The sequence below is a fragment of the Triturus cristatus genome, chromosome 1_1, assembly GCF_964204655.1.
Source record: "Triturus cristatus chromosome 1_1, aTriCri1.1, whole genome shotgun sequence".
Classification (NCBI taxonomy): domain Eukaryota; kingdom Metazoa; phylum Chordata; class Amphibia; order Caudata; family Salamandridae; genus Triturus; species Triturus cristatus.
The window spans coordinates 93,143,100-93,426,692 of record NC_140579.1 but is presented as its reverse complement, the minus strand read 5'-3'; the positions used below and the strand labels follow the sequence as shown (position 1 = coordinate 93,426,692).

Here is a 283,593-nt window from a genome sequence, read left to right as displayed (position 1 = left end):
CCAGTGAGGAAGCAATGACTGAGTCTGGGCCACTGATGACATGATGCCTTTGCTTCTTTGGAATGTATGGGGCATATTTACAAGACCTTAATGTGGCATAACGCTGCCTTGTAAATAAGCCCCCTTTCACGCTATACTTAGCATGAAAGGGGATGGGCAAAGGGAGTTACAGTGGGCGTTCCACCACAACACCCATTGATTTTGGCGCTGCCTCATATGTACAAGGGCGGCGTAAATAAGTGGCTGCACCAAAATTAAGACCAGGGGAAACAGAGTCTTAAGCAGGCGCCACAAGGAGAAATGTTTCATTTCTCCTCGTTTTTGCTGTTTCTATGTGTGCTGCGTTGTGCAGCACACATAGAAAAAGAAAAAGGCCTTAGATTGTTTATGTGCAGGAAGGTGTCCCTTCCTGCACATAAACGATCAATTAAAAAAATGATGTTTTGAAACTTCTATGTGTACTGTGTTAAGCAGCACACATAGAAGTTTCAAAACGCCTGGAATGATTGTTTATCATTCCCCGCAACGCAGAGACCCTTGCACTAAGGTGCGAGGGTGTCTGCGTTGGTGCTAGGTAACTGAATTCAGTGCCAGTGCTGGGGGAATCGCTGGGGTGCTCCGTATTCTTGTGAATACGACGCATCCCTGTGTTTTCAGGAAGGAGAAGCATGGAGCTAGCAATGTTTGTTTAACGCCACGCTTCTCCATTCTGTTGTAAATATGTCCCTATGAGACTTCATTCAAGATGGTGATGCCACTGGTGATATGAAGGCTCAGGTGTTATAGTTTATAAGTCCAGGGATGTGTTGTGACGGTGACTCAGGTTTAAATGGTCACCCCATCATCACAGTGTTTTGAAAACACCTGGATCTTTTCTGTGAAACTGTTTACATACAGGAAGTGCTTCCCCCTGCTTACTCTTGATTAAGAAATGCCTTGCCTCATCCGCCTCTGTAGTAAATATTCCGAATATCGTCAATTTACTTTAATATTATATATGTAAACACTATTGAAGAAGGGACAGCCAAGTCCTACAATTCAGGGACCAAGGACTTCCTGTGTGGCTTTTACAGGATCTATGACCAGCTCTGGAAAGATGGAAAATAGCCAGGATCTTTGCCTTCAGAAGAATGTGCGGAGGGAGATGAAAATAATGATGGTTCCTGCCCCAGGAGCCCTGCTTTGTAAGGAAAATGGAATCCATTGAGCAGGGGCAATTGCAACAAGATTTGGAAGGGAATTATTGTGCTTGTCCATAGGGAATACAGTTTCTCTGAGTAGTTCAACCACCCATCTATTCATTGAGCCCCCGTATCTGGATTCGCTTCAAGTTCCTTCTTCTCTCGGAGGCACCTCAGCTTGCAAGAGATTGGTTCTTTGGGAGTGATTTTATTCTGTGTACATCTCGGGGTATATTCACTAGAACGTGTGCTAAACAAAACCAACAAACGTGAACGCAACTTTACACATTGCAGCCTATTGCGGGAAAATAACCCCGTGTCAACGTGGAATTCACAACATGGCGGTACCATGCGATAGTCCGCCCAAAACGCGGACAATGTCCGCGATATAGCCACGTTGACGGCGATAAAAACACAAACCTCAACATGAAAAAACCTGCGCTGGGCCAAAGCGCGATGAGGAAATCAGCAAAAAGCAGCGCCAGGCCTGCAATACACACTTTACAGGCGGGAAAAATCTTCATAAAAGTAGAAAAAACACACAAACACAAACTGACCAACACACAAGAACATGGAGGCAGCCAGAGCAGGCGCAGAGGATGAGAGCAACACCACAAGTACCTCAGACGACCAGCCCGGGACCTCGGGGGCAGGGAAGGGCAAGGACAAGAAGAAGAGGAAGACGAAGTTCAGTCCGCAGGAGAACAGGATCATAGTCACGGAGGTGATATAACACCATCAACAACTGTTCGTCACCTCCAACGTGTCATTGGGCACCAGAAATGCAATATGGCCGGACATCGTGGACATGGTGAATGCCGTCAGAGAGCACAAGAGGTCAATGGAAGAGGTCAAGACCCGATGGAATGACATCAAGCGAAAGACTAAGGAGAAACTCGCAGCCAACCAGAAGGCAGCAACGCAGACTGGAGGTGGGGGCCCAGTGTCACAGCTGGAGCTGGATGACATGGAGGAGCTGTTGTCGACAGTCATCAGTGTGGATACTGTGGCCGGAGTCGGGGGACCGGACACTGCTCGACAGGACACAACACCACCGCAACAGGGTGAGTGACCACCAGGTACTGGGGGGATGGGTGGAGATGGCCACGATGGCACACATGCACACTCAAGCAGAGCACAGTGCACACCCACAATGACTCTGGGTCTTCGCCCACATCCATAGACTGTCACAATGTACAATGCCATGCTGTCTGATTGTCAACATGTCCCATGCTGCTACATACATGTGGATACATTGCAATACACCATCTTCCCTTCACATTGCAGGGCCAGCGTCAACACCCCCTGCAGAGCAGTCCCAGCTGCATGTTCAGTTGCTCAGGTGTATCTGTTGTTCTTCAGGTGTGGCTCTGGGCTGTGCTCCCTTTTGTGGTGCAGGCTGTGGTCCGACTTAGCAACAGGTCAAAGCAGGTGTTAGTTTCCTGGTGCTAACGCGCCTTATCGCCTGTTTTGTGTTCTTACCGCCGATGTGGCTGTTTGTTGAGGAGTGATGTTGTAGCGGCTTTTGGAACGCCTACTCTGCATCTCATTAGCGATAGTTGCGGGGGTCATCCATGGTGATGTTTTTTGCGGCTGCTATCGCAGGTATTCTGGTGCTGTGGGTCATTTACACCAGCTTGTGAATGGGGCGATAGGTTTATCGCAACTTTGGCTGCGCTATAGTGCTGTTAACTCGGCGATAGTTCCTTGTGAATATGCTCCCTCGTATTTTGCTTCACGCCACTTGCCTAGAAAGGAGCTTCCAGGGTAGTGACACATTTTTCTGTGCCACTAGAGTCATTGGGGAACATACCTATTTTCTTCTACAGTGAGTCAACATTGTCTCTAACTTTTTAATTAAAATTTAAATATCAATGAATTAATTTCTGTAGATCTTTAACAGATTTAGGATTCGCCCTTGGTGCTGTAAATGTTGAGGCTACCCTTCAATGTACCTTAGAGTACTGCCCTTCTGTGCGTAGTGTCAACTCTTTCTAATTGGCCGTGTCAGCATCTGTATCCAAGCTGTATTTTTTTGGAATGCTTGTGCATTTGCTGATTGTTGAGGGTTTCAAAGGACAGAATCAGGGTCCCCAATTCAGAACATAAGTGACATATGGCCTGATTTAGAGTGTGGAAGAGTTGATACTCTAGAACAAATGTCATTGCTATCCTGTACGCTTTTTACAAGTGGCATAGGTTATAATAGATGTATAACATGGCACACAGGTTATCCGTCACATTTGTGATCGAGTGTTCCATTCACCGAGCTCTAAACAGACCCATTGTCTTGACTAGGAAAGCATTCTGATCTGTTGTGGGCTTTCTTCTCGAGGGCAATTTCTGTCAGTCTGTACTTGTTTCATAAATAAGGCACGCTTCATCCCTTCTACCATCATCTCTTGTTTACAAGTTGCCTGGGCTTCCACAGATTCTCCTTACCTGAGCTTCCTGTGAGGTCATTTCCTGTTTTGAAGCCTTGAAGACACAGGAGTGAGGCGCACATTGCAAGTCTGTGCCAACTTCTGCGGTACCTTGAAGCTTATTAGGAGGCATCTCATTTCCGTTTCAGACTTCTAGTCTTGTCGCTGAAGCTGAGTCGTCTTCTCTGCCTGTATGTGTACCACTGAATCTTTACCTTCAACTTGGGCGGTCTCGTGCCACTTTCCACCACAGCAAATTCAACTCGTAGCCCAGGCAAGGCTGAGTCTATGTGACAAATGAGAATGGACATTGTTGAGTTCCGCTATTAACTTTACTTTTGCCCCCAGTTCTCTTTTTACCTCCTCTTGCACTTTCCCCAGCTGTGAATTATGTGATCTTATGTCACTGATCTGTCTGCAAAGGTGGACAGCTATGTCAGTCAGTCAGTCAGTCAGTGAGAGACTCTCTCACTCTCTCACTCACTGACTGACTCACTCACTCTCACTGACTCACTCACTCTCACTGACTCACTCACTCTCACTGACTCACTCTCACTGACTGACTCACTCTCACTGACATACTCTCACTGACTGACTCACTCTCACTGACTGACTCACACTCACTAAAAGACTCACTCTCACAGACAGACTCTCTCACTGACTGACTCTCCTACTTTCTCACTGGCTTACTCACTCACACTGACTGACTCAGTCTCACTGAAAGACTCTCCCACTTTCTCTCACTGACTGACTGACTCACTCACTCTCACTGACTGACAGTCTCTCTCTCACTGACTGACAAAATCTCTCTCACTGACTGACTGACTAACTCTCACTGACTCACTGACTCACCGACAGACTCTCACAGACAGACTCTCCCACACTCTCTCACTGACTGACTCACACTCACTAACAGACTCACACTCACGGACAGACTCTCTCACTGACTGACTCTCCTACTCTCTCACTGACTGACTCACTCACACTGACTGACTGACTCACTCTCACTGACAGACTCTCCCACTCTCTCTCACTGACTGACTGACTCACTCACTCTCACTGACTGACAATCTCTCTCTCACTGACTGACAGAATCTCTCTCACTGACTGACTAACTCTCACTGACTGACTGACTGACAGACTCTCACTGACAGACTCTCCCACACTCTCTCACTGACTGACTCTCACTGACTGACAGACTCACTCACTCTCACTGACCGACAGACTCACTCACTCTCACTAACTCACTCTCACTGTCTCACTCTCACTGACAGACTCTCACTGACAGACTGACTCTCACTGACTGACTCACTCACTCTCACTAACAGACTCTCACTGACTGACTCACTCTTACTGACAGACACTCTCACTGACTGACTCTCCCACTCTCACTGACTGAATGACTCACTCTCACTGACAGACTCTCACTGAGACTCTCACTGACAGACAGACTCTCACTGACTGACAGACTCACTCACTCTCACTGACTGACAGACTCTCTCTCTCTCACTGACTGACTGACCCACTCTCTCTCACTGACTGACTGACTCACTCTCACTGACAGACTCTCACTGACTCACTCGCTGATTGACAGACTCACTCACTCTCACTGACAGACTCTCTCTCTCTCACTGACTGACCCACTCTCTTTCACTGACTGACTGACAGACTCTCACTGACAGACTGTCACTGACAGACTCTCCCACTCACTCTCACTCACTGACTGACTCTCCCACTCACTCACTCACTGACTGACTTACTCACTCTCACCGACAGACTCTCACTGACAGACTTGCCCAATCTCTCTCACTGACTGACTGACACTCTCACTGACTCACTCTCACTGACAGACTCTCCCACTCTCTCACTAACTGACTCTCTAACCTCTCTCTCAATGACTGACTCACTCACTCTCATTGACAGACTCTCACTGACAGGCTCTCCCACTCACTCTCACTCAATGACTGACTCTCTCCCTGACTGACTGACTCTCGCTGACTAACTGACTCACTCTCACTAACAGACTCTCACTGTCTGACTCACTCTTACTGACAGACTCTCTCACTGACTGATTCTCCCACTCTCTCACTGACTGACTGGCTCACTCTCACTGACAGACTCTCTCACTGACTGACTCACTCTCACTGACTAACTGACTCACTCTCACTAACAGACTCTCACTGTCTGACTCACTCTTACTGACAGACTCTCTCACTGACTGATTCTCCCACTCTCTCACTGACTGACTGGCTCACTCTCACTGACAGACTCTCTCACTGACTGACTCACTCTCACTGACAGACTCTCACTGACTGACTCACTCTCACTGACAGACTCTCTCACTGACAGACTCTCCCACTGACAGACTCTCCCACTGACAGACTCTCCCACTGACAGACTCTCCCACTGACAGACTCTCCCACTGACAGACTCTCCCACTGACAGACTCACTCTCACTGAAAGACTCTCACTAACTGACAGACTCACTCTCACTGACTGACAGACTCACTTTCACTGACTGACTCTCTCTGACTCACTCACTCTCACTGACTCACTCACTCTCACTGACTCACTCACTCTCACTGACAGACTCTCACTGACTGACTCACTCTAACTGACAGACTCACTGACTGATTCACTCTCACTGACAGACTCTCACTGACTGACTCCCTCTCACTGACAGACTCTCTCACTGACTGACTCACTCTCACTGACAGACTCTCTCACAGACAGACTCTCACACTGACAGACTCTCACACTGACAGACTCTCACACTGACAGACTCTCACACTGACAGACTCTCACACTCTCTCTCACTGACTGATTGACTCACTCTCACTGACAGACTCTCTCACAGACAGACTCTCACACTGACAGACTCTCACACTCTCTCTCACTGACTGATTGACTCACTCTCACTGACAGACTCTCTCACAGACAGACTCTCACACTGACAGACTCTCCCACTCTCTCTCACTGATTGATTGACTCACTCTCACTGACAGACTCTCACTGACTGACAGACTCACTCTGAATGACTGACTGGCTCACTCACTCTCACTGACAGACTCTTCCACTGACTGACTCACACACTCTCACTGACTCACTGACTGGCTCACTCTCACTGACTGACTCACTCTCACTGACTCACTCTCTCACTCACTCTCACTGACTGACAATCTCTCTCTCACTGACTGACAGAATCTCTCTCACTGACTGACTAACTCTCACTGACTGACTGACTGACAGACTCTCACTGACAGACTCTCCCACACTCTCTCACTGACTGACTCTCACTGACTGACAGACTCACTCACTCACTCTCACTGACCGACAGACTCACTCACTCTCACTAACTCACTCTCACTGTCTCACTCTCACTGACAGACTCTCACTGACAGACTGACTCTCACTGACTGACTCACTCACTCTCACTAACAGACTCTCACTGACTGACTCACTCTTACTGACAGACACTCTCACTGACTGACTCTCCCACTCTCACTGACTGAATGACTCACTCTCACTGACAGACTCTCACTGAGACTCTCACTGACAGACAGACTCTCACTGACTGACAGACTCACTCACTCTCACTGACTGACTGACTCACTCTCACTGACAGACTCTCACTGACTGACTCACTCTCACTGACAGACAGACTCTCACTGACAGACTCTCACTGACTCACTCGCTGATTGACAGACTCACTCACTCTCACTGACAGACTCTCTCTCTCTCACTGACTGACCCACTCTCTTTCACTGACTGACTGACAGACTCTCACTGACAGACTCTCACTGACAGACTCTCCCACTCACTCACTGACTGACTCTCCCACTCACTCACTCACTGACTGACTTACTCACTCTCACCGACAGACTCTCACTGACAGACTTGCCCACTCTCTCTCACTGACTGACTGACACTCTCACTGACTCATTCTCACTGACAGACTCACCCACTCTCTCTCACTGACTGACTGACACTCTCACTGACTCACTCTTACTGACAGACTCTCCCACTCTCTCACTAACTGACTCTCTAACCTCTCTCTCAATGACTGACTCACTCACTCTCATTGACAGACTCTCACTGACAGGCTCTCCCATTCACTCTCACTCAATGACTGACTCTCTCCCTGACTGACTGACTCTCGCTGACTAACTGACTCACTCTCACTAACAGACTCTCACTGTCTGACTCACTCTTACTGACAGACTCTCTCACTGACTGATTCTCCCACTCTCTCACTGACTGACTGACTCACTCTCACTGACAGACTCTCTCACTGACTGACTCACTCTCACTGACAGACTCTCACTGACTGACTCACTCTCACTGACAGACTCTCTCACTGACAGACTCTCCCACTGACAGACTCTCCCACTGACAGACTCTCCCACTGACAGACTCTCCCACTGACAGACTCTCCCACTGACAGACTCTCCCACTGACAGACTCTCCCACTGACAGACTCTCCCACTCTCTCTCACTGACTGACTCACTCTCACTGAAAGACTCTCACTAACTGACAGACTCACTCTCACTGACTGACAGACTCACTTTCACTGACTGACTCTCTCTGACTCACTCACTCTCACTGACTCACTCACTCTCACTGACTCACTCACTCTCACTGACAGACTCTCACTGACTGACTCACTCTAACTGACAGACTCACTGACTGATTCACTCTCACTGACACTCTCACTGACTGACTCCCTCTCACTGACAGACTCTCTCACTGACTGACTCACTCTCACTCACAGACTCTCACTGACTGCCTCACTCTCACTGACAGACTCTCTCACAGACAGACTCTCACACTGACAGACTCTCACACTCTCTCTCACTGACTGATTGACTCACTCTCACTGACAGACTCTCACACTGACAGACTCTCCCACTCTCTCTCACTGACTGATTGACTCACTCTCACTGACAGACTCTCACTGACTGACAGACTCACTCTGAATGACTGACTGGCTCACTCACTCTCACTGACAGACTCTTCCACTGACTGACTCACACACTCTCACTGACTCACTCATTCTCACTGACTCACTCACTCTCACGGACAGACTCTCACTGACTGACTCACTCTCACTGACAGACTCTCTCACTGACAGACTCTCACACTGACAGACTCTCACACTGACAGACTCTCCCACTCTCTCTCACTGACTGATTGACACACTCGCACTGACAGACTCTCACTGACTGACAGACTCACTCTGAATGACTGACTGGCTCACTCACTCTCACTGACAGACTCTTCCACTGACTGACTCACACACTCTCACTGACTCAATCACTCTCACTGACTGACTCACTCTCACTGACTGACTCACTCTCACTGACTCACTCTCCCACTCACTCTCAATGACTGACTGACTGACTCACTCTCACTGACTCACTCACTCTCACTGACAGACTCTCACTGACTGACTCACTCTCACTGACAGACTCTCACTGACTGACTCACTCTCACTGACTGACTCACACGCACTAAAAGACTCACTCTCACAGACAGACTCTGTCACTGACTGACTCTCCTACTTTCTCACTGGCTTACTCACTCACACTGACTGACTCACACTCACTGAAAGACTCTCCCACTTTCTCTCACTGACTGACTGACTGACTCACTCTCACTGACTGACAGTCTCTCTCTCACTGACTGACAGCATCTCTCTCACTGACTGACAGCATCTCTCTCACTGACTGACTAACTCTCACTGACTCACTGACTGACTGACAGACTCTCACAGACAGACTCTCCCACACTCTCTCACTGACTGACTCACACTCACTAACAGACTCACACTCACGGACAGACTCTCTCTCTGACTGACTCTCCTACTCTCTCACTGACTGACTCACTCACACTGACTGACTCACTCACTCTCACTGACAGACTCTCCCACTCTCTCTCACTGACTGACAGACTCTCTCTCACTGACCGACAGACTCTCTCTCACTGATTGACAGAATCTCTCTCTCACTGACTCACTCTCACTGACTCACTGACTGACTGACAGACTCTCACTGACAGACTCTCCCACTCTCACTTACTGACTCTCACTGACTGACACTCACTCACTCACTCTCACTGACCGACAGACTCAATCACTCTCAATGACTCACTCTCACTGACAGACTCTCACTGACAGACTCACTCTCACTAACAGGCTCTCACTGACTGACTCACTATTACTGACAGACTCTCTCACTGACTGACTGACTCTCACTGACAGACTCTCACTGACTGACAGACTCTCACTGACAGACAGACTCTCACTGACAGACAGACTCTCACTGACAGACAGACTCTCACTGACTCGCTCACTGATTGACAGACTCACTCACTCTCACTGACTGACAGACTCTCCTGTTTGGCTCTGGGTATAGCTCCCTGCTACCTGCCCCACTTCTCCTTGGCTGCCGTCCTGTTCGCTGTTCTCCCTCCCGCCGCCGAAGCATACCATCTTGTGGCCTACCGGCATCCTTTGCGGCCGCTGCCGCTGACTCCGCGCCTGGAGGCGCCTAAAAACTGACGAGAGCCCACGCGACGCGTGATCGCGCGCAGGATTGGCCGGGTTAAGCCCGGGCAAAGGGCGGGCCGTATGCGGCCATCTTTGGCCGAAGTAGGCTGGGCTGGGGCTCCCCCCTGACATTTGCGACAGGACATTGGACACCTTACCTGGAACGAACCGACTAAGGTGTAATTTCCCTGTTTTGGGAATAAGTTTAAATTCTGAACTTATTTTTATCACACTGTTAAGTATTCTTAAGTATAAAACCATCTTTATTCAAGGGCACCACGGTATGCTAATGTGAGCTTGATAGAATACAGCGGTGATAACAATGAGTCCTGGTAAAAAATCACTGGTGGGAGGGTCTGCTCAAGGGACATTGGACCTATTTATAACAAGGGCCGCAAATGTCTTAGAACGGGAAATAGCCCTCACGGAACGTCGTCTATCCATAGAGCTTTTGTATAATAAGCACTCGTCTCTGGGCTTCATCCAGCAATCTATTACTCCCCTGAACACATTCACAGAAAGGGACTCTACGGGAGATATTGGCATCCCTCAACAACTATTAGAGCGAAGTGCTTCCACTAATACCAGCAGGGAGTCTGATATTGATGACTCGTCTTTAGAACCCCCTATGACAACTAGTTCCAATGTGGTTACACACCCCAAGCTTACCACGAAGTTAAATATACAAAATGCACCTGGTCTAGGACAAGTAAACAAAAGGAAACGTGGGGGAAATAGGCACAAGGGCAGGTGTGCCAAGACCCTAAAAACGGCTTCAATAGCCACAAGTCCCCCTAAGGGCTTGCAGGACAAAGCCGCTAACCTAACTCACCTGCAATGTTCAGTCTTTCCCACTGATGTTCATTTAGAACTATTGGGAAACATTGAACATTTAGTTAGATCTCTTATACTACCACTAATGGAGCGGGTAAGAAAAATGAATGAACAGCTGGGGGGTATAGAGGAGGTAATTTCATCAAATACCAGAATCTTACATGAATCGGCAGCCTCCAAAGCAAGACCTACTTTCAATGTGCCAATATCTGATGGGCAAAAAATTAATCAAGTAATCAGCAATGGCACTACATCTCAGCCACAGGCAAATAACCTGGCCCCCCGCAAACCAACTAGTACATGTAAAAAAGACAGGGAAGGGAGAGAGGGAGGACCAATAAACGCACAGAATACTATCCCAGATAGCAAATACAGAAAAACCGCCCGACCCCAAGATAGGGATGAACAAGGTATTTTTCGTAGAATAGATTTGCCACCTGAATCAGCAGCCTATGTTACAGTCCTTACTGGGGTCCCCGAATTAACAGCTGGAAGGAAAGAAGGGCACCACGAACTTAAAAACAAGGTTGTCCATTGGCTTACAAATAATAGGCCCTTACTGCCCAATATAAGCGGGAAGATCTTGCACGTAAGAAGACTGGGATGGGTGGGCCAGAGACCCAAAGACATACCAGGGGACGTGGTTGCTGTAAACTTCAGGGATCGTAGGGCAATTGCGTATCTAAGGGACTGGTACCTGGAAAGCGGAGGGGAAGGAATATCCACTAAGGACTTAACATACTTCTACCCCCAGTATCAGATGACTAATACACGAGAGCCAAGGAAATATGGCGTAAGGGAAGCACGAGCCCCAGGCTTTAACATCCCAACATTCAATCGTTTTTCTATGTTGTCTGGACTCGATTGGGTGGATTGACGCACAAATGGGATATCCTGTAAACGATTTGTGCCCAGAGGCAGTGATTCACTAGTGGTCATTAAGGGAACATATGATAGGGCCAAGGAAACCCCGGCCAAGGAAACCCTCATGAAAGATAGAAGGGGGAAAAAGGGGAAAAGAAACGACCCTCATCTTATTATGGCCCAAGTAGAAAATGAGAGGAACTTAGATATAGACGTAAACTCTAGAGCGGAACACAGTCTAAATATAAAGTACACTGCACCCACAAGGACTACAGCCATGATCAGGAACATTCATACAAGGAGGGACGCACAGACAGACAAGTGCATTAGTAATAATAAATTTGCCCAACTATTGGTATCCTGGAATATAGCAGGACTCAAGAACAAACTACTGTCCCTGGATTGGTTAATTTTTATCGACACGTATATGGTAATATTACTCCAGGAGACATGGCAGATGGTACCCCACTTCAGGCAGGGCTATTTGAACTTTTTTGTACCTGCAGTCCATACCAAAAGAGGCAGGCCTATGGGGGGCCTGACCACCTGGATCAAGCAGGATGATAGGTACACAACTAAACAAATAAATTCTAATTGCAATGATATCCTTATTGTAAAGCTACAATGTCTCGACTGTAGAGATTTACTTGTTTTCAATGTCTATTCTAGGGGTAAACCAGGAGGTAAACCCTCCGAGATAGTCACCAAGTTGGGCCAACATTTGGACATCTATAATGGTAAGGTAAACTTATTGGTAGCAGGTGATTTCAACTGTTCTTTCGAACCCTTGGATCAAAATGACATCGAACTCACCAAGGGAGAAGATCGCAGTTGGCAGATTCCTCAACTGACCATCCCCCCCATCAAACGGTGGACTCGGGCTGCTCTTCAGCTCAAAGCCCTATGCCTTGAACAGGGCCTTAGGGCCGTAAATGGCAGGACAAAAACATTTGATAATGGGGTGCGTACTAGTCGGATAGACTATATCTTAGTCAACCTAGAGTTCTGGTCATCCATCCATGACATGGCTATTATAAAAAAGAATAGAGAGTGACCACAACCCTCTTAGTTTAGAGCTAGAATTATTTAAAGCAAAGGATGCTGTAGCCAGTTCGATAACCATTGACATTTCCCCCACAAATGATTTTAGGAGAGTGAAATGAGCTGAGTGCCTTCTGAAACAGGAAAACATTATTGAAATGGGCAAACTAGTAGTAAGCGCAACGACAGAGCTCCAGGGATGTATATCTGATGATGATCTTATGTCCAAGGTTGTTTCAATTCACACAACACTTTTTACTAGTCTTAGCAAATATTTTATCAAAGAGGCAACTGGCCCACAATGTAATATTAGAAAGCAGGCAGAATCTTGGTGCGGTAAAAGTTGCAGGGCTGCATATAAATTACTTGCTGCAGCAGTAAGATCGAAGAATAGGGATCTAATACATGTTGCAAGACGCAACTATAAAATTACCCAGCAGGAAGCAAAAAAATCCTGGGACGAAAAATATTGGGAAGAGCTATTTGAAGCTAGCAAGTCGAGAAATATGGTAGGTTTCTGGGACTTGGTAAAATGGGGTAAGGGGTGCTATAGGGCCTACCCGCAAAATTATGTCCCTCCTGAATCGTGGGTGTCGCACTTTAAGACTCAGTTTGCATGCCCTGTTTGGGAAAAAGGGACAAGCTGTAATATCATCCTTAATGATGTAACTACTACTCCCTTGCAATTCAGCCTGAAAGAAGTTGAATATGCCTTAACTACTGTCCCTAAAGGGAGAGCTCCAGGGCTGGATACGATACCCGCGGATCTCTTTATACATGGCAGAGAGGTCTGGGCACCGTATATACAGCTACTTGCTAATGCCATCGCTAAAGGCTCCCCAATTCCAGATATCTGGAAGGGAGCCGAAATAATCCCTATCTTTAAGAAAGGAGATCATGCTGATCCCGCCAACTACAGGCCAATTAGCCTGATAGCCTGTATTCAGAAGGTGGTGGCTAGGCTTGTGCTGTTCAGGATCCAGAATTGGATAGACGACGCCGAGGTTATGTCACCACTGCAAGCTGGCTTTCGCCCATTCACGAGTACCGTGGACCAGGTTTTTAGATTTGCTACTATTTATTGGAAGTGGGTAGTTCTTGGAGGAGGCACCCTATACGCGGCCTTTCTCGATCTGAAATCGGCCTTCGACTTAGTACCGCGTACAAGGATGTGGAGAGTTCTTCAGGAGCAAGGCATGCCACTTGAACTCCTCGCTCTTTTAATTAAATTCCATGATAATAATTTTGCGCAGGTCCGGTGGGGGGAGCAAGGCCAGGCCACCGATAAATTTCTAACTCTGAGAGGAGTAAGACAAGGGTGTGTCTTGGCTCCGACATTGTTCACGTTGTACATTAACAGGGTTATTGATTATTATAAGGACTTATCTACAGATCCTCCTAAGTTAAATGGTGTCCCGATACTCCTGTTAATGTTTGTGGACGACACCCTTTTAATTTCCAAAACACAACAAGGGCTCCAGAGAGCAATTGGGTGTTTCGAGGCTTTCTGTACAGACTATGGCCTAACCATCAACGTATCTAAAACAAAATTCATGGTCATGCACAGGCACAAGATTGTGAAAGGAAGGGCACTAATGAATGGAGAGCTCCTTGAGCAGACCCAATCTTTTACCTATCTTGGACTTACTTTGGGGTCAAGACTGGAATGGAAACCCCATATGAATTACTTATCCACTAAACATGCACAGCTGGCAGGAGTGCTCTTAAGAGAACTACGATCCTCGGCCACACAACCAATAGCTCCAGCCCTAAAAATATATGATACTAAAAAACGGGCTTCTGTATTATACGGGGCAGAATTGTGGGGGCCATTTAATAACTCTGCCCTGACAAATGCCCAAAATAAGTTTATGAGGGGCCTGGTGAGGCTTCCCCCATCTACACCGCTGATACCCCTCTACTTAGATTTGGGCTGTCAGAGAATTGAGGACGTTGCACGATTTAGACCGATTGCATACTGGCGGAGGATCTGGGTTACCCCAGAACTCTCTCACTATGCTCAGGCTCTATTAGAAACTAGAGATATGGACAAAGGAAGTAGAATACCTTGGTTCAGAGAAGTTAGGTTGATTTATAAAGCTATGGGTCTGGGGGACTTATGGGACAACCCATTACAAAATACTTTCCCGTCATGCAAGACCCTAAAGGAGCTCTACCAAAACACCACTGCACTTCCCTAAACCCTAAATCACTACCCCAGCACATCCCCCTACACTACACAAACCCCACTGCACTACCCTAAACCACTACCCCCAGCATGACCCCCTACACTACACAAACACCACTGCGCTACCATAAACCCTAAAACACTGCCCCCAGCGTGACCCCCTACACTACCCACACACCACTGCACTACCCTAATCCCTAAATCTACCTCCAGCAGGACCCCCTACACTACACAAACACCTCTGCACTACCCTAAAACATTACCCCTAGCACGACCCTCTACACTGCTGAAGCACCACAGCACTACCCTAAACCCTGAAACATGACCCCCTACACTACACCACTGCACTACCCTAAACCTCCCCCCAGCACGACCCCCTACACTACCCAAACACCACTGCACTACCCTAACCCTAAATCTACCCCCAACTTGACCCCCGACACTACACAAACACCACTGCCATAAGCCCTAAAACAATACCCCCGGCACGACCCCCTATACTACCCTAAATCCTAAATCTACCCCCTACACTACCCAAACACCACTGCACTATCCTAAAACACTACACCCAGCACGACCCCCTACACTAACCAGACACCACTGCACTACCCTACTGCACTGCCCTAAAACACTACCCCCAGCATGCCCCCCTACACCACCTAAACACCACTGCAGTACCCTAAACCCTAAAACACTACCCCCAGCACGACACCCTACACCACCTAAACACCACTGCAGTACCCTAAACCCTAAAACACTACCCCCAGCACGACCCCCTGCAATACCCAAACACCAGTGCACTACCATAAACCCTAAATCTACCCCCAGCACGACCCCCTACACTACCCAAACACTGCTGCACTGCCCTAAACCCTAAAACACTACCCCAGCACGAACCCCTATACTACAAATACACCACTGCACTACCCTAAACCCTAAAACACTACCCCCAGCATGAACCCCTACACACACACAAGTGCACTACCCTAAACCACTACCCCCAGCATGACCCACTACACAAACCCCACTGCACTACCCTAAACCCCTATGCCCAGCACGACCCCCTGCAATACCCAAACACCACTGCACTACCATAAACCCTAAATCTACCCCCAGCACGACCCCCTACACTACACAAACCCCACTGCACTACCCTAAACCCTAACACTACCCCCAGCATGACCCCTACACTACCCAAACACCGCTGCACTGCCCTAAACCCTAAAACACTACCCCCAGCATGAACCCCTACACAAACACAAGTGCACTACCCTAAACCACTACCCCCAGCATGACCCACTACACAAGCACCACTACACAAGCACCACTGCACTACACTAATCCCTAAAACACGACCCCTAGCTCCACCCCCTACACTACCCAAACACCACTGCACTACCCTAAACCCTAAACTACCCCCGGCATGACCCCCTACACTACACAAACCCCACTGCACTACCCTAAAACACTATCCCCAGCACGACCCCCTACACAAACACCACTGCACTACCCAAAAACCATGACCTACTACACAAACACCACTGCACTACCCTAAACCATTAAACACTACCCCCAGCAAGACCCCCCACACTACACAAACCCCACTGAACTATCCTAAACCACTACCCCCAGCACGAACCCTACACTACCAAAACACCACTGCACTTCCCTAAACCCTAAAACACTACCCCAGCACATCCCCCTACACTAACCCCACTGCACTACCCTAAACTACTACCCCCAGCATGACCCCCTACACTACACAAACACCTCTGCACTACCCTAATCCCTAAATCTACCTCCAGCATGACCCCCTACACTACACAAACACCTCTGCACTACCCTAAAACATTACCCCTAGCACGACCCTCTACACTGCTGAAGCACCACAGCACTACCCTAAACCCTGAAACATGACCCCCTACACTACACCACTGCACTACCCTAAACCTCCCCCCAGCACGACCCCCTACACTACCCAAACACCACTGCACTACCCTAACCCAACCCTAAATCTACCCCCAACTTGACCCCCGACACTACACAAACACCACTGCCATAAGCCCTAAAACAATACCCCCGGCACGACCCCCTATACTACCCTAAATCCTAAATCTACCCCCTACACTACCCAAACACCACTGCACTATCCTAAAACACTACACCCAGCACGACCTCCTACACTAACCAGACACCACTGCACTACCCTACTGCACTGCCCTAAAACACTACCCCCAGCATGCCCCCCTACACCACCTAAACACCACTGCAGTACCCTAAACCCTAAAACACTACCCCCAGCACGACCCCCTGCAATACCCAAACACCAGTGCACTACCATAAACCCTAAATCTACCCCCAGCACGACCCCCTACACTACCCAAACACTGCTGCACTGCCCTAAACCCTAAAACACTACCCCAGCACGAACCCCTATACTACAAATACACCACTGCACTACCCTAAACCCTAAAACACTACCCCCAGCATGAACCCCTACACACACACAAGTGCACTACCCTAAACCACTACCCCCAGCATGACCCACTACACAAACCCCACTGCACTACCCTAAACCCCTATGCCCAGCACGACCCCCTGCAATACCCAAACACCACTGCACTACCATAAACCCTAAATTTACCCCCAGCACGACCCCCTACACTACACAAACCCCACTGCACTACCCTAAACCCTAACACTACCCCCAGCATGACCCCTACACTACCCAAACACCGCTGCACTGCCCTAAACCCTAAAACACTACCCCCAGCATGAACCCCTACACAAACACAAGTGCACTACCCTAAACCACTACCCCCAGCATGACCCACTACACAAGCACCACTACACAAGCACCACTGCACTACACTAATCCCTAAAACACGACCCCTAGCTCCACCCCCTACACTACCCAAACACCACTGCACTACCCTAAACCCTAAACTACCCCCGGCATGACCCCCTACACTACACAAACCCCACTGCACTACCCTAAAACACTATCCCCAGCACGACCCCCTACACAAACACCACTGCACTACCCAAAAACCATGACCTACTACACAAACACCACTGCACTACCCTAAACCATTAAACACTACCCCCAGCAAGACCCCCCACACTACACAAACCCCACTGAACTATCCTAAACCACTACCCCCAGCACGAACCCTACACTACCAAAACACCACTGCACTTCCCTAAACCCTAAAACACTACCCCAGCACATCCCCCTACACTAACCCCACTGCACTACCCTAAACTACTACCCCCAGCATGACCCCCTACACTACACAAACACCTCTGCACTACCCTAAACCCTAAAACACTACCCCCAGCGTGACCCCTCTACACTACCCACACACCACTGCACTAAACCCTAAAATACCCCCAGCACGACCCCCTACACTACCCAAACACCACTGCACTAGAACACAACCCCTGTACGATCCCCCTACACCACTGTACTGCCCTAAACCCTAAAACACTACCCCCAGAAGGACCCCTACACTAGACAAAAACCACTGCACTACCCTAAAACACTACCCCCAGCACGACCCCCTGCACTACCCAAACACCACTGCACTACCCTAAACGAAAAGTGCATTGTTGTATTGTGAAAGTGTCCGCGTGGCCTGGTTACACTTCCAGTGAGAGAGTGGAAGTCTGTTTGGATCTAAAGGAGTTCTGTTGTTGGACGGGGCCGGCGCGACTCGTCATCAGAAAACACAGCTAATGGAAAGCGTCCTCCCTGAAGTGTGGAGCAGTGCCATGAGAAGTCAACGAGTGTGTGTCCCACCGCAGTATGACCGTACCGCGTGACCCATGTGCCACCTCCAGGGAACGAGAGGCAGAAGCGGCATCGCAGGTCCTCCTCGAAGACCGTTTTAATTCTACATTTTGGAACTAGGGCATTTTAACCTCGTTGTTCCTGCCAGATACAAAGAGAAGATCCTGTGTTAGTGCCCTCATTACCTTTTTTTGGGTTGTGGTGCTTGTCACTTCGCTGCCCCGCCGGTGCACACGACTGGGCACCCCACCTCGTGTACCATCTGCAGGGCCTCTGCCCTCGTATCACTGGATTCCGTTTCTGGAGTGGCAACATAAACAGTTGCTCTTAAAGGACTAGCCTGAACACTTAGGTGAATATCCCCTGCACCAGAATTCCACGGAAATGCTTTACTAGCTCTCCCATGTCGATGAGGACGCCCTAATAGCACGGCTCCCCTTGCGACACCGTATGATGTCATCGGAGCCATAAGAGGACCTCGTCGGCGTGCTGAAGTCAGTTCCACCTATTTTTTCCGTGCCACCGAGGCAAACAGGCAGACCGAGACATTTTCACATGTATACATAGTATAATGTATCACACACACACACACACACGCAACAGATCAAGCATTTATCACTAAAACACTACCCCCAGCATGAACCCCTACACAAACACAAGTGCACTACCCTAAATCACTACCCCCAGCATGACCCACTACACAAACCCCACTGCACTACCCTAAAACACTATCCCCAGCACGACCCCCTACACAAACACCACTGCACAACCCTAATACAATACCCCCAGCAAGACACTACACAAGCACCACTACACTAATCCCTAAAACACTACCCCTAGCTCGACCCCCTACACTACCCAAACACCACTGCACTACCCTAAATCCTAAACTACCCCCAGCATGACCCCTACACTACACAAACCCCACTGCACTACCCCAAGCAAGACACCCTCCACAAGCACCACTGCACTACACTAATCCCTAAAACACTACCCCTAGCACGACCCCCTACACTACCCAAACACCACTGCACTAACCTAAACCATGACCCACTACACAAACACCACTGCACTACCATAAACCCTAAATATACCCCCAGCACAACCCCCTACACTAGTCAAAGACCACTGCACTACCCTAAACCATTAAACACTATCCCCAGCAAGACCCCCACACTACCAAAACACCACTGCACTTACCTAAACCCTAAAACACTACCCCAGCACATCCCCCTACACTACACAAACCCCACTGAACTACCCTAAACCCCTACCCCCAGCACGACCCCCTACACTACCAAAACACCACTGCACTTACCTAAACCCTAAAACACTACCCCAGCACATCCCCCTACACTACACAAACCCCACTGAACTACCCTAAACCACTACCCCCAGCACGACCCCCTACACTACCAAAACACCACTGCACTTACCTAAACCCTAAACCACTACCCCAGCACATCCCCCTACACTACACAAACACCACTGCACTACCCTAATCCCTAAATCTACCTCCAGCATGACCCCCGACACTACAGAAACACCACTGCTCTACCCTAAAACACTACCCCCAACTTGACCCCCTACACTACACAAACACCTCTGCACTACCCTAAACCCTGAAACATGACCCCCTACACTGCGACACCACTGCACTACCCAAAACCTCCCCCCAGCACGACCCCCTACAATACCCAAACACCACTGCACTACCCTAACCCTAAATCTACCCCCAGCATGACTCCCGACACTATACAAACACCACTGCAGTACTCTAAACCCTAAACCTCTTATCCCAACACGACCCCTGCACTACCCAAACACCACTGCACTACCCTAAAACATGACCCCCTACACTACACAAAACACTGCACTGCCCTAAACCATTTCCACCAGCACGATCCCCCTACACTACCCAACCAATGCACCGCCCTAAACCCTAAAACACTACCCCTAGCACGACCCCTACACTTCTCAAACACCACTGTACTACCCTAAACCACTACCGCCAGCATCACCTTCAATACCCAAATATAATCTGCACTACCCTAAACCGAAAAACACTACCCCTAGCACGACCCCCTACACTACCCAAACACCACTGCACTACCCTAAACCCTAATACACTACCCCAGCACAACCCTCTACACTACACAAACACTGCACTACCCTAATCCCTAAAACACTACCCGTAGCACGACCCCCTATACTACCCAAACACCACTGCACTACCCTAAACCCTAAAACATTATCCCCAGCACTACCCAAACACCACTGCACTAAATCCGAACACTTCCACCAGCATGACCCCTACACTAGACAAACACCACTGCACTACCCTAAACCACAACCCCCTACACTACCCAAACACCACTGCACTACCCTAAACCCTAAAACATTACCCCTAGCATGACCCCCTGCACTACCCAAACACCACTGCACTACCCTGAACCCTAAATGTACCCTCAGCACGACCCCCTACACTTCCAAAACACCACTGCACTAAAGCCTAAAACTTCAACCAGCAGGATCCCCCTACACTACCCAAACACCACTGCCCTAAACCCTAAAATACCCAAATGAACGACCCCCTACACTACCCAAACACCACTGCACTGCCCTAAACCCTAAAACACTACCCCCAGCATGATCCCTATACTAACCAAACACCACACCACTTCCCTAAACCCTAAAACACTACCCCCAGAAGGACCCCTACACTAGACAAAAACCACTGCACTACCCTAAACCCTAAAACACTACCCCCAGCACGACCCCCTGCACTACCCAAACACCACTGCACTACCCTAAACGAAAAGTGCATTCCCGGCTGTTGTATTGTGAAAGTGTCCACGTGGCCTGGTTTCACTTCCAGGGAGAGAGTGGAAGAGTCTGTTTGGATCTAAAGGAGTTCTGTTGTTGGACGGGGCCAGCGCGACTCGTCATCAGAAAACACAGCTAATGGAAAGCGTCCTTTCTGAAGTGTGGAGCAGTGCCATGAGAAGTCAACGAGTGTGTGTCCCACCGCAGTATGACTGTACCGCGTGATCCATGTGCCGCCTTCAGGGTTCGAGAGGCAGAAGCGGCATCGCAGGTCCTCCTTGAAGACAGTTTTAATTCTACATTTTGGAACTAGGGCATTTTAACCTAGTTGTTCCTGCCAGATACAAAGAGAAGATCCTGTGTTAGTGCCCTCGTTACCTTTTTTGTGGGTTGTGGTGCTTGTCACTTCGCTGCCCCGCCAGTGCACACGACTGGGCACCCCACCTAGTGTACCATCTGCAGGGCCTCTGCCCTCGTATCACTGGATTCCGTTTCTGGAGTGGCAACAAACAGTTGCTCTTAAAGAACTAGCCTGAACACTTAGGTGAATATCCCCTGCACCAGAATTCCACGGAAATGCTTTACTAGCTCTCCCACGTCGATGAGGACGCCCTAATAGCACGGCTCCCCTTGCGACACCGTATGACGTCATCGGAGCCATAAGAGCACCTAGTCGGCGTGCCACCTATTTTTTCCGTGCCACCGAGGCAAACGGGCAGACCGAGACATTTTCACATGTATACATAGTATAATGTATCACACACACACACACACACACACACACACACACACACACACACACGCGCAACAGATCAAGCATTTATCACTATTAAAACATACGCATGATTAAGACAAATAAAAAACATTTATGCCAAACAGTAATAGCATCTTTTTGTTAGAAACAGGTGGACAGCGGGGAGGCGGGTGGGACGGTGAGAAATCCACAGGCAGATATTGTATCCACCAGAAAAAGCGATACCGAATGTAAGTAACTTGTTCTTCTGATGGATACTTCTGCCTGTGGATTCCTCACCTTTTGAATAGATTTCCCAAGCCGTTCCTCACCCGGAGTAGGGTGTCCACCTGACTAGACCACAAAATCCTGCAAAACAGATCAAGCAAAATGGCCATCCCTCCTAACCTCAGAATCCAATAATAGAATAATTTTTTGTCAAAATTATATTGAAAATAATACTTTAAAAATACTTTTATTAATACATTTAGACAAACACTTAAAGGAAAACTTTTATTGATAATCAATTTAAAGATATTTCATAGTCACGACCGCAAAATGGCCTCCAGAATGCGCGCAGCCATTGTGTAAGGGGCGCAAAGAGTGCTACTTCTGTATAATATTAAAAAAAAAAAAAAAGATTGTCTATAGTTTTCCTAACTAAAAATTCTTCACAATTTTTTTTAAATATATATTCACTTAAAAATCCATAGGTTTCAGGCACGTTATAGTTAAAAATTATCATTTAAAAAAACCTTTGAAATTCACTGAAAAAAACATAGGGTTATGGGAAAGTTAGTTAGTTGGACATTTCACTCGTACAAAACCAGAGAAATTCCCCGTTATAGTTACTTCAGCTAACTATAATTCATGCCCCCGCAATGCACTGCTGATGACGTCACATATTACATCACTCATGACATGGTCAGTGACATCACTGACATCACTCTCAAATGACATCACTCATGACATCATCCAGTGACTGTCTTTCTGTAAAGTTTAAATAAGTTTAATATTTATAGGGAAAGGCTTATTGAAGAATGAGTGGGTGTAAGTGTCTGAATGGATGATTTAGTAGGTGCGTGACTGACTATAAGTGAGTGATTAAACGTATCTTACTGAATGCATGGGTTAGTGACTAAACTGTGGGAATATCTGTGTCTGTCTGTTGATGTGTAAGCGGCTGCATGGGTTTGTGACTAGCTACATGAGTGTCGGAGTTATTGATTGGTTGTCTGAGTATCTGTATGGGTGCCTGAGTTTGTGTGGATAGTGTGTGTGTGACTGTGCATAGATGTGTGAGTGGGTGATTCACTGGGTGCATGGTTTCAAGAGTGCATCTCTGATGGACTGTATGGGTGGGTGACTGTGTATGGGTGTGTTAGTGAGTGAATGTATATCTCTGTACATGTGTGAGTAACTTAATATGTGAAAGGCAGTATATATGTGTGTTAGAGTATATAAATGGCTATACGTTAGTGTGTGATTATGAGAGTAGCTGTCTGGATGAGTGTGTGCTTGTATCAGTGATTGTATAAGAGTGTAAGAATGTGCTAGTATTTGTATGAGTAAGTGAGCTGGTGTGTGTATAACTGTATAAGTGAGAAAATGGGAGTGTGATTAGTTATTTGCATGACTAACTAGGTGTGTGAGTACCTCTATGGTTGAGTGGCAGTGTGTGTGTCTATATAGGTGTATATGATAGTCCTGTACTGAGTGACCGTAAGTATGAGTGACTGTACAGGTGAATGAGGGGATATGTGTGTAGACCTAATAATCAGTGAGTGGGTATGTAGTTATTGATGTTGGAGTGTCTATGGTTTTGACAATGGCAGTCTGTAATTTAGAGTGGGTGTATCTAAAGTTATATTAGGGTGTGAGAAGATGCATGCAATCACATGGATGATGTCATCAGTGATGTCACTGACCATGTCATGAGTGATGTAATATGTGATGTCATCAGCATTGCATTGCGGTGGCGCGAGTTAGTTAGCTGAACTAACTATAACTGGGGAATTTCTCTGGTTTTGTACGAGTGAAATGTCCAACTAACTAACTTTCCCTAAACCCTATGGTTTTCTCAGTGAATTTCAAAGGTTTTTTAAACGCTAGTTTCTAACTATGCCTACAGAGGTAGGACATGTGATGAAAGAAGAAACAACGCACAGAAAGAAAAAAAAAATGCAGAAAGAAGGAACAGAAGTCCACAAAGACGAAGAAAAGTGCAGGAATAAGAGATGTGCAGAAATAAACAGAGGAGCAGAAATGCCTCCTGTGCCCACAACTTTTTCAGACGGGTACTGGTGGTAATTGACTCGGACTAACCAGGCCTAGAGCCAGTGCTATGCTAAAAGACACTTAGAATACAGTGAAAACACCTACATACACTAGGGAACACTATGCGTTGGGGTACCCTGTAATTAGCATGACCTCCTCTGTAAGTCCCTAGTACATATTAGGGCAGGGGGATTAAAACTACCTCTTAACAAGCATTGGAAATGCAATAGGTCTCGCCTTTGTGTAAGTTAAAGCAATTTGTTTTGTGAATGGTATTGTTTTTTTGCTTTGTATTCATTAGTTTATGTTTGTTGCGACATAGAACCAACATACATAAGGATTCTTTCTTTAGAAATGTTTGTTTGGTATTTTTTAGCAAAAGTAAACGTACTTGTAAAAATAAAGGAACTTGGGGAGTCAGTATGGCTATAGACTCGGTTTCCAACGCGTGGAAAGTCACTGTAAAACAATGTGCTCCTATCAATAATGCCCTCGCTGTACTCGTAACACAGAATGCTGCACTCCTTTAGGCAATAGTCCCATGTGCGCGAAAGCATAATTAAATGCCAGTTCTTAGTTCTGTTTCACTCCTAGAAATCACCCCTCCTCAATGCGGCAGTGCGCACCAGTCAACACAGTTTGTAGCACACCAAAACACGTTCTACTGGCAGCGCGCTCGTTAACAAAAGCCTTAGGCGCAGGCTCCGGTCGTGGATCAGAGCATTATAGCTCTGCCCCAATAATTCTCGGTCTAATAAAGGACCTGTGTAACCTCTCTCTAAATTTGGAAGTGCTTATGACTAAATGGAAAGCTGCAATGGCAAACCGAGTCTCAAAACACCTACGGCCGACCTTACTGATTTGGTCAATTACAGACCCATATCATTGCTTCACTTTCTTGGAAAAGTAACAGATACCCTGGTCAACCAACAACTTGTCTCGTTTTATAAACCTATTCCTATTAGAGCCCTACCAGTCAGGTTGCCGTGCATCTTATAGCACGGAGACAGCCTTTGTGCAGGCTGCTGACACAAGCAGGCTTGCTTTACATCAGGGGAACTCGGCTATCCTGGCTCTCCTGGAGATATCATCTCTCATGCAACCCTAATCCAGAGATTGGGGGAGATCTGTGTGAGAGGCAAAGCACTGGAATGGCTGACAGTAGCGGCCCGTGGTGGCAGTGCTGCCGGGCACTGATGTGGGGCGGGGGAGGGGCGAGGGGGTGGGGGGGGGGGGTAGTAAACTACGGATTGCGGCTGATTAGAGGTAAGTAAACATATAAATAAATGAAACTAATTTTGTTGCGCGTGCTGCATCGCCAAATGCGATGGGAGATTATGACAGTAGGATTCAGACATGTGTGCAAGGAAACACCACTACTTACACAAGGAAAGTGAATGACTAATGCACGGGTTACAACAGGGACCCACCACACAATTCTCATTAGGACTATTCCATCCCTGTGTAGACCATTGCCACCCAAAGTGTTCCATCTCAACCATCTGTCAGAGTCCTGCCTCCAATTTCAGTGTCCAGTGTCTACATTAAAGCTACCAACACACGGGACCTCTGACGATCCAGTGTGTTGCCACAATATCCTTGTCAGACATATAAATATGGTACCAGGTACCAAAATATCACCACATTAGAATTTATAACAGAAAATTTCCACCTAATGGGACAATATTTTTGTAAAAAAATTTTAGGGCACTATTTGTATGGCAACAATATATTGACATACAAGCGATGCTCCAACCTCTCCTTTACACCATTTCTATTTGGTTCCAACTTCCACAGCCAGAGTACAGTTCACTTTGCAAAGTGTTAGTGTCAGAAGTAGACTCATCATTCTTTCTAACCAACTAATCATTTATTTCTACCTTAATAGCATGTTCACGAACAGAAGCGTGGCAGAAAAAAACCATCTGGCAATGTGCCACTTTCATCGACATTGATAGACCCCACCCCAGTTCTGCCCTCTTCCCACAGCATTGCCGCCGCCTAACAGGGCACTAACTGCATGAACACTGTCCTGCATAGGTACATGCAGCATGTACGTAACTTCCTACAAGTCTGGTCGCTCCCTGGGGCTGGCCTGGAGACTCCCACAGCCAAGCAGTCACACAGTGATCCCACCTGAACCTGTAGTAACACACCCAGTGCTGAAGTACTGCTGGTGTTTACAGGTGATGGGCGCCAACAACCATTCCAGTGAAAAGGGGTGACAGAGGGGGTGCAAGAGAAACTGCAGTAGTGAGATGAAGGCCAGAAAGCGCAACGAATCTAGGCAGTCTGGGCATGTGGCGGAGCAGTCACGAGCTCTTAAAGGAAGCTTTGGGCCCCTGCATGTATTATGTGTAAGAACTAATCAAGAGGCACCGGACAGCCACAAACGTGCAGTAACAAAAGATCCCAATAGCACAGATCTTGCAGCAACATACACAAAGCCAAGAATGTTCGGTGCTACATGGCTGGTGAATCCAAGCCTGCAATCACACACCCAAGTGTGCAATCAGACACAGTCAAAATGCCAAGATCCTACAGCAGCGCACAGGCCAGAAAAATCGGTTTTTTGCGGTAATTCAGCTGAAGGAAACCAAAAATGTGAAGAACATGCAGTCCAGACAGCCCACAGACTGCTTACAAGCACTGACAACCAACAATGTACAGTAACACACTGTCCAGACAGCCCACAACCTGCTCTCACGCCCAGACTGCCAACAATGTGCAGTGAATGATGCACAGTGTGCACAACCCACAGCCTACTCACACACACAGACAGCCAACAGTGTGAAGTAACACACAGTCCAGACAGCCCACAACCTGCTCACACGCACGGACAGCCAATAATGTGCAGTGACGCTCAGTATACACACCCCACAGCATGCACACACGCACTGACAGCCACAAATCTACAGTGACACACAGTCCAGGCAGCGTGCTCACACACACGGACAGCCAACAATGTGGAGTAACACACAGTGTACACAGCCCACAGCATGCTCACACACACGCACAGCCAACGCCAGGAGGCACGCACACTAGGAGGCACCACTCTGCGGTACACAGCACCGGGAGGCTACCGTACACGTTATACACCTGTCACTAACGTCAATGTGCACAGCGTGTGAAGAGCAGGACAGGTGGATGCTTTTGAGAGCCAATCACACACATGGCCAGATCTAAAAACAAGGGCTCATGTCGGTGGATGAGGTTCAGCATTTTCAAGCACACTCAAAGAACAACGCCAATGATCAGCACTAGAAGCATCGAGGTTAGCACGGTGGGTTTAGGTCCTGGGCGCATCGTACACAGGGGGTTACATCATTCTGATAGAGTGGACTGATTTAGTGCAGGGACAGCGCTATACACTGCAACAACACAGAGTGCCCTGTTCCAGGATTCAGGGGCATGGCAGAGCTGTAAATTGAGATCCCAAAAATTACACCACCCACCTCTGGCTTTGGTTCCTGCCAAACTCCATCATCTAAAAGACGTGTCTCATTCTCCAGGTTTAGTCCATGTTCAGGAAGGCGGGGGCATTGGCGTTTGTAGCGCGAGCGCATGATGTTCTCCAGTTACTACTCCTTATGTTAAACTCTCATTTCCTGCCAGCCCTCGGTGACACAAGGCCTCAGCTGAAGATAAATAAATACAAACAGGCTCCGTTGTAGGGGCCTTTGAGGCCGCAGTTCCGAGTAAGGTTGGATAGAATGGGGGGTTTATTTTCTGAATTCGATTACCTCATGGTTTTTGCTGGATGGCGGGCCCTTGGGATGTAGTTCAGTTTACCGCATTCATCAAAATTAAAAATGAGAACAGATTGTGGGACAAACTACTCTCACAGTAGACTTGGTAAGGGCGCCGTGTTTATGAAATAAAGAGGGAAAAGGCGCCAAAGACCGCAAAAGAAGCTGAACAAGACAAGCCCGCCGCTGGAAAAAAACATGAAGCTGACGAGGAGGGAGTGGGAGGGGCTTTCACTGAAAGTGACACGGCAGTGAAAGGAAAACAAACAAGCCCGGCGGAGCGAAGGTGGGAACAGGCTATGCGTGCAGCCAGAGAAAATAAACAAACGAGAGGGGAGGGGGGAATGCCAGCAACAGAGGAGCCCGCGAAAGTGAAAGTGATCACGATCGCTACGAAGGAAAGACACATGGCGCTGCGCGCGTGTACGTTCACGTGCACTGTAGCTTTAGGCCACGGCAGCACTTTGAAAATGCCAGATATAAAATGTCTCTTAGAGCCTTTGGCTCACGAGACCTAAAAAGCACCACGGGGCGCGTTTGTACACAAGTAACCTCAGGCCCCCTCTCCCTTCACCAGTGTGCAAGCCCGCCCTGTGGCCGTTTTAAGTTGGGAGATTAGGTCCCCTTGAATCCTGAAGGTCTCAGGGGTCCAACTAGCCCACTAGGTACCTCCCGTAAGCGCCACAGGTGTAAATAGGGGCGTGGCCTGGACCACCTCTGCAACCCAGCTCCCTGGCGCATACTGGCGGTTCCTGGTGGCTTCCTGCTAAGATACAGCTCCCCATGTGGAAAAGCAATGTGGTTTGGATTTTGAAAGCGAGAGCAGGTTTCCTGCTTTCGCTTTCAAATACCAAACAGTGTGCAATGACAGGGCAGGAGCCGCGAGGGGCTCGGGGGTCCGTAACTGTGAGAAAATGGCTCTGTATATACTGTTCCTTAATAGGTACAGGTGTACAGAGTCCACAGTCCCCAAGGGTTTGACAGAGATTAAAGTTAGATATAACATTACTCTCTAAAGTGGTAGCTTGGTCGAGCAGTAAGGCAGTATCAGAGGACAGTGCAAAGCATTTGTTGTACACACTCAGTCAGCAAATGGTCTCACACACTCAATAACTGAACTCTAGGCCAATGGTTTATATATAAAAAATATATATTTGTTTTATTTTAGAACCAACAATTGGAATTAAAATATACTTTCTCAGAATGAGATGCTTTATATAAATACTTTTGCAATATGCAATTGACTTTTGTAAACAGTTACAAGTGGTTGCAATAGGCAACACTATTTTAAACACAATAATGCATTGAGATCAATGGAAGTTTCATGTTATTTGCCACAGATTACTTTTAGGATTACTTTTGGAATTCCAGGACTGGATCCTAGATTCAGTCCTGGGTCAGTACTTGGAATCAAGTGATAAAAGTCGACTTAATTACTGTGATGATTTTTAGACAATATTTTGCTATTTTAAAAGTTGACACTTGGAAAATATTTCATAGAAAACAGTCAATGATTCCCTATGGCAGAAAATTCACGTTGCAGGTATAGAATGTTCTCGTTACTTTTGTAATCCAGTACTGGGTGCCTAGACTCAGTACTGGGACCTTTATCCAAAACAGGTAAGTAATTACGTTTTCAGATATTATACGATTTTTAAAGAATATTTAAAGATTGCAGAAATTAACAGAAGAAATTTCACAGAAAAACAGTCAATGATTTCCTATGGGAGAAAATTGGGTTACTGGTAAGTACAGTTGTAAGTAGTTTTCAGAGTCAGTGCTGGGCACCAAGATCCAGCACTGAGAGAGAGAACTCTGTTTATTTAGACCATAGTCTTTAAACACAAGTAATATCTCATAAACAGTAAAACCATACAAAAATATTATCACATGAACAGATAAAACTACCTGGTTCCTTAGAACTAATGTAGCTTAATACTTTGTTAAAAGGGGACCGATAACCATCTTCTTCCCTGGTAGCATCAACGTTTTCAATATTAAATACACAATTAATAATTAAATAACATTAAAAATTATTAATCGGCGGCATTGCGGTTACTCTCATTAAAAGGGGATTCATTATCCACATCCTTTCTCATTAGTAGCAGTTGATTAAAAACATTAGATCTATAACTGTTCTTTAAGCATTGTTGCTTATGTACTCTGAATAAGGGATTTTAAGAATAGATAAAAGTTTCTACCCTTGCTTAAGTTTATCCCATACAAAACGATGTATGCCTTTCATGTAGCTTCCTAGTGCAATAGCAATGTCAAGACTTTTCATTTCTGTCAGTAACACAATGGCTTGGGCTTGTGACATTATTCTATATTTTAACAAGCATTTACAATGCAACGGTCTCGGCATTGTTGAAGTTAGAGCTATTGGCATTGCTCATGACATTATTTTTGTTTGTTTTTGTTTTTAAAACATTTAAAGAAACGGCATTGTTATTTACAATGTCAATAGCTTAATCACTCTCAAATTAGTATGGACACTCCCTTGAACTAAAAATGTGCAGAAAGAGCTTATTTTGGAACTGCCCAAGACCCGAATGTTTATTTGTCAGAAGACATATGGTTTGGATTTGGTAGCAAACATCTGATGCCAATATGCAGTCTGAGTTCAAAATGTACAACTGGCAGGCAGTGGCGGGCATTTGTGAAATCACTCTGCTTTTATGCGTCGGATTGAGCAGCCATGAATCCGATGACTACATCCGAATGCTTGATAATATGCACCCTCTTTTTTTGGTAAAACGCGCGATAATTCTCTCTTTGCAGATTTTTCGTGTATACACAGACCTGCACAGACATGCACCCCAATGGTACGCACACGTTAACATGTCACAAATGTCACAACCCGGGAGTGCTCCAAAACTATTAACTGCAGGATTTGTGCACCTGCTCTTTGGGCATTTTGCGGGATTTGTGCACCTGCTCTTTGGGCATTTTGCGGTTTCTTTGCCCTCCACGGACGACCCTAAGTGATGGCTGGTAGATTATTCGACTTCCAAACTGATTTGAGACCTAAGGCGGTCTGACAGCCTTCACCAACTCACACACAACTCGCACACAACTCGCACACAACTCGCACAACCAAGTACTTCAGCTATTGACGGACCATAGAAAACTAAAGTTATTGAGAAATCTAGCAGAACTCAGTAGGAAACGTCAGATTATGCAGTATAACCTGCAGTTCTAAGGACACTGAATAAGTAAATGCGAGAGGGAAGGAATATGAGAGAACACCCAATTTACTGGGAATTCTTGGGTGCGTAAATTTCATGTGCATTCTGTGGGGATAACGGGACAGAAGGGCTTACTTAACATGTCAGCAGGGCCACTGAAGTACACAACATAGATGATCAAATTATGCTACAGGTTTGACTGACATGAAGCAAGAGAATGCACATTATGCTAAATTTCCTGTGACTGTATTTGGCAACTTTTTTTCCATTTTAACACCGAACACGGCTGTCTAACCAAATGCTTGACCCCTTAGTAGCAGCTTAACACCCGAACACAACAATCCGCAATAGAAAGGTGAACATTTAACCTTCGCAAACACACCCACTCCTCCACTGCATATAAATATATTTTTAGTAACTTTCCATCTACGTAATGCAGAAACAAATTTTTGATCTAGAAACATTTTTGTTAAAATCTGAAAGTTATGCTGCAGATGTGGCTAGTGCGATAAATCCTTAATCATGTGGAAAGCACTGCAGAATCACAACTTCTCCTGCATTACCCAATACACACTTTTGAATGAGACATTAACCTGAAGCCTACCCAAGCATGGAATCGGCCCCACCATCGCCACAGCTCTCGTTTCCGAGTCTCTTGCGTGAGGTGGTCTTCCACAGGCCAGGTATTTCGTGTAAATCATGGCCATTAATTTTAAATGGAAGAAAAAAGGACAAGCATAAAGAAGCACATCTAAAAACCTGAATGGAGACAGCAGGAGGTAGTCACACAAACCTAAGAAATGCAAGTCTTCTGAATTGTACTTTAGCAAACAAGACTTCAGGGTGTGAGGTGTATCACTCTCAGCCTTCATCTGGAACCTTTAGAAATGTCTCTAGGAGAGGGCAAAGGGTACATTTACCCCATTTCACCCATCCAGTGAGTGGAGCTTTGGAAAGGCTTAAAAAGTGAAGGGGGGTTCTAGAAGGGGCATCACCTAACAAATATATTTTAGGAATGCTTTCCAAGAGCAAAGCATATGTAATAAAGAGTGTGGCCTTAAAGTAATACAATTCATTCTATCAGCATTTTGGTGCCGCTCAGAGGGCCCGGACTCGGAGCCTCTGCAGCCCTTGCAGGATACCCGCACTGGTGATTCTCATGATGGAGATCCCGCCACTAGGTCGGAGATCCTGCTATGACTGCGGAAGCTTTGTGAATTGGACTCCTGAGTTTTCCGATACTCTAACAAAATATATATCACAATAATATACGCATCTAAAATAAGTCAGACCTATTGGTTTTGCCAATGCTTGTTCACAGAATCAGTCAAATGAACAATTTACTTTGTTGTAAATAATTCGAGTTGAAAAGGTTTCAATTCTAAAAGTATGAATTAAAGATGACTAAGGTCTGTTGACAGGGCAGGGGCTGGAGGAATATTGAAATCTCTCCTGTTTTTGTCTCTGTAGCCTCTCCGAGATGCATTCCTTTTCTCCCCATATCTTTCTGAAATCCTCCATCTGCACATTTCACACCTCCTCTTTCCTCTTCATCATTTTCGTTCATTCCTGCATGCACTTCCTTGCATCGCCTCTTCACCCTCCCAATACACACACTAAGCACCCATTTGGCTGTAAGCAGTACGTTTCCATTTACTTATCCACTGTAAATGGATAGACAGCTGTGTACCTCCCATACCCACTTCGGCTTACAATCTCATTTGCAATTGGCACTTGATGACCATTGCACTGTGCGAGCTGCAGTGTGGCCTAGGACCAAGAGCTTGTATTCTGAACATCGGTGGGCCCCACTGACCGGCATTGAGAGAAAATCGAACTTCGCTTTGCTTCAGAGATCTCAAACGCGGCATTACACACCCATCAACAACCTGGGTCACAGTAGTATATAGCCTATACGACTGACACCTAAAGCCCACCCAGTTAGCATTATATAGCGCTGTAAAGCGCTCTGACACCTTCGGGTAATGTTCGTGCTATATAAAATCGCATTAAATAAAATGAATAAAAAGTATACTAAATACTATCAGTGTAATTGCTGCGTGAAAAGAAAAATACAAAAAAACGAAAAAGCAACACTTGGGAAAATAAATTAAGTTAAACAAAATATAAACATGAGCTCTCACTGACATGGGTTGTCTTAGTGGACTGTACAGCCATTTCTCTGAAACTGATACAGGTTTTCTCTGTAAAGCTAAAGGCAGAACATAGGCCACGATTCGCGCCAGCTTTTAACTACTGCCGGTCCAGGGCACGAAGGGACCCGCCCCTCTTGAAGACTTGGGGCTGAAAACTATGTGTGGCTTTCAAAGTCGCGTTTTACTCCTGGACAGAGCTATAGGAAGGCAATTCATGTGACGGAGCAGTGGGCCTCACTCGAAAGGTGTCCGACAAGCGACAACAACCTGTGACATGTACTACATCATTAGTCCCCAACCTCCCCCGCGCTCTAACCCATAAACCGTCTGGGGTTCTTGTTTACAGCATCCCCTGGACAGCAAATATTGTAATGCCAGTACCCTGCACCCTATCACACGGGACTGGCTTTAGGTCGTAAAACTGACCCCCCAAATCCGCGGCCCCTGAATTCATTCACCTATGTTACCCCCTCAACACCTGTTAGCCCCGCCCACAATGGTTACCCGCTCTCTTACAGCGTTAAGGTCCTCCGCGTTTATTGGTCGGTCAAACAGACCGAATATGCCACCCTTGCGGATTTTCGCGCCTTTCTTTTTGTAGCCTTTGGTACGTCTGCATCGGCCAATCGCGGCGCTGAGTATTAGCGCTGATTCCCTTTGGACGGCCGACCGGAGCAGTAAGCGTCTCTGGAAAATATTGTTTTCCGAACATTTTCTTCTAGGAAGAGAGATGTGCCAGAGGTCCAGCAAAACTAATGAGTGACAGAGCCACTCGGGCGCCTCTTGGGGTGAAAAAGTTGTTGCCGTGTTTCACGAATGGACAGCGGTAGTTTAAGTATCCACAGCACTGCTACCAGACAGTTTAAGGAGGGACAGTTCAAGGTTATTTCCCCAAAATGAATAGGTGCAGAAAATGTCACGGGGGTTCACTCCAGCAATCCAGGTAGCAAGAACATACGGAGACACCACCGCCTTTCTCCGAGGTCAAGCAGAAATGCCTCTGAGAAACGCAGCGGCGTTTTCGGATTCGGGGGCGTGTTTTTCTTTCTCTCCTCTTGCCATTGGCCGGAATGTTTACATTCCAGAGGAGAGAAAGAATCGAAAAAACACACCCACGAATCCGAAAGAGACGGGGCTTGTTTTGAGAGACAAAGCTCTTCTCCAATGGCTGCCCAGTATTTAAGTGGACAGCAAATGGAGAAAAGGAGAGAAGAGGGGCGGGTTCAAGCCCCACTACTCCAAGTCATTAAATCTCGCGAGCGAGACTGCGCAAGCGCAGCCTTCGCTAGCCAAGACCTAAAAATACTGGGCGTAAAAACAATGTTCTCAATTCTAAAACTGTAAGGCAATCCAGTAATTTATGCTGGATTCCAGATTTGATCCCAAGGCCACATTTGCATGTTCCATCTGGGTGTAACATCTCTGACTTTATTATTCCCTCCATTAACCAGGGGTTGATGCCAATTCGTATCCTTCGGATTTTGCACCTAAGCCCATGGTTTGGCAGAGTTTCTAGATATGGATACCATGCAGCGTTTACCCAGGAGTTTATTCTACATTGGACCGATTTTTTTTCTTCCTCAGGTACTCCAAGTCATTATTCCTGGACTGCTCCATGCCTTGGTACCTGCGAGACGTCTTTGTAAATTCTACATCCAGGGGGTGCTGTATAGGGCTCACATTTAAACTCACTGTTATTTCCTGGATTTTCCTTCTCGCTTCCTTTGCCCATTTTAAGCTACTGTGCCGGATCTCTTCGCTACACCAGTATGAGATTTTCTGTACTCCCCCTGGGTTCTGGCGTTTCCAGAATCTTACCAAAGCCATTTGGACCTGGCTGTTCCAAGCTATTGTTCCTAACTCCATCCTAATTGCCTGGATCATTGCAGAGCTTGGTAGGGACAATAGCATTTTTAGGGCCTTACCCTCCTCCCAATCCCACCCGCCTTTGCAACTTAGAAGGTGAATTTCTGCCCCATACAGTATTTGGTCCCGCAGATGGATGAAAAAGCTTTTGTTTTTTGGGCTTCTAGGTGAGTACACCATTTTAGGGAGCTGTCGAACCAAAGGCCCAGATATTTATATTCTTTTACTATTTCCAGTTTTGTTTGTCCTAAATACCAGCTAAATTTTTTATCTCTCTTGCCAAAACATAAAATCTTCCTTTTTTCAATATTTCCAACTAAAAACTTTGCCTCACAGTATTCTTTAAAAGCATTTAATTTCCTTTGGAGCCCAAGTTCCGTTTGATCAATTATCACAAGATCATCGGCATATAAAAGGCTTGCTACTTTCCTTCCGTTCATTCTGGGACTTGTGCTTCTTTCTACTTCCAGCGCTGCAGGTAGATTGGCTAGGAATATTGCAAAGAGTAGGGGGGCCAGGACACAGCCCTGTCTTAGCCCATTTCCTATGGCTATTTTATGTGTCAATGACCCTTAAGTGTCCTTAAGTACTTGGGCCCAGTTCCCTCTATGTAGTTCCTTTAGGATGATCAATAGGCTTTCCGGTATATCATATTTTATCAGGCACTCCCTTAAGCTCTTACGATCCACAAGGTCGAAGGCTGCCCGGAAATCAACGAAACAGTACATTTTCCCCTTTTGTTCTATTGACTTCCGAGCAAGTACCCAGAGGGCGAAACAGTGGTCTATAGTGGAATGACCTTCTCTGAATACCCCCTGGTCAATCGGTACCACTGAGTTCTGGTCTGCCCAATCTTTTAGTTTACCTAATACTATTTTTGCGAAAATCTTTTCCCCAATATCTATTAGATTAATTAATCTATAGTTTTTTTTGGGCTTGCATATTACCTTTCTTGTTTAAGGGCCTTATTATTGCACCCTTCCAATTGTTAGGGAACTTCCCGGTTTCTAAAATAACTTGGGACATCTTAGCAAAGAATTCTACCCACCAGTCCACCAGTTTTAATTATCAGGGCAGGGAGGTTGTCTGGACCTGCTGCCCTTGTTAGATTCAAACGTTTTATCGTGTTTTTCACTTCTGAGGCCGAAAAGTCGGGTTTTAAAACTGCTACCAGACCGCTCAAATCTGGTTGCAAACCCTCTTCAGGTTCTCTGCCTGGGCTATACAATTCCAGCAAATGTTCCTCCCAAGCTGTTTCTTCTACCACACGTTTCATTGTGGCCGCAGGGTGATCTACTGCTGATTGAATTAGTTTCCAGAACTGGCGTATATTCTTTTCTATTGCCTCAAGCAGCTCTTTCCAACAGTCTTCTTTATACTCTTTTTGCCCTCCTAATTAACATATTATATTCTCTTTTTAATTTCATGAGGATATCCGCCTTACCCTGATCATACTTTATACTTGGGCTACGTGCTGTTCTCCTCAATTCTCTCTTTTTTTTTCAAACAATTCCTTGTGAACCACCTTCCTTGTCTCACCGGCTTCCTTTGGTTCCTTTTATCATTTATTTTGTCTTTCCTCAGACCATCGCTGAGTCTTTGGACCACTTCAATTTTATCCACATACCAATCCAAGCTCTGGCCACTTAATGTGCCCAGATCTAAGTTCTGCTGCAATTTTACTAGCCGGGCTACATACGCTTCTGTTAGTCTTGTGGTGATTCACCTGGGGTATCCCACCTGTTGTTCAATAACTTTATTACAGGGGTCCAAATATACGTCTGGGAGTTCTAGTTCTAGAAGGTTATGGTCACTCCCTTCTCTATTAGTAATCCTAAAATCTTGAATTAGTTGGAAGCACCAGGGTGTCGTAAATACATAATCTATTGGGCAGTTTTGCAAACCTAATTTAAATGTTTTCTTTGCTGGACAGTCTAAGGTTGATCTTCCGTTTAGACAGAAGAGGCTTTTAGTCCCTAAATAATTTCCCAGCTGGATATCATTAGATGAACATACAGAGTCTGGGAAAGTTGCTTGTATTATATCATAAGCCTCCAGTAATTCTTGGAACCAACAATCTACTATCTTTGGGTCCAGTTTATGATTAAAATCGCCCATTAGTATGATCAGATCCATACCATATTTTTCACAAATTGTGTCCATATCATATTTAAAATTCCCCATTTCAATAACCTATTCCTCTCTGGTACCCCATTGCATATACACATTTAACAGCACCAATATATTTCGTTTTTTGACAGTGGTAGATAAAGTTACCCTACATGCAAGTAGCCATTTACATTTTACCGTTATTTCGATCACCTTTTTCACTATTTTGGTTGATAGCAATGTCATTATTCTCCCTGCTGGGCGCCCAAATCTTTGCTTCTTTGCTAAGCGATTAAAATGGCGGAAGCCAACGAATGTCGGGGTCTTGCCGCATAGCCAAGTTTCCTGGATTCAGATTATCACGGTGTTTTTTCCTAATTCCCCTATAATTTTTTGTTTGGCTTGATCTCTGAGACCATTTATGTTCCAGGAAGCTATTCTTATGCCATGTGGCATGCCCTTTACCTATTCAACGTCATCTAGGGATCCTTCCTCCCTACGCCCCTCAATATACCTGTTTGAGGGACCTTCATGGCATAATCCCTGGCTCCAGTTTCCCCACCGATTTTCCACATTTGAATTATTTACTACTATTTTTAGGTTTCCCAAATCAACTCAATCTTCTTCCATATCAATTGTCCTTACCTGTCTCTTTCTTAATCCCGCATGGTACCTTAAAAAGAGTTTACCATGCCGCTCTTTTCCTTCTACTTCTATTTGTACTTCCTCTTCGGATAGTATCCGTATCCCTTCATTCTGTACCTCATTTTCCACTTTTTCAATCCTAGTTTTTACCAGGTCCGAGTACATCGATACTCTAGTCACATCCTTTCCTTCTATATTTTGCCTAAATCCAACTAGTCTTAGATCATTTGACCCTATACCTTTCAAATTTGGTCTCAGTTTAAGTTCCAGGTTCTTTATGAGTTTCTTGGGGGCCATCCCTAGTGCTTAGATTAGGTTAAAGTTTCACTGTCTCTATAATCCCCAGATTAGAGTCTTGTTATTATAGGGTACAAACTTTAAACCCTTTAAAAAGTCCAGTAACCTTTGACCTGTCTTTTAGTACCAGTGTCCAGAGGTGCTGCCTCTAACGCTCAAGCTATTGCTATTGCTGTCACTGACGTGAGACGGGTTGCATTGGGCTGGCCTACTACAATGGGGGAGTGGAGTTTTCGGTGCTTGGCACGAAAAAGTAATTCCTCGTTTTCAGTCACAAATCACCAGGGCAGGATCAAATGTACAACTTTTGTATCATAATGGTAGTTGACATGCAAGAAGCTCTTTTGCCTGCCTTTCTCCACTCCTGTGCAAGCTCCTATACGACCTCCGCAACAAACAGTGTAAGCCAACACCTTACACACGATACTCCTGGTACCTTGCTAATGGTCTGCTATTGACCTGCTACAGGCTTCTGCGCCCCCTGCTGGTTCTAGCGCTGCTCCGCGCAGCTCCCTGCTGATTTCCTTACTTTCTGCTATGGGGGGGGGGGGGGGTCGAGGTTAGTCGTAGTTGGGGTCAAAGTCCCCCTCGCACTCACCCCGTGCCCACCAGCTTCTCACCGTTAGTCCCTGAGCCGCCTCCACTGCTGGTCACAATCAGCTGACTTGTGGGCGTGGGTGCTCCTTCCCCCCGGGGGGTTCTTTTCTGCGCTCCGCAACCTGTGCTATCAGCCGCCGCCGCCTCACTACCTCCTCCTCCCGTGAACCTGCAGGGGTGTAGTGAGGGTGGTGCTGGAGCCACAGGAACCTACCGAGCCGCACAGAACCGCGAGTCAGCGCGGCCCGGCTCGGCGGACACAGGCAGCTGATGCGGGAGGGAGCAAACGAGCAGACTGGGTGAGCAAGGTGAGTAGGTGAGCAAGCAGAGTTTGCCTGTGGTGGAGAGTCCTGCTCAAGCTCCGGCTCCAACTCCAGGCTCCGTGAGCGCAAACTCCTCCTTCAGCATTTCCTGCAACTTCCGGATCTGTCTGCAGGACGTATTTGGTATTTGCTGGAGAGTTTTGTCCCTTCTCCCGTCGTTGATCCCTGCGTCAAAGGTGTGGTCCAGCCCCCTGCAGCGTCTCTGTAATCGCCCAGCCTTCGATTGTATTATCTGTGGTTGTCTGTTGTGAGCTTCGCCGTTAGACCTTTCACTGGGTGCTTACCTAAGAGCAGGTGAGTATTTTCGTTTTCGTTACTCTGCTGATTTTTGGTGAATATTTTAAGTTTTGAAAAGTCCACACTTCGAAGAAATTTCAGAAAAAGCCAGTAAGTGTTACCCTATGGAGAAAGTTGAGTTATCGGTTTAAAGGCAAGTACTCGACTGGCAGAGTTAAGGTTCTGGGCATAGACTCGGGGGGTCTCCCAGGGTCAGGTAGGTACAGTTTGTTCACCCCCAGCGGCACAAGGGCGACCGGGTGCAGAGAGTTAGGCCCAATGTTATCCTATGAGAGGTAGGGGGGCCTTGGTTGGTGGCTGCTGACTAGCAGGCCACGCGGCTGTGGGAGCCGGGCTCCTGGTCACTTACTCAGGGCAAGTGGGTAGTAGGTAGGTGTAGAGGCTGCACTGTCGGGGCCACTCGGGCGGCTGGGTGCAGGGTGCTTTTGAGCCTTCGGGCGCTCAATTGATTTCAATGGGAAATCTCCGGTTTAGTAAAAGACTGCAAGCTCGGGGACTAGGATTCTTCAGGTGCCACCACCACTTCGAGAGGTAAGTTGGGTAGTTGGACGATAGGTAGGTACCCCGGGGTTGGGCACATGGGGCCGCGGGGTGCAGGGGTGCCTTTTGGTGTCGGGAAATCTTACCCTCTGTTGATCGCGGTTGGGGGGGCACCTTGTTCTGAGGCTGCAGGCTTCTTCAGGAGTGTCGAGGGAGGTCCTTGGGTGCCGGACTTGGGGTCACAGTCGCCGTGGGGTCGTCCTCGTGGTCTTTGTTCACTCGGGCACAGGCCAGGCTTGGCTGGTGCAGTGTGTGCTGGGTTTGCGGTTCCGGTCTGCTGCCAGGGATTAGAAGTAGATTTTGAGTAGAGCCTCTTCTCATGGGAGTCCCAGGGGCTTGGAGCCAAAAGGTAGCCAGGTCCTCCGGGGTTTGTGAGGTTGCTGGCCACAAGAGATGCCGGGTTGGAGCAGGAGCTGTGCGTTAGAGTGCAAATGTGGCTGGGAAAAAAAAAGGAGCAGAATCGCACATACTAAGGGACAGGAAATTACACGCCTGTCAAACGGAAGACCTAATAAAGGCCTAGGGAACACAACGGCCTGAACAAAAAGCGTGAAAAGAAGGCGGCTTAGAAAATGCAAGCTATCAAAACGGGAGCAGCACCGGTGCAAAGGGCACTTGCTGGCACTGCTGGACCAATCAGAAGCAGCGCTAGGGCATATCGGCAAGCAAGTGCTATAAACATGAGAAAAGCAGAGACCAGCATTGGCCGCGCGGCCGTAAAAGTAACAGCCGCGCGGCCATGAAAGCAAAAGCGATTGCGGCGAAAGTGATCGCGAGTGGTGCATGCGCAGCAGTGATCGCACTGGAAGGGAGGCAGATGGCTGCTGCTTGTGTGCACGCGCGCGAAACCGCACGCTGGTGGCCGGCAAAAGCCTTTGGAAGCACTTTAAAAACTCTTACTAAATGTCTCGCAGGGCAGCGCATGCGCTGGCTCAGGCGTGACCTAAAAAATTTCTCTTTCTGAACCAAGGGCTACCTTTTTGCCAAATTTTGTGTGATTCTGTTCAGCAGTTTGGGCTGTAGTCGTGTCTAAAGTTTCCTATGGGAAAAACCATGGAGAAAACACGTTTTGGGACCCCCCTTTTTTCTCGGCCCCCGCTTGGCGAATCAAGGCGAAACTCTCAGGATAGGAGCTGACCGGAGCGGGACAAACGTTTTGAAAATTTTGCGAAGATTTGGCAACCGGCGCCAAAGTTATTGGGAAAAGAAAAAACTTTTTTGAATAGAAACAAGGTCCTAACTATAACTACATACTGGGGACCGCCAGTAGGTAATATATATAGTTATATATAGAAAATAAAAAAAAATAGGATTGAGGTACATTAGACTTTCAAATTTTCATTTAAAAAACCTTTGAAATTCACTGAAAAACCGTAGGTTTCAGGAACGTTCTAGTTGGACATTTCACTTGTATAAAACCATAGAAATTCCGGCGTTATAGTTAGTTCAGCTAACTAACTCGCGCCCCCGCAATGCATGACGTCAGAGATTACATAATTTATGATATGGTCAGTGACATCACTGATGACATTATCCATGTGAAAATCTAATGCACCTCCTCACACCTGAATATAACCTTTGATACACCCACTTTAAAATACAATCAGCCATTTTCGAAAAAATAGAAACATTAATACCAGTTACTAAATACGCACTGACTGATTCCTAGGTCTACACACACATCCACTCATTCACCCATATAGTTACTCATACATGCAGTCACTCATCAATATAACACTAGCATATGCACTCATACACCTATACAGACACACACACACTGCCACATATCCAGAGTTACTCACACACCTAGTCAGTCATGCAAAGAATCAATCGTACTTCCATTTACTCAGCTATAGTTATACAGACACCACCTCACTTACTCATACAGATACTAACACATAATTGCTCTCTTATAGACTCACTGATACAAATACACACTCTCACAATTACTGACTCTCACATAGTTATTTATATACACCATCCCTCGCATATACTGCCTTTTACATATGTAGTTACTTGCACATGTACCACAGAGACATCCATTCACTCACCGACACTCCCATACACTCACTCACCCATACAGCTGTTTCCACATGCACTCCTGAACCCATACACCCAGTGAACCAACCACTCGCACATCTATGCAGTCTCTCTCACACACACACACACACACACACACACACACACACACACACACACACACACACACACACACACACACACACACACACACACACACACACACACCCCCCCCCCCCTCCCCCCTCGCAGCTTGAACACTTTCTGGATTCACTATGCTTTGCATTATTCCGCCATCTGGTGGTTGTGACCTTTGGTCGACATCTTCGGATTCTTTTTCCCCCCGTCTTGTGTTATTCTAGTTTTTCTTCTTATTTTGTAAAGTCTTGTATGTGTTTAATCCCTTTCCTACTGTCTCATCTCTTGGCGGAGGAGGGTGGGTTCGCTAGTGAATCCAGAAAGTCTTCAAGCTGCAATACTACGCCGACAAGAAACTATACATTTTGCAGCATGAATCTTTCTGGATTCACTATGCTGTGCATAGACTTTGTAGCGGTTTGTCCTTATTGTGGTGGCTGGGTGGAAGATGAGCACTGGTTACTGGATATGTGTTGTAAGACCTCCTGTCCCACTTGTGCTTCTTTGTTCATTTGGATATCCACACAGTAATGCTTAGTGAACGTGTGCACTGAAGACCATGTTGCAGCTTGGCAAATGTCTTGAATCGGTGTGTTGGCCAGAAACGCTATCGTTGCTCATTTCTTCCTTGTTGAATGAGCATGAGCTGCTCCTTGTAACAGTTGTCCAGCTTGTTTGTGGCATAGTTGTAGGGTTTGTGCAATCCATCGTGCAATGGTATTTTTGGTAACTGGTCATCCCCAAAAACTGTTTGCGAAGGAAACAAAGAGTTGCTTTGTCTTTCTGCATTCCTTTGTCCCTTCTATATGGTGCATCACCGCCATCCTGGCATCCAGTGTGTGCAGCGCTCTGTGTGCTTGTGGTCGGTTTTTGGATTGTTTGGTTGATGTGGAACCGGGGCACCATCTTTGGCATGAAGTGTGGGTCTGTTCTCATTACGATCCTATCACTGTATCTGCAGGTAGGGCTCTTGAAGAGTTAGTGACTGCAACTCACTTACTCTTCGTAGTGATAGCCACTAAGAAGGCAGTCTTTAGTGTGAGCATGTGCAGTGTAGCCTTGTGCATCGACTCGAATGGTGCCTTCATCAATTGGGTCAGCACTAAGTTGAGGTTCCATGCTGGTGTTGGCATTCTGTTTGGAGGTGCGATTCTCTTTGCCCCTTCTAGGAATCTCTTTACTACTTGTGAGGTGAAGAAACATTTCCCCGTTTCTCCTCTTGTGTAAGCCACAATCGCCGCTAAGTGTACCCTTAGGGATGTGTAGCTTAGTTTACTTTGCAGTAGGTGTGTTAAATATTTCAGTGCTGTGGACTCCCTTGAGATATTTCTTTGCAACTTTTCTCTAATGCACCATTCTGAGTACCTTTTCCACTTTGCTACTTAGCATTTCCTTGTGGTAGGACTTCTTACCTCCATGAGCACTGCCATCGTACTCGCCGGTAGCTTGAGGTGTGCGAACTCTAGGTCTTCAGGAGACATGCCGCCAGGCTGAGGCTCTCTGGCTGTGGGTGTAGCACCCTCCCGATCTGCATTGTTAACAGGTCCCTTCGTCTTGGGAATCTGGGTGCTGGTGCTTGCACCATCTCCACTATTTGTGAGAACCATGACTGTTCGGCTCACTGCGATGCTATCAGTATCAGTAACATGTTGCTGATCCTGCATTTGTTGAATACCCTGTGTATCAGTGGTATTGGGGAAAAGCGTATGCAAATGTCTTTGACCGACTTATCCATAGCGCATTCCCTTGTGACCGATGGTCTGGTTGCGACGTGTTGGCATTTTGGTGTATTGCAAATAAGTTTATTTTTGGTGTACCCCACTTCCGGAAAATTTCTGTAATTCCTGTTGGTTGATCTCCCATTCGTGGGATGCTGACGTCTGCCTGCAGAGTCTGTCTGCTTTCACATTGTCCTTCCCTGGGAGATGTATTGCTAGTAGGTCAATCCTCAGTGGAATAGCCCATGTTCATAACTCCTGTGCTAGCCCTGATTGCGCTACTGACTGTGTTCCTCCTTGTTTGTTGATGTAGAACATGGTCGTGGTGTTGTCTGTTTGGATCAACACCCTGTTTCCGTACAGCTCCTTCTGAAAGGCTTTTAAAGGCTGGGAACACTGTTTTTAGTTCCAGGTAATTGATGTGCTTGACCGAATCCTGTTGCGACCATAGCCAGGGCATGGGAAGCGTTGGTTGTGGAGCTCCAGGGGCTGATATCTGAGTTGGGGGAAGGAGGGAGCACTTCGGATCGGCAAGAGGCGAGGGGAACTGAGGATTGAGATGAGGAGGGAGTGAAGGAGGTCCCTGGAGATATACCAGAGGCCTGGACAAGCGGGATGATTTGCCTACGTAGAGAAGGGGTGAGCAACTGTAAATGATCTCCTTGGAAGGGGGGGCACATCGGGGGAGAAGTAGGGGACAGAGGCGCACTGACATGGGGTGGGGGAGGGGGGGGGACGAGTTGGGGGTTGGGAGGGGAGATATTCTAATTGAACACGGGGATCCGTGTTGTAATGAACAGTCATTGTTGATTTGGAAAATAATAAAAAATGTTTCAACAAAAAAAAATCCTGTTGCGACCATAGCCCCCTCACCTTGAGCTTGTTCATGTGTACGCCCCACCCTAGCTGGGAGGCGTCAGTCGTGATGGTCACTGCTGGAGTTGGTGGTGTGAATGGTTTCCCCTGTGATATGTTTTGTTAGTTCCACCACGCTTTTTCCTGATGCACTGCGTGTGTGACAACTACTAGATCTTCCCAACTCCCAGTTGCCTGTGGCCATTGCTGCTGTATCCATTCCTGGAACGGCCTCATGTGCAGTCGAATATTTTGGACTAGGTGAATGCAGGGTGCCATCATTCCCATCAGCTTGCTCACCGTCCTCACTGTCAGAACTTGCCTCTTGCGGTAATTACGGGTTTCCTTCAGTATCGCCAATATGGACTCGCCAGATATTTCCACTTAGGAAATGAAGACTAAACTGGGCAAGGTTAGTCTCATCTCTTTATGTTTGGGGGGGTTTGTGTAGGAAAGTAGGATCTGCTTCTTATGGTTACCCCCACGTTTTGCTTAATGTGATGCTGTTTTTCACTAGTCTGACTGGGATCCTGCTAATCAGGACCCCAGTCTATCTGCTTTCTCCCTAGACTGTTGTGTTCAGTACCTAGGTACATCCCAGATTGGATACTGGGGTACCCTTGTCATTCCCTAGTATATATGTACCCCGGTGGTCTCCCATGGGCTGAAGCATGCATTATGCCACCCATGAGATACCATTCAAAATGGAACTACAGGCTTGCCATTGCAGCCTGTCAAAGTTGGTGCGTGCACCACTTACTAAAGATATAGGTTTACTATATCTAAGGGCCACTGCACTTAAAACCTATACATCATCCCTATAGCAGTCCTTTACAAATCTGAGGGCAGGGTGCTTGGTTCTGGGTGAGAGGGTGCATGAGGAGGACACCCCTGCAGCCTACGGAGTCCATTCTCTCGGGTTGTCAGTGAAGCAGCCATATAGTATATAGAGGGGCATCGCATAATCGTGCAATGACCATCTTGAAAATGGCTGCAACAAATCTTGTCATGTTTGGTATCAAACATGTTGGAATCATACCCCCACACCATAAACGGCGTGGGGGTATGATTCCAAGCACCGGTAGAGCCCTCCATTGACACTTCAACAAAGTAGCTAAGGCCGATACATAGGGTGGCCAAGATTTTAAAACCAAAAACCGGGACATTTAATAAATATAGAAGTAGAACTCTTAACTTTTGAACTGACCGAGGCCCAGAACGAGTTCAGAAAGAGCTCATGGACATAGAAAACAAGTGTACAGCGAAACAGCACAAAACTCACACAAACGTGCAGCACTCGGAGAGCACGTCAGGAGCCGCAAACGCGTGTGCGGGGAATGGCATGGCAGAGGGGGTGGAGTCTCGCCACGCCTGGCTGAGCTGCTAAGGCACGGTCGGCTTTCAGTTTCGCCCTTCGCAAAGCTTTCTTGTCTTTATGGGGTCAATTGTTTGAAACACATGGCCCCATAAAGATAAGAAAAGCTTTTACCACAGATGTAAAGCAACCGAGCCAGTCCAACTGGGACGGCTCTAAAAGAGAAAAGTGTACGTCACTAGACGCTCTTTTCCAATGGCTGGCCACCGTTTAGCATAAACAGTGATGCCAGCCAATGGAAAAGAGGGGCGGGGCTTAAAGCCCACTAGAGAAATCTACCCTAACTCATTAAATCTCGCCAGCGAGACTGCGCATCTCTGCGCAGTCTCGCTGGCGAGACCTAAAAAGCAATCTCACACGAATGAGTCTAAACAGACAATTTTGGGGCAAAGGGCCATTTTAACATGGTTTTAGAAACACAGGTAGACCCTTTCTTGAATAAATAAAACTTTATTTACAATACGGTACATCGACTATTCAAGTCAGATAAGCTATATACATATTATCAGCACCACATAAGCTTATATGTGGAACTGAATAATCAACTTTGCCCAAAGCAGTAGGCATTTCCTAGAGGCTTTACTCACTCCGTGTGGCCGACAAATAATGAGAAAAGGGCATGTTGGTAGCGTAAATGCAGGCCAAACAACATAACAAGAACTGGCTTAAAGACTGCATTTCTTCTCATCTCAAATCAGTAACCACCAAGCAAGTACATTACTTTTCATTGCCTCCCACCTCCAACAAGGTTACTAGCTTACAGCACGAAGATTCCATTAAATATTCATCATGCCAAACTAAAAAGACTTTTCCTTGTTTTACATCTTCCACTTGCTGCACTGTTCCCCTGCTCACCTCAGTCAGAAGCTATACCATTTCAGCAGTGTTAACCGGCCCGCTCAGGTATCCAAACATTTGGAAAGCTCTGGCAAACGTATTCCAGATTACAGTCGAACAACAGCTTCCCAGCTCCACAAAGCAACAAAACTCCAAGAATGTTGGGGAAAAAAGCAACAATATTGATTGTAGAGGAACACATTAAGCGTTAAAAAGGTGATTTCGGAATCAAGGCACTGTTACAAAGGCTGAATACATCAGTTCCAAAAGTAAAGTTCCAATCCTGGTGTTCACGGCCTTCTTTTTCTTGCACTCTCACATGTCCGGTATGGTGACTTTGCAGTCCTCATCCGTTTCTACCCCAACTTCCTCCTGCAAAATAGCAACGCAGCAGTTAAGGGTGACATGCTTGCATTCCCCAGTCATGCTTCTGTGTGTTCTGGGCTTTGTCCCTCCAGTGGGTAAGGTTGTAGGTGGGATTGGGGTTAGAGGAGGCTCTGGGGCTATAGGAAGGACGTAAGTGTTACGGTGAGAGTTTAAGTCTGTAGGTGCAGTGGTCATCTCCATGGTGAGAAGCAGCACAGTCTGCCCACTTTAGAATTGCCATTCTGGTTGTTAGAATAACGGTGCTATGTTCCCTTTTCCCCCAGAAATCAACATTAAATGAAACATGTTCTACAAACCCCAAGCTGAAATAAATGTACTTTCACTCCCACGTGACCAGTCAGATTACATAATATAGTTCTAATATACCAGTTCGCTGTTTATACCACAGGAAATCAAATTTAAAGAGACTTTAATCGATTGCTTTTTGAGACAATCATAAAAATACATATAAACAATTCATTCGTTAAAACTATAAATTATAAGCTATACATAATTACGTTAAAATTTTGACATACAAACAATCATAATAGTCTCCATGATTTACAAAATGATAGTTTTCCTGAGGCTAAATACTTTTTTTAAAAACATGCCTATTCTCCAGGCTCTGTGTACATCGTCCAGGAGCTGCAGCACAAGCAATGCAGGACGGCATTGTCTCAGGCCCAGCTCTTTAAAGATTGGGACAATCTGGACTCTCCTCAGGTTATTGTAAAACCTACAGAATAACAAAACATGTATGGTCGATTGATCCGAACAGCTGTCACACGGACATAGTCCTAATGTTCGAGACCAATCATTCATACCTGGAAAGCTCACTAGCCTGTGGAAAATATTACATCTAAAACGGGTTAGTAAAAACCTGTCGTAGCCACCAGGTACAAACAGTAAGTAAGACTGCATATTAAAAGAAGATAAAATCAATTGATTATACTGTACAGTGGGATTTGAGCTCTTGCTTGCCAGTCTAATTGAGTCCAGATGAAGTAGTCCCTGCTTTTTTAATTCCTTTCTACTGATCGACTGCATGGAGCTCGGGTTATTGTAATACTCCAAATGGCCAAGATCAGACATGAAATTTCTATTAAATCTCAGCCATGGTATCAGTAGCGCTCCTTCAAGTTTTAAACTATCTACTAAAACATCCCGATTTAGCTTTGTCTCACGTTTAGACCATATTCTGTGCCATAGGAGGATAGGCTCCATTTTTATCAGGTCTGAGATAAATGGCAGACCTAGCTCTGAGTGGGAGACGTATGCAGACGTGCTACTCGGGACAGCTAAGATGTATATCAAAAAGATGTTCTCCACCATTTGGAGCGACTGAGTCTCCGCGAAGCCCCAAACTGCAGCTCCATACATGGCCGCAGAGACGCATTTTGCTTTGTAAATTTGTATAAGTTCCCGTGGTGGTCTTCTCCCTAATTTCCTTGCAAAGTTTGTGAGGGACATCATTGATCTAGCCATTATAAGTTTTTTCGTCTTAATGGCTTGTGTCCACGAATCATTACGATCAAATAATATTCCTAGGTATGCAAAGCTTATAGTATGCTCTATTTTCTGACCATCCAGGAACATGTCCCTTCATATGTGACTCCCGGGCCCACATCTCATAATGTAAGTCTTAGAGATATTCACCTTAAGATCCAGTTGCCCCATAAACTTAGTAAAACCCGTTGTAGACCTCCTTGGGTGCGGGACATTAAAACTGCATCATCTGCATAGAGAAGTGCGGGAATGGGGCGTGCGGCTATTTGTGGGAAGTAGTGATTGTCTTTAATCAATGCTTCACATAAACCATTAATATAAAGACTAAAAAGGAAGGGTGCCAGGACACAGCCTTGCCTGACACCCTCTCTAATTGGAAATGGGGCCGTGCGTTCTCCACCTATGCTAAAACGTACTTGCGCCTTAGCATCATAGTATAGGCCTCTGAGAGAGTATTATTTGTGTATCTACCCCTAGCTGTTCTAGGATAGCCCACAAATCCTCATGTCTCACAGAATCAAAGGCAGCGGGGAGATCGACAAATGCCAAGAACAATCTATCTTTTTTCACTCTCGTGTACTTTCCCACTAAAATAGATAAATTAAGACTCTGCTCCACTGTCCATCCCGAAAACCATATTGTATATCGGCCAGGATGTTATTTTCCTCAGCCCATTCGCTTTGACGTTCCAGTATTATGCGTCCAGCTACGTCAGAGTATCCAATAAAGAAATAGGTCTATAACACTTCAGATCCTGACGGTCCCCCTTTTTAAAAATTGGAACGATGGTAGATTTCACCCATGTAGTTGGAAAGGGGGCGAGGCAGCTAGCATTTAAAACCTGGGTAATAATTGGTCCCCATAGTTGTGTTGAATATAAAAAGATCTATGGGGACCCCATCCGGGCCCGGGGCCTTACCCCCTGAGCTCATATCAAGCGCACGGGTTACCTCCTCCAGTGTAAACCTAAGCTCAGAATACATAGTCTCAGGATTGATAACAATTTCCCCATGAATACTCTCGAGGGTGGTAACAGTATTTCCATTAACATTGTACACCCTCGAGAAGTAGTCAATCCACTAGTTCTCGGCTATACCGACCTCTACAGACGGCCCCTCACTAGAATTCAGAAAGGGTGTTTTTATCACCCTCCAGAAAGCCGCACTATCACCCCTTAAGGATGCTTCATGGAGGGATTCCCAGGCCTCATTTCTCACTGTGGCTTTTCGTTATCTGAGGGCCACTCTATATTCCCCTCTTACCCTCCTTATATGTTCAACATTTTTGGGTACCCTGGGTAGTTCCCTTTTCAGGTTGGAGTAGGCCCGGGAACACTTTGCATCAAACCAACCACAAGGGTCTTTTTTGTTTTTCATTGAAACAAATAATGAATCCCTTACTGCCTCAGAGATGGCGAGACCATGTATTAATAGGAATAGAATGCATTCTGCCATAGGGTAGAAGGCTACAGTGAATCACCTCAGAGTTCAGTAACATACTGAGAGAACTCCATCTTGTGTCTCGTTCGATGAGACTGTTGACTGAACTGCAAAATCTGAATATATATGGCCAAGTGTACTTTATCCCAATACAAAAACAATTCGAAAACTTTCTTGGAGCCCCAGATTAATCCTATTCTACAGGCAAATTAAGATTGGTATGTCTGAGGCAATCTTAAAAAGAAAACAAATGTTTTGTATACCTCCTGTAAACTAAACTGGAGGCATTCTTAACTCAACCTTATTAACATGAAGAGCAGCTTATAAATGTAAGCTTACCTTTGGATAAATCCTGGGTTAAATCCGTTACTAATAGAATGTACCTTTTTGTGGTTTCCACTGCACTTGATACAGAGAAAGAATTTGCTCAAGTTGGCAGGGTTTTTAATCTAATCTTTAAACTGGCCTGTATTTGCTCAACTGCTTCGCTTTAGAAATGCAAGCCCTTTTCTGACATTCATAACTGTTTTACTCAAATGAAATCCAGGCCTTGCTTTCGTTCTCTACATGTTTGAGACTAACAATTCCCACGGTTTGTGAATTACTCGAGTGGTCTGAGAAATAAGACAAACAGGGCAAAAACTTCTGGGGTTTGTTCGAAAAATAGTGCTATGCAAAAAAGAAGTCTGTTTTCCTAACTAGCAGTATTGACAAAAGGTTTGTTGTGCTGAATTCGCTCTTCTTGTCTTTCTAAAGAAGTTGAGAGAGCCATTTCTTTCCTTTATCCTTTTAAAGCAGTGGTAAATATTTCCTATTCCTGTTCCCTCTTCCATTACTGTACAGCTTTCTGGTTTCGCTACAGGTTTTATAACTCTTTTGTCCCCACCTACAGTAAGTGTGCAACTAGACAAGAATATGATTTCAGAAACGTGTCAGTGTAGATTGTCTTGGGAATTCTTTTATTGAGATGTTGAATAATAGTAAATATTAAATTGGAAGAAAGGTATAACAATGAGGTTTCTACCCTTAATATTTTGTACTTAAGGCCGAACAATGAAAGTAGCAACGCTGTGAACCAAAGACTCTACTGGACACAGAGCAACACAACATTTATAGTTATTCTGAAAATAGATGATGACTCAGCAGGAAATTGACCTATGGCATTTGAAAATGAATGTAGTATGCATTGGGTATCAAGAAAGGTTATACATTAATCAGAATTCAGGTGTAGGTGACACTCTTACCTCCCAAAAATGTACTCTAGCTGCTTAAACACTAGGTAGAGCGGGGAAAGCAGCCCCTTTTCTCAAATGTCCAAGAATCCTGCACTTCCACGCTGGTGCATATTTGAAACCCTGTAAAGTCCATTTCTGGGTGATGAATTTCAGATAGATTTGGCACATGGAATAACTGCAGTATTTCGCTCCATGGTCACAAGACACGCGAGGATCCCTGGGTCTTGGCTTCAGTCACCAAGATTCTCTGATCCATTTCCCCAGCTGAAAGTACTGTAGCAATGAGTAGACATGTTTCAATTAAACTGTTAATGTTCAGACCATCTGCTGGTTTCTCAGGTTCAAGACCCATGTGATGCTACCTTTGTACAGCCTCAAAGCTTTCTGCAAATTTCTCATTGTCTCAAATGATTGTGATCCGATAGCTTTGTTTGGTCAATACAGTCTAGTCTGTTCTAAGCTCAATATAAAAATTAAAAAAACACAATAGAATTATGAAGGTATATTAAGATGGTTACTCACAAAAAACTGCTTCTTGCTTTTGGGATATCCTTCAAGTATCGCATCAAATAAATCAGTGGCCTAAAACAAAGTTTACAGTTCAATATTACTCAATTTATTATTCAAGTGTGAACGTATATTGGCAAAGTATGATCTCAGAGTATGTACAGGACAAAATAACCTCCGACTTTAAATCACCCAATTCACTATTGATAATACATGATAGTAGTTCATAACAGGTTTATAGCTAGGATAAAATAAAATAAAGCAGTTACCATCCTTTTTCTTTTCCTCCATTCCTTGCAGTATTGTTTTCTCTCAATGTATACCTAAATGAAATAGAAACACCACATCATTAATACCTTTTAACAGAGTAAAATATCAATGGACTTTGTAAAACACACGGTATCTGGAATGTCCACAGCTGTAACTTACATGAGGGATGGCAAAATAGCATTTGAGTTCTAGTGGCAGCTTAAGTCCTCGGTGGGTCCCCTTAAGTGATGTACCGGTCTCAACAGTGAACTCTTCCTTAGTCATTCCACAGGAAGAAGTGGGGGGGGTAAGTGGGGGGGGGGGGGGTGGGGGAAGTCTTCCATTTACAATTAGTGGACTTCGCCCATAAAGCCACCCCTATGCAACAAAGCTGAAGACAAAACTACCTCTGAAAGAATGAGAATTTTGAAAGCACCTCTATCTCATGGCTGGTGGCCCAGAGATGTTTTATACAGAACACTATCTCAGCCCGAAGCTCGTCTGGCAAGAGGTCAGACCTATAACGATTTCAGGTAAGAGTAAAAACGTCATGCTGTACAATGATGTATGTTAATCTGTGCAGCACGGAGACGATTTGGCCCGGTTAGCACTACGACAATATGACAAATTAATGTGACATTGGACTTGTGTCTATAGGATATTTCACCTTCCCTTTGTAGCCCCTCAGACACCGCCAGCTCATAGTCTTACGTACTCTACAAAGTCCAAGTTCACCTTAGCATTTTTAGGATGGAGGGTCTCTTTAAATGGAGGGTTTTTCACTTCGCTTAGTGAAGGAGTTAGGGGTCTCTGCAATACGAAATACGAACAGCATCAGCTGTGGCGTCACACCCCTCATTAGTTTGGCTAAGGCATCCAGTAAAGTCAGGGGAAGTGGCTGTTATGGCATATTATCGGTTATCTCCTGTCTCACAGCACTTTCAGTATCAGCCGACAGTGAGGTAATCGCTCTAGCTGACTTCTAGTCACTAGAGGTAAATAATGAAAAGAAAATAGGCTGGGGCTGTCTGATTTACCTCATAAATGAGCACTGAACATCACAAGTGAAATTACAGATTGTATTTCCTACAAGTGAAGTACAAAGGCCTGCTCCTATCAAAGCTGATCTTTGAGCATCGGATCCCTTTTCTCCAAGTGTCATTTTCTGAGCCCCGCCCTTTCTAGTTCTATTCATCCTATTGTACTGGATGCGGCATTACAACTCACAGGGAGGGGGTGACAGGTTTCATCACAGCCAGATTCTAAACAAGAAATTCTCTAGGCCTAGAGACAAGTACACTATCCACAAATACTGGTGGCGGAATAAGAAACGAGGAGTCTGCCGACCCAACCCATGCAGTATAAAAGAAAAGCGACTGAAAGGAACCTTCCGAAGAAGAAGAAAAAAAAAATCACTTCTCAGGTAGAACTGGAAAGTATTGTGAACGATAAAACTGAGCTCAGAGGGAAGAAATCAACGTTTCAAAGACTGTAGTTGGTTTGAATAATCCGAAATTCAACTTCAGTATCGATGAGAAGAAAACTCCAGAGGTACTGGGGTGAGCGCTGTTCCTTCATTCGCTTCATCCTTGGTCTTATGTATTTTATGTGTCGACATGTAACGCATCGAGAGGTGGCGTCTGCATGCATCAGCACTCACTAAAGCAGATGGAACATTTGTGGTCACAAGTGGGTTCAGGAAACCTTTTATCCTGCTCCATGCTTGATCACATGACCCAGGGTGTGACGCTGATACCTAAATGTCCCTGTTGAAGACCCCCTTGGAAATTATTTGTAATGCATCAAAACGTTGACGCAGCAACACATTTCCATGTTACTTTTAACTGACATGACCTATAGTTCGTTTAACTTGTCCTGTAAGTTGGAGTCCTGGCTTCTTTAACCAAGAGGACATTAAGTCAACATTATCCGTTTCTGTAAACTTTCGTACTTCCAGTTCACCTCGGTCACTAGGATAACATGATAAATGTTAAAGATCACATTTTCTGTAATGTAATATGGCAGCGTGCATAGAGGGCCAGTATAGCGAGAAATCATTACTTACAATCTTAGGCCAGTGTGCTCCATCAGTGCCAGAGCCACAAATTGTCTTAACAAGTGTAGTTTTGTCCTACAGTCTGGATTTGAAAACACTTTCCCAACAGATGCTATCATTTTAACCTTTTGCAAGGGACCTCGTCCCATTCCCGTGCGTGTGATTCGCGTATTCCTTCTGTTGGCAGGATGCAGAGGTGAACTCCTTCTCCACTCTTCTTGGGGTTTCCCTCGGTTTTGTTGTTCCGCCCCTCACCAGCCCAACCCTGTATTTGTGAGCCAAGTTCAATTTTGGAGTGGCTTAAAAATGGCATTTCTATTTCACACTGCCCATTGCAGACTGAGGGAAGCCTGCACCGTTTTTTTGGAGCACCTACTTGCTATATTGTTATACTGGATAACTGTCAATAGGTATTAAATACCTTTTTTCAATGCTTGAAGATTGCATATGTGTTTTTGCCTAGAATGCACAGGCTTAGTGCTTCCTCGGAGGGAACCATTGTTCTGGTTGTAAAAATAAAAAGAACCCATAAACGCAGCTTAAAGAAAGTCTGCAATGGGCAGTGTGAAATAGAAATGCAATTTTTAAACCACTCCAAAATTGAACTTGTGTCACAAATACAGGGTTGGGCTGGTGAGGGGCGGAACAACAAATCAGAGGGAAACCCCAAGAAGAGTGGAGAAGGAGTTCACCTCTGCATCCTGCCAACAGAAGGAATACGCGAAGCGCAAGCACGGGAATGGGACGAGGTCCCTTGCAAAAGGTTAAAATGCTAGCTTTTAATTGCAGCAATAGAGGCAAAGTAAGGTACTGATATTTCTGCAAGAAATGCAAGCAATATCCACGTCACCTTGATTCATCATGCCCCAGATTTGCTGACCCGATTACCAATAGAAACTCATACCACACAGAAACCAAAACCAATATTATCTGTTTTTGTACAGCAGACAAACACAATGTTTCTTGGTACATCTCGCAGGTCTAAAGCAGAGCTGCTGTCAATTAGAGGCCATTCGGCAAGCCCTAGGTAAAGACCTTCAAGGTCACTCCCATTCACTTCAATAGTTTCAAATTGAAATGATGGCCTTGAGGTTGCAAAAAGTGGTTTCTAGTTCAGGAATCTAAAAAATTGTATACACCGGGTAATCTAAAAGAATACTGTTCCCCAGCTGAACCACAAAATTAGTGTGTGAGGAGTTAAAAATTAAACACGCATTTACAATGCAACGGTCTCTGCATTGTTAAAGTTAGAGCTATTGGCATTGCTCATGACATTATTTTTGTTTATGTTTCTGTTTTAAAACATTTAAAGAAACGGCATTGGTTTTTACAATGCCAATAGCTTAATCACTCTCAAATGCGAGACCTATTGCATTTTCACCCACACACAAAGCCACCAAACACACACAGAGCCACCCACAGAGCCACTCACATAGAGCAACCCACACACAAATAGAGCCACCTACACACACACACACACACACACGCAGTAGCCCACTGACCCATTTACATTATGTGCACTTTGTGATCTGCATGGTACATGTTCTTTGCTGCAGGCACATTAACCCTTTCCAAGAGTCAAAACTTCCACTAGACAAAACTTCGATCTCTCTCTAGGAAGAACATTAAACATCAATCATAAGTATACAGTCTTAGAAAAATACACTTAGTGATCATCCTAGGTAATAAAGGCCATGCAAAAACAACAGAAACATCGTGCACAAGTCTGTTGTGAGAGACACTGACAGTTCTGACCTTGTTCAGCTAGTTCAAAGACACTTCATCTGGCCCAGGCCTCTCCACTTGGTGAGTGAGGGAGGGATGCAATCTACCCTGTTGATTTCAGAGGAGCGGCATCCTTACAATTCAAAAGAGTGTCTTTCAAGGTCTCTGAGGATACATCTGTGCAAGCAGAACCTGGGGTTGGATATATTGCAAAGTAAACCACACAGAGGTCTGTTAGCTGCTGTCATCAGATATGTACTTAGTAGTAAGAAAATGTCAAGGACATTCTCCATAAAACAAGAACAGTATTATATCTGTGGATGCAATGACAGAAGCAGCAAAATACCAATGGGGCGGTACACTATGCTAAGCAAAGATTTTTAGTTTATGTGTTTTAAGCCACGCCCTTACTTACATTGGCCACGCCGCTATGAGAGACGCCCCAGTTTTTTCATCCCACTTAAACCACTGGACCTAATGACCACAGCTGCCAACTTTGGGGCTAGTGATTCAGATTCAAGTCATGGCGTCAGTTCAACCCATGTGATTTTGGCCAAATCACATCTTCCAATGTCGGCTGATCGTGTGTAATGTAATTAGATGCTCATGTAAATCGATGTGGTGTTTTTGGGCCAAGTTCGCGCTATATCAAACTGTAAACTTGAAAGAAAAGACTAATGAATTCCTTAGTTTGAAAATGCGAGGAAACTGGAAACTAAAATCGATTTTAAAATGTACGACGCATGATAAAACGCTTCTTGTCTCCCCAGCTTCTGTTTCTGACAGGACTAGTGACGAGCGATTTTTTAAGACTAACTCAGCCTCCTCCAATGCCTTGAATGGAAGGAATTGGGAAATCTGTTTTGTCCTGCAGCATGGCGGCCGCTACTCGTTTACCAAAAGCCCATTTAGCGTTCTAGTTGTTTATTGGAACTGTGTTCAGAGGACGGAAGTCAATGGATTGCCGAATACACTTACCGGTCGGCAGCTCATGCGTAGAATATAGCCAAGGCAGCTGGTGCGATAGGTAATGAGCAAATACATTTTTCCTGTTTTTTTTCTTCAATAAATCCCCACTTCATTATTCCCAGATTTCTGCATCTACGAGGAAGTAGTCCCTCTGTTTTGGCAGGGCACTGGTTGGCCGTTTCGGTGTGGGGTCTACTGCATTATTATCTGGAGCAGTTACTTAGCAATGGTGCCATCGGTCTAATACATTCAAGGAAGATGCCACCCTCCTACCCCGGTTTCGTATTAAAAGCTCGCCTTAGTAGGGGGCAGTGGACCCTTGCAAATGTTAGGTTTGCAGGTTGTAAGTTTTGACATTTATACCGCGATAACCTTGGGGGCCTCTAGGACTGTTTGAAGAAAAAAATTAAAACCTAAAGAAATCAGTCCCAGCGCCTTACCTGGCGAGAGCCATGAACACCGCCGTCTTTCTCCAAGGTCAAGCAGAAATGCCTCGGAGAAACGCAGCGGCATTTTCAGATTCAGTGGCGTGTTTTTCTTTCTCTCCTCTTGCCATTGGCTGGAATGTTTACATTCCAGAGGAGGGAAAGAAAGTAAAAAACACGCCCCCGAATTCGAAAAAGACGGGGCTTGTTTGGAGAGACAAAGCTCTTCTCCAATGGCTGACCAGCATTTAAGAGGCCAGCCAATGGAGAAGAGGGGAGAAGAGGGGCGCGTTCAAGCCCCTCTTCTGAAAAACGTTAAATCTCGCAAGCGAGACTGCGCAAGCGCAGCCTTTGCTGGAGCGGGTTTTTATTCTAATTTTTTTTTTTTGTATAGCCTCTCCATTTTCGCATGTTATATTAATAAGATTAATTGATTAATAGTAATTGTATTAACCAGTTTGCTGTGCATTTCTAATCAACCTTATTAAAATAAAGAATACACGTGGGAATTGCATTTGCATGGCTAAATTAATACGTAAACTAAAACGTGTACGCATATTGATCATAGATAAGTAGAAAATTACATATTATATGTTGCTTCTGTGATGTATTTGTGATTTGTGCTTTATTAATGTGAGTATAACCCGCAGTAAGTGTTGCTTCTGCTAGATAAATGCACACACATATGGGTATTAGCAAGGGGATAACATTTCGTTAGTCATTTCCATGTATTAATTACGTTTTTGTGTCTCTTTGCTTAAGTTGACCATTTCGAGTGGCCACAAGATGGCGGACATCCCTAGCTGACAATATGACTTCATTGAAGAGGTCTATGGGTGGACTGCGCATGCGTCGCCAGCAGCTGTGGTGACCGAACAGTGACCCTAACCCGACTGTGCCCACCAAGGACACCCTGGGAGGAATGCCAAATTTATTGAATACAATAAGAAGATACTTATTCCCGGGATTTAAAAGAACTACATTCAAAAGAAACATTTTCCACATGGGAAAGCGATGGCACGAAGTCCATCGACCAATCAGAGATGACTTAAAGAGACTACACGTAACTTTTGGAATGTAATTTTACTATAAAACAGCCTAGATTAGAGAGGGTAGGATCGGAGCTCATCGTCACATCTTTGAATTTCCAGACGTTATGCTGACGGAGAGGACGGTGACACTGCAGGACAGCTGTTTCCAAAGACTCTGACAGATTGGACTGAGGACCAAGATTCTGATTTAGAGGACGACTTTAGCCAGATTAGGTAAATATGATGGTCAGCTGCTTGAATTAACAGTCAATTTTCAATTATTAGATAAAGATTTATAATTAATTACAAGAACTGTGTCGTTATTATGAAATTGTGTATTTATGTAAATAAAGTGTAGATTGAGTGTCACTTTAACCAGCAGCTAAGCTGATCCATGGCCTATCCATGGGAGGAGTACTAAAAGGTGAAGCTTAGGCCTTAATGAATAAAGAAAAGTCTCATTGGGAATAAATTGGTACTTCCTTCCATCACAGCGAACGGAACAATCGCCTCTTAGGAAAACAGATCAATAGAGGATGAGTGTTGGTGTTATGGGCCCCACCAGCGAATGTAGTGATCGAGTGTGTCTGTGCGATCTATGATCTGTAACGAAAAGAGGGATTTTGCATTCCGCGCTGCAGCAGTTTTTCCTGGTAGCAGAGTTATGGTTAGCCACTGTTTTGGTTTGGTGATCATTGCTTGTAAATAGCTGATTGATTTTGATTATTGATTAGTATTGATTTATGTACTAACACTCTATGTTGAGTCGCGTCGAGTTATATGTTGTTTGCACGGCTTCTGGGATGTAGGGAGTCGGAAGTTTGTAACAGTTCCGTAGTAGAGCAGAGGTAAGCGCTGCTCTCGGGAAAGACGGAATTGTTGTTGCCCTGTAGGTACACTGGGGAAACGTGTAATGATTGAAGTTGCACGTCGCATTGTTTGGGTTCGATTCGGTAGCATCGTCGTGTGTTACCACTAGAAATATTTTCTGTGTAAAAGAAGTGTGTATGATAGCAAAGGTTATCTGTGAAATTTTGGTCCAAATGGAATACCGATAACGCTTATCACTGAAAAGGTAGCAGGTATTCTCTGAGTTTGTTAGAAGGACAAAGTAGAGGTAAGCGCTGCTTTGTTAACGTATGTCATAATTCTGTAGTAGGACAGACTGTTCGCTGTTCTCGAGAAAGACAGGATTCTGTGTGAATGTGCTACATTTTCTTGTGTGAAAGTGCGTGAACGAAATGGCATTCGGGTTGATTGTAAAACTCTGGATTTATTTCTTAAATACTAGAGAAACAGTTAGCTAATGCTTGTTAGAAGGGTATGGTAGAGGGATGTGCTACTTTATCAACGGAAGTAACGATTCCGTAGTAGGGCACAGGTAAGCGCTGCTCTCGGGAAAGACGGAATTCTCGTGAGAAAGGTCTATTGCTGTTCTTTGGTTAGCGAAGCGGACAATGGAGATGTTTTTGTGCTGTTACTAATAGAATCGTTAAAAAGTTGCAATAGAAAGTTCACTGAGCGGACTTGTAAAGGAGGGGTAGACAGAAGCAGAGCTGTCGCAGCGGCTGCTGATGTCAGAACAACCGCGCTGGGATTGGACAGTCGGTCAGAACTGTAAAACGCTCCGGATTGGTGCGTTAGTGTAAAGCCGCGCTAGGAGTGGAGAGATACAGGGTGACGAAAACGCTCCTGATTGGTGCGTTAGTGTAAGTCGCGCTGGGATTAGAGGACTGACAGAGTGACGTAGACGCTCCTGATTGGTGCGTTAGTGTGAGTCGTGCTGTGAGTGGACAGAATAGCGGTACAGTTGTAGAGAGACTAGCGATATACGGACACCAAAAAAAAAAAAATTATTACCAATCGCAAGAAAAGAAGAAGTCGTGGTTTGGTAAAGTGAAAAAGTGGTTTAAGCAAGACAAACAGGTCAAGACTAGGGAAGGACAGTTAATTCCTCCATCGAAAACCCCCGCATCCTTGATGATTGCATAATATGGGTACCATACTTGTATTTGGCTAGACAACTGGGTAAAATACACCCAGGACGATGGAGTTCTGGCATTTCCAGAGCATGGTTCCTTTAATTTGGCTGTTTTAAGGAACCTACGGGAGAAGATGATGTATTTAGAACCAAGACCTAGACCGATGCAGTTTGAGGCATTGACGGAATGGGAAGACGAAATGCATGAACGAGAAAAACAAAGAAGTGGTAGAAATTTTAGATATCTGTTTGGCAGATCATATGGACATGAAACGCATGCTGATCGAATGAAAAGGTGGCGGGATGCAAGTATGACTGAGGGTATGTTTCCTGTGAGAGCAGAAGGAGAGAATGAAGGAAGAAAAAGTGTGGAGAAAAGAAAGAATGTGGAATGAAGAGGTTATGGAGCGAATGAATCAGATGATGATGTGCTGGATGATGTGTTTTATAAAAATCCACCACCGTACCGACCAGACCCAGAAATATTGACACCAAGTGCCCCAATAAGAGAATCATTAGGAATTATCAAAACTGAGACTATGTCACCAGATTTAGGAAGGAGGAATTCCATTAGAGAAGCAGAAAAGAGGTCGGAGAATAGAATAAATAGTGAAAATTCAGCAGAATTGGCCAAAACAACTCTAGAATTGACAGAGAAAATAAGAGAATTAACCAAGAATTTAGAGGCTGTAACAGTTCCTGTGATTATAGGTCCAGTAATGCCCATTTTTGAGAAGCAAAAGGATAGCGAACATTGCTTGACGGTACCTTATCGGAACCATAACTTAGTTGACAGTTCAGAACGGAGTCAAATTGAGAATCCGTGGGGACATACAGTAACTATGTTTGAACCAAGCGTTTCAAATAATCCATTTATAAATCAGAATTATGTTAAAAAGAATAGAACGACAGTAGAAACATTATTGGAACCCCAGAGAATTTCAGAACAGAGTAGTGTAGAAAACCCAGTAGGACCTTCAGTGAAGAACTAAGTGAATGGTTAAGAGGGTTACAGAAACAAGACTCCCAGTCAATAGATGTGGCAAAATTACAGATGGTATTGAAAGAATTAATTGTAGGGACTATACCTGTAGAAAAATTGAAAAATTATCAGGATGAGGAATTGTTATTCCTATGTAAGAGTGTGACATGGAGAGCAAAAAATCTACATGAAAGATTAGGAGAAATTGCAAATGAAATGGGTATAGAGATTGATAAGGTAAAAGCTTTACAGAAACCCTATCGAGTTGATTTTACTGAAAGGGACATTGAAAATCTGAACACCACAGGACAGATAGGACAGATCAAGGACATAATCATTTTATTGAGAAAATGGGGAGATGTGGATAAATGGAGAAGTAAGTGGTATAGAAAGCGTAGTGATGCCTCAGAAAAGACAGTTTCGGCTTTCCCTGTTAGGGAGAAAGAAAGGGTAGTAGCTGAATATCACATGAGAGAAATTCCAGGAGGTGGATATGTACATGTCCCCTGAACAAGACAGGACATTTTGTCGTTTACGAATGACTTTCCTCGACTGCGCAAAAAGCCCGTCTAGTGGTACAGGCAAGTAGACAGATTTGTAAAATTATCCAAAGTATTATGGATAGATCTGAATAGCCTATTTGATATAATAGTGCCAGCAGATTTGTGGACAGAATGTAAATTAATGATAAATTGGCCAAATCAGGAATACCCTAGGGATCCTAAGACAGGAGCTCCCGACCCAGAGGTAATGAAGAAATATGACCAGGTTACGGTATTTTTGAAAAATAAAGTACCCCCCAAAGAGACAGATTGGGTAAAAATTGACCGAACACATCAAGAAAGTAAGGAGTCAGTACATGCATACTATGAGAGGTTGATCTTGGCTTTTAAACAGTTCAGTGGAGATGAGAACCTGAGTGATAAGGTTTTGAGTCATTTCGTATACAGATTTGTATATGGATTACGTCCGGATATTGGTGATATGATAAAACAACATACAGTAGATTGGCAAAATAAGAAAATAGATGAAGTATTAAGACATGCTAAATATTTTAGTCAAAACAGCGATAATTAAAAGAAAAAGCAATGTGGGCACAGGTGAAAGTGGCTGAAAGACAGGAAGCTCAGCTAGTTGAACAAGCAAATAACCCAGGAATTAAACCGAGATTTGGCCCAGGAAAGGGGAAAGGTAATATAGAGGAAGCTAAAAAGAAGTTTCCATGCCACAATTGCGGTAGGTTAGGGCATTGGAAATCCGAGTGCAAGTTTCCTCCAAGTACTAATAATGAAAATCCATCATTGAATCCACAGGTGCAGAATGAGGTGAGTGATCAACTGCAGCAGCAGCAGCAGGTGGTTACCTCACAGAATCAGGTGCCAAAACCACCTTTTCCGCAGAACAGAAACACACAGAAGTATAGTAACGAATCGGGATTCTACAATGAAGAACAGGTAAATAAACCGCAACGCGCTCGCGCTGTTTCGCAGTATTGGCTGCAAAGCGATGAGAGTGAGTCAGAAGGAAGCGATTGACGGTGCCGAAGGGAGGAAGAAGAGTGCGTACTTGGCGCAACCCTAGAAGTAGACCAGACAGGACCATTTGTAGATGAGAGGGTTAATGATGAAAAAATTACTTTCCTAGTGGACACTGGTGCTACTCGATCAACTGTAAGATCAGCTGATGTTAAGAATCTTCCTCTTTCGGATGAAACATTCCAAGTAGTTGGTGTGTCCAACAGACAGATAAAGACATTTTTGACAGAACCAGTAAAAGTTAGTATAGGGAAATTTATAGAGATGCACCGCTTTGTTTGTGTGCGACACCAGTCCAGTGAATTTATTAGGTAGGGACCTGTTGTGCAAAATGAATTGCACTATATTCTGTTCTCCAGATGGAATAGCATTTGAAACACCAGATGAGGATGTACTGTATAAAATGACCATAGCTAACAGAGAAGATGAGGTTACTGAGACTTATGCAATATTCAACCCTGATGAATTACCCAAAGAATTGAAGCAGTCAGTAAAGGTGGAAGTATGGGATTTTACCGGAGAAGATGTAGGACTAATGAGAAATATAGATCCTGTGAAAATAACTGTGAAGGAAGGAAAAAGCTATCCCAATATTCCTCAATATAAATTGACACCTGAGATAATTGAAGGAGGAACCCCAATAATTGAGAAAATGAGTAAACAAGGTATATTGAGGGAGATAATGAGTAGTCCATGTAATTCACCGATAATGGGACTGAAGAAGCCCAATGGGAAGTTCAGGATAGTACAAGATTTGAGAAAAGTAAACAAAATTGTTGTGTCATGCTGTCCAATTGTGCCAAATCCATCAGTGATTTTGTACCAGATTCCCCATGATGCGGAATGGTATACAGTAATTGATCTATGCCATGCTTTCTTTTCTATCCCATTACATCATGACAGTCAGCAAATTTTTGCATTTCGGTTTGGAGAGAGGATTTTGGCATGGTGCCGAATCCCACAGGGGTATACAGAAAGCCCTTCGATATTCAACCAATTGTTGAAGAAGTCATTAGAAAGCTTGCAAATGCCCGAGAGTTCAGTATTAGTTCAGTATATTGATGATCTTTTGGTAGCATCAAAAACACGTGAAGCTTGTGAGGTAGACACTATAGCACTACTAAATCATTTGGCAGATGGAGGATTGAAAGTGTCACCAGCAAAATTACAGTATTGTAAGATGGAAGTACAACATTTGGGACATAAAATTGAGAAAGGATTGAGAAAAATAACTATAGACAGAATCAGAATCATAAAAGGAATGAGAGCCCCCATGACTCAAAGAGAGGTGAGGATGTTTCTGGGACTGGTAGGGTACTGCCGTCAGTGGATTAGTAATTTTTCCCTGATTGCAAAGCCCTTGGTGCGTTTAACCAGGAGTGATGTAAAAGATCTCCTGGAACTGAACAAAGAAGAATTGACAGCATTCAAACGATTGAAAGAGGGTTTGTGTGAAGCACCAGCACTAGGCATGCCTGATTATGAGAAAGAGTTTGAGTTGTATTGCAGTGAGAGATATGGATGTGCACTCTCTGTGTTGATCCAAAAACATGGAAGGTTGAGGAGACCAATTGCGTACTTCTCATCAATGCTTGACCCAGTAGCTGCAGCATTACCTGGGTGTTTGAAGGCAGTGGCGGCAACATGTCGAAGCCTGGAACAGAGTGAAGGAATTGTGATGGGATATCCATTGAGCGTGTTTGTACCTCATGATGTGGCGATCCTTTTAACAAGGAGTCGTACTCAGTATATGACACATAGTCGGCTGACTAAGTATGAAAAGGTCATTTTAGGTGCAACAAATGTGAGTCTTGTGAGGTGTTTGAATGTGAATCCTGCAACTTTGTTACCAGATGCTGAGAATGTGGAAGTGAGAGATGAAGCAGATCATGATTGTTTGGATGTGCTTGAGTATTGTACGAAGCCACGGCCAGATATAAAAGATGTACCTTTGCCAGAGAGTGATTTCTTGTTGTTTGTTGATGGATCATGTTTGAGAACAGATGACGGAGTACTAAGTGCTATATAAGAATTTTTTTTACCTATGCCTCTGGTGACTTCAACACTTATTCGTATGAAGTAAGATAAACGAAAATTAATAAGTTTATCCAAGCAATGATTTATGCCTTTTATTTATTTTATTTTTTAAATTAATATCTTTGATCACAAAAAGAACACATAATAAACTACACAAAATACCACATTGATATTTACACAATAAAAGTGAACAACGTGAAAAATGTGTTTTGACATACAATTATAAATAAACTCATAATAGTCAAACATTGAAACCATCAAATGCAATGTCACAAAAAACAATCATTATATAAACAATACGAAATGCAAAGTTGTCAAACAAATTGATAGATTGGACACCTAACACCCTTATATTTGGAATCAATCAAATCCCCTACATGTCAGGGACACAAGGGAGTATATTTGTGATATTTAACCAAGAAGTTAGATTCCTTTGTCTGCCTTGAAATATTTAACCAAGGAGTTGAATTCCTTTATCTGCCGACGCGTTTCGAGTGCCGGTTAAATCAATTGCCGCACTCTCATCAGGGCTGGATTAATCTTTCACACGAACAGACTGATTGTGACAAAAAAGGGAGGGATGAAAAAAAAGAATTAGAATTTTTATTAAAAAAAAGGCGCTTCCCAAAGCCCTAATTGTTTTTCTATCTGTACAAGTTGGTGGTCACATACCTGCATTATGCCGGTTGCATGTAACCATCAGCAATGTATAACACACAGTGGTTGCCAAACTGATTTTCAATATTGCGGGGCCAAGACGATTTTTAAACCGCAGATCTTTAATTCTGCAAGAGAAATGTTACACGCACATTCGCGGTGTCTGTTTAAATAAGTTTAAAACGTGACAACTAAGCACAAGTTATTTACTCACTCAAGAAGGGGGGCCAAAAACGTGGTCCCACAGAGGAAGTGTTGTAACAAATACCGATCCTTCACTCTCTTTAAAAGTAGTTCGTGGCTGCAAGAGCAAACAAGTGTAAGAATTTGTAAAAATCGTTTTTTAGCTAAACTCACTTGAATTCAAATGCAAACTATTTTGCTCACCTAAAGAAGCTTCAAGCTCAAGATTTCAGGCTCAAGGTTTCAAATGGGATCTGTCTCCATTACTGCTAGCAGCTCGCCGAGCTGATTAGCACATCATGTGATGGTGCATCAGTGTCACATGATGCATTTCTGACCAATCACAGGAGGAGATGATCTAATTACATTCGTATTGACTTCTGGGAGATGTAGTTTATTGAAGTCATGTGTTTCAATCCAATAACCCAAGGTAAAATTTTTCAATATCACAGGTCGGTTATATTTACAAACATATCGATATCGATCCCATTTATGCTTTATTAGAGGGATACAAGTCCAGAAGCTGACAACAGCACCATATATTTAATTACAGCTCATGAGTCTTCTAGATTCTGTTTAGCTCACTCATGCAGTTGAGACCCTGGTTGATGCTATCGAATTTCATAATTAAATATGCCTCTTTCCGCAATAGAGCGGTCTGTGGAAATATGGATTTTTCTGATCAGTTATGTCCCCTATCTTGGACCCCAACGGTTTCATGTATGAATCACCAGTACATGTATGTTCCCTCCAGTTCCAGTTATGAAGACGCAAACACATGTGCGTCCACCGCCAACATGTCCTCTTTCAGATCCGCCATGAATAGGCTGGATATTCCATTCCTAAGTATGAAAGGCCACCGGCTTTATATGGTTCACTTATGCCATTTTACAGTCCAGGCAAGTAGGCCCTGATTCTGCCATCAAGCTTTTCTTGCTTTCTGCCTCTGAAGCTCCAGTCTGAGCCTGCATCTGTGACCATGAACTTTGTCTCATTCCCTGCGCGGCTCACGATGCCTGACATCAGCCTGTAGCCTGCCAAAAACTGTATTTCACCTTCGAAATTATCTGCTCCGCTCCCTGCCCAATGCATTCCTGTCTAGTAGTTTAAGTAAACATTCTTCCAGTTACCGAGCAAAGGCCCGGCTTCTCTGTCTTTATGCAAGTAATTCATAGCCTTATTATTATGGAAGACTTCTGCCCTCGCATCTAGTGTAGACACTTAGACGCTTGTACACGCACTAACAGTCAGTATAGTCAGTATAGAATAAGATTCTACTCTAAGAGACCTCTCTTTTGAATAACATAGTTCTTTAAACATAGGATGTTAGATATGATTTGGGATTAGGTTGACTTGACCCTCCAGACATCTGTCGCCACATGTAGAGCTAAAAGTCAAGTCCCCTTCACCCCCTTAGTTGCACGTCAATCACACGTCATGCTGCTGTGCACGCATTTCTGCCAAGTATTTCAGCTGACATTGCGAAATTCTTTCATGGAACCACCCTATTATGACATCACACCTGATGACGTTCTTTAGTTACACCCAGTTACGCCTACTTTTGCTACGTATGTATGTCTTATCTTCACTGTCAATTGTTACGCCTCTTGCATTTGCTTCACTGTAATGCCTATTGTATAAAAGTGATACTTATCAATAAAGTAAGTGCTTCACTTCCTGAACCTCCGTGGTGATGGAACTTGGAGTCACCGATTCGAATCGTCCATTGGAATAAAGCCCATTCCGAACCTTTAATACCACGGATTCTGCCTCTTATTTTACTGAGCTATTTTTATTATGTTTCTGTATCAAATTAAGTCCCGGTAATTAAATTATTTACCACATGAATGGCGCCCGAACAGGGACACTTTCTCATCTCACGCGCCGGCGGTGCGTTGCAGGCCCGGTCTCCTGCCACAGCTGGACGGACAAAAACGCGTACCAGCAGGATTTCCTGTATCTCCCTCCGGTCAAGCGGGGGCGACTGAGGCTGCGATCAACACCCAGACGAGGCGGTGAGAAGTGCGAAGTATCCCGACCAGAGCCTAGCTGAGAGAGCAAGATCCGAGGTATACAGAGGCCCACCAAGTTCCGAAGTTCTGAGGTTTCCGATGTTCCGAAGTTTCCGAAGTTATCGAGTCGAGTCCAGTCCGGTCCAGTTCAGTTCAGTTCCGTTCCGAGGCCTTCCGTTCCGAGCTACCCGGTGAGTACCATTACTGGGGAGGCGTTCTGACGTGCACATAGCCTGTGCCGGTCAAGACGGGTTTGGGTACACAAATCCGGTCTGCACTGTTTTAGCAGTGTATCTGTACTGTTTAGCAGTATATCTAGTATATCAAGTATATAAATTCAGAATAATTCAGTTAATGCCGAGTATTATGTTTAGTGATTAAGTTTCCTTAGATCGTCATTATCATTGTTGCTCATTTAAAATGTTAAAAGTTAAATGTGTTAATACGTCTTGCATATTGTGGTATGAATGACTGTTCATTATTGTGTTTATTGTATTAGGTTTGTTCAAAATCAAGTATCAGATCAGTTCTCAATATGCCGCTCTTTTCGAAATTAAGACAGTTCACAACTAGAAAAGGGGTACTCGAAGAAGCTGTTCCTATTCCTCCTAGGGACACTCCAGGGTACTTCATGTATCATAAACACGGCTTAGACGCTATATTATTTCTTGATTTATGGGTAGACTACACCAAGGAATTACCAGAAAGTCAGAGGTGGCCCGCAGCGGGGACCTGGGATGCAGAGTGCATCATGAAAGTAGAGGAAGAGTTATGGAAAAGGAAAGCCAGACAGTCACAGAAAGACGCCGTTGAGTTATGGCGCAAAGAATCTCATAGACGTACAGAAAAAGCACTCCGACAGGAAGAGAAAAATAAAGAGAATTCAAATAAAGTCCGAGAAAATCTATTAATTGAAGAAGGTACACGAGTGAAATCAGAACAAGTAGACAGACAAAGAAATGCCCTTATGAATGGTATGTATCCCCTTCTGGCCGAAGGATTACCTAAGGCTACTCCGGGGATACCAAAAGACTTGCCACCCCCATTATTTCCAATAAAAGTACATCCTAAGGGTCATCCTAGAACAGCAGAAGATGTTTTTCTTTCCTCATATTTAGATGACGCAGCTCCCGAGTATGCTAACCCCGCCCCACATAGACCGTCGGCCGGGGAGGTTCAACGCCAAGATCCTGTATCTGTATCTCTACAGCAACAAATCCTGACACAAGTTCCGGCAAGCACATCTGTTTCCACATCTGTTCCTACAGCTACTTCTATAGCTGTGTCCACACCTATAGTTGCTGTATCGCGTTCTACGAATCCTTTCACGCCCGATACCCCAGACGGGGCTACCGGAGGTGCTACCAACACTTTTTCTACGCCACCCAGAATAAATAAACTTACTTTTCAAGAGTCAGCACATCCACGTACCCCCAAACTCATAAATTCCCGCACGCTTAAGGAACTTCTTGTAGATTGTAGATATGACCCTGTGCCCGGTAAAGAGGACGAAATGATCCTGGCATCATTACGTATCAGACGAGCCGCAGTGTATTTAGGGAAGCTACCAGGAATGACTATGCATCTAGATAATATATATCATTTTGTCCAAACAGGGCGAGATTCTGAATGTATTAACAGAGCTATGGAATACCAGAAAGTGGAAATACAGGGGGAACTGTTACGTTTCCTCATAAATTGTGTGATCAGAAATCAAGACCGACCGGGGGTAGACCCGGAAACAATGGAAACTCTTACCAGATGGAGCCAGAATATATCAGAAGGGAGACATGATAGGCAAAAATGTATAATAGCCATGTGCAGAAAGATCCGTAAAGAAATAGAACGCCTACACGAAGACAGATTAGCGGTAGACCAGTTTGAACAAAACGAGGAGGAGGAAGGATCAGGACTGCCCACGGGACAGTCAGAAACCATAGCCTATGTAGGTAGAGGAAGATCTTGTAATAGTACTAGATGTTCTACTGACCCGATACGTCCGATATGTCCAGATAATAACAGGAATTTCCAAACACCTATAATAAATATAAGGTCCCCCGAGCATTCGTTCCAAGCCGCTGACAAATTACTCCGAGAACGAAGGGGTTACCATTTACTCGATTCTATGGATGAACAAGAATTAGCCAGGTCAGCCGTTCATTGGGTTGACAGTCCCGGAAAATATGGTGATGATACAGTAGCACACACATTTTTGAACCTCACCCCAGATGAACAGCGTTTAGCTGGGATTTATATGATTCAACAACTTCTTATACTATATAAAAGCCAACATTCAGATCCTGGTCCCTTACCTGATATATTGACTGAACTACTCACGAATAGATGGAGAGGTTCAGGTACTAAGTTAATTAGAGATATACTAGAATCAAGAAAGCAGTACATTCTTTTTGTATGCCCAGAACATGTCTCACTGCCCATCAAGGAAAGAACGACGTATTACATGGACAGACAGAATCCCTTACGAGAAGTACACCCAATAAAGGGCGAGGACAATCAGTTTAAACGTGTATTTGTATATACGCCCATATCGAAAATAGAATTGTTAGAAATGAAGAAAGTGGTACCCAGTCATGACAAAGACCCAGCGGGTTTCCACCGAGAAATTAAAGACATGTTACTCATGGGAGAGTATACCTATCCCGACATTATGACAATATTAAAGGTATTAATGCCTGCTGGCATTTATGAAAAACTTAAGGAAAAAGAGTGGGAGGTGGGAGACCAAAAGATAGACTGGACAGCATTAGAAAATGAAGAAAAGGCCCGAGGTCCAGGTTCGGGGCTTGGGGACAAAACTAAAGCACTACCAGGTTTACTAGTACAGGTACTGCCACGTTTATTAACTACGAAAAAGGAAGACTGGGGTGCAATCTCAGCCTGTAAACAAAAGCAAGATGAAGACACTAGTGATTTCTATGCCCGATTTGAAAAATGTTTTGGTATAAATAGTGGAATAAAAGCAAGTAGCGAATCATATCCACATCTGTTTGTGACAAAATTAGTTGAGAATTCCTTGCCCCAAGTGAAGAATAGAGTATTAAAATTCGAGAGTACCTGGCAAGGTAACACCCCATCACAAATGTTACAAATGTTACAGTATCATCACAATAGAATTAGAGAGGAACAAGAACATGAACAAAGACGCATGAAAGACACGAAAATGAAAATGCTAGTCTCTCAGACAGTTCCAGCTGAAGGTCATAAAAAGGGTACGACACATTCCGGTGATTCAGCAGGACCTATAAAAGGGACATGCAACTATTGTAAACAGCCAGGACATTACATACACGATTGCCCAGTCCTGAAGCGTAATATCGCCACAGGTAAAACACAAGAAAGACCACGGCCACCTAGACAGGATCAGAATGAACAAGGAGCCCCGCAGCATGCACAGTCCATGCCAGCTCCACAACAGTCTATACAGTTTGTGCCAGCTGCACCAGCGCTGCCGGTTGCTGCCACACAAACCACGACACGACAACTGTACCAGACCGCACAGTATGACTATCCTGATTATCAACGATACGCATGAACCAGCCTAGAGAGGGAAGTTGACTTACCCCTTATCGAGGTCCCTGTAGACCAAGAAGGACCTTATGTACATAGTGAATTATTAGGCCAAGATAGAAAATTTTTACTTGATACAGGGGCAAGTCGAACAACAATAAAACACAGTGAAGTTCCAGGGGCACCCCTCTCAGGCTCACAGAATATTTCCCTTGGTTTTTCAGGAAAACCTATTGTCAATGAAGTATCACAGCCTCTTCCACTTACGATAGGACTCTTGACCAGAACTACAGATTTATTGCTTACTAAATCATGTCCAGAAAACTTGTTAGGTATAAAAACACTGAAAGCTCTAGGAGCTATAATATGTTGTTCTCCGGAAGGAGTAAGATTGTTTTTACGTGATTTCAAAGGTCACTATGTGTCTCGAGACATGGATCCTCGACTGCAGACTTTACCTACACATTTATGGGCACAAGGCCCTACTGATGTTGGTTGCATGAATATTACACCATACCGAGTTACACTAAAGGCAGGAGTGGTACTACCACGAATGCGACAATACAAGTTACCACCAGATGCTGTAGTGGCTTTACTACAAATCATTGACGAGCTCATTGCCCAAGGAGTGGTTGTGGAAACAGACTCCAATGTATGTAATTCCCCGATAATTCCGATTCTTAAACGAACAGATCCAAAGGCCCCGCCAGTATATCGATTGGTTATTGATCTGCGCGAACTGAACAAATGCATTGTGCCACAATTCCCTGTGGTCCCAGATATCTCGTCATTACTGACAGCTATTGATTCCGAAGCAACATTCTTTACTGTAATTGATCTCAAGAATGCCTTTTTCAGCGTCCCAATAGATCCGGAAAGCCAACACTTGTTCGGATTTAGTTTAAATGGACGTAGCTTTAAATTCACACGCGCACCTCAAGGATTTACAGAAAGCCCCAGCATCTATAGCCAAGCACTGAAACGAGAACTCGACAGTATCCACATGCCAGTAAACACTGCCCTGCTTCAATATGTCGATGATCTGCTGATCACCGCTAGAAGCGAACCTGAATGTGAGAAAGCATCACTGACAGTTTTACAATTTCTAGCCGAAAAGGGGCACAAGGTGTCCCCTTCTAAGCTGCAATTCTGTGTCCAGCGAGTTGTTTATCTTGGACACTCGCTGTCCAAGGAGGGAAGGCAGCTTACACCCGACCGCATTCAGTTAATAGCTAACATGCCAATACCCAAGACACAAAAGGAGGTGCGGGCTTTTATAGGCCTCACTTCATATTGTAGGCAGTGGATCCCTCAGTATGCATTTCTAGCAAAACCACTCATTCAATTGACAACACAGGAGGCAGCCACATCGACTGTTCTCCCTTGGACTCAGGAACATGCACAAGCTTTTGAAAGCCTAAAGAAAGCCTTATGCCAAGCACCTGTTTTAGCAACACCATGTTACAATAAACAGTTTACACTCTTTGTTACAGAACGCGAAGGTACTGCCTTGTCAGTACTCACACAGGAACAAGCAGGATCATACAAACCATGTGCTTATTTTTCTAGTACATTAGATCCCGTAGCTCAGGCTTTGCCTGCATGCCTAAAATCGGTGGCAGCAACAGCTTTAGCAATCAGACAAAGCGATGCCATAGTATTAGGACATCCGTTGACAGTTCAAGTACCACATGCAGTAGAGGTTCTCTTGAACCGCACACAAACACAACATTTGACTATAGCGCGACTTACAGGGTATGAATTAACATTGTTTCAGCCACATATAGAAATCAGACGTTGTAACACATTGAATCCTGCCACACTTTTACCCGTAATCGGAACAGACCCACTAGCTCATGATTGTATTGAAGTTATTACAATCACGACGAAACCCAGACAAGACTTGACAGACGTCCCATTGTCAGACCCAGACCTGACGTTGTATGTAGATGGTTCATGTATGAGAACAAGTACAGGAGAGTTAGTGGCCGCTTACGCAGTCACAACAGACACTGAAATCATTGAAACAAATTGCATAAATACCTTGTCAGCTCAAGCCGCAGAGCTCGTCGCTCTGACACAAGCCTGTATTCAAGCCACAAATAAAAAAGTCAACATATACACTGATTCACGTGATGCATTCGGAGTTGTACATGACTTCGGCGTGCTGTGGCGAGAGAGAGGTTATTTAACTTCTCACGGTGCCCACATTCAGCACGGACCCCTCATTCATGCCTTATTAGATGCAATACATCTACCCACTGCAATATCAATTATGAAATGTAAAGCTCATACGAAAGTTACTGATATCATTTCTCAAGGCAATGATCTAGCTGACAGAACAGCTAAACAGACTGCTCAAACTCAAACATCCGACATGACAAAGACAATAGTCCCGACGCCAACACATTGTATGATGGTTAAAGATCCCGCTCTTGACGTAATTGACATACAGACACATGCTACTCCAGACGAAATAAAGAAATGGACTGAATTAGGAGGGATCCAAACGGATCAAGGATGGATGACGAAGGAAAAATCTGTGTGGTTCCTTCCTGATTCAATGGTCCAAGTCATTATTAACACTGTACATAGTCCAGCGCATCTAGGAGAAAAAGCTATGCTAGACAGCATTCAACACATTTGGTTCAACAAACATTTACGAGCAGCAGCCAAACAAAAAGTTCGTACCTGTATGATCTGTTGTCAGTTCAACCCAGGAAAAAGCATTCCCGTAGAACAGGGTGGATTTCAGCCTCCTGATCACCCTTTTGAAGTCCTCCAGATGGATTATATCCAGATGGAACGATGTCGAGGATTCAAATATGTTCTCGTAGTTGTCTGTGCTCTTTCCCGTTGGACAGAGGCATACCCGGTTTCAGATTACACTGCCCCGACTACTGCCAAACAGTTGGTTCGAGAATTCTTCCCACGATACGGTTTACCACGTGTTGTCTACTCAGATAACGGCCAGCCGTTCTCATCCGAACTAATGAAACACGTTTCACTTTTGTTAGGTTATCAGTGGAAGTTCCACTGTGTCCGACACCCCGAGGCAGCAGGTCTCGTGGAAAGACATAATCAGACCCTGAAAATTAGATTGTCCAAAATATGCAGGGAGAAAGGTGTCGACTGGGTAGTAGCGTTACCAGTTGCACTCTTTTACATGAGAATGGTAGCACACTCTCGAACAGGGCTATCCCCTTATGAGGTGATCTTCGGTAGACCACCAAATATGTGGGGGACGCCTATACCACGTAAAATAACTGATATTGACTGTAATATGCTGACAGATTACTTGGCTTCCTTGATGTCTGCACTACAATCTTGTCGTTCACAGGTAGCTGCAGCTTTTCCCGACAACACTGAGGTGAAACCCCATGACGTAGTTCCGGGGGACCTGGTCTTAGTGAGGAACTTTGATCGGAAGTCTCAGCTGGATCCTAGGTGGAGGTCGCCTCAGCTCGTGTTGCTCACCACAAGGACAGCCGTGAAGATCGAAGGCAGGAAGGGCTGGATACATTCAAGTCATATCAAGAAATTTCATGGACTACCATCGGATGTAAATACCACACCTCGTGTGTTTTCACCCATTGACTCAAAGCTTCCTTTGGTTGAATCTAGTAATCACGAACAATATAAACTAAAACTCAGGTCTAACCAGTCAGGCAATTTGATTGTTTAAGTCCTCTCCAAGGTGAAGCGGTTGAATTTGTCTCTGACATGTATCCCTTAGACCTGAATAGAGAAAAAACACGAAAAATGTTGAAACGACATGCGTACTGTAAATCACTGCGTAGTCATTGCACAGTGACGTTATTAATTTTGTTTTTCTTAAGTCTTTTAATAATTACTGCAAGTATATTGTTGCACATATATTATCCTATTTCTAGACATGTTTATAATGTTACTGCTGAACATTCTTTTAGTGAATTACCTCTGCATGAGTTGTCTTATAGATTTGCGCTGCGCAATAACACGTTTATTAGTATGTTACATCATTCCCATCAGGTTAGCAATGCTACAAATTGTTGGATATGTGGCCGACTCCCTCCCTATCAGAATTATAAAGGAATTCTACCTCTCTTTCCATACCCGTTCACACACAACGGCTCCTGTGGAGCATGGTTTAGTTTAATAAATTCCCTAGACTCGAATTCTGCAGTTTATCAAGACAACGGGGTATGGGGAAATTTGAACTTAGTTTTACTTAAAGTCTGCTACCCTAACAAGGAGGGACTTCCCAAGAGAACAGGAACTGATCTAGAAAATGAAGTGTATGGATTAGGTAATTTTACACTTAATCTTATGATTCTAAATGTCGAATCCGAAGTTACTCCAATTTTGCCCGCTATGTCAATATTCCCAGTAAAAGGTGAATTATGTGTAAGAAAGAATGGTTCCATACATATGGGCCATAGTAGATGCACCACTATAATAGAATTTAGTGATCTAGGCAAGTCTACATTTAGAGCTTCTCGCCATTCCTATTTCATATGTGATCAGACGGCATATGTACGTTTGCCTCTAGATTGGGATGGTACCTGCTACATTGGATTCCTTTTGCCACCTGTTTTCCTAGCTCCTCCTGATTATCACAGAAATACTCATTTAGTACACAATAGAGAAAGGAGAGATCTCCCAATAGTCGATTACACTGAAACAGCATGGGAAAAATACACAGATTTCAATAAAGGTCTCTTTCCCTATATAGGTATCGTTACTAATAGTAAGCTGATACGTAGATTAACTAGAACCCTTGAAGCAGTAGTGAACGAAACTATTTCCGCCTTAGGCAATTTAACAGAAGAGCAGTCTGCTATGCGGATTGTTGTGCTTCAAAATCGTCTTGTCCTTGACGTCATCCTGGCCGATAGGGGCGGAGCTTGTAGGGTCATCGGATCAAGTTGTTGCATTTTCATACCAGAAAATTCGCCATCTGTATATAAAGCCATAACTCGCCTTCATAAGATTGTAAGCCAGATACACCAGAATCCAGGCACCTGGACTTGGTCCGGTTGGTTTTGGAGTGTATTATCTACCTTTGGATGGAAGGTCCTATCCTTCCTAGGTATTGGCTTTCTCATACTATTCATTTGCTGTCTATGCCTACAATGTGGACCAGCGATCTGTGGTCTGTGTGCCACATCGTGTATTCCACCACCAGGATTTCATTCATCCCAGAAGAAAAAAGAAGAACAAATGATGCTATATGAACAGATCAATGGATTGATGAAGATTGATATCTCTTGACGGGCAAGTAGGGGACAAGGAGGGAATGTGGAAATATGGATTTTTCTCATCAGTTATGTCCCCTATCTTGGACCCCAACGGTTTCATGTATGAATCACCAGTACATGTATGTTCCCTCCAGTTCCAGTTATGAAGACGCAAACACATGCGCGTCCACCGCCAACATGTCCTCTTTCAGATCCGCCATGAATAGGCTGGATATTCCATTCCTAAGTATGAAAGGCCACCGGCTTTATATGGTTCACTTATGCCATTTTACAGTCCAGGCAAGTAGGCCCTGATTCTGCCATCAAGCTTTTCTTGCTTTCTGCCTCTGAAGCTCCAGTCTGAGCCTGCATCTGTGACCATGAACTTTGTCTCATTCCCTGCGCGGCTCACGATGCCTGACATCAGCCTGTAGCCTGCCAAAAACTGTATTTCACCTTCGAAATTATCTGCTCCGCTCCCTGCCCAATGCATTCCTGTCTAGTAGTTTAAGTAAACATTCTTCCAGTTACCGAGCAAAGGCCCGGCTTCTCTGTCTTTATGCAAGTAATTCATAGCCTTATTATTATGGAAGACTTCTGCCCTCGCATCTAGTGTAGACACTTAGACGCTTGTACACGCACTAACAGTCAGTATAGTCTGTATAGAATAAGATTCTACTCTAAGAGACCTCTCTTTTGGATAACATAGTTCTTTAAACATAGGATGTTAGATATGATTTGGGATTAGGTTGACTTGACCCTCCAGACATCTGTCGCCACATGTAGAGCTAAAAGTCAAGTCCCCTTCACCCCCTTAGTTGCACGTCAATCACACGTCATGCTGCTGTGCACGCATTTCTGCCAAGTATTTCTGCTGACATTGCGAAATTCTTTCATGGAACCACCCTATTATGACATCACACCTGATGACGTTCTTTAGTTACACCCAGTTACGCCTACTTTTGCTACGTATGTATGTCTTATCTTCACTGTCAATTGTTACGCCTCTTGCATTTGCTTCACTGTAATGCCTATTGTATAAAAGTGATACTTATCAATAAAGTAAGTGCTTCACTTCCTGAACCTCCGTGGTGATGGAACTTGGAGTCACCGATTCGAATCGTCCATTGGAATAAAGCCCATTCCGAACCTCTAATACCACGGATTCTGCCTCTTATTTTACTGAGCTATTTTTATTATGTTTCTGTATCAAATTAAGTCCCGGTAATTAAATTATTTACCACAGGTCTCTATACAGAGAGGAGTACTAAGTGCAGCATATGCAGTATGTACGGTTGCAGCAGTTATGGAAGCATCTTACCTGAAAGGAGTGAGGTCAGCTCAAGTAGCTGAACTTGTCGCTTTGACTAAAGTATGTAAGATTGGGAAGAGTGTGAGAGTGACTGTGATAACTGACAGCCAGTATGGCTTCGGGGTTCTCCATGATTTTGGGCAACTTTAGCTACAAAGAGGTTTCCTGACCTCAAGTGGAACCCCTATTATGAATGCTGAAGTGGTTGGAAAGTTGATTGAGGCGATACAGCTGCCTAAACAATCAGCTGTGGTGAAATGTGCTGCCCATGGTCAGGGTAGTGATTACATCACTACCGGAAATAGGTATGCAAACTATATGGCACAGTATTGTACACGGAATCAGAATTCAGTCAATCGGGCAAAGGAAAAGGAAATGCTTTCTTGCTCAGTAATGTTTACTAACGTTGTGGGAACTTGGGAAGAAGTGAGGCAATTGCAGGAAGAGTCAGGAGATGAGGAAATGAAACAGTGGATAAAAGCAGGGTGTGCACCAAGAGAAAAGGACCGTGTGTGGGTCTATCGAGATGGAAGACCAGTAATGCCTGATAGCATGATGTCTACCATGGCACGGATGCATTATGGCCAGGGACACATAGGGAGAGATTCTACGATCAGGTCCTTTAAGCAGACCTGGTACAACCCCAAGTTTAGACAGGTAGCAGAAAGTCTATGTCAAAGATGCCTAATATGTCAGCAATACAATCCTGGAAGGAAGACAGTGGTGAGTCTAGGAACAATAGTCCGAGAAGGCGGTCCTTCACTAGAATGCAGGTAGACTTCATTGAGATGCCTCCATGTAACAGATTGAGGTATGTTCCGGTCATAGTCTGCCTATTCTCCAGGTGGGTGGAAGCATTTCCAACTAGAAGAAATGATGGGATGACAGTGGCAAAGCTTCTTTTGAGAGAATTCATCCCCAGGTTCGGGTTCCCAGTGACCCTTGAATCAGACAGAGGAGGACATTTCTATAATGAGATTGTAAGATTAATTAGTGAAGCATTGAATGTACAACAGAAACTACATTGTGCCTACCGACCAGAGGCTTCTGGTGTGGTTGAACAGATGAATGGTACGATCAAAAATAGAATTGGGAAAATGTGTTTAGCCACAGGTATGAAATGGCCTGATGTCTTGCCTCTCGTACTAATGACAATCAGGGCAATACCAGACAGAACTACAGGGTTAAGTCCAAATGAAATAATTATGGGACGAGCAATGAGGCATGTGTTTATACCAGTCAACAAGCTGATGACAATAACTGATGACATGGTGTTGGAATACTGTAAAGGCCTGGCTGACGCAGTTCATTCTGTGTTTCATCAGGTTGGAGCGGATGCCACCACCCTTGAAAGGAAGCCAGCCCATGATCTGAGCCCAGGTGACTGGGTAAGGATAAAAGTCCACAGAAGAAGAAACTGTTTGGTTCCAAGGTGGGGAAAACCAAGGCAAGTCATTTTGACCACGACAACAGCTGTGAAGTGTGCTGGATTGAAAAACTGGATCCATGCCAGTCATACCTTGAGGATACCAAATCCACTGGACAGCAAAGATAAAGAGTACTATGACGATTCAGAGTCAAGTACTGAATCAGAGAACGAAGAGCCAAAAACACAAATGAACTCTGAAAGAGGGGAAACAGAACCAAATCACAGTTTGCTCCCCAGAAGTATCTCTCTGAGAAGAAGATTGCAGATTTCTGATATCAGTTCAGATTCTGAAAACGAACAAGGAACACAAGGCCCTCAAAAAGAACACAGAAAGAAGAGGAGAAAAGTTAATGAAGAGACAGTAAAAGGAAGTCAGAAAAAAGTTTCAGGTGAAAGGCTGAGGAAAATTCCACCAGAAATAACCAATTCAAGTGAACAAGGGACAGGTACAGAGAGAGAGGGACAGATTGCGGAGACCCCCGAGGAGTTGTAGGGAACTGCATCACACAGTTAGGTGAAGGGACAAGTAGTCAGGAGGAAGATTGCGTGTCGGAGACCCGATGAGGGACAGAAGTAGGGAAAACCAAACAAACAGTGGAAAAAGAAGTCGTTGAAAAGGAAAGACAAGTTGAGACAGAATCTGAAGAGAGTAGAAATGAGATACATGAAGGTCGAGTTCTAAGGAAAAGAGCTTGGAGAGACGAAAAGAATAAAGAAAGCAAACAGAAAAGAGTTAAAAAGGATGAAGTGTGGCCAAACAAAGTAAAGAGATTGAGATATCGGCTGACACGAGTAAAATCACCGAGAGCTGAACAGGTGAATGAAGTGACAAGCCAAGAAAAGTCGAAAGAAGAAACAACTGAGGATAAAAGAACAAGGAAACCTAACCAGAAGTATAAGTCACCGGAATAGACGTACGTGGCGCTGCCTGAAAAGGATGAAGAGGCAGATAGTCAAGGAAATCCAGAGGAGGCTTTACTGAAAGTGGTTGAAGAAGAAAAAGAAGAAGCAGGAATCCTGAGAGTCATCTTATCCGATATTGGAGAAGAAGAGACGGAAGATCAGGAAATTCTGAACTTGGATGAACAGAAAGAAGTAAAAAACGATAAAATGCCAAATTGAGAAGTTCCAGAATACTACTGATGAAAAGAATAACAATTGAGTCAAAAGATAGAGTCTGGTAGAACCAAGTAGAGGCTTAGAGCCTAAGGATAGAAAACTAGTTGTGAAGTAAAAGAGGCTAAGTCAAAAGACACAGTGCAAATTAATAAGATGGCTAACATAGATAATAGCAAAAGTAGATGTACATTCATGAAAAGATGGTGTAAAATGTGTTGTTGTTGTACAGGATTATTAATGCTTCTGTGGAGTATACTTGCTCTACTTATTTCTTTCAAGGTTACTATAGATACACTAGAAGGACACACTGAAAACATTACTAATGTAGGGAAGATTCACAAGGTAGTTCCGACTAGAATAGATAATAATTACTTGCACAAAGATAGGTCTATTAATGATTTTTCAAAAAATGTGTTTTCAAAGTTATTGTATGAATATGTAAAAACCATGGACGTAAGGGACTGCTACGTATGCATGCAGTTACCTGCATCTGTGTCAGAGGGAGTGACTTATCATCACCTTCCAGCAACGTATGGAATAGCATGTAGTGTAATAGCTTGGTTATATTATCAGACAGGTAGATTAGAATATTATTTTTCAGATGTAGATAACATTTTTGCACAAGTGCCTTCTATTAACAAGCTAAACAAGGTGAAACCAGCTAAGGTATTAGGTGATTTTTTCTTAGAAACTAAAGAATTAACATTAGAATACATTTTTAGAAACAATTTGACTTGTAGTTTGAAGAAAGAAGAAAAGACATTCTTAGACATGGTCGAAGAAAGAAGATTGAAAAGGGCAAAGAAAAGTCGCAGAAGGAAAAGGGGAGAAAACAGTTTGGGATATAGAAAAAGAAAAACATTTGAAGGGTGAAGCTAGTCCAACTATAGCTTTAGACATGCCCCAGAAAGGTAAAATGTGTATTAGAAGGAATCAAACTGCTTATGACAATTATTTCGTAGGTAATAGTGAGTGCCATGATACATACCGAATCATGGGTGCATGGGGATTTAAAGGTGGAAGAGATCCAGTTTTCCCTGGACTATATTTTATCTGTGGGAACAGGGCATATTATCGTTTGCCAGACCATTGGTATGGCACATGTTACGTAGGCCTCGTTTTTCCAAAAAGCTTTCACATGGACAGAGGAGAAGATGGTGTACATAGTTTAGGTAATCATTTAACACGTAGTAAAAGAGAATCCTGGACTGAGATTATAGGTGATATCTTTGGAGCATTGATACCAGCAGTGGGAATATCTTTGAATGCAGACAAAATTAGAAAATTATCAACAGTAGTGGATCGCTTGTCAACAACCGCTGGAGGATTTATATTGGTAGATACTGAAATGGTTGCCATGCGTGCTATGGTGATGCAAAATCGACTTGCCCTTGACATATTATTGGCAAAAGAGGGTGGAGTCTGTGGAATGCTGAAAGTTCAACATTGTTGCACTTACATTCCAGACGAAAGCAAAGATCTGAAAATTTATATTAAGATTATTACTGAATTGCATGATGAAATTGCACCACTGGAGGTTGAAAGTGTTTGGGAAAAGATTGGTAAGAAAATTGCTGCTATTAAGAATTTCTTAGTTAAAGTAGGTAGTAAGTTTATAGGTAAAATATTATTTCCACTAACATGTGTGATTTTCATATTACTAATATTAATATTAGGTTGTATGTGTTGTAAAAACAAGAAAACTGAGAATAAAATAAAAATAGAAAAACTGAAAAGGAAAGCAAAAGATCCAGATAGAGATTTAGAAGAAATAGCTTTAGAAGAGTGGAAAGAAGGCATGTATAAAAAGGCAAAAAGAGATGAAGAAGAAACTGAATTATGAATAAGAGCAAGAATACATTTTGAGTTTTCGTAAAAGGGGTAAAAGAAGTGTAGTGACGTTGTGGTGATAAAATCACCAAAGGGGGGGTTTGCTGGAGCGGGTTTCTATTCTAAAAAAAAATTTTTGTATACCCTCTCCATTTTCGCATGTTATATTAATAGGATTAATTGATTAATAGTAATTGTATTAACCGGTTTGCTGTGTATTTCTAATCAACCTTATTAAAATAAAGAATACACGTGGGAATTGCATTTGCATGGCTAAATTAATACGTAAACTAAAACGTGTACGCATATTGATCATAGATAAGTAGAAAATTACATATTATATGTTGCTTCTGTGATGTATTTGTGATTTGTGCTTTATTAATGTGAGTATAACCCGCAGTAAGTGTTGCTTCTGCTAGATAAATACACACACATATGGGTATTAGCAAGGGGATAACATTTTATTAGTCATTTCCATGTATTAATTACGTTTTTGTGTCTCTTTGCTTAAGTTGACTATTTCGAGTGGCCACAAGATGGCTGACATCCCTAGCTGACAAGATAACTTCATTGAAGAGGTCTATGGGTGGACTGCGCATGCGTCGCCAGCAGCTGTGGTGACCGAACAGTGACCCTAACCCGACTGTGCCCACCAAGGACACCCTGGGAGGAATGCCAAATTTATTGAATACAATAAGAAGATACTTATTCCCGGGATTTAAAAGAACTACATTCAAAAGAAACATTTTCCACATGGGAAAGCGATGGCACGGAGTCCATCGACCTATCAGAGATGACTTAAAGAGACTACTCGTTACTTTTGGAATGTAATTTTACTATAAATCATCCTAGATTAGAGAGGGTAGGATCGGAGCTCATCGTCACATCTTTGAATTTCCAGACGTTATGCTGACGGAGGCGACGGTGACACTGCAGGACAGCTGTTTCCAAAGACTCTGACAGATTGAACTGAGGACCAAGATTCTGACTTAGAGGACGACTTTAGCCAGATTAGGTAAATATGATGGTCAGCTGCTTGAATTAACAGTCAATTTTCAATTATTAGATAAAGATTTATGATTAACTACAAGAACTGTGTTGGGTCGTTATTATGAAATTGTGTATTTATGTAAATAAAGTGTAGATTGAGTATCACTTTAACCAGCAGCTAAGCTGATCCATGGCCTATCCATGGGAGGAGTACTAAAAGGTGAGGCTTAGGCCTTAATGAATAAAGAAAAGTCTCATTGGGAATAAGTTGGTACTTCCTTCCATCACAGCGAACGGAACAATCGCCTCTTAGGAAAACAGATCAATAGAGGATGAGTGTTGGTGTTATGGGCCCCACCAGCGAATGTAGTGATCGAGTGTGTCTGTGCGATCTATGATCTGTAACGAAAAGAGGGATTTTGCATTCCGCGCTGCAGCACCTTCGCTAGCCGAGACCTAAAAACTAGGATTACATTTTTAAGTCTCGGCTGGCGTGGCTGCAAACATGCGCAGCTCGCTCGGCGAGATTTAATGATTTTGAGTAACTTCTGTGAAGGGCTTTAAGCCCCGCCCCTCTTTTCCATTGGCTGGCGTCATCGTTTATGCTAAACGGTGGCCAGCCATTGGAAAAGAGCTTTTTATGACTTGCGCGCCTGCTTTCCTCCGTCGTAAAAGTTTTCTTATCTTTATGGGGCCATGGGTTTCAAACACCCATAAAGACAAGAGATTTGCTTTTCTCACACAGCCGGGCTGGTAAGGCGGAAAAAAAAATTAAAATGTAGCAGGGCAAACTTTGATCTTCATGCCTCGCCATCATATGCAGTTGGTAGGACCGGGTGTGCGTCAGGGCCTGCGCGTTCGCCTTCCGGACATTGACAGGACTCAATGTCTCTTGCCTGCAGAAGGGTCATGGGCTCGCCAAGGGTGCTGTGCATTACACAGTACGGTGACTGATGGGAGCTGCTCTGGGCCTTCACGGAGATAGCCGTCCGTGCTGCCCTCTGCAAGAGCGGTGCCACCGCAGGCGCGAGCTCGGTGAGTCCCAGATGCGGCACAGCGCCGAAGTCAGCTGTCTCGTGAAGGTGAGTTAGCCGATACAACACCTGCCCTACCAGTCAGTTTCCAAGACCTTTAGGCCGGCGGATCACGGAGGGAGCTGTGGCGTGTTCCTGCATGCTTGTCTCTCCACAGCAGGCCACAGGGGAGGATGCAGCTGGACCCGATCTACAGACAGTATTTGTTTCCCGAGCTACAGTACTTAGCTCCATTGCTGTATTGCATGGCCTCCTTGGTAAAGGGAAGCTGCGTCATTTGAGAGCTCATGGCTGTCTATAGCTCCGCTCCCTCCATGACTCTCAGGTCCTCCTTTCTTTTACTTTTTAAGAGGACCCTCTGCTAATGCCGTGAACCCCACAGACTCCAGGTATGTAATGGGGGGATCTGGGTATAGTGGCTAGTAAGGGAATGTGCTCCGATACAGAACTTCAAAGTGAGGTAAAACAAAGCACTAGGAAAACCTGAAAGATTGTCTCACAAACCGATAGGGGAAACATTCTCGCCAGAAACAGCAGCTTCGAAATTCAATGTGATTAACAAACTATTAGGTTAAAAGCTATCATTAGTTCAGTTCCTGAAGCCTGCAAGTTTGACACGCTGTAATTTAGCAGCTCTTTAAATGGCCTGCATCCCCCCACAGGGGCCTCTTTGTGCCACCATCGCTACCGAATGCTCGTATTTGAATTCTGCCACGGGAACGCGCAGCTTCGCTTGCAGACAACCACTGGCACGGGAGGGGAACCATATGGTCTTATAAACCATTGTGCCTTAGTCTTGTAAAATGGTTTCAGACTTGAAAATCTAACGCTGCTTTTTGTTTTCTCGAATACAACCAGCTTTACTCTGTAGCTGGATAAGACATGGGTGTCCAACGTCGGTCCAGGAAGGCCGGGTCTCATTAGGTCTCGCGAGCCAAAGGCTCGAAGAGACATTTTATATGTGGGCTTCTCAAAGTGCTGCCGTGGCCTAAAGCTACAGTGCACGTGAACGTGCACGCGCGCAGCGCCATGTGTCTTTCCTCCGTAGCGATCGTAATCACGATCACTTTCACGCGCTCCTCTGTTGCTGACATTCCCCCCTCCCTTCTCGCCCAGCCCTTCTTGTCACCTCGGCTTGTTTATAGCGCGAACTCGACCCGAACGAAGGTCGAAGATAAAAAGCGCTTTTACGCGCGAGCACCAGTTACAGTACATAAGGACACATTCATTTTTTGCAGGCTTTGCCCAGGATCACTGTTTGTCTTACTTATCCATGCGTTCTCACTCAACAAACTTTCTATATAGCATAGCAATCAAAATAAATTGTCAATTTCAAATTAATTCTAAACTGGCCGCCAAGGACCATGAATGCATGATTCTCAGGGCTCCTAAATGGGGATGAAGAACTGGACCATAAACTTGGTCTTACACACTTAGCCTCACTCTTTTAACCTGAATATTTCAGTGAATCACTCTCTAAGAGATGTAAAAATGTATTAAATGATGGACTATTTACCACACACGTTACAATTACAGCCATGCGAGTTTCACACCTGAAAAGAGCGGGTTTGCAATAATTTCAGGCATAATCCTGTAAATTCAGTCAACTCGTGTTTTGCATGATTCCTTGTTTAAATTAGATTTTTCTAGAGCGCGTGAAATGAAGTCCACCGGGGTGACCTGCGTTACCCGCTTCCTCTGATAACTTCTGTGGGGCAGGAACGCCTGAGCCGCTAGAGGTCCCTGTTTAGCAGACAACATTTAATGAACGACGCCCATGAGAGAGGTGTCATGGGCGCCAATAAATTACACACTGATTAGGAATTCCTACCTAATCCTTCAAAGCCTGGTTAACTGTGGCAGCGGCTCTATGTACTTTGCATACACGGTTATACTAATGTGCTATTATTATATTTCTTAGTGCGCTGGTCCTCCATTATTTCAGCGCATCATTATCCGATGCTCCTTTATCTTATCATAACTACTGATTATGAGAAATAATTAACTTTGCTGTTCTTTTCACTCTACGGGCAAAGAGGCTAAAGGCAGATATTCGATTGCGTAAGAGGATTTGTTGTGCTTGTTTTCACATGCAGTAAATACGCAGCTGGTGGAAGAAAGGGTGTGGCTTAACAGCTACAGCGGCCGACTTTGAAGCACCAGGTTTGAGTCTTGTGGGTGGCTCAAGCATCCTGTGATTCTGGGCAAATCACTTCATCTTCCCGTGCCTAAAAAAATAAATGAATGTGTTCTCTGCAATGCAACTGGTGTTCGTGTAAAGTGCTTAGGTACCTTCGGGTCGAGTAGGCGCGATCTACTGGATGTAGCCTAATGGCTATAACAGACGCCCTCAAAGCTGGAGAACCGGGTTCGAGTCTCGGCAACGGCGCTCAACACCCTTTGTTACTGGGCAAATCACTTAATCTCCCCGTGCCTAAAATGAACGTGTCCATCTGGATTGAATTTGGTGCTCGTGTAAACGCTCTGATACCAGATTTCTCGGGTCTAGTTCGCGCAATGTACAACTCTACAAAAACTATATATTGGCTTCCAAATGCATATCTATTCATGTATTTAGGAGAGTTTGGCAGCAAATGCCATCAGCCACTCAACCTTATAAACAGCAGTTTCGAAGTACTGGGAATTTTTTATTTATTTTTATTTACCGATCCATCTTGGATTGGCAAATTAAAAACAATAGGCAACTGCGTCATTTGCTAGGCACTTGCTTGCACAGTGATGCATGTGTGCACATATGAAACCCAGAAGGATGTGATAGGACTCACGCCCGCTCCCTCATTCCTTGAGTTTTTGACACCCCTATAGCTCTAAAATATCTAAGCAGGTTAAACGTTTGCAGGGCGACTCGGGGGGATGAAGCCCCCACCCTCAGCAAACTTTCACTTTTGTTAACAATCCAGTTACAGTGGAGGGTTTATGTACACACACGTCACTTTCCTTCAAAGCTCACTCACTCTAAGATAACTCGTCCTCCACCACGTGGGACAGGGGCTGGTCACATTTCTGTTTGTTTTGCACAATATTTTAAGCATATTTTTTCATACTGGTGTGCTCTTAGTGTACAACATCCATGCACTGCGGCTGGGGATACTTGTAACCTGAAGGATGGTGACAGGCTCCTTTCTTGTCCCCTGGAACGCAGTGGATGCCATATTGTCGCTAATTCCAATATTGGACAGAAGCGCATCCCTACCAGAAGAACGCCTCATAAACATTGTTCCCCCGGGTAACTGGAACGGATCGAGGTCAGAGCAGGCTCAGTTCAACGAGGTGTGTTTTTACTTTCAAAGAATTTTTATAATGTATCATTTATACTTTATTATGCATGTATTCTGTGTTTTCTTTTATGACCTAATTTAGGTCGAATAAAGATTTTTTGATAATGATGACTCGGGAAACCTTCTTTGAGACTCAAATACAGAGCCTCATAAACGAAGGATGGACATTTATAAATATCTCTATTACAGCATACCATAAACTACTAGAGTCATTAGCTTTTAATCAAGGTTTTATTAATGTGTATATTTTTTACTCGCTTTCTGTTCTTTGTTTATATGTATTCTTGTTCAGTTGTTTGTACAGCGCTCCGATGTCCGCAAATCGCGTTCACACCTTATAAAACACCCTAAATAAATAAACAAGCATTTACAATGCAATAGGTCTCGCATTTGCGGGAGTTTATGCTATTGGCATTGTAAATTGCAATGCCTTTCATTTATTTGTTTAAAAAACCAACACATTAATAAAAGGCATTGTAATCTATAATGCCAATAGCTCAAACTCTAGTAAATGCGAGACCTATTGCATTGCAAATGCTTGTTTTTAGTATATCCAGGCTCAATATAAATCATTTAGACGGCTCCTAGTTGTCCTGAATATCTGACAGCCGTCCACCCCCTCCCTCCACCACACGGTTTAAATTGGTTGCCAGCCTAGATTAGAACTGTATGTTACCCTCCGTCCGAACCTATTGCTCTTTAATATCATTACCCTGTCCCTGTACCTCTGATTGAGCTGTTGCCTTATGCCCCTAACCCTCTACTCAGCCTTCCATTTTGTTTCTGACATTCGTTCTCTTTTCTTCTGGCTCTCCGCCGCTGCCCCCTCACCTCTCCGTCTGATCTTCACCCGCTTTGCCTGTGGATCCACTGGTCCTATTAGCATGTTCCCCCCTTGTGCTGCCTCTCGCCCTCAGACCTCCTTCCCGGTGAAAGTTCCAATTGATGACTTGCAAAAAGTTGCTACTTGAATCCACCCTGACAGAAGAATGTCTAACAACGGACCACTATGCTCATCAGGGAAAACAAGGGGCATCTTTACTGTTACAAAAAAAAGGACAACTGAGACCGACAGATGCCAGGAGGCAACAATAAGCGCTTCCAGTCTCGGCAGGCGCTGTCACCATAGCAGCCGAGTGGATCTCCAGAAACACACGTGACAGTCAATGGATCCAGTACCAGGTATTTGTAGTTGGTCACTTGTGATTCCCATCAGAACTGTCCCGGTCCCCGTGCAATCTCACCACCCTTCCACTCCTCTGCCTAGATTATGGGCCCAGGCCTCACTGCTGCCCCCTGTGCCTCCTCGACGCCCTTCATACTTCACCTCTGCCCTTGTTGGATCTCTGTACCGTGTGCATACCCAGTGCCCCTGGCAGCCCGTGTCCTCTCTGAACTCCTGTGCCTCCCAGCTGCCCTTGATGCCACCTACCTGAACCCCGTGCATCCCTCACTCCCCTGCCTCCCTGCTGCCACTGATGCCTCATACCTGAACCCCGTGCATCCCTCACTCCCCTGCCTCCCAGCTGCCCTTGATGCCACCTACCTGAACCCCGTGCATCCCTCACTCCCCTGCTGCCATTGATGGCTCATACCTGAACCCCGTGCATCCCTCACTCCCCTGCCTCCCTGCTGCCATGGGTGCCTCCTACCTGAACCCCGTGCATCCCTCACTCCCCTGCCTCGCTGCTGCCCTTGATGCCACCTACCTGAACCCCGTGCATCCCTCACTCCCCTGCTGCCATTGATGGCTCATACCTGAACCCCGTGCATCCCTCACTCCCCTGCCTCCCTGCTGCCATGGGTGCCTCCTACCTGAACCCCGTGCATCCCTCACTCCCCTGCCTCGCTGCTGCCCTTGATGCCCTCTACCTGAACCCCGTGCATCCCTCACTCCCCTGCCTCCCTGCTGCCCTGGATGCCTCCTACCTGAACCCCGTGCATCCCTCACTCCCCTGCCTCCCAGCTGCCCTTGATGCCACCTACCTGAACCCCGTGCATCCCTCACTCCCCTGCTGCCATTGATGGCTCATACCTGAACCCCGTGCATCCCTCACTCCCCTGCCTCCCTGCTGCCCTTGATGCCCTCTACCTGAACCCCGTGCATCCCTCACTCCCCTGCCTCCCTGCTGCCCTGGATGCCTCCTACCTGAACCCCGTGCATCCCTCACTCCCCTGCCTCCCTGCTGCCATTGATGCCTCATACCTGAACCCCGTGCATCCCTCACTCCCCTGCCTCCCTGCTGCCCTTAATGCCACCTACCTGAACCCCGTGCATCCCTCACTCCCCTGCCTCCCTGCTGCCATTGATGCCTCATACCTGAACCCCGTGCATCCCTCACTCCCCTGCCTCCCTGCTGCCATTGATGCCTCATACCTGAACCCCGTGCATACCTCACTCCCCTGCCTCCCTGCTGCCACTGATGCTTCACACCTGAACCCCGTGCATCCCTCACTCCCCTGCCTCCCTGCTGCCCTTCATGCTTCACAACTGAACCCCGTGCATCCCTCACTCCCCTGCCTCCCTGCTGCCACTGATGCCTCATACCTGAACCCCGTGCATCCCTCACTCCCCTGCCTCCCTGCAACCATTGATGCCTCATACCTGAACCCCGTGCACTCCTCACTCCCCTGCCTCCCTGCTGCCCTTGATGCCTCATACCTGAACCCCGTGCATCCCTCACTCCCCTGCCTCCCTGCTGCCCTTGATGCTTCACACCTGAACCCCGTGCATCCCTCACTCCCCTGCCTCCCTGCTGCCCTTCATGCTTCACAACTGAACCCCGTGCATCCCTCACGCCCCTGCCTCCCTGCTGCCACTGATGCCTCATACCTGAACCCCGTGCATCCCTCACTCCCCTGCCTCCCTGCAACCATTGATGCCTCATACCTGAACCCCGTGCACTCCTCACTCCCCTGCCTCCCTGCTGCCCTTGATGCCTCATACCTGAACCCCGTGCATCCCTCACTCCCCTGCCTCCCTGCTGCCCTTGATGCCTCATACCTGAACCCCGTGCATCCCTCACTCCCCTGCCTCTCTGCTGCCACTGATGCCTCATACCTGAACCCCGTGCATCCCTCACTCCCCTGCCTCCCTGCTGCCCTTGATGCCTCCTACCTGAACCCCGTGGATACCTCACTCCCCTGCCTCCCTGCTGCCCTTGATGCTTCACACCTGAACCCCGTGCATCCCTCACTCCCCTGCCTCTTTGCTGCCACTGATGCCTCATACCTGAACACGGTGCATCCCTCACTCCCCTGCCTCCCTGCTGCCCTTAATGCCTCCTACCTGAACCCCGTGCATCCCTCACTCCCCTGCCTCCCTGCTGCCCTTGATGCTTCACACCTGAACCCCGTGCATCCCTCACTCCCCTGCCTCCCTGCTGCAATGGGTGCCTCCTACCTGAACCCCGTGCATCCCTCACTCCCCTGCTGCCATTGATGCCTCATACCTGAACCCCGTGCATCACTCACTTCCCTGCCTCCCTGCTGCCCTGGCTGCCTCCTACCTGAACCCCGTGCATCCCTCACTCCCCTGCCTCCCTGCTGCCCTTCATGCTTAACACCTGAACCCCGTACATCCCTCACTCCCCTGCCTTCCTGCTGCCACTGATGCCTCCTACCTGAACCCCGTGCATCCCTCATTCCCCTGCCTCCCTGCTGCCACGGATGCCTCATACCTGAACCCCGTGCATCCCTCACTCCCCTGCCTCCCTGCTGCCACTGATGCCTCCTACCTGAACCACGTGCATACCTCACTCCCCTGCCTCCCTGCTGCCCTTGATGCTTCACACCTGAACCCCGTGCATCCCTCACTCCCCTACCTCCCTGCTGCCCTTGATGCCTCCTACCTGAACCCCGTGCATCCCTCACTCCCCTGCCTCCCTGCTACCATTGATGCCCTCTTACCTGAACCCTGTGTATCCCTCACTCCCCTGCCTCCCTGCTGCCCTTGATGCCCTCTATCTGAACCCTGTGCATCCCTCACTCCCCTGCCTCCCTGTTGCCCTTGATGCCTCATACCTGAACCCCGTGCATCCCTCACTCCCCTACCTCCCTGCTGCCCTTGATGCCTCCTACCTGAACCCCGTGCATCCCTCACTCCCCTGCCTCCCTGCTACCCTTGATGCCCTCTTACCTGAACCCTGTGTATCCCTCACTCCCCTGCCTCCCTGCTGCCCTTGATGCCCTCTATCTGAACCCTGTGCATCCCTCACTCCCCTGCCTCTCTGTTGCCCTTGATGCCTCATACCTGAACCCCGTGCATCCCTCACTCCCCTGCCTCCCTGCTGCCCTTGTTGCCTCCTACCTGAACCCCGTGCATCCCTCACTCCCCTGCCTCCCTGCTTCCCTGGATGCCTCCTACCTGAACCCCGTGCATCCCTCACTCCCCTGCCTCGCTGCTTCCCTGGATGCCTCCTACCTGAACCCTGTGCATCCCTCACTCCCCGGCCTCCCTGCTGCCACTGATGCCTCCTACCTGAACCACGTGCATACCTCACTCCCCTGCCTCCCTGCTGCCATTGATGCCTCATACCTGAACCCCGTGCATCCCTCACTCCCCTGCTGCTATTGATGGCTCATACCTGAACCCCGTGCATCCCTCACTCCCCTGCCTCTCTGCTGCCACTGATGCCTCATACCTGAACCCCGTGCATCCCTCACTCCCCTGCCTCCCTGCTGCCCTTAATGCCTCCTACCTGAACCCCGTGCATCCCTCACTCCCCTGCCTCCCTGCTGCAATGGGTGCCTCCTACCTGAACCCCGTGCATCCCTCACTCCCCTGCTGCCATTGATGCCTCATACCTGAACCCCGTGCATCACTCACTTCCCTGCCTCCCTGCTGCCCTTCATGCTTCACACCTGAACCCCGTACATCCCTCACTCCCCTGCCTTCCTGCTGCTACTGATGCCTCCTACCTGAACCCCGTGCATCCCTCATTCCCCTGCCTCCCTGCTGCCACTGATGCCTCATACCTGAACCCCGTGCATCCCTCACTCCCCTGCCTCCCTGCTGCCACTGATGCCTCCTACCTGAACCACGTGCATACCTCACTCCCCTGCCTCCCTGCTGCCCTTGATGCCCTCTACCTGAACCCTGTGCATCCCTCACTCCCCTGCCTCCCTGCTGCCCTTGATGCTTCACACCTGAACCCCGTGCATCCCTCACTCCCCTACCTCCCTGCTACCCTTGATGCCCTCTTACCTGAACCCTGTGTATCCCTCACTCCCCTGCCTCCCTGCTGCCCTTGATGCCCTCTACCTGAACCCTGTGCATCCCTCACTCCCCTGCCTCCCTGTTGCCCTTGATGCCTCATACCTGAACGCCGTGCATCCCTCACTCCCCTGCCTCCCTGCTGCCCTTGTTGCCTCCTACCTGAACCCCGTGCATCCCTCACTCCCCTGCCTCTCTGCTGCCATGGGTGCCTCCTACCTGAACCCTGTGCATCCCTCACTCCCCTGCTGCCATTGATGCCTCATACCTGAACCCCGTGCATCCCTCACTCCCCTGCTGCTATTGATGGCTCATACCTGAACCCCGTGCATACCTCACTCCCCTGCCTCCCTGCTGCCCTTGATGCCTCCTACCTGAACCCCGTGCATCCCTCACTCCCCTGCCTCCCTGCTGCCATTGATGCCTCATACCTGAACCCCGTGCATCCTTCACTCCCCTGCCTCTCTGCTGCCACTGATGCCTCATACCTGAACCCCGTGCATCCCTCACTCCCCTGCCTCCCTGCTGCCCTTGATGCCTCCTACCTGAACCCCGTGGATACCTCACTCCCCTGCCTCCCTGCTGCCCTTGATGCTTCACACCTGAACCCCGTGCATCCCTCACTCCCCTGCCTCCCTGCTGCAATGGGTGCCTCCTACCTGAACCCCGTGCATACCTCACTCCCCTGCCTTCCTGCTGCCCTTGATGCCTCCTACCTGAACCCAGTGGATACCTCACTCCCCTGCTTCCCTGCTGCCCTTGATGCTTCACACCTGAACCCCGTGCATCCCTCACTCCCCTGCCTCCCTGCTGCCACTGATGCCTCATACCTGAACCCCGTGCATCCCTCACTCCCCTGCCTCCCTGCTGCCCTTAATGCCTCCTACCTGAACCCCGTGCATCCCTCACTCCCCTGCCTCCCTGCTGCCGTTGATGCCCTCTACCTGAACCCCGTGCATCCCTCACTCCCCTGCCTCCCTGCTGCCCTTGATGCTTCACACCTGAACCCCGTGCATCCCTCACTCCCCTGCCTCCCTGCTGCCACTGATGCCTCATACTTGAACCCCGTGCATCCCTCACTCCCCTGCCTCCCTGCAACCATTGATGCCTCATACCTGAACCCCGTGCATCCCTCACTCCCCTGCCTCCCTGCTGCCACTGATGCTTCACACCTGAACCCCGTGCATCCCTCATTCCCCTGCCTCCCTGCTGCCACTGATGCCTCATACCTGAACCCCGTGCATCCCTCACTCCCCTGCCTCCCTGCTGCCACTGATGCCTCATACCTGAACCCCGTGCATCCCTCTTTCCCCTGCCTCCCTGCTGCCGTTGATGCCTCATACCTGAACCCCGTGCATCCCTCACTCCCCTGCCTCACTGCTGCCCTTGATGCTTCACACCTGAACCCTGTGCATCCCTCACACCCCTACCTCCCTGCTGCCTTGATGCCTCCTAGCTGAACCCCGTGCATCCCTCACTCCCCTGCCTCCCTGCTGCCTTGATGCCTCCTACCTGAACCCCGTGCATCCCTCACTCCCCTGCCTCCCTGCTGCCCTTGATGCCCTCTACCTGAACCCTGTGCATCCCTCACTCCCCTGCTGCCATTGATGGCTCATACCTGAACCCCGTGCATCCCTCACTCCCCTGCCTCACTGCTGCCCTTGATGCCTCATACCTGAACCCTGTGCATCCCTCACTCCCCTGCCTCCCTGCTGCCACGGATGCCTCATACCTGAACCCCGTGCATCCCTCACTCCCCTGCCTCCCTGCTGCCACTGATGCCTCATACCTGAACCCCGTGCATCCCTCACTCCCCTGCCTCCCTGCTGCCGTTGATGCCTCATACCTGAACCCCGTGCATCCCTCACTCCCCTGCCTCACTGCTGCCCTTGATGCTTCACACCTGAACCCTGTGCATCCCTCACTCCCCTGCCTCCCTGCTGCCATGGGTGCCTCCTACCTGAACCCCGTGCATCCCTCACTCCCCTGCCTCCCTGCTGCCCTTGATGCCTCATACCTGAACCCCGTGCATCCCTCACTCCCCTGCTGCCATTGATGCCTCCTACCTGAACCCCGTGCATCCCTCACTCCCCTGCCTCCCTGCTGCCATTGATGGCTCATACCTGAACCCCGTGCATCCCTCACTCCCCTACCTCCCTGCTGCCATCGATGCCTCCTACCTGAACCCCGTGCATCCCTCACTCCCCTACCTCCCTGCTGCCATCGATGCCTCCTACCTGAACCCCGTGCATCCCTCACCCCTGTTCCTCCCTGCTGCCCTTGATGGCTCCTTGCTGTACCCCATGCATCCTTCACTTCCATGCCTCCCTGCTGCCCTTCATACCTCCTTGTAGTACCTCATTGACCCTTCACCCCTGTGCCTCCCTGCTACCCTTCTTCATTCCTGTACCCCGTGCATCCCTGTACTCTAATGCTTCCTTGCTGCTTTTGAAGCCTCCTTCCTTGCAACACTTACATCCTTTCATCCTGTGCGCCTCTACATCCCTTGATGAGTCCTTCCTTGTACCCCGTGCATCCTTGCACCCTTGTGCCTCCCTGCTGCCACGGATGCCTCTTTCCTGTACCCTCTACTACCCTTGATGCTCCTTTCCTGTTCCTCGTGCATCCTTCATCTCCATGCATCCCTGCGGCCCTTGATGCCTCCTTCCTGCATCATTTCACCCACTTTCTCCCTGTTGCCCTCGGTACCTCATTCCTGTACGCAGTGCACTTGTTCACCCCTGTGCCTCCCTGCTGCCCTTAATGCCTCCTTTCTGTACCCCCTGCATGCTTTCACCCTTGTGCTTCCCTGCTGCCCTCGATGCTTCCTTCCTCTACCCCGTGCATCTTTTCACTCTCGTGCCTCCCTGCTGCCCTTGGCGCCTCCTTCCTGTCCCCCTTTCATCCTTTCACTATGTCCCTGATGCACTTGATGTCGCTTTCCAGTACCCCTTGCATCCTGACACCCGTGTGCCTCCTTGCGGCCTTGGTGCCTTCTTCCTGCACCCCCTGCATTCTGAAACCCCTTTACCTCCCTGCTGCCCTTGGTGCCCCCTTCCTGCACCATGTGCATCCCTTCACCATGTTCCCCCTAGTGCCCTTGAAGCCTTCTTCCTGTACCCCCTGCACCCTGACACCCCTGTGCCTCTCTTCTGCCCTTGGTGCCCCCTTCCGGCACCCTGTGCATCTTTCACCCATGTGCCTCCCTGCTGCCTTTGGTGCCTTCTTCCTGTACCCCCTGAACCCGGACACATCTGTGCCTCTCTTCTGCCCTTGGTGCCTCCTTCCTGTACCCCCTGCATCCTGACACCGCTATACCTCTTTTCTGCCCTTGGTGCTTCATGCCTTTACCCCTGCATCCTGACGCTCCTGTGCCTCTCTTCTGCCCTGGTTACCTTCTCCCTGTACCCCCTGCATCCTGACACCCCTGTACCTGCCTGCTGCCCTTGGGGCCTCCTTCCGGCACCATGTGCATCCTTTTACCCTGTGCCCCCCAGGTGCCATTGGGGCATTCTTCCCGCACCCCATGCATCCTTTACCCCTGTGCCTCCCTTCTGCCCTTGGTGCCCCATGCCTGTAAACCCTGCATCCTGACACCCCTGCCCTTGGTGCCTTCTTCCAGCCAAGGACCCTCCATCAGACCAGTGCCAGGCAAACATGAAAAGCCAGCAGCACATGGCATCCCCAGTCGGTCCCACATCCAGGTAGAAACCAAGCCCGACCCTGCTTAACATTGGAGATCAGACAAGAGCAGGTGCCACCAGGGTGGAATGGCCGCAATGCAGGAAACACCACACTGGTCAGCCAGGAACTCCAGGGGCACCACCAAGACCAGCCCGAGTCACCTAACAGCATCAATAACACGTCCTGATCGGCCCAGCCACAGGAAGATGCGCCGGGACGTCCGGTGCCCCAGCCACAAGGGGTCGTCCGCCAACAAACGCAGCTCCCAGCAAACCCAGCAGGCCAGGAGACTGCGCAGCAGGACGCTGAGGACAGCCCAGTAGCCAGACTGCAGCCAGAGAACACTGCAGCAAGCAGCAGCAGGTAAGTCAACCAGCACCCACGTCCCATTATGTCAGCAGACAGAAACAAGCATTAAAAATGCAATAGGTCTCGCCTTTCATTACGTTAAAGCCATTTGCTTTGCTATACAATACCATTAGCAAAGCAAATGGCTTTAACTTGATCAAAGGCGAGACCTATTGTATTTTCAGTGCTTGTTACAGTTCTTGTAGAGTTTCTGATTTAGGGGATTACAAGACTGGCAATACTAAAGAGCTGAAGGGAGAGGATCTCTTACTCCAGGGTGCACAAGGTTGGAAGGGCGGGTGGAGTCATTTGGTTTGGAAACGAGGCTATAAGATCTAATATCAACTTCTCTAGTAGGAGAAACTATATCTAATCCACTTGCTACATCATTCAGGGAAGCCACAATATGAACTGGGTTTGGAATACGTAGACCCTATTGACAACCACCAGAACCACCCTGCAAATTGACAGTCACCTCTCCACTCAGATCTATGAAACCAATGAACCTGCTGCTCAAACCTCCAATCGCTATGAACTGTATATACATATGATTTCAGTGTTTGCTTTACAGGGTATTTATTGTTGAAACTTCTACATATTATTCCGTTTGATTCACTGAACTATAAACCGTGAAAACTAACAGGGGAGAGATAAAATCCATTTCAAACTCCAAATAAAAAAAACACATTTGCAATACTCATCGGAAATTACATTTCATTCAGCCCCTCATGCTCTTCCTACTTCTACACATACATGCGACGTGTATACATGTAGACTCATGCACGCCAACTCAACAAGTAGATGAGATGCAAAGACTGCCCTGCCCATACTTGTATGTTTAAGCTTGAATACCTTTTCTTTCTCTGCAGGAGTCACGTGATTAGTGGCAGACTTAATTTTCTTCAGTTTCTCCGTGTGGATGGCACACTCCTTTTTCAAGTCGTCAATTTCTTTAACCATGGCTTCTGTGGTCATCGAGCTGTTCAGATCTTTTAATTCTAGGATAAACCATTGGAAAAGAAAGATCAATGTATAACTGAATAAGTATTAAAGAATAAAAGCAGCCACTTCAATGAGATAAACAATGTGGATAACTGTACAGTCGCATCACACGGATGATCTGGACTGCAATAAAACCTCTGAGCATCTGCAATACGAAAACAAAATGCAGGGTCTGCTGTGAGCTGCATGACATAAGGGTATCACATAACATGTTTAGGTGGCGGGGAGATGAACGACTAAAATCCACGCACCACAAAAATAAGAAAACCGGTATAAATCAAGTAGATAGACATGGGCTCTACTGCGTAATGAAGGTAAGCAGATGGGAAAGGGTTAGGGATCAGAGTTGACTTAAATGAATGTTGGACTTGGCCCTTTTTGCAGGGTCATCCCTGAACTTTTTGCCTTCCTCCTGTATTTTTTCTGACCTGTTGTTGGCTGTTTTATGACTTTGGGCACTTTACCACTGCTGATCAGTGCTAAGGTGCATATGCTCTCCCTATTGTAAATTGATGTATGAATTGGTGATTCCATAATTGACTGATTTGGTTTACTTGTCAGACCCTAGTACAGTGCACTGAGTGTGCCCAGGGCTTGTAAATCCAAATGCTGCTGGTGGGCTTGCAGCACTGGTTGTGCCACCCACAGAAGCAGCCCTGTAAAATGTGTCTAATGTCTGCCATTGCAGAGCCTGCGTGCAGTCTGGTACGGTCATGTTGACTGGGCAAGTGCACCCACTTGCCAGTCCTTAAACCTTCCCTTTTCTTCATATCAGACACCCCTATGGTAGGCCCAAGGGCAGGGTGCATTGTAAGTATAAGGTAGGACATGCCCTGATGTGTGTGGCATGTCCTGATAGTGAATTACAGCCATTTTCGTTTTTCACTATTGCAATGCTAACTGTTCTCCATAAGCCAGAATGGGCTGTTAGATTATTACATGTTTATAATCTTAACTGACTCAGAGAACATGGTAGAAATTCGAGTTTAGTATGCCTGAACTCAGAATGATAAACTACATCTTTTAGTGAAGGTGGTTTTAACATTCTGTGTTTGAAAATACCACTTGTAGAAAGTAGGTATTTTCTTGCCTAACCATTCAAACCTGCCTCTGCTAGGCTGTGTATTCCCTGTCTGGAGTTTGAGTGACAGGGCTGGGGAATTCCAGGAGACAGGGTGAGTCCGCCCGGTGGTGAATAGAGAGATCTGCATCTAGATGAGAGGGAAGAGTTGCACCTGGGACCTGAATAGGACTGTGCCTGCCCCCCACCAGTGCTGGCTCCACCCCCTGTGGTGCGTCTGATGTCTCTGCCCTGCACTGTAAAAGAAGAGTAGGAATCATGTCAACAAAGTTCTCCAGGGCTGTGCTTTCCCGCCACAATGCTGGCTCCACCTCCTGTGGGACGTCTGATGTTTCTGCCCTGCACTGTGAAAGGAAAGGAGAAGTCTGGTAAACAGAGTGCTCAGGAACTGGTTTGGACTGGGCAAATGCCCCTCTCCCCTCAGAGAACAAAGGATTTTGGGGTATAAGTAGTGGGACCCTGATCCCAATAATTTAGATCACTTTTGGAACAAGAAGAAACCTTTACTGAGGAGCGGAACCTGAAGAAACTGAGGAGAGACTATCCCTAAGCTGAAGTGATTCTTGGGGGATTGGCCTGCAGTGGTTTGCCTGACTGCCAAAGGAAGGAGAAGAGACTTTGTGTGCTTATTTCAACTTGTAAGGATCTCCAAGGGCTTGGAACAGAGCTTGCCTCCTGCTGAAGTCTCAGGGACAACAGACTTCAACCCCCAGCTCCCCAGAGTTCCTTGGAAGTGCCTGCTGCTGTTTTGGGCCTTCTGAGGGACTGCGTGTCGCAAGGAGCTGGAAGCGCGACTCAACGAAGCCGAAGCGTGTCGCCGTCGCTGCTGCTGCCGTCGCACTTCTGAACAAGGGTGTCGCCGCTGGAGTTGTCACACTGCACTGAGAGAAGTCTCGCAACGAGGAAGAAGCGTGTCGCCGTCGCTGTTGCTGCCGCCGCACTTCTGAACAAAGGTGTCGCCGCTGGAACTGTCCCATTGCACCGCATTGGAGAAAGCGCCTCGCATCCCCGAGAAGCGCGCTGCCGTCGGAGCTGCCGCCGCCGCATTTCTGAACAAGGATGTTGCCGCTGTAGTTGTCGCATCGTGCGGAAGCTTCACGCATCGTGGGAGAAGAGTGTCGCAGTTGGAGCTGTTGCCGTCGCACTTCTGAACCAGGGTGTCGCCGCTGCAGTCCACGCATCAAACCGAGAACGTCTCGCATTGGCATTGTGCCCCTCCATGTAAACAGAGTACTGAGGATCGAAGACCACGTTCCATACCTATTTCCATTTGTTTGCAACTCTGCTGTGCCGTCTGCACCTTTGACGACAGCTCTGCAATCTGACTGTCTAGGCTCTTGATTTCAGAGTCACTCACGCAGGGAAACTGAGCCTGAAAAAACGAGATACATTCAATGAAATACAATATCTACCAGCCCAACAGCACAGTCTCTAAAATGTAGTAAATCCTCATTTCTAAAGGGAAAACCCACCCACAATCATGACACTCAACCAATACTTAACCATAGTTCACAGCAAAACTGACTGTTGATCTACACTGGAGAGGAAGCCGGTGGGAAAAGGACCACTGTACAGTCCATCAGAAGGATTAATGAAGAAAGTATGGTTTCGGACACCAATGGCGAGGCACATTGGGATCCAACAAGCAACACGTGAGACTAGATCTGCCTTGCTGTTAAACCGGCCTGGTTGGACAGTTGGACCTGTACAGATAATGTGGGTTTAAAGCCGTCAACACTTGGAAGAAGGTTATATATCTTGCACGTGAATCAGGCAGACGCTTTCATAACAAAGCTACATAGGCATCTAATAATCATGTATTCTTGACGCGCTCCGATGAAAGCAAATTCTATAGATAATGCTATTGGCAAGGATATGTTTAAGACGGTCTTAAGAAAGACCTTAATTATTGCATCCCAAAGAAGTGCTTTGTGTAACCTAAAAATGAGGTCCCCCCATGATCACTATTGTGAGGCATAGGCATTTAAAGCACCTCCGTATTTACCTCTGCCAGGGAGAAAGGACAGGAAAGGGTGCAGCTCAGTTAATTGTACCGTGGTGTTAAAATGTATTTATATACTATTGAATGGCTTTGTATCTGTAATACACTTTTTTTAATAAACCTTAAACTAAAGCCAAAAAAAAAAAAGCTATGCATGGAAAATGTGGGCAATAGCTCCAAGAGTTGAGCGACTTGTAAAATGAGCCTTGCTAAGCGACTCAATTGCCCTTCCAATGCTGTGCAGTACGTTACTGTATGTACACTTAATACATAGAAAAGACAAAGTAACAATGACTGAGGCAACTCGAAGAGAAAGATCACGTCTTATTTTGTATTCACTTATTCCTGTGTTCTTTCAAAACAACGAGGGTTGAACACTCCTCCGGAAAACCACTTACTCCACCCAGTGCCCATCTTTCAGCCAACCGGACTTCAAACCGGACGTCTTTCATTAAACCGAACAAATAGACACTCAGGGGATGATCGCCTGATAAAATACTACGGGTAAATCTAGCAAGTTGACCCTGGACTACAGCAATGTATACAGGCATTCAAACTTAAGACGGCTTCAAGATTTGACGATGCTAACGCAGGTTCATGTGCATTTGCAACGCAGCCAGTGACCACTGCAGCTATGCGGTCATATCCTTAAATCATGCCTTGTGTACACTAAACGTTTGATGAAGACATTCTGGAGAAGGACATACTAACCTGGTCCGCAAAATAGATTTTTTGCTTGCCGTACAACTTCTCCTTGACTTTCCCTTGCTGAGCCAACTGCTCCATTGCTTTTACCACTGCCTGAGGTGAAACAATGAACTGGTTAGCTAGTGTTACATCGAAGAGCTTACAACAAATCAAATCAAATGAAAATGATGCATTACTACCTTTATAGAAGTATAGTTATGCAACTCGATCGCCCGTTACATTACAAAGGAGTTTTGTTTGCTGTAGCTTATTTTGAACAAAGCAGAAAAACGTAACCCAACCGATTAGCTTGTTTAGTGTATGAATTAATGGTGAAAAAATAAACTTAAAAACCTAAGAAACAACAAAAAAACACATGAAAAATATATATATCACAGGACGGGGGGGGGGGGGGGGGGGGAGGGATTCGAACGCCATGGACAAGGTGCCCAGAAGCAAATGTTAAAATTTTGAGACCTTACATATAACAATACTAAAACAAGCATTCGCATAGCCAATAGGTCTCGCTTTTGGGACCTTATAAGTATTTAGTTTTGCAGCACAATATCCTTGGTGCAACAACATCAGCTGTTGGATGGCTAAACCCTACACACCTTATAAGTGTTTAGCCATGCAACAGTTGATGTTGTTGCACCAAGGATATTGTGCTGCATAACTAAAGACTTATAAGGTCCCAAAAGCGAGACCTATTGGCTATGCCAATGCTTGTTTTTTTTTACCAATGAGAAATGGTAAATGTAGCCTTGTTCCACTTGTTAGTGCGTGTTTGAGGCACCTCGATAGGGTAGTTGTGAACTGTTGCTTTATAAACATTAAATGCTGTGCATTGAAATTGAATGTTTGGACGGCTATAGAGAATGCATTTTTAGGTCTCGCCTGAGCCAGCGCTTTAGTGCAGCTCTCGCGAGAGCTTTTGTAAAAGGGGGATCTGGAAGTGCAAACTAGTGCTTTTCAGGCCTCCAAATACAGTGCATGTGCGCCTGGCGCGCGCACCATTTGGCAGCCTGAAAAGCACTGCCTGATCACTTTCACGGCCGCTTTGATGTCCTCAGTGAGCCGCGCGGCCACTGAGGACATCAAAGCGGCCGCGAAAGTGCACACCATATGCTCTGCTTCTCCCTCCTCCCTTTTTGGCACTTGTTGAGAGTCTTGCACTGGAAACGTCTGTTTAGAGCCCCATAACAACGTTCACAAAAAGCTCCCCGGGTTGCTTATCTCAGTGCTAGTCTCCTCCTCTCCCAGCTTCTCGCATCTCTCTCTGACATAAAACACACACACGCAGTTCGGAGGGTTCAGGTTGCAAACTGCTGCAAGTCAGATCAGGTTGCTTTTTCAACGCACGTTAGAAAAGCCCACTTTCCGTCCCATCCTCTGTTCCCCCTCCCTCACTTTTCGTTTCCTTTTAGTTCAAGCGACACACACACACAGCGGCAGCAGTCCCTGCTGCTGCAGCCTCCACACCACCATCAACGCTCCGACTTGAAAAATCTTTTGGCGCCATATTAATGACGTACTTAAAATTTCCTCATTTCTTTCTGTCTCAATAGGGAAAGACTGGCTGCTTTAAATAATGAAACTGTGTTACTCCCCTCCGCGCATGAGTTTCGATGGCGATTTAGAATTCGCCGTAAAGGATGGAGGCAAAGACGTTTTACCAACGGCGCTGGAGAGAAGTGAAAGCTCTTTCACGCGGGCTAGAAAACTTATGTATAAGAAAGGCGGAGGCATTTTACCAGTCTTGAAATTACGTAGAAGGGCTCCTACTTCTCAAGTACGTTTTTGTATCTGAAGACATTTCAGATTATCGTATCCTTTAAGAAATACAAACTTGCTGTATTTCTGCTGCACTAAGAGCGTGTGCATTTGTATCATTCCATACATTGAGGAAAATAAAAATCTATGAGGCCTATGTGTCCCCATGTGCCCCCCCCCAACGCTTATGTGCACATACATGTAACCTATGTATTTCCTCTCCATGGCCTTTCTATCATGATGCTTATGCTATAACGTGGCCTGCCATCATCCAGTCTCCCATGAGAGAAACGACAAATCTGTATTGAGGCCTACACGTTTTTCATCATGTTTTCCTGCATTTTCATGAAGCCCATGTTTATGGCTCAGCCAGAGCCGAAAAGAGGTTTCATGCCTCAGAACGCTCTGAAAGCTGCAGCTACGTATCCTTGGCCTTGCACACTTGGGCCTCAGCCAAAGGGGCCCCGACCGAGGTGCCGAGACAGTATTGAGCCCGGTTATCCGCTCCTCGAGAAATACATTCCTGCCTGGAGAAGGAGGAATTTAAACATGACCCATCTGCAAAGGAGAAAGCTTAGCCTTTCTGTCTCTTTTTGTGTGATTACAAAGCTCACGTCAGTGAAAAGCCCATAGCCCCCGTGCAAGACTTCTGCAGTAAATGAAGTAAATGAAGAAATAGATGCCACATCGGCTCTTGGTGATGAGCAACCTATGTCACAAATCAGTCCCTGCTCCAGACATCGGATATCAGATAATACAAGATGTGCTGGTCGTTCTGACACTGAAGGCCTCACTCACTGAAGGCCTCACTTCCAGACTTGTCCGGTTGCATAGCAACCCTCCCCACGTCAGTTACACGTCATGCTCGAGTTGAGCACAAGTAAGGCAAAGTTCCAGTACAATTCCAGCAGATCACGCAACCCCCTCCAGGTATCCACCCACACATGACAAATTACCCATTATCATCAAGTGGACGCCCACATGGACGCCCACCTTCACGCCTACTTACACGCCCACATGCTCTTATCTCATTCTCTCTTGCTCTTTTGCTTACGTACAATTGAGAAATGTATATATACTGTACTCTGTGAATAATGTTTTGAGAATATTGAGAATACTTTTGAGTCCCCTTCCAGATCCTTTTTGGTGATGGTAATATTCTCCCTTTGACTCGAGTTATTGGAATAAAGCCCTTTATGAACCTGATACCACAGACTCAGCCTCTTGCTTTATGCATGATCTTATTTATATACTAAAAATTCTGAGAGCGTAATATTTTATTTACCACATAATGGCGCCCGAATAGGGAAATCTCTTTCCCCACACGCCGGAGATGAAGGTCCAGTTTTGCCCCCTTCCATAGCCGTGACGGACTTCAAGCGCGCACGTCGCGGGTCTTCCCGCCAACTCCCTCAGGCCAACGAAGGGGACAGACTGCGACCAGGCATCCATACGAGGCGGTGAGGAACGCAGATTGTCCTACCCAGAGCCCACCTGCGAGAGAGCTGTGTCCGAGGTATACAGAGGCCCACCAGATTCCGAAGTTCCGAAGTATCCAGGTCACGAGTCGAGTCCAGTCCAGTCCAGTTTGGTCTAGTCCAGTTCAGTTCCGAGGCCTTCCGTTCCGTGCTACCCGGTGAGTACCGTTGCTGGGGAGGCAGTTAGACGTGCACATTAGGTTGTGCCGGTCAAGACTGGTTTGGGTACACAAATCCGGTCTGCACTGTTTCAGCAGTGTATCTGTACTGTTTAGCAGTATATCTAGTATGTCTTGCATATAATTCAGTATTCTCTAGTGTTAGTATTATGTCAGTAACTAGTTTCCTATTAGTTATCATCGTTCGTTAACTGTTAAATGTTAAATGTTTTAATACGTTCTACATATTGTGGTGTGAATGATTGTTCATTATTGTGTTTATTGTATTAAGTGTGTTCAAGTAATAAGGTCTAAAAATGCCGCTCTTTTCAAAATTAAGACAGATCAAAACCAGAAAAGGGGTACTCGAAGAAGCTGTTCCCATTCCACCTAGGGACACTCCAGGGTACTTTATGTATCATAAGCATGGCCTAGATGCCGTATTATTTCTTGATTTATGGGTGGACTACACCAAGGATTTACCAGAAAGTCAGAGGTGGCCCGCAGCTGGGACCTGGGATGCAGATTGCATCATGAGAGTAGAAGAAGAGTTATGGAAAAAGACAGCCAGACAGTAACAGAAAAATGCCATTGAATTATGGCGTAAAGAATTGCATAGACGCACAGAGAAAGCGCTCAGAAAAGAAGAGAAAAGTAGGGAGGATTCAGACAAAGCCCGAGAAAACGTATTAGTTGAGGAAGGTATCCGAGTAAAAGCAGAACAAGTAGACAGACAACGAAACACTCTTATGAAAGAGAAAATGTAGACCAGCTCGGAAGGATGCCATTGAGTTTTGGCGCAAGGAGTCACATAGGAGGACAGAGTAAGTGTTTCACGAAGCAGAGAGAAGTAGACTGGAGTCTGGAAAAGCCAAGGAAAAGATGTTACAGGAGGAAGTGGAGCTGGTAAAATGAGTGCAGGCTGACAGAAAAAGAAATACTGACGTTGCTGGTATTTATCCCGTCCTTTCAGAGGACCTAGCAAGAGTGGCCCCAGTAGAAAGACCAGTTAGAGTGCCACCGCAAGTACCACGATACATATAATAATGATATAGTAGCCCAAAGGTTCTTGAGCCACCCATCAAATGAACAGCGCATAGCTGGTGTTTACATGGTCCAACATTTGACTACGTTGTCAATAGGAAATTGAGAGGGGTGTAGCTAGAGAAGGAGCAACACCTGTGATTTGATGACACCCCTAATGTACAAAGTCTTAACGAAAAAATAATTAGTGAAAAGTTTAGCTTGAAAAAAGAATTGTGGGTATTTCGAATTTGCAAATTGTTCAAGAATACAGGTTTGTGTTCTTGGTGGTCCAGTGAGCCAATGTGCTGGGTCAAGTCGGTAAGATTATGACCCCCTGAGTGCAAATTGTATGTAAAAATAATTTTTCAATTGGGCGAATTATTGCAGTTTTTATGGAATTGAGTAGTCTTTTTGTCTTTGACAGCTTCAGAGTGAGGAGAAGGTGGGGGCTGTGTAGAGCAGAATGTGATACAGAAATCGGAGACAGATTCTGACCTTGTAGCCAGTGTAGGTGGGGGCCGGTGAGAGGAGCAGAACAGAGGCACTGCTTAGAAAGCTTCTCTGACATCGCATCTGTGTAATGCCTGCAGCCGGAGAGCCTTGGGGGCCAGGAGTAGGAAAAACAAAAAAAGATGGCTGGCAGCCCAGGCTCAAGCCGCGCTGAGGGGCTATTTTTAGCTTCTCTGATAAGACAGGGCAGCTGAGAAATGTAAGTCGAGAAAGATTCCCTTGTTCTATTCTGTGCAAAACAAGTGCCCCGGAGAAATGTCTATGGAGAAGATTTGTTTTATTTTTTAGCAAATGTTATATTGCTTCTGGCCAGAATGTAAAATGTTGCTCTTGCTTGGAATTTTAAGGGCTATATGCCTATATAAAAACGATTTTCAAATTCAGACATTTTTGAATTGTGGCCACAAGCTGCCACCAGTTGCATTGGATAAATGATCCAGTGGTTACGGGTCTGTGAGGAAAGATGGGAGATGCATCTTCGACTAGGACATGAGGGTACATTGTGTACAAAGATGCATAGCTCATTTTTATAAAAAAAAGACAGGTTCGAGTGTTCTTCATTTTTGATTATTGTTGCTGATCCTGTGTGTCAGACTGGACACGGTGATTTCAGCTGCCAGCTGGTCATCATTGGGATGACCCACTGTCAGTTGGGGCTGTATAGGGCAGGTAAATCAATTATTGATTATAAGCCTGACAAATTAAGCAGGCCAGAATGTTCGCCTCTGAGCTGTAGGTACTGTAATTGCGCATCGCTGCTCATTTATATATGTTCGTGTAATTGTCTATGCTTTCTGTGCTTGGTATACTGATGGCTTGGCATATGTATTTTATATATGTTTTGTTTTTGTGTTGTATTGACCAGTATGTTTGGCATTGATACAAGTTCTCCTGGGCGTTACAGAGATGGACGTGACGACGTAAATCTTTGCGCAGCGCTTGGCTGGAACTTGTTCACAATTACTAAATTTCACAGACATGATATTTCCTTTATCATGCTGTCAAAAAAAAAAAAGCAGACAACACGCTATCAGTGTATGTCTAATTGGTATTGGAGATGAATGAAAGAAGAAAAAAGTTATGCAAGACTAAAATATGTATCACATGCCTGCCTTTCTCTTATAGACAGGCAGCCTCGGTCATATGTTTCCAGATTGGACATTAAGGAACCATTATGATCTGTGCACTCGCATCTTAACTCTTGAAAGGCCTGTTTTAAATAAGGACTGCCACCCCAGAGTGACAAATGAGGCTCGGTATTTAGGGTAATGAGAAAATATCTGACAGGATTTCCTTTTTAAAGTTTGCTTTAGTAAGCTCATTCTTGTAAGTGGTGGCCCCAAAAGTTGACTTGTTTTTAAATTAGGCTATTTATTGTATAGGTGGAAATTATTGCAAAATGACTGATTTCTTTAGCAGATAAATTATTAATTATCAACATTAACAACTGTTCTTAAACTTGGTTTTCCGAATATTTAGGTAATTTAGCATTCCTATTAGGGCCTCCTAGCATTAATATTGACTTCAGGTTGGTGTAGGTTCATGTAATAGGGACATTTGCATATGAGATGTCATTTGGCCAGCTTATGAGCTGACACAATGAGGTTTGTACATTAATTTGAAGGATTTCTCGCCGTTTCAAATACGCTGTGTATCTCCTATAATTTTGCTTACGCCCAGTAGCTACACACAGGGATTAATAGTGTTGACAAGACACAGGGTTTGATAGTGTTTGACAGCAGTGAAATCTGTTTCAGATTTCCTCCTGTCAAAAAGGGGGGGAAGGAGGAGAATATTGGCTTTCTGCTGGCCCCTGAGGAGGTTCGCTTCCCGCTAGCCCCTTAAGAAATTAAGCCCCTTAGAAATTAGCCCCCTTAGAAATTAAGCAGAGGAAATAGGTATGGTGCTTTCCCCATTTTCTCATGTTTTATTGTGATCTTTCAGGGGAATTAGTTGTGGGCACCGGAACGTATTCAATTGATTTCTGGTTTTTCACAGCCCAAGACACAAAAGGAGGTACGTGCATTCATTGGCCTCACTTCATATTGCAGGCAGTGGATTCCCCAGTATGCTTACATAGCCAAGCCCCTAATACAGTTGACGACACAGGAGGCAGTTTCTACTAAAGTCCTCTCTTGGACACAAGAACACACTGTGGCATTTGAAGAATTAAAGCGAGCTTTATGTCAAGCACCAGTTTTAGCAAACCCTGATTACAACAAATCGTTTATGCTTTTTGTGACAGAGCGGGATGGAACAGCACTATCTGTCCTAACACAAGATCATGCAGGAAAACACGAGCCCTGTGCTTATTTTTCTAGTACATTAGACCCAGTAGCACAGGCTTTGCCTGTGTGCCTAAAATCAGTTGCAGCAACGGCCTTAGCCATAAGACAAAGTGACTCGATAGTGCTGGGCCACCCTCTGACAGTACAAGTACCACACGCAGTAGAGGTTCTCTTGAACCGGACACAAACACAACACCTGACTGTAGCTAGACTGACAGGTTATGAGTTAACGTTATTTCAACCACACATAGAGATCAGACGATGCAACATACTGAATCCCGCTACCCTTTTGCCCTCCAGTACAGAAAGCGTTTCACCACACGACTGTGTTGAAGTAATACATACCGTGACTAAACCAAGACAAGACTTGACAGACGTTGCACTCCCAGACCCCGACCTAACACTATAAGTTGACGGCTCATGCATGAGGACAGGGGCGGGAGAATTAGTGGTAGCATATGCAGTGACTACTGATACTGTAATAATAGAGACTAAAAGAATAGACATATTGTCAGCACAAGCAGCAGAGCTCATCGCCCTGACACAAGCGTGCATAAGAGCTAAGCACCTGAGAGTAAACATTTACACCGATTCTGTGGCGAGAAAGAGGTTTCTTGATCTCTCATGGGGCCAAGATACAGCATGGCCCCCTTATTCATGCCCTACTGGAAGCAATACATTGACCAACAGCCATAGCTATCCTAAAATGTAAAGCACATACTAGAGCCACAGATACCATTTCCCAAGGCAATGATCTGGCAGACCGAACAGCTAAACAGACAGCTCAGACCCCACTAGACATGACAAAATCACAGATACTATCACTGTCCAAAGCCATGACAGTTAGGGATCCTTCCAGGGATGTACAAGACATTCAGACACATGCTACTCTAGACGAATTAAAGAAATGGTCGGAACAAGGAGGGGTACTGACTGATCAGGGTTGGATGAATAAGGGCAAATCCACATGGTTTCTTCCTGATTCGATGGTACAAGTGATTATAAATACCGCACATAGTCCTGCACACTTAGGAGAGAAAGCAATGATAGATAGCTTACAGAATATATGGTTCAACAAGCACCTGCGTGCAGCAGCGAAACAAAAGGTCAGAACATGTATGATCTGTTGCCAATTCAATCCAGGTAAAGGCATTCCGATGGAACAAGGTGGATTCCATCCACCTGACCACCCTTTTGAAGTGCTCCAAATGGATTATATCCAAATAAACAGATGTAGAGGTTACAAATATGTCCTGGTACTAATGAAGCAGGTGTCCCTTGTGTTAGGGTATACCTGGAAATTCCATTGTGTGCGACATCCTGAAGCAGCAGGCCTTGTAGAAAGACATAATCGGACATTAAAAATTTGCGCAGACAAAGGTGTAGATTGGATGGTAGCCCAGCCGGTTGCCCTCTTTTACATGCGAATGGTAGCCCATTCTAGAACAGGCTTATCTCCCTATGAAGTGGTCTTTGGTAGACTACCAAATATGTGGGGCACTCCAATGCCTAAAAGATTACTGATGTTGATAGTAACATGCTGACAGATTACCTGGCTTCCTTGATGTCTGCACTACTCTCTTGTTGTTCGCAGGTTGCTGCCGCCTTCCCTGACAACACCCAGGTCAAAGAATACTCCATCGCTCCTGGATGGAAGGCGCCAAAGTCAGTGCTCTGGACCACGGGGACGGCCGTTAAAGTCAAAGGGCGGAAAGGATGGTTGCACCTTCACCACTCTTTTACAAAGGAAAATACCTTTTTCAGACTTTGAACACCATTTTCTAAGAGGAGACTCCCCAGCAGTTTCCACAAAGCTAAACTTAGATCTAAAAAGTCAGAACCCGTTTGATCAATTAAGTCCACTAGGTGGTGAAGCGGTTGAACATGTTGAACATGTATTCTGGCTTGCATAAGATCTTGGACAATAACATTGATAAAAAGAGCAAGATCTAAAGCAAATACTGTAAAATATTACGTGGTAGATGTATAGTGACTGTAATTTTTCTATCTCTTCTGTGCATCACGATAATATGTATCAGCTTAATACTACATGCTATTTTTCCTCCTATTGCCTCACTTTTACACTCCTCCACTAATGATGCCACAAAACACACGTTTAGTGATCTGCCATCCCATGAGTTATCATATCGACTTGCCTTACGCAACAATACCTTTATTCAGATACTGCACCATTCACATCAGACTAGCAATGCTACAGACTGCTGGGTCTGTGGCCGATTTCCCCCGTATCAGAAGGTAAAGGGAGTGTTGCCTCTTTTTCCTTTTCCGTTCTCCCATAATGGTTCTTGCGGAGCATGGTTTGCCTTAATGACATCCATCAACGGTGATACCATCTGTATACAAAGCAATAACAAGGCTCCACAAAGCATTGAAAATGGAAAAATAATGCTGCAAGAACAGATCGACTGTCTCATGAAAATAGACGTTACATAGGGGGTTCACTAGGGTACAAGGAGGGAATGAGGAAAATAAAAATCTATGAGGCCTATGTGTCCCCATGTGCCCCCCCCCAACGCTTATGTGCACATACATGTAACCTATGTATTTCCTCTCCATGGCCTTTCTATCATGATGCTTATGCTATAACGTGGCCTGCCATCATCCAGTCTCCCATGAGAGAAACGACAAATCTGTATTGAGGCCTACACGTTTTTCATCATGTTTTCCTGCATTTTCATGAAGCCCATGTTTATGGCTCAGCCAGAGCCGAAAAGAGGTTTCATGCCTCAGAACGCTCTGAAAGCTGCAGCTACGTATCCTTGGCCTTGCACACTTGGGCCTCAGCCAAAGGGGCCCCGATCGAGGTGCCGAGACAGTATTGAGCCCGGTTATCCGCTCCTCGAGAAATACATTCCTGCCTGGAGAAGGAGGAATTTAAACATGACCCATCTGCAAAGGAGAAAGCCTAGCCTTTCTGTCTCTTTTTGTGTGATTACAAAGCTCACGTCAGTGAAAAGCCCATAGCCCCCGTGCAAGACTTCTGCAGTAAATGAAGTAAATGAAGAAATAGATGCCACATCGGCTCTTGGTGATGAGCAACCTATGTCACAAATCAGTCCCTGCTCCAGACATCGGATATCAGATAATACAAGATGTGCTGGTCGTTCTGACACTGAAGGCCTCACTCACTGAAGGCCTCACTTCCAGACTTGTCCGGTTGCATAGCAACCCTCCCCACGTCAGTTACACGTCATGCTCGAGTTGAGCACAAGTAAGGCAAAGTTCCAGTACAATTCCAGCAGATCACGCAACCCCCTCCAGGTATCCACCCACACATGACAAATTACCCATTATCATCAAGTGGACGCCCACATGGACGCCCACCTTCACGCCTACTTACACGCCCACATGCTCTTATCTCATTCTCTCTTGCTCTTTTGCTTACGTACAATTGAGAAATGTATATATACTGTACTCTGTGAATAATGTTTTGAGAATATTGAGAATACTTTTGAGTCCCCTTCCAGATCCTTTTTGGTGATGGTGATATTCTCCCTTTGACTCGAGTTATTGGAATAAAGCCCTTTATGAACCTGATACCACAGACTCAGCCTCTTGCTTTATGCATGATCTTATTTATATACTAAAAATTCTGAGAGCGTAATATTTTATTTGCGGGGTTTCAGCAATTACTTTGCCACTTGCAAAGGGACTTGTGGTCTCGTGTCAAAAGGGATGTGGTGCCCAGTAGCTAGAGAGCAGGGGGTTTACTAGTTTCCGGATTAAATGCGTTATCGATTTCAAATCACCTTCCTGCATGTAATAAAACGGCTGCAAGCGTTGCGTGCGTGTTCGATGGGCGTGATGGTTAATCTTGCCTTTCCCATCACGCGCTGTCTTTCTCTTTAACAGGTTACTTTGGCCTGTATCCGCTCATTCCCGCCCCCTAAAGCATTGGCAAAGCCAATAGGTCTCGCCTTTGGGACCTTATAAGTGTTTAGCCATGCAACAGTTATAGGATATTGTGCTGCGTAACTAAATACTTATAAGGTCCCAAAAGCGAGACCTATTGGCTTTGCCAATGCTTGTTCCCCCTTGTAGTGCATGTTTTAATATGTATGAGAGCCCTGGTAATAGCGAACGAATGACCTGTGTTGTTGCTGGGGCCTCACTGTTCTTTCTACCTGTTTTTTGCGAGCGTTTGCGGAATGTGCTTCCTTGAGATAAGCACAAGTGTTGCTCGACCAGAAGAATTCCTTGGCTTTGCTTTTAAAGTGGAGTGGGGGGGCGGGTGTTTTATGACCCCTCTGTTCGTCTGCTTAGAAACCTTTTGCAGACGTGAGCTGCATCTGGTGCCGCGTTAGAAGTGTTGAGCCAAGATATTTACTGGTTGTGATCAACAAAAGCTTGTATTTCTAGGAGTCCAAATAATATCTGATGGCTTTTTGCCTGTTTCCTCCGTTGATATGGGAAACATTCTTTGGAGGTAATCCTTACATGAAAGCCTGGATATTGTTCAAAATATACTTTAAATCCGGATTAAAGTAAAGAAAAAATACCCCTGTATTCCTTTACTTATTTCTTTCCCTTGTAAGCATAGTGCGCATTTGAGCCCCAGCGCTGTTAGGAGCGGAAAGAAGATTGGGGCACAATTTGTTCCTAGACTTGTTGTGTCTGGAAGCGGCACTGTTGTGAGTGTCAAGCGTAGTGCAAAATTACTATGATAGTTGGTTTCAAATGACTGAACGAACACACAAGTACTGTATATCTTACACATTTGTCGAGGCACACATGAGAAGTAGTATAACCAGTAAAGCTGGTTTCCACTGTACGTTTGTGTATATTCAATTACAAGCCCATAGAATATTTCAGGAATTTCTTTCCAAAGTTTCTTTATTTTTTTCCTTCTTTTGATAACCACGTGTGTATACAAAAAACAGCCGACACGCGTTTCGTCCGAAGGGACTTTTTCAAGGCTAATACGTACTCAGAAGTCCACTAATAACATCCATATTTGATCGACCAGTTTGGGACAGCTAAAACAACCGGGAATATATAACCCCTTGTTTGAGATGAAATTGACATTCCCCGGATCATATGTTTTCCGTTTGGGATGGCATTGTTCAGGTCATGATAAACATGTTGCAGGTTCGTTGTCTTGACTTTCTAGGAACTGGTCGATCAATTATGGATGTTATTAGTGCCTCGACAAATGTGTAAGAAGTTTGTGGATTCCAAAGGGCTTTTGTGTCATTTGCTGGGTCTGATATATCCTCCAGAGGGAGAGGAGGATTTCTGTCTGAGAGCACCTTTATAAAAAAAGAAAAAAATCAGTCATATAGTGAATTATTAAGGCTTTCAGATGACATAATGGATGTGCATATAAGATACTGGCTAGCTTCTGCTTAAGTCTTTTTGTGTGCAATGGACACAAGTACTGTCTAACTAGCACATTGACCATGAAGGTTTCAAATAACTTAAAGAAACACACGTAGTGTAAAAAACAGTACATTGCCCCACTGCCAGAGGCGCAACACGAAAGAGGTGTGGCGCGTTTTCACCGTAGTGCGAAACTATGAAGAAATGCATTTCAAATAACAAAGACACATGTTTCAAATAACTTAAAGACACACACGTAGAGTTTAAACAGCATATTGGCACATTGCCTTAGGCGTCGCATGGTAGATGTGTTGAATTTTCCCAACCTTGTAATGAAAAAAGCTTTGGCAATGCCAATGGGTTTCGCCTTTGGGCCCTGTTAGCATTGACAATGGTTTTTAGTGTCCCTGATCTTGAATCTAAATAAAAAGAAAACAAGCATTTGCAATGCAATAGGTCTCGCATTTGCGAGAGTTTAAGGTATTGGCATTGTAAATGTCAATGCCTTTTATTTATCTGTTTTGGTAATTAACACATAAATAAAAGGCATTGTTATTTACAATGCCAATCATTCAAACTCTTGTAAATGCGAGACCTATTCAAAGAAGCGTCCGCAATTGTCCCGGACTGCTTGGAAAGTGATAGCATGCATGGCGCGCTGAATGTTGCAGGAAAGCATGTCGTGCATGCAGCAGGAAAAACTCATTAAAGAAAATAGTGCTTACAAACTAAATAAGACATACCCTGTAACAACAGAAGTAAAAGGGCCAGTCCTCATGGGAGATTACAAATGAAGACAAGGCGTTACTAAGGAGGGGCTAGCAAGCCTTTTAACGAATCAGAAGCCAGCATTTACAAGGGACAATGGCACAAGCCAATGAAAAATATGGGTAGAGGTTGGGCGGAGCTTAAAGTCCATATTCGACTACAGCATACCTCCAGAGCAGCGCATGCGCTGTCCAGGCTCGACCTAAAAAACGTGATGGGCTTTTCTACTAGGATATAACATAGAGTTTGTCAAAGACAGGCAGGCTCAAAGCTAGCAGGTTCGGGTTTTGGCACAAGCACACAGGGCACAGAGCTGGGCACAGCACTGAGGTGCCTAGATTTCGAATGATTCATAGGAACAGAGCACACCACCTGCTTCGAATAATGTTTTTCCAGGCTGCCGTGCAGTTCATCTTCTCCAGAATGTCTACACACTCTAATAGTTTAGTTTACTTTCTTTAAACTCCCTCCATTTCCCTGTCTCCCTGGTCCATGGGCTCTCAGATCCAGTTAGCAACGGACTAGAATAAAGTCAGACGATGAGGTGTATATGTATTCACAGCAGTCACTGCTATAAGGTAGTCAGCCAGAACCTGACTTGTGAGCCAAAAAGGGCCTCCCACTAAAATCATCAATTCAAGAGATTGAGGAGAACGAGTTTGACCCGGACGCTGTTCGTGGAAAGGATCAGCCCTGGAAACAGCAGGAGTTGTGGTCTCGTGGGCTATGCATATATAGTGCCTGGAGTGAGGGGGCAGAGCCTCCCAAGGCGAGGCTCCAGGTCACTTTTTTTTTTTTCTTTTAGATGGGCCGTGAATGGGTTGCCTATTTAGTAGATGCGCGCGCCTCACGTTAGCAAGGTGCAAGACAAGGGAGTGAGTGGGTGGGGATGATGAGGCAAGATCTCCATTTAATAAATATTGGTTAAAAAAAAGTAAAATGTAAACGGCCCACGATTCGCATTACTTTAAATGTTCTCTGAAGTCAGTGGCTCTTTTGATAATGGAATGGAAAAGCCCTTCGACGTGGGGAATGTTTCTAAAATGAGAAGGCTGATCTAAATGTAAAACTTAAAAGTTTGTTGACCGCGTTTCGTCCCTTGCCCTGTCTGCCGCTAGATGACACCATTGCTTTACTGTCCGCTAGTCATCATTTTGGGACTTCGTGCAACTTTATAGGTGGCAGTCAGGAATCACTACAGTGCCTTGAACATTTAAAGTTGTGCAGCATCTCTCTCTTTTCGCCATACTCCACATACTTAAAAGGTACTGTGATGCAGGAGTGAAGGCAAAAGATAATATGGAAACAGGAAAGGTAGAATGAATAAAAGGGTGATTCAGGAAGATTTCGAGGAACTACGTTACTTACAAATTCATATTTTGAGGAAAATGGATTGTCTAAATATGGATTCTACATGTTAAAATGCGATGTTTGAGTGCAGAACGTTTGTCGTTGATAGTTGCGCTCACTGTAGAGTGTTTAGGGCAGAAAGCATTCTTTTCAATGTAAGACATTGAAGGGAGCATATATATAAATATTACTGGCACTATAGTGAAACTGTTAGGATTGACGAGTGAATGAATTATTTGCTTTCTAAAATTAGCTTTATGGGGCCTGTTTTAGAGAGCGTTCCATATGTTGGCATAATAACACACACCGCATGCCGCATATTTTCTGGTTTAAACCAGTGCAGAGATTAAAAGTCTGGGAAATTGTTTAATGGTTCATGGACAGAGTAAACAGTTTGTGACAACCTGAGACAGACAGTGTCAACAGAAGGGCAGTAAAGAACACACAAGTGTGCCCAGGCAAAGGAAGATAAAGCTGCGTGCATCACTGCCCTGAAGGGTTGGCCTGATTTATGCCCCGCGGACGGACGAGAGACCATCTCTTCATATTGCTTTGATTTGCCACCGGGCCTGTTCCACGCTTGATGTGGAAATGAGCAGTGCCTCGGAAATCCGCAGGAGGGTGACCCACACGGGTCGGCCAGGGGGTGTAATTGATTCTGGAGCCCGAGACAACAGAGCGCAATTTCTTTTGAGCCTGTGTGGCAAATCAACGCCTTCTGCAGGGTGAGACGGGGAGGCGGGGTGACTTTCTGCCGGGTGGGGCGGGAATGGAGGGGTGACATTGGTACTTGATGCAGACACCAAAAGCTGCAGGAAGCACCGTATTGCTTCTGAAATATACTGCCGTAGGGTGGGGATATGTTCTGGGAGAGGGGCAGCGCCTGGGAACGTGGATGGCAATCCTGAGTGCGAAAGAGCAACAGTCATGGGTGTCCTGGGGGTGGCCGCAGGCGGCTTCTCCTTGGGCTCGTACCTGCTGCAGAGCTCCCAGCTCCCAAATGCTAACAAGATAAGAACAGCCTTGTTTACAATGGCGCTCTCGGAAGCGCGCGCGCTTGGCGGGGGCGGGGGAGCGGACCCTCTGAAGTGCTCCCAAAAGGCAGATTGCATGGCGGCACGATGCACGTGATTGTGCGCGTGCTAGCCATGCAATCCGCTTTTTGGGAGCACTTTTAAAACCCCACAATAGTCTCGCTTTGCGATCGCTTACGCGATAGCAAGGTCGAGACCTAAAAAGCAACGCAAAAGTGTTTCTTTTTATTAAGCGGGTCTGGGAAACAACAGGAGGGCATGGGGTGGAAGCAGCATGGTGGGCACAAGTGGAAAAAAGCAACACGAAGGGCAGGGGGTCAGAAGTAACATATACGGCGGGGGTGGTGGAAGCAACACGAAGGACTAGAGTTGGGAGAGTAAAAGGAATTGCGAAACTGAGTTAAAACAATGCAGACGTATGGGTAACGGGCAATGATGACTGGTATTACTTCATTTTGTAGAAATATAAAATTCTTCAAGGTTCATGGTCTGAAGCATGAATAGTGACAAGACAAATGTATTTTGGAGCAGGCACAATGACTTGGGTCCCAAAATTTACAGCAGGCATAGATAGCAATGTGTGTCAGGTGAGTTTGGGATGAGGTAAGCGTTGGAAGGATTTGAGAATGACGCCATGACAAAAGAGTCAAGAGATCAAACGATCCCGGTGAGACGTAACACACAATGGGTGACCGTGTTTGTTTAGACACCAGACCTGGCCTCAGACCCTGTAGTTTACTCACTGTGAGCAGGCTTCGTTTAAAGTGCAATTTTAAAACAAGTCACGAAAGCGAGCGCACACGAACCATGTTCAGAAAAGGGGGGAGGGAGGGGAGAGGGAGATACGAGCAGAGCATATGGTGAGCGGCTCACTGAGAATATCAAAGCGGCCGCGAAAGTGATCACGCAGGCGGACAAATGGTGCGCGCGCCCGGCGGCGCACATGCACTGTAGCTAGAGGCCTGCAAAAGCCACTAGTTTGCACTTCAAAATCCTGCTTACTAAAACTCTCGCCCGAACAGCGCTAAAGCGCTGGCTCAGGCGAGACCTAAAAAGACAGCAATGGAGACTGTGGCAATTCGAAAACATATCACACATCTTTATTTATTCCCAGGTGTTTTTATTATTTCGAAATATTTCTTTTAAATGAAAAGCTTTACCAAAGGACACCAAACAGTCCAAAATTTAACTTAATGTTTTAATAAACATTTTCCTGCTAAATATACACACACTCTCACTTTATTGGCAAGGTTTCCTACGATCTAGAAAAGCCATCTTGATTCCTTCTCTTAAGTTGGCAGAACCTGCAAACAAACAAGCAAAAACACATACAAACTTTCCTGTTACAATCCAAATTCTAACAAGTGAATTCGCAAAGAGAACAATAGAAGTCATAAACTGGTCATGACCACACAGAGAATATCATAAATATTACCAGTGACAGCACCGGTGACATCACTAACGCCATCATCAACAACTTCACTTCTTCTCGCATCAGTTTATGGACAGGGGAAATATGGTCTGTTATTAATCTGGAAGGGGGTCTTCATGTCGACAGTAGTAGCGCAACCTTAACTACTGCAGATAACGTGCGTAAGGAAGGGTATGCGAGTGACGCGGCAGAACATTCTTAGCAAGAACACCTGGTGCTGAGAGGAACTGTGGTGCGTTTAATGTACAGAAATACCTCAATTCAATGCAAGTACAACTACAGCAGCCTTTCTCCTCTACAAGGAAATCTGGCTACTGAAGACAAAACTTCCTACCGTTTGTAACAATAGGTCTGGTAAATGCAAGAGCTTCTCTCAGTCTTCACCTAATGAAGGAGTTCCAAGGTCCATCGCGAGGCAGGACTGAGGAGTACTGATAAACTAGTCAATCATGCAAGACAGCGCGCCTGAAGTCAATTACTTTAAATCTTATAACTGCCAGACAGTATTTGAGCAAATGTACGCAAAATAGACCAAGTGGCCGCCCAACCAATGTCAGCCACTGGAACACCCCTGGTGAGAGCAGTGGAAGCGCCCTGTAGAATGACCCAGGTAAGGTGAGAATGGGTGCCTGCGGCACAGCCTCTTAGCCAAGGCATATTAGGGCCTAAAGTGACCCAATGTGTGAGAATACTCTTGGTCGCGGTTTTGCTTTTCTTGGCGCCAACGACCTTACAAAGAGTCGATCATCCACTTGCTCTGATTTCATAGGATGGGCATTGTGGGAAGCACATTGCCTACAGTCCATTCCATGCAGGGCTTCCAAGAGGGAATGAGCCGGGGTGGTAGGGGGAGAAGGAAGGGTAGCAGAATGACCCATCTTGATGGCAGACTTTTGGCAGGAAGGATGGACAAGTGGATAAAATTAACTTGGCTGGATAAGAGATTGCAAATGGCAGGTACACTAGCAAGGCCTAAAAGTTGCAAACCCCGGCCGCTAATATAAGCCGCCATGAAGACTGTTTTGAGCGTCAGAAACATCTGTTTGACTACCATGGTGCTACCATGTGTGAAGTAAAAAAGCAAAAATGCAAGTCCCAATTCAGAGCACTAAAAATGCATGAATAGAAAAACATACAACATGAACCTCACCACTAAATGTAATTTCAATGAAGAAAGCTGGTCAAGGCAAGATCATGTCCTTGACTTCAGGGTAGAGTTCCCATTCGTGATCCTCCAGAAACGGGCATCTGGTTTCACATTCAGAGCGGCCATCAGATGGGCAGTTTGTCCCACTACAGAGCCAACCACTAATCAGGAACTTATGCCGTCCTTTCAGTCGATCTAATGGGCGGTGGTAGTAATGTCCAATAAAGCCTGCTCAACACTCTGAGAAGGGAAAATAATACTTCTGGGCAAATCAAGTCTGCTCTAATAGATATGCCCTTCATCAGAGTGAGGCTTCATAGAGCGATAGATTCCATCAAGAAGCAGTTAAAAAAAATAATCGTACAACTATGTGTGTTGGGTCAGCATCCCGTCAGAACCCACAATAGTTGTGTCACTCCTTTTGTGGTAGAGATTGTAGAGCACAGCAGCAGCAGCTCCCTTCTCCACCTTCTTCTCTAGTCTTCTGCCGGCTCTTGCATCAAAATCACTTCAGTTCATCCTTCCTCCATCTGCTTCCGAGCCAGAGGCCGTTTAGCTTCCTGCTCCACGGGGAGCATTGGGTGCATGGAGGTACATGTGTCCCAGGGTGGGGAATTGTGGTCAGGCCCCCGAATATATATCTTTATATAGATAAATCATGAGGAATCAGACAAAAATATCTTTCGTCGACATCATCAAGAGGGTTTGAACCCTGAGACTTTAGAAGGTGGTATTTTACATAATATGCGGTCACAGGAGACGTGGAAAAATTCAGAACACCCCAAAGAACAGCTCGGGCCCCACATCAGCGAGGTGCAGAAAATAAGAATAACAACCTGTGCAGCCAACATCATTGTATAGAGAGCAGCGTTGGAACATTGGAAACGCCATTACAGCTGTGCAGCAACACCTGGCAGCGCTGGACAACCATCGATGCGGCAACATGTGTTCCAGAACGTCTGAGAGCTGGGGACAACCATCGATGCGGCAACATGTGTTCCAGAACGTCTGAGAGCTGGGGACAATCTGCAAGAAGAAAGTAGAACTGCATTCTTACAACTCAGATGAAGGTCTGCTGATCTCTACACAATGGTGAGATGTTCAATCCATCCTCTTTATAGAATCTGGGACATGTATAGCTGACCATGGGACCACGGCCTTGAATCTCGAGGCAGTAAACGAGATGACTTGCACCCTTTCTTCTCGATATGCTTTCAGGGAGGACATCTAGTTGTTGAATGATACTGCAGGCTTTAGTTTCATGCAATGTCAGTGAGGACCTTTGTTCGGTGGAACTGCAGCATTTCCTCCCAACAACCTATGTAAGTAAGTTTGGGTGGTAGTGCAGTTTATTACATCATCCCTCAGATCATGAGGCGCGTTTTGAAAGGCTCCACGATTGCTTAGGCATCTCTAGAACTTCAACAGTATTTAAGTTTTAGGTCATAAACAATACATCTTTTCAAATTAACGCTTCTTCCAGGAATTTATTTTATTTATAAATGTTGGCTAATTTTTGACCCACACACGCATAAAGGCCCTCATCTAAAAAGTTCTCAATGGTTTATAAGGATAGGCTTTATCAAGTTACCATACTTCACCTATGTGCCTACTTCAGTGTACACTAGGCATGGCCTTCAGCTACTGCAAGTAGTGTGTACTGAGCAGGGGGGGCTCCTAAAATTTTAACAACTACCAGCCATTTGTCAAACATAAGCTTGCACACAATATTTTGTGCCTCCAGTCTTAAGTTTTGCACTTACAACATGCACTTCAACGGACGCCTTAAAAACTGCAGCTTGACTCGTCTAAGCCAATATCACTAACTAGTTCTTATGTGCCCGGGCCCAGAATTAAGCTGTGTTAAAGACCCAAGTTGTATCTCACTTCGAGGCAAAAAGAGGCGAAACGAGTCAGAATTGTTTGAGTCCTCATTCATACCTTAGCAGTCCACTTTGAAACATCCCTTTTTCATCAGGGCCAAGAGTGATTTGCGTATTGTTGGTCCATATCTATATACGCACCGTGAGCTAAAAAAAAAAATAGAATGAAATGGTGCCCAGGATAATTACCAGTGGTGAAAGTTCATGCAAACATTTCCATCTATCATAGCCCAAAGGCTCACAACTAAAAAACACCAAGAGCAATGTATGAAAGCAAGAGTCGGAGTCTTACAGTCTTTCCAAATCCATGTTCGCGTTGCAGATTTCCAAAAACATCTTGTGTGCTGTAAGGCCGGTTTTGGACATTTAAATACTTCAGGATAACGGCAACAGCTGCATAATAAAAAATAAAAATACCATCAAATCACTCCTAAACATTTGTTTGGTGAGATGTTTCAGATGTGTAACACTTATCTGCTCATCGCAAATATACTTTCAATTTGTTTCCCCTCCCTGAATTCCTCTGCCAACACAAACGTCAAGTCATTTAACCTACAGAGAAAGGATGACTCCTTGACCACTGTGTGATCTTCTCGTCGCGCAAGGCTGCGCTTAATGGCCAACCCCTCCAAGAACTTAAAAAAAGTTTAAAGTTTTATATTTAAAAGCAAAATAAAAAAAGGCTCTCCTTTTATCCTTCACATTTTACCCAGGCCTGGGTGTAGTTTTGCTACGCGGAACTTCGAAGTTACAAAAAACCTCCGCGAGTGGTGAAGTGCAGTGAGAACTGCAGTTTGTGCTGATATTCCTGCCGCTCGGGTAGAAATTCTACCCGAGCAGCAGCTCGCGATCGTGAACTTACTGTTCGCAATCTCAAACTTACCATTCGCGAGCTTGGAAAAAAACCCCGCTGCACATCGCGAAGCGTAGTTTTCTGCACTCCGCAAGCTCCGCAGATTGCGGAGTTCCGAAACTCCGCGAACGGAGCTAAAGTCACCGCCTCCTCAAACCAGGAAACTCAACGTTTTAAATACGTAATGCCTTTAACAAACTGCAAAATGTTTGTATCATTGTTGAGTAAGATCTACCAGCCATTTTACCTGCTAAGTTCTCCGTTGGTTTATCCACTCAGGACTGACAGTCTGTACAAACGCTATCTTGCGGATATGCACAGCATTAAACGTGGCAGTGTTTAAATTCTCTAGTTGTCAATTCAAAATACTGCCCCTCTTACTAGAGACGTTTTTCATTTTCTTCTGCTTTTATGCTTGCAAAACAATTTGCCCTTTTACCTTTCCCTCCCATCTAACCATCCGTATTTCAACAGACAATAACTTTTTTTCCCTACCGAAAAACGTTTAACAGAACAAGCATTTGCAATGCATTAGGTCTCGCATTTACGCGAGTTTGAGCTATTGACATTGCAAATAACAACGCCTATTGGCATTGTCATTTACAATGCAAATAGCTTTAACTCGTGTAACTGCGAGACCTATTGCATTGCAAATGCTTGTTTTAAATATGCTATCCTTCGATATCTCATGGTTCCCTCTCCCTTTCATGATCAGCAGGCATACGGTGTCCACCGGTATTGATTCTGCTGCAAGAGGCTGCGCCGAGGTCTGAAGTCTAAATAAACAATGCCTGCCCACCAAGGATCCCCATTACCAAGGAAAGCTGTCTCAAGGACATTGGGATGATATTGTCAGGCGTAGTTAGCGGGAGGACGAGAGGGGTGATATGGAAATACGCAGCAATGTGTTACCGTGCTAGCCAGCACTTAATTACAGGAGTGGCTAGGGATGGACGAGAAACACCTCATGTGCAATCTTGAGACAAAAGCCCAGGATAGACACCCCAGTCTGCAGGTAAAGACCACTTTGAATGTGAAACGCGCCCAAGATATCTGAAATCAAACCTGTCCAAAGCGCCTCCGCTCAAAATGTAATCTAATTAACATGTGCTGGAGAACGGCAACTAGCCATCAATCAAGGCAAGGCACTAGGGGGCATTCGGTAGCCACTTTATGCTGTTTTCTAAAATAATGCAGACTGCCTAGAGTGCCAGACCTATAGATTAGTGTCTGAGAGCAGAACTTCAGAGCTGCAACCATGCACTCAAACAACACCAAAATAAGGGTGGTAAGTAGTGTATTTTATTCAGCATCATAAAACAGGCGCTACTACTGTCTCAAAATTCTTATTACAGTGATATTGAAAGGATAATCGGGTGAACCAGTAGGCATGGGTTTAAAATCTGTGCAGGCTTATTTACCCACTGAGCTATCTTTCGACATGAAATATAACCATGGACAGTATGCAGTGAGAAAAATACTCTCTCAAGTCCTAACTGAAACAAGGAGCTGTCAGAAAAGGAAGTGAAGCGGAGAGAAAGAAAAGACGCAGGGATAGGAAAGGAGATAAGTGGAAGTGGGATAAGGGAGGGGGTGGCAAATGGCGTGTACATTTGGCGGGCGCTTTGATGTTCGCAGTGGCCGCGCGGCTCACTGAGAACATCAAAGCGCCCGCGAAATGTACACACAGGCTGCCAAATGGTGCGCGCGCCGCATGCACTGTGTGAAAGTGATCGCAATCGCGATCACCGTGCGGCCCGCGAAAGTGAAAGCAAACGAGTGCTTTCAGGCCTCCAAATGGTGCGCGCGCCCGGAGCACATGCACTGTATTTGGAGGCCTGAAAGCACTCGTTTGCACTTCCAGATCCCCCATTTACAAAAGCTCTCGCGAGAGCAGCGCTAAAGCGCTGTCTCAGGCGAGACCTAAAAATCACGGATTTACACGCAGACTGTTTTTTTCAGTCTTTTCAGTACTATAGACAGAGATTGGCCTTCAGTTTTAGATACGATAATAAATAGTACTCGCTTCTCACGGGATTGCTGCAGTGGCGTTCAAGAGAAATAAACGGAAAAACCTAGATTATATATATAGTTTAATGTAGTGACCTCAACACACGATGCAGTCTTTTTATAATACGCAAATCCCTGGCATGCAAGCAAAACACTTTTGCAGATAACAGGCGTTACACTTTCGAAATGTCACACCAAAATAGATGCAAGAAACTTGCTAAAGTTTAACGTACTAGCAGTGTTTCAGAACCGGATTAAGCTGCTCCGTTTTAAAGGGCTCTTAGCCCAAACACGGGGCAACACTACCACAGTGTGACAGAAAGAAAACTGCGTTTTGAGCTACTCCAATAACTGGTGTCAAAGCTATTCTAATGCAAAGGAGATAGGTGGTGTTGTGTACTGCTGGACACAGTCTGGTGTTTTTGCCAGCCACTCCCCCTAGGGCTAGCCCACACACACACACACACCCTCACCCATCCAACACGGGCGTCATCTGTCAGGTACCCCACAAATAAAGAGCCCGAGTGTATGTGCTCGTTTTCCAGTACCACATTCCAGTGTCTGTGTCGTCCAAGTGGGCCGTATGCATCCAACATCAATTCCATTGCAAAGTCTGCTCGATACCAACTGCGCCTTCATGGTGGATTCGTCGCTTCTTCCCGGAGCAAGACCTAAAAACCCTGGTCCAATCGCTGTTTCTCTCTAGATTAGACTACTGCAATTCTCTTCTTACTGGCCTCCCCAAATCCCACCTGTCCCCCTTAAATCTGTTCTCCATTCAGCAGCTCATTTCTTATATGGAGCCAAAAGAAGCGACCACATCACACCCATTTTATCTTCTCTCCGTTGGCTTCCCATTGAGGCAAGATCTATCTACAAAACTGCCTGTATCATCCACAAAGCCTTGCACTCCTCCTCTCCTTGCTACTTGGCGAACAAACTGAAACTCTTTGGAGGCTCTAGACCATCACTTAATGCGGAAAAGTTATTGCTTAAACCTCCCACTTTCAAAAAGGAAAGATCGATGGCCCAATCCTTTTCAGACAACGCGGTGAGAATCCGGAACTCACTTCCGCCTCAGCTCCAGACCACCACCTCTTCCCGGTCTTTCAAAATTGACCTCAAATTTCTCCTCCTTCAAAGACACTTCCAAATCTAATTCATGCCCTCTCTATTCCCTCAAGGAAGTTCTTTCACTATAGGAAATTCTGCACTTCATGCCTATAGAAAGTGCCTTCCTAGTGTGTTCTTGTGTTTTGAGTGACTGCCACTTATTGCAATATTATACCTCTACTTGTATCTTGTATGCTTATGTAACATGCACACTTGTCACTTTTTCCTCTTGTAACGTATTGTCTGCTACCTCTTCTTGTATCTGGTTTGCTTTGTTATTTGCACAATTGTAATTTTCTCCTCATGTAACGTTACTGTTCCTATTGTGAAGCGCTCTGACACCTTCGGGTAAAGACCGCGCTATATAAAAACGCATGAAATAAAGGGGGGAGAGAGGGGGAGAGGGGAAAATGGGGGGGGGGGAAATGGGAGGGGAGGGGGGAGAGGGAGTAAAAGGGTGCTATCTACTAACAAATGTAGTCTCTGAATTTTATCGTTGGGCCTAACAGCCAACCTGCCCTGCTTCTACCTACAGGTTCAGTATTGTCCTGTGCAGGTGGTGTGGGCAGCATACACCCGACTCTTCCTGTGGCTGCCTGGATGGCTGGTGCGTCCACATGTCCAGAGGGGGCCTGCGTGCCGTGATTATCCTTTGCCGTTTGCACTGTGGGGAACTCATAGTCAGATGCACCAAGTTGTGCAGTGTCGCTCTTATGTTCTTGAAAGGCGCCCCTGGCAAACTCATTATGCGTGGTTGTTTTAGTGTCCTTCAAGGGGTGTCTGTAGGCAGAGAGGTTGGAGAAGTGCCACACCCTACCGTCACTAAGGAGTGCGGAGTTGCAGTACACTTCACGCACAGATAACGGAGGTGTATATTTGTCCTGCCCTTTAGTAATATGGATGCTTCTTTTTACCTTGACAATGTCTCCTTCCTTGAGCTCTACAGGTTTACTCCCGTGTCTTTTGTCATATATTTCCTTGCTTCTGGACTGAGCTTGCCGAATCCTTTCTTGAACATGATGAGTCGACCAGTATACCCTCTTTGCAGCTTTAATCCAACCCACATTGTCCATCGATAAAGGAGTTCTTCCCCGCATCAGTTCAAAAGGGCTGTGTCCTGTTTACTCACATGGTGTTCTACTGTAGGCCCATAGAGTCCTGAGTGTCTCTTGTCTCCAGTTTAGGTTGTTGCTGTTTGATAGCTGAATTATTCTTTTATAACCCTGTTGAATCTTTCAACTGCTCCGTTTCCGGCGGGGTGGTAGACAGATGTCGTGTTGTGTTCTATTTTGTTCTTTAGAATTTAATTCTTGACAATATCAGACATAAATTGAGCTCCATTGTCACTTACGATTTGTTTAGGGAGACTGTCCCGAGTGAAATTGTCGTCCATGAACTTAACAATGCTTAGCGCTTCCGGTTTGTTAGTAAATTTAACCTTGGGCCACTTGGTAAATTGGTCAATCATAACAATTATGTACCACTTTTCTTGCTCATCAGATACAGGACCCATTACGTCCACACCAATTTTATGGCAAGACAGGAGGCTATCATTATGCATTACTTTCTTTTATTCGCCACCTCTGCAGCACTTTAAAGAACTTAGAACATAGTCAAACTCCAAAAAAGAACTCCACAATCCCTCAAGATCCTGACGTCCGCCATCTTCTCCCTCTTTTGTTTGCTGCTTCTGGAGCAGATAAGTATACTTTTTTTATATGCGAGTAAATTGTAAAGGAAACGTTTAAAGTTGAAAATGTATAGCTTAGATGTTTTATATAATTTAAAAGTCCAATTTATGGACTAAAGAGTGAGGGAAAATATGTTAGGTAGTAAAATTAGAATTGTATATATTTGAATTCGGGCATTGAAAAGGCGAAATAGTGTAAAAAGGAGGGAGTTTGTAATCGGAGAGATGGAGAAGTATTTATTTAAAAGAAGCGAGAAATGAAAAGTAAATTATGAGGCATTTCGAAACAGTACCGTTACAGGCGCGAGAAGTCTGGCTCATTTGAAGGCGGAGACGCGTCTTTTCAGTGGAAGCGCGAGCGAGGGTTGATTGGAGGCAGCGCGAGCGAGGGTTGCTTCGCATGTGGCGGCCATTAGGAAATTAGGGTCCGCGCGAACGCGGGTGCGTGAGCACGCGCTCAGGAGCATACGAAAACGGAGGAAATAAAGGGAGAGAAAGAAGGGAAATACAGATTAAAAAGCATTTGTAATGAAAGAAATAAGCAGGAAAATGATTAAAAAGGCGGAAATAAAGAAAGAGATAACAAAAGTAAAAGAGAGGTGAGGATTAAATAAGAAGTTAGCGTACTAGTTTATTTTAGTAAGCGATTGTGCCTTTTTTCGAAGGAAAGTTGGGCATGTTAGTAGAAAGAGTATCATAGCAACGTTTTTTTGTGAGGAGAGTGAACGGAGGCTGTGTTTCTAGGTTAGTGATTTGGTAGGCAGAACATTTTTGGGTCAGAATGTCAGAGGGACAAAATACAGGAGAGACAGGAGGAATGTTGTCAGAGGAGATAAGAAAGTTGGTGAAAGAGGCAGTAGGTTCAGCTTTGTCAGGTGTGAAGAGGATTCACAATAATGATGAGGAGGAGTTTTTCTCAATGGATGAGGAAGGAATTTTGGTTGATGTGAGTGGTAAAAGAAAGGAAAAAAAAGAGGAGGCATCTTGAAGACGGTGCAAGTGGGAGTGGAGTCCAAAGCGGCTCAAAGAAGAGAAATGTTCAGAGTAACAAAGGAGAGGAGCAGGATTATTCTGCAGAAAAGAGTGATCTGGATGAATATGTCCTGGATTTGAATTACACAGAAGATGAAGAGGATGAAATAGGAAGTGATTCAGCGAGTAAAAGAGAAGATAAAAAGGTAGTTGATCCTTTTGGAAGAAAACTGTTTGATCCAAAGGATGTTAGACATCCAAGGGGATCGGAATGGTGGCCAATGAAACATGTTTCTGAATATATTCAGTACTGGATAAGAAGGCATCTAGAGCGAGGTGAAAGAAACATAATGAGGGCAGAGTGTTCTCGGCCAGTAATTGGTGATAGAGATGCCTTAACACCAAATTTGGATCCAGACATTATAACTTATATGTTTAAAATGGGAAGAGATCCAAGAAAGGGATTGGAAAGGGCACTGAAACAGTGTGAGGATAAAATATTGGATATTCTGGGACCAGTAGAGGGGATATTTGATTTGGTGGAGGAGGCATATTTGAAAGGAAAGGATGTAGATATAGCTTTATTAAGAGGATGGTGCCAGAGGGCAATATGTTTTATTGGCAACGCAAATGCAGGAATTATTGAGGAAAGAAAGAAAGCTGTATTGTTTAAAATAAGTCCAAAATTGGGCGATTTTGCGAAAAAAGATACATGTGAAAATCCAAAAGGTTTATTATTTGGAGATGGTGCGGTGAAAGAATTAGGTAAATTTGTAAACACTTTTACATCTCTTGATAAAGTTCAAGCGAATATGAGGAAGGTTTTCAGTGGAAATACTTCGAACAGTTTTTATGGCAGGGCTGGAAGAAGGGGACAATCTTTCGGCCGAAGCTACTATAGGTCCCACTACGGATATTGGAGAGGAGGAAGAGGACAGCAACAAAATCAGTACAGCTTCTTTCCTCAAAGAGGACGAGGTTATCGTTCAAGGGGAACAAGAGGTAGAGGACAGTTCTCAGGTCAAAGTACAGGTAAGCTTGAATATGAGGACTTGTACTGGTTCTTTCCAGGGAAAGGTGGGAGGAAGGTTGAAAGGTTTTGTAAAGAATTGGAGAAAAGTTACGAGGGACCCTTGGGTTCTGAGAGCCGTAACAGGGTACGAGATAGAATTCGCGAATGCACCATTTCAAACAAAAGAACCAAGAGAGTTGATTTTCAAACAGAGTCAGGAAGAAATAGTGTTGGAAGAAATAGAGAGTATGTTGTTGAAAGGGGCGGTTGTGGAAGTAGGAGAAGAGATAGGTTTTGTGAGTACTTTGTTTCTGGTGGAAAAAAAGGACAAGGGTTGGAGACCAGTAATCAATTTAAGGAACCTCAATCGTTTAGTGGTTTACAGGCATTTCAAGATGGAGGGAATTCATCTGTTAAGAGATTTGTTACAAGATCTAGATTGGATGGTGAAGCTAGATCTAAAGGATGCTTATTTTTTAATTCCAATGAGTATCAAGAGCCAGAAGTTTCTCCAGTTCAGATGAAAAGGGAGAATTTTTCAATTTGTATGTTTACCATTTGGTCTTTCATCCGCTCCTTGGTGTTTTACAAAGGTGATGAGAGCAGTGGTGAGTTTTTTAAGAGAAAGAGGAATCAGGATGATTATTTATTTGGACGATCTGTTGATCATGAGTCAGAATGTCACAGAATTGAAGAAGCATTTGGAAATGGTGATAGAACTTTTGCAGTCGTTGGGATTCATAATAAATGTAGAGAAATCGGTGTTGATTCCTTCTCAAACAATAGAGTTTTTGGGGTTTGTGGTGGATACAGTCAATTGTATCCTATTGTTGCCGGAAAAGAAGGTAAAGAAGATTCACAAAGAGGTGAAAAGCTTATTACGAAAGGATGCGGTGTCTTTGAGAGAAATCGCGAGGGTAATAGGTCTGTTGTCTTCATCTATTCAGGCTGTGTTCCCGGGTCCTTTACACTACAGGACTTTACAACGTTTGAAGACCTCGGGTTTGGCAAGATGTTTATGGTATGGAGATCGATTGCAGTTGTCAGAGGAAGCAAGGATAGAATTGAATTGGTGGTTGGAGAATTTGACAGCTTGGAATGGTCGAGCAATCTTTGGGACGAGACCAGATTTTGTTTTGGAAACAGATGCAAGCAATCTTGGTTGGGGAGCTGCGTGTTTGAGTCAGGAGACAGGTGGAGTTTGGAGTTTAAAGGAAAAAGGGGAACATATAAATTATTTGGAAATGCGAGCGGGGCAATTTGCTCTGCAAAGTTTCAAGAGTATCTTCAAAGGGAACTCTGTTCTATTGAAGATGGACAATATTACAGCAGTAACATATATAAACAAGCTAGGAGGGAGCCGGTCAAAGAAATTGACGGAGGTTTCTCAGGAGATTTGGAATTTTTGCATGGAACACAAGATTCATTTACAGGCTCAGTATTTACCAGGCCAGGAAAACATAGTAGCAGATTGGTATTCAAGGAATTTGGTAGATTTCAGCGACTGGATGTTGGAAAGGGAGATATTTCAGGAGATTCAAGTAGTGTTTGGTCCTCTGGAGTTAGATCTGTTTGCTTCCAGACTAACTTATCAGTTAAAGGAGTACTTCAGTTGGAGGCCGGATCCGGGGGCATTGGCTGTAGACGCGTTCAAGCAGAGTTGGAAGGGGAAGAAGGCTTATGCATTTCTGCCTTTTTCGATGATTCAAAGAGCGTTGTTAGAAGTGAGGAAGCAGGTGGTTCAGATAGTTTTGGTAACTCCTTTTTGGACGTCTCAGGTTTGGTTTCCGACAGTTCTGGAAATGGCTGTGGAAGAACCTGTTTTAATAAAGAGTCATTTAGGGATGTTAATAGGTCAAAACGGGGAGGAACATCCTTTGGTTCAGGAAGGTTCGCTCAACCTTCTAGTATGGAAGATATCAGGGGATCTCCAAGAATCACAGAACTTTCGGGAACAGCTTCTGATTTGCTCAAGGAGTCTTGGGCACCAGGCACAAGGAGAAGATATAGAGGAGCATGGTCAGGTTGGTTACGTTGGTGCTTGGAAAGGGATTTGGATCCCGTGGAGGCTGATGAGATGATGGTAGCGAATTATTTAGCAGAGATGTTTGAGAAAGGACTATCTTATAGAACGATAAACTGCTGTCGTTCTGCAATTTCAGCAGGACATTCGTTGATTGATGGTTTAACAATTGGTAGGAGTCCTGTTGTATGTAGGATTATGAAAGGGATGAGATTGAAGAGACCACCGAAGGCAAGGTATGCTTCGGTATGGGATGTGAATCTGGTGTTTAGGCTTTTTAAGAAATGGCCAGGAAATAGGTATCTAGGTTTAAGAGAATTGTCATGGAAATTGGCATGTTTACTTTGTGTTTTATCTATTAAAAGAGTTTCAGACGTCAAGGCATTGGATGTGAGTAGTAGATTTTATCAACCTCAAGGGGTGATGTTTGAGATTTGGAGGAGAACTAAAACAATGTCTAGTACGGTTTTTTATCGCACTCCCTGACTGTTCTCTCTACATCTAAGATTATGCCTGGCACCAGTACACGTTTTTAACTTTTCCTTTTGTCTTCACAATGACCAAATGCCCTTCCTGACATAGCTTGAGTAATTTGCTTCTTAAGTTATATGGTGGCACAAATGTTCTGCTTCCGAGAAGGAACCAGTCTTCATGTGACAATTCATTTCTCACCTCCCAGAAGGGTTTGATTTGTTCCGATTGCTTGTTTTTGCAGATCCATCCCTGGGTCATCATCTGTATCACTTGACCGATGGTACTGTCCTTGTCTTGTTCCTTGAACCATTCCTCTTTATTATTCAAGTACCCTGGCAACGGTGCTCTCATCCAATTCAGAGGTTTCGTCGTTGCTTGCCTTACCTACTGGCATTCTACTTAAAAAATCTGCTACCACGTTTTTTATTCCTGGGACATATTGGACGTCATACATGTAATCGAATAAACGAACGGATAGCCTGGCTGGCCTCGGAGAGGCTGTGTACAGACCTTTTGGTGTGAAAACTTTGGTTAAGGGTTTGTGATCAGTGCACAATGTGACTCTTCTGCCCCAAACAAAGTGCCTGAAATGTTCTAGAGCCCACACGCATGCAAGTGCTTCACGCTCTATTACTGAAAAGTTCTCATCCGCAGGGGTGAGTGAACGTGACGCGAAGGCTATGGTACACTCCCCACCCTTTGAGTCTTTTTGGGTGAGTACAGCACCCAAACCCTTGTTGCTTGCGTCTGTGGTCACAAAATTTTGTAAAGACGTATCAAATCTTTGTAGGGGTAGTGCGGTGCACATATCCCTTTTAAGGTTTTTGAAAGTTTTGTCACATTCTTCCGTCCATACAAACTGTTCTTTAGTTTTAAAAGCTGCCTCAATTCATACGTCTTGTGTGAAAAATTCTTGATAAACTTGGCGTAGAACTCAACCATTCCCAAGAATGACCGCAGTTCATCTTTGTTGGTAGGCACTGGTGACTCTTTTATGGCCTGAATTAGTTCTTTTTTAGGACTTATACCAACCCCGGTTATTTGGTGGCCAAGATAGTTTACAGAGTTACTAGCAAATTTACATTTCAGATGTTCTGCGGTTAACCCTTTATCGTTCCATCCCAGAACTGACGGCCTTAGTACGCGAAATTGAGTTCTCTGTAGCCACACACATCAATTGGCTGTCCTGTAAATGACTTTATTACTATGCCTGGTTTCTTTAACTGTCCACTAATGCTTTCTTTGAATTTCTCTGTCCATACCCTTTCATTCACTATCGTATAGGGCGAGCCTGAGTCTGCCACAATGCTTATGTTGACTCCTCCTATAGTCATATTGCAAACTGGGTTTTTTGTTTTGGTGTTGCCAGTTCCTGTAATTTTGTCAACTTGTTCTTCCTCTATATTAAGCACAAACATGTTGATGTCGTCTTCATCTGACATGTTTTGTTTGTATTCTTCTGATTCATCTATTTTTACTTGTCTCAGTTTCCGTTTGTTGCACGCCTTGAAAAAATGTCCTTTGACTCCCACCCTCGTCGCCACTTTGTAAAGTACTGCACTCAACGCAGTGAATGAAGTTATGCAGTTCTTTATTCGTAATCGCCAACACAGGCTCCAGGAACGGCTGGAGTGAAAACAATGTCAGTGCGGTTCCGTGATCAGCTGTCAACTGCCAACGGACAGTTGTCAGCTGATGACATCACAGCTGGTACGGTATCCCAGCTGGGACAGCAGAAGAGCAGTAACATTTACGGTGTCCGCGCAGGGACACAACAGCAGTAGTCACAACACTGCCCACTCCCCGCCCCTGTGAGGAAAAGACATTGTGCCTGCAATAGGGCCAGCCGTCTGCCGCGCCAGCTCAAGCCCCAGCGCAGCAAGAGAACTGAAAAGGCTGCAGCTAGTGCATCGTGAGCGGCCGTCAATGTGAGGTGAGCGGGAGGGCTGCTGAGAAACGTGTGGCAGCGAGGGTCCGGCTCCCAATTGAAACACACTGGAAAACAGGACACCTACTGTGGTGAAGGAGTTATTCGGTGAGGTCCGGCCGCCTGTGTGAGTCCTGGGAAGCTGCCGTGTATGTGGCTGCGCCTGGCCGATGAGAGAGCCTCCCACGGCATGCGTGCAGGAGAGAAGCCGGAGGTCTCAGTGCTCCGCCTGCGGAAAGAGTGAGCGCGTGGCTGGCAGGAGCAAAAGAGTAGGCCACGCCCGCCTGCTGTGTGGTCCCAACACGGCCGGAGCAACGAGACTGCAGAGGAACGGCCGCAAGAAAAGCAGCAGTGAAGCAAGCCCACAGAGTATAAGACGCTACTTAAGCTGATAGGTGCACCATTGGGGCAGTCGGGGACCAGGCAGTTTTTCAAACGTCAAGAGCCTTAAATGCACGAGGCCGGCAGGGCGGGTAAAGGATGGCAGGAGAAAAGTGCCCCCGGTCGTGCGTGTGCTCAAGTGGCAAATAATGAACTCTGTCAAAACAAACAGAGAGAAATATAAGTATAGCATCCACCGTGGGTGGAGTGCCTGCGCTGATGGAGTGAGAAATAGAGGGGCAGCCAAGGGTAACCTGGCACCGGCCAACATGAGGTGTGAAGAGGAGAAAGCATAAAGAATCGGTGTCTGATAGAAATAAGGCAACACTGCCGACTAGTGGCCAGTTGCAGCATCGCGGTCAGCAGATAAACAATAAAGAGGACTGTCTGTTACAGCCTATAACCGGAGCCAGTGGTGAGGCTCAATGGTTAGTGGAGAAGTGTGGCTCAATGGTTAGAGCGACAGACCCTGATGCAGAGGTCTGGCCCGGACCAGGGCTCAATTTCCGCCTCGGCGGGTCTTGGGCTCAATTTCCCCGGACCCGATAATTCTCACCTCGGTGCCTATTCTAATCATGGGTCCCACTCTGCAACTCTGGGCAATAGCTTGCTTAATCTCCACAACGGCCCCAAAAGTGCTAGGATGCCTGGCTTTCACCTTGGGGGTGCCCAGGAGTGGGCCCTTCACAGGGAAAGGCCAGGAAGGGTTCCACAGCGGTATGTGCACAACGCCTGAGAGACCCTTTCGGGGGTGTGCGGAGCGCTATATAAATGCACTACATTTACATTTACCCATTTTCCCCGCCAGAAGAGAAGAAGAAATGTAGCAAAAGCTGGAACAAGGAGTAAGGAAACCGCAGTAAAGGAGCTCTATATTTAAATTAGCTGGATCAGCGATGAAGAGCTGAGTCAGGAGCCTAAAGCATCAAAGTACAACCTGGTAGCCACTCACCACGACAATACCTGGCCCGTAAACAATAGCTCTATAACCTGCACCAGCAGAATCAACTCCCCACCCCTACCTTCATCTGTGTCCAGCAGGCGGCACAAAGGAGTGGGGCCCATATTTAAAACAGAGGAGGTAAAGGCAGGCTCATAAGGGAACACTGTGCGGACTGAGTACATGTGGCTGCAGCGCCACCTGCCAGCAGCCCACTGAACTGAACCAGTAAGTGACTCGCTAATAAAGCGGCTCGACTGAGCTATTCCTGTACATCAGTACATGGCCTGCAGTGCCCAGAACTTTGTTACCTTACCTCGATGCCCGCTGCACCAAGAATAGGCTCCCTCCTCCAGCTCTTGTAATCGAAGTCAGGAGCAACGTGCATCTCCAACACTGCCTGCAAGCAAATAGTCTGAATAGCACTGCATGGTCTCTGGTGGCTGTTTGTCGTTATTGCAAGGAAAGCCATACACGAACTGTCAAGGCAGAGAAGACTGTTAACCTCCTACAAAGATCCTGCTAAAGGGACTCTGCATGCTGAGCCATGCAGATAGCTGATCTGGGGCATTGAAAGTGAGAGGCTGTACCTTGCCACCTGTACTGCCTTAAGACTGTGGTGTGCAATGGTCCTCTACAGGCATGAGGAGATTCCTGCACTCCGAGTGGCGCGCCGCCACAACTGACACAAGAGAAGGGAGACACTTACCTCCCACAGCGATCCTAAATCACAGCCGCAATACTCGGTCAAGGAGAAGGGAATGGAAGACATTACAGAACGGATCCATCAAACACACCTACCTCCACTGTCGTCCCTGGAATGGCTGACGCACCTGAGAAGACGCCCAGACCTATCTGACAGGACCGGACCGGTGAGTGGTCCGTGACGGGAAAAAATGCGAAGCCCAGAGAACACGACGGAGTGAGCAGGAGGTTCCTGTGAGATTGCGTGGCCCCTTTTCGCCACATATTCAGAGCATGTACAGACAGAACATGCGTTACGTGGCCTTTCGCCACTCTTCAGAGCAGGTGTTAAAGCGACTTGCATTGCGTGGTTACTGCAACACGATGCCACTGCAGCAGGATGCCACTGCAGCACGACGCCACTGCAGCATGACGCCACTGCAGCATGACGCCACTGCAGCAAGAAGCGACCTGCATGATGTGGCCTGTCACCACATTTCAGATAAGATAAGGAGTGGGGAGATATAGGACAGTGACAGTCCTATTCCAAGAAAGCAGACGACAACAGGTGCGCAGTATAAGTCAACAAAAGGGGACCAGAACGAGTACTCGCACTCTCATCTAAATGCACCTTCTAAGATACAACAGCCACTGGGGTGCGGTGACGTCATTCTTCACAGTGACCTTCAGCCACCTGTCGCCGGCTGCTTAAAGGAAAGGGCATCCCTGTTTGCACACACACATGCCAAACAAGAAGAGCTGCATCCAGCGTACAATGAGTATCATGACGGCAAAGGTTCGCCAGTCACCCCCTAATCACTGCCAGGCATCACCACCTGGTGTACAGTAGTCTCATGACAGCCACTCCATCATCATGTGCATCACTACCATCCCTGGAGCATCAAGTATCACGACGAGTCCTGCACCATTGCCATACGGAGCGACGATCTGAAGATACAATGACCATCTATTTAACTGGCGCATATCCTGATCCTGGTAGCGAGAGCATGTTCTGACCAGGACACATCCACCCCTGAAGTTTGCACGAGTGACTAGGCGGTGGCGCCAGAGTCAGAGCCCATATGTAGTCCCGGGGCAACTCATCCAAGGGACCTCCCAGAGCATGAGAGATGGACTTTACTTTGCCCCACCAATGGATTCCAGGAAGCAGCCTGGCCATACAGCTGAGAATTCAACAGGTCACAGAATGTCAAGACTATCGTCAAAGGATCAAGCGACATAATCGTCTGGTGCTTTACAATGGACTCCACCTACGCTCCTGATGCACCCATTTTGAACAACAAGACACTAATTGCCTCACAGCAAGAGTACGCTGGACCGATGAATATCACATAGGTGGACCATCCCTCAACTGGCGCCAAGCTGAAAGGTCCGGACTTCATCAGCACCGTGTTCGTGTCCAGATAGGCCTGGTTAAAGTATGAACATGCGCCAGGATGTCCGGGTGCTCCCAGCTGCACATGTCTACCGCTGTCCTGCGAGCTACATCTCTGAACTGTGAGACTCCTGTTATTTTTAGTTGTCTTCCCATTCCTTCCCATAGGTCGGACTCTTGTTTGTTGTTTTGGGGGGAGTGTTGTGTCCTACTGGACACAGTCTAGTGTTTCTGCATGTACTCCCCCAAGGGCTGGCCCACACACACACACACACACACACACACCCTCACCCATCCAACACGGGCGTCACCAGTCAGGTGAGCCCGCAAATAAAAGAGCCAGAGTGCACATGCTTGTTTTCCAGTACCACATTCCAGTGTCTGTGTCGTCCCTCCTATACTATGTGGGCCTAAACCCATAATTCATTTTATAAAGGCACAGAGAGCCTCCAAATAAGCAGGAAACCAACTCCAAGTAGCCTCATTACGTACAAGCTCGTTAATAATTACCAACATCAGAATTATGATTTTTCCCTCGTTAAATTCCGGCAGGTTAAACCTAAAGAATTTAAATGGAGAAAAATGCCTGGCAAGTACCAGGACAGGTACATTTTGGCGCATCAAAAATCCACCTACTATATAGCCACATTTTAGGGAAAACTGTTCTCATAAATAACGTATATCCCACATTTTTACTTTCCTGGTGCAATAAAAATTACACCGGACAACTTATAATCAGGGACTCTGCAGGGGTTTCCAGTTCATCGCCTTTTTGCCATGTGGCATCATCTATTGAGCACGTGAAGAGCGCCAACAGATTGACACAAGGCGAGCACAGGTCTGACAACTTTCGCATTCATCTGAATAAGCGGCACATTCAAAGACTTTTCAGCCACTTATGGCAGAGACAATTACTGAAAACGTGTTCAGTCAGTAACCCAATGACAGGGGGTGGGGGGGGGGGGGGGGGGGGTTAGGACGCCGGGCCTGAGCGGGGTAATGTTAAAAAAGAAAGAAACTTATCGTACCGGGTCCAGTTTTCCTGCTCTCCTACAGAAACAGGGAGTAGGCAGCCTCCCTCTCCTCCCCTCCCCTCAGCCAAATCACAACGCTGCAATGGCAGCGTTGTGACTGGTGGGAGACAGTTTTCTCCATTTAGGCTGCATGTTGACTACATGGAGAAAAGGGAGAGTGCGCATGACTGCTTTGGTCGGCCCCAGATGGCCGACCAAACAGTCATGGCCCGCAACATTGGGCAAGCCACTCATCCCCGGCCTGCCCGCACCCAACCAGGTATACCCTTTTACTTTCTCGCAGCACAAGAAGCAGAAACATAAAATGGTAGTTTTACCTTATGTTTCTGCTTCGCACACTGCGAGAAAGCAGTGAAAGCAGTGGGGCGATGCTCCTCCGCCCAAATGGAGGAGCCGCGCCTGAGGCAATCAACTCTCATGGTCCCACTGCTTTCCACTGAAAACCACAGCACTCCTCAAACTTTCAAATACCTGAAACAGTCTAGAAATATAATGATTGACCGAGGGGGGCAGCAAGAGAGGGGGTGGGGGTGGAGACATGGCTAGCAGGCCAAAATAGCAGCCTGGACTCCGACATCCACTGTATTCCCTGGCGCCAGATCAATTCATGTCCCCAGCGGTTCTCCTAGGCCATGGGCGTGGCGGGGACTGTATGAGATCTGCGGGACTGCTGCTGTGAACTGGACCCTGCGTTGGAGGGGAGTGTTGGTGGGCCTGGGACAAGCAGAAGGGCTGGCCTCATTTCTGGGGATCAAGTATTGACTTAGTTCTGACATTTTAAAGCACTCTGTATCACTTTTAAGGTGTCTGGCTTTTAAGGAGTCTGGTCCTAAATACTTGAGACAAACCTTCCAGTGGTACACTCCCTCCGGGTCCTTACACTAATCTTCAGCATTTAAAAGTAACTGGTCCCAAAGTCAGAAGATTGTACTGGGGAGGTAGAAGCTTCATTCTCTGTACCACCAAGCTTTGAAACGCTCTCCCCCTTACCATAAGAAAAGGATAGGACCAATGCCCTTCAGGAAAGGTCTGAAAACATGGCTTTTCAATCAATAGTCTGCTCTTATTCATATCTTTCAGTATACTTATTAGGTTACCTCCTTTCTCAGCTAGCACCCAGACGCCTACGGACAGTAGTGCACTTTATAAATGATTATTTCATTCAATTAACACTCCTGTAATAGAAACAGCCCATCAAGCTAACCCCGACATGAACTAAGGACACAGCAACAGTGGCTGAGAGTGGTACAGTGATGGGACACCATTAGTATGTATGACCCGGATTCTTAAACCACATAAAGAGTTCATAAAATCGAAATCAGCCATGATGTTACACCCGTTCCTCAAGCTGTCTAGAGAGCTCCCTGGTCCCACTCTTGTACCCTTAATGAAGGCTATCAGCGCCAAGCTAGTGTTCCCCCTAGCCTATTGTTCAGAGGTCATGTTCGGGGGAGGCTCCCTCTTGCTGAACAAGCTAGTAGTAAGGACCTTTAAAAAAAATCTTCTTTCATCTACCCAAAAGTGCCTCTCCTGCGCAAACCAGGCTTGAATAACACTTGTGCAGTCAATACTAGAAAGACAAGCCACCTTCCTGAAAGTCTGTTTAAGCTCCGCTCAGCAGGCACCGACATGCTAGAAAACCAACTCTGGATTGAAATATCTAAAACGCCCAGGCACTTTGTTGCTCAGGACTACCTGGGTCAAATCCTTCAAGAACCCACAGGCAGCTGATTTCAGAAAGCTAATCACCAAACTGGCACATCACATATCTTGGCTAGCCGACAAACAGAAAACTGTTTCATACTCCCCAGCCTAGTCTGTTCTAGGTAGTTACACCAAACTGGAGCCGCATCCAATCAAACATATGGATGTCAAAGTAGATAAAATAACTAATTCAATACTGGTTTGAGGGGTCACTGACCTCGCACTGCCTACCCGTACAAACAAGCATTGGAAATGCAATCGGTCTCGCATTTGTTTGATTTAGAGCTATTGGCATTGTAGATGGCTATGTCTTTAACCTATGGGTTATGGAGTGTTTGTATGTGGTGTATAGTGGAATTAGGTGGGTTGGATGGAATTAGTTGTGTAATTGTGTGGCGTGGAATTGAGTGGTTGGAGTGGATTTGTGCTGTGAAATTGTGTGGCATGGTGTGTTGTAGAATGATGGTGATAGTAATTATGTGGTATTGGGTGTACTTGAATTATGGGGAGGGGTATTGTGCGTTATGGAGTGGAATTGTATTTAGTGGTGTGGTGTGGTATGTTAATTATGTGGTGTGCTGTCGAATTTTGTGACAATGTAATTGTGTGGTGTGGAATGTATGTATGTGGTGTGTTAATTTGTATTATGTGGTTTGGTGTCAAATTATGCGGTGTGGTTTGGAAATGTGTGGAGTTGAACTGTGTGGCATGGAACAGTGCTGATAGCTTTGCATTTGAGAGCTATTTGCATTGTCATTGTTAATGTGTTTTAGCCATGTGTTATGGAGTGGATTGGATGTATGTGGTATGGATTTGAAATATGTGGGTTGGATTGGAATTGTCTGTTGTGTAATAGTGTGGAATGGAATTGTGGGGTGTTGAGTGGAGTTGTGTGCAGTGGAATTGTGTGCCATGATGTTCTGTGGAATTAAGTAGATAGAATGTATGTGGCATTGAGTGTATTAGAATTATGTGGAGTGGGATTGTGTGTCGTGGAGTGGAATTTTTGTGGTGTCTAATTTTGTACCACAATGTGGAATTATGTGTTGTGAATTGGATATATGTGGTGTGTAGTGGAATTGTGTTGTGTAGTTGAATTATGTGGTTTGGTGTAGACTGGTGTGGAATGGAATTTTGTGGAGTTGAATTGTGTGACATGGAACTGTGTGGTGTTCAGTGAAATTATGTGGAGTAATTATGTGGTATGGTGTGGAGTGTATGTGGATTGCTATGTGGCATAAAGTGTATTTATGTGGTGTGTATTTATGTGGTATTGAGTAGAGTGGAGTTGAATTGTGTTGTGGAGGGGTAATATGCGGAGTGTAAATATATTGAATGGTGTTACACCATGGTCTCATTGAATCATGGTTGCATTGTTACATCGCCGGCATCCAAGTCAATACCTTTAATAAACTGCACAAGAATGCCGATTGCGGTACTGGTCACCATCCAGAGTTAAAAGACAGTCATTAGAACATACAGCAAATGGAAAAGGCTAGAGCATTGATATTCTGTGTGAGAGTAGGGGATTTCTCATGTTATTGTACTATTTTCAAAGAAAAACAGGTGTCTGCTATGGTAAGTGAAAAAACATGTGAATCAAGTCTCAGCACATGATTTATCACTCAAAAACCACCTTAAAATATATTTTGGAAACAACCATTTTTTCCCAGCTTACAAGCTCTGAAAATATATACATTTTCATCTTTGAATAATTAATTTTGTCATACCTATATTAATTTAAACAAACCAGTTCCAATTTAAAAGGCTGGGATGCACACAGGAGTGCTACTGACAGGTAGCTGGAGAGCTACCAGTAGCTCACGCGCTACTCTGTTGGCGAAGTCTTATCTACAGGCCGGTTGCCTAGCGAGGTCGGGCATGTCTGCTTTTCTTTATTACTTGTTTGGGCCTCTTCCCACACTTGTGTTTCCCACTACAGTCTTCAGTCGGGGATGATGGCATCCCCTGCTTTTGGCGCTCACGTTTTGTCTGCTTTACATGATTTGTGATTTGTACTGTTTTTGTTTTTTACATTAAACTGACATGTCTGGTTTGAAGCATCCTTAGGGTCTTTGTGTTTCAATCACCATGCGCTTAGGTATGGGATCAAGTGTAAGGAATGGGACGGGAAGAGGGACTAGGATGTAATGCCCAGTTACTCACTGGTAATCTTCATTACTCGCAGTCCTGGTCCAACCGTTCCATTCCTGAGCCCATCCCTTTCTCCCCGATTTCTGTTTATGGCGATTGTTTTGTATTTTCTTTTCCTTGGGTTTCTTTGGTATTCTCAAGCTGTCATGGTGACGTACTTGTCACTTTATGCATGGCGGGTAGGCAGTTCCATATTGGGGGGGCTGGGGGGGGAGAGTATTGGACCTCAGCTAGGTAATAGGTTTCTGTGGAGCCAAAGAGCTGCTCATGTGTAAAGAATGGAACGGAAAGACCAGGACTCGTAGTAATGAAGATTACAGATGAGTAACCGAGCAATACAGAGCAATAATGGAATACAGATGTGCCAGGGAGGAGCAGTACCAGTCGGTTCTAAGAAGAGAGGTGTAAGAGGAATATTTCAACCTGACAACCGTCATCTGGCTAGGATAGTATATGAGTCTGGACAATACATTTAAACATCAGATGTGGGGACCAGAGGTTCAGAAGTGTAACATTTTAACGCATGCTTGCAGACTCTGAAGCATTTAAGTGTGTGTTAGCCACCAAATTGTTCAGAATCACAGCTTTTGAGGGTTCCTTCAGTCTAGGTGAAAAACTCTTGAAAAGGATAAGCAAAGAGGTGAGGAGACGCAATTAACGACAGACGGCCATTTTTTTCATTCAAGTCAGTGGGAAGTGGTTTTAGCTAATACGCGGAAAAACAAATTCTAACAGCCACTGGATTTTTAGATGGGGTGGAGACATAAGTATGTTCCTCTTCCTTTCTTCTCTTCCTATTTTCCCTTTTCTCTTTCTTCTCGTGGTCTCTCCCCTCGTTGAACATGGAACCGTGTACCTGCGTGTACATCTTGGATTCCATGTTACAAAGTTCTAATATTTGTCAGTTGCTGCTTTATTCCTGCCAAGTGCGGATGCGAGGTGCCGCTCTTATAATAAACTACAATTTTCACTTACCTTATGGATTCTTCGTACTTTACATGTGGCGACGATTGGTAGAAAACTTCGCTGGCTGCATCATCCCAGTGGCACAGGTGCGGTGAGGTTTTCCGGACCCGTTCTTCATTTCCTGTATTATTTCACCACCGGAACTGTTGTCGTTGAAGTGGGTGAGATCTGAGTATTGATTTGTGAAATCCAGATTGTTTTGGCATCTTCGGTGAGGTACCGGAACTCGCTGAATTTCTACTTATTTGGGCTCTTTTCATGCTTCAACAGTCATCTCCTCCCAGTGGCGTAACGAAAGTTGAGGGGGCCCCCCTGCAAAGTACACGTAGGGGACCCCCTCCCCGGGCCACCACCTACCACTTTTGCAGAGGAGGTACCCTGGAGCTTGAGGGCCCACCCTGCACCGAGGGGGCTGCAGGGGCTTATCTTACGCCACTGTGAAGATGCCAGACATGCCTCTTATTTCAGTTATGGACCTATCTCATTAGAAAAACAACAGACCTACAACTTCGGGCCATAAGACATCCACTTTAACACCAGGTAAAAAACAGAACAAATTCATTTTGCACTGACATAGCAACAATAATTAGCCCAAAGTAAGATTATTCTATTTTGGCCACAGCTTGAAAATAGAAAAACGTTCTCATATGCCCCGGCAGTGAGGTCTGTGGGACTAGCAGGTTTCTGTGCCCGGAGAGGTCTGTGGGGACTGGCAGGTTTCTCTGCCTGGGGAGGTCTTTGGGACTGGCAGTTTTCTGTGCCCAGAGAGGTATGTGAGACTGGCATGTTTCTGTGCCCGGGGAGGTTTGTGGGACTGGCAGGTATCTGTGCTTGGGGAGGTCTGTGGGACTGGCAGGATTCTGTGCCTGGGGAGGTCTGTGTGGCTGGCAGGTTTCTCTGCCTGGGGAGGTCTGTGTGGCTGGCAGGTTTCTCTGCCTGTGGAGGTCTGTGGGACTGGCAGGTTTCTCTGCCTGTGGAGGTCTGTGGGACTGGCAGGTTTCTCTGCCTGGGGAGGTCTGTGGGGCTGGCAAGATTCTGTGCTTGGGGAGGTCTGTGGGGCTGGCAGATTTCTCTGCCTGGAGTGGTCTGTGGAGATGGCAGATTCTGTGCCTGTGGAGGTCTGTGGGACTGGTAGGTGTCTGTGCTCGGGGAGGTCTCTGGGGCTGGCAGGTTTCTGTGCCCGGGGAGGTCTGTGGGACTGACAGGTTTCTGTACCCTGGGAGGTCTGTGGGGCTAACAGGTCTCTGTGCCTGGGGAGGTCTGTGGGACTGGCTGGTTTTTGTGCCTGGGGAGGTCTATGGCACTGGCAGGTTTCTCTGCCTGGGGAGGTCTGTGGGACTGGCAGGTTTCTCTGCCTGGAGAGGTCTGTGGGGCTGGCAGGTTTCTGTGCTAGGTGAGGTCTGTGGGGCTGCAGGTTTCTGTGCCTAGGGAGGAAGTATTTTTTCCCGATGTTTCTGAATTATAGGGGGATAGAGTTGTTTATGGATCAGCTTATACCAATTACCAATCCCTCGAAGTTTAGCTCCATAAAGTGCAGTTGATAGCTGGTTGGGGGGTTCTTTTAAACCTCCATAGCTTCTCAACCAGGAGACTAAGCGCAGATATTCAAAATAGACCGGTTTCCGACGAGCCCCCACCCTGACCAATATTTCCTGCCAAGAGATTGGTCTATTCTGTATTATAAAGTGTCTCAATTGTGTTAAGCCGGAGATTTCCCATATGATATTATGACCGGCTTGTAGCTGGAGACCGAGGCCGGCACATTCTTTTAGTTTAAGGTATAGAAAGCCCGTCAAATTCATGTCCCTAAAAATTGCCTGTAGTCGAAATAGGAAGTCCTTTAGAATTTTATATCGGGTTTTCTTTGGAAGTTTGGCAGTCTTTAAAAACACTGGAATGGATGAACCGATCTCTGTTAACATTTTATCGATAAAAAAAGTATCTCTACAAGAACTGGATCCTAACAGACTTGATACAAGGTCAAGGAGGGCGGCTTCATAATAGGATTTGATATGTGGGAGTGCGAGTGCCCCCTGATCTACGGGTAGTTGAAGGATATTCAGTTTAACTCGGGGGGCTTTCTTCTCCCATATAAATTGCCTAAAAAGCGTTTGTTTCCCTAAAAAATACCTGGTTAATTTTAATAGGGACATTGGAGAATAAAAAAATCAAAAGAGGCAGTATTGACATTTTAATCAAAGATACACGCCCAACTATCGATAATGGAAGAAGTGACCATTGATCCAATAATTTCGTAATTTTTTTCTTCATTCTTAGGTAATTTAAATCATAAAGTTGGGAAAACTGAGAGGAGACATAGATCCCAAGATATCTTATAGGGTTGGTCCTGGCTGCCTGCAATTTTTAAAAAAAATCGGGGAAAGGATCAATATCCGTATTCAAGGCAAGAACTTCGGTTTTATTTGCATTGATTTTATAACCACCTATCTTTTCAAATTGAGAGAATTCACCCAAGACCTCCTCAAAATTAGACCTATTGGGGGCCAAATATAAAATAATATCGTCAGCAAACAACTTAAGTTTAGACATATCTGAGATTGGGGGATGAATAGCAGCATTATTGCGGATTTTTAAAACTAATGGTTCTATAAAAAAAGTAAAAAGTAGAGGGGAAAGTGGGCAGCCTTGTCTGGTTCCCCGCTTAATTCGTATCATTCCTGCACAGGTAGCATTAATTACGAGTTTAGCTGTAGCATCCTGATAGATATTGTTTAGCATTCCTACCACCTTAGAGGGGAACCCAAATTGACCTAGAGTGAAAAATAAAGTCTTCCAATTTACAAGGTCGAAAGCCTTTTCCGCTTCAACCATTCTGATACTTGCGGGGATATGGTTTGTGTTGATATACTCTAAAGCTTGTATTAAAAATTGGGTATTGGAAGCCATCGATCTACCCGCAATAAAACCCGTTTGATCTCTATGAATGACTTCCTGAGCGGCTGGTAATAAACGAACAGCCCAAACCTTCATAAAAAGTTTGTAATCGGAATTTAAAAGACTTATAGGCCGGTATGAATTCATGTCGTCAGGGTTTTTATCTTTTTTAACAAATGAAATTATAATCGCTTCTTTGAATTCACACGGAACCTGGCCTCCTTCTTTTATAAAATTAAACAAGTTTTTCAGGGGAAGAAGTAATTCTTTTGCAAACACTTTGAAGAACTCGATCGGAAAGCCATCTTGGCCACAAGCTTTTGATCCTGGGGTTGATTTAATGGCTGCCAAAATTTCACCTTCCTCCACTTGGCTTTCTAGCTTGAGAGCCCTTCTGAGGATATCTGAGGGAGAGCCAGAGTTGAGAAATACTCTTCGATTGAGTTGTTCTGTATTTTGTATTCAGTGGAATAAAGTCGGGTATAATGATCCTGAAAAAGTTGGGCAATTCTAGAACTATCTACTATTTCCAGACCAGTAGAAGGATCTAATATTTTTGTTATTGAGGCTGATTCCTGTTTTCTTCTTGTAGAGTTTGCCAGGAGTCTGCCGATCAACTGGCTCTCCTCATAGATCCTTTGTTGAAAAAGTTGGGAGTTACAAACCTCTTCGACAGCAAAGAAATCTTTTAATGCTGTTTTGGCTTGGAGATACTCGTTGGGAAGGGACTGTAGTTGAAGGGAGTATTCCCGCTCAAGATCGGACTGTAATTGAGCTATCTTGTTCCTTCGGTCTTTAGAATGGGCGGTTGTATATGCAATTATCATACCCCGGGCTGTCGATTTAAATCCGCCCCAAACGGAAAAAGGAGAAGCAGTGTTTTCATTTATCCGGAAGTATTCCCCTATCCAGATCCTAAAGCCTCTTACCCATTCCTCATTCTGCAGAAGCAGGCGATCCAGCTGCCACCTGGGTCTCTCCCTAATTGCTTCAAAGATCTTAATTTCCATATTGATATAGGCATGGTCAGAGAAGGGGTTGCATCCTATGCCTGTTTCAAGGATCTGAAGAGATCTGGAACTAAGGAAAAAGTCAATTCTAGATGCCGTGTGAAAGCGATGAGAATAGAAAGTAAAAAATTCTTTCTCTGCGTTTCTATCCCTCCAGCTGTCTATAAATTGGAAGCTCTCAATAATAGTCTCCAAAGCTTTTTTAGTGTTCGGTTTCAATTGACCCCTCTGTTTGTCGTGTCTTTACTTGGATCTAATATAAAATTAAAATCTCCTCCGAGTATTATCTGTCCCGGAGCACCAGATAATAGATTATAAACTTGAGTCAGTGGTCGCTCATCATCAACTATAGGGCCATAGTAGTTGACCAGATTGAGCCTCTTCCCAAACAGCTTCACTGCGACCCAGATCCATCTCCCCTTCGAATCTCTTTGAACTTCCATGACCTCCCAGGGAAGTTTATTAGAAAGATAAATTGCAACACCCCTTGCAGCAAAACCTGAGGATGCAAAAAAAACTTTCGAGAAGGTTCTGGGTATAAAGAGTTTGGGGGAGTTGGATTTTAAATGGGTTTCTTGAAGAAACAAGATTTGGGGTCGCATTGAAGCTAACCATCTGATTAAGGCACCATATTTTTTTTTATTCAATATACCATTAACATTGGCCGAAAGAATCTTACATTCATTGGACTCCCTAACCATCTATACGTCTAATTAAGACCAAATCGCTACCTTGTCTTGCTATAAAAACCCTAGTTGTGGCCTTACTCAAAAAAACCTCTTGCTCTGTTTTTTCCCTCTTTGCCAAAAAAGAATATAAAACGCCCACTACCCCAACTCCCCCAAAGAAAAAGAAAACCCCCCACCCTGGAATGTGGATGATCCCTACGGACCCCGCTGACCACATTGCTCCCACCCTGCAAAAACCCTGGGGTGTCTTCACCTTACACCCTTAGTGTCCTACATCACCACACCCATCCCAACCCTGCCTGTAGATTCTGGATAAAAACGGGTTTTACAAATATCTTTAAACTCCCTTTGAAATTTCCTTTAGTAAAGCTTGGGCCTCGTCCAAATCTGAGAACAGAAAGAACTTGCCCTTGACAAGGACTTTTAGTTTGGACTGTTGTGCGATAGAGGCTTGGGCACCATATGTTTTGAAGAGTTGTAAGAGCTTAACAAATTCTTTTCTTTTACGAGCAGCAGAGGCACTCATATCAGAAAAAATTCGGCACTTGGTTGTAGCATTTAGGGAGAACTGCCTCTGCTGAATTGCTCTTGTTAAGATTCTCTCTTTTATTCGAAAGTCCATAAAGTTCACCAGAATTGTTCGTGGAATTGGGGAGTTCGGAAAAGCTTGTGCTGGAACTCGGTGAGCCCTTGCGATAGTGAGGTCTCCTTCAAAATCTGGGAGAACAGTTTGTTTAATAAAAGATTCAACCAATTGCATAGGCTGCGACTGTTCAATTCCCTCTGGAACTCCAACTATCTGCAAATTTGACCTCCGTGAGTGGTTTTCGAGCTCTTCAAGTTTGTTTTCGAGACGTCTCTCGTTGATCGTGGCTGCTTTCATCTCTTTGGACACCGAGGTGATCTGATCCTCGAGAAGAGAGACTCTGGCTTCTGCTTCCTGGAGTCTTATGGGGAAGCCCTGCATCGCCTCTTCGATTTTCCCCAAGCGTTGGTGTAGCGAGGCGGTCTCAATTATCTGGGCCCTCTTCATTTCACGAATTTCGTCAAGAATCAGATTAAGAAGGTCTTTGATGTCTAGTTGTCTTGCCAGGCTGTTTTCAGAATTCTCAAAGCTTGAGATGGAACTTAGCTGAGCAGCTGTAGACTCGGTAGCTTTGGGGTAAGTATTTGGAGATGAGGTCTCCGCTAGGGCAGAGACTGGTGCCAGAACTGATATTGGGGCGGTGATAGGAGCCACGAAAGGATTCTCTGGCCCAGGAGAATCGTGATGTGGGGCAATTGCTGTTTGTAAGCCTCCGATTGATTTTTCAACTGCTGTTAGAATCGACGTCTCGTGGCCCAGATGCATGTTGATGACCTGATTTAATTGATCTTTTTCTTGTGCACGATTCAGCTTTTGTACTCTTCTTTGCGCTTGAGCAGGAGCCAAGTCTCCCCCCCCCTGCTATTGAATGGCGCTCTGGAGGTAGCACCTGCCTTGCAGGTGGGATACCTAATGGTTCTGTTGACAGGCCCCAGTCCGTTGAATCGCCTTTGGTTATGGTTTTTCTGGGTGGACTGGGGTTGGAGACTGGCGGTGGCAAAGTTGCTTTTTTGAAAAATAGCGGAAATTGCTTAGAAGAGCTGCTTTTATCATTGGGGACATCCGCGACTGTGCCTACGCTACTGGGCTCACTGGACTGCAAAAATTCATCTACCCTATGAACCTCCTGAGGTTCCTTTGTTTTTATTAGTGTCTCCGGAGTGGGTTCCTCCTCCTCAGAGCTCTCAAAAGTGCTGTCCTGGGATGGAGTACGTGCAAGCTCGTCGCCCTTTTGGGACAGACTGGCAGTTTGCTTTGCTTCCTTAACTTGAGCTAAGCGAGTTTTAATTTTTTTTAAAACGGGCTGTATTACCGTTTTTGGCTGCCCCACTGTTTTTGAGAGGTTTGCCCATATTTCTGCCAAGCAGAGATATCTTAAAATCAGGTCCCGCTAAGCCTTAGGAAAAGGAATGACGTTGTAAGGCGTTTTAGAAGCGTTCTGATAGTGAATAGGCCAATTATTGGCAAAAATGGTGCAAAAACGGCAAAAGGCTGATCATATAATTACAGATAGCATTAGTAATTATAATATGACGCCGAGGCCAGTACAGTCCAGGTAGAGCGCTCCAGAACGCACTTATCAAAGAGAAATCATTACTCACTCAGACAGCCCTTTCGTCTTAATATCCGAGCAAATGTGGCTCAGAAACGATGCTGATAACTCCTGGGTCGTGGCTCCTGACTCCTAGCTCGGGCGCCGACCTTACTCCCGTTAATTTTAGAGTCCAAGTTTTCCCCTGCTTCATCGACTCGCCAGCTCTGGGCTCCGGACCTCCTGCATCAGCCTCGCGCACCCAGGGTTCCTGCAGCAGCACTCCAGAGGCCCCCGAGGTGGTGACAGCGGCCTTGAATCGAAGAAACGAGGAAAGGAGAGACGCGGAGGAGAAACGCCGCTAACAATGTTCTCGAATCGCCATTACGGGGGTGGGTGGAGCGTGGAGACTCTCGGACACCTGACTAGCCGGAGGCGGGGCACTCCGCTGTCAGCATCCCGTGGGGCTCGGTTTGGTGTAGACTGGTGTGGAATGGAATTTTGTGGAGTTGAATTGTGTGACATGGAACTGTGTGGTGTTCAGTGAAATTATGTGGAGTAATTATGTGGTATGGTGTGGAGTGTATGTGGATTGCTATGTGGCATAAAGTGTATTTATGTGGTGTGTATTTATGTGGTATTGAGTAGAGTGGAGTTGAATTGTGTTGTGGAGGGGTAATATGCGGAGTGTAAATATATTGAATGGTGTTACACCATGGTCTCATTGAATCATGGTTGTATTGTTACATCGCCGGCATCCAAGTCAATACCTTTAATAAACTGCACAAGAATGCCGATTGCGGAACTGGTCACCATCCAGAGTTAAAAGACAGTCATTAGAACATACAGCAAATGGAAAAGGCTAGAGCATTGATATTCTGTGTGAGAGTAGGGGATTTCTCATGTTATTGTACTATTTTCAAAGAAAAACAGGTGTCTGCTATGGTAAGTGAAAAAACATGTGAATCAAGTCTCAGCACATGATTTATCACTCAAAAACCACCTTAAAATATATTTTGGAAACAACCATTTTTTCCCAGCTTACAAGCTCTGAAAATATATACATTTTCATCTTTGAAGAATTAATTTTGTCATACCTATATTAATTTAAACAAACCAGTTCCAATTTAAAAGGCTGGGATGCACACAGGAGTGCTACTGACAGGTAGCTGGAGAGCTACCAGTAGCTCACGAGCTACTCTGTTGGCGAAGTCTTATCTACAGGCCGGTTGCCTAGCGAGGTCGGGCATGTCTGCTTTTCTTTATTACTTGTTTGGGCCTCTTCCCACACTTGTGTTTCCCACTACAGTCTTCAGTTGGGGATGATGGCATCCCCTGCTTTTGGCGCTCACGTTTTGTCTGCTTTACATGATTTGTGATTTGTACTGTTTTTGTTTTTTACATTAAACTGACATGTCTGGTTTGAAGCATCCTTAGGGTCTTTGTGTTTCAATCACCATGCGCTTAGGTATGGGATCAAGTGTAAGGAATGGGACGGGAAGAGGGACGAGGATGTAATGCCCAGTTACTCACTGGTAATCTTCATTACTCGCAGTCCTGGTCCAACCGTTCCATTCCTGAGCCCATCCCTTTCTCCCCGATTTCTGTTTATGGCGATTGTTTTGTATTTTCTTTTCCTTGGGTTTCTTTGGTATTCTCAAGCTGTCATGGTGACGTACTTGTCACTTTATGCATGGCGGGTAGGCAGTTCCATATTGGGGGAGCTGGGGGGGGGGGGGGGGAAGAGTATTGGACCTCAGCTAGGTAATAGGTTTCTGTGGAGCCAAAGAGCTGCTCATGTGTAAAGAATGGAACGGAAAGACCAGGACTCATAGTAATGAAGATTACAGATGAGTAACCGAGCAATACAGAGCAATAATGGAATACAGATGTGCCAGGGAGGAGCAGTACCAGTCGGTTCTAAGAAGAGAGGTGTAAGAGGAATATTTCAACCTGACAACCGTCATCTGGCTAGGATAGTATATGAGTCTGGACAATACATTTAAACATCAGATGTGGGGACCAGAGGTTCAGAAGTGTAACATTTTAACGCATGCTTGCAGACTCTGAAGCATTTAAGTGTGTGTTAGCCACCAAATTGTTCAGAATCACAGCTTTTGAGGGTTCCTTCAGTCTAGGTGAAAAACTCTTGAAAAGGATAAGCAAAGAGGTGAGGAGACGCAATTAACGACAGACGGCCATTTTTTTCATTCAAGTCAGTGGGAAGTGGTTTTAGCTAATACGCGGAAAAACAAATTCTAACAGCCACTGGATTTTTAGATGGGGTGGAGACATAAGTATGTTCCTCTTCTTTTCTTCTCTTCCTATTTTCCCATTTCTCTTTCTTCTCGTGGTCTCTCCCCTCGTTGAACATGGAACCGTGTACCTGCGTGTACATCTTGGATTCCATGTTACAAAGTTCTAATATTTGTCAGTTGCTGCTTTATTCCTGCCAAGTGCGGATGCGAGGTGCCGCTCTTATAATAAACTACAATTTTCACTTACCTTATGGATTCTTCGTACTTTACATGTGGCGACGATTGGTAGAAAACTTCGCTGGCTGCATCATCCCAGTGGCACAGGTGCGGTGAGGTTTTCCGGACCCGTTCTTCATTTCCTGTATTATTTCACCACCGGAACTGTTGTCGTTGAAGTGGGTGAGATCTGAGTATTGATTTGTGAAATCCAGATTGTTTTGGCATCTTCGGTGAGGTACCGGAACTCGCTGAATTTCTACTTATTTGGGCTCTTTTCATGCTTCAACAGTCATCTCCTCCCAGTGGCGTAACGAAAGTTGAGGGGGCCCCCCTGCAAAGTACACGTAGGGGACCCCCTCCCCCTACGTGTACCTACCACTTTTGCAGAGGAGGTCCCCTGGAGCTTGAGGGCCCACCCTGCACCGAGGGGGCTGCAGGGGCTTATCTTACGCCACTGTGAAGATGCCAGACATGCCTCTTATTTCAGTTATGGACCTATCTCATTAGAAAAACAACAGACCTACAACTTCGGGCCATAAGACATCCACTTTAACACCAGGTAAAAAACAGAACAAATTCATTTTGCACTGACATAGCAACAATAATTAGCCCAAAGTAAGATTATTCTATTTTGGCCACAGCTTAAAAATAGAAAAACGTTCTCATATGCCCCGGCAGTGAGGTCTGTGGGACTAGCAGGTTTCTGTGCCCGGAGAGGTCTGTGGGGACTGGCAGGTTTCTCTGCCTGGGGAGGTCTGTGGGGCTGCAGGTTTCTGTGCCTGGGGAGGTCTGTGGGGCTGGCAGGTTTCTATGCTTGGTGAGGTCTGTGGGGCTGGCAGATTCTGTGCCTGTGGAGGTCTGTGGGACTGCCAGGTTTATGTACTGGGGGAGGTCTGTGGGGCTGGCAGATTCTGTGCCTGTGGAGGTCTGTGGGACTGGCCGGTGTCTGTGCTTTGGGATGTCTGTGGGGCTGGCAGGTTTTTCTGCTTGGTGTGGTCTGTGGGGCTGGTAGGTTTCTGTGCCCGGGGAGGTCTGTGGGACTGGCAGGTTTCTGTGCCCTGGGAGGTCTGTGGGGCTAACCGGTTTCTGTGCCTGTGGAGGTCAGTGGGGCTAACCGGTTTCTGTGCCTGGGGAGGTCAGTGGGGCTAACAGATTTCTCTGCCTGGAGAGGTCAGTGGGACTGGCAGGATTCTGTGCTTGGGGAGGTCAGTGGGACTGGCTGGTTTCTGTGCCCGGGGAGGTCTGTGGGGACTGGCAGGTTTCTCTGCCTGGGGAGGTCTTTGGGACTGGCAGGTTTCTGTGTCCAGAGAGGTCTGTGAGACTGACATGTTTCTGTGCCCAGGGAGATTTGTGGGACTGGCAGGTATCTGTGCCCAGAGAGGTCTGTGGGACTGGCAGGTTTCTGTGCCCGGAGAGGTCTGTGGGGCTGGCAGGTTTCTCTGCCCGGGGAGGTCTGTGGGGCTGGCAGGTTTCTCTGCCCGGGGAGGTCTGTGGGGCTGGCAGGTTTCTGTACCCGGGGAGGTCTGTGGGGCTGGCAGGTTTCTGTACCCGGGGAGGTCTGTGGGGCTGGCAGGTTTCTGTGCCCGGGGAGGTCTGTGGGGCTAGCAGGTTTCTGTGCCCGGGGAGGTCAATGGAAGTGGCAGGTTTCTGTGCCCGGGGAGGTCTGTGGGACTGGCAGGTTTCTCTGCCTGAGGAGGTCTGTGGGACTGGCAGGATTCTGTGCCTGGGGAGGTCTGTGTGGCTGGCAGGTTTCTCTGCCTGTGGAGGTCTGTGGGACTGGCAGGTTTCTCTGCCTGGGGAGGTCTGTGGGGCTGGCAAGATTCTGTGCTTGGGGAGGTCTGTGGGGCTGGCAGGTTTCTCTGCCTGGAGTGGTCTGTGGAGATGGCAAATTCTGTGCCTGTGGAGGTCTGTGGGACTGGCAGGTTTCTGTGCTCGGGGAGGTCTGTGGGACTGGCAGGTTTCTGAACCCTGGGAGGTCTGTGGGGCTAACAGGTTTCTGTGCCTGGGGAGGTCTGTGGGACTAGCTGGTTTTTGTGCATGGGGAGGCCTATGGCACTGGCAGGTTTCTCTGCCTGGGGAGGTCTGTGGGACTGGCAGGTTTCTCTGCCTGGGGAGGTCTGTGGGGCTGGCAGGATTCTGTGCTTGGGGAGGTCTGTGGGGCTGCAGGTTTCTGTGCCTGGGGAGGTCTGTGGGGCTGGCAGGTTTCTATGCTTGGTGAGGTCTGTGGGGCTGGCAGATTCTGTGCCTGTGGAGGTCTGTGGGACTGCCAGGTTTCTGTGCTGGGGGAGGTCTGTGGGGCTGGCAGATTCTGTGCCTGTGGAGGTCTGTGGGACTGGCAGGTGTCTGTGCTTGGGGATGTCTGTGGGGCTGGCAGGTTTTCCTGCTTAATGAGGTCTGTGGGGCTGCTAGGTTTCTGTGCCCGGGGAGGTCTGTGGGACTGGCAGGTTTCTGTGCCCTGGGAGGTCTGTGGGGCTAACAGGTTTCTGTGCCTGGGGAGGTCAGTGGGACTGGCAGGTTTCTGTGCCCTGGGAGGTCTGTGGGGCTAACAGGTTTCTCTGCCTGGAGAGGTCAGTGGGACTGGCAGGATTCTGTGCTTGGGGAGGTCAGTGGGACGGGCTAGTTTCTGTGCCCGGGGAGGTCTGTTGGACTGGCAGGTTTCTGTGCCCAGAGAGGTCTGTGGGACTGGCAGGTTTCTCTGCCTGAGGAGGTCTGTGGGACTGGCAGGATTCTCTGCCTGGAGAGGTCTGTGGGGCTGGCAGGTTTCTCTGTGGAGGTCCGTGGGGATGGCAGGTTTCTGTGCCTGTTTAGGTCTGTGGGACTGGCTGGTTTCTGTGCTTGGGGAGGTCTGTGGGGCTGGCAGGTTTGTATGCCCGGGGAGGTCTGTGAGACTGGCAGGTTTCTGTGCCCGGGGAGGTCTGTGGGGCTAGCACGTTTCTGTGCCTGGGGAGATCTGTGGGACTGGCTCGATTCGGTCTCCGGGGAGGTCTGTGGTGCTGGCAGGTTTCTCTGCCTGGAGTGGTCTGTGGGGATGGCAGATTCTGTGCCTGGAGAGGTCAGTGGGACTGGCAGGTTTCTCTGCCCGGGGAGGTTTGTGGGTCTGGCAGGATTCAATGCCTGTAGAGGTATGTGGGACTGCCAGGATTCTCTGCCTGGGGAGGTCTGTGGGACTGGCATGTTTCTCTGCTTGAGTTCTGTGCGACTGGCAGGTTTCTGTGCTAGGGGAGGTCTGTGAAGCTGGCAGGATTCTGTGCCCGGAGAGGTCTGTGGGACTGGCAGGTCTCTGTGCCTGGGGAGGTATGTGGGGCTGGCTGGTTGCTCTGCTTGGGGAGGTCTGTGAGTCTGGCAGGTTTCTGTGCCCAGAGAGGGCTGTGGGGCTGGCAGGTTTCTGTGCCCGGAGAGGGCTGTGGGGCTGGGAGGTCTCTGTGCCTGGGGAGGTCTGTGGGGCTGGGAGGTCTCTGTGCCTGGGGAGGTCTGTGGGGCTGGCTGGTTGCTCTGCTTGGGGAGGTCTGAGAGTCTGGCAGGTTTCTGTGCCCGGAGAAGTCTGTGGGGCTGGCAGGTTTCTGTGGCCGGAGAGGTCTGTGGGGCTGGCAGGTTTCTGTGGCCGGAGAGGTCTGTGGGGCTGGCAGGTTTCTGTGGCCGGAGAGGTCTGTGGGGCTGGCAGGTTTCTGTGGCCGGAGAGGTCTGTGGGGCTGGCAGGTTTCTCTGCCTGGAGAGGTCTGTGGGGCTGGCAGGTGTTTGGGGCAGGATGCTGGGTGATCTTGTCACACCCACAGAGTCAGGGATTTGGAGCCATTTATGGGCCAGAAACATTGATCCTTTTACTGCTACTGAGTGGAGTACGGCGGCTTCAGGGCGGGAAAGTGCATGGAGCGCCCCACAGTTCAAAGGTCGCAAGTGAGGTAGGTTGTGCTGGTGTTAAAAGTCCAGAAAGAGAAGAGTTACACACGCTGGTGCCTGTTTCCACGAAAGTCACGTGCAACCTCTGGTAGAACATGCTTCGTAACATAGAAAGGCTGTAAATGTTATTTTTTTCCTTTCATATCAATGGGGTAGGATTGGTGGCTGTTTGCGACAGCAGTAAACAGAGGGGAAGTACATGGTATGCAGTGCCATGAGAATTATGCTGCAGGTACTCAATTATGCAGCAGGAAAAGGCAAATTATGTGGTCTAATGCCGCACATTTTGTGATACTTATACTTAATTTTTTGTAATTTTTGCACCTTTTAAGACTGTTCTGGCAAATGTTTCACCTCAGTCTCAGTTTAACAACCAAACAACAAAGAGTAACTGAAAGATGGCCTGTCAATTTTAGCGAAGGGCATTTGACTGTGCAGCAATGCATGTTGCTGTATGTTAGTAACTTTTAACTGTTTCAGCTAGAAACCATTTTATCTGCAAGCTGCAATTTATGTAGCACCACTGCCACCACAGCCCCAATCCTCCCCCTCTCTGCCCCAATCACACCCTGATGTCCAGTTCAGCTGGACCTGCCCCTTCAGAACCGACATCACTTGACAACTAGAAATCAGCGACAAGAAATCGGGTCAGTTTTGGGGGGAAGTGGGTATCACTTGGCCTTGACAAAGTCGGGCAAAACCGGGAAACTTCTCCCAAAGTCACAGACTAAAGGTGTAAATTCATAGGTGAAGGGTATATCTTCTTGCGCCCACAAACTTCAATGACAATTTTTGTGTTTTCTGTAAAATCCGCAAATCATTATAAATCGCAGGTGAAACTGATGACACGCACTTTTAATCTTTAATGTGTAACATAACCCCCCCCCCATATTTTCCAAACAACCTTCATGTACCAAAGGCGCCTTTCTTTTACTAAATGCCTACACACTAAACTGGAGACCTTACGCACACAAGTGGTCGTCGCAATTAATTTTGGGTGGGGTGCACTTGTCTGCGGGGGGTGGCATAGACTGGGCGAACAGACAGACTCACCTGCGCGAGCCGCAGAAGACAGGGCAAACAAGGCTAGCCAGAGAAATAATTTAATTATGGCAGGTAGTCGCCGCCGCACGTTACCTCTCAATTGTCTCCACTCTGGCCTCTGGGATGCCTCCTCGCTTCACCAGTCAGCAATGCGCATGACAATTGGTCACCAGCCCCACCCTAAGGGTGAAGAGTAAGACCGCGCAGACGCGGCGACGGAGACATCTGCACGCTGCGCAGTGTGCACCATTACCATTTTTTAAATGTTACCATTTAATTTATAAAGAAAAGTCTAGAGCAAGCGTAAGTTACATAACCTACCTATATTAATTAATTACCTATCCCAGACAGTCACGGATTTGTGGTGCTTGCTGGCACCGCTGAGGGGGCCCCTGGAGCGCTGGGGCCCCCCCGCAACACGGGAGCTGTGGGGGCCTGTGTTACGCCCCTGGGGCCTGTGTTATGCCCCTGCTTATAAATCCACACTGCACAATTCAACTATAAATAATTTAACCCTACAACATTCCATACCACATAATTACAATCCAAAAAATACACATATTTCCACTTCACTCCATACCACATAATTCCACATCACAGAATCACATTCCACACAACTTAATACCACTCCCAACCACATAATTGCACTCCACACAACATATTTACACTCAACTCTAAAACACATAATTACCCTCCACAAAATACAACTCTGCAACATGTTGCATAATTCCACTGCGCATAATTATACACCACACCATGCCACATAATTCCACACGTCACACAATTCCACAATTCATCCCCACACAATTTATCACACAGCATAATAACACTCCACACAATACCACTCAGCTCCACATAATTAACCTCCACATAATTATGCTCTACTCCATACTGCATACATACACTCCACATAAATCCAGTCTATGCCACGTAGCAACACTCCACATAGCTACACTTCACACCATGCCTCATAATACCACTCAACATAATTTCACTCAACACCGCAACTTCCACGTCACACAATTCAACTCTACACATTTCCATTCCACACCACATAATTCACAACAAACTACACAATTCAGACTAACACCACAAATGCACAACACACCACATACATCCAATCTACACCACAAATTCCACATCATGCTGTAATATTTAACAGCACACCACATAAGGAAACTCCACTACATACCACTCCACAACACAAAATACCATTCCAGATAATCCCACTCCAAGACACACAATCCCACGCCACTCAATACCACATAATTGCACTGCACACCATGCCACATTATTTCACTACACAGATCCAATCCACGCAACACAATTCCACAACCAACAATTCCAATCCAAACCATATATGTCCAATTGACACCACACACATTCCCTCCACTCCAAACAGAAAACGCATAGGTAAAATACATTGTCCATTACAACATCAATAGCTCCAACTCTCACCTTCTGATGTGTCCCAGCAGATCCTGTTTCTGGAGCTGCAAACTTGCTGGCTGAAGTCAGCTCTGTGCTGCCTCAGAGGAGCAGTGCCCTGTGGTGAATGCTGTCTCTGGGGCCCCCACCCCCATCCATTCCCCTGTCAGCTCTCCTCTGTGCTGGCTTCTGCCTGCTGTCTCTGGGGCCTCCACCCCCATCCTTGTCCTCTCCCTTCTCAGAGGCAGTGCCCTGTGGGGAATGCTCCTGCTCTCTCTGGGGCCTCCACCCCCATCCTTGTTCCGGGACTGGCTGGTGGCTCTGACTGAAGAGAAACAATGTAAAGAGCTCCGTGCAAGCTGCTTTAGTTAGAGAGAGAGGCTTGATTTAGAGCAAGCCTCTCTCTCACAGCTCTCTACCGAGCTGAGGGGGCCCCCTTCATTTACTGAAGAGTGGGGGCCCCCCCCGCACCGCGGGGGCGTTTGTTACGCCCCTGTCTTCTCCAATTGACTACAGTTGCTCAGACAACAGAATGCCTTCTGGTGACGTCTGCTAGTCTCTATGGTTCCGATTAACATACCTTGGGACTGATGCTTGCGACACTACGTGCGTGCTGTTACTTTGTTACTGTTGCCCTGACGCTTTTCCCTACGCGTCAATTTCTTCTGTACGACACCTTTGGATTCTCCCCAGCGGCGTGCTTACATTATCACGCTATCCTCCATTTTGGATCATTGATGTCAATGAAGGAAACTGACATCCATCGTCAATGTGCTCGACTGCGCATTTATTCAAAGTTTCCTGTCGGCGTCAATGCGCACGACAGCGCATAATACATACCGTTTTCCATTATGAACACATCGTGCATCTGATATTGTGGTTTCTCATTTTAAGGTACTTTCATCACTCATAAATTTTGCCCGTGTAGTTTATCCTTCAACTTCATATTCATTTTCTGAGATTAGTTTTTCAAAACTTAGACAATGCTTCTATGGCAGATGTGTTATCTTTTCTACATTTTCTTCGTTTATTGTACTTTTTGGTGCTTGTTCATTATACTCAAATCTAATGCATATTTTTACTACGGTGACAGGCTCACCATACTGTACCACATTGTTAAATCAAGACTTTCTCCTATTTTGCCTGTTATTTATGGTGACAGGCACACCTGGTTTTTTAATTCATTTTCATATTAATTCTCTGCTTTAATCAGTCCATTTTTTTCTTCATTGTATTTTTGTTATTGTCTTTATTTAAATATTAGTTCGAGATTTTGGTTTTAAATTTTACACCATGCAGTTTGATCCACCAAGTAAGTTTCTACAAAACAAAGGTGAACCACCCATTCCGTGGTGGAGGTGGAAAGAAGAATAGATTACATATTTAAAAGCTATTGATGGTGAACGCATGTCTGCTGAGAGAAAGAAGAATATTTTTCTTCATTGTTTGGGCTCGAAGGGTCAAGTGGTTTACAGGACTCTTCCTCCACTAAGGTCTAGTGGTGATCATAATGTTTATGATGAAGCTGTTTTACACATTGAAAACAGATTTAAACCCACTCCCAGTGTTGCGTTAAATAGGTTTAAGTTTTACACTAGGGCCCAAGAAGAGAGAGTGTTTCGATGATTTTCTTACTGCTCTTTGTGCTTTATCTTTGCACTGTAACTTTGGTTTGATCACTGATGAAATGATCAGGGACCAAATCATTGTTCATGTGAGAAGTAAAATAAGTCCAAGAACAACTTTGGATTTTAGGTGACCCTTATTTGGAGACAGCTATCAGCACTGCCAAGGCTTTGGAACAGTCGGAAAAGTGGATGAAATTCCTCAATAAAGAGAATAAATCTTCTATTTCAAACGAAGAAACAGTGTTGTGCCTAGCACTTCTAAGGGTACATACAATACCAATTTGAAAGGTAACATCAATTCAATTTTTTTTTTTTACTGTTATAGGTGTGGTAATCCAGGTCACATTGTTTCTTTCCCACGATGTCCTGTGATTGGGAAGGAGTGTAGAAAATGTGGACGCATGGGGCACTTTTCCAAGATGTGCAAGGATACCAATACCAAGAAGCGTTATTCCTCTGTTTCGTCTTCAAATTACTCTAAAGGGAAAATTTCTACTCTCTCTCATGATTTATCCTTGGGTGAGGATATTCAATCTGAACTAGAATCCGGAAATGTTGTTTCTATTCGAGACTCTTCTGATGTTTCAGAAGCTGACAAGATAGGGCCGCCAACGTGTATAGTTTGTATACTCGGAAGAAAACTTGAACTTATGGCGGACTCTGGGTCTCCTTGGACTATCATCACAAGGCAATTCGATTTAGAAACTTTTGGAAATGTAATTGACATGACATCTTTATGCGAACCCGATATTGTAGCACTACATTTTGATGGTTCTAATATTGATGTCATAGGTTTTAAAGAGGTTGTCATTGAATTCAAAGAAAGCAGTGCATTTATTAAGCTTTATGTAGCATTCAAGGGTGTGAATGTGCTGGGATGGCGTGATCAGGCCAAACTTGGTATTGTGTTAAATCCCAGGGAGAAAGAACCAGTATCTGTTCTTGCTGTTACTGCTCCCAATACTGAAGATTTTACTTTACTTTTTCCTGATGTGTTCACTGACAAGCTTGATAAACTTAATGGTTTCAGTCATAGAATAAAAGTAAGAGAAGTTTCGGTACCCGTCAAGCAAAAACTTGCTTTCCCATCAGTATTAGAGCCGAATTGAAATCTATGTTGGATGATATGGTTAAAGGGGGAATTATCGAAGAGATTGAGTCATCTGAATGGGTTTCACCCATTGTTTTAGCACAGAAGCCTGACAAAAGCATTAGGTTACGTGTTGATATGAGAGCGCTCAATGCCAACTTGGTTGCCGATTGCCACCCACTTGCTAATATTAACGAGATGGTGTGTATGTTGGATGGTGCATACATTTTCTCCACTCTTGATCTGCGCTCTGCGTACCACCAAATTGAGGTCACAGAAGACTCCAAACACTTTACTTCTTTCATCTCTCCTCATGGATTGTTTCAGTTCAAACGTATGCCTTTCGGCCTAGCGTCGGCAGCATCCATTTTTCAAAGGGCTATGTACCACAGTTTTAGAGATGATGGAAAATGTGTGAAATATTTCCAGGACGAGTGAGGATGATCATGTCCAACATCTTAAGGAAGTTTAAGGTTGAGGAAGAGTGGGTTGAAACTTAAGTCCAGTAAATGCAAATTTGTCCGCAAATCAGTGGAGTATCCTGGTCACACCCTCTCAGGTGAGGGTGTAGTACCTAAAAAAATCTTTGGTCGAGGCTATTATAAATGCACCTTCACCAGACAACAAAGAGAAACTTCTCTCATTTGCTAGCTTATGTGAATACTATGTGAATACTATAGTAAGTTTATACAGAATTTTGCCACCAAGATGGAGCCTCTCAGAGAGTTAACCAGAAAATCCACTGAGTTCATCTGGTCAGACAGACAGGAAACAGCTTTCAAACAAATGAGATTGTGAATGCTCCTATCCTCAAGTCTTTTTGTTTGAATAAAAAGTGCATTATTACTGTCGATGCTAGTTGTTATGGTCTGGGAGGAGTACTGAGTCAGTGCTCTGGGAAGGAAGAGTGGTGTGTTGGGTTTGCATCTAGAACATTATCGGCTACTGAAAGAAGGTATGCAGTGATTGAGAGGGAGTTATTGGCATGTATTTGGGCCATAGAGCATTTTCACAACTATGTGTGGGGGGAACAGATTTCTCTACAGGACTGCTCACAAACCCCTCATCGGTATTTTATCCTGGGGAGCGGGGGGGTAATGGAAATCTACTACTCGCATTGCCCGACTCACTTCCAGAGTACAAGAGTATGATTTTGAAGTTATGTATGTCCCTGGCAGGAGTAATATTTCTGCTGATTTTCTTTCCAGATTGCCTTGTTCTGATGATTGTGCATTTTTTGATGAACAGGAGGTAGACATAGTTGCAACTGTCAAAGATTTTGTTTCAGTAGAGGTTATTAGCTTGTCTGAATCTGAATGGATAACTGAAATGAAAAATGATGCGGTGTCTCAATTTGTTTGCGACGGTTTGAAAACAGGCTGGCCTAAAGATAAATCCACTACTGCTGATTTTGCCCCTTTTTGCCAAGCCTCTGGTGAGATTGAGGAAGATGGTGGTTTACTTTTCAAAGAGGGAAAGATTAATCTGCCAGTCTCTATTCAGAGAAAAATTCTGTTACTTGCGCACCAGGGGCACCTTGGTATGTCCTCTATGAAACGCCTTATTAGGGCTAATTTTTGGTGGCCTGGTCTTGACAAAGTTGTTGATAGAACTGTTAGGGAATGTCCTGAGTGCATAAGCAGTGACGAGATGCATGCTTAAAGTCTCCTCGGCTCCTCTCAAACCGGTTTCATGGCCTGATTTTCCTTGGCAGAAGGTGGCTTTCGATATTTCAGGTCCTTTTGATCATCTACCTCATAATGCACGTTTTGCCCTTGTGATGATTGATTACCATTCCAAATAGCCGTAGGTAAAGTTTGTGGCGAGTGCCACCACTCAAGTTATCATTTCCTTTTTCAAATAAGTTTTTGCACTTGAGGGGTTCCCCGAGGTTCTTGTGACAGATAACTAGGTTCAACTTTTTTCACAGGATATGGAGAGTTTCTTATGTATGTGCAGCATTAAGCATAGGACTACTTCCATATATGAATCAAGGGAGAATGGCCAAGTGGAGCGATTCAATCGAGTTCTAAAGGATGGTGTTGAATCTGCTTGTAAGTCAAGTGAGTCCTGGAGAGATGTGGTAAGGAAAAGGTTATGGATGTACCGTATCACCCCTCATTCAGTTACAGGCGTAAGTCCTTTCAGACTTTTGAAGGGCAGAGAACCCATATTGAATATTTGTCCGTGGTGGGTCAGGAAAGTCAACAAGGTTGTTGATTGCATGGATTTGTTTCTTATGGCCAAACGTGTGGAAATTAAGCAGGACAAAATGAAAGCATTATTTGACTCCAACATGAATGTAAAGGTTACTAATTTTGCTGTTGGCGAGTGGGTGAGGATCAAAAAACCTGGGTTTTTGGCCAAAAGGTACCGCTAGGTTCGGGCACCCTATTAAAATTGTTAAGGTTTGTAAGAACTCGGTAATTACTCGGGATGGAAGAGTGTGGAATATGAGGAGAGTTGCCAAGTGCAAATCTCAGGAGCTTTGCAGGGATGGTAATTTTGATTCACCGTTGTGTTCTCGCTCTTCACAGTCTGTAGCATCCAGAGTTAAAAGTAATAATAGACCAAATGTGTTACCTGCCAGATATGTCTTGATTTTCTGTTTTTGTTCTTTTTCTCTTTTGTTTTCTGTTAGGGGTGAGATGCGTTACATCCTCTTCTTTTCTTCTCTTCCCATTTTCCCTTTTCTCTTTCTTCTCGAGCTCTCTCCCCTCGTTGAACATGGAACCATGTACCTGCGTGTACATCCTGGATTCCATGTTCCAAAGTTATAATATTTGTCAGTTGCTGATTTATTCCTGCTACGTGCGGATGAGCTGTGCCGCTCTTATAATAAACTATAATTTTCACTTACCTTATGGATTCTTCGTACTTTATGTTGTATGTACTGTTCATGCTATGTATGTTTTATGTACTGTTCATGCTATGTAAACAAGTTAAAGTTCAAATAATTCTCTTGGTTACCCATTTAACTCTTTTTTCAGGGGTGACCTCACACCACATACAGGTCTCATGTGATTTACTTCAGGAAAATGTTGTGCCATTACATGGATAGCCTGCTGTCTGCCAGACTGGTTGGAGATGCCAGTCAGACACTTGGAAGTACATGCGTGTTGTTGACAAGCTGATGGGAAGTCATGGTATATCTGCACGCTCTGTACATAAACATAGAAGACACAGATGGTGCCTATTCTAGACTCAGCAGGCAGCCATAACTGGGCACAAACCATGGGGTCACGTTCACTAGTCCTGTTCTATTGCCAGCAATGCTATGTATGCTGGGAGTTGTAGTCCCATACTTAAAACAGGACAGAGAAACTTCAAGACCTAGAATCCTAAGTGGAGTGGGCTACAAGCCAGGAATGACCAAAGATGAGCCTCATGCCTAAGGACCACTTTGGAGCATGGACATTAATATTGACATCTTTCTGACAAGAGCAGTGACTAGTCCAGTACCAACCAGGAGCAACCCAGGTTTCAGAGGATGTCAAACTGCTGCCAGGCCGTCAAAGGCTCTGGTGGGATGGTGGGGCAGGGCCAATGAGTCAGATCTGAGACTCTGCCATATTTGACAGTCATAAGAGTTCCTAGAAACAGGTACCTTCCCACGTAATGTGATTTGTAACCCGCAACACTCATAGGTCAGTATTTAGTTCAATTGTTCATTGGTGACACTGGAGTGATTTTTCACGTGGTACGAATAAGGATGTAGAGGTTTGCGAGTGGCATATGCAGAATGATGGACCTGGCTGTTCCAAATTGTTATTTGTAGCTAAACATGAGACTCAGGAGGTTGCTGTGCATGTGGCTCTCTTAATAAACATCTCGAAATCTGCAGGTTTGAAGAAAATATTGTTTTCACCACAGCTTCTACTGTGAAAACATGTAGAGGCTGTGGCAGAAAATGACATTATGCAAAGCAGAACAGAATGGAAACACTGTGTAATGAGCGAGAGAGAAACGGACCCTGGCACGTGTTGGGCCACAAACTAATTCACAGAGTATTTGTCGGATAATTAGTTTATTTTGAGCTCTAACTATAAGCCGGTATTGCGTGCACTGGAGTCTGGAGTGCCAATAATGTCTCTCAGTGCTTTGTGCAGTTTGATGCAAAACTTCAAGGGTACCAATGAACATGAGAATATGATCCAGAGTGCCAAAATCAGCTGGCTGAATGTCTCCCATGCCTCGAGAAAGGATGCAGAAGGGTCACCCCAGATGAGTTATGAGATTACATTTGGAAATATTCATGGTGATCTGGAAGATGTGAAGGCTTTTAACTCACAGGAAGGTGTGTGGATCTGTAGGGAAGATGAATGCGGAGCAAAATCCAGTGAGTTCTCTTGACTGGGGGAGAATGTCTGCATTGTCAGCATTCCGTCCATCATGGGACCCGTGCTCACTACGCCACTGGAGTCAAGCTATCCTGGCTGATGACGGCTGATAGCCAGAAACCGGTCCTAGGATGCTTGATTCCGGTCCAGGGAAGACATGGCTTGGCAGTTCGGGCTGGACTGTTCCCATGAGACACAGGGTCAAGACTGATTTGCATATGGCCATGTCTGAACTGGGGTGGCGTAGTGGGCAAAAGAACGATGGATTTAACCCAGATCTCTTGACTGGGGGAGAATGTCTGCATTGTCAGCATTCCGTCCATCATTTGTTTGTTGTAACGCTTTTCGCCCTAAGTGGGATGGGTATTCCCAGACGTGGGACCCGTGCTCACTACGCCACTGGAGTCAAGCTATCCTGGCTGATGACGGCTGATAGCCAGAAACCGGTCCTAGGATGCTTGATTCCGGTCCAGGGAAGACATGGCTTGGCAGTTCGGGCTGGACTGTTCCCATGAGGCACAGGGTCAAGACTGATTTGCATATGGCCATGTCTGAACTGGGGTGGCGTAGTGGGCAAAAGAACGATGGATTTAACCCAGAGCTCTTGACTGGGGGAGAATGTCTGCATGGTCAGCATTCCGTCCATCATTTGTTTGTTGTAACAAAATCCAGTGAGGGACTTAGCAGCAAAAGGATACAATGGACGGAGTTTAGTTTACAAGTATTCTGGGAGGGCAAGAAGGTGTTGTCCGTGTTGGAGAGGGCAATGTTTTGAAGCCACAGTCATTATTGGGTATCGTTTATGGAATACAGCCTATTGGGGGGGCACTTGGGAAAGACCAGGAAGGACAGAGTGAGAGTTAAGTATTTGTGACCAGGATCTAGACGTAGAAGACTGAATATGAGCATAACTTGTACGAAAAGATTGATAACTTGCCAGACCCAATGAAGGCTATTTGAGGTGTGATGAAATGTGTTGAAGGAACCAGTATTGGACTTTTTTTGTCCAATGTATGATGATCTGATAGATGGTATGACTGCATTTCCAAACGGTTTGAAATTGGGTTTCTAACTGAGATCAACTAAAAGCACAAAAAAGGGTGTTGAGCGAGAATGTTGCACAGAAGGCTTACCTGAGAAATATCGATAAGGATTCAGTTCTTGATAAGGGAAATGTATTTATTCATGAGTTCCCATGGCCTGCCCTCCACTAAGGTGAGCCCATGGTATCCGAAGGTAAATGAATGAGTGAAATGCCTAAACAGTGTGATAAATGGACTATTTAAGACCTTGGCATACAGGATAGCTGGTGATGTTGCTATTCCAAAGATGCAGAGAGAGCGTATTTGGGTAATAGGAGGTAAGGGTATTATTTTTTGGTGCCCATCTTTCCAAATGGGTCGAAATAAAGGTTGTAAAGGACTGCAAGCACAGCAAGTGCACTTAGTGAGAGGTTTGTAGAGAACAGTAGGCTGCAGAAACTGGGATTTCTAATCTTTATGACTGGCTGTGATAAAGTTACAAATTTAATTTTATCGTGGGTGGAAGTTTGGAAAAAAATAAGGAAGAGAGACAAATTACTGAAGCCAAAAGTAGATGGAAAGGTTACAAAGAGGAAATTCCAAGGAACACGAGAGGGAAAAGGTTAAAGAAGTGGTAAATATTGGTGTGTACATGATGTGGTCAACGGCAGGTTACAAGAGTCTTTAAAATTGAATTGTTCCAGTTTGGGCCCCTGGTGGTAGTGAACAAGTGACGTTCATCTTAGAACAGGTGGTAAATGTAAGAGCTGGGAGACATATAGGGGGTGGGGGAAGAAGGAGGTTTAAGGGGAAAAGGTGCCCTGGCAGGGGGGAGAGGCATTTCACGGTCCCCACTTGCTGTAGAAAAAGGTCAGGGGGACAGAGACAGAGGATTTGCTGCTATTGCAAGCGAAGCCTTAAGTAATTTTATTGGGTGATTTTTCTTGCCGCTACAGTCGGGCTCACTGTTCCCAGTTCCCACACCCATAAATCCGTGTGCAGGAACACCCGGGCAACCGTGATGGGGTGGAGCGGAATTCCACATCACAATTACGCTCCGCCTGACTTGTAATCAGACCCAATGTGAACACTGGACATATTTTTCCTATAAGGCAAGAGACATTGCAATGTTCCAGAGTGAGCCTTCCTCGGATCCCTCGCGATTCTTACCAACCCTATAGAACATGTGTATAGTGTTTTTCTTTGTACCGTTAGTGGCATGCTTACGTTTACTGGAACACATCTCATGGCATCTTTATAATTATTATTACTGGTTTCGTTGTGTGTTTGTATTAAGAGAAGAAGACATTGTATGCCTTTAAGGCGCCTTAGAAAGGTGCATCAGAGTTCCATTCAGCTTGCAGGAAGGGGCAAGGGGGCTATTCTGGTCAACAGCAAAGCTGGCTAGCCTGGGTGGACCACGCCCAAGTTGGTGTGTACATAAACTTTCGACACTGCATTTTTGTGACTCGGGACGGTGAATGCAACAAGACGCATCTTCCCTTCCCATGAGTATCATCGGAAATTACAGTTCATTCTTACCCACAGCTTGTACCGTGAAGTCTTCTTACTACACCAAGGACCCACAACAGCTCAGCAAGACTTCTACTACACCTCCGTCCATGAGAATTCTTGACCGGTGCACCAGGCACTTCAATGGTTACTGGTAGCCAGACACTTTGCATGTAAGGCACTTTGCATCGTCCATGGTGCGATCCAGAGTAAGGCCTGAGGGTCCTTCAACTAGAACTCTAATGGTACTCCAAGAACAGGACACTACTTTCAAAACGAGCGCCTCAGCTCCACATTCCTTCGTAAAGGAAATAGGACATTGGGAGGACAGAATTTTCAGTAAAGGTGTCGAAACTCAAACATCTGGTCAGCTGAAATGAATTATGCAAGAACATCTGTAAAACAGGAAGGAAGTAAAAACATAGTGGTTCTCAAGATGAAGACACAGAACTGACCTGGCGCACAACACATGAGTAACATTGGTGCTCAGAACTGAAAACTCCTCTCAAGAGTGACCTTAATGTCACAGGAACACCAGACCTGACTACACCACAGCCGGTCTCTAATCAGGCTGGGCAACAATTGCACTATTCCGGAGGCCCGTTTAAAATATGGCTTGCCCGGTTGCCCCACTAATTTTTACCAGAACAGACTGGAGTTTTACTCTCTAGCTCAGGTTTGAATCTGTAGAACAACCACAACATGCAATTGGCAATCTAAATCCTATAGGATAAAATAATAATGCCAGGCAACCACCATCAAGCCACCATTCAAAAATAAGAGGTCAAACAGCCAAAGCAAAAAGATCTGCTGCTCACCTCTGCCATCTTGGAGGTCCAATTCCTGTAGGTTCCGCTCTCATCCCTCGCTGTATTCACCATTGAAAACCCTACAGCACTAAAAAATATTTAAGAAAGAACTCATAAGGGATGTGTAGGAGAGTAGGATCTGCACTTATGTTGCCCCCACTTTTTTTCTGATGTATACACTGGTTTCTGGCTATAGTCAGGCTGGGTCCCTGCTATTCAGGGTCCCAGTCTCGCTGTTCTCTCTAAACGACTTGGAGTGCATATTAGATGCACTAGTGATTGGTTACTGTGATGCCTTATGAGCTCCTAGTATATGGTACCTTAGGTACCAAGGGCATAGGTACTTTACAGGTCTACCAGGGGCTGAAGCATGTATTATGTCACCCCTGGGAAGCAGACTAAATCGGACACCTCAGGCCTGCTACTGCAGCCTGGGTGAGGTAGTGTTAGCACTCCTCACTGAGGTATAGGTTCCTATATCTCACCATACACACACACACATATAAACCTATCAGTCACCCCTATGGCAGGCCCTATCAATCCTGAGGGCAGGGTGCTTGGTTTACAATGTGGGGGGTGCCTCTGCCTGAGCAGGGCCCCTCTGCAGCTGGCAGAGTCTATTCCCTGTGGCTGTTTGTGGATGCGGTTAAACCATATACTCTTAAGTGCATTATAACCTCCCGGTTAATGCAAACTTTGGAATGACTGCATCAAAACATATCGTGTTTGGTGTCAAACATCTTGGAATCATGCCCCCACATCAGTCCATGATGTGGGAGTATGATCCCACCCTTCTAGAGGGGATGACATGTACCCACTGTAGTAAAACGACAGAAATCTGAAAGAGCCCTGGCATCACAAAATGGATGCCACCAGCACAGACACTTGGCTGCCCTCCTGCTGCTGACTGAAATTCGCAGTGGAGGAGGCCCAACAAAAGGCATCCTGTCACAGGGAGGTGTCACCACCTTCCAGACAGGATTTAGTGTATTGGGGCTGGGTGGGTGCACTCCTAGAGTGCTTTGAAGTCCTGCACTGGGGGAGCAGTAGGCTCCTCTGTGCATATGTCAGCTCAAACCGGTTCAGGGGCTACCAGCCCCTGCTCTGGCGCGAAACTGGACAAAGGGGAGTGGGTGTAACCATCCACCCCCCAGACCCTCCTAGAGGAGTGGTCATAGAGCTAGTCCCTCCCTTTCTTTCACTATAAGATAGGTACACCTTGCCATTGCAAGTTAGATAACCCTGGACGACGCTTTACAAGACGAATCCTGGCCCTTCTTCTGTCTTCCAAAGGTAGTGGAACGTCGAATTTCCCTTGGAGTCAAGGAGTGCCTCCCCTGCTTGGCAGGCACCAAAACTTGAAACAACGGTTACAAACTTTCCCGCTCCTGCCGGAGTCCGAAGTCCCTGCGACCCCAGAAGCGGATTTCCTGACCTCTCGTCAGCCATTTTGAGTCCCCAGCGAAGCTATGGAGTCTGGACCCCACGAGTGACGAGGAACTGCAATACCTGGGAACCGTGCACTATTGTCGAGTGCAACCCCTTCACGACGTTCAACGAACTTGTGCTTTGGACCATTTGTGGCCCAAGCCTCCAGCAGGTTTTGCAGCAAAAATCAGAGGCCTACCGCGTCCCGAGTGACCGTAGGCTCCTGTGAAGCATTTACTCAAGAGGCGTCTTCGCGATCCCTTGCCTGTTGGCTAGCGGGTCCCCCGAAGACTTTATTCTTGACTCAAAGGGCTCCTCTGGTTGCTCCAGGCCTGCCCTCACTTACCCTCGCTGGATGAGGCCCATAGAACTTGCTGGTCTGCACCATCGACTTTCTTCACTTTACACAAGACTTGTTTTTGCCAAGGCTTGTTGGCTCCAATCCGGTTGCCGACACCGCCATCAGCTGCAGACGTAGTGGGACACTCCGAATCCAGCTGCTGGTCATCTTCGATCCCTCCTGGACCTCGTGAGCGAAGAGTCAAAACACCATCGACGACCTGGAATCACCCGACATCCGTGGGCATCCATCTTCCTGGCCCCGGGTCACTGGCAAGTGACTGTGAACACTGTCCCTTCAATTTTCAGGTCTTCTACATCCAGAATCCAGCCTTGGATTCGACCGGACACTTCTTCAGTCGCCGCAAGCAGCAAGTCTTCTTTGGTCTCCATAGAAAACAGCGATGCGACCCGGCACCAAAAGACACCTATGCACCCGGCTTCCCTGGGTGAGGTAACTTGTGCACTCCGGTGCCCTAGTGTGTGTTGGCCCTCGAATTACTTACCTTGTAAGTGGCTTGCTTGTAGACTTCCTCGAAGTACCCTAAAACTTTAAAAATCAAACCGAGACTTTCTCCATTGTAATCAATAGGGAATCCGCGTCTGTGTTCACACACTGCACACGTCTCCCGTGGGCCTGTTACTTACCCGCCAACACTGCAGTCTTGAAGCCCAAGCGATTCTACAGGCCCTAGGCCTTGTCATTTTGCAAGTTGACTTTCCTAACCCATTTCTTTAGTATATGGTCTGGTACGCCCTAGGGCCCCAGCCATATTTGTGCTTAACTTATTGTGAAACGTTGATATTTGAATGTGTACCTGGCTTCTAATCTCATAAAGAGATTAGTAGAGTGTGTCTAGAAATAAATACATATATATACCTGTGTGGTGCCCTTTCATTTGGTAATTCAAGAGATTAGAAGGTAAAACAAGCTGCTTTACATTCCTCTGAAACGTAGCCTGAAGGCTGCTCTCCACAGCTACCACTAGGATTGCTTTCTTTAAAAGGTTGTCTTAAACCTATCTACCATAAGAGTCGAATTGGACTGGTGCAAGGTGGCCACTGTAACTAGTGACCAGCATATGCCAGGCCAACTTCGCACAGGATGCCTGGGACATAGTCCATCCAGATGGTTTTCTCTCTCGTCTCTCTCTAGACCCTATACGAGTATCCTCACTGCTGCACCCAGCACAAGGGGTGATGCTAAGTCTTCGGTAGACACTATAAACTGAACATGGTACCGCTGAGTACCCGGCATCAGCTAGCGGTTATAATAATGAGAGTGCGCCATATCTCACACTCATCTTCCCTCCATCACAGGCGCTATAAAAGCCCCGCCCTGGTCACCCACCTGCAAACCACATTGGCCCGCAGCAAGTAAGACACCCTTCCAACCAAGCACTCACCACCCCCATGAAGTGCTATACGGATGCAATTACAAAACATTTACCTAAGGCTCGGATCCTTTAACACCGCATACAGAATGTGTGTATGTGAGACGCAGTCTGCTGAAAACATTCGGAGGCCGGCTTACGTTATTTTCTGTGGCCTCCGCACTATGATTTTAGACATTTCTCTACCCAGAAGTAGCATCAGGGACTTTATTGGCGGGACCTACTCCTGGAAAGTCAGCGGTAGGCCTGGAGTTAAGTCACACCTCACAGAAAAATCTTTACGGAATTCGGCTCTTAAAAAGAACCAGAGAAGGCTGGCAACACAAACACAGAGGATAAATAAGGCCAACAGATACGTCAGTCTACCGTGAGGATTTTTGAGAATAATTCCGCAGGGTGTGTTTCATTGGGTGAGGTGGAACCAGATCCTCTTTTCAGTGAACTGATGAGTGGGAGTATGTACAGCTATCCATGTGGTATGTACAGCTATCCAGGTGGTATGTACAGCTACAGCTATCCATGTGGTATGTACAGCTACAGCTATCCATGTGGTATGTACAGCTACAGCTATCCAGGTGGTATGTACAGCTACAGCTATCCAGGTGGTATGTACAGCTATCCAGGTGGTATGTACAGCTATCCCCCAAAAAGAAGAGACAAGGGAATGAGCCTTCTCTGACTCCCCTACCCAAACTAATACCTCACTAAAGAGAGAGAAGGACTAGAACAACAAAATAGTGCCCACCTAGGATGGAGGAGGCAAGAATTAACCATTGTAATGCCCTCCAACGAGATGGCTAAACAATTTTAACAAGAGAGGCCAGAGACGAAAAGACATTGCTTTTCTTAATACTGCCCTCACACACTTTGCAGTGTCATGCTTCATCATAGGGCCGCATCAGACGTCCAGGTGCAGACCAACACACTGGACGGAGCGCGATTTTTTGTGTGTATGAAGAACAGTGGTGAGGGGGAATGAAAAAGGAACAAGAAATGAAAAATAGGAAAGAGTATTCCCTCAAGAAGGGACCAAAAAGTGCAGATAGATATAGTTAAAACTATCTAAGGGGATAACCACAATATGCCTTTATTCATGTGTCCCCTTGACAGGATTAAAAAATAAAAGATGGGATATTCAGGGGAGGTAAAGGCCCCTATATCCCTACTGCAAAAACCAACACGTTTCAGCCAGTGCTACATGCCCATCCGGGTCACATGGTAATGATCACTTATCTTTTATGATCTACCCCCTGCTAGGGTGTTTACCTCAGTTGCAAAGTGCAAAATCTCCAATAACTCACTCTCCAATAATCGTAGAGAGGAATCCTTTTTCTGAAAAAAAGCGCGATTCTAAAACCACCAGAGACACGTTAACTATCCTCCTATAATGCCCCAATTATTTAGCCTCTATATTGCTGCCAACAATTCCAATGCAGTGTCTTCATCACTGTCAACCAGTCATATATTCAATAAAAACTTGGACACCACTTAGTGCAACATCCCACACACATAGGTGGGGATAAAACTTGGTACACTCTCAAGCCCCAATGATACTTTTACACGTCTCCATGTGAAATTATAAAATTAAAGCTCTAAAACCACCAATATTTCAGTGCCTACGGCGCGATTCTATGGCCATATCATTGTCCTACTTACACGAGTTCACAAGTACTTCTCTGAACCCAGGACCTTTGTGGGAATGTGGGCTCGTAGTCCCACACTGGTACGGTTGTGGGGGCATGTTGCTGATACTGGGTCATTACGGATAAAGTTTGGACGGGGATCATTAACTTTGTTATGATGGCTCATTTTATCATGCTCTTGTATATATGCCCATAATCCACCACATATAGTGTGCAGCTAAAATGATTTTGACTGTTGGAAAAATGTACACCTGGTATATGAATATTTAACATACAGACCATCTGATTAGGAAACATATAGAAGACTTTCTGTGTAGCCTAAAGGTACATAGAAGTCAAATATAATAAGGTTCTCTCTTTTATACAAAGTGTGACTACAAGCCCAAGTTCCCACAAAGGTCCGAGGTTCAGAGAAGAGCGATGAACACACTGCATTGGCATTGTTGGCAGCAATATAGAGGTTAAAAAATTGGGGCATTAGGAGGATCGTTAACGTGTCTCTGGTGGTTTTAAAATCAGGCTTGTGTGTTTTTTTTTTTTGTTTTTTGTTTTTTTCAGAAAAAGAATTCCGCTCTACGATTATTGGAGAGTGAGGTATTGGAGATTTTCCACTTTGCAACTGAGGTAAACAACCTAGTAGGGGTGAAGATCATAAAAGATAAGGGATCATTACCCTGACGAAGGCCATTGTGACCCGGATGGGCACGTAGCACGGGCTGAAACAGGTTGGTTTTTGCAGTAGCGATATAAGAGCCTTTACCTCCCCTGAATATCCCATCTTTTATTTTTTAATCCTATCAAGGGGACACATGAATAAAGGCATATTGTGGTTATGCCCTTAGATAGTTTTAACTATATCTATCTGCACTTGTTGGTCCCTTCTTGAGGGAATACTCTTTCCTCTTTTTCATTTCTTGTTCCTTTTTCATTTACCCCCCCCCCCACCATTCTTCTTCATACACAAAAAATAATAATCGCACTCCGTCCAGTGTGCTGGTCTGCGCCTGGACGTCTGATGCGGCCCTATGATGAAGCATGACACTGCAAAGTGTGAGAGAGCAGTATTAAGAAAAGCAAATCTGTTTTCTTTTCTTCTCTTACCCCTCTTGTGAAAATTGTTTAGCCATTTCGTTGTTGTTTAGCCATCTCGTTGGAGGGCATTACAACAATTAATTCTTGCCTCCTCCATCCTAGGTGGGCACTATTTTGTGGTTTCTAGTCCTTCTCTCTTTAGTGAGTTATTGGTATGTACAGCTATCCAGGTGGTATGCACAGCTATCCATATTTACATCTTCTTTGGGAAGGTTTGTAGGGAAACAGAGGGAGGTGCCGGACTCTTAAAATGCAGTCGGGTCTGAGTTGAGGACATTTGAGGATTCAGCGGGGTCAGCGCCAAAGCTGTATCCATACACTCAAAGAGGAATTCAGTCGTTTTTTTTTTTTTTAATACTTCTAGTGGTTTTTACAACCATTTTTAATCAAATATTTTAATAGGCTCGTCTGGAACACCTATATATTTTTTTTTAAACCTGACACACAAAAGACAAGTTCAGCAAACCTTCGGAATTGTAGTGGGTACAAGGCTCTCTACCGTGGGGAGGGGGAAGTCAGGTCCCTCTGTGTCATCACATTCTACAACACAGCTCCTCGTTACACCACAGCAGCCTCTGGGAAGAAATGATACAAGGCCAGCACATAAGAGCCCCCCCGGGGTCGGGGGTGGCCGGTGTAGTACACGGGAGGCGCCCCCGAGGTCGAGGGAGGCCGGGCCAGAACACAGGAGGTGCCGCCCCCGAGGTCAAGGGTGACCGGGCCAGTACACGGGGGGCGTCCACGAGGTAGAGGATGACAACGCAGGTGGCGCCCCTGACGTAGAGGACGACGACGCAAGTGGCGCCCCTGAGGTCGAGTGCGGCTGTAGGCTGGAGGTGCCCGTGAAGTCTATTGTGACGTCTTAATGTTCAGGAAAAACGAATTAGGTCGAGTGTTCATGGGGTCAGCGCACAGGAGGTGACCCCGAGGTCTGGAGTTCATGGGGCTGGGGCTAATGCACTCAAGTATCGTTGAGGCCGAAAGTTTACCGGGTCAGCCAGTGCACTGAAGTTGTCACAATAGACGGGGTGGCGTTGCTAGTATACCGGGCGTATCCACAGGTCAAGGGTGAGCAGGACCTGTGCACTGGAAGTGCCCTTGAGGGGATGGGCAAACAGGGCAAGTATGGGTACCTGATGTAGAGGGTGAGTAAGGCAGTACCTGGGGGTACCTCTGATGTGGAGGGTGAGGAGGCTCAGTACGCTGTCGGTACTTTTGAGATGGAGAGTGAGGAGGTAGGTGCACTGGGAGTGCTCTTGCGGTGGAGGGTGAGGAGGGGCTCCTCTGATGTCGAGAGTGAGTAGGGCCAGTACGCCAGGGGGTACCTGTGATGTGGGAGTGGCTAAGGCCAGCAACCTGGAGATACTTCTGAGGTCGAGAGTGGGGAGTAGAGCCCGTACTCTGATCCTCTGGCCTCTACACTTGAGCTGGACATGCCACTGTGATGGAGGAGGCGGCCTGGTACATTCATCTACTCCGTGGTGTAATGGGTAACAAGCCCCACAACACCTGGCTGGTTAGTAAGTTAAAACAGGCATCATTGGGGTTTAATGGATCCTCACATACCAGGTACAGGTGCATTATTGAAAGGTACGCCTCTCGCACCAGAGCTGAGCGAGGATGGATAGCGCTGGCCCAGTGCAGTGGTGCACTGCCTGCAGTGGAAGAATGCAAAGCCACTGAACAGAGCTACCCTTGGTAGGCATGTAGACTGCCCTAGAGAGGGAAGAGGCCAGGGCAGTACACCGGGGCTTTCTCAGTGGGGAAGGGGCTCAAGCTCAGTACACTGGACGACCGAGGTATGGTGAAGGGGGTGCAGGGTCAGAACACTGCAGGCCCACTCTGCTTTTTGACTTTTCACTACCATAACATCTCTCCATGCCTCGACACAACTCTCAAAAGTGTTCAAACGGCCGGGCAGGAAATAGAAACACCGGTCACAGTACTCACATCCTCCATGATCCTGCGATTAGATCGCACTGGCCCAGGTTTACCGATCTCACTGGTGAAGCGCTACAGATCTCATCCCTCCATGGCTGCAGATCTCACTTATATAGAGATTCAGGTATCACCGATCCGCGCCTGCAGATGTAACCCATCCTGTACTGCAGATGTCTCTCTCTCTCGCCGTGGGCAGCAGACTTCTCACCTGCCAAGGCAGCCGATCTCACCTCTATGGGATTTAGATCCAAAGCAGCGGCAGGTCTCACCCACCGAGACTGCCGATCTCACCCTTCCAGGGCTGAAGATCTCGCTCTCTGGTCCACAGCTGCAAAGCCCATGGCCCGAGCAGGTTTCACCGTCTGCCACAGAGGGGTGCAGACCTATCACCACTGGGCTCCACCTCTCAGCGGTCCGGGGCTTCACCTCTCAGCGGTCCGGGGCTTCAGCTTGCGCTGCTCGTGGCCTCAGATCCTACGCCAGTGTAAATAGTGACGTTCGCTGGAAGCTCCAGCATCTGCCGGGCGTCTCCCTGCTGCCCCAGTGATCGCTGTCTGTACCGAGATCCTCTCTCTGCCACCAGTCTCTGCTGTCAGCCCAGACCCTGCCGCTCCCTCTCGGTCTGAGCCCGCTCCCTCTGCACAGAGCCGCAGTTCCTCTTGGCCGGAGCCTCCTCGCTCTACTCACAGCTGCAGCGACTGAACTTTTGCAGAGCAGAAAATAAATTTGGTTTCCGGTTCCTTGTGGCCGAGTCTCCGAGCAGCCACGGACCTTCGGCAGGCGCGACAGTGGTGCGCAGGGGCGAAGTGGGCCAACCCACGGGGTAGGGTGGCTGTGACATTACTGGACAGAAAGGGTGGGGGTGGCGAGAAGGCATCGGACTGCGGGAGGCAGGGGGCACGGGAAGAATGTAGTCTGTGCTGTAAAGGGGCCAGTAGCCATGGAAGGATACACATGATTGACATGGCTGTCATGGGGAGGGACTAACAAGCTTAAATCCAATCATAAGGCAGCATTTATAACCTAAACCAATCAAGAAGATGGGTCAGAGAGTGGGAGGAGCTTCCACAAAGCTTCCACACTATAGTGTATAATGCATGCCTCGCAAAGCAATGGCAACGCATTCGCGCTGCAACGCTAGGCGAGACCTAAAAAGAAAGTCTAAACAACCTTTGTTGGCTCTTGTCAGGAAACACCAGTGAATATCACCTGTGTTTCCACTGCCCTGCAGGTAAAAATATCAGTTCCTGGCACTGATAATTAATTCATGGAGACCTGCCGCAATTGCCTGCCTCTCAGCAGAAGATCCCCATCTTGGCAAGAATATTCATGGAATTCACTCAGTCGTTAGAGAGATAACTGAACAAACTTTGCCCACACTGACCAATTGCACTGAATCAGGAAAGCTCTGGAGCCCAAGCTCGGCTGATCATGCCACTTACGGACCGGGCTACTTTGCAAGGCCCGAGAACCATGCTTGTGATTCGCGTGACACAATAGCATCATGCACAGATAAATTGATCATGGTTTTAATGAATCTTACAAAAATATATGTTCTGTTATGCATGACCTGGCTGAACCACTCATGAAATACTGGATTAGCATGACAACTGCAGGGCAAGGGAAAATAAACTGTTTGGATTAGGAAGGCACCCGGTTGGAGAAAGAAACTTAGAGGGTGAAAGATTTACCAAAAATGTCCATTGTTTGCTGTATTCTTGTTTAACTCGAAGTAGATGTTAACCTGCAGCATAACCTTGCATTTACTTAAAATGGTAAAACATGAAGTATAACCTGTGATATGCATCTAGACATCCATGGGTGCCAAAAGAACAATGGCTGATGGGGTGGTGAGAGTTAAACAATAATGCCATATGCAATTTCCATGTGGTTAACACCTGGAGCAAAGTCTTGTAATTTTTAAAAATGAAATAGCCGCAATACTGAAGAAAGTTTAATTCAGGCATTTAGCCTGTCAATTTGCTTGGGAATGGTAGCCTTATAAAAAAAAAAAAAATCCAGTATTTAGGTTTAGCTCTCTAAAAACAAGAGCTAGATTAGTCATGATTTGCTACCTGCACTTTCACCCATGGAACCAGGGTGCATCAATGGTAAATTTTTCATTGGTTGGCTGTGGTATACAGAGTCTGTACTGATGTCAAGCCTCTGTTGGACTTTAAGACAGCCTGGATGCATACATTTTTCACATTATGGGCAACAGTCCAATTATAGCCCAAGAGTGAAACTCTTGTTTCGGTTTTCAGGAGTTTGGGTACACACACTCCCTAAATAACAATTGGTCAAACGGCAGACATTCGATTATTAATGACATACTGAGTTAGGTCTTAAGAGGGAGAAGCTGTCTTTGGGTGGAAAATGAGAGAAATAATGCCAGATATTGATATCTGCAGAAGATGAGTTGACATCAGGCACAAAAAGGTTAAGAACGCCATTTAGTGGTAAAAGTGTGTCTTCTTACCCAATTTCACATCATCAACAATAAGGATTCTGGGATGTCCCTATGCTTGAGAACTCCTGGTTGGGTTGTAAAACCAATTGTGACATTATTCACTATATGGAGCCTTTACAGTGGCGCAAAAGATACATTTATTATAGATAAAATGAATTTTAAGACCGGTTCCAAGATATCTCGAGGTAGGATGCGTGTGAGCAATGCAGTCAGTCTGTCAATTATCTTTCAAAAAACGATTTGATTTTTTAGGACAAAGCTGGCTTTAATCTTTTGCTACTAATCGTTGGAAATGTAAAAATATAGGTCTTTACACTAGCAATTAGTCATACCAAATGTGTGTAGGAAGGTCTTTTGACTGAGCTAGACCATTAAATGCGTCATGGAGCGACCATCAAAGGCCGATGATAACAGCAGGGAGACAAGAAAAGCAGAAAAGTGGTATACCTCGCCGCCCTTATGGAGGGCTTTAAAAGGGATGAAAAAAGTGCTTGGGGCCTCTATAAAGGTGCTTGCTTATGTAATTAAGGGTGTGGCTGAAGAAGAAACACTAAATATCTGTAATTCCTGTAGTGTGCCACCCCACCGCTTTTTTGGTTCCTTTCTGAGCTCACGATTATTGCATTCATATTTAGAATGACTCGCATACACTTAAAACCAACCAGGACTATTGGCTTTGTCAAGGGTTGTTAACTCTTTAGGATAAATGACTAACAAGAATGATTACATTTAAATTATTAATTTTGATAATGTTTCAATTTCTTTAAACCGGCAATAAAAGGGAAGACCCTCATGGGGACTAACTATTTGGGTCAAGCAGAATTTGGGTTTTACCATGTGTTTAGTCCCCATAGACAGTCCAGATATCATGGCCATATGCCTACAGGGTAACCCCAATATCAAGTTAATGATCGTAAACATCTATGCAAGGGGTCTCAGCGGAGGAAAACAATCTAGCACAGTTGATTGCCTAGAGGACTTATGGGGTGGATTGACGGGCATCCCCAAAATAGTCATTGCAGGGGATTTGAATACCACCTTTGAACCCCTTAGTAATGAGGATTCCAAACTGATGGAAGAAGATGCGCTATGCAGTGTCCCTACTTTAGAGCTACCCCCATAAAGCGATGGACCGAGGCAGCCCTCCAACTTAAGGCACTGTGTATGGAGGGGGGCTTGGAGCAGTAAATGGTTGTTCACCTTCCGACACCTATAACAACGGTGTGAGTACAAGTCGGATTGATTATATACTCATTAACTTAGAACACTGGTCCATATTTTGCGATATGGAGGTTTTAGAGCGAGCTGAAAGTGACCACAACCCTCTTTCACTAAAGATGAACATTTTGGGCCCAACGCAGACAATAATTCCACCACTGCTTCATTCAACTAGAGAGGTTCAGCTTTGTAGCAGCATGAGGAGGCTAAAATGGGACAAAGTTGTATCTAGCAAACAAACACTTATAGATATAAGGGCTGCAGTCTCTAAAACCCTGGAAGAGCTAAGAGCTATAACAACACAATCCGAGTTAAATGATAGGATAACGAAGCTGCATGAGGATCTGTTTTGCAAAATAAGTACCTACTTTTTAAAACCAGTTAGTAGTCCGACTAAGCGGAAACGTAAAGAAGCTAATTGGTATAATACGGATTGCAGGGTAGCCTATAAGTAAGTATTGGCTGCAGCCATTAAGCAGAACGATCATACTGCAGTCAAGCTCTCACGACAAAAATATAAAACAAGGCCAAAAAGGAGTGGGATGAACAGAGGTGGGCAGACCTTTATCAGGCGAGCAAAGAAAGTGACTCCCAGTCTTTTTGGCAGCAGGTAAAATGGGGATGAGGGGGGCAAGCTCCAGCACCCCATAACCATGTAGCCCCAGAGATGTGGGTCTCCCATTTTGCAACACAATTTGCTTTTGAGGCAGGGGACGAAATTGAGGATGTATTCACCACTTCGTCTTCTGACACAGTATTGAGTTTTGATATAGGGAAGTTGATATAGCGCTGGGTTCAGCTGCTAATGGTAGAGCACCTGGTCCTGACGGCGTACCAGTTGATCTGTTCCAGAATGATAAAATAATTTGGCAAGAGTATATACTCTTGCTAGTGAATACAATAGCTAGCGGGGCAGTCAATCCAAACACATGGAAGGGCGCAGAGATTTTGCCAATATTCAAAAAAGGTGATTGCTCGTGCCCAGGTAATTACAGACCAATCAGTCACATAGACGCTATCCCAAAAATTATGGATAGAATTGTATTAAATAGGATACGAGATTGGATCGTTGAGAAAAATATACTAACCTCACTACAAGCAGGTTTTTGTACTAATGTGAGCACGATAGACCAGGTCTTTCGGTTTGTTCTGATCTATTGGCGTGTTGTTGTGCTGGCTGGTGGTACTATTTATGCAGCCTTTGTGGACCTAAAATCCACTTTCGACTTGGTATCACGAAGTAAACTTTGGAGGGTCTGCAAGGATCTGGGTATGCCTGCAGAATTACTATCTGTTGTGGATGCAGGAAATTGTGCCCAGGTACGTTGGAGTACCCAGCGTAATAAAACCAATCCATTCCCAGTATCTAAAGGGGTGCGTCAAGGGTGCGTTTTGGCGACGACCCTATTTTCATTGTTTATTAATGGGGTTGTAGATTATTTTTCTAATTTTCCGACAGATGTTAAAGTCCCCATACTTATGTTTACCGACGATACCCTAATCATTTCTAAGACTCAGAGTGGTTTACAGAGGGCCTTAAGGTTTGAGGGGTTTTGTAAAGATTATGGGTTGAAGATAAATGCAGATAAAACAAAATGTATGGTCCTCCACAAACACAGAGCAATAAAGGGCAGGGTGTCTTTAAATGGTGAACTTTTGGAGCAAACTAATGTTTTCAACTATCTGGGGGTTACGTTGGGGAACAAACTCCATTGGAACCCCCAAATAGATACCATGGCCCTAAAGCATGGTCATGTAGCTGGTGCTTTGCTGAAGGAATATAAGACCTCACACACCCAACCCATGCATCCCTTACTCAAGATCTATAAACACCAAAGTTATAGTCTCTGTAACTTATGGCGCGGAACTCTGGGGCTTTAATGATTTAAAGCCATTAGTTTTCGCACATAATAAATTTGTGAGAAGTGTTATTGGTCTACCACAGAGCACTCCATTAAAACCAGTCTTCTATGACATAGGTTGCAACAGACTGGAGGAGGTTGCCAAGTTTCGTCCAATTGCTTACTGGCGGAGACTATGGACTATTCCCGAATTATCACAGTATGCAGCTGCTCTAAAAGAGGCTTTGGGCCTTAGATACCTCATGCAAGATCAAGTGGCTACAAAATATAAAAACTACACTGGTTAGTATGGGATTGCGAAATTTGAGGGAAGACCCAGAGAACCAGCAATTTTCCCCAAAAAAAGAGATGAAAAGACTCTATTGGTCTATGGTGGTGAATAATAATATAATGACCTCAGAGGCAACATCACTGACAGGCAACTTTTTAGAGTTTAAGCCCTGCCCACAATATGAGCATTACTGGGATGTCATTACTAAACCAAGGGATAGACGTCTATATTTTCAATTTCGGGTAGGCTCATTACCTGCAAATGCATTTACACGCAATTGGCATAGTGAAAATTACAGTATGTGTAAGTTGTGTCTAGAATTTGAGGAAAGTTACCCGCATATATTAGTTGTTTGTCCAGCATACAAGGCACCACGGAAAAAATGGTTGCGCCCACTATGTAAGAATATGGGCGTTAGGAGCAGTGTGATAGCAATGAGGATACTGCTGACCGACACTAGTGCACCACGTGTAATAGCTTCTTGAGTCGGACGTGGTGAGTCCATGCCTATTTAAGCGTATCCAAACTAAAGTTTGTGAAGGAAGATAAATGATGTAGAAATGGGTAGGCTGGTATTATACCGGAATATGGTCGCCATCTATCACAAGGTGGAGTTTCCCGTCATTACAACTCTCAAACACACACACACGCTCTGTATAAAGTTTGGTGCACCTTTGATAAACACTGTACCTGATCTTCCGTGCCACCAATGGTTACGGATTCCAAGGTCATCTTTCCAGTTTAGAAATGCAAATGGTATTACAGACTTATTTTATGCCTTTTTATACTAATATGAATTATTAGGCTTTTTAGCAAATCAACTGACATTTTTTAATGTAAGGATTTTTAAAATGAATGTATATTAATTTTATATACCGATATTTAGTATTCTTTAATGTTAGGGCAAGTGCCTTTTTTTATTGTTAAATGTCTTTTATGATCTTAATTTATTGAAATTAAGATTGAATTGAAATGTTTCAATTCTGAAATCGAGAGCCTGAATTAAGCATTACTGAGGCCTGAGCGCTCTGCATAGAGGCCAAGAATTGGATGACCATATGTATTCTGAACCCCTTTTTGACCCATTACCGGTGCCATGAGAAACTCGAACTGCCTTCCTGCCATTATAAACACATGGAGGGAACTCAGTTCAAAGAATACACTTTATAAAAGTAATCTGCTACATAAAAAATACGGAAAAACAACATCATGGAAATAGATAACACTCTCAGAGAATTCAAGATTTGGTACAACATGTTTAATTCAAACAGGAAATAAACCGCTAACCAGGATTACCTTAATGCTTTTTTCCTTCCTTGTTCAGAAAACCATCAGTGTTTTTGCCATTAAGGGTGGGGGCATGCAATCGCCGCCGGGCACACAGAGTATATTTACAAGAAACTCACTTGATTTCCTCAGAGCTTGGTAAGGTGCAGAGACGATGTAGGGGTCAGTTATAGGGTACTGTATACTCTGCTTTCTTGCGGAGGCGGCAATCTGGTTGCGCGCAGGAGTCCCCTTCTCATGGACTGATAGCAGGATAGCTGATCAAGGGAGATATGTACTCTTGCTGGGGATGCTAGAGGGTGCACCAGCGGTTTTGGGGTCAATTTACGCACCTAACACTGACCATGGCACCTTTCTTTACCGTCTCTCGCACGCACTCTCAGACTGGACGCAGTATTCGTGGCTACAGGGGGTGGGGGGGGGGGGGAAACAGACTTTAACGCAGTTTTTGATATTCACTTGGACCGCACGCACCCTCCCTTAGCTTATGTGGCTACTGCTGTGCAGGCCACTACCTTGACTAACTGGGCCAGGGGATGGGGACTGCTGGATATATGGAGAGTGCAGCATCTTGGACTGCGTGAATATTCTTTCTATTCCTACCCGCACTCCCTGCATACACGCCTTGATCATTTTCTATGCACCCCAGACTTGTTCCCCACGGTTGTTAGCAGCACCAATTTGGGAAAACGCATATCGGACCACAAGCCGTTGGAGTAGGTACTCCAATGGAGTCGTACCTCCACGCCAATCCCCACATGGTGCCTCCAACCGTTACAACTTGAAAATTCATAGTTCAGAGATAAATTAACCACTGCCATCATTACATATTTTACTAAAAAAGAGGGCACGGCAACATCCAGGGTTGTTGAATGGGAGGCATTTAAAGTGACAGTCCGGTGAGTTTCTATGGGAACACTAGTGGGAATCAGGCTCAAGGTGGTCAGGGAACTTACGGACCAGGAGGCTTTGTTACGAACGCTGGAGGTACCGGCCCAGTCAGAAGAGGAGAGAGGGCAAGCCCTCAAAGAAGCTAGGATTCGTTATACCGAGCTTTTGGAACCCTTACGCGTTCTAGATTAGCTTGCGTACACACTGCGCACTCATGCAGAGGCGGATAGGTCGGGCACGTTACTGGCTAGACTGATTAGCCCGCAACCCATCCCTACACCTATCCTGGCCATATATGACAGCTGCCATACCTTGATCACTACGCAGGTAGAAATTAATAAAACATTTCACGACTATTATGCAGCCCTTTACGCCGCTCCCCCCCCCCCCCGCTCGTGAATTGACGGGAGCAACGGCAACATTCCTAGAATCAGGGGAGCTCCCTACCATTACTGATGCACAGGCTGCGGACTTGGCGGGCCCTATGACCACTGCCGAGATTCGTAGTGCAATACGGGGACTCGCCCGCGATAAAACACCAGGCTCTGATGGGCTCCCCATTGAGTTTTATTCCACTTTTTTATTCCCAAACTATTACAACTGTACACCACTGCCTTGACAGAAAGTATCTTGCCCCCTACGACTAGGGAGGAGATAGTGACCTCTTTATTAAAACCAGATAAGTCCCCAACAGACCTCCCTGCATATAGGCCCCTATCGATTCTTAATACGGAATATAAAATTCTCAGCAAACTTCTCGTGTCGAGGCTTCTTCCCTTACGCCCCAAGTTGATCCACACAGACCAGTGTGGCTTTATACCCAAATGCAGTACCTCATTGAACATCCGACGTCTCTATGCCCTTATACATTATGCCCGAGCTTCGATTCCTTAAGCTGGCCATACATGCTGGCTGCTTTGGTCAAATATGGGATCCCTCCAGAATTTAACAAGTTGGTGGAACTGCTCTATACTAGACCCACAGCAAGGGCAAAAACTGGTACCAACATCTCCATAGCATATGATGTTTTTCGGGGCACACGACAGGGTTGCCCCCCGACGCCCTTGCCGTTTGTGCTTGCTTTAGAACCCCTGGCACAACGATTGCATTGCACAATGGCTCCATATGGTATTCCAGTAGGCCAGATATGTCACTCTGTTTCAGCTTATGCAGATGACATGTTGCTCTACTTTGCAGATATGCATTAGACAACGCCTGTAGCCTCGCTGTTTGAGCAATTTGGGGAGATCTCTGGTTTACACCTCAACGCCCCAAGTCGGTAGCTTTCTCCTTTTATGATGCGTATACTTGTCCCACCTTTCAATTAGGTCCAATGCAGTTTAAGATGGAGCCTTCTAGGAGCGCTAGGTGGCACCTGACCGGCATGGCTGCTCTGCCGTGAAGCTCCGGCTGCCGGACCCCGCCGATCCTTCCCGCTTTACCTGATCCTGCCCTGGCCGGCCGTTTTTGGCTGTCTTGGGGCCCTGGCCCGCCTGGCTGTCACTGGTGCGAGTTTGGTGTGTGATCACCCCCCCGGAGCCGTGCCTGCTGCCTCTGATCAGTGCCCGGCGGGAGACCGCCACGATCCTGGATGCTGGGTGCGGGCGCGCGGCTACTCGAGCCCGCGGCGCCCACGAGGTGGCTAGGCCTGGAGGTCCTGGCTGCCCGGAGAGGTCGTCGCTGCTGCTGTGGCGGCCCCCCCCCCGGAGGAGCCCCTGCCTGAGTTCCTGTGGCTGGCGGTGGGGTGCTGTAGGGCCCATCCCGGGCCGTGGAGCCGGGCCGACGACCAGGCGGTGAGTGGGGCGCTGATTGCACTCCCTGGTGGGGTGGCCGGAGCGGCTGTGGGGGCTGGAGGTGGCGGGGGCCCTCCCCATCGGACCGGGTATCGGCGGTCGAGGTCCGGCTTCCCCCCCCCCCCTCTCCCCCCACCAACGTTGCTTGCACTGCCCTGGTGCCCCGAGGCCTGCAGCGGTGAGCTGGTGGAGTGGCACTGTGTCGGGGGTTCGGGCCGCAGGCCGGCGGTCAGGGGGAGGTGGATGGTCATCCCTCGCCTCCTCCTCCTTTAACCTCCCCCCCCCCCATATCCGCCTCTGGGGGCCTGTGTGTTGGGGGTGGCCCTGTCCGCGGGGGCCCCTGGATCCCCTAGCCCAGAGCTGTACACGTGGATTGGGCGAAGCACCCCCCGGTGTTGCAGGTGCCGCCGCCATGGGTAAAGACAGGGCTTTCAGGTCGACGCCCGCGGCTACCCAGACTAAGATGGACAAATTCACGACCTCCGAGAAAGGGCCGTGCCCCGCCGGGGAGGGGACCTCGACCCCTGGCACCGACCTTGCTGCCATCTTGCAGGCCATCACCGCATCCCGCTCCTCCCTGGAGGGCATGGTGGGGGAGGTGAAGGTGGACGTGGCCCTTCTTCGGCAAGACCTGCGTAATGCCACTGCCCGTATATCTGAAGCTGAATCTCGTATTTCAACAGCCGAAGACGATATCCGCCAGCTGCAGGACCAGGTGCGTGAGCTTACCACCCACTCTAAAGAACTGCACCGCCGAGTGGAGGACGCTAAAAATCGTGCCCGCCGCTGTAACCTCCGCCTGGTGGGGTTCCCGGAGGGAGCGGAGGCGGGTCGCGCGGACGACTTCCCGGAGCATTGGTTTCAATCCTGGATGCCGGTGGGCAGCCTCTCGGCCTGTTTCGTGGTGGAAAGGGCCCATCGTTCCCTGGCGCCGAGGCCCCCGGGAGCGCCCCCCCGTCCTTTTATCCTGAAGATACTGAACTTTAGGAACAGAGATGCAATCCTCAGGGAGGCCAGGTGCTCTACGAATCTCTGCTACCAAAATCACACTATAATGGTGTTCCCGGACTACACCCGAGAGGTCCAGGAGCTCCGGCGCTCCTACATGGAGGTGAAGCAGAAGATGCGATCCCTGGGCCTCCAATATCAGCTGCAGTTCCCAGCCCGCCTCCGGGTCATTTTCCAGCAAAAGACTTTCTTCTTTGACACGCCGCGGGCGGCCTGGACCTGGCTCACGGAGGAGTGTCCCCTGCAGCGTGCTGGTCGGGGATCACCGGTGGAGGGGCGGGATGGGCGACGAGCGCTCCGGGGGAGGAGGTGACTGTCGTGCGCTCCGGGGGGCGGCTGCGACGGGCGTCCGGGGCCTCGTCGGCCTCCTCGGTGGCGCCCACCGGCCCTGACGCCGCCGGGCACCGGGCCGTCTCCCCCCAGCGGGCGGACTCTGTGACCCAGCCTGTTCCTCAAATAGACACTTCGGACCTCTCCCGCAGCCCTACCATTTGACTTCCACTTACTGCTTGTAATGTTTTTGCCGGGGAGGGGAGGTGGGGATACGCTTCCTGGTTGCTGGACTTCACAGTCGGGCCTTGGTGCTCCTACACATTTGTTGCTCTCGGCCAGGGTGGGTGATTCAGGTCTGATCTGATTTCTTAAGGGGTCCACTAGCACTCAGGCCCGAGCGTTTTAGCTTGGTTTTGGTTACACACTGTTAGGGCGACAGATGCTTCTGTTTTCGAAGTATAGGGTGGGGGGTGCGGGGTGGGGATTGGTTTGGGGTTGTTTCTTCCTCCTAGGGAGGTTTTTGTTGTTAGAGGGTGCAATCCTCGTTGTTATGGTTCTAAGGCATCATGTAATGTTTGACCTGCTCTCTTGTTCGAGCTCTTCATGTCCCTCCTTCCGGGGAGCTCTCCTGCCCACGCGCTTATTGGGCCCAGTGTGGGCGCGGTGCCCGCGGGGACTTGGCATCCTGCGCGCTTCCCGACCCACCCACGGCTCCCTTTCATGGCCACTATGTCTATCTCCTGTCCTACATGCCCCTACTTGCTCCCATGGCGGACACACCCCTGCCTAAAGCTGCAGTGCGCGTCTTGTCCTGGAATGTCAATGGTCTGCTAGATCGCTTCAAGCGCATGGCGGTCCTCAAATATGCGCAGCGTGCGGAGAGTGACATTCTCCTTCTTCAGGAGTCCCACCTCATGGGTAATAAATGTCCCTGCCTCGCCCGCTATGGCTACGATAGGGTCTGGCACGCAGGCTTCGCTAGAGGTTCACGGGGGATGACTATCCTGCTTAAGCGTTCCTATCCTGCTTAAGCGTTCCTTTCCCTTTGTAATGACCCAGGTGCATTTGGACCCCCAGGGTATGGTCGTTACGGTATGTGGCGCCCTGGAGGGACGGCCGCTTACACTGCTGTCCCTCTACGCAGCGCCATCCCTGCTGCAGTCCGCTCTTGCTTACACGGCGGACCTCCTCCCCGGGCTCCCGACGGGGTCCCTTGTCCTCGGTGGGGACTTCAACGCGGTCTATACACCCCATCTGGACTCGACGGGTCCAATCTCCTCCACCAGGACCGCTCGCGCGAAACAGCTATCGTGTTGGGCTGAGGCCCTGGGCTTATGTGACGTTTCGAGGGTTTGGCACCCACGCGATCGCCAGTATACCCACACTTCGGCGGCGCACCACTCCCACGCCCGTATTGATCTAATTTTTGTTCCTTCTACCGACTGTGCAGGGGTTTGTGACGTCCGCATTCTTCCGCGGGGCCTCTCTGACCACTCACCGGTGCTCCTGGCTCTCGGCCCACCTCCCTTTACTGCCCGTCCAACGTGGCGTTTGAATGCCTGGTTCCTTCAGGACAAGGCCTTTCGGGGGGTGGTGGAAAAAGGGATTGCGGACTACTACTTTCATAACGTGGGTTCCGTCTCTTCTGCGGCTGTCCTCTGGGAGGCCGGCAAGGTGACTATTAGAGGGGTTGCGAAGGGGCATCTGCAGCGGCAGCGCCGGCGCCAACTCCAGCAACTTACGGCTTGTGAAGCGCAGGCCCTGGAGCTTGAGTGCGACCAGGACGCGTTGGGAGACACCGCTCGGGCGCGACGGCTGGCCTTTCTCCGCGAGGAGATACGCATGCACTCTCTAGATGCGGCGAAGACTCTTTGGCGCTCCTCGGTGGCCCGGGTCTATGGGTGGGGGGACAAGAACGGTACGCTCCTGCACCGACTGGCCACCTACCCTCGTGCAGGCCGGGTGATTCCGGCCATCGCGGACGCTGCGGGGGAGACGCAAACGGTTTCGGTGGCAATAGCTCAAACCTTTGCGGACTACTATTCCCAGCTATACCGGGCGCGGGCGCAGGGGCTCTCCCTTGCGGGAGTGATGGGAGGGCGTGGGGCGGCCCTGGCGCGGTTGTGGCAGGAGGATAGCGAGACCCTGGACCTGCCCATTACCCTGCAGGAGGTCGAGATGGCAATCTCCCATTTGGCGCCTGGGAAGACCCCGGGACCGGACGGTTTTCCACAGGAGAATTACGCCCATTTCCGTGATACCCTGGCCCCGCGGCTTCGGGATCTCTTCGCAGAGGCGGTGGAGAAGGGTTCCTTCCCGCGAGAGACAGATACCGCCACTATAGTCGTCTTGCCGAAGACTCAACCCCCATCACAATCCTGCTCCGAGTACCGGCCGATCTCTCTTATCAACACCGAGCTCAAAGTCTATGCTACCGTCCTTGCGCAACGGCTGCGCCCGTTTCTGGCCGCGCTGGTTCACCCGGACCAATGCGGGTTTATGCCAAACCGAGGAACCAGACACTGCCTGCGGCGCTTGCATCTTGCTCTGGCCCACTGAGAGCGCCTTCTCCTTATCTGGCCCTTCTACTGGTGGACTTCGAGAAGGCCTTTGAGTCGGTGGGGTGGGAATATCTTGGAGACATCTTAGAGCTAATGGGGTTCGGCCCCCAGTTTCGCGCCATGGTTCGTGTTCTTTACGCGGACCCACGAGCTCGGGTGCTGGTCAATGGGACCTTGTCCCGCGCGTTTTCCATAGGGCGGGGGACGCGGCAGGGCTGCCCGCTCTCGCCCCTCCTCTTCGCCCTGGCGATGGAGCCCCTGGCTGTGCTCATCCGGGCAGACCCCGTTCTCCGTGGTTGGGACTGGCCGGGTATGGTGCCTGATAAAATTGCGTTGTATGCGGACGATGTTCTTATTTATCTCTCGGATCCGGCTGTCTCGGGTCCGCCAAATTTTTCATCGGTTTGGGCAGGCATCTGGTCTCCGTTTGAACTCCGGGAAGTCTGTTCTGGTTCCGCTACACCCTTCACGGGAGTGTTGATTGGCAGTCTGACATTCCCCTCCGACTGCTGTCCTTTAAATACCTGGGATCTGGGTTACCCTTCTCCGGGAACTGTGCTGGGCTCTCAACGTGGCCCCCGTCGTTAACAAGGCCAGATCAGATATGGTGAAGTGGCAATCTCTCCCATTGAATCCGTTGGGAAGGATTGCTCTTTATAAGATGATGATCCTCCCTCGGTTTCTATATATGCTCCAAAACACGCCCTGCTCCTTCCCCCGCTCCTGGTTTCGGGACCTGGACAAGACCGCGACTAACTTTCTTTGGGGCGGAGGTAGATCCCGGTTGGCCTTAGACCGCTGTCGCGTTCCTTCCTATGACGGCGGCCTGAGCATGACGAATCTATACCTATATTATCTCGCTACGCGGCTGCTGGTGGTCCACGACTGGTTTTCGGGTGGGTGGAACGATCCGGCTTATAGACTGGAGGTGCGGCTCATCGGATTCTCTTCTATTCAGAATATGCTCTATGGCGCGACGGTCCCTGGATCGCTTCCGGAGGTCGTGCGGGCCCCCTTTCTGGCGTGGCGAGCGGCTCTACGGCACACCCGGTGGTCGAGGGTGCTAACCCGGGTGACACCGCTATGGCATGGCACTTGGATGCGGGAGGTGGCGGGACTCGGTGGCTTTCGCAGCTGTGACCTCCTGGGGATCTCCTGCTTGGGCGATGTCTGGCGGGGAAGCCACATGTGCTCCTTTCAAGAGCTCCGGAGTCGGTTTTCTCTGCATCCCTCGCAGTTTTATCGTTATCTCCAGTTGCGCCATGCGCTCCAATCTCACGTCCCCCTAGACTCCAAACTCCCTGACCATAGCCCTCCTGATGTCCAGGTGATGCTGGGTTATCTTGGGAAGGGGGGCATCTCCCATATTTATCGATCCTTGGTTAATAATACCCCGATGGACTGGAGTGGGCTGAAGCAGCGGTGGGAGGCCTGGGTGGGTCCTCTGGATGACAATGATTGGAGGGACGCCCTTATGGCGCCCAGGACAATCACCACATTGGCTCGATTGCGGCTTGTCCAGGTTTATTACCTTCACACTGCATACCTGACCCCGGAGCGTCTGTTTCGCGCAGGCCTGTGCCAGGGGGCCTCGTGCGGGCGGTGCGGGGTGGAACCGGCAGATTTCTTTCATATGGTCTGGTCTTGCCCTCGCTTGGACAGCTTCTGGGGGGGAGATTGAAACTGACTTAACTGACGTTCTGGGATGGGAGGTCCCCCATGACCCTCGATTAGCGCTACTGGGCATAACAGACGGGCTGGATGGCTCCCGTAACAAGCACTATTTCCTAACCACGGCCCTGGTGGTGGCCAAGAGGGATATAGCGGCCGCCTGGAAACAGGTTGACCCACCCAAGGGAGACAAATGGCGGAGAGGGGTGGATTGGTGCGCTACACAGGAACGGACAATGTACGCTGCTAGGGGTTGCCCCAAAAAGTTCCGTAAAGTTTGGGGGAAATGGCTCGGGGGCCTCGTTTAGGGGGCGGTATGCGTGGGGTGGGAACGGAGGGAGAGGGGTGGGGGAGAATGCTTGTGCTGCTGTTTTTTAATTACTATGTGACGGGTCTGACTGCTAACAAATTGCTCGACTTGCTGTATGTCCTTTTTGATCTTGATGCCTATTTGAAAATAAAAACTTGTTTATCAAAAAAAGATGGAGCCTTCTACCTTTAAATATCTAGGGATCTACATCAACAGGACCACATCGGACACCATCGATGGAAATGTGGTCCGTACACTTAACAATCTTAGGGCCCAAGTGGCGTTTTGGAACACTCTACCTCGAACGATCGCCAGCCATATAGCCGTTTCTAAGATGGTAGTGGTCCCTAGATTGTTGTACCACTTTGTGAATCTCCCCGTGGTCCCGCCTGCTTGGATCTACAGAGCACTAGATACATTATTAACCTCATTACTATGGGGACAGGGCCGTCATACATTGGCTCTTACCAAAATGCAATTACCGAGTACTGAGGGGGGCATGGGAGCACCGGATTTTAAGGCCTATTTAATAGTGGGTCAGCTGCAGTGGATGGCCGGTCATAACTTTTTTGAGATTGGTTATTCCCCCGAACGTTTGCAGGCTGGATCCCTATAATCACTACTATGCCCCGGTGCGAACCGAATAAGAGATCCCGCAATATCTATTACACATTGCACTCAATTATTGGAAATTAGCGATAAAATATACTCGCATGCCCGTACCATACGCCCCAATGTCCCCCTGTGTGGCCTACCCACATTATGGGGAGTGTTATCCGCCACTAGACTACGCAGTAGGGCAGAGACCGGTGTGACGACCGTTGGCGGCTTATTTTTAGATGGGAACTTAATGCCTCATGATGAATTTACGCAGACTTACTCGGCCCCTCCCACGCTGTTTTTAACACATGCTGCGATTACACAATAAGTGCGAAGCACTGGTTGGTGGCCCAGAAGGAGCCCCCGACCTTCGGACTATTGCAGACCCTGCACATAATGGGTCATGGTAGTCATTTGCTCAGATGGCTGTGCCGCGGCTTACGGTCCCATCTAGGACTCTCTCTGTTGACCCTTCGACATAAATGGGAAGCTGGCATAGCCAGGGAGTTTAATGACAGAGAATGGGTGCAGATCCATGAGTATCCTAAGCCCGTCTCCGGAAATGCCCGGCTCAAAACAATACAATTGTTCTTACTACACAGGGCCTACCTCATGCCTGGGGCGATAAAGAGTATGTACCCAACTTCCCCTTCGGAATGTCCTTGATGCCACTGCCCAGAGGCAGATTTTGTAAACATGTTATAGGCCTACCCTCTCTTGTAGAATTCTGGACAGAGGTTATACAGGGCCTCACACACCTAACTGAACCCTCCACATGGAATGCTCCTGAAACCTGTCTTTTGGGTCTCCTTCCTCTTCCTAAGAAGGTGAAGGTACTGCGACGTTTTACGGGCCTCACCTTGATGCTGGCCAAGAGACTCATCACACAGCAGTGGAAATCACACAAGGCGCCGCGTGGGGGGAGGTTATACAGTGGGCCACTACTGAGAGGGAGGCGCTGCAACGCGAAGAGTAGAGGATTGAGAAAGAAACCGATATCAATGGAATGGGCTCATTTACTAGAACATTTTAAAATACAATCTACAACCCTTACTGACGACTGATGTATTACTGAGGTCATGAACCGCGTCCTCCCATTTTTTCGTCGCCCCTTCCCACTCCTCCCCCCCTTCTGCTCCCCCCCCCCTCCACCCACCCGGTCCAGCGGCCATCCACCCTGCCTATCCCGCCAGGTAATTGAAACAGACACTTAGTTCGTAGTAGCTCAGTTCTTTATTGTTGTGTTTTTGTTGTACTTGACTCAGATTTATTATTTGAATTTCTGTTGGTGGATGATACATTTATGATTGTAGACATGACATTCAGCTAGGTAGGACATATGCCAAAGTCTTTTTCCACTGTTTTCGTGTAGGAGATCAATATATAGGTAGGTTGCTCCCCCTCTGCACAGCACCGCCTGTGTGTCCTTGCCCCAGCTACCGCTGCTGAGAAAGTTCGAGCCCTCCTTCACCCGCAGGCTACCACCTGCGCCTCATCCCTGGTGGCCAGTGGCAGGCCGTAGGTTTGTATCATCATCTGTATCTTTATTGTACTGCCTTTATTGTTATTTTGGTGTCTGTGACTGGTGTTGTCTGTTTTCCCCCATTGCCTGTATTTGGTCTGTGCCCTCTTTTCCTGCTGTTCCCCTAGCTGTCCCCGTGTTTCTCTGCCCGTTATTGCCTTCTGTTCCCTTGTTGCCCCCGTGATTCTGGGCCTGTTTTTGCCTTCTGTTCCCTTGTTGCCCCCGTGAGTCTGGGCCTATTTTTTTTTCTGCTCCCTTGTTGCCACTGTAATTCTGTGCCCGTTTTTGCCTTCTGTTCCCTTGTTGCCCCCGTAATTCTGTGCCCGTTTTTGCCTTCGGTTCCCTTGTTGGCCCCGTAATTCGGTGCCCTTTTGCCTTCTGCTCCCTTAGTCGCCCCTCACCGCTCCCGCCGCTGAGTCCCCTGCGGCCCCGCACCCCTGACCGCCCATTTGCTGCCCCTGCCCTGCCTCCCAGCTGCTCCTCCCTCCCACCTTCCCATATATGTCAGCCGCTGCGCGGTGAGGAGAGTGACCCTTGACCCCGTTAGGTAGGTCGCTCCCCCTCCGCACAGCACCGCCTGTGTGTCCTTGCCCCAGCTACCGCTGCTGAGGAAGTTCGGGGCCCTCCTCCACCCGCGAGCTACCACCTGTGCCTCATCCTTGGTGGCCAGTGGCAGGCCGTAGGTTTGTATCATCATCTGTATCTTTATTGTACTGCCTTTATTGTTATTTTGGTGTCTGTGACTGCTGTGGTCTGTTTTCCCCCGGTGCCTGTATTTGGTCTGTGCCCTCTTTTCCTTCTGTTCCCCTAGCTGTCCCAGTGTTTCTCTGCCCGTTTTGGCCTTCTGTTCCCTTGTTGCCCCCGTGGTTGTGTCTAATTTTGACTTCTGTTCCCTTGTTGCCCCCGTAATTCGGTGCCCTTTTGCCTTCTGCTCCCTTAGTTGCCCCTCACCGCTCCCACTCCAGCCGCTGCGTCCCGCCCCCCCTGACCGCCCATTCGTTGCCCCTGCCCTGCCTTCCGCCTCCCAGCTGCTCCTCCCTCCCACCTCCCCGTGTATGGCGGCTACTGTGCGGCCAACCCGCTGGCACGCCCAGCGCCAGTACCTGTGGTCACCGCGCCCGCCACAACGACCGCGCCGCTACGATGCCAGCACACTCCACGCTCTCAACTCCGGATGGACCCACACCTGCTTCAAAGCCGCCCGAAACGCACACAGGGTCCCTTCACCTGCCGGAACTGCAGCTACACCAGCCTCAGAGCCGCCAAACCACCCGCCAAGAAAGGCCACGATCACCTCCGATGCATCCTACTGAATACCCGCTCCGCACGCAAACATGCTGTCGAGCTCCTCCTCGGAGACCTGAACTTTCACCTTGAGAACAACAACAACAACTCCACCACTCTGATCGATAATCCCGCTAACCTCGGACTGAGGCAACTCGTCACAACGCCTACCCACTCCGCCGGCCACACGCTCGACCCAGTCTTCTCCTCAAGCTGACACGTCTCCTTCAGCCACACCACCGAACTCCTCTGGACCGACCACCGCTGCATTCACTTCACCTTCCAGAAACCCACCACACACCACCGCACCCAACAGATCCCCGCCGCTGCTGGAGCAAAATCACCCAAGACCAACTACACGCAACCCTCGCTCTCAGCCCACCCACCGAACCCTCCCAACACCGACGACGCTGCCCGCAGCCTCAGACGCTGGATCGACGACTGCACCAACCCCCTAGCCCTGCTGAAGAAACCCTCCCACAGAGACACCAGCAAGAGGGCCAGCTGGTTCACCCCAGAACTCCTAGCCTCCAAGCGAGCCTGCCGGAAACTAAAGAAGAAATGGCACAGTGAACAGACTCCGTACAGCCACGCAGCCCACAAGGACGCCATCCGCAACCACCATCACCTCATCAGGACTGCCAAGAGGACCTCCTTCAAAGACCGCCTTGACAATAACGCACACAATAGCAAGGAGCTAACATCGTAAGGAACTCTCCAACCCCAGCTCCAACACCAACGACATCCCGCCGTCGCAAGCCCTGTGCGACTCCCTCGCCACTTTTTTCCACCGCAAGATAGCAGACATCCACGACAGCTTCAACACCCAGACAGCCCCAACAGACATCAACATAACAGACTCTCCGCACACTATCGACCACGACCCCCTGCTAGCCTGGGCCAACGTGAGCATCGATGAAACCATCAAAACCATGAGCACAATCCACTCCGGCTCCCCGTCAGACCCATTCCCGCACCACATCTTCAACAAAGCCAGCAGCTCCATCACACCCCATCTGCGCAACGTCATCAATCTCTCTCTCGAGAGAGAGACCGTAACCTTCCCAGAGAGCTGGAAACACGCAGAGATCAACTAAAAAACCCAAGGCGGACCCGAGAGACCTCAAGAACTTCCGGCCCATCTCTCCGCTTCCGTTCCCGGCCAAGGTCATTGAGGAGATCGTCAACAGACAGCTAACCTGATACCTCGAAGAAAACAGAATCCTGGACCCTTCCCAGTCAGGGTTCCGCAGCAACCACAGCACCGAGACTGCCTTCATCTCCGCCACCGACGACATAATGACCCTGCTGGACAAAGGTGAGACCGCGGCCCTCATCCTCCTGGACCTCTCCGCTGCCTTCGACACCGTCTGCCACCGCACACTACGCACACGCCTCCATGCCATAGGGATCCGAGACATGGCTCTGGAATGGACCACCTCCTTCCTCTCCGGCAGAACCCAGAGCGTCCGCCTCCCCCCATTCCGATCCGAAGCCTCCGAGATCATCTGCAGCGTACCCCAGGGATCTTCCCTCAGCCCGACACTGTTCAACATCTACATGGCCCCGCTCGCAAACATGGCCCGACAGCACGACCTCAACATAATCTCCTACACCGAAGACACTCAACTGATCCTCTCCCTCACCATGGACCCCATCACCGCCAAATCCAACCTCCACGAAGGAATGAAGGCCGTCGCCGACTGGATGTAGATCAGCCGACTGAAGCTGAACACGGACATTACGGAGGTCCTCATCCTCGGCACCAACCCTTCAGCCTAGGACGGCTCCTGGTGGCAGCCCCGACACACACCGACCACGCACGCAACCTGGAAATCATCCTCGACTCAACACTCTCCATGACCAAGCAAGTCAACACCGTCTCCTCCTCCTCCAACACCCTCTGCATGATCTACAGGTGGATCCCGACAGATACAAGAAGAACAGTCACCCAGGCCCTCGTCAGCAGCAGACTCGACTACGGAAACGCCCTCTATGCCGGAGACCCGACCAAGCTCATCAAACAACTGCAACGCATCCAAAACGCCTCTGCACGACTGACCCTCGACATACCACGCCACAGCCACATCACCCCCCACCTGAGAAACCTGCACTGGCTCCCTGTAAACAAGAGGATATCCTTCAAGCTCCTCATCCACGCACAGAAGGCACTCCACAAGACCGGCCCAGCCTACCTCAACAGATGACTTTTCTTCTACATACCCAACCGTCAGCTCCACTCCACCGACCTCGCACTCGCCACCGTCCCTCCATTCCGAAGTACAACCACCGGCGGGAGATCCTTCTCCCACCTAGCTGCCAAGACCTGGAACACCCTCCCACTGAGCCTACGACAGACCCAAGACCTGCTAACCTTCAGGAGGCTACTCAAGACCTGGCTGTTTTGCCAGTAGCGTTCCCCCCCCCCGCCCCCCCCCTCCCAGCGCCTTGAGACCCTCGCGGGTATGTAGTGTGCTCTACAAATGACTGATTGATATACAAATGGATACCAAGGAAGATGATACTCTTGTAACCTTAATTGTTGTCATATAATTGTAAACATTAGATCTGTATGCTATGGATGGCCTCATATGTAGAGGATGGAATGTATTACGAACCGCAACAAATCTAAAAAAAAAAACAATAAAATCGGTGTTAAAAAAAAAGGGTGGGGACATGAAATTAGGATTAGATGGGGACCCATTTCAATATCCATTTTTAATTACTACTGGGTCTGAGACTCGGAGGGACCCCGCCACCTAAAGCACTGCCCTTATGCATCTTGTGCCAATTCCTTAGTCGAAGCAAGCCAAATGATCATTTATCCTCTACTTCGGATTCCACGGAAGGCAGAGACGATCCAGAAGAGGGTTCGGGGCTTATGGGTTATAATGCTAAGGCACACTTAGAACTTTAATAAACAATGGCGTAGTCAATAAAGGCCAACGCTATTATGGTCAGCAGATTAGTGAGCATTAGTGTTCAATCAAATTACACAACAAATGATACTCGATACTGCCTTGCCCTCTCGTGCCAGAGGGGTTAGATCACCGCCAACAGGCAATCTACCTGCAGTGATGTATGAGTTGACTGCAATGCTACTTCCTGCCTTCCTAAAAGGTCAAATGTCTTCTACAACAGTTAGTTATTTCTAAATATCTGTCGTTGATATTTAAATGATCGAAATAACTAGTTTCAACTGAATGATCAATGTTACTCCAGCAGTACAAAAACCACTAACTTCAAATAACCTGCGTAGAGGGTAGATACATTTACAAATGTGAGTACTTGGTAACACAATGGAATATATATTCTTTATCTAAATAATGTTGCATTCTGCTTGCTAGGCAGTAGGTTGCTAAAAAGCAGCAATTAAATCAAATAAATAATAATGCAACCAATTAAATAAATGACATTAATAATGCATACACGTAGTTTATGGTTCAGTTTATGGAGCAAATTAAAGCTTCTTGTCCAGTCATGCGGAGGCATCCAAAATCCTCATTTAGGTAGGACTGGACTAAATGCACTTTAAAACTTTTATACGCAAACACACTGCAATATTTTCATTTTTCAATTTTCTCACCAGCAATGAATCAAGGCATAACTGCATACCATATTGTAGATAGACGAAATATATACCTGGCATCAGATCGAACCCTTAGAGCCAGAGGAAACGTATTCCTGACATTCCCGAACTCCCACTGCGAGTAAATGAAATCTACTAGGCGATACAAGAGAACGTTTGAGACACCAGATGTACAAATGCTTAGAGTTACAGCACCGACCCTGTAGGACAATGTGTGCCCGAGATAACAGCATTTCATTGCAGCTACAGTGTACATAGATGGGTAGCGTTACAGCACAGACTCGCGAGAAGAGGATTTCGACATGTAAAGCATGCAATAAAGCAACAAAAAAAAAGAAAAAAAATCGCGTCTGATGTGACGGCGAGTTTCGGGCCACTCTTTTCCTTGCAAAAGTATTGTCTACCTACTAATACAACCAACAATTTTGTGCAGAGAGAAACATTTTTCAAGCACAACACATCTTTTTTGATAGCACGTAATGTGAATCAACGGTAGAAGATCTCTCTACATTAGACTGAAGCTGTATGCAGGCAGCTTGAACCACGTATGTCTCTCCGCCACATGTTTCCCTTTCGCCCGACTTCCCTCTCGCCCCGGCTTTCTCCTGGAAATAAAGGCGCTGGCTGCTCACCTTCGGCATCCTTGGACCTGCTCATCTTAGTATCACCCTCTGGCCTGCGGGACAGCCTTCAAAACACCCCACGCTTAGTCAACAAGCGCCAGGCATGCTGGGACCAACGTACACAGCCCTTGACGTGACGCCATTTTAGGAGGGGAATAATTACACACGGGGCCACTGTTGAGACGTATTATTGCCAGGCTGCAAATCTAACCAGACATTCGTGGGCTTGTTTATTGCCTATTCCCCGGAGGTGACGATTTCGCGTTCATCCCCGCCCCCCACTCTCGCCCGCAGGTTGCGAGTAGGGTGACCAGCTGGCATGGGTACGAATTCAGGACAGTGAGTGTAAAAATTCATAGTGCCAATATCGGCAACAGTTGTCACAAAACACATAAGTACATAAATAAACCACACAACACTGTATTGTAAGTGGAGAAATATTGCTGCAGGTTTATTAGCATAACCAATATGCAAACATGGTGGGTTAGCTTACGGGTGAACCCAGGGCAGGCCAGCCCCTATGCCGCCTGCCCGTCTGATAAGCCTAAAGTACACCGTGGTCAACGCCAAATGGTGTATACCAAATATTGAGAGGGGCCACCCCTCCCATCCGTGGACCCCCAGTCCACTTGCTTACTCACGCCCCCCTCCCCCCCCCCCCGTGAGGGGTGGGCGGAGCATACATGGCAGCCCCCGGTTGATCAGACCCACAACCGCCTGTCGGCTAACGGGGTGCCGTCGTTCTTCCAGGGGAAAACGCTAAAACATCCCTGGGTATCCTGGCTTAGCACCCCGCGGTGCTGCTGCATGATGTACCCCTTGGTATGTGCAGACTCTGGATCGCCCTGTAACTCCTACACAGCCTAGGGAGTGGCCACCGTCACTACCAGGGCCCCTCACCAAGGTAGGCCTTTTTACTTACAACCTGCTGATTGCCGGGCTTCTCCCAGGTCCAGCCAAAATAGGTCTTAACCAATACAGGGCCGGAGGCCAGCATGCCCCATCGGGACAGGTGCCCCCATCCTTTCAAAACTCCCCGTGGAATTTAGACTGAATTGACCTGAAACCTAAAAATAGGCGATGGTCCAATGTTACCTTTGCCTGGCTGAAGAACAATACCTATGACAAGCCACTCCTGCCAGGAAGTGCCAATGCGGGTGGAGTTAAGAGTTGACAAGCCCGCTCTACTTCCCCTTTCCTCAGTTATCTGAGTCTAGCACTAGTCAGAGAATGACCATCACCTTCCGACAGTCACCACCCTATGTGAAGCCTTGCCCTCCCAAACTTCTGCTAGCATACCAGGGAGCAGCCAGGACAGCGTGACCCAGGGGGAACCAAAGCATAAATACCTCTCTATGTTGAATACAGGGAATGCCAATAGTTCTCCTGCTACTTTGTAGCCCAAATATGTTCCCCAGGAGATTCCCCCAATCATATGGACCAAATCACCCCCGTTGCAAGGCCACTTCCACAACCTGCATAGCTGCCAGCCAGTGCTGGAGGGCGGGAGAAGTTACCCGTTACCGTTACTCACATCAATGGTGCCTGCTTCGTCGAACTCAAGGACGGGCTACTAAGTGAGCTTACCAGGCTCCGCCCTTGAACCAGCGTTCAGACCCAAGCCCCTCTAAGTTCTGCTTCTTCACCTGCCTGTTAACACGAATCCCAGGGCAGACCACCGGCCTCTAGCCCCTGCTTGGCCATGCCTGAGCTAAAACACCTCTGAAAAGCATGATAACAGGATAACCACCAACATTGCATTCTAAATGTTCCTAACACTGCCAAGGAACATGCGCGTAACTGAAGCAACTGGCACCATGCCATAAAAGTATCAATGTAGCCTTCTATGAATGCAAAATGTGCTCTTGTGGCAACCCTCATTAGTGCTCCCTCCAAACAAGCAGCCCTAACCAGGCAACCCGCACCCTCTTGGCACTGGCACACTCCCGCCCCAGCTGCCCTAGAGTGCCTGTTCGTGTGTAGCCACAACCTTACGTTTTATCACTGACGTTATACCGGGGTATGATGACACTCATCTAACTCTACTGCTGAGTGCCCGTTGCACCAGCGCAAGTATGTCTTTGCCTACTCAGTGTCTGGCTGCAAAGTTTGATGACATTGGCCGCCTGGTCCCGGGCGAAAAATAGAAGCGTTACAGTTTCTGGTGCTATCGACGGTACCCGTAGCCTGATGGAACAGAATGGAATTCCCTTACTCCTGTTGAGCACGAACCCACAACCAATTGCTCACCATGGTTCAATATCTTCCTGCTAATAATCATTTCCAAGAAGAATGTTGACAAATCTATGTTCTGCAATGGCACTACTTAGCAGCCTGCACCATTCTGCCAGTGCCGAAAAGACCTTTGTCATGCTGCCTGGCCTAATCAATCTGGCCCTGCTCTGGAAGCGCCCGCTTCGGCCTTAGGTCAAACAATTCGCCAGTAACATAGCTTAGCAGAGTGTGCCGCAGGGTTCTGCCTCTTCATCCATCACGACCAATTATGAATCAACCCTCATCCGGACCTGCAGCAAGCAGGACTAGGACTCAAAGCGGCACACCAAGACTCAGTCACAGCCCCCGGAACGGACGTGCTCCCCCCAACCTACTGATCCACAGACCGCTTGCATACTGCTCACAGTATGGCTGAGAAGAGAGGCTGTTGATGTAAAACCCTTGTAGATGAACATTAGACAGACCCGACAGGGAGCATCATACGAATGAGGTCGGGACCACCGCGCCTGCCTGTGAATCAGCCCCGGTGATATTCGTCATGGCCCCTCCTAAGACCTTGGAGATCACCATCAACAACATGCAGTGGCCAGGTGGCAGGCACCCAGCGGGACCTTCAAATCCCAGATACTCTCCAAGTCCTTGCCGCCTGGTGGCGCTCCCTGCTGCAAGAAACTTGCTGCCCCACAACTCGCCCCTCTTGGCCCGTTGGAAAATAAACACTGGAATGTGTGATCACCTCTGGAGGGAGGTGTCGGTAGAATGTGTAGCATGCGTCCCGAATGTACAATTTATGCGAAGGTGTGCAGGCGTGTAGGAATCAGAACCTAACAGTGACTGTGCATAGGAACTAGTATTCAAACTGCGACCTATAGAATATGCATGGTGCTATGCAGCACAGCTTGGCCCATCTGATCCACTTCACAAACCTTGGAAGCAAGCCTTTGCTGGTTACCCTCAGATCCTAGCCGTGCACACCTAACCCCTGGGGGTTCCCTTACTCACGAAGCATTAGTCCTAATGCTAGCAAGCTTACCGCTCAGTGTCCCAGGACATGAAATGCTAAATCCACCACATAATATACGTTCTCCGACCGCAAGTGAAAGGATGTGTTCACCCAACCAATGTAAACTAAAATTGCAAGCAGCACTTGTCTGGAGACATTCAACATCTGTCATGAAGCGCAGCAACGTGGCTATCAAGCTTGGGGAGCTGACACGCCTCTATTTCCCTTGAACTCCAAGAGTCCAAAAGAAGCAAAACCGCCCCCCCCCCCCCAAGGCTAGGAGGATAGCTCGTGCAGGAGGAAAGCTAAATGTAACCGACGAGCCAAATCCAACCACAGGGGAGCACACAGTTACTGCGAAAATGGGCACTCCTACCTTCAACCGGATCCAACAAAAGACCGTCATGCTAGCCCTAGTGGTATAGGTTCCACTGCCTCACTCATGAAATTACCGGGCACACAAAGTGAACGGCTAACATAACGACACCAACGGAGCAGAGGGAGCCCTGCGCAGGGTTCAAGGAACGTGTAACAGTTAACTAATCTGCAGGGCTGCACAGCTTGCTCAGGCGACCACTGTGGCAAGCAGACCGGCCACCAGCACACCGCGCCTTTACTAGGTGTTCTGCGCACTGAAAGGTATGACTGAACACTATTCATGGCGTTATCTCACGCGCATTGAGAATACATCTCAATATACCAATGGGAATGATGTTACGTGCGATACTGAGCACATGTCATGCATCCCTATATTAACTACAAAATAAGCACTCCCTACAACAAGCCCATCTATTAGCTAACCAGCTGAACCAACAGAAGCGGAATACAACAGGGTAACACGTTCACGTGCCGTGGGCCCACTGGAATGCAACAGCCATATGACACCTGACTGGGATGTACACTCCTTGCGCTGGCGGTGAAGCCAACCACCCTCTAGCCGGCTGCCGCTCAGGGCCCCCCTCATTGCCTACGAGCCCCTGAACCACAGACCTTTCTTACACTTTTACAGTCTTGGGGCGCTGGCCGTTACCGCACAGCTGGAAAGTGCGCAACACAGCGGCTTCGTTGACAAGGTTGAACGGTTAACAGCCCCTCCCCCTGCAGTCTTCCATATCTTAAAACAGGAAACCGGAGAAGGCTGGAAATGGGCAAAGGAACCTGGGCAACGCGACAACAACTTGATATGCCTGATCGTTTCCGTAGCGTGGACACGGTGCTCCAAGCTCATTATGAACGGTAAACCCTTTGAACGGTGAGTCCAATCTTAGCTGACACATTAATGTCAAAATTCCCCCAAGGCGGGTGCTGATCCAAGCAGATTAAACCTCTCGCCTCACCTCTGAGGACTGCACAGCCAGTCTAATACCACTGTGCTTCCCAGAGGACACGGTTGACGATCTCAGCACTGGCACCCAAGGCGAACAAGAGGGACAAGAGGGCGAGGAAGGGGCGGAGACAGTATAAATACCCCTGTCCCCTCCCCGCCGGAAGTAGCCATCTGCTGGGGATCTCCCCTGGCAGGACCCAGGGACTAGACCTCCCACCCCTGTGCCTTCCTGTGTCACTAAGGCGGCTGCCCTTTTAGGGGGGGCTGCTGCCCCCCCCCCGGCAGCCTTACAGGACAGAGGGTCAAAATTCAGGACAAAAAAATCAGGACAGAAAGAAAAAATTCAGGACAAAACTTCGGGACAAAAGGTAAGTTTTACAGACATACCAGAGGAAGTGGCGCGATAGTATAAAAGTAAGTAAATAGACAACCACCTAAATACAAGTCAAATAAGTTTTGGATTAGGTTGAAACAATTGTTTTTCGATATGCGTGCAGCTTTGAGGTCTTTTTGTGGTATTTCAGTTGATAATAATTCTATTTATATGGTTACTGCACTGGGTTGTCCAGACTGATGTTTTGTTTACAACTCATGGTCTTGGCAGGCATGTTTGGGGAGAGAAGGGGTCAGGAAGATCTGCTCGATAGACTTTGTTACTAGCATCTCATATCTGAGTGCCATTGTGAGATGTAAAGCAGCACTCATAGGTGAACTAAATGGAGGATTGCTGTGATGAACTCATTAAAGGGAACGTATTATGGGTGTTTCAGCAAGTGGAACTTAAAATATGGAATCTTGCTTTGCCAATGGGGGCTTCGCAGAGAGTTGCACTAGCTGACGGAAGTCACAAAGGTGCTTTTCCCAGCAGCTTTCTTAATGAATCTACTGTCAATACACTATTACATAGTTTATTTTTGACGCCATACCTATTGCTACAAATACTATATACATGTCAAGCACAGCTCATGGCACTATGAGTCTCCCTAAAACCTTACACCTAAAACAAAACATGCAAAAATGTACAATTACGAGTGTAACATAAAAGTAGCAGTTGGGTGTCACTCAAAATGCCATATGCGAGATTTACAGATCCCACACGTAAGCACACAGCAAATACAGAACAGGTTTTTTTGGTTTTTTTTATTAAGCTTTATTGCGGTTTGATTTACCATAAAAGCACATAAAAAAACAGTTCTGTACAATATGTTAATCAATCAATACAACTCATGCGTATAATCACGATTGTATAGCTAAGTTGTTAAACATATCCTTTAAAACTATACAATTTAAATAGTGGCTAGGGCCCTAAAATTGATAAAAACAATGGTTATTATGCTGATAAAATACTATCTGTTCTCTCCTGGTCCAATAAACTTAGTGCAGATGTGTAGCAATGTTAGTTATCAAGTTCCTTCGAATTGACCACATTGAAAACAGATATTTGGCTACTGCAGACACAATCACTGCATTGGTGTCAGTTTTTAGGATCCTGAAAAAACCCAAATATTGCTTTACACCCAGATTTTTACACAACTGAATTATCCATTTCCTCCTGATGTTTACATATGCTGGACAGAAAAGGATAACGTGTACGGGGGTTTCTTCCTCAGTTCGGCAACCTGGGCAAGGACGTGCCGGGCCCCCTGTCCACCTATCAATGTTAGAATAGAAAGGCAAAGTGCCATATCTAAATTGCAGGTAGAGCTTCTTCGCCAAAGTGGGTTGTATTGCATCAATCTCCGGCTCAAAACTATAAAAAGACTTAACATCCAAGAAGATGTCAGTTAAACTTGAAGTTAAACTAGAAGTTTTTGCTGAGCAGAAGAGATTCCTTAAATTAAAGTCTTTTACAACACATGTCATGTTTTTTTTAGAAATGGCTGGGCAAGAGACCTCAGGGTTTAACCAGAGATCCTCGAGCCCAATCAATGTGAGTGATCGTCTTACAAATGATAGCCAAGGGATCCTACCAGATCCGACTGAAGCCATGACCACTTTAAGTTCCTCCTTATAATTCACCAGCTCAGGAGTGCTCCACAGCCGCCTCCATTAAAGTAGGGGCCGAGCAGCAATAGCTTCTGTGATTGGGCGAATATTCAAGTCCAATCTGAGCGGGCCCAAAGGAGTACTTCTTGGCAAATCCAGTAGTTGCCTTATAAAATTATTTTCTGTTATGGATAGGTCACTTGCTGATATGTGTCCCCAGAGTTCCGCCCCATAAAGGGATGATGCCCTGGCTTGAACTCTAAAAATTTCACGGGGGCACTTATTATTTTGTGGGTACAATTCTTCTGCACTTTTAAGATACCCCCAGCTGCCTGAGTAAATCTTAAATTGGCCTTGGCCAATTGAGGACCCCACCCCATTTTATCGTTCAAGGTTAAACCTAGGTAATCAAAAATTGGGACCCTCTCGAGGGGTCTGCCTTCCATCATTGGATGGGGGCAGTTGGTGGTACTAGCATTAAAAACCATGTACTTGGTCTTGTTGATGTTGACCACCAGGTTCCTTTTATTACAGAATTTGACAAACTGATTCAACACCCGCTGCATACCCATTGGAGATTTCGAAAGCAACAGAGTGTCGTCCACAAACATTAATGCGGGAAATCTTTGGGCGGCCAGTTTGGGGGAGTCAATGTCGTTTATGGCAAGGAGATCTTCAATAAGCCCGTTGAGAAAGAGGGAAAACAGGGATGGGGCAAGCACGCAACCCTGTCTAACGCCTTTCTTAATCGGAAATGGTCCAGTTAACTGGCCTTGCTTGCCAAAACGAACTCTGGCAAAAGTGCCTTCGTGTAAGATCTTGAATTGATGACATAAATATGGCGGAACCCCCATTGATAATAAAATGGTCCATAACTGGTTCCGGTCCACCATGTCGAAGGTGGACTTTAGGTCCACAAATTTAAGATATAGACTACCCCCTTCCAAGACCACATGCTTCCAGTGAAGGACCTGCAGCCGGAATAATTGGTCAGTTGTTGCTGTTTTAGCACTAAATCCCGCCTGGAGCGGAGTCAAAATGTTATTGTCGTTAGTCCAAGCCTGTAAACGTTGAAGAAGGAGCCTGGCATACATTTTTTGGGTCACATCGATAAGGCTAATGGGCCTATAATTGGAGGGTTGGAGCGGAGAGCCCTTCTTGTAAATGGGGATTATCTCCGCCCCCAACCAAGTTCTTGGGAGTGGTAACCCCTGCAATATCGCATTAAATAGTACTAAAAAATATGGGGCCCAAACTGTCGGTTCTTCTCTATATAGATCACCTGGGATCCTATCCAATCCCGGTGCTTTATTCGATTGGATACTTAAAATGGCCGATTGAACTTCAACCAACGTGAAGGGTTGTATTGACCACGTGGGGTTCAGGGCCAATAGGCTCGGTGGGGGCTCACTTATAAGTGTAGAGGGGAGAGAATAAAGGTCTTTAAAATAAGAAGACCATGTTTCTTCAGAGATGTTTGGGTCAATTGTAGTCCTGGCCTCTGGTTTTCCAGTATGGACAAGATTCCAAAATGACCTTGGGTCCTTTGCCGCAAGTGCGGATGTGATAGCAGACCAACGATCTGCTTCCCATTCTGATTTTGCGTTACTTAACATTTTCTTATATACCTGCCTGGTTTCTGTAACACAAAGTTTGTTACCTTGCCTTAGGGCCAGCAATAGTGCCTCTTTTGCGTCCCTACAGCACCTATTAAACCATGGATTCCCATTGTTGCGAAGGTTAGGCTTGGTGAGACGTGTCTTGTAAAATGTGTCCTTCAATATTGAAACCATTTCCCTATGGATGCCTGTAAGGTCACCCATATCATTATCCAAGGGATTAATAATGCTGGAGTTTACCCTTTCAAGCAGGGGGATTACATCTCGATACATTTTCGCCATATTTTCAGTGGACAATTTCACAGCTGCCCATCGGATTCTTCTCCCACCTTGCACTATTCTCAAGTCACTACTTGGGGTAATCGTCATTGCACTATCCTCACTGGTCAGTTGAAAGTCCATCTCAATTATCAGGGGATTATGATCACTTTCAATACGAGGAGGGACACTAAAGTCTATGATTTTAGGCCACAGGACCAAGCTGTACAGAAAAAACGGGAGCGACCCCACTGCCCAAGAGACAGGGTACCTCAAGTGTGTACCCGGTTACGAGACGCACGGGAAGACGAAGCGGTTTTTGAAAGGATATTTTCATCACTAACAACGAAGGTGGATGTGAATACATGCCTTCCATGAGAAGATTCCATCAATTAATATAAATCCAATTATACTTTTGCGGATTCCGCTGAACAATCGGATTGGACCTATCTATATAAACATACACAGAACTTATATCTCAATGTGGTTATTGAGGATCCAATAGTTGGAACACATTGATGCACTAGGGACTCCATCAGGAACTCATGCACAATAGGAACTAGTAATAAGTCTGTTCCTTTGAGTGGATCTAACCCATAGTAGGGGTTATCTTATGTTTTTATGAAAAATTGGAGAGATTTTATTATTCTTGTCCTGATGAAGGTGGAACTTAAATAAGCAAACGACCACCGAAACGCGTCAACGCTCGTGCTATTAAGAATTGGTTAAAATCCGGAAACTGTTTCATTTGAGGATCTATTGTGAAAAGAATAGACCAATGATCCATATACATTGATTTATACTGGATTTATACCTTTCTTAGATGAATATATTGATTTCACATTACATTTTTGCTCTCCTACTTTTTTATTGTATACTTATATGTGTTTGGTGTATTTTATCTTTAGAGTACTGTATGCACTTATTAATTATCATGAATGTAGATATGTGATCATATCATTGTTAATAAATTGTAATATATTTTTAACTGACTTAGTTTCTTTATCATTCAATCACATGCGGTTGTTATTTTGGTGATCCATGTGAGAAGTTGGCCTGATATATGATGTCACTAATTCTAGTGCACACCTTGTATCAGTCCAAACAACCCTTATGGTGATTGGTTGTAAAGTCAGCCTTATATACCAGCTATCCTAGTGGTAGCATGGACAAGAGCAGTCTTAGGCTAAACTCTGAATGGCATGTGAAGCCAGCTGTTATACCATTTGTAACCCCTTGAATATCAAATGAAAGGACACCACAACAGATATATATATATAAAATAAAGTGTATTTATTCTAGTCAAAATATCCTCAGCACTCTTTATGAGATTAGAGGTAAGTACAACACAATCTTAATCAAACATACATAAGTTACACAGGTAAGTAATACAGTTAGGCCCTAGGGGCCACGCAAACCATATGCTAAGTAAGTGGTATAAGAACCACTGTCACGAACACAGGATAGGCCTAGGCCTAGGGAATCGCTGGGGCTACACTACACACCAAGAGTTAGGAAGTTGGAGGCCCACGGGATTCGGGTGCAGAGTGGAAACACTCATGCGTAATGCGTAAAAGTCGATAGAAATTAAGTATTTAGAATTACAAAGTTTTAGGACACTTCGGAAGCAACTATGAGTTAGAGACTTGAGAACTAGACCCTAGGATAGTCAATACCCATGTGAGCACCGGAGTACTCAGTTTACCTAGCCCACCGGCTGCGCGTGCATAGCTGTGAACTTGTGTCGGGTTTCGTCGTCGACTCCTATGGATGCCTGAAGAAAGATGCTGACAGGCAGTCAGTGAAGAGTGTCCGGTGGATCCCAAGGCCGGGATCAGGAAGAAGGAGACCTGCAAGCAGAAGGGACAGAGTCTAGGTCACCAGCCAGGAGCCAGGAAGGAACCAGGAAGGAACCAGGCGATGTCGTGAAGATGCAGGTGAAGAGGTGAAGCTTGTCACAGCGGCCACGGGTACCAGGAGGCGTCGAGGATGACCAGAACCAGAAGGCGAGCTGTCCCACGAAGGCTCTTGCTGTCGGCGGCGTCGATGTCGAGTTAGGACCCAACAAGCCTTGGCAAGCGTAACCCACGCAGGATGGAGGACTTGCTTCTGTTGCAGACCAGGAAGGTCTAGGGTACTTCTCTTTTGCAGGGAAGCAAGGGCCAGCGGTGGAAAGTTACAGGTTCGTCGTCGCAGAGGTCACTAGCCAACGGGCCAGCAACCGGACAGACGCGTTGAGCAGGAAAATGCAGAAGGGCCCCACGCAGAACTCGTGGAGTGTGGAGGGCTGATCTTCGGTGCAGATGGTGCTCGGGGTTGGGGCTTCTCAATCCCCAGAGCACAACTTCGAGGGTGCCTCAGAAGCTGCGCTGGAAGCTAGTAGCCAATTTTCCCAGGTAGCCGGTCCCACGTCTCTCGTCGCCTCCACGGATCTCAGCTGGGCTATGGATGTGGATCAGGGTTGGAGAAGTCTGGAAGTCTTGGCGCTGGTCGGGCTCTGCAGTCGGTTCCTCTTAGAACGTGGGCAAAGCAAACGGCAGGTCGCATGATGGTGCCTGTTTGCACAGGGTGGCCACTCCTTGGCCACAAGGGAGATTCTTCAGTCTTCTGGTCGTCGAATGTCGAAGGTCCAGAGTTTCTGTTCAAGTTTCAGGTTTTCAGGATAATCTAAAGACCTAAGGTCCCAGCTCCCACTCTTATACTAATCTGGGGGGCTGGTTTACCTGCTAGGTCCCTCCTATGGGTGGGACCAGGGAGGGGGGTGGTTATACCCCCTTCCCTTTGTCCCGTTTCGCGCCAGGACTGAGGCTGGAGTGCCCCAGCACCGGTTTGAACCGGACTATGCATGGGACACCTTGTGTGCCCCAGGCAGTGTCTCGTTTCATTCAACCCTCCCTGCCCCAATACACTAAGTCCTGTCTGGGGTGGTGCTAGCACCTCCCCAGGCAGGAAACCTATTGTCCAAGCCTCCCTCGCTGGAAGGACTCCCAGCAGCAGGAGGTCAGACTTGTGTCTGTGGCAGCAGCATCCATTTTGTGATGCTGGGGCTCTGGTTAACTTTAACCGGGCAGTATGATTTTAACATGTCTTCTCCCTCTAGAAGGGAGGAATAATATCCTCATCCCCAGAAATGGCATGGGGGTATTATTCCACAGTGTTAGACACCTTACATGACATGTTTCGATAAAGCCAAACCATAGTTACCATAACCGTTTAAGATTATAAGGCACTTAAGAGTATATGGTAGGCGATATCATAGAACAGCTATAAGGACATGGTTCCGACAGCTGCAGACAGGCTCAGCTCATGCTAGAGCACCATCTCACATACCAAGCACTCTGCTTCCAGGATTGTTAAGGCCTGCCATAGGAGTGGCTTACAGGTACACATGTGTCTATTTTAAGTGTAGATACAGGTATACTATATCTAAGCAAGGGGTGATTACACGACCTTGCCCCAGCTGAGTGATCAGCCAGTTGTGTCTGATTGTGAGGCCAGGCCAGGGGTGGCACAATACATGCTGCAGCCCCTGGTAGGCCTAGGGTACACCTATGCCCTGGGTACCTATGGTACACTGTACAGGGGCTGATAAGGTGATCCCTCCCAATTGTGTATGTACCTAGGGTACATGGAGTCCATTTTAAAGAGAGAGCAGACAGCCTGAGACCCTGAATGACAGGATCTCAGGCCAACTAAGTCGAAAAACCAGCTAGACACTAGGCAAAAAGTTGGGGGTAACCATAGTCAGATATTCACCTTCCTACAATCCACATTCTAGTTTGAGTTTGGCTGAATATTAGTAGTTCTGTAATTTCAACTGAAAACAAGAGTGATTGATATATGCATGACATGATTTTGTATATCTGAGGAGAAGGTGGTTTATCATACCCAAGATAATTCTTTTTCTCACACACAGGACCAAGCTGGCCATAAAATAGTCTATTACAGATGCATGCCCCATGCCGCTGTAATTTAGCTGAGCCGGAGTGTCACTCTGGAATCGGCCATTACAGGCTCTAATGCAAAACGTATAGGTGAGGGAAGTCAACTGGAGGGCAAGAGCTGTCCAATTCTCCACTGGGTAGGCTTTGGCGGGCGAAACTGACCAGGTTTCGTCTTCTTCAGTTGTGATTGGAGGGACCCCTTGTAGTGGTTCGAAATGACAGTTGAAGTCTCCTCCGATCAACAAGGCAACGTCACCTCCAACCGAATGCAATAGGGTGGTCAGTTTATCTAAGGTGTTAGAAGTTCCCCCCGATCGCACTGGCCGTGAGTATATATTAATGAGTGCCAGTTTTGGTGTTTCTTTGTGTGACATCAGGATACACGTCAGATCAGGACTATTTGTTGCTAGCCTTTTCAGCATGAATCCAAGATGGACACCCACCCATATACACAGCCCCCCTGATGGTCTACCTCTCGTGCCTTTTACTGCAGGTTCCCCAAAGGTAACATAACCCATTCTATGAGTGGGGTCTACCGCCCACGTTTCCTGGAATAAGCAGATCCCGTGTAAATCCACGAATGTGCACCAATCCGGGATGTCTAAGTTGGATGCGAGACCCGCTATATTCCAGGATAAAATTTTAAGGGTCCCCTTTGTCGATATCTGCCTATGTCCCAAACTTCCCTCTTGACCAGGCCTGGCAAGACCACACACCCCAGGACCGGCTGAATGCTGATCCAAGTGTGGGCGGGCAATCTGATGTTGCGGCAAGGGTATAAGGTTATCAATCACAGGAGGAAGTGGGCCATCCCCTGGCTTCCCTGTGGTTGCATAAGGTTTTCCCTCAGGGAACATTCTTGCTTCAGTAGAGGGTGGAGGGTCGATTACGATGTTCACCACCCCCAAGTAATCCAACCTGGTAATCTTCAAACCTTCGTCCCTTTTATTAGCATCCATTGGATGGACCATTAGGGGGCTGGGAGGCATATGAAGTCAATTCACTTGATCCAGCAAATTATATCTATTGTTTACTGGAAAGCCCAGCACTTCACCCCTAGCCTGTCCACCCCTACTTCTATCTACATAGTGCCAGGAATCCTCTTGCTGAGGCCATAGGTCATAAGGCCTATAGTTGGTGGTACGATGTACATAGACCGTTTGGTAAAAGTGGCCTAGCCTCAGTGTTTTGATAGTTGTGTCAGGGCTTGTATGGTGCCTACTACATACATGATCAACTGCCCTATGATCCTCAAAGTTAATAATTACACAGTCCCCGTCCACATTTTTTGGTTTCCAACCCACCCACCCCACCCTTCTGACAAACAAAATTTTGCTTTGGATGGTTCTAGGCAAGGGTCTATGGGTGTTCAACCAATGCATCGTCTTATTCTTAAGTTCCCCGTACGATTCATGTCTATCATTCGTCAACTTAGGGACCCATGTAAGGACGACCACGTACGGAGCACAATCCGGGGGTAAGTTGATGCGTGGTAGATCTGAAGAGAAGTCATTTCCCCAGGGTCGTTTTGTGGACTCTTTTCCTGGGGTTTTAATTTTTACAGGATTAGCCGGTTGCAAGGGCTGTGCCTTTTTCACAGCTGTGGGACCAGTTTTAGGGCCAGTTTTGCTGGAGCTTGGGTTAGACCCCTGGTTAGTGGTCGCAATGGGTCGACCATTAGTAGTAGGTATTGGCTTATGCTGGGTCTGCGGGACATTCGCTGTGATGGCCAGGGCTTTAACTTGAGCTTGGATGACCGATAGATCCTTTGCAAGACCCATATTTTTCACAAGCAGTTCCTCCATATTCCCCAGCCTTTTTTCTATAGATTTCAATCTTTGCTCCATGGGCTGGATAACAGTAGATAAGACCATACTTAGTTTTCCCACCAGTAGTTCTAAGTCAAGGGAACATATAGGTGTAAAATCGGTGCCAACCCTAACAGGGTTATCTAAGGAAACCACAGGAGCACTGTGCTCAGGTTGTTCTACAATTGAGGGTTCCGGTTGGCTGTTATGTTTAGACTGTTTAGGTTTTCTACCCCGAAGTGGGGCGCCGGCTCTCTTCCTTTTAGGGATAGCACCCTCTTTGCATCTTGTCATGTCCGGTGGGTTTTTACTCGCTTCTGAGTGAGCAGGTGTCGTGTTTGTAGTCTGCCCACATAGTAGTTGGGTTGGCCCATCCGCCAGGTCTGTTATGTTGCTTTCGGTGGAGTTTAAATTGGTAGAAATCCCTTCAGTAGCTATATTTTGCTGGGGGGGACCTGGTGAGCATGCTTGTGCGGCAGGGCCCAAGGAAGATCTCCTTAGGAAGACCAGGTCCTGGGACAGACGGCGTTCCGTCATTGCAATTTCACGTTCCAATACCAATGATGCTCTCAAGATAAATTGATCTAGGGTCCCAGCTACATGCCCTGTTGGTGTCGGTTTCATACCCCTTCTGGCTGCCATATTAGTCAAAAATTAGAATTAGGAACAGGTTATAGATGGTACTGACAGTTCCCACTAGATGTCAGGGTGTTGGCCCGGTCCGGTCTCCTTCGGTCTGTGACGGGCTTGGACGGGCCCGCCCTTGGCCAGGGCTTTGCCCAGCGCGCGCGCGCGTCCCGCGGGACGGAGCAGAGGGGCCAAGTATATACCGCTACTGTGTTTGGGGCGTGGCGGCTGGGCGTCTCTGGTCCAGGTGGCTGCTGGGGAGCGTAGTTCTCCCCTCCCGTATGCACCCACTGCACTGCTTCCAAAACCGGGGAGCGTGGTTCTCCCCACACCGTATGTCCAATGCTGCTGCTGCTTTTCAGTTCCGGGGAGCGTGGTTCCCCCCACGCTGTATGTCCAATGCTGCTGCTGCTTTTCAGTTCCGGGGAGCGTGGTTCCCCCCACGCCGTATGTCCAATGCTGCTGCTCCTTTCAGTTCCGGGGAGCGTGGTTCTCCCCACACCGTATGTCCAATGCCTGCTGCTGCCTGTCACCACTTAAACAACTCTGCGAGCGTCTCCCTGCTCACTCTCCAACAGAACCATCCTCACAAGTGCACTGCACGCTCACCCGGTTTATTTACATTAAAACGATTATCTTAGTTTATGGAGGAATTTAAACAAATATTTGATAAATTGAACTGATTTTAAAATATGAACATGAATTATGCTAACATGACCAAATTTGATTCAATCAAAGAAGAATGTTTCGTAGGTTGCATGCCCAATGATAAGGGCTTAGGGATGTCAAAGGATTGGTGATTTTTTATGGAAAAATTCAGGTAAAGAATTACAAAGATCTTTCATAGAGTTTATAGAAGTAGAACTGGTTTTGGGGCCTGTGAATGCTTGTAAATAAAATGCTTTTTAAGTGGGGTTATCCACTCTTTAACGTTTGTAGGTCTCGCCTGCAGACAGTGCTCCTGCGCTGTTGCCTGGCGACAATCTATTGTTTCTAAAAAAAGAAAAACTCTTAAAAGGGGCTTTTAGCCCCCCCAAACTTACCATTGCTGGGCTTCATCACTCTCATTTCCTTGCATCTCATTGGTCAGCACAGCAGACTTCACTTGCTCCTTGTATATTCATCCCTTCAATGGACGTAGTATTGATTAATGTCTTTATTGGTGTCTGTTGTAATGAAGAGGTTCTCTCTTCGTAAGTAGGAGTCAGGTAGCCCATTCACGGCGAATAACAGGCTGTAGGTTTATTGAAGAGGTAACAGGTTACTTAAGGGAAACCGGGCCAGGGGAATCATCCTCTCTGCTCAGCCCACTACTTCAGGCATCCCCAACATTCCATGACATTACACATTGGCTGAGCAGCAGGGAACAGAGAATCTATGGAAAGAATGCATTACTCATGCTCAGATGCAGATACTTTTTTCTTGCTTCCCTGTCGTCTTGCTTTCCCCTTCGTTGCTTGCAGTGGCTCGTTGCTCGTCTCCTCCCTCTGGTGTTGTTGCTGCGATCCTTTGCGTACCCTTCCGCTCCATTTAAAGTCTGCAAATAATCCAGCCCTCTAGGGTCTACATTGGACACCCCACCAGGCATATACTTTCATACTGCATATATGCAGACCTTTTCTAATGATCGGTCTTTTGTGCGCCCACCCTACCCAGAAGGCGCTAGAAGTCGCACAGTAATGAGGGATGCCCTGCCTCTCTCACCACAGTGAAGCACTCCTTGTGTAATAATACAGACTACTCAGAAGGTGCACCATTCAAGGGCACCTCGCGCTCCCACACATTGGCATCAGTTCCCACTGTCCCAGGCCAGGATCCTGCATGTGGGATACGCACAGCTCTGACCTTGGACCCGTGTGTTCATACTAACACAATAAGCACTAAGTCACATAAAGAAAGGCCTCTGTCGCTGTCTCTGGTGTCTTAGAGTCCACACAGCTGTAACAGTGTTTGTGTCAGGCAGGCTCAGAGCTGGGAAGCAGGGGGCGCCCCTTGGAAATCACCGACCCCTGGAGATACCAGGGTACTTACCTGTCAGCTAGGGACCTTTGTGAAGTTAACCCTCGCTCCTCCCAGTTCATTGTTCTTCTCTTCCCACAGCCGAATGCCGGACACACCACACACTTTTGGCTCCATGTTAACTCTGCCAAGGGTTTGGCAGGTGTAATGTATTGATGATATACGCGCTAGGACCCTTGTGGTTCTGGGCAGACTCTGGCTGGGAGGTTTTAAGGTGTTGTTAACGGAAGTATGACGGTATCATACAGTGTGTTATTGTATGTTGGAGAATAAAGACGTCAATGAATCGGCTCCGTGTGTGGCATACTGCAGGGCTGGGGAAGACGCTACAGCTGACTGCGAGCAGGGGATACATGCCCGAGAAGAGCCAAGCTGACAGTTTGCAACGGTACAGCAAATTGCTTGTGTGTGCCACATGTGCCTCATATTAATGAAAAGCAATCCGTGACTGGTACATGTGAAGTCAAAGCCCTGCTTCAGCCCGTAGAAGTAACTGAGGCCCTGCAGAGGAGCATATTCAACACGCTCACCAAGAAATCGCTGTTGAGGCTGCTGGAAAAGACGCTGCACCCTAAACACAAAGCAATATCCAGAGGAAGCAAAGACAACGGCGGAGACAACCAGGTGAGAGGAGCAGAAACCCACTAACCGTCAAGGCCAAGTGAAGCATTTTAAGACCTCCAATCAGACTTGGAGTCGTAGGGTGAAGCAAAGGGGGGTGTTGCATGCAGAGGATGCCAATCCCACTTGGTGCTATGAATGCCGTTTGAACGTGCTCTTGGTGGTGGCAGAAGGGAGCCTGAAGTACGATGCTGCCGTGTTTCTGACACGACTAACGCCATTTGGCATGGCTGAGAGACAGAACATCAATGCCAGGCGGGCTGCATGTATTGAAGTGTTCAATGACTTCATAGATGCACTAGTAGTTTAAGGTGACAAGAAAGTCATTAAATATTTTTAAAACCTTGCAGGTGATGGAGTGAAAGAAGTGCTAAAGCAAGTCTCACAAACTGATGCAGCATCGCACCAACAGATAAAGGAGGTGTTGGAAGCCAAGTGCTATCCAATGCCCATTGTTGACCATGGAAGTTATATCTTCAATCAAGCACAACAACAAGCTTGTGAAACGATGGATGAGTTTGTTGAAAATACTTGACGCACTTACAAACACTTTAAGTTCTGTGACGTATGAAGAAGCCGTGTGTCTCAGAATCATGGATAGTTGCTTTTCCAATTCCTTTAGAAGATGCATGTCGAGAGACGCACTCAGTAAAGAGAAAATGCAGATGGCCACAAGAGCAGAAGAATGACCAAAACGACAAGCTACTGACATGGAATTAGGAGTAAACACAAGGGGATGATGAACGGAGCACTGAAACTTTTCACACACTCACCCCAGTCACAGATCTGGGTTGAATCCATCATCGTTCTTTAGCTCACTTCGCCACCTCAGTTTAGACTCAGCTATATGCAAATGAGAACCATTTCATAACAGTGTGCCACGCCAAAGAGAAATCGAGTGCGTCGCTTCCGAAAGGAAAGATGGATGCCAGATTGTTACAGAAGCACTTTAGCCCCACCCACAAACCTAAAAAATGCAATATCAGCTACGACAACTAGAAGCCAAGCAAAGTGAAGAACGCAGCGGTGTGCTTGCACCCTCCACGCCCACGCTTCCATCAACCGCAGTGAAGAATGCAGCGGTGTGCTGGCACCCTCCACGCCCATGCTTCCATCAACCGCAGTGAAGAATGCACGGTGTGCTTACACCCTCCATGCCTACGCTTCCATCAGTGAAGTATGCAGCGGTGTGCTTGCACCCTCCACGCCCACGCTTCCATCAGTGAAGAATGCTGCGGTGTGCTTGCACCCTCCACGCCCACGCTTCCATCAGTGAAGAACGCAGCGGTGTGCTTGCACCCTCTACGCCCAGCCTTCCATCATTGAAGAATGCCACAGTGTGCTTGCACCCTCCAGGCCCACGCTTCCATCAGTGAATAATGCAGCAGTGTGCTTGCACCCTCCATGCCTAGGCTTCCATCAGTGAAGAATGCAGCCGTGTGCTTGCACCCTTCACGCCCACGCTTCCATCAGTGAAGAATGTAGTGGTGTCCTTGCACCCTCCACGCCCAGGCTTCCATCAGTGAAGAATGCAGCGGTGTACTTGCACCCTCCACGGCCACTCTTCCATCAGCCGCAGTGAAGAATGCAGTGGTGTGCCTGCATCCTCCACGCCTATGCTTCCATCAGTGAAGAATGCACCGGTGTGCTTGCACCCTCCATGCTTCCATCTGTGAAGAATGCAGCGGTATGCTTGCACCCTCCATGCTCACGCTTCCATCAGTGAAGTATGCAGCAGTGTGCTTGCACCCTCCATGCACACGCTTCCATCAGAGAAGAATGCAGCGGTGTGCTTGCACCCTCCACACCCACACTTTCATCAGTGAAGAACGCAGTGGTATGCTTGCACCCACCACGCACATGCTTCCGTCAGTGAAGAATGCAGCAGTGTGCTTGCACCCTCCTCGTCCACGCTTCCATCAGTGAAGAATGCAGCAGTGTGCTTGCACCCTCCATGCCCAAAATTCCATCAGTGAAGAATGCAGAGGTGTGCTTGCACCCTCCACGCCCACGCTTCCATCAGTGAAGAACGCAGCGGTGCGCTTGCACCCTCCACGCCCGCGCTTCCATCAACCACAGTGAAGAATGCAGCGGTGTGCTTGCACCCTCCACGCCCATGCTTCCATCAACCGCAGTGAAGAATGCACGGTGTGCTTGCACCCTCCATGCCGTCGCTTCCATCAGTAAAGAATGCAGCGGTGTGCGTGAACCTTTCACGCCCACGCTTCCATCCATGAAAAATACAGTGGTGTGCTTGCACCCTCCACGCCCAGGCTTCCATCAGTGAAGAATGCAGCAGTGTGATTGCACCCTCCATGCCCAGGCTTCCAGCAGTAAACAATGCAATGGTTTGCTTGCACCCTCCACGCCCACACTTCCATCAGTGAAGAATGCAGCGGTGTGCTTGCATCCTCCTTGCCCACTCTTCCATCAGTGAAAAATGCAATGGTGTGCTTCCACCCTCCACGCCCACGCTTCCATCAGTGAAGAATGCAGCGGTGTGCTTGCACCCTCCACGCCCACGCTTCCATGAGTGAAGAATGCAATGGTGTGTTTGCACCCTCCACGCCCGCGCTTCCATCAGAGAAGACTACCGTGGTGTGCTTGCACCCTCCAGGTTTCCATCAGTAAAGAATGCAGCGGTGTGCTTGCACCCTCCACGCCTACGCTTCCATCAGTGAAAAATGCAGTGGTGTGCTTGCACCCTCCACGCCCAGGCTTCCATCAGTGAAGAATGCAGCGGTGTGCTTGCACCCTCCACAGCCACTCTTCCATCAGCCGCAGTGAAGAATGCAGTGGTGTGCCTGCATCCTCCACGCCTACGCTTCCATCAGTGAAGAATGCACCGGTGTGCTTGCACCCTCCAGGTTTCCATCAGTAAAGAATACAGCGGTGTGCTTGCATCCTCCTCGCCCACTCTTCCATCAGTGAAAAATGCAATGGTGTGCTTCCACCCTCCACGCCCACGCTTCCATCAGTGAAGAATGCAGCGGTGTGCTTGCACCCTCCACGCCCACGCTTCCATGAGTGAAGAATGCAATGGTGTGTTTGCACCCTCCACGCCCGCGCTTCCATCAGAGAAGACTACCGTGGTGTGCTTGCACCCTCCAGGTTTCCATCAGTAAAGAATGCAGCGGTGTGCTTGCACCCTCCACGCCTACGCTTCCATCAGTGAAAAATGCAGTGGTGTGCTTGCACCCTCCACGCCCAGGCTTCCATCAGTGAAGAATGCAGCAGTGTGCTTGCACCCTCCACGCCCAGGCTTCCAGCAGTAAACAATGCAATGGTTTGCTTGCACCCTCCACGCCCACACTTCCACCAGTGAAGAATGCAGCGGTGTGCTTGCACCCTTCTCGCCCACGCTTCCATCAGTGAAAAATGCAATGGTGTGCTTCCACCCTCCACGCCCACGCTTCCATTAGTGAAGAATGCAATGGTGTGCTACCACGCCCACGCTTCCATCAGTGAAGAATGCAACGGTGTGCTTGCACCCTCCACGCACACGCTTCCATCAGTGAAGAAGCTCAAAGTTCTAATGAGAAAATGGGAAAAACTCTTAACACATAAGCTATGCCATTTGTAACAATATTGTCAAAAGCAGATTATTTAACTGAGGGAGCAATCAGAAGAATGCCAAGGGGCGATCCTACTGCCTCAGGAACGGCAGCTATCAGAATAATGCCAAGGAGCAATCCTATTGCCTCAGGAACGGCAGCTATCAGAATAATGCCAAGGAGCGATCCTATTGTCTCAGGAACGGTAGCAATCAGAACAATGCCAAGTAGTGATCCCATTGTCTCAGGAACATCAGCAATCAGAAGAATGCCAAGGAGAGATCTTATTGTCTCAGGAACGGCAGCAATCAGAACAATGCCAAGGAGCGATCCTATTGTCTCAGGAGCTGCCTCTTGCTGAAGAACAAAGAACTATGAAGGGTCTGAATTAGAATTTACATTAATGGACAATAACTTGAAACTTTGAAAGACCAACCCAAACCTGCAATTCCATAGACTCGACTGACAATATACATGAGAAGTACACAAGCTATAACTCAGTATCCTGTGAAATTCAAGAGAAATAGACTGGTGAATTATCTGCATGCCACACACTAGCGAGTGTCAAGGGTCACAAAGTGTCACAGACACACTAGTCCAAATTCTAAATGTGTTTCCATGTAATATTCAGGGATAGTGATGTGTGTTTTCAACTTATAACACAGCAGCTGCTCGTTAATATTACTGCAAATAATATCTGTGACACATTCCCATTTCTCATGTGTGAGGTCCTGATTTGATCCAAAAGAAACTATTTTATAGATGTTGCATGAAACACAACATCCCTCCACAAAATGTCTGTAATAGACACACATCACCAATATTGAAAAAAAGCGAAGGAAAGTGGTATTTAAAAGAATCTGTTGAAGAATCATTTAATGCCATCAGGGCAAGACTCTGCAGAACAGAGCTGGTTTTATCAGGGGGCCCCCTGAAAGTCTGTGGCCCTGGGCCGGAGCCCACTTTGCCCATGCCTTAAAACGTCTCTGGATGGCATCGGCCTTCAATGGATGCAACAATCTCCCATCCAGAAATGGCAGCTTCCGAGGCAGCAATTGTGACCTGGGGAAAGTAAGAGGGCCCTGGCAAGAGTCGATCCCAAGGATATGGCTCGACAAACATGACAAGTGGCAGGGCACTTAGAATCAGGCCTGGGCCCTGGCATGAAACAGGAGCTCAAAATTTACTGTACGTGAAAGGAAGTGTGAGGGAAGATAGCGGCCCATCACGAAATGGTGGGCATGTAAATAGAAATAACAGGGTGGCCAGAGACAGTCCTGCAGGCAAAGTGGCACCAAAACCCACACACCTAAATAATTTGAAAAGATGACTTACAGCCCCTCGCGGTGGATCGCAACTTGGAAAACCAAAGGCATGTACATTTTAGTAAGAAGCATCCAAAGCTGCTCAAGCGCCACATGATTTCCAACAAATAGTAGCGAGTTATAAGTTTGCTTTTAAAATATTTTTCCAATACACTCCTTTCCCATATAACAGCTCTCCATCTGAGCAAGTCTATATTGAAGTGTTTTAGGATGTTCAGAGTAAAGCTGGGGATGATATTGATAATATGGTTAGTTGTTAAAGGAAAACGTAAGATTCCGATCACCTTCCTTTCTCTTTTGCCGATGAATGCAATAGAATTTTAGAAGGGAGTAAAGCAAACTATATTAAGGGGTTCCTTATGCAGAGTGATGGACACATCCTTTTTTTTCCACTGAGAGGTGTTTGTTCTTCAAAAATAGAGATGAATTTTGCACATTCGGTGAATAATTAACATCAATACTGATAGGAGTAAGAGACTTATGTGCCCTCACATTATACACACTGTTACATTTTCGACTCGGGCAACTTGTTATTTTCAACATGATTGACAATTCTGTATTAGCATAGCAAGATGCTTAAAAATAATCGAAGTCCATATTTCACTCATGGTTTAAAACGCAGGAAGTACCATGTAATGCCCAGAGATGGACACATATCTATACTATGGGGATCAAATGGGTGAGGCACTGGCAGTGGCACACCTCTGCCCATTCACAGATTGGATCTGCCCCTTGCTTCCCCAGTGGCCATCACCATCCTAAGCCGCATATAACAAATCAGAGAAGGGAGAACGAAAGTCATGAGTTGGCTAGGGAAATGAAACCAGGGGCGCAACTAGACCCAAACTTCGTGGGGGGCTACCACTCCCAGCCAGGGCTTGCCCTAGCACTGGTCGCACACGGTGCAACAGTCTTTTTTGCCACCCCTCCCCCATTTCCTCCTTCTCCGTGAATTCCCTCACTACCACTAACCAACAATGCACCTCTTCTCTCTATAGCTCCTTTCTGACAAACATTTCATTTTTTTATAGTGCTACTCATAGTTTACTCACATTCAGTTCTGTGATCTGCATGGTACACGTTCTTTGCAGCAGGCACATTGGCCCTTTGTGGGTGGCAGGAATGCCCATGTGAGTGCACGGTGAGCGATTTGACAGTGTGAGAGTAGGGTAAGAGGAGTGACTGCAGGGTGAGTGAGGTGACCATATGAATTTGGGTGCGGATGTAAGTGCAGAGTGGGACGAAAGAGAATGCATGGGTAGTGATGGGCTTGTTTGAGTGAGATTGCAGATTGAGCAGTGAGGGGGACAGGTGAGTGAAGTGTCACATGAGTGCAGGGTGAGTAGTGTGCTCATGTGACTGCAGGGTGAACAGCGCAGGAGCATTGTAAGTGCAGAGTGATCACTGAGTGCAGAGTGAGTGGGTGAATGGTGTGAGTTCATGTTGATCAGTGTGAGTACATCGTGATTGCTGTGAGTGCAGGGTGAGCGTGAAAGTGAAGGGTCAGAATGAGGAGTGAGTTGTCTTAATGCAGGCGGCATTCCCAGACACTTGAAATAACTCACCTTTTTTATTTGACGGCGGCGTAGGGTTTCGTATAGAAGTTAAACTATTGCTATTAATCAGGGCTCAAGGGTGTAGGAAATAAATAATGTGCTGATCCTGCAACAAACTTCCAGTCTTATGATTAGGGTTGCCAGCTCATTATTTTGATGTCCCAGACAGGACAAAAATAAGCAGTCACCTAAAGCCGTATGTTCGGCACTTATCTGTGCATACTTCGAACAGTACATATAAATAGAAAGTTCTTTTTATTGTGTTCTAGAGCTGCCTGTATGATGAGATCTATGACTGATAAGTAAAGGTAACAAAGACAGAAAAGTCACATTACAAATGAATACATACTTTTTTATTTATAACCCCATTTAGTGTCAGACGAGGTCTTTCCAGGCTCTTTAAACAACACATGGCTGACATTTTTCTTTTCACAACCCTACTTTATATTCCTTTTTATGAAATGCATTCTCACACTACAGCAGTAAATATAAATTTCAAATGCAAGGCATAGACCGGCCGGGAGCCCAGTGGGTACTGGAACCCCCAAAAATTAAGCCTCTGTAACCAGTTTACTAAGGTATGTAGACTGCGCATATCAGATAGAGCGTACAGATGACTGTTGTGGTGCACTGTAGCACCCAACAACACTTTTCAATAATGTACATCACACGCAGACATGTAATAGCGCACACTGGGTAGAGCTTATATAGCACATAGCTCAGAAATACCATATAGCTGGATGGCACGTAACTCCAAAGAGCATTGTAAGTAGTATAAAACACACGCAAGCATCAAACAGAACGCACTGGACAGACTTTGCATACACCCCACATAGCGTAGATATACTATACAGCTGGTGGCTATGTGGCCCTGAGGAGCACTTTTCAGTGGCATGGAACGTACACAAACTTCCAACAGAACACATTAAATAGAACATTTTGCTTACATCTAACTAAGCACAGACATGACCTTTGGGCCTTGGGCCATATTTTACATAGAGTGCAGTATATTCACATAAATAACGTAACCTAACATGTAATTGCTGTCCCTATAGTTGTGTGGCTCTATTTATAACTTGGTCATCGGAACGTGCTACAAACAAAGACGATGATGCTGGGCTGGTAAACAGGAGAGAGGAGAGGGGCAACCCATCTTCACTATTGAGAGGCTCAGAAGCGCGCCATTCAATTTATGAGGTCAGGACTGTTGCACCCATGCGCCCTACAACTACTGCGCTGATGGGGACCCTGGAGGCTGGAACATGGGGGCTGCGGGGCCTAAATTACGTACTACGCCTGGCCCTATGATGCATGTGACTGGTGTGTCCAGTATGCTGCCCATTATACTGCAGACTCAGGGCTTGTGCAGAGCTGGTGTTACACCACAGGTTCGGCAGGTACCGTCCGGTGTGCATGTGACACTCGCGGCTTGTGCAGAGCTGGTATTACACCACAGCCTCGATAGGTACCAGTGTGCATGTAACACTCGGGGCTTGTGCAGAGCCGGTGTTACACCACAGCCTTGGTAGGTACTGTCCAGTGTGCATGTAACACTCAGGCTTGTGCAGAGCCGGTGTAACACCACAGCTTCGATAGGTACCAGTGTGCATGTAACACTCGGGGCTTGTGCAGAGCCGGTGTTACACCACAGCCTCGGTAGGTACCAGTGTGCATGTAACACTCGGGTCTTGTGCATAGCTGGTGTTACACCACAGCCTCGGTAGGTACTGTCCAGTGTGCATGTAACACTTGGGGCTTGTGCAGAGCTGGTGTTACACCACAGCCTCGATAGGTACCAGTGCGCATGTAACACTCGGGCTTGTGCAGAGCTGGTGTAACACCACAGCTTCGGTAGGTACCAGTGTGCATGTAACACTCGGGGCTTGTGCAGAGCCAGTGTTACACCACAGCTTCGTTAGGTACCGTCTGGTGATCATGTAACACTCGGGGCTTGTGCAGAGTCAGTGTTACACCGCAGCCTCGTTAGGTACCGTCCAGTGTGCATGTAACACTCGGGGTTGTGCAGAGCCGGTGTTACACCACAGCCTCGATAGGTACCAGTGTGCATGTAACACTCGGGGCTTGTGCAGAGCTGGTGTTACACCACAGCCTTTCTATGTACCGTCCAGTGTGCATGTAACACTCAGGCTTGTGCAGAGCTGGTGTTACACCACAGCCTCGGTAGGTACCGTCCAGTGTGCATGTAACACTCGGGGCTTGTGCAGAGCTGGTGTTACACCGCAGCCTCGGTAGGTACCGTCCAGTGTGCATGTAACACTCGGCCCTTGTGCAGAGCCGGTGTTACACCGCAGCCTCGGTAGGTACCAGTGTGCATGTAACACTCGGGGCTTGTGCAGAGCCGGTGTTACACCGCAGCCTCGGTAGGTACCAGTGTGCATGTAACACTCGGGGCTTGTGCAGAGCCGGTGTTACACCGCAGCCTCGGTAGGTACCAGTGTGCATGTAACACTCGGGGCTTGTGCAGAGCCGGTGTTACACCGCAGCCTCGGTAGGTACCAGTGTGCATGTAACACTCGGGGCTTGTGCAGAGCCGGTGTTACACCGCAGCCTCGGTAGGTACCAGTGTGCATGTAACACTCGGGGCTTGTGCAGAGCCGGTGTTACACCGCAGCCTCGGTAGGTACCAGTGTGCATGTAACACTCGGGGCTTGTGCAGAGCCGGTGTTACACCGCAGCCTCGGTAGGTACCGTCCAGTGTGCATGTAACACTCGGGGCTTGTGCAGAGCCGGTGTTACACCGCAGCCTCGGTAGGTACCAGTGTGCATGTAACACTCGGTGCTTGTGCAGAGCCGGTGTTACACCGCAGCCTCGGTAGGTACCGTCCGGTGTGCATGTAACACTCGGGGCTTGTGCAGAGCCGGTGTTACACCACAGCCTCGGTAGGTACCAGTGTGCATGTAACACTCGGCCCTTGTGCAGAGCTGGTGTTACACCGCAGCCTCGGTAGGTACCAGTGTGCATGTAACACTCCGCTCTTGTGCAGAGCTGGTGTTACACCACAGCTTCGGTAGGTACCAGTGTGCATGTAACACTCGGCCCTTGTGCAGAGCTGGTGTTACACCGCAGCCTCGGTAGGTACCGTCCGGTGTGCATGTAACACTCGGGGCTTGTGCAGAGCCGGTGTTACACCGCAGCCTCGGTAGGTACCAGTGTGCATGTAACACTCGGGTCTTGTGCAGAGCTGGTGTAACACCACAGCCTCGGTAGGTACCAGTGTGCATGTAACACTCGGGGCTTGTGCAGAGCTGGTGTTACACCACAGCTTCGGTAGGTACCAGTGTGCATGTAACACTCGGGGCTTGTGCAGAGTCGGTGTTACACCACAGCCTCGGTAGGTACCAGTGTGCATGTAACACTCGGGGCTTGTGCAGAGCTGGTGTTACACCACAGCTTTGGTAGGTACCAGTGTGCATGTAACACTCGGGGCTTGTGCAGAGCCGGTGTTACACCACAGCCTCGGTAGGTACCAGTGTGCATGTAACACTCGGGGCTTGTGCAGAGCCGGTGTTACACCACAGCCTCGGTAGGTACCAGTGTGCATGTAACACTCGGGGCTTGTGCAGAGCCGGTGTTACACCGCAGCCTCGGTAGGTACCAGTGTGCATGTAACACTCGGGTCTTGTGCAGAGCCGGTGTTACACCACAGCCTCGGTAGGTACCAGTGTGCATGTAACACTCGGGGCTTGTGCAGAGCCGGTGTTACACCACAGCCTCGGTAGGTACCAGTGTGCATGTAACACTCGGGGCTTGTGCAGAGCCGGTGTTACACCGCAGCCTCGGTAGGTACCAGTGTGCATGTAACACTCGGGGCTTGTGCAGAGCTGGTGTAACACCACAGCTTCGGTAGGTACCAGTGTGCATATAACACTCGGGGCTGGTGCAAAGCCGGTGTTACACCACAGCCTCGGTAGGTACCAGTGTGCATGTAACACTCGGGTCTTGTGCAGAGCCAGTGTTACACCACAGCCTCGGTAGGTACCAGTGTGCATGTAACACTCGGGGCTTGTGCAGAGCTGGTGTTACACCGCAGCCTCGGTAGCTACTGTCCAGTGTGCATGTAACACTCGGGGCTTGTGCAGAGCCGGTGTTACACCACAGCCTCGGTAGGTACCAGTGTGCATGTAACACTCGGGGCTTGTGCAGAGCCGGTGTTACACCGCAGCCTCGGTAGGTACCAGTGTGCATGTAACACTCGGGGCTTGTGCAGAGCTGGTGTAACACCACAGCTTCGGTAGGTACCAGTGTGCATGTAACACTCGGGGCTGGTGCAAAGCCGGTGTTACACCACAGCCTCGGTAGGTACCAGTGTGCATGTAACACTCGGGTCTTGTGCAGAGCCAGTGTTACACCACAGCCTCGGTAGGTACCAGTGTGCATGTAACACTCGGGGCTTGTGCAGAGCTGGTGTTACACCACAGCTTCGTTAGGTACCAGTGTGCATGTAACACTCGGGGCTTGTGCAGAGCTGGTGTTACACCGCAGCCTCGGTAGGTACTGTCCAGTGTGCATGTAACACTCGGGGCTTGTGCAGAGCCGGTGTTACACCGCAGCCTCGGTAGGTACCGTCCAGTGTGCATGTAACACTCGGGGCTTGTGCAGAGCCGGTGTTACACCGCAGCCTCGGTAGGTACCTTCCAGTGTGCATGTAACACTCGGGGCTTGTGCAGAGCCGGTGTTACACCGCAGCCTCGGTAGGTACCAGTGTGCATGTAACACTCGGGGCTTGTGCAGAGCCGGTGTTACACCGCAGCCTCGGTAGGTACCAGTGTGCATGTAACACTCGGGGCTTGTGCAGAGCTGGTGTTACACCACAGCTTCGGTAGGTACCAGTGTGCATGTAACACTCGGGGCTTGTGCAGAGCCGGTGTTACACCGCAGCCTCGGTAGGTACTGTCCAGTGTGCATGTAACACTCGGGGCTTGTGCAGAGCCGGTGTTACACCGCAGCCTCGGTAGGTACCTTCCAGTGTGCATGTAACACTCGGGGCTTGTGCAGAGCTGGTGTTACACCGCAGCCTCGGTAGGTACCGTCCGGTGTGCATGTAACACTCCGCTCTTGTGCAGAGCCGGTGTTACACCGCAGCCTCGGTAGGTACCGTCCGGTGTGCATGTAACACTCGGGGCTTGTGCAGAGCTGGTGTTACACCGCAGCCTCGGTAGGTACCGTCCGGTGTGCATGTAACACTCGGGGCTTGTGCAGAGCCGGTGTTACACCGCAGCCTCGGTAGGTACCAGTGTGCATGTAACACTCGGGGTTTGTGCAGAGCCGGTGTTACACCGCAGCCTCGGTAGGTACTGTCCAGTGTGCATGTAACACTCGGGGCTTGTGCAGAGCCGGTGTTACACCGCAGCCTCGGTAGGTACCTTCCAGTGTGCATGTAACACTCGGGGCTTGTGCAGAGCTGGTGTTACACCGCAGCCTCGGTAGGTACCGTCCGGTGTGCATGTAACACTCCGCTCTTGTGCAGAGCTGGTGTTACACCGCAGCCTCGGTAGGTACCGTCCGGTGTGCATGTAACACTCGGGGCTTGTGCAGAGCTGGTGTTACACCGCAGCCTCGGTAGGTACCGTCCGGTGTGCATGTAACACTCGGGGCTTGTGCAGAGCCGGTGTTACACCGCAGCCTCGGTAGGTACCGTCCGGTGTGCATGTAACACTCGGGGCTTGTGCAGAGCCGGTGTTACACCGCAGCCTCGGTAGGTACCAGTGTGCATGTAACACTCGGGGCTTGTGCAGAGCCGGTGTTACACCGCAGCCTCGGTAGGTACCAGTGTGCATGTAACACTCCGCTCTTGTGCAGAGCTGGTGTTACACCACAGCCTCGGTAGGTACCGTCCAGTGTGCATGTAACACTCGGGGCTTGTGCAGAGCTGGTGTTACACCGCAGCCTCGGTAGGTACCGTCCAGTGTGCATGTAACACTCGGGGCTTGTGCAGAGCTGGTGTTACACCGCAGCCTCGGTAGGTACCAGTGTGCATGTAACACTCCGCTCTTGTGCAGAGCTGGTGTTACACCACAGCCTCGTTAGGTACCGTCCAGTGTGCATGTAACACTCGGGGCTTGTGCAGAGCTGGTGTTACACCACAGCCTCGGTAGGTACCGTCCAGTGTGCATGTAACACTCGGGGCTTGTGCAGAGCTGGTGTTACACCGCAGCCTCGGTAGGTACCAGTGTGCATGTAACACTCCGCTCTTGTGCAGAGCTGGTGTTACACCACAGCCTCGTTAGGTACCGTCCAGTGTGCATGTAACACTCGGGGCTTGTGCAGAGCTGGTGTTACACCACAGCCTCGGTAGGTACCGTCCAGTGTGCATGTAACACTCGGGGCTTGTGCAGAGCTGGTGTTACACCACAGCCTCGGTAGGTACCGTCCAGTGTGCATGTAACACTCGGGGCTTGTGCAGAGCTGGTGTTACACCACAGCCACGGTAGGTACCAGTGTGCATGTAACACTCGGGGCTTGTGCAGAGCTCGTGTTACACCACAGCCTCGGTAGGTACCAGTGTGCATGTAACACTCGGGGCTTGTGCAGAGCTGGTGTTACACCACAGCCTCGGTAGGTACCAGTGTGCATGTAACACTCGGGGCTTGTGCAGAGTTGGTGTTACACCGCAGCCTCGGTAGGTACCAGTGTGCATGTAACACTTGGGGCTTGTGCAGAGCTGGTGTTACACCACAGCCTCGGTAGGTACCAGTGTGCATGTAACACTCGGGGCTTGTGCAGAGCTGGTGTTACACCACAGCCTCGGTAGGTACCAGTGTGCATGTAACACTCGGGGCTTGTGCAGAGCTCGTGTTACACCACAGCCTCGGTAGGTACCAGTGTGCATGTAACACTCGGGGCTTGTGCAGAGCTCGTGTTACACCACAGCCTCGGTAGGTACCAGTGTGCATGTAACACTCGGGGCTTGTGCAGAGCCGGTGTTACACCGCAGCCTCGGTAGGTACCAGTGTGCATGTAACATTGAGCCGTGCAGTCTCTAATTCATCAGTACCCTTCATCCCTCCGGATGTGTAATAGTTTGTCTTTCAGCAGGCAGCTCAGTTCTTTCACTGAGATCCCCATCCACGTCCTTTCCTTCCCTCCGGCTGTGGCCGCTACTTTTGGAGCATTTAGCAGAAATCATTCGTTGGCAGTGGTAGTTATATTGCAGGTATATATTTAAAAATGCGCTTGCATCAAATTTGTTACGTTTACCAACCTCTCTCCTTGTCCCTTCCCACGGGGGCTGCGCACAGCGGTAGGAGAACAGAGATGGGGAAACTTTCACTTCCGGGTTTACTTGTGTCATTAGTATAACAGGCAGTGGTCGAAGTGGGGGGAAAAAAGTAGGGGAACTGTGGGCGGAGACTCAGGGGGCGGGAATAACCCAAGGATTGGATTAGTGGGCGGAGTCGGAGGTGTGGCTAGAAATAGCAAAACATACCAATTTTTGAACGTTTGGCATTTCACTGACCAGTTACAGCTTATAACGTTATTTAATTCAAAGAATCAATAAACATGTTTATTTGAGGTTTAATATATAAGTTGTTTATATTTAATTCATTTACAATGTGGGACATGTTTCCAATCACAGAATATTCCAAATACGCTTATAAGTGGAATCATAAGCCATTTGTCTCCGAGCCATGCAGTTTCTTTCATCTGCACTTCTCCTCCCTTTTTCTAACCATTTCTGAACATAAAATTCAGGTTTAAATTCTATGACAGGTGGCCCCACGATATTTATGAACATTGTAGAAGACAGACGATTGATTGATATTCTGTTCCGCAGTGGTGTGAGCACATCATTCATTACACTAAAGCCCCGTTCACATTCAGCAGTTGAGGTACAAAAGGTGTTTATAATGTGCATTAATGGTTTCAGGCTTTCAGAGATGCAATTTTTATTTTGTTTGTACTCTCTGAAACCAAGGATGTACTGCCTGGTATCAAATACATGCAACCTGCTACAAAGGTTTTGTAATTCTCCCTCACCGTATAAGATGTCTACTGGATCTGGCCAATAAACTGGTTGTAGGAGTTTCATTCTATGTACTAACTCTTTGTATTCTATTTCATCATTATTTGTGGTTGTGCATCTAGAAACATTTGATGCATTAGACATTGTCATCCTTTTTCGCAGGTTATTTGCTAAGCTCCTAAAGAACTGTGCCCTATTGATGCTAACACAGCCTTTGTTCTGTTGCAGTCCTACACCAGCAAACTGCATCCGTTCAGCAGCATCTAATACAGTTGTAGCAAACAAAGGGCCCAGGTGCATCAGCCATTGATTCAAACACTAAAATCTGCATCTGTATTGAACGATCGGCCTCATATATGGTCATATCACGCCGCTGCAGCCTTCTGGATAGGTCACCCAATTCTGTGAGAGCATCATATAAAATTCCCATATTTTCAACAAACACCAGGGAGGTTAATAAACGGTTTAAACCAGCATATTTCCTCTGCTCAATGTCACTCCTCGTTGAGTCTTCGGAAGATTCCATGAAATGTTTAATAAGTCCTTTGTAGTTATTCCAAACAGCTCTCACAGATCTTTCACTTGAGGACACCCAACGTATATCTAGCACCTTTCCAATTGCCAGAAGTCTTACTTCTACCTCCAGAGCACATTCCCCAAGCTCGCTCTGATTTTTCGGAGAGGCATGGTAGGTGGTATATAGTTTATCAAAAAAAAATTTGAGCTGATTAAGGCCTGCGACTTCTTTACAAATATCACCCACAGCAAGCTCCAGCTTGTGGTTAGCACAGTGCCATACACTCAACTGTGGATATTTCTATTTCAGAAGAGTTGCCACACCGGATTTCCTACCTATCATATTGGAAGCACCATCTGTTACAAGCTGAACCAAATGACTTTTTAAATACTCATCAGTAAAACCGTGTCTCTCTAAGCATGCAAGTAAGGTATCTAAGATTAGATCTGCTGCTGTGCTTGGCAACTCAACAAGGTCCAAGAAAAAGGTCAGTGGCTCATTGTGTTTATCAATACATGCTCTTACACAGATAATTAGTGTGGTCAATTTACTATTTGTGAGCTTAGGGACATATTTATGGGAATGGTGGCGCAGGGCAGCACAGCAAGTTACTTTGCTACACTGCCCTGCGTCACAGGGAAAGGGCGGGAATGTGCCGTATTTATCCAATATGGTGCATTCCGGTCTTTTCCCCCTGCACTGGCGCCATTTCGACAGCCTAGCTTCAACGCAGGCACACTTGCCCCATGGTGCAAGGGTGCCTCCTTTGCATGCAGGATTGTTTTTGTGCAGGAAGGGGCACCTTCCTGTCAAAAACAATCTTGAGAGGCTTTTTCATCTTTCTATGTGGGCTGCAGAATAAAGCACAGTTTAAAAGAGGAAAAAGCAAGGAGAAATAAAGATATTTCTCCTAGTTATGCCTCCTCCTGGGCAGCGCAAGATTTTGCCGCATTCCCAGGATTACAAGTCCTTGTAAATCTATGAATGCGTCAAAAACCGTGGGGGTTGTGTGGGAGACTTTTATTATTGCAGGAAAACTACTGCGTGACAAAGCCACTGCTGCTCTAGGGTGTGCTGCTTTGTAGACCTGCCCGCAAGACTGGTGGTGAACCTGGGTATGAATTGTGGTGGACAGGGCTTCAAGTTTACCCAACTGGCCACCGGTAGGGTTCACCTGCTGGTGCTAAGAGACCAGGGCTTCTAAGGTCTAGTGGGGCCTTCTAAAGTCTATCATGGGTGCTCCCTCAGGAGTGGTCTGATGGACAAGGCATGAAGGCTGAACCAGGTTCCCCAGTTCCAAATTTGGTAGCTCTGGCCATAATGCCACATCCTATCCCCACCGAACACCCTTCTGCCCCACTGAGTGAAACTCGCACTGTCTTCACCTACAACCCAATTCTGCCCCATTATAAGCACCTGGATGTGACTCATTTCAAATTATGCAGTGCCTGAAAAAAGTAACAACATTCTGGGAAAAGCAAATACTCATAGGGAATGCAGGATTATGTAAAGCATGCAAAATATAAGCAGGAACGACATGTTACCTTAACGCTTTTACTCTCGTTCAGAAATCAGTGAGTATTTTTTGTCTCAAACATTGAGGACATGAATATAGGGCTCCTCCTGTACACATGTGTTAAGCAGGGCTCAGAGACAAAGGAACTCTTCAAGAGAATCTGATCTGACTCACGGAAACCCACAAGGGCTCCTTCTTATCCACAAATTGTGCACTCTTGATTGTCAGCGCCAGGATGGCTGTTAGGTGAGAGTGCGCTTTACAAGTGAGATAAATAAATAAATAATTCTTATTCATGTCAGCCAGGTAGCTGCTCAAACATAGTATAGCATATATGTATTCAAGTGTCCTGCAAAGAAGAATGAGTGCGAGTAAGTAAATGTGGGTGTGAATGATTGAGTGCCTGAATGTAACTGAGCATGAGTGAAAGAGTGTATGTCGATGAAAGTGAGAGAAAGTGAGTGAGAAGGAGTCACGTAGAGTAAGTGAAACTGTAAGTTAGAATGAGGTAATCAGAGTAGGAAAAAGTGGTGAGACTGAGTGAGTGAGAATGTGATACCGAATGTTGAAGAGTGAGTGCAAGTGAGCAATTTTGAGTAAAAGGGAAAGTGAATGAGAATGAATAATGGGGGTAGTGTGCCTGAGTGAGATAACATGTGAGCAAGCAGGACAAAACACAGGCCTTGGCAAAGTGGAGGTAAATATTTACTTATGGGAGGAACATATTGTGCATCTTGAAAAAAAATGTGGTCAACTCCTGGGGATGTTGTCTTGGCACAGTAATGGCTTTTGAGAGAATTTGTGTAAAAATGGGGTGTTGCAAATAAAATGCAAGATTTGACCCTATAGTTTTTTTTTCAAAATTATCTTGGGAGTAGCAACACCCAGACTGCAAATCCTCCGGGCCCTCCTTTATCTCTTCTTAGTCTTACAAGGCCCAGTAAATCGCACTCTTTTCCAAATCTCTTTCTAAATATTATCACTCTCGAAAACTGTTTTTTCTATGTAATTTTCCTTTGATGGGAAGAGGAGGTTTCTGAGGTGGTAGTATCAGGCAAGTGACACTACTTGGGCTCCCTCTGTTCGAGCCTTCATGGAGGATCCCTCTTCATTGCTACCTCCACCTGACCCCAGACTCCGCAACGCACTTCCTTACAGGCGTGATTATCCACTACTCCTCTCCAGTGCACCTTATCTCACAGCTGACCTTGGGCCCCAGCCCCATATCAGGCACCATCGGGCTCCACTTTCCTTTTTCCCGGTAAAAACATTAGTAAAATCACCTTCAAACTTAAAACATTGAATATAGCAGTAAATATAATTAGCACACACTTTAAAGTATGTTCCACAGTAGCCCTTATGACCCGACTGCTAATTAAATTAACAAAAACAGAAAGGCCATGATAAGGCCGGCTTTAGCGCTGATGCGAAAGTCTTTTTTGGCGCCACACCAATAATCACTGCCATACGCCACAAGTGCTCCTCATCTCCCCATAGCCCCTCCCTCTCATGACCTCCTCCTCGGATTCCCTCACTGCCACCCTCCACCAGTGCCCCTCATTTCGCTGTAGCCCCTCCCCCTCATGACCTTCTCAGAATCCCTCACTACCATCCTCCAGCAGTGCCCCTCATCTCTCCCTAGCTCCCCCCTCCCCCATGACCTCTTCCTCAGATTCCCTCACTGCCACCCTCCAACAGTGCCTCTCATCCCTCCATAGCCCCTCCCACTACCTCCTCCTCGGATTCCCTCACTGCCACCCTCCAACAGTGCCCCTCATCTTTATGTAGCCCCTCTCTCATATGCATTTCATTTGTTGTGTAGCGCTACTCATATCAGTGTAGTGTGTGTCAGTACTTTACACCACGCACACATTATACAGAGACAACGAATCATACAAGTATGTAAATCAGCCTACAGGGAATGTCACATAAGCCAATGAGGATTACAAGGTGTATGAATCACATGTCATCCATACTGCTGGGCAGTTATTTTAAGAGGGTTTGGTCTGGAGAAGCACAAACTCAGGATTTAAAGAGTACTCCAGTGGTTAGGGGTTGGCTTTACTGATAAAAATGTATATCTGCCCAAAGATACTAATTTTAGCAACATTAGAATAATGAAAGACTGGGGAAGTTCTAACTATATCACAAAACAAAAAACGCGAAGTTCTAACTATATCATTCAGGTTTGCATACTGCTCTTTGATGACAGTTCATTGGTCACTGTCCTATGTTAGGATTGTAACTTCTGAACTGCAAGCAACACAAGGATCTCTGTCACAATGACAGTAACCCACTGAGCTTCCACATAAAATACAGTTCATCTGCACTTAACTACTAACAGAGAAATGATTGCTCTCCAGCAGGATCATTAATCACCAGCGTTATCCGGGCATTTTTTATTGTCTTATTGTTGTCCTGCATCAGCCATGATAATGATAAAAACGGATTAAATGAAGCACACACGAAGTACATGTCCTGCTGCGCCTGTGCAGATTTTAAAAAGAAAAACAAATAGTGACACATTCTCCTACCTACTCCATTAGTCAATCTTAGTGTCGCAGCCTGAAGTGATAAGCAGCTGCAGGGGTTGGGAAAGGTGAATCAAAATAAACAAACTTCTTTTCTCCTGCGCTGCATAGAAAAAGAATATCCACGCAGCAGGACAGTAGGCAAAGGTTACCGCGGCCAAAGAAAGGATGTGTCGCCTTTCGCCATGCCCCTGTTGGAGATGAAGGGGTGAAAAAATAAACAAAGCCTCGCTAACATGTAAATGGTCTTTTAAAGACCTGTGAAGTACTCGGGTAAGGCTGCGATAATCTCAAAAACTGTCTGTGTGCGCGCCCGGGCGCACACACAACACGGGGGAGGTGTGTGGGGGGGGGGGGGGTGAGGGGGGGTTTGGCTTTGAAGCACTTTGAGCCCCATGGTGTTTCGCGCCTGCCTTCAAGCACTTACTAGAACCGGGCCTGAATTAGGGCAGTCCCGGGACGCTTTTTTAAAATCAAGAAGTAGGGGAACGGACTAGCATAATTTTTAAAAGTAGGGGCACGCCGTGCCCCTCCGTTCCCCCCCACTTCTAACACTGATAACAGGCGAGGTGTGCACGAAGGTGCCCCTGTGGTTGAGTACAGTATGTGTGGGGTGAACAAGGGAGCGGTGCATTGTTTTCACAATTAGTGCAATTACTATAGCGCCACGCGGTCCGATGTCACTGCTGCTCATTTTAACCTTGCACAGGTCAACAGCCTGGAATAGTGAGAAGAGCTCCTACTACGCCTTACTTCGGTGTCAGTTTTCAGTCAGAGTCACCTGAGGCCTGGCCTGCAGCTTCAGTGGCAGGCTAGAGTCCGCGGCACAAGACTGGGAAGGTTTGCCGGGGGCAAGCAGTAATTAAATTATGGCCGCATGGTCTCTCTGAGCCATCGCACCTCGCGCGCACTTTTAATTGTGCAAAGCGGCATGCGCATGGCACCCTTTGCTCCACCCTAATGGTGAGGACAGCGCAGACGCGCCTCATTTACTTAACGACAGCGAGCGTAACGGAAGTTATGTAACTCACATCCCAGACGGAAGTGTGTAGTCACCGGGTCTCCAACCCTTTCTGTAGTGAGAGCTACTTCTGATCAATGAAAACCGTCATGAGCTACTAAAGGCCAAGCAACCCGCGTGTTTTCACAAGAGATTCTCCCCTGTCCAGCTTCATTGACTTTAAGGCTAATTCCTTTGGAGCTCATAAAGTGGTTTGAAAAAAAACTCAATTACCTTTTGGCCTCACAAAATTAAAGCCGGTGTGGGCAACTAAAGGGGAGCACAACAGAATCCAGAGACGGCATAAATAAACGTGCTTAATACGTGCCTCTTCGTCATCAGGGATCTTATCCTAAGGTAGTTCTGCCTAATGATTGCCATCATGTATTCATTCATGCATCTGTATACTGAAAAATGTGTAATACATGTCATTTATTTGAGGGGCTTGCAGTGCCCACATTTAGACACAGAACCGGGTTTCATGTTTTTTATGTGATGCGGATTCCTTCAACCTGTGCCAGAGGTGTGAACCTTCAGCCTGGTACCACAAAAGGCACTTTGGAAGTTTATCCCTAGTTAATTGGCATGCAAGTGTGTTTTTTATTTCTTTGAGACTTAGTCACTTCTGCTCTCACATCTGCAGAATAAACTGCCTTGGCTTCAAGTTGGCAAGCACCGAGTCACCTTTTCGATTAAAGAAAAAACGCTCTGCTAAAATTCGTCTGGCACTTTTAATAAAACTAACAAAATGATTTCGACGTACAATCCCCCACTAATAAACCAATTCTTTAAAAAAATACACAGACTTTCCTGCCTCTTGCACACGGCCAGACAGTGCATTTAGAGGAGGTTCTCCTACTCTTTTCGATCTCACAAATAAAAGAGATTTGACAGGCCCAGCTTTAGCGCACTCGCTGTTCCTAAACTTGGAATTGAGGGTAGTGAACACCGAGCTTTATATTTAGCAAAGCGCGGTGGCAGCAGACTTTAAAATCAAAGGGCGTGGCCTGCACCGAGCCGCTTTCAATGACTACTACATGAAGGCAGATAAAAAGAGCAGTGTAGTTAGCGAAAGCGGCTCAGTGCATGCAAGGCCATCTGATTTTAATGTTGGCTGCCACCGCGTTTTACGTCTGGCAATGCTGGGACTGAGACGCTTGCACTGAGCGGCGTGCGCGATGGTAAAATCAAAGGGCCTCCCATGCGCCGAGCCACTTTAACATCTCTGGTAACCACGCTTTATATCTAATAAAGCAAAAACCAAAGGAAATGATGGACGGAGTGTTGAACATTGCAAGCACTCACCCCCAGTCAACTGATCTGGGTTTAATCCATAACCGTTCTTTAGCCCACTCTGCCACCCCAGTTCAGACATGGCCATATGCAATTCAGTCTGACCCTGTGCCTCATGGGAACAGTCCAGCCCGAACTGCCAAGCCATGTCTTCCCTGGACCGGAAACAAGCATCCTAGGACCGGTTTCTGGCATTTCAGCCGTCTTCAGCCAGGCTTGCTTGAATCCAGTGGCAAAGTGAGCAAGGGACTCACGTCTGAGCATACCCTGCCAACTTATGGCGAACAAAGCAAAAACCAAAGGAAATGATGGACGGAGTGTTGAACATTGCAAGCACTCACCCGCAGTCAACTGATCTGGGATTAATCCATCACCGTTCTTTAGCCCACTCTGCCACCTCAGTTCAGACATGGCCATATGCAAATCAGTCTGACCCTGTGCCTCATGGGAACAGTCCAGCCCGAACTGCCAAGCCATGTCTTCCCTGGACCGGAAACAAGCTTCCTAGGACCGGTTTCTGGAATTTCAGCCGTCTTCAGCCAGGCTTGCTTGAATCCAGTGGCAAAGTGAGCAAGGGACTCACGTCTTAGCATACCCTGCCAATTTATGGCGAACAAAGCAAAAACCAAAGGAAATGATGGACGGAGTGTTGAACATTGCAAGCACTCACCCCCAGTCAACTGATCTGGGTTTAATCCATCACCGTTCTTTAGCCCACTCTGCCACCCCAGTTCAGACATGGCCAATTCAATGCAGTTCTGGCTGGACTGTTCCCATGAGGCACAGGGTCAGACTGATTTGCATATGGCCATGTCTGAACTGGGGTGGCAGAGTGGGCTAAAGAACGGTGATGGATTAAACCCAGATCAGTTGACTGGGGGTGAGTGCTTGCAATGTTCAACACTCCGTCCATCATTTCCTTTGGTTTTTGCTTATATCTAATAAAGCGCGGTGGCAGCCGAGGTTAAAATCAAGGGGCCTTGCGTGCACTGAGCCGCTTCACATCTCTGGTAACCACGCTTTATATCCAATAAAGCGTGGTGGCAGCTGACGTTAAAATCAAAGGGCCTTGTATGCGCCGAGCCACTTCACATCTCTGGTAACCACGCTTTATATCTAATAAAGCGCGGTGGCAGCTGACGTTAAAATCAAGGGGCCTTGCGTGCACTGAGCCGCTTCACATCTCTGGTAACCACGCTTTATATCCAATAAAGCGTGGTGGCAGCTGACGTTAAAATCAAAGGGCCTTGCCTGCACCGAGCCGCTTTCAATGACTACTACATGAAGGCGGATAAAAAGTGCAGTGTAGTTAGTGAAAGCGGCTCAGTGCATGCAAGGCCCTTTGATTTTAATGTTGGCTGCCATGGCGTTTTACGTTTGGCAATGCTGGGACTGAGATGCTTGCACTGAGCGGCGTGCACTGAGCCACTTCACATCCCTGGTAACCACGCTTTATATCTAATAAAACGCGGTGGCAGCTGACGTTAAAATCAAAGGGCCTTGCATGCGCCGAGCCGCTTCACATCTCTGATAACCACGCTTTATATCTAATAAAGCGCGGTGACAGCCGAGGTTGAAATCGAAGGGCCTTGCATGCGCCGAGCCACTTCACATCTCTGGTAACCACGCTTTATATCTAATATAGCGCGGTGGCAGCTGATGTTAAAATCGAAGGGCCTTGCGTGCGCTGAGCCACTTCACATCTCTGGTTACCACGCTTTATATCTAATAAATCGTGGTGGCAGCTGAGGTTGAAATCGAAGGGCCTTGCATGCGCCGAGCCGCTTCACATCTTTGGTAACCACGCTTTATATCTAATAAAGCGCGGTGGCAGCCGAGGTTGAAATCGAAGGGCCTTGCATGCGCCGAGCTGCTTCACATCTCTGGCAACCACGCTTTATATCTAATAAAGCGCAGTGGCAGCTGAGGTTAAAATCCAAGTGCCTTGCATGCGCCGAGCCGCTTCACATCTCTGGTATCCACGCTTTATATTTAATAAAGCGCGGTGGCAGCCGACGTTAAAATCCAAGGGCCCTGCATGCACTGAGCCGCTTCACATCTCTGGTAACCATGCTTTATATCTAATAAAGCGCGGTGGCAGCCGACGTTAAAATCCAAGGGCCTTGCATGTACCGAGCCGTTTTACGTCTCTGGTAACCACGCTTTATATCTAATAAAACGCTGTGGCAGCTGACTTTAAAATCCAAGGGCCTTGCATGCACGGAGCTGCTTTCACTAACTGCAGATACAAAGCGTGGTCAGTGAAAATGGCTCAGGGCACGCAAGGCCCTTTGATTTTAACGTCTTCTGCTACTGCTGTTTACATTGAAAGGCAGATATAAAGCACGGTGCGGTGCCAGTCCATTAAAATCAAATGACTTTGCAACCACGGAGCTGCTTTACATCTCTAGAAACTGTGCTTTAAATCTAGTAAAACACAGTGACAACCAGCGTTAAAATCAAAGGGCCTTACATGCACTGAAATGCATTCACTGACTGCAGGGTACTGGAGATGTAAAGCGGCTCTGTCAGTGCACACAAGGCCTTTTGATTCTAATGTCGGCTGCCACCGCATTTTACTATGGAAGGCAGATATATAGCGCGGTGCAAGCCGACGTTAGAATCAAAGCGCCCTGCATGCATGGGGCCGAAATATGCGGGCTCTGAGACCAGGAGTTCACTTGCCGATCTGCTGCTCTGCTAGGCGTAGGATCAAAAGTCAGATTTCTTACCACACCGCAAGACTGGAATATGCAGGTTGTGTGGTTCCCGCTAGTGCCAGACTTCAGGAAGAAGGTCATGTTCTTCGGCTTGCCCTGCCCCAGCAATGCTTAGCTCAGCCAATCTGAGCAGCTATTTTGAGTTAGGACGGGCAAACGCGGAAAACAGGATAAAAAACCTAAAAAGACAACGAAGGGTAAATAAATAATTGCTGGAGATCTGAACAAAGCTTTAATTATTAGATGCCAGCGCGAGATACTCCCAGGGGGTCGGCGAGCTACCGGTAGCTTGCGATCAACTGGTTGGAGACCCCAAATACTACGTGACTGCGGAGGGGGCTCCTGTAGCGCGGGGGCACCCCGACATGCGAGGGCAGCGGGGGCCTGTGATACACCCCTGTAGCGGTGTGCTTGCATCCTCCATGCCCATGCTTCCTACATGCCCATGCTTCCATCAGTGAAGAATGGAAACAGGGGCTAGGGAGGCAAAGCCGGACCCGGTGAGAGAATGGGTGTAATGCCATTTGGGGGCGGAAAGCCTCCCCGCCCCTGATGTAAATGAAGGCTAGAGAGGGGGCGACCAGGATTGCTAGCCCAAGGGCAGGCGTGGTCGCCCCAATCAGGGGATGTGCACGTTAGGGCGGGGGGGGTTAAAGAGGGCTAGTGGGCCACAATAAGGCACAATCACCCCCCCCTGGCATCACCCCCCAGGAAGCCAGGGGACTCGGGCATGCAGCCTAAATGGCGACCCCTGCAAAGGGAAAAAAGGGACCATCGAAGCGGGACAGCAACCCCCCACTAGCCAGGAGCAAGAGGGCTGCGTCTCCTGAGCAGGTGGATAGCTCTGAGACTAAGGAGAGCAGTGACGACGAGGGGTCTGTAGCCAACACGGCAGCCCCTCAAGACAACCACGGGAAACGAAAAGGCAAAGACGACAGAGAGAGTGGTAAGCAGGGCGCACTGAGCGGCAAGTGAGGGCGCGGGAAAGGTCAAAAGGTGGAGGGAAACCCAAGCCAAAACATAAACATGGGTACTCAGATGCGGGTGAAAAATGTAGCAATGCAAGGGCCATGGCACATGCCCTCTGTGGCTGGCGGGGCTGGGCCAAGGACGGCAGGATTACCGAGGGGAGGCCTGGAATGGGGGTACAGCGCACACAAAAGCATGGATACCATGGTGGCAGTGGCCAGGAGTAGGCGCCCCCTTCCCCGGAAACACCCCGTGGGGCACAGAGGCCCAGAGGGGTAGCACAATAACAGAAAAAAGGGCGGACAAGAGTAGTCCCATTAAAAGGGCTGTAAGCAAAGAATCATGGGCGGCGAACCAGGCGCAGCAGGGGGAAGCGGCAGGAATCGAGTCAAGCACACACGAGGGTGCAGGGGTGCAGGGGCCCCCGGGGTGGAGGGCTCAAGTGCCGACAAGATGGGGGGGACTAGACACTAACGGCAAGCCAGCAAGTGAAAATTGGCGTCCCTCCCTGAGCGACCCTCCCACAACCACAAAGCTTTTAGGGCTTACTAACCTCATCCCACTAACAGTTAAGGAGAGGATTTGGAGAAAGGAATTCATTGACATTTTCTCGCTACTAGAAGTGCAGCAGGCAGGACTAGATCTAACAACTCAGGACAAGAAGGACGACGACAGGAGGGTCAACCGGAAACCCAGAGTAGAGCGGTCCATAGAAAAATGGCTAAAAGCATTCAGAACATTGGCATGCGTCTTCATAGAGAAATTCCCCCAAAGCGCAGCGACACCGATCTTGTACGAACAGAAGGTACACAAGGCGCAGCAGGAGTATCAGGGTGATGGTTGGCTAAGATACGACAAACGTTTCAAGGAAAAAATGCAAGTGTGGCCCATCATGGGGTAGGACTGTCAGGACATGGAGGGCTTCACCAAACACATGGTGGCAGCAAGGGAAGGCATAGGGGCAAAAGGAAGCAATTTTCGTCCGTACGGGAGTAAGGGCAAATTTGAGGGGCAAGGAATAGATTTCAAAGGGAAGAACCAGGCAGGGAGCAAATCAAATAAGCCATGTTGGAAGTTTTGTTAGATTGTTAGGAGCCATGTATAGTAGTTGGTGATAGGGTGAATTAGGGAGTGTGGGGGAGGGAGGCAGGGGGACTAGAGGTTTGCAACTGGAGGGAAAATTGAAAAGAGTGAAGAGAAGAGAGGAAGAGAGGAAGAGAGGAAGGGGGACCTTGTAGTTAAATGTGAGAGGGGATGAGAGGAGCCATCATGAGGAAGTAATGGGGAGGGTGACATGAGGGTGGTGTAAAAGAGAGGATTTCAGATGATGGGCAGGAGCTGTCTGTGATGCTGCGACATATCTACATTCTCAAGAATATTAGAATGGTGGACCAATTATTTTCAGGTATGCGAGGAATTTAGGTGTGTGGAACTAGATATGCTGTGAGGCTCTGTGTTAAAGAGATGGGAAGTGCATTAGGAGTAAATTTAGGGAGAAGAGGAAAGATGAGCAAAATTCGAGAAAACAAGAAAAAGAAAATGAGGGAGAACAAAGTAGGAGAGGAAAATTAGACAGAAAACAAAAAGGGAAGGGGAGAGGAGAAAGACGTAGAGAAAGGTGGACAGCAGAATGAAAGAGGTGGGAGAAAAATGGATGGAGTGAAAAGAAGAGGCTCATGTAAAGAAAGTGAAGAAAGAGGAGAGCAAACAAAAGGAGAGGTGAGAAAAAGGGAGGGGCATATCAGCAAGGAACGGCGATGAATACCGCAAAGCGCGCTTAGCGCTTTATTCATCGCCATCTATCTCTGGAATTTATCGCCCTGGTAGCGCGTTATCAACGCGTTGCTCCAGGGCAATAAAAATTCCAGAGATAGCGGGGGAAATCGCCGTTTTGCCGGGAACATCGCTGGTTTTCCAGCGATGTTCCCTGCAAAAGAGCGATAACCTTGCTGATACGACCCTGTGGTCGTAGCAGCATAATCCACCCCCTATGTTAGGGATGGGTAAATCAGGATTTTAGCTGACGTTAGTTTTTGGAGAAAACAGCGGGTTTCTCCAAAAACCTAACGTCTGCTAAAATGCTGGGGCAGCATTGTAAATATCAGTGATATGTGCAAGGCTGTACTTCCCAGTGACGCCCACTTTGCATCTCATTAGAGATGCAAAGGGAGGCATCGGGGAAAAGGGTGCTAACATGCGATTATGCATGTTAGCACCCTCTTGTAAATAGGGCGATAGTTTTATCTCCGCTTTTTTGGCTTTTAAAGCCAAAAAAGCGGAGATAAAGCCCTTGTTAATATGCCCCGGAGAGAGTTAATAGTGGCAATTATCAAATTGTGAAAAGTGGTAATGGAAATGGGTAAGACAGGAAGAAGGAGATGAGAATAAACAATGTGAGAATAAAATAATTTAAGGGGAATACAGAAGGGAAGAAAGTAATGAGCAAAGCAGATGGGGAAGAGAACACGCACAAACAATGAGAGGGTTTGAAAACATGAGGGGAGACAATAAAAGAGGAAAAGAAGATTGAGGAGAGAAACAGTAAAAGAGAGAACTAGAGATGGGATGAGTTATGGGAATGTGAGAGGTAAGAGGACAAGAAATGCAGAGAAGAAGAAAGAAAAAAGTAAAGAGGAGATTTAAAGTAAGAAAGTGAAGAGAGCAAGAAAGAAAGAGAAAGGGTCGACAATGGCACAACAAGGAACATGAAAAAGGAGAGAGTGGAAAAAGGCCAAAACAACATAAAGCTGAGAAAAGGAGTAAGAGGAGAGGGAGAAACAAAGGGAAGGAAGAAACTCATCGCAAGACTAGCCTCTCCAACTGCTTTTCAGCTATTTTAACACATATTTTGTGCTCCATGAACGTAATTCACTCCGGATGTTCCCCCACACACATCAATACATTTTAATGTACATTTATGAGACAGAATAAGTAAGTAAGCTCCTTCGCAGTATCTATTTTCACCTCGTGGATCTGCTGGTTTTGTCAGCCCTCCTGTCTGGGCCAGTTTCTAGTTCACGCTTCACTGGGTTGCGATGCCCTTTAGTATTCTAACCTATATACACAAACAATTCCGTGATAACGTTCTATTTTTTATCACCGAGTGCAGCACCTATGTCAACGATTGTTAAACTCAAAGGCCATTCCCATCGGACACCTTAAAATAAAGTTGAGGCTGCAAATGCTGCAAATGGAGATTTTATGTTGAGCTGGATTGCTACGTCACCTAGCATTACATTCCAATAAGGCCCCCGATTCCGCTCAGGACTACAGACAGATGTAATTGTTGTTGAAAATAGCAAACATTGTGAAACTGCAATTTTACACATAAGAGATTTAACGGCATCAGAGTCTTATATCCATCTGTCTGTAGCATTCCATATAAACCGGATATGTATGGCCCTTATCATTGGTACCGACTTTCCTCCGTGGTGCATGCATTGGCAGAGTATTATTTTTTGGGGGAGGTGGGTGGAACGTTTGAAATGTTTTTTGTAGCTTCCTGTGAAGTTATTATTTGGACCTAGACTACCCTGCCAGGGTGAAGGGACGAGGGGAAGCGACGCAGGTAGCATTGCCACGAAGGACATGTTTTAAACGTATGCTGATACAATTTTGTCTAATCTCACGCATACACACATTCAAATACACATACACTGGTGCAGGCATGTAGACACACACTAACAATATGAACATGCTCTCAGACACACACCTAAGGTGAAACTCACCCGAGGCAGTCCTTGACATGCACTTCACTAATCACGATTCCCAACTGCCCAGATGCAGTAGAGTGCGCCAGAGCGAGGCTCACACTCTTATGTCCAATCAGAAGCTCAGATAGGACAGAAGGCTGTCCTTTTCCATCATCGTGGCTTCTGATGGGTCATAAGGGCACGTGAGGGACAGGCCCCAATTCACCATTTTATGACATGCTGCACTCCCTGAAGCTAGTACAGCATGTCGCCGGATATGTATTGCATCTGTGAAAGGACCGGCTGGAACAGCCCACACCTGACACATGTGCAATGCAGGCCCGGGGAGCCCTCTTCTGGTGAAGGGTGATATTACAGCTTTTATATGCAAACTAACGATCGTAAGATCGTTTCTTTCATGTCCCGTTCATTTTGTTTCATTTGGTCACCTTCCGTTTTTGGACTTCTCTTTTTAGTATGTTTTTTTTTTTTATTGCACGGTGACCTGTTCTTCTTTTATCGGTGTCTCTTGTGCGTGTGTTTGTCTTGTTCCCTGCCTCCCCCTCCCACATTAATGTCTTTTGGTGATTTGTTCTTTATGGCTAAAGCCATCTGGCTTTCTGTCATCCTCTTGTCGATGTCCTCTTTTGGGGTATTATGTCCCCCTCTTTCTTCCTCTTTCTTCTCCTTTCCTTTTTCTTCCTCTATCCTTCTCTTATTTTCACTGCTCCCTTCTTTCCTGTCCCTTTTCCCCTCCTCTCTCTGGCAACAATTATATCATTTATTCCATTCTCCATCTCCCTTTTCTTCTTCCCAACGTCTGATTCTCTACTACTCCCTTAACCTGCTCCGGCTTATATTGTTGTGGTGGTCATATGGTTCAATCTCTTCTCTTCTTGCTTTTCCTTACTATTTATATCTTTCCATCCTCTTTTTATCCTTATTTTCTCTCTATCTATTCTTCTTTGACTTCTCTTTACTCTTCCGTCTACTCTTATTTAACTTTCAGGGATGAGTGGTCTTCACATAATCTCTTGGAATGTTAAAGGTATTCGCAATCCTGTTAAAAAACAACGTGTTTTATCTCATTTAGCGAGATTGAAATGTCAAGTTGCATTGTTACAAGAAACGCACCTTAGTCTACAAGATCTGTCTTCACTGCGTAAACAATGGGTAGGAGAAGCCTTCTGCTCTCCGGCAGTGAACAACAAAAATGATGTTATCATTTTGTTTCATAAGTCATTGTCCGTTTAGTTACATAATGAGTTTCATGCTACCAATGGTAGATGGTTATTTTTAGATATTACTGTTAATAACACACAACTTTCCTTTTGTAATGTATATGGTCCTAATGGCATTGATTTAACCTTTTGGAAAGACTTTTCCATGCTTCTTTCTTCACATGCGACTGATGATTTAATTGTGGGCGGGGACTGTAACCAACTCATGGATCCCTTTTTAGACCGAAAATCAAGAACCAGATATGTTCCCAACAAGAGGCAAAAAGCCTTTCGTGGAGCCATCTCTTCCAGAGGCCTCATAGATTCCTGGAGAATCTCTCACCCTGACACACTTGAGTTCTCTCTCTTTTCTCCTGTACATGCATCACACTCCCGTATTGATTATATTTTTCTCACCCAACACGCCTTTCAATTCATGACTAATTCAGAAATAGGCTCTATTCTTATTTCAGATCACGCACCCATCATTTTAGATATGGACTACCCTTCACCTACTCCCATCACTCGGCGCTGGCGCTTTAATAGCTCTCTTCTCTTAGATCCCCAGTTTAATGAACATTTTCTGCTTTTCATTGAAGAATTCTTTCATAATAATCTTCTTTCCACTTCTAAATTTCATTTTATTTGGGATGCCTTCAAGGCCACTGCTAGAGGATTCATTATTGACTTTGTTTCTAGAAAAAGGAAGAAAGCCCTTTCACAGTCGTCCTACATCCTCAAACAAATTAAAGAACTTGAACATACTTATTTCACCACGAATTCCTCTGACACACTCTCTTCTCTTATCAAAGCGAAATATCCAATATAGCAAGCACTCTTGGGATTCCGCATGTAATAATCTTCTTAAATTTAATGCTAAAATGTATGGAGGGCGTAATAAAGCAGGCAGATCCCTTGCAAACTATCTCAAAATTAAAAAACAAAAATCCAAGATCATAGCCATTAATGATATCCATGGAGATCTTCAATCCACTGATGACAAAATCCTTGATTGCTTTGTCCAATGTTACTCTTCTCTTTATACTCCGGAATCCACTCCTTCTTCCGCACAAATTGACTCCTTTTTTCAATCTATTCCCAAATCTCCCGATAATCCTTCAGATCTTTCCTCCCTAGATATTACTATCTCGGAAAAAGAAATACTCAATGCAATTACTCTCCTACTAAAGGACAAAACACCTGGTCCCGACGGCTTCACTGTTCGTTTTTATCTCCACTTTAAGGACATTCTAATACCTCATCTGCTTTCATTGATTAATCACTTTCTCGCCAAAGGAGAATCTATGGGTTCCTTTACACAGGCAATGTTATGCTTGTTTCCCAAAAAAGATAAGGACCCTTACCTGTGCAAAAATTATCGGCCCATTTCCTTAATCAATACTGATTGTAAAATATACGCAAAAATTTTAGCCATTCGTATTAACAAAGTAATTCCCGACCTTATTAATATTTATCAATCTGGGTTCGTCAAGGGTAGATCCATTGCAGACTCTCCTAAACGTCATTCACCTCGCCTCAATGATGGACTCCCCGGACGCAGCAATCACATTAGATGCCGAAAAAGCGTTTGATAGGGTCAGCTGGGACTTTATGTTTGGAGCATTGAGGTGGCATGGCTTTAGCCCCACCATTATTCAATATATTCAATTGTTGTATACTGCCCCCTCTACTTCTATTTGGGTCAATGGTTCTCAATCCAATTATTTTTCTCTCCATAGAGGCACCAGACAAGGTTGTCCCCTTTCCCCTCTTCTTTTTATTCTTGCTTTAGAACCCTTCTTGGGGAAAATTCGGCGTTCACCGTCCTATACCGGTTTCACTTTTAAGAACATTGATATTAAATTCACTGCTTACGCAGACGGCATCCTACTTTATATTTCTAACCCGACCACCTCTTTACCTTCACTTTTCTCTTTACTACAAGAATACTCCTCAGTTTCTGGATACAAATTGAATATAGATAAGTCCAAAGTCCTACCTCTTAACAAATGTTGTCTTTCCCATATGTTTCATGGCTCTGGCTTTGAATGGAATCCTAATAATATTAAGTGTTTAGGAATTCTTTATGCTAATACTACCAGAGAAACTATTAAACTAAATCATAAAGACTTACTTAAAAAGCTTTCTTCACTCATAGACGGTTGTTCTCCCCTTTTCCTATCTTGGTGGGGAAGGTTAGCAACTATCAAAATGATGCTTCTTCCTATCGTCAACTTTTATCTCTCGATGCTTCCTATTTCTCTCCCACTCTATTTCTTTAAAACCATAAACCGCAACCTCACGAAATTCTTATGGAATAACCGTAAAGCTAGAATTTCTCTCTCTCGTCTTCAACAACCCAAAGACTTAGGTGGTGTTAACTTTCCCAACCTTACTCGATTTCACTCAGCTTTCACTTTAAAACAAATTTGGCCTTTTTTAACAGATTCGTCTGCTCCTCCCTTAACAGCCTGGAGCTCAATTGAACTTGCGCAACTCTCACCTTTTGCATTACTTACAGCCACTCGCTTATCTCAACCTCCACAGCGATTTCTCACTCCCATATTCAAACATTCCAAAGCACTTGCTCTTTCACTGTTCCGTTCCTTTCTTTCACAAGCTGATCTTCACCTCCTAACTCCGATTTGGTACAATAAATTCTTAAAGATTAACAACAGAGCGCTTTTCTGGAAGGAATGGATTGACAAAGGCATCATCACTTAAGATAATTTACTTAAAGACAATTCCCTGAGGGATTTCACAGACATTCGTGATTCTTTTCTTCTGTCCCAATAAACATTCCTCCCAGTATCCTTTGCTTAAAAGTACCCTAACCTCCCTTAACTCTCAAACTAATTCCCTGACTACTGCTGTTTCCACCTTCTCCCCCCACCAGATTTTTCTACTCCTCTCAAAGCTGCTGCCATTTATAAACTACTTTCCCATCCCTCTGCTGATAGGTCCAAATCTAAACTTGACCTCACGTGGGAAAGGGTCTTAGCCCAGGAATTTTCCCTTCAGGTTTGGGACTCTATATGGTCTAAAATACATACCGTTTCACGCTCTGCCAGAACTACACAGACTTTATACTTCTTTTATAACAGACTTTTTTTTACCCCTTCTGATTTACACAAATTCAAGTTACTAGACTCTAAAAATTGCTGGTCCTGCTCTTGTGTTGATAGCGACTTTCTTCATATGTTTTTTTCATTTCATTTTTATTTCATCTGGTCAAAAGTAAATGATGTCTTAACTACAGATCACCCTTTTGAGATTGTTCATATTTTTCTGGGTGGTTCCTCACCCATTAGGAATGTTCAATGTAATTTTCATAAATTTATAGATCAAGAAATAGCCATTTCTTTTCAGATTATCACAACTAATTGGAAAGATACTTCAAAGATATCGTTTAGTGCTTGGTGGAACCTGTTATGTCACCATCATAGGCTTGATCGTGCCTTTGCTACCACTGTACCTTTATTGATCAAAAAAGATTTGTTATGGTTCCTTTAACTAATTTCCTTTCCAGACAGGTTTCTTGATTTTTACCTTTTACCCTTTTCCTGTTCTCCTTTCATGTATTGCTTAGAATTTCACGTTTAATCAATATTGTCAATTTATGATGTTAAAAATGTATTTTAGGTTGCCTTTCTTTACACCCACCCTCCCTCCCTCCTCTCTCTTCTCTTTCTCCCCCCCCCCCCCTCCCCACAACACAAAATACTCTTTAAAAAGCTTGGTTTTTTTGTACAGCTTCAATGTCACTTTTGGGATTGCATTGTATATTGTTATTTTTTTTTATTATTTTGCCTTACTTCATTGCCATCTGTTTTTGTATTGATGTGTTACTTGGCCTATCTTATTTAATAAAAATTCCTAAACTAAAGCTGTAATATCATAAGAATTAGGTGCGGAGTAAGGCATGATGGTTCGGGGTCCCCGCACTTTTGTCCCATTTAAGGAGGGCTGTGCTGAGGGGGCTCCCTGGAGCTTGGGCCCGCCCGCTCTGTGGGGAGGACATGAAACACTCTGGAAGCAGAGGCAACATGGCAGCCATTACGACAGATCGGAACAGGCTAGTGGGAGAGCAGTGAGTCTCAATGCCAAACCCTGAGGGTTAAAAGCATGGCCTGCCCTTTTGCACCAGCTGGAGATCTATTTTTTCAAGTAAGAGATACTTGTAGGCGTGGGACTCAGAGGGTCGCAGTGCTCCAAAATCCACCAGGGCCCTATGAGCATAAACGTAGGGAACCACCACTCATGTTCAGTCAGGACACTTGATCAGGGGGAGGGCATGCCTGGTGCAACAGCTGCAAGGTGCATTCCACTGCCACGTGGGGAACACGCAGAAACAGCGTGAAAAGGAGATCACAGGCTACTTATAGGCGGACTAGCCCCAGCGCTGGCAATCAACACCCACAACAGGTCATGGCAGGAAAGGGGCCCTCCCTGTTGAAAGAGAACCTCAAAGTTGTGCCTTGGCCTGTAATTGATCAATCAGTTATGGGCAAAAGGCCAACAAATCATGAAGAAATACCATTTTGACTCACCCAAAAGATCGATCAACTTGAAGCTGTGTTTCCCCTTATGGGACCACAAGACAAGCACAGAATTCTAACCATGTGCTTATCCAACGACTGGTTCCCACTCTGGCTGACTGAAACACCTGGGGACGGATGTATGACGTTACAATGCATACATTTACATCGCGGTACACTACATCGCGGTTTTGACAACGCAAGTCGTTACAACGACTTGCGCTAGATGGCGCTCTAGGACAAGGAATAGGACTTAGGAGTAGTATAATTTACTATTCCAACTCCAGTCTACATACAGTAGGGAAGGTGTTGGATAGTAAATTATACTATTCCTTGTCCTAGAGCGCCATCTAGCGCAAGTCGTTGTAACGACTTGCGTTGTAAAAACCGCAATGTAATAGCATCGCGATGTAATCCCCGCGTTGTAAACGATGTTTCCCCCTGGGGACTATTTTTGCCAAGTTTTGTACTCTCTGTCATGGCACTCCCTCGATGGTCATTCTATGGAACGTCCTCAAACAAATACAGAATAAGCATGGGACAGGTCCTGCCCATAATTCCTATCATTTAATTTTCCAAAATGTTCCTTTTTTAACCATTGCTGGAGTTGGCGATCATTTGATTCCCAACCAAGAACATCAACATGCTTTAATTGTAGCTGCCCATGAGGGTGTTGCTTCCATGCACGCGGGAGTGGCAGCCACAATTTCATTGCTACAGCAACGCTACTGGTGGCAAGGCTTATACCAACAGGCCAGAAAATATGTCCTGTGTTGTGACGTTTGTCAACAAATTAAGACCACCACTGTCACACGTCTACCTCAAATGCATCTATTTATTACTAATAACAAGCCTTTGGCTGTATATACCGGTATCGTCGCGGTCCACTAATTTCAGATACTGCATTCAAATTTATTTTGGTTGCAGTTGATTCTTGCTCTCGATTTCTTTGGGTTTGGTCACAGTGCTCGGCTGATGCTTGAACTGTAATTAAAGACTTGAAGGTTTTCATCGGAACATATGCCTGCTGTGCTTTCACTCAGGCCAGGGTTCGGCTTTCACTTCTAAAGCGTTCCATGATTCAATGACGTCCCTGGGGGTACGATGCATTATTTTTCTGAATATATAACCGAGGGTAATTCTGTTATGGAGAGAATGAACCATGACTTAAAGCAATCCTTAACATCTAAGTATTAGGTACAGGCCATGGTTGGTTGAACCATCCCTATGGGGTCCAGGTAGCTCTAAATAACCTCTCTAAAAGATCTCTGGGTGGGCAGACCATGCATGAGGTGCTTTTAGGCATCAACATGTATATTCCAGACCTTGACAGTGCAGACATTGTGGTGGCTATCGCAACCTTTGACGTAGATAACCATTGTGCTGTCTTACAGGACCTACAAAAGTTCTGTGATGCTCGATCTAGCAGACACGTGCCTAGTACTCACTCTTCGAGTGCTGAGAACAAAACTTCGGTGTTTGCAACAGCCACCAGCATGGATTTGTGTTTTTATTTCATGCTTGAACCACCCTTATCTAGTCACGCCTTGGATATATGTTTGGATCACACTTTCCTCTGGTTTTTGTTTCTGTGGATTGGATTTGTGACTGGTTTTTTCTTGTTAATCAGTGGACATTACCTCCCGGGACGTTCTGCTACAGAACTGGTTAACGGGTGTGGACCCCCCCATTCTTCATCGCATACACCGAAAAGAGATTCGTCTCTTGTCAACATTTCAGCTGTTCCAGTGATGGATGGCATAGTTTGGGATAAAGTTCCTTTCTACATATTCGGTACTAAGGAGATCCTACATACCATATGTGTTCAAAGTGTTTATGGGTGATGTAATTGTACCTGGATTACATTGGATGATTGGGATGTTCATACTGTAAATTCTATGCTTTCAGAACTAGAGTATTATACTGTTTTTGAATCGGATGACCTATATCTTAATGCTGCTAACTATGCCAATATGTTTTGTTATCATCATTACAGTCATTATTTTCTGCACAGAACCACCAGAGGCCAACATCCACATTTCAATTATACACAATGGGAAAATTGTCCAACTTCCCCCCAAGTGAGTTCTGAAACCTAAAGAGACAAGTTCACATATTTTACCGGATATGAGACTTCAGACCCCACGTCATGTTATTTTTAGTTAGCTCCTACCCTGCCGAAATACTATATTATTACCCAAACTAAGCTCATGTATACTGCTTTGTTTGTCAACCAGTTAGCCTTTAAAGACTATGATCACAGGAAGGACACCATTGATTAAAAATCAATTTGAGGAACCAAATCTTGGCAGGTGCAGGGAACATAAACATTATTTTGAGGCTGTCGGATTCCCACACCAAGGATTTTTTGTGATGAAACAATTAACAAAACTACCTGTCCTGGATTGGAACAGATTAAAGAAATGAATGCCCTGGCAATTCCCTCTATTGCCCGCTTTGATAATTGGCAAAGTTTGACAAACTACACCGAAGTACAACTCAATAGCATGGTGCAGAATGGTGCATTTAATTCCACATTTTCAGGTTCTGACAGGTGGTTACTGGGGCCAGTGGACACTAATGAGTGTCATACTCGTTTTCTTAATTCCACAACAGGGTTCAAATCAAGTAGACCCAACCCCCGATATTCTCAGTCACAACATTCTGGTGTTGTTACCACCTGTTTGGTGGGAAAGTTATGTCAACTATGGTTGGAACATTCCACATTGTCTGCAGTAAAACAACATCTTTCTCTCCTGTCAAAATACATTAATTTATCAGATTTTCTTTTAGGTCCAAAATCTCCACGTTCTAAAAGATTTATATATACTGCCTATAATTACATTTGGAAAGTGTCCCAGATGGTAGCTACTGTACGTTTAAGACAGATTGATCATGATAATTTAGATAACGTGCTTGCTGTTGTTGATAATAGCATTAATGCCTTGCCTTCTCATATTTACAATTTAAATAGCATTGTATCATCTATTATTTACATTGTGCAAAGTAATCTGTCAACATATGGGCATATTTACAGGAAAGGAAGCATGTCGTTAAGCCAAGAAGTCTAACGACATGCTCTGTCACTTTAGAAAGGCAGGGCTGCACCATATATACAAGAATATGGTGCAGCCCTGCGTTTCCCCCAGCGCTGGCAAAATGTAGCTGCCAACATAGGCAGCCTTGCAGCATAGTCTGCGTTGAGGGGAGTGATTATTCATGTGCAGGAAGGTGTCACTTCCTGCACATAAACAATCTTTAATTGGCGTTTAGTAACTTCTATGTGTGCTACTTAATGCAGCACATATAGAAATTGCAAAGCGTCATTTTTTTTAAATGATTGTTTATGTGGAGTAAGGGACACCTTCCTGCACATAAACAATCAAAGGCGTTTTACTGTTTCCATGTGTGCTGCACAATACAGCGCACATGGAAACAGCAAAAACCAGGCGAAATTAAACATTCTCCTCGCACCCTGTTAAGACCAGGTTTTCCCTGGTCTTAATTTTGGCGCTGCCCCATATTTACCCCACTCTTGTAAATATGGGGCAGCGTCAAAATCAATGAGTGTTGCGGTGGAATGCCCACAGCTACACCCATTGCCCACCCCTTTCACGCTAAGAATAGTGTGAAAGGGTACCTTATTTACAAGGCAGTGTTGAGCCGTGTTTAGTGGCTTAACACTTCCTTGTAAAGAAGTAGAAGCCCCTATCGCCACCACAACCTCGTGGAAAGTGAAGTTGTGGTGGCGATAGGGGCTTGCAAATATACCCCATTGTATCATGGGCAAAGTCAGCTTTGATCTATTATGCAGGTTAGCTGGATGCTTCAAACACTTCAAAGTGGGTGTGTACCATTGCACTATTTGAATTGCAGTGATTTATTTCTGCCTTTTATTTAACACGCAATCAACAATTGATGGCCATGAATGACGCAACCTACACAATGCTACATTTTGAAAAATTAGAACAACTTCCATTCATCATAGCTGAAACGCCTTCGGCTGTGTAGTTAATACACAGTGTTATTTCACTGCCGATCTCGACATTTTCATTTCACAGCTTGCATGAAACATTTCCCTCTAGGTAGATTTAAACCCCTTGGAAGCAGCTTCATTCATGAATTATGGTCACTCCCTTTTTTCTATTGTGCCAATAAAGGACGTTTTCCTTACTGGAGAGGAATGCAACTCTTCTGTCGGCTATTGACTTGTTTGCAGACATGCTAAGATCTATGGTGCATGTAACACTTCAGTTCCCAATCTGGCCTATTATTTGAAAGGAATCCCGGTTCCCGTATTCGCCCCTTCATTACAATACTCTCTAACAGGAGTTATTTGGTGTTTAGTGATCAGGATTGTTGCAGAATGCGAGCTGAAGTTCTGTATATTTTGTCTGTTTCCTAGTTAGTCACTTGTTGCAACAATGTCTTGTTTCCCCCTCTGCATGGGAATGTAGATTGCTTGCTGTGGCCTTCCATTCCAAATTTGAAGGCAGACTTCAACAAGCTTAGCCGACTCAAAGCATTATTGTTCCAACAAGAACTAGCTCTCACATCTGCTTACGAGACCTTCGGATAGCAGGTGGCTAGAATTTCTAGTTAAATACAGTCATTGTTAAATACAAACCTCCCCCTGCATTTTGGAGAATTAGTGCATCAAATTTTTAATGCCTCTAGTACGGCCGGTCTCGCCCACTTTTTTAAGATTGTAGGACTAGTTAGTTCGTTCCTTTCATTCACTGCCGGTCTCGCCCACTTTTTTAAGATTGTAGGACTAGTTAGTTTGTTCCTTTCATTCACTGTGTGCTAATGTTCTAGGGTCCCAAGCATAGGTCTGTTTCCAAGCAGGTTCCCTGCAACAGTACAAGGTCTGAACTTGCCACGCAAACGATGCCTAGCCTGGCAGTATCTGAAACAACAACAAGCCAATTTCACTTTTTGCACATGACACATTTCTTGAAGCAAGACCAAATTACAATGAACCACAAAGGGTACCCAATACATTATTGGGCCTCAGGAAAAAACAAAATTGTAGGGGTAGCGATACCTTGAAGAGAGACCTCCCTATCCATATTCAACAGGTAAAGAAGGACAGAGAACGTAAAAGCTTTTCATTGCATTCATTGTTAGCTAACTCTCCTTTCACGCTCATCAATATCTAGGCAACCAATACACGTCTGTAAGCCTTTTCAGAACATATATTATCTACTTCAGTGGGGGCGGCCCCAAAAGGAGCATTATTTTGGGTGGAGATTTTAATCAGATATGGCACCCAGAACTAGAAAGATGGCTATACAACATGCAACCTACCAGGCCAGCTTCATGTAAACTGAAAACAAATTTTGGGAAATTGGGAAAAATAGATGGATGGTGGCATTTCCACCACACACACACAAATTCACCTTCTATTCTCAGGTCTACAAGTTATATACTAGACTGGTGATCTGTTTCATCTCTAGAGACATGATTAGTTGAGTTACCTATTACTACATCAAAGGGGGCACTATATAGTACCTCAGCCAAGTGGCTATTTAGGTGGGAGAGGCTCCGATGGAAGCTAAACACAGATCATGGAGGTCCCCCTTGATACTGTGAAAGATGAGGTGCACAGAAAACATTTGGATCAAACAATTTGGACCTATTTTAATACTAAGGGCCCCGAGATACCTCCGACGACGTGTACTGGAAAGCTTTCAAGGCAACCTTTAGGGGAGCACTTCTATTGGTGATGGCAGATGAGAGGAGGCTAAACTCGGGAAACAGCAGCTCCAAACATAGTGGGAAAGAAAAGATGTCCTGCTTAAGCGGCGACACACTAGACAGTCTGAAAGGGAGCAACTTAGGGCCCTATGAATTGAAAAGGCAGAGAAAACCCTATTGAGACTCAAACAACCTTTATATGAAAAGGGAAATAAAGCAGATAAACTGTTGGCCAGAAAACTCGGAGTGCAAGGAATGAAAGGATACATCCCCACACTAATCAAACCTGAGGGGAGGGAGGTACATGATGAGGTGGGGAAACAAGAGGTATTCCTTAACTTCTATACAAAAACTATACTGCGGGTGGGGAAGGCAGGGCAGCGATTGCTTCTTATCTCGATAAACTCCCATTACCACAAGTTCCACTGGAGTGGAAACAATTCCTGGAGTAGCCTATAACACACCAGATGGTACTATCTGTGAATAAGACCCTTACATCACATTAGGCCCCAGGCCCAGGTGGCCTAACAAGGTCTTTCTTTAAGAACTTCCAAGCGTTGCTCTAGAAAACACTGGTGACCTTGTAAAACTCATTTCAGGAAATGGTAATGGTGACTCCCACAATGACAGAAGTGGCATTGGCAGTGATCCCTAAACTGGGTAAGATGAAAACAGATTGTAAATCCTAAAGACCAATAGCACTTTGAAATACTGACGTGAAGATTTTCACTATAATATTGGCTGAACGATTAAGCAAAATCCTGCCGGCTCTGATGGAACTGGACCAGGTGGGGTTCGTCAAAGGCGCGGACAATGTGCGGCAAGTTGCCAATATAATAGAAAAGTGTGGTAAATGCAGATACCTGCCATCCCAGCATCTTTGGATGCAGAGAAAGTGTTTGATAGTGTGAGCTGGGACTTTCTTCAAGCCATCCTAAATGAAGTAAATCTTGGGCACAAATTTAAAAGCTGGATATAAGTCAACTATGCATGCCCAAAGGGTCGTATCAGAGTGATTGGGAGGTCCTCTGATCACTTTTTCTTGCATAAAGGCACGCGTCAGGGATGCCTCAAGTCCCCCTCCTTTTTACTCCCTCAATAGAACTGTTAGCAACACAAAATCAAACACATCCAGAGGTTGAGGGGGTGCTGTTTGGAGGGGAGGAGCATAAAATTAGCCTCATCACAGATGACATTCTTTTGACCCTAATGGAACCAGAGATGTCTTTAGAGGGGGTCCATACATGCCTGAGGGAGTTCAAAATGGTCTCAGGGTTCAAGGTGAATGTGTATAAATTGGAGAATCTCAATGTGTCTCTCCCCCTCACACGTGAAAAGTGTATGAGAGAGGGCTGTCCAATGAAATGGGCAAAAAGGCAATAAACTACCTAGGTATCCACATTACTAACTCGGTGGACTCTTGGACTAATACTAACTGGCCACGTCTGAAAGCGCAAATCTTGATGATTTGGCACAGTGGAAGGGGCAATATATCTCATGACTAGATTAATTAGAGGATTAATGTGGTGAAAATGAATAATCTTACGCAGCTGTTATATGTGTTCCAAACAATACCCACAGTCATACCTAAAACCAAGCTACAGTCCCGTCAAAACCACATAATTAAAATGTATGGGGAGAGAAAAAAGCAAGACTGAATAAAAGATTATTAATGGCTCCATTCGAGAAGGGTGGTTTGGCATTTCCTGATATTTTCAAATATTGCCAAGTGGCCCAACTCTGGATTTTAGTAGCATGGTCCATGCGGGAATCGGAGAAGTGTCAGCTTTATATGGATCGCGCGGTAGTGGACAGGGATGTTTGGGATCTGCCTTGGATACTTAAAACTCAAAGTCCTGGATTGCTATATTTATCTGCAGTTACCAAAACAACCCTGGAAATTTGGGATAAAAGGGGCACATGCATCAAGCAAAATACCGATCGAAAACGGGCCAATTTGCGGAATCTGCCTGTTCGCGACCGGTACTGAGCCGAATGGGATGCATCAAGCTCAAAGATATTCACAAAATAGGGAATCGCAATTTTTGCGATTACCTATTTTGCAAATGCCTTTAGGGAATCGCAATTTGCGATTACCTAAATGCAATGCAGAAAGCATGCAAAATTGCGACCCTGCTTTAAGGAATCGCATATTACCACCAACTTCTAGTTGGTGGTAATTTGCAAACCCTTAGGTAAATGCAATTTTTGTTGCATTTTTCTCAGTGCCATGTTGCGCACACACATGCCCTTAGTGCCACAAGTGCACACTAACCTGTTTTGGGGGTGCATCAGGGTGGCCTTTTGGCCCCGTATCACCCTTGAAATTGCATTCACAATTTGCAAGTACCTATTTGGTACTTGCAAAAATGAGAATGTCTTCACATTCATTCCTATGGGCCTCTAGACCCACAGGAATTAATGGGAAGGGATTCCTTAATAGCGAATTGCAATTTGCGATTCGCTATTAAGGAATATGTAAGAATCGCAAATTGTTTTGCAAAACCTACATGCATAGGTAATTGCGACTCCTTAATAGCGATTCCTTAATAATCGCTATTAAGGAATCGCAATTCCTACCTTTGATGCATGTGCCCCAATGTATCAACAACACATTGGGCCTGATTACAATGCCGGTCAGACCGGCTTCCGTGGTCCTGTTGGAGGCGGTCCGATCGCCGTGGTCTTGTCGGAAGTGGTCAGTCCGACAGCAGATTACGATGCATGCCTCCTGTACCCCGACCAACTGCTGAAAGACCGCCAACTCCAACACCCTTTCTCCGACTGCCGAGATGGCGGTCAGAGAAAAAGAGCATCCATAGGGCAGTGCAGGGATCTCCGACCGCATTATGATGTGGATTTCCGATGACTCGATCGTGGTGGTATGACCGCCTGCCTCGAGTCGTCAGAAACACTCAATTTGGAGTGCATACTCACCCAAATCAGCTTCTCTCCATCAGTCTCCAGTGTGGATCCCTTTCCCCATGTCCCCCCTATACCATGGCAGCTGAACCTCGAAGACAACAACCCTGTGGGTACTGGAATGCAGGTAAGTCTGTGGGGGGCATGTGTGAGAAAGTGCCATCTTTCTTGCATGGTATGCCCCCACTTTTTACTGAATTGCTGAATGTACTTTGACTGAGTGTACCCTGGACTCCTGCCAATCAGGTGCCCAGGGCCTATGTTCCTTCCCTAAAAACACTAAACCCAAATTGTCAAACCCTGGCCACATGTCAGCCCCTGGTAAATGGTACCCTAGGTACCCAGGGCCTTGTGACCAGGGAAGGCCTCTAAGGGCTGCAGCACTCATTGTGCCACCCTTAGAGGCCCTGTACCCTAACACACACACACACTGCCCTTGCAGGCTGGGTGTCTGGGTGCAAGACAAAACAAAGAGTCGACATGGCACACATCCCTGTGTGCCATGCCCATCACCTACACTGCCCTGGCATACATCAGCCACCCCTCTAGCTGGGTGCCCTATGCCAATGGTGTGGGCAGAGGAGCAGGAGCCCTGTGCCCCTACAGTTCCCAGGTCCATTCCTGGGCACTGTAAGTGCAGTGCTGCCATTTAAGAGTACATGGTGCTGAGAGCTCGTCAAACACGAACTCCACAGCACCATAATGGCAACACTGAAGACTGAGAAGTTTGGTATCAAACTTCTCAGCACATTAAACCCACACTGATGCCAGTGTGGGATTTAATGTACCAAGCACATCAGAGGGCATATTAGAGATGCCCCCTAAAAACCTAACCTACAATCCACGTCTGTTCTGAGGCTGCCTAGGCTGCCACACAGCAGACATGTTGCTGGACCCCTAGGTAGGAGAGCCCCTGGTCTCCTGGGCCTGCAACAATGCACATCCTGGGCGAGGTGCTAAATCTCCTCCCCCAGGATGGGCAGGGGGAAGCTTCAAAGGCATGCTGCCTCTGTGAGCTTCCCCAGGCCAGTGCAACCCCCCACTCTGACGGGAAGCTTGGCTGGAAACCCCAAATAAGGACAGGGCATGTGTCAGCCTGCCAACCCCACCCCTCAGGTGGGGGAGGCGAGGTGAAGGACATCTAGGGGCTCTCGCCATCTTGAAGATGGGAAGCCCTGCCCTATCAGGACTAGGCTACTGCCCCCCTCCCACAGGAGAGAGGCAGGATGGGGGGTGTACCCACCCCAGGACAGGGACCCATTGGTCCATGCCCTTCACCTACCTGTGACGCCCCTAAATCTAGTATTTAGGGGCACCCTGAACCTTCCTTCCCCAGATTCCAGATTCCAAAATCCGAAGAAGAGCTAGAAGAAAGAAGACCTTCCCTGCAGCTGTTAAGAAGAGGAAGACACCAACTGCTTTGCCCCAGCCCTACCGGCCTGTCGACCCTCGAACCTGCTCTTGCTCCAACCCGGCATCTCTTGTGGCCAGCAACCTCACAAACCCCGGAGGACCTGGCTACCTTTTGACTCTAAACCCCTGGGACTCCCATGAGTAGAGGCTCTACTCAAAATCTACTTCTAACCCCTGGCATCAGCCCGGGACCGCGAACCCAGCACACTCTGCACCAGCCAAGCCTGGCCTGTGCCGGAGTGAACAAAGACCACGAGGCCGACCCCACGGCGACTGTGACCGCGAGTCCGGCACCCAAGGACCTCCCTTGGCACTCCTGAAGAAGCCTGCAGCCTCAGAACAAGGTGCCCCCCCCAACCGCAATCAACAGAGGGTAAGATTTCCCGACACCAAAAGGCACCCCTGCACCCGGCGCCCCGCGGCCCCCTGTGCCCAATCCCGGGGTACCTACCTATCCTCCAACTACCCAACTTACCTCTCGAAGTGGTGGTGGCACCTGAATAATCCTCGTCCCCGAGCTTGCAGTCTTTTTCTAAACCGGAGATTTCCCATTGAAATCAATTGAGCGCCCGAAGGCTCAAAAGCACCCTGCACCCAGCCGCCCGTGTGGCCCTGGCAGTGCAACCTCTACACCTATCTACTTCCCCACTTGCCCTGAGTAAGTGACCAGGAGCCCAGCTCCCACAGCCGTGGGGCCTGCTTGTCAGCAGCCACCAACCAAGGCCCCCCTACCTCTCATAGGATAACATTGGGCCTAACTCTCTCTGCACCCGGCCGCCCTTGTTCCGCTGAGGGTGAACCAACTGTACCTACCTGATCCTGGGTGACCCCTGAGTCTATGCCCAGAACCTTAACTCTGCCAGTCGAGTGCTTACCTTTAAACCGATAACTCAATTTTCTCGTTAGGGTAACATTGACTGGCTTTTCGTGAAATTTCTTCTAAGTGTGGACTTTTCAAAACTTAAAATATTCACCAAAAATCAGCCGAGTAACGAAAACGAAAATACTCACCTGCTCTTAGGTGAGCTCCCAGTGCTGGATCTTGGTGCCCAGCACTGACTCTGAAAAATACTTACAACTGTACTTACCAGTAACCCAATTTTCTCCCATAGGAAATCATTGACTGTTTTTCTGTGAAATTTCTTCTGTCAATTTCTGCAATCTTTAAATATTCTTTAAAAATCGTATAATATCTGAAAACGTAATTACTTACCTGTTTTGGATAAAGGTCTCAGTACTGAGTCTAGGCACCCAGTACTGGATTACAAAAGTAACGAGAAAATACTATACCTGCAACTTGAATTTTCTGCCATAGGGAATCATTGACTGTTTTCTATGAAATATTTTCTAAGTGTCAACTTTTAAAATAGCAAAATATTGTCTAAAAATCATCACAGTAATTAAGTCGACTTTTATCACTTGATTCCAAGTACTGACCGAGGACTGAATCTAGGTTCCAGTCCTGAAATTCCAAAAGTAATCCTAAAAGTAATCTGTGGCAAATAACTTGAAACTTCCATTGAACTCAACGCATTATTGTGTTTAGAATTGTGTTGCCTATTGCAACCACTTGTAACTTTCTACAAAAGTCAATTGCATATTGCAAAAGTATTTATATAAATCATCTCATCCTGAGAAAGTATATTTTAATGCCTATTGTTGGTTCTAAAATAAAACAAGCATATATTTTTTATATATAAACCATTGGCCTAGAGTTCAGTTATTGAGTATGTGAGACCATTTGCTGGCTGAGTGTGTGCAACAAATGCTTTACACTGTCCTCTAATACTGCCTTACTGCTCGACCAAGCTACCACTTTAGAGAGTAAGGTTATATCTAACTTTAGCCTCTGCCAAACGTCTGGGACTGTGGACTCTGTACACCCTGTACCTATTTGGGAACAGTATATACAGAGCTACTTTAACTCCCCATTAACTGGACTGTGCACAGATCAACACACTCCAGCAGTGGGATACATGGTGCACAAGGCATATCCCCACATATTTCATGCATATGGGTGCATATCACGTTTCATGTGATTTTGCACACACTTGCAGTAACATATTAGGAGGTATGTGCACCACCGTAGATAAGACCTCTGCAGTAGCAGCAGTTGCATCGTAATACTGTGGAGGGAACTTTCCTGGCTTCGGCGGGCGGAATTGGATCGCAGCCGGCATCGTAATCAGGCCCTAGTCTCTCCACACCTGTGTCACCTTACAAACTAATGCTAACTCTAACTTCACTCCAGGTTTAGCTACGGGTAGATTTCGAAACTGGAAAGCAAGAGGGTTCCTTACAATATGGGAAAAGTTCCACAATGGTAGGATAAAGCCCCTCATCAAGAGCAAGAAAGATTTGAAGCTGTCCGAACATGGCTGGCTACAATATGCTCAAATACGCCACTGGGTCATGCAATCAGATACCAGAAGTCAGGCAACCAGGAAGCTCACTCCATTTGAGGAAATGGGGAACTGATGATACCGCAAAAGGGCTAATAGGAGCAATATATAAAATATTGATAGACGAAGCAGCATGGCCACAGTGGTCTTATAGAGGGGCACGGGAAAGTAGCTGGTACAAGCCTATGAGGATGAAAAGTGCTCCTCATTATGGCACTTCATCCAAAAGAAATTCAAGTGCCTGCATTATAGAGGGTCTAAGTGTTTACTACTAACGAGGTGGTACCTCATGCCCAGGAGGCTCAGGAGTATGTATCCATCAACGTTGGAACATTGCTGGCATTGTGGAACACAAAAGGGCACGTTTATTTATATATGCTGGGAATTCCTAACAATTCAGGTATCTTGGAAGGAGATTTTGAGTAACATAGACAGCATATTGGGGCTCGTGTAGGATCCAACCTACGCAAGAGGTAAGATGGGGGGGGAGAAGCAGGCTGGAAGAGAGATGGATTGACTTAGGTGGAAAGGGATGACCACCTTAGGAAGGAAAGCAGGCCTGGTTCATAACAACCATGTAACATTTCATAAAATAAAGATGAGTCCTTGGGTTGCTGCATCCAGATGTAGGTTTATTTTAATTAATCAGGAATCAATGTACAGGATACAGGCCCCAGTTAAGATCCAGTTAAAACCCAGTTAAGCCCCACCGGGAGCAGCTGCCCTGCTGCTCAGCCTCAGATCTAACTGGCAGTAGAATCAAACATACACAAAAGGAACTCTTGGGTGACATCACAGATACAGGCTGAAGGGCTTAGAACAAACACAGAAGAAGGACAGAGAAGAAGGAAAAGCAGGATGTAACAAACCATTTATCCGGCTTAGAAAACTAAGGGCTTGTAACTCGGTCACCCTTCTAGTCAAAGTGATGGTGATTAGAAAAATTGTTTTCAGAGTCAACCGGTGCTTAATTTGAGCCAGTGGTCTCCGGTGCTCGGCACCGGAACTTAATTGCCAATACAGGCACTTGACAGCAGCCACATAGTGGGGCTGTTTTTTTGTAATTTAAAGACGAGCAGAACAACAGTTGTTTACTAATTCAGTATACTTTGTAAACTACTAATACCTGCCACCCAAGTTATTCTTATAACACTGGTCCCCTCACAAATTATGAACTGTCACACTTGTAGCAGTGTGATGGTTAGGAGCTGTGTAGGTACTGCCATTGGCAGCGCTGGCAATGCTGACGGGTAGTGCAATCTGCGGTGACCTCCTGACGAAGGCCCTCGCACTTATTGTTTTCACAAATTAAGCACTGGAGTCAACATATGTAAGGCTAAAATGAAGTCCCCATTAGGAAAGTTAAGGCTAAATTTAAGTCCCATTGGGGAACAACAAAGGGAGTTGGAGGTCAAAGATCGGTCAGACCTTTTAGGGAATGCATGACAATAGGAGATTTTAAAAGGGATGGCTAATCTGGCAGACAGGGGAACCCTTAACAGTGGTGTTGGACCTGGCCCTTTATGCAGCGTTAACATCCAAACTTTTTACCTTCCTCCTATTTTTCTAAGCCTTTTTCTGTTGGCTTTAGGACTCTGGGCACTTTACCACTACTAATCAGTGCTAAAGTACATGTGCTCTCCCCCTAAAACATGGTATGATTGGTGTACACCTGTTTGGCATTTTTAATTTTCTTCTTAGCCCCTTGTAAAGAGGCATACCATTTACCCAGGGCCTGTAAATTAAATGCTACTAGTGGGCCTGCAGCACTGATTGTGCCACCCACAGAAGTGACCTTTCAAACCTGTCTCAGACCTGCCCCTGCAGGGCCTGCATGCACAGTTTACTGCCACTGTGACTGGGCCTTTAAAACTACTTCCAAAGACTTAAGCTCCCATTTTAATACATATACGTCACTTCTAAGGTAGGCCCTTGGTAGCCCTATGGGCAGAGTGCTGTGTAAGAAAAAGGTAGGATATGTGGCTTTATGTGTGGCATCTCCTAGTAGCGACAAACAGCCTATTTCATTTTTCACTGCTGTGAGGCGAGCATTGGGAATTCCATTATAAACTTTTAAGTGGTAATTCCTAATCAGAAAGGAGTGGCGTTAGCATGTTTGGTATGTTTAGAATAGTGGTGATAAATCCTACTTACTGGTGTTGTTGGATTTTACATTACTATTTTAGAAATGCCTTTTTTAGTTTCAGCACTCCGTCCATTATCCTGTTGTGTTTGCTATGTGCTCTCTAAGTGGCCAAGGGTATGCCCAGACGTGAGTCCCTTGCTCGCTGGGTCCCTTGCTTGCTGTACCACTGGATTCAAGCTAGCCTGGCTGATACTATGAAACCGGTCCCAGGATGCTTGTTTCCGGTCCAGGGAGTGAGTACCAGGCCCGGCAGTGCGGGCTGCATTGTTCCCATGAGGAGCACAGTCTAGACTCTAGACTGATCTGTGTAGGAGGCTCTCCCCTCATGCTGACCCTGAAATGTACTGTGGGGGCTGACAAGAAGGCTTCAACGTCCCGCGTTCCTTCACGGGCAGTCTGGCCATTATTAAAAAGAAAGGCTGCGCATGTTTCAGCAGCTGCAGCATGTGCTCGTGGGCACCTACATTGGCATAATGAACGCGGGGGGGGAGGGAGGGGGGGGGGACCGAGCAAGGTTTTCCCTCATGGCCCTGCCGTTGTGCTTCGCCCCTTCTCCCTTGAGGACGGACAGCGAGGGCATTGTTGTCTCTTAGGATCAATGCATCACTGCTTCCCTCCAGCCCTCATGATTCCACCAGTTCTTCCTCCCGACGGATCCACGCTGTGACATTGGATTTCTGAGGGTACACAAGGAGCGCCTCACTGGGGTGAAGTTTGCAGGTTTACCCCGCTTCAAAGAGAGGCTCTGGCTCTCAGCCAGAGGCGCAACTAGAGCCAAATTTCGGGGGGGGGCTGAGCAAAAATTTCGGGGGGGGGGCTGAACTTTAAGCAATAGGCAGAGTGGAGCTGCAGGGGCTCTTAGAAGGGGTGAAACAACAGCGAGGCCTCATTAACATGCAAATGGTCTTTTAAAGACCTGTGAAGTGCTCGGGTGCGGCTGCTTTTTTGCCCGGGAAGGTGTCTCATCCCGGGCTGCCGCACACGACGGGGGGGCTGAAGCCCTTCGAGTCCAATGGGTGTTGCGCGCCTGCTCTCAGCGCTACTGTCCTGAAAAGGCAGTGCGATACCCTGTGCTCATGAGTCCCCACATTTATCGGGTAATTGTCAGCACTAAGGGCAGGGGACCAGTATCAAAGCTCCTTGACCGGAAAAGGCTTCAGAGCGCTATCAGCTGGGTACAGCCGAGGGGAGGGGCTCTGGGCGCTCCACAGCCTGGAGCTGCCGCTATTCATAGAAAGCTGATGAGCTCCACGCCACATCCACACAGATGCCGGAGGGCGAAAGAAGGGGCGGGGCCAGAGATGCACGAGTGTCAGTGTCTCCCGCCCAAAGATTCCTACCGCTTCCGGGAAATCACTACTGAACGCCCTCCCGAACCTCAAGAACATTCCCCGCTCCAGCAGAATTTAGCCCCCTGCTCCAGAACATTGCCAACTTTACCAGACCCCACAGAGGCAATGCCACATACTCAGCTTTATTCCACATCTAAAGCGAGCGGATGGAAAATCACTTATTTTCAGCAAATTCTAGGTATATTTACAAGGGGATGGCATCACCAGAACGTCACTTTTAGCGACGTTCTGGTGGTGTAACGCCCTTCTTCATATTTACAAAGTGGAGTTAAGTCGCTTTTGGTGGCTTAACACCCACCTTGTAAATACAACCCCTTTACACGCATCACTTTGCATGAAGGGGGCGTGCAATGGGTGTTGCTGTGGGGGTTTCACCGCAACACCCATTGGTTTTTGAAACTGCCACAGATTTACAAGGATGTGTAAATCTGAGGCAGCGCCAAAAACTAACGACATGCAATAGCAGGCGCTAGAATGGCGAAACGAGGAGAAATACTTTTATTTCTCCTCGTTTTGCTTTTTCTGTGTGCTGCATTCTCAGCACACATGAAAAGAACAAATACCATTAATGATTGTTTATGTGCAGGAAGGGACACCATAGAAGAGCATTCCCTGCAGCGCAGGCACGCTTGCACTATGGTGCACTGATGCCTGCATTGGCGCTAGGCAGCTACTTTTAGTGCCAGCGCTGGGGAAACACAGGGGTGCACAGTATTGTTGTGAATATGGCACATCCCTATGGAAATGTCAAAGCGCGGTCCTGCAAAATTTGGCAAAGCTCCGCGCTCTGACATTTTCTTGTAAATATGCCCCTTCATTTTCAAATATGCCCAATAAGTAACACTCACTCGAAGAAAAGAAACTATTTAAAAAGGTCTGGACAAGCACTGACCCCGCCTGCTTATTACTACGGAATGTTTCTTTCTGTAAGCGTGGGCTGTTCTCATGTCTCCTGAGATGTCAAGGGAAATCCCATGGGTGAAAAAATCTAGGGGTAGAAACTGCTAGCCCCAAGTGACGTCTAAGGACATGCCACTTTGATAGCATGCCGCTTCCCTAGTTCAATCCAAATCCTTTAACCCCTTCCCCGCTCATGACGAAACCGCTCCGTCATGAGCCACGGTTGCCGTGTGCTCATGACGGAGCGGTTCCGTCATGCCGCGACCGTTGGCGGCCGCTCCGCCCACGCGGCGCTGTTTCCCCGCCTGTGCGGGGGGACAATGCAACTGGGCGGAGTCATGACGGAACCACTCCGTCATGAGCCCAGCACAACCGTGGCTCATGATGGAGTGGCTCCGTCATGAGCACAGCGCCACCGCGCTGCCCCCCTGCACCCCCCAGCGCTGCGGCGGAATTCGCGCCGCAGCGATGGGGTTAAAATCAAAACATGTGCATTATTTTTACAGAGTTCGTTTGCTTTTACAGTAGCGGAGAGAAAGTCTGGCGCTGTTCTGTTTGCATTAGAAGCTCTGCTTATCCCAGCCGCCACCAAGACCGAGCCTATAATCTGTTTGTGCCAACCTATCATTTCCTCCAAGCATTATGAACACTTGGGGGTGATATCCTAAGATTTTGCGCCGTGTTTGCATCACAAAAGTGACGCAAATCAGCACAAAATCTTTTTCCCAATTTACTTTCCAGCGGTAAACAGAAAAGTAATGCGAAGGAGCGCATAGCGCTGCTTTGCATTAGTTTGAGCCGTGGGGGTGTACCACGGGTGGAGCATGGGCGTTCCCATGCAACCTCCCAAGGTTTCTCCCGCTAAACCCTATTTCATAAATAAAGTAGATTGGATTTAGCGTGAGAAAACTGCGCCCTTTTCAAGTAGGCGCACGGTGCCTTATTTTAGTAAATAGGGTGCTCTCCTCCTCTCTCCTGTTCACGTAGCGCAGCGCAGCATTTGCGGCTGCTGCAGGGCGTCATGTGAAAAAACAGTAAATCTGCCCCTTGGTCACAAAGTCTTGGCTGCAAAGCCCCGTGCTTTCCTCTGCCCCGGCCCCTCACTTGCCTCACTTTCCATGGGAACTAATTCACGGTTTACAATAAGAAGTTCTCTGCCTCCTTCCCTCTCCTCCTCTATAGCCAGAAAAGGACAACGTCTGGTGCATTCGGAACTTTCAATAAAAGAAAACGTGAAAAAGACTAATGCCATATACTATGTTACATATCCCAAAAGCAGTGAGCCTACACATCAAACCTACTAGGTGAAATAAGTTTACATCGAAATGTATTTACTGCTTGAGGCAACAAAAAGTACTAAAAACGTTTCTCTTAAATAACTATGAGGAAGCGCTCTGAGCGGCCTCACGGAGGATTGTTTGGAACTATGCAAAAGACATTAGATTAACAGGAAAATCAATATTACTTTGTTATTATTTAATAGCTCAGCAGCTGCCAAAGAGATGGCCTCTTGGCGCTATGAGTGTTGTTTGCACTTGTCATAGTGTGGAGTGGGCTCCTTGGACGTTTTTCCACCGTGCACTTGTGCATGTGTAAAGGGGGGGCCGCTCGGCCCTCCTGCCCACATGGCGGTGCGACGCCCCCCCCTCCCACGGCCCCTCGGTGGTGGGGGTGCGTCGCGGGTGTATGACGCGCGCGGCGCGCCCCCACCACCGATTGGCTGATGCCTCCCCCGGGACCCGGAAGCGGCTGTGCTGCTTCCGGGGCAGGGGGGCGGGACGGCCGGGGGGCGAGCCGGCTGGGCAGGCGACCCCCTGGGGAACAGTCCCATAAGAGGCCCGGGGAGCGAGCTGGGCGCCCTCTTGCCCCTGGCTCGCTCCCCGCTTATTTTGTGTGCCCCCACGCTCGGGGCGTTTCATTTTCTTATCTTTCTTGCAGGTACCTTCGGCGGAGGTCTGGAGGAGGTGATCGTAGGTGGCCGGGACATCGAGGAAGGAAGCCGTCGGCTACGCGATTTCGGGGGGATTTCCTGGTGTTGCCAGCTGATCGCCGGGACGTCGCTGGGGCCGCCATCGGAGCACGCGCATCGCGGGGAGAGGAGGGAGCTTGGCGGCAGAACACTGATTTATTGGTTTTGTGTTGCAGGGGAGCGACGCGTGTCTCGGCATTTTCAGGCATAAGGAAGTGCCGTTCCCGGCTGGAGCATCGTCCACGGAGGGGCAGTTTCAGTCACAGTGCACGAGTTTACAGCGCTTGGGTCCCGCATCACGTGCCCTTGAACACTGATTTGTTGGTTTTGTATGGCAGGGAAGCGATGCATGTTTCACAGCCAGCCTTAAAACTGCAGCGCTAATCGTGAGGTGCAATTTCAGGCGCAGGGTAGTGCCTTTCCCGTTTGGAGCCTCGTCATTTTCAGTCACAAGTGCATGTGGGCGTGGGAGGGTTGATTACTACAGCGCTTGGGTCCCTACAAGTTATTTGTTGACTCACTATCTGTGTGGTTTCCTTCCCGAGCGCAGCGCTTGCAGGGGGAGAGACCTTTTCAGCGTTGTTTGAACTTGCACGAAGCAGATCATTAATTTAAATTTTTCTTAACAGCAAGAGCGGCAGGTACCTCCCAACATATCCAGGAGCGGCAGTACTGATCGTGAGGGGCAGTCCAGCGTTGCACAGGTGTCTACTACTACGGAGTGTCGGCTGTGTCCAGGAGCAGTGCACGAGGACGTGGGAGCCTGCGCAGAGGGTGCCTGAGGACACGTGCAGGGGTCTGCATCCCGGCGCTGCTGGGAGCCAAGCGGGTTAGAGCCTGTTGCTCACCTGCCTTGCTGGGTTAGCCAGTATTGAGGCTCCGGTAGCGTGGGTGCTGTGGCCGGTCGTGTTCCTCCATCAAATAACGGTAAAAGTGGTTGCAGGTCGCTGATTGTTGTACTTAGGCCTTTTTTTTAATATGCCGGGGGCGCGAGTTAATAAGAGTTCCCGCATGGAGCAAATGATGCAGGTTATGATGCGCAGGATGACGGCGATTGATAGGCGCTTGGGTAAGGTTGATGAGTTAGGTAGGAGTGTGGCAGAAATTAATCAGAGGTTGGACGGGCCTCCTGGTCCACAAGGCAGGCCAAGAAGGGTAGTCAACCCACCACAGCCTAGAGGTGATTTTGTCACCCCTCCTAAGAGGGGCAAGTCCAAGAAAACTGCACGCACAACGCTCAAGAATACAGCTGAGGGGGAGGGTATGCCAGAGGGAGTGCCTAAGGATGCTCCCGTTATGCCCCCATTGGCACCGGCGGGGCCAGCTCCTCTTATACCAGCATTGCCGGTTGCCCCACTCGGGGTCAGTCCCCCTGCCACCCCCGTGAACATTGCCCCCGTCGGGGTCCCAACCCCCCCAAATAATGCTGTCCCGGTGGAATTGGCATCCCAGATAGCCGCCGTCTTACCCTGGCTACAGTTGGGGGGGTATTGCCATCCTCTCAGGATCATTCAGCAGAAGCCTTGAAACTGGTGGAGATGATTAAGCTGGCCAAGGCGGGGGAAGGGGCACCATTGGCACCAATTACTCCCCTAACAGGTTCCGCCAGCGAGCAGACGACAAAGAAGGATGGTGCGACGTCACAAGGCATTGACAGTGGTAAGGAGGTGGCTTTGCCGTTACTTAAAGATGGTGCTATGCCCTCAAGGAAGAAGAATTTGGGGCAACATGTGTCTCAGGCTGTGAAAGAGATGATTTGGGCGGGCAAATATATCAACATTTTCTCCCTGCTGATCGATAATAGGGAACTTGAAAACGCTAAGTCACAAAAGGAATGAATGTTGCCCAGTGAATGGAGAACGGAGTTGGTTAAGTTCAGAGTTGAGGAGACATTTGTTAACTGGATGAGGGCCTTTTCCGTGTTTAGTGCCATTACAGCTGAGAGGTCGCCCAATTTACAAGCTGAAATGGCCTGCTACCAGAGCAGGATGGCCATGTGGAGCGAGACACAAGTGGGGAATGGGTGGAAGGAATATGACATTTCTTTTAGGAAAGCTAAGGAATTCAATCCCTCTCTAGCATGGGATGTGGTGGATTCCTTGTCATGGTACAATCAGATATCTGGGGGGGCAGCAGCGATGGGGGCAACCGGTTCACAGAAACTATACCCGGCCAAGCCGCAACAGCCCTTTCGGCATGCGCAAGGAAGTGAGGTACCAGGAAAGGGTAAAGGTTGGGGGGATAAAAAGGGCGTATGTTGGGATTTCAACAAACGGTCCTGCACCAGGGCAGCGGGCACATGTAAGTTCAAACATGCCTGTTCCTTGTGTGGGCACCCCGAGACCACCTGCAGATTTAAGGGTGGCAACCAGGGCGCCAGGGGGAGAAGGAAACCTGAATAGACTAGAGGAGGGTTTAGTAGCGCACACTCCCATTGATGTCATGGCAATGATTCCCTGGCTGAACAGATACCCAGATCACGCAGCGGCTAAATTACTTCAGGAGGGATTCTCTTGGGGTTTCAGGATACCGGCAGGAGGGTACACAGGTGAGACTGAGTGCAGGAACCAACTGTCTGTAAAGCATAACCCAGGGGTAGTGGCTGCAAAAATCAAAAAAGAATTACGCCTGGGTAGGTTGGCAGGACCTTTTGAAGAGGTGCCAGTTCCCCACTGGGTGTTGTCCCTAAAAAGGAGAAGGGCGAATATAGACTCATTCATAATCTCTCAGCCCCAAGGGGGGCATCCTTGAATGATGCTATAGATGAGAATGTCTGCAGTGTAAAATATGCGGTGGTGTTGCTTAGGGGCCTGGGTCCAGGGGCATTGATGGCCAAGTCTGACATAGAGTCTGCATTTCGCCTTCTCCCCGTGCATCAGGGGGATCACCACCTTTTGGGGTTCAAGTTTGATGGGAAGTATTACATGGACAAATGCATGCCCATGGGTTGTTCGATCTCGTGCGCCTATTTCGAGGCGTTCAGTTCCTTCTTGGAATGGGTAATGAGGCAGGCAACCGGGCATCAGCAGGTCATGCACTACCTGGACGACTTTCTCTTTCTGGGCGCGGCTGGGTCCCAGAAGTGTGCACTTGCAGGAATTTTGCGCGCTCATGCGGGCTTTTGGGGTCCTGCTGGCGCCGAGGAAGACAGTGGGGCCAGCTACTTGCTTAGAATTTCTGGGCATTGAAATAGATTCTGTTGAAGGTTGTTTCAGGCTCCCTGAGGAGAAGGTGTCTAAATTCAAGGCGGCATTACGCGCATGCCTGGCCAAAGGGGAGGTCTCGTTACAACAGCTTCAGGAAACAGTGGGCCAGTTGAATTTCGCGTTGAGGGTTATACCAATGGCTCGCCCCTTTTCTCGCTCAATTGCGCAGGCTATGAAGGGTCTGCGAGAAAAACACCACCGCACTAGACTGTCGCTTGAGGTACGCCAGGACATGCAGATATGGATGGCATTCCTGGAGGACTTCAACGGCAGGGTTGTGTGGCCCGGCCCCCCCACTACTTCAGCAGAGTTAGGTTTATGGACTGACGCTGCTGGGAGTGTTGGGTTTCGTGCCATCCTTGGAAACAAGTGGGTCACCCACAGGTGGCCGGACGAATGGGTGTGCAGTGAGTTGACAACCAACATTGGTTTTCTGGAGCTGTTCCCCATTTGGGTTGCATTAATGGTCTGGCCAGACCTTCTGCGTAACAAATCAGTGATATTCTGGTCAGACAACATGACGGTGGTGGAGTGCATCAATCAGCAAGCGGCACGCTGTAGGTTCATACTCCGCCTCTTGAAGGAGATTGTGTTGAGATGCTTGCAATTGAATGTTTTATTCAGGGCAAAACATGTACCAGGTGTCCTTAATAATGCAGCTGATGCACTCTCTCGCCAAAAAATGCAGGTATTCAGGGAACATCTTCCATCAGCAGAGCCTACACCGACTCGCTTCCCGTCAGCGCTCTGGCAGATTGGTGCCCCAAATTACAGCACCTCGTGGCTGCTAGCTTAGCCCCCAAGACAAGGACAGCATATGAAGGGGCGTTTGGTTCATATTGCACTTTCTTGGGGCGTGACTGGGAATCCACATGCGCTCTAGAGAATAGCTTTACAGACTATCTGGGTAGATTGCATCAGGAGGGTCGCTCAGTGGACACAGCTAACAGGCATAGGGCAGGTGTCTCCTTCGACGCACAGGCAAAGGGAGTAAAAGATCCAACTAACAGCTTTGCGGTGCGGAAGGGTCTGAGGGGTTGGCGCCGCTTACAGGGCAGCACGGCTGACACTAGGAAACCAATAGGCTTGGGGAGGCTGACGGCATTACTGCCTGCATTGCATGACGTCTGTAGCTCAGGCTGGGAGGTACAATTGTTTAAAGCAGCTTTTACATTAGCATTTTATGGAGCGTTGAGGCTGAGCGAGTTGGTGGCAGCCTCCAAGGCAGATAAGCAGGGGGGTATCCAATTCCTGAACACAACAATACAGGGAGACACATTGTGGGTGACAATTTTGAGATCAAAAACTGATCAGGAGTCACAGGCAGAGACTGTGGTACTGCACAGGGAGAGGGCTAATCCTTGCTGCCCGGTACACCATGTGGAGACTTTAATCAGGCAGCGAGGTGCACTGTTGGGTGGGTCACTTCTACTACACGCTGACGGCACCCCTTTAACCAAATACCAGTTCAGAAGAGTCATGGAGTTGACTATTGCCAGGGTGGGCCTCGACCCGAAAGAATTTGGCACACACTCCTTTAGGATAGGCGCAGCCACTGAGGCAATCACAAGGGGTCTGCATGTGAACAGTGTTAGAAGAATTGGGAGATGGTCACCCAATTCCAATTGCTACAAACGGTATGTGCGGGTACACATGTTGTAAAGTACCTAGAGTTTTGCTGACATTGGGTTGTTTTTCTTTTTGGTTTTGCAGTTCCTTCGCTCTGTGACGCAGGCGGAGAGCTTGCTTCGGGTCATCATCAGGATTCATTGGCGACTCATCGTGGCGTGAACAGTCAAGAACACAGGACGCGGGCAGGCAGGGTTTGGATTGTTGGTCATTCATATGTTAATCGTGCAAAAAATGTCTTTTTTACAGGCAAGGGTAGACGGGAGCTAGAGCACAAAGGTTGGTCCATCTCCCTCTTTGGGAGGGGGGGTCTCTGCCTCAGTCAGTTTAGGGGATTCTTTGCGGAGTTGGTCGCCCAACATGCAGCACCACCGGCGGTGGTGATTCTTCATCTGGGGGGGAATGACCTTGCTAGACTGGGTAGGAGGGTCCTCTTGGAAGAGATCATCTCAGTAGCGGGGTGGGTAAGGAGGGTGTGCCCTGACTGCACTGTAGTCTGGTCCCAGCTGATACCGCGGCTGCAGTGGCGTGGGGGTGATTCCGTCAGGGCATTGAATCACTCGGTAAAGAGGATCAATACCAAGTTAGAGAGACTTTTCCGAACCACGCACTTACAGACCATCCCGCACGGGACTATTTGGGGGGATGAATTGTACTTGCAGGATGGGGTCCATCTGACTGGGGCAGGGAATACAATATGGTGTGATAATATCCTAGCTTGGTTGAAGGGCTTTGTGAGGTACGGACGACCTTCAGGCAGGAGTTGTGGGGGGGCCAGATCGTCGGGAAACAATGCTGGCCTGTGGCGGTAAGGTCATGATCGGTGAGCAGCAATTTAAGGTCCTAGGGGGGCGTCACCATCCACGGAGGGGGCGGCCCAGGGGGAGGGGCCACTGGTCCCTCCTAAAACTTCAGGGGCAGGAAAATCCGCTAGCTGCTAAAGATGCGGGGGAGGGAGTCACGCTTTCCTCAGGCGGGTAGCCACCACGCACATACACCGTGACGTCAGTAAATGACGCAGAGTGTAAGGGCCCTCCTTGTTGGTTAAATGGAGTTCACGATGCCGACGGGGTAGGCGGTCCCCTGTCGCGCATGCGCACTTGTAGGTAAGGGGCGTGGCTAGTAGGACTTGACACCGGTTAGCGACCTTGCCGTCGGGCCAGAAATGTTAGAATGCAAAATTCAGACAGGATGTTAGATTCGGATAGGTAACACGCTGTATTAGACTTTTGTTAAGGTTAGCCTTTGATATTTGTCTTCAATACTGTAAATCTAATGTGATGAATTTTGCGTTTCTTAACTTATTGATGTAATGTTGATATTTCATCCTTTATTGTTTTTGTATAATAAATACGGCCGGGGAGTCCCTGACCCCCCGCCTTCCAAAGACAACCTGCTGTTGACAATCCTTCAAGGTGTGGTATGGGAAGCTGGGAGGGGAGGGTAGCCAGTCACGGACCATGTGTAAAGGGGGGGCCGCTCGGCCCTCCCGCCCACATGGCGGTGCGGCGCCCCCCCTCCCCCGGCCCCTCGGTGTTGGGGGTGCGTCGCGGGTGTATGACGCGCGCGGCGCGCCCCCACCACGATTGGCTGATGCCTCCCCCGGGACCCGGAAGCGGCTGTGCTGCTTCCGGGGCAGGGGGGCGGAACGGCCGGGGGGCGGGTCAGCTGGGCCGACGACCCCCTGGGGAACAGTCCCATAAGAGGCCCGGGGAGCGAGCTGGGCGCCCTCTTGCCCCTGGCTCGCTCCCCGCTTATTTCGTGTGCCCCCATGCTCGGGGCGTTTAATTTTCCCCACCCACCCGCCCTAAAAACAAGGTACTAAACAATGCTAGTCGGTGGTACTATGTAAATTTGACTTAGGCCTTTTTCCCGTTACATGTGTGGGAGGTTGACGTGATTGTATGGTTTTACATAGGCCCTCAATTTTCTCCTGGGTCATATCTGAACTTAGGCCTTTTTCCTGTTTTTAGCTGTGATCGGTTGTGATCAAATATGGATGTTGTGTGTACTTAGGCCTTTTTTCCCGTTATAGCTGTGATTATGTTGTCATTGAAAGTGTAATATTGTGTGTACTTAGGCCTTTTTTCCCATTAGTACAGCATGCTTTGTATTATTATGGTCTGGTTTTAGTTAGTGTAGTTGTCCTTTAGCGAGTTCTTTTCCCTTTTTTCCCTAGGTTCATCGTCGTATTTATTAGGGTTGGTCAGGCGGTAAGGTCATGATCGGTGAGCAGCAATTTAAGGTCCTAGGGGGGTGTCACCATCCACGGAGGGGGCGGCCCAGGGGGAGGGGCCACTGGTCCCTCCTAGAACTTCAGGGGCAGGAAAATCCGCTAGCTGCTAAAGATGCGGGGGAGGGAGTCACGCTTTCCTCAGGCGGGTAGCCACCCCGCACATACACCGTGACGTCAGCAAATGACGCAGAGTGTAAGGGCCCTCCTTGTTGGTTAAATGGAGTTCACGATGCCGACGGGGTAGGCGGTCCCCTGTCGCGCATGCGCACCTGTAGGTAAGGGGCGTGGCTAGTAGGACTTGACACCGGTTAGCGACCTTGCCGTCGGGCCAGAAATGTTAGAATGCAAAATTCAGACAGGATGTTAGATTCGGATAGGTAACACGCTGTATTAGACTTTTGTTAAGGTTAGCCTTTGATATTTGTCTTCTATACTGTAAATCTAATGTGATGAATTTTGCGTTTCTTAACTTATTGATGTAATGTTGATATTTCATCCTTTATTGTTTTTGTATAATAAATACGGCCGGAGGGTCCCTGACCCCCCGCCTTCCTAAGACAACCTGCTGTTGACAATCCTTCAAGGTGTGGTATGGGAAGCTGGGAGGGGAGGGTAGCCAGTCACGGACCATGTGTTGCTGTGTTTGATATAAAGTACATCGCCTCTCCTTCCCTTCACACCTCCACACTCCACTCCAAGGGATGTTCATTGGTGGCAGCCCTTCACTCAAAGCGCTTCAAAGCTGACAGGAATTTGACAACAAGCGCTTTCTAGAACTCGAGCTTCTGGCAGTAACCTCCTCCCAGCCCATGTCGGGCACCTCCGTTGGAGCCATATGTTTAACTGGAAATAAGCGCACAGCATGTATGTCCACATTTGGCATTATTCAAGAGAAATATGTGTTACTGTTGTTAAATGCAGGTATAGCGTACAAGTGCCGCGTCGTAGCAGGCACATTGAGTTTGCACTGGCACTTGCAGTATTCTGTCGAGGGCTGTTGTAAGTGGGGGAAAGTAAGTGAGAAATGCCAGAATGAAATGGCTGGCTGAAAACTTGACCCAGTCACATAAGTCTGCAGTGTCAGCATGTGTGATGTAGCGCCCACAGTGGGCTTTTCAGCGCTCCCACGACATCAGCCCTCTTGACACATGCATGCCTCCCCATTCCTCGGTGCCAGCTCGAGAGCACCGCCCCTCCCCCCACCTCCAGGACTCAAGCACTCTATACCTGACGCTTCTGAGGGTGAGAGTGGAGAATAAACCATCTCCGCCATTCGCCCTTCTGGGGTAGATTCAGTGTGTAAAGTAAAGTGGGTGTTGGAAACGAGGCAGCATCTGTGAGGCCTGCACAAATAACATGACTACATTTGTCCTTCACTGGGAACCAAACACCCCATTGTAGCGCCTGACTCTCAGAGGGTAGCGTTGCAGAGCAGTCTGAGGCTTACTCAAGGGAGGTGGTGTGGGCTAGTAATCGCCATTTGCAGGTGCACAAAAATAACACTCAATAATTGATTGTCCAGTCTGTACTTTGCTTTATAAAAGTAAGAGTACATTTATTAAACACACACACCACTCAATACTATGCACCAATTTACAAATATACATAAGCTGTTGGAATTACTTTGTGACATTGCATAACATCTCCACCCCTCCCGCAGGGGGGGTGGGGTCTAGTACCAACACTCCCATGTATGCACATCAACTTGCCCCCAGTGCAGCTAGTTGCACATAACCTGGAGCGAGGGCCCTGCGCACTGGCACCATCCCAGTGGCGACCCACCCCATTACCTCAAAAAGCATTAAAAAGGGGTAAACCTGCCTTGGTGACACATGACCCTGACTGAGCATCTCCTAACGACCATAAAGTATGCACCTCTATATCTTAAGGGCTAGCAGTCTGGGATCTTCACCTAAGCGCAGCAGCAAGAATCCATGTTTACGCACACTTTAGAATGACAGTACTCATCACCTTGGTTGATCATTTGAATGCATTGCAATTACAGCCCCTAAGGGCATCACAGATGAAATCACAGGATTGCCAGACACCCTAGCAGGGCTGTCTGGCAACATAGCCCCACTTGGCTTATGACATCTCCTTACACATGTGACTTACAGTCCCTTCAAAAGAAGTACTCCTGGCAACTACACTTCTCCTGCAGTGCACCTCTTCACTTTAAAAGGAATCACAGGTAAAAGCATGGGATTACGTAAATACAGCCAGACCCCTAGCAGGAAGGTCCAGCAGCATAACTCCATTTAGCTTAACATCTCCTTACACATGTGACTTACAGTCCCTTCAAAAGAAGTACTCCTGGCAACTACACTTCTCCTGCAGTGCACCTCTTCACTTTAAAAGGAATCACAGGTAAATGCATGGGATTACGTAAATACAGCCAGACCCCTAGCAGGAAGGTCCAGCAGCATAACTCCATTTAGCTTAACATCACCTTACACATGTGACTTACAGTCCCTTCAAAAGAAGTACTCCTGGCAACTACACTTCTCCTGCAGTGCGCCTCTTCACTTTAAAAGGAATCACAGGTAAAAGCATGGGATTACGTAAATACAGCCAGACCCCCTAGCAGGAAGGTCCAGCAACATAACTCCATTTAGCGTAACATCACCTTACACAAGTACTTTACTTTACACATGTGACTTTCAGTCCACCTAAAAAGAAATAACCAATAGTAAATGCATTTTGGTGCAATTACACCACTTCACCTCCAGGGGATGCCCTTCTCCAGACATCCCCAACTCAGCCCTTCACTCCATGATGCACTTCATAGTACACCCTCAGCTGTAGAACATAAGTTCCAGCCTAGAAGGTGTTAAAGGCGGGCTGAGTCCTGGAGGGGTTATTCTTTCAGATGCCCCGTGAAACTTAGGGGTGGACTGTTCTTCTTTATGCTGGGGGAGACTGCGGTGCTCCTGCAGCCCCCCTGCACTCCTTTTCACACATGAGGGTGACCCCCTCCTCTGGGGGCCACCAGACACCAAAATGGCAGATTTCTTCGTGCTGGGGGGGGGGGAAAGACGGTGCTCCTCCAGCCGCTCCCCCAGCACCTTTTCACAAGTGAGGGTGACCCCCCTCCTCTGGGGGCCACAAAGCACCAAAACGGCAGATTTCCAAATGCCTGGCGAGGCATTATGGGGCGCTTCATGCTCCTCTTTACTAGCCCCCGCCACTGGGAACACTCTCCTCCGCCCTCAGGGTTTCTGATTCAGCAGGGTGCTGTCTTCACTGGCTCCCTGCGCCAGCCTCTCGCCAGGCTCTCCTTCTGGGACTCTCTTCTCCCTGCGCAGAGGCCCCTGCTTCTGTGCACCAGTCCTGGGCTCTTCTTCTGGTGCTGATAGGGTCCTGTGGGCAGTCAGGGGGTCTCTCCTTCCAACTGCCCATTGCACCAGGCTCCAGCACCTTCACCCTCAGCAGACCACACCCCAGAGAGACCTTCTCTTCCTGTGCAAGCACTTTTTAAAAGTTGAGTAGGGAGCTGGCAGGAAGTCTCTGTTGGTCCTATCAAATAGCGACACATCACGTCCCTGCCCTCCTCCTTCTTGTCCAGCCTCTGAGCTTGTTCAAAATGTCATCGTCCAGGGTTTCTGCCACATGTCTCGAAAGCACCTTCCCCCCAAGCTGCCTTCCCTCCTTGGTGCAGCCTGGTGCCTGGCACCCAGCGACAACGGTTGATGGATTGGCCTGTAGCCCCACCCATCTTCTCTTCGTGGAGAGGAGGCCCTCGCTTGTGGAAGAAAGGTTATCAATCCATCCAGCTGAGGTCAGAGAAATATGACAGTTCTGGATGACCCAAAAGCAGTACAAATATGACTTTGGACTCTGCAGAATACTTATTTTCACATTCGCTACATTGGACTTAAGTGCGTGTCTAGAATCTGTAGGCCTAATTGAAGTTAATCTAGCCCCTGGCTCCACATTCCCATAGGGGAATAAGGAAGTGAAAACACAGTAAAACACACTGACTTTCCCTGGCATGTCTCTTCCATCCTGAGTTCACTGTGGGTGAGTCCCAACTTATGAGGCTCCCCAACAGTAAAAGCTCAACAATAAGGTGCTCAAAAAGCGAAAAATCCGGGCGGCCCATAGTGTCAGAACCACCTTCTAACAGTGGGCAATACTCATACCTATGATTCAGTCTCCCAGAGAGCTGCGGGTTGTGGCGGTGAGTCATTGCATTACGTGCCGGATTGTGCTCGGGTAACTGGTCTCACCGAGGGGGCAGCAAGGCACCCCGGGCAGCTTTGAATGTGAGTGAGTGAGCGCCCTCTTGGCTGGTGCCTCTGGTTTGCACATTCTCCTCGTGTTCCCAAAGCGCACTGAAGACTGTGAAATGTGCTTCGATGACGCGGAATACAGAGGGAGAGAGTGATGTCATGTGGGTAGCGTGGCTCAGTGAATTGAGCAGCTTCTCGGCGCTTCTTAGCTGAGTGATGCATTTTTTCAGTGTATCAATAATGGTCTTTAGGCGGGTTCTGAAGTCTCCCTATTTTATTAGATTATCTAACGGGGGCACATGGTGATTAAGTGATTACTAACTCAGTTACTTACCAGTAATCATATCACTCTGAGTCAGGCGGGCAACTAGAGCCAAATTTCCGGGGGGGGGGGGCTGCAAAAGATTTCGGGGGGGTGGGCTAAGTCTTCCAGCCATAGGCAGAGTGGCTGTAAGAAGGGGTGAAAACACAACAAAAGCCTCATTAACGAGTAAATGGTCTTTTAAAGACCTGTGAAGTACTCGGGTGCGGCTGCAATTAGACGGACGCCAGCCCGCGAGGCTGTCTCAGCCGGGCTGACACACATGACTGGGGGGGGGCGGCTGAAGCCCGGTGAGCCCAATGGGTGTTGCGCGCCTGCTCTGAGTCCTTTGCTCGTGGTTACAGTCATGACTGGACGAGTGGAAGGAGGGAGTGAGGTTCGCATTTCACAAATTTCACCAAAGCAGAAGCTCATGTTAGAGTCGGGATTGCTGGTCCCAAGCACTTGCGGGAGACACAGTAAAGAAAGGTTTATTAATCATGATTTAGTTAATTAAAACCATTACATGATACAAAAGCACAGTATTAGCCAATACACAGTCTGTTAAAATAATACGCACTTGCTAAAACTAAGGTCACTTCAGTACATGTTTTGATTATAGACAAACAGTAGTGTGTGAGATCTTCAAACAGCTGGGGACACAGCTGTTCATCCCCTGGGTC

The 283,593-nt window shown here is 46.9% G+C and overlaps 1 protein-coding gene across 4 annotated transcripts; it reads right to left on the bottom strand.

The window, feature by feature from the left end:
- Positions 1–47,010: 47,010 nt before the first annotated feature.
- On the bottom strand, positions 47,011–200,817 carry LOC146869592 (homologous-pairing protein 2 homolog). 4 transcript variants are annotated; one of them, XM_085607542.1, is made up of 10 exons: positions 200,649–200,762; positions 122,571–122,671; positions 122,337–122,425; positions 121,232–121,421; positions 102,116–102,205; positions 100,663–100,774; positions 98,172–98,317; positions 52,740–52,793; positions 52,486–52,545; positions 47,017–47,789 (listed from the first exon to the last, which is right to left on the bottom strand). In XM_085607542.1, exons 4-10 carry the CDS (start codon positions 121,247–121,249, stop codon positions 47,733–47,735), a joined length of 537 nt encoding a protein of 178 aa, XP_085463668.1. In that variant the 5' UTR covers positions 121,250–121,421; positions 122,337–122,425; positions 122,571–122,671; positions 200,649–200,762; the 3' UTR covers positions 47,017–47,732. The 4 variants fall into 4 exon arrangements, with proteins under 4 accessions (XP_085463580.1, XP_085463668.1, XP_085463488.1 ...); XM_085607454.1 differs by lacking the exons at positions 121,232–121,421; positions 122,337–122,425 and having other exon boundaries at positions 47,011–47,789; positions 200,649–200,803; XM_085607362.1 differs by lacking the exons at positions 100,663–100,774; positions 122,337–122,425 and having other exon boundaries at positions 200,649–200,817.
- Between the last annotated feature and the right edge of the window lie 82,776 nt (positions 200,818–283,593).

What these genes read in the sequence shown, in the direction of transcription:
- LOC146869592 (XM_085607362.1), bottom strand. Translation starts at nt 200,673, where the DNA reads ATGAGCAGGTCCAAGGATGCCGAAG. An exon ending in AACATGGATTTGGAAAGACT is followed by an intron (nt 121,422 to 122,570) that starts GTAAGACTCCGA and finishes TTCTTCTTGCAG; the next exon opens with ATTGTCCCCAGCTCTCAGAC. An exon ending in CTCCTGCAGAGAAAGAAAAG is followed by an intron (nt 52,794 to 98,171) that starts GTATTCAAGCTT and finishes TATTTCATTTAG; the next exon opens with GTATACATTGAGAGAAAACA.